Raw genomic sequence first — 269023 nt, forward strand, 5'->3', positions numbered from 1 at the left:
TCCTGACTCTGCGTGCAATGAAGGCAAGAGAAATGACACAATTTCACCTGGTTAATATTGCCTGCTAACCTGGATTTCTTTTAATATGCAGCTTTAAAAATATATACTTCTGTGTATTGATTTTAAGAAAGGCATTGATGTATATGGGTACAACGATTGTGCTTATTTTGCAAATGCGCTTTTGTTAAATCATCCCCCAGCGGTACATCGATTATATGCAACGCAGGACACGCTAATATTTTATTTTTACCTTTATTTAAAGGCATGTCAGTTAAGAACAAATTCTTATTTTCAATGATGGGGCAGAACGACAGATTAGTACTTTGTCAGCTCGGGGGTTTGAACTTGCAACCTTCCGGTTCCTAGTCCAACTCTCTAACCACTGGGGTACCCTGCCGCCCCTAAACTAGTAATATCATCAACCAGTTATAACTAGTGATTATGATTGATTGCTGCCAACACACTGACTCAACTCCAGCCACTTTAATAATGGGAATTGATGGGAAATTATGTAAAATATATCACTAGCCACTTTAAACAATGCTACCTAATATAATGTTACATACCCTACATTATTCATCTCATATGTATATGTATATACTGTACGCTATATCATCTACTGCATCTTTATGTAATACATGTATCACTAGCCACTTTAACTATGCCACTTTGTTTACATACTCATCTCATATGTATATACTGCACTCAATACCATCTACTGTATCTTGCCTATGCCGCTCTGTACCATCACTCATTACACTTGTGTCTATAAGGTAGTAGTTTTGGAATTGTTAGCTAGATTACTTGTTGGTTATTACTGCATTGTCGGAACTAGAAGCACAAGCATTTCGCTACACTCGCATTAACATCTGCTAACCATGTGTATGTGACAAATAACATTTGATTTGATAAGATAAGTTTTATGCTAGCTAGCAACTTACCTTGGCTTGTACTGCATTCGCGTAACAGGCAGGCTCCTCGTGGAGTGCAATGAGAGGCAGGTGGTTAGATTGTTGGACTAGTTAACTGTAAGGTTGCAAGATTGGATCCCCCAAGCTGACAATGTGAAAATCTGTCGTTCTGCCCCTGGACAAGGCAGTTAACCCACCGTTCCTAGGCCGTCATTGAAAATAAGAATGTGTTCTTAACTGACTTGTCTAGTTAAATAAAGGTATGTAAAAAAAGTAATAATAAATTACATTTAAAAAATCTTCAAAATCGGCGCCCAAAAATACAGATTCCGATTGTTATGAAAACTTGAAACCGGCCCTAATTAATCGTCCATTCCGATTAATCGGTCGACCTCTAATAACAACTAGTTTTCAGTTTTACCCTCCACATTAAGACCACTCCCAGAAAGTCCTAGCGAAAATTTGTGTTTGAGAAATTTCTCTTTTTCTAAGAAGTAAATTGTTTTTCTTTTTGACCATTTTATTGGAAGACAATCACAGTAACGTATTTAATTGTTACCCAGAAGTGATTGATATTGAGATAAAAACAACCTTTAAGTTATGGAAAGATAATATATCCACATCTCACTATTGTTACAAACAATGCAACTTCCATGGACTTGATATTTCCTGAAAATAACTGCACCTCAGATTGCAGCCTAAATAAATGCTTCAGATTTCAAGTAACAGACACATCCCAACATCAATTGTTTAGAGGAGAGTGTGTGAATCAGGCATTCATGGTCAAATTCCTGCAAAGAAATCACTACTAAAGGACACCAATAATAAGAAGAGACTTGCTTGGGCCAAGAAACATGAATAATGGACATTAGACAAGTGGAAATCAGTCCTTTGGTCTGATGAGTCCAAATTTGAGATTTTTGGTTCCAACCGCCATGTCTTTGTGAGACGCAGAGTGGATGAACGGATGATCTCTGCATTTGTGGTTCCCACCGTGAAGCATGTGGGAGGTATCATGGTGTGGGTGTGCTTTGCTGGTGACACTGTCAGTTATTTATTTTGAATTCAAGGCACACTTAACCAGCATGGCTACCACAGCATTCTGCAGCAATACAACATCCCATCTGGTTTGCGCTTAGTGGGACAATAATTTGTTTTTCAACAGGAAAATGACCCAACACACACCCAGGCTGCGTAAGGGCTATTTGACCAAGAAGGAGAGTGATGGAGTGCTGCATCAGATGACCTGGCCTCCACAATCACCCGACCTCAACCCAATTGAGATGGTTTGGGATGAGTTGGAATGCAGAGTGAAGGAAAAGCAGCCAACAAGTGGTCAGCATATGTGGAACTCCTTCAAGACTATTGGAAAAGCATTCCAGGTGAATCTGGTTGAGAGAATGCCAAGAGTGTGCAAAGCTGTTATCAAGGCAAAGGGTGGCTACTTTGAAGAATCTGTAACACTTTTTGGTTATTATATGATTCCATGTGTTATTTCATTGCTTTGATAACTTCACTATTATTTTACAATGTAGAAAATAGTAAAAATAAAGAAAAACCTTTGAATGAGTAGGTGTATCCAAACTTTTGACTGATCCTGTATATACAGTGCTGTTTTGATTATCTCCAAATATGATGCTGCAGTTCTGCATCAACTTTCCCTCCAGAGTCATATGTGCACTGCAGACATCATATAGCTAGCTACTTTAAGAGTAGGTCTTCCACCTGCAATGTATTATGAATGCATGCATTATATATAAGACTACGTAAAATGTACCGTACAGCAATAACCTGTGTGAACCTGTGTTAGCCTTATGTACACCAGACGCGCGTGTGTTTTGCCTTGCACATTTGGTGTCTAGTCCGCATTTTCCATACTTGATGCACATGTGCTTCTCAAGGCTGCAGAATGGAGGTTATTTTCGCCGTTTCTGGGTTTCCTTCCGTGTTCGACCAAAGCACACATGGCTACCGGGACCTCCATGCTAGAAATACTGCATGGAGAGACATCGCGAATACGATTGGATTACATGGTCAGTTGATTGTTAAATAATTAGCTGGAAAGTGGAAGCTATGTGCTGGTAATTTCATAGCTAAACTATCTAGCAAAGTGTTTAGCTTTGTAGTTAGACAGCTAGCTAGCTTGACTGTTTTATGAACTTCCGTATGTACCACTGCACGGTAAAGCGACGCACAAATTGACCAAAGTGGCCTAGTGCGGCATCCCCAGCACAGTTTTGTGGACTGCCCCATTGACAAGAAATTACTTCCATCTGAACACAAAGATTTTGACACCTCTGTTGGACATGAGGCTTTCTTGTACACCAACTGTGTCCAACTATGCGTTCTGGCGAAAGTTGATTTCAATGGGAGGCAATCCGCACCGCTGCGACTCATCTGCTGGAATATGATGTGGTGTGTGGCATGTGTTGGATTCTGCCAATTTGTGCCTTTTCGGCGTGTTATCAGAAACGGACGTAGATAGACAACCGAAGAAGGTGCTAATGTGTAGGGTGAATCTTTTTGTTGTAATGCTGCACATTGATTTTCAGGTGTACCCACTTTTCTTTCGACAAAAAAAAGGCAATTTTGTCAGCAAGACACATCAATTAATTTGAGTGTAGACCTAATGACAATCGCAGAATGTCATTACACGTTTTGGAGTTTTGTAACAGATGTATCTTTCCATTCAACAAATGGCAGGTGCACAGTGCACTGTTTGGATGCTGGAATTGTTTTGGAGTGGCGGAACATGCGCAGGTAACCTACCTACTTGTTGAAGTGATTTGTTTGACAATCAGATAAACATAACTAGTCGTGTTCATGCCACATTAAAAGGTAAACCTTTTTTTACCGTTAAATTACATATTTACTATTAGGTCCATAAATTGTTTTCGTGGACACATAGGAGGTCCCGTGAAAAAATAGAGACCCCCGAATGTCACTGTATAATTTGTACTCTGCTTACTTTGAATGCACTATACCCCCAGCGTGTAATGCAGAATAAGCATCTGTGGACTCATAAATGCTGTTAGTTGTATAATTGATTATATTAAGTTTTGTTTGAACTTATTATAATTCCATTACAGAAAGTTCTAAATATATTAATGAGTAGTTTATGAATAGGCTATTAACCGTCCTAACCCCATCGACTTTACAAGAAAAATAAACTGGTATAATTCAGTGGTGTCCATTATCAGCCGTACTCCTCTATACATGCTTTCATTAACATATGCATGATTACATAAATCACAACCCACTGGGCACAGTTCAATGTTAAGTTTTGATTAGCATTTGGTTGAGTTTTCAACTAACGTGTATTCAAGTGAAATAAACAAAACATGTCACCATGTCATTGAATTTAGGTTAAAAGTTGGGTAAAAAAAAATAGACAATACGCACTTAAGATGATGACCTTTTAGTAAATCCAATCAGTTATCCACTTTGGTCATCACATTGATTGTTTTGGTTGAAATCACGTGAAATAACATTGAGTCGAGTCGACCAGTTTTTGCCCAGTGGGAAGGGATTATACTGGTACTATAGTAGCCTATACAATGCACTGTTGACTCTCATATGACTGATTTACCAAACATATCTGCAGAAGTGATAATGATGTAGCCTATAATAAAGACTAAATCGATGCAACACATTCCCGCTTCTTGAAAGCGCATTGAGCGAGGTTTGTATACTGTCCAACATTTTTACGGGAAACAAACTGAATAGCCTACATTGCACATTCATGTCAATATTTTTTCAACTTATTTTGAAAATAAATCTAAGTCTTCCATAAAGACTCCCAATAATGATAGTATAATATAGAATAATAATAACAATGTGAGTGAGTCTTAGTAGAAATGACTTGCCTTCACAAGTCTTCAGTCATCCCCGGTAGTTCCGTTCACTTTCCGCCAAAATAATACTATCCAACTGCCTCCTTCCGCAAAATTCTAAATAAAGAACCGACAATCAACTTGAGCAAATACTTTGTAAGTGTTCTTGTGATGGTACACCCGTTGGATAGAGATTGCACTCCGTGTAACAGCCTGTTTTCTTCACAGCCTGTTTTCTTCGTCCTGGTGGGGGATTCTCAGTAGAGCGCTTTGGTGATGCGCGGCGCCTCCAAACTACCGCTGCGAGTAAATCAACCACAGCTGAATCATTGCGTTCAGTCATCTACAATAGTGTCATGTGTTGACTTCATTACGGAATTAAACACATACCATCTAGAGTGTAAAAACAGGGAACCTCGCACCACAACGGGATAAAATAGGATGTCATCAGGCTTATTCTCCATATAATCCAAATAAGTGAATCAGGTTGCAGTCGAAGAGTTTGATTCTCGTTCGTGAGTGGAGTATCCAAACTATGCCGCATACTTGAATGCACACTGGAGCCTATTCATTGTATAATGGATTGAGCACCACCCATCTTAATCAGGCAATGTAATGTAAAACAGACTGCAGGCTACATGAAGCTGCCAGATGTGGAGGGGTACATAGGTGCTCATATAGGATATTGCTAGGAAGCTGTAGAAATAGGGATGCATGGAGCTCACTTGACCCATTTCTTACATTTAGTAAACAATCATCATATCAACCAAGTTATACTTTAGATGTTGCACTAAACTCTAGGGAGCCGAGTCTGAAAACATAACCCTTGCATCAAGTAAACAAAAACACATTTATTCAAACTGCCCAGAGCTATCATGGTCTGAGAAGTCACATCTAGGCCTACAACTTGTGGCTTCTGCAAACTGCACTCTGCTCAACAACAAAAAAGTCATGCATGCAGAAAAAAACTATTTCTATTGAATGCTTAGCAGATAAGGCTAATGAAATGAAAGAGAGAGAGAGCCTTCCTTAATCCCCTTTTGTGATTTGACTGAATAAGTCATTTTCACAATGCTGTATCACTCAGAATTACTCAACCCTCCTTATGGCATAGGCCTATACAGCGCAAACTGTATGTCTCAATGTTTCCCCTTATTTGTCTGTTTGTGAATCAAGCCTGTGAAGTCGTGAATGGTGAAATCTTAACATATCTCCAATGTCCTCTGGGTTATGTTTGTAGCCCCACAGATGCTGCACGTCCTCCTCAGTGGATGAATATGTCTATCGCAAAGACCACATGGAGCAATAAATAGCACTCGATTTCACATGACCTTTTCAACTGTTGTCTTTCTCCTCTGAAAGAATGCTGTCCACTATGCAGTTAGTGGATAATATCCTGGCACGAAACACAACAACCAAAGCGGCTACATTGGTTTTACTGTCTGCACTTCCGTTAATATCCAAAGGATCAGTGGTGGGAAAAGTAATAAATTGTCACATTTGAGTAAAAATAAAGATACCTTGTATAGAAAATGACTCAAGTAAAAGTGAAAGTCAGCCAGTACAATTCTACTTGAGTAAAAGTCTAAAAGTATTTGGTTTTGATAATACTTAAGTATAAAAAGTACATGGAATTGCAAAAATGTACTTAAGTATCACAATTAGAAGAAAAATAATTTCAAATTCCTTATATTAAAGCAAACCAGGAGCAATATTCTTGTTTTTTTTTACGGATAGCCAGCGGCACACTCCAACACTCAGACATAATTTACAAACAAAGCATGTGTGTTTAGTGAGTCCGCCAGATCAGATGCAGTAGGGATGACCAGAGATGTTCTCTTGATACTTTAAGTATGTGAATTGGACCATTTTCTGTCAAAATGTAACAAGTACTTTTGGGTGTCATGGAAAATGTATGGAGTAAAGAGTTCATTATTTTCTTTAGGAATGTAGTGAAGTAAAAGTTGCCAAAAATATCAATAGTAAAGTACAGATACCTGAAAAAACTACTTAAGTAGTACTTTAAAGTATTTTTACTTAAGTACTTTACACCACTGCAAAGGATAGACCCTATAATAAATCAAGTCTGCTTCTCAACAGATCTAATAAAATGTTATTGGTCGCGTACACATTTAGCACATGTTATTGTGGCTGTAGCGAAATGCTTATGTTCCTAGCTCCATCAGTGCAGTAACACCTAACAATACAAAATAATACATGCAAAATCTAAAAAGAAAGGAATTAAGAAATATAGAACAAGCAATGTCAGAGTCCAGAATATAAATATACTGCATGATGATATACTGTGTATGGACAGTATATGAATAGAACTGCTGTGTACAGCAGTAGTTACAGTGCCTTGCGAAAGTATTCGGCCCCCTTGAACTTTGCGACCTTTTGCCACATTTCAGGCTTCAAACATAAAGATATAAAACTGTATTTTTTTGTGAAGAATCAACAACAAGTGGGACACAATCATGAAGTGGAACGACATTTATTGGATATTTCAAACTTTTTTAACAAATCAAAAACTGAAAAATTGGGCGTGCAAAATTATTCAGCCCCCTTAAGTTAATACTTTGTAGCGCCACCTTTTGCTGCGATTACAGCTGTAAGTCGCTTGGGGTATGTCTCTATCAGTTTTGCACATCGAGAGACTGAAATTATTTCCCATTCCTCCTTGCAAAACAGCTCGAGCTCAGTGAGGTTGGATTGAGAGCATTTGTGAACAGCAGTTTTCAGTTCTTTCCACAGATTCTCGATTGGATTCAGGTCTGGACTTTGACTTGGTCATTCTAACACTGGATATGTTTATTTTTGAACCATTCCATTGTAGATTTTGCTTTATGTTTTGGATCATTGTCTTGTTGGAAGACAAATCTCCGTCCCAGTCTCAGGTCTTTTGCAGACTCCATCAGGTTTTCTTCCAGAATGGTCCTGTATTTGGCTCCATCCATCTTCCCATCAATTTTAACCATCTTCCCTGTCCCTGCTGAAGAAAAGCAGGCCCAAACCATGATGCTGCCACCACCATGTTTGACAGTGGGGATGGTGTGTTCAGCTGTGTTGCTTTTACGCCAAACATAACGTTTTGCATTGTTGCCAAAAAGTTCAATTTTGGTTTCATCTGACCAGAGCACCTTCTTCCACATGTTTGGTGTGTCTCCCAGGTGGCTTGTGGCAAACTTTAAACAACACTTTTTATGGATATCTTTAAGAAATGGCTTTCTTCTTGCCACTCTTCCATAAAGGCCAGATTTGTGCAATATACGACTGATTGTTGTCCTATGGACAGAGTCTCCCACCTCAGCTGTAGATCTCTGCAGTTCATCCAGAGTGATCATGGGCCTCTTGGCTGCATCTCTGATCAGTCTTCTCCTTGTATGAGCTGAAAGTTTAGAGGGACGGCCAGGTCTTGGTAGATTTGCAGTGGTCTGATACTCCTTCCATTTCAATATTATCGCTTGCACAGTGCTCCTTGGGATGTTTAAAGCTTGGGAAATATTTTTGTATCCAAATCCGTCTTTAAACTTCTTCACAACAGTATCTCGGACCTGCCTGGTGTGTTCCTTGTTCTTCATGATGCTCTCTGCGCTTTTAACGGACCTCTGAGACTATCACAGTGCAGGTGCATTTATACGGAGACTTGATTACACACAGGTGGATTGTATTTATCATCATTAGTCATTTAGGTCAACATTGGATCATTCAGAGATCCTCACTGAACTTCTGGAGAGAGTTTGCTGCACTGAAAGTAAAGGGGCTGAATAATTCTGCACGACCCAATTTTTCAGTTTTTGATTTGTTAAAAAAGTTTGAAATATCCAATAAATGTCGTTCCACTTCATGATTGTGTCCCACTTGTTGTTGATTTTTCACAAAATAAATACAGTTTTATATCTTTATGTTTGAAGCCTGAAATGTGGCAAAAGGTCGCAAAGTTCAAGGGGGCCGAATACTTTCGCAAGGCACTGTATATAGGCTGAGCCATGAATACAGTAAACATCAGTCTTGTTTCGTCCCGCTCCTCGCTCCAACCTGGGTTTGAACCAGGGACCCTCTGCACACATCCACTATCGTCATCTCCAAAGCATCGATACCTATCGCCCCACAAAAATCACGGTCCTTGAAAAAACAACAACTACGTCAAGGTCTCAGAGCAAGTGATGTCACCAATTGAAATGCTACTAGCGCACACCGCTAATTACTACCATTTCACACTGGTTACATGAACATTTTGTGAGAGATCATTTTCTTTACACAGTGTCTTCAGAAAGTATTCACACCTCTTTACTTTTTCCACATTTTGTTGTTACAGCCTGAATTTAAAATTGATTACAGTTAGATATTTTTGTCACCTGCCTACCCACAATACCCCGTAATGTCAAAGTGCAATTATGTTTTCAATTATTTATTTATTTTTTACAAATGAATTTTTAAAAAAGTCAAATATTCAACCCCTTTGTTGTGGCAAGCCTCCATAAGTTCAGCAGTAAACATTTGCTTAACTCTGTCACATAAGTGGCATGGACTCACTCTGTGTGCAATAATAGTTTTTAACATGATTTTTGAATGATACCTCATCTCTCCATCTGTAAAGGTCGAGCACTGAATTAGAAGCACGAAGAACAGGGAGGTTTTCCAATGCCTCGCAAAGAAGGGCACCTATTGGTAGATGAGTAAAAATGTATAAAGCAGACATTGAATATCCCTTTGAGTATGGTGAAATTATTAATTTCACTTTGGATGGTGTATCAATACACCCATTAACTACAAATATACAGGCGTCCTTCCTAACTCAGTTGCTGGAGAGGAAGGAAACCACTCAGGGATTTCACCATTATGAGGCCAATGGTGACTTTAAAACAGAGTGTGTAATGGCTGTAATAGGAGAAAACTGAGGATGGATCAACAACTTTGTAGTTTGTCTACAATACTAACATAATTGACATAGGGAAAGAAGGAAGCCTGTACAGAATAAAAAATATTCCAAAACATGCATCCTGTTTGCAGCAAGGCAATAAAGTAATACTGCAAAACATGTTGCAAAGCAATTAACTTTTTGTCTTGAATACAAAGTGTTATGTTTGAGGCAAATCCAATACAACACATTACTGAGTAGCACTCACCATATTTTCAAGCATAGTGGTGGCTGCATCATGTTATGGGTATGCTTGTAATCGTTAAGGACTGGGCTGGGGAGTTTTTCAGGATAAAAAAAATTAATGGACTGGAGGTAAGCACAGGCAAAATCCTAAAGGAAAACCTGCTTCAGTCTGCTTACCACCAGACACTGGAAGATTAATTCACCTTTTCATCAGGACAATAACCTAAAACACTGGAGTTGCTTACCAAGATGACAATGAATGTTCCTCAGTGGCCAAGTTACCGTTTTTACTTAAATCTACTTGAAAATCTATGGCAATACCTGAAAATGGTTGTCTAGCAGTGACCAATTTTACAGAGCTTAATCATTTTTTAAAGAATAATGGGCAACTGTTGCGCAATCAATGTGTGGCGAGAGAGACTTACCCAGCAAGACTCACAGTTGTAATCTTGCCAAAGTATTGACTCAGTGGTGTGAATACTTACGTCAATCAGATATTTCTGTATTTCATCTTCAATAAATTTGCAAAAATCTTAAAGCAGTGGTCGCCAACCAGTCGATCACAACCGACTGGTCGATCTTCAAGGCATTCCTAGTCGATCACCAAATATTTCTGTAGAAAAGCCAACGATTGATAAAGGCTTGCGCTCCATTTTTAATCGTGTTGAGCTGTTGCCGGTAGGTGCGCTTGATTCAAAAATCCTGCGCACCGGGTAAGCAATGTGTTCCCATGAGACAAACTCTGCCTACCCGGCAGACCAGCAAATCTGTGACTAAATCAAGTGCACCTACTGTGCTGCCCAATTTGGATAGCTCAAATTACCCTGGCCACAGCCAAGTTTAATAGACTACTAGCCTACGTAAGATTTAATAACTTTTAAAACCATAACCACAGAGAGACTGTCAACAAATACAGCAAAGAGCTGCTGTTTTTATGAGTTCATGTTTAAGTTTATATTCATCACTGTCACTGTTTTTATTCAACACTATTGTAAAACGCGCTTCTCCGTACTTCCGCTCGGTTTGCAGCTGCAATGAATAAGTAGCCAAGTATCGATAGCCCTGCGTTTTATTATTATTAGCAGCTCGTAGTGTCTATGTTAATATTAAGGAATTTTTAAAACTTTCCCTGGTCATAGGAACAACATGAATTTGTGCATGAGGCAGATACGGTGAGACTCGAGTTTCGCCATCAGGTGGAAGACGGTGTCCCCTATCTCTGGTCAGTCTCACTGGAGGAAGTGAAGGGGAGAGCAGGGACCGTGAGAGGCGGTTGGGAAAAATCGCTTTGAACGGTCATCCAACTCGGAATTCCAAGTCGGAAACTCGGGCATCTTTCTAGAACTCCGACTTTTCGACCTGAAGATCACTTACACCGTGATTGACCTCGTTGACCATCAGATGCAGGTACCAAAGTACAATGGCGTCGACAGAGATGGTCGCGTCGCTTCACGTTCTTAGGAAACTATGCAGTAGTTTGTTTTTGTATGTATTATTTCTTACATTGCTACCCCAGGAAATATTAAGTCTTATTACATACAGCCGGGAAGAACTATTGGATATAAGAGTAACGTCAACTTACCAACATTACGACCAGGAATACGACTTTCCCGAAGTGGATCCTCTGTTTGGACCACCACCCAAGACAATGGATCGGATCCCAGTAGGCGACCCAAAACAACGACACCGCAGACGGAGCGGTCTTCTGGTCAGGCTCCGTAGACGGGCTCACTGCTCCCGAGTATACTACTTGCCAATGTCCAGTCTCTTCACAACAAGGTAGATGAAATTCGAGCAAGGGTTGCCTTCCAGAGAGACATCAGAGATTGTAACATTCTCTGTTTCAGAGTCGGTACAGCCACCCGGTTTCTTCACGCATCGCGCCGACAGAAACATACATCTCTCTGGTAAGAAGAAGGGTGTTATGATTAACAAGTCTTGGTGTGAACAACATACAGGAACTCAAGTCCTTTTTTCACCTGACCTATAATTCCTTACAATCAAATTCCGACCGCATTATATACCAAGAGAATTCTCTTCGATTATAATCACAGCCGTGTATACCCCCCCCCCCCCCCCCCCCCCCCCCCCTCCCCCCCAAGCAGACACCTCGACCACCCTGAAATAACTTCATTGGACTCTATGTAAACTGGAAACCATTTATCCTGAGGCTGCATTTACTGTAGCTGGGGATTTTAACAAAGCTAATCTGAAAACAAGGATCCCTAAATTTTATCAGCATATTGAATGCGCTACACTGTCTGGAAACATTCTGGATCATTGCTACTCGAACTTCCGCGATGCATACAAGGCCCTCACCCACCCTCCTTTCGGCAAATGTGACCATGACTTCAGTTTGTTTCTCCCAGCCTATAGACAGAAACTTAAACAGGAAATGCCCGTGCTCAGGTCTGTTCAACGCTGGTCTGACCAATCGAATAACACGCTTCAAGATTGCTTCGATCACGCGGACTGGGATATGTTCCGGATAACCTCAGACAATAACATTGATGTATACGCTGATATGGTGAGCGAGTTTATTAGCAAGTGCATCGGTGATGTTGTACCCATGGTGACTATTAAAACCTCTCCCAACCGTGGATTGATGGCAGCAGTCGTGCAAAACTGAAAGCGCGAATCACTGCTTTTAATCATGGCAAGGCGACCCGGAAACATGACCGAATACAAACAGTGTAGCTATTCCCTTCGCAAGGCAATCACACAAGCTAAGCGTCAGTATAGAGATAAAGTAGACTCGCAATTAAACTGCTCAGATGCGAGACATATGTGGCATGGTCTACAGTCAATCTCGATTACAAAAGAAAACCAGCCCCGTTCCGGACACCGACGCCTTGCTCCCAGACAAATTAAACAACTTCTTTGCTCGCTTTGAGGACAATACAGTGCCACTGACACGGCCCACTACCAAAACCTGCGGGCTCTCCTTCACCATGGCCAACGTGAGTAAAACATTTAAACGTGTTAACCCTCGCAAGGGTGCCAGCCCAGATGGCATCCCTAGCCGTGTCCTCAGAGCATGCGCAGACAAGCTGGCTGGTGTGTTTACGGACATATTCAATCAATCCCTATCCCAGTCTGCTGTTCCCACATGCTTCAAGAGGGCCACCATTGTTCCTGTTCCCAAGAAAGCTAAGGTAACTGAGCTAAATGACTATCGCCCCGTAGCACTCACTTCTGTCATCATGAAGTGCTTTGAGAGACTAGTCAAGGACTATATCACCTCCACCCTATCTGACACCCTAGACCCACTTCAATTTGCTTACCACCCCAATAGATCCACAGACGATGCAATCGCAGTCACACTGCACGCTGCCCTAACCCATCTGGACAAGAGGAATACCTATGTAAGAATGCTGTTCATCGATTACAGCTCAAGCATTTAACACCACAGTACCCTCCAAACTTGTCATTAAGCTCAAGACCCTGGATCTCGACCCCGCCCTGTGCAACTGGGTCCTGGACATTCTAATGGGCCACCCCCAGGTGGTGAGGGTAGGAAACAACATCTCCACCCTGCTGATCGTCAACACTGTGGCCCCACAAGGGTGCGTTCTCAGCCCTCTCCTGTACTCCCTGTTCACCCATGACTGTGTGGCCATGCACGCCTCCAACTCAATCATCAAGTTTGCAGGCTTGATTACTAACAACGACGAGAGGCCTTCAGGGATGAGGTGAGGGCCTTCGGAGTGTGGTGTCAGGAAAATAACCTCACACTCAACATCAACAAAACAAAGGAGATGATTGTGGACTTCAGGAAAGGAGGGAGCAGAGGGAGCACCCCCTATGCACATTGATGGGACAGTAGTGGAGAAGGTGGAAAGTTTTAAGTTCCTCGTACACACTACAAACTGAAATGGTCCACACACACAGACAGCATGGTGAAGAAGGCGCAACAGTGCCTCTTCAACCTCAGGCGGCTGAAGAAATGTTTCTTGTCACCAAAACACTCACAAACTTTTATAGATGCACAATCAAGAGAATCCTGTCGGGCTGTATCACCGCCTGTTACGGCAACTGCTCTGCCCACAACCGTAAGGCTCTCCAGAGGGTAGTGAGATCTGCACAATGCATCACCGGGGGCAAACTACCTGCCCTCCAGGACACCTAGACCACCCGATGTCACAAGAAGGCCAAAAAGATCATCAAGGACAATAACCACTCGAGCCACTGCCTGTTCACCCCGCTATCATCCAGAAGGCGAGGTCAGTACAGGTGCATCAAAGCTGGGACCGAGAGATTAAAAACAGCTTCTATCTCAAGGCCATCAGACTGTTAAACAGCCATCACTAACATTGAGTGTCTGCTGCCAACATACTGACTCAAATCTCTAGCCACTATAATAATAAAAAATTGCATGTAGTAAATGTATCACTAGTCACTTTAAACAATGCCACTTTATATGATGTTTACATACCCTACATTACTCATCTCATATGTATATACTGTACTCTATACCATCTACTGCGTCTTGCCTATGTCGCTCGGCCATCGCTCATCCATATATTTCTATGTACATATTCTTATTCATTCCTTTACACTTGTGTGTATAAGGTAGTTGTGAAATTGTTAGATTACTTGTTAGATATTACTACACTGTCGGAACTAGAAGCACAAGCATTTAGCTACCCTCGCATTAACATCTGTTAACCATGTGTATGTGACCAATAAAATTTGATTTGATTTGACCATCAGTCCAGTAAAATAAAAAAAAAGATGAATTCAGTTCATGCTCCACAGTGCCTCACAAGTGCTAAATCAACTGATCTATTTTGTTATCAAAGCTCGAGTTTTGAAATATAATATGGTCTGTTTAACAATATTGGCAGGCCAGACATGTAGCCAATATGCTATGATAATCTACTGCCCAAACCTCATTCCTATAAAACAGCTTGTGTGAGGTTAATGTAAAAAATAAAATTATAAATCTGAGCAGTAGATCTCCGCTTGCTTTTTGACTGCGAAAGGGATCTTGACTCATAAATGGCTGGTGACCACTGCTTTAAAGTATTGTGTGTAAATGGGTGCGAAAAAAATCTATTCAATCCATTTTGAATTAAGGCTGTAACACAACAAAATGTGGAATAAGTCAAGAGGAATGAATACTGTCTGAAGGCACTGTAGATCCAGGAGCATAAGGCTGGCCATCCTACTTTATTTCAAAGGTGTCACGTAATTTACCCAACACTCCAAAGGTTACCAAATGTTGTATACATTATTTTATAACAGAGACTGTGTAAAAAGTAATTATGAAAATTCAATTCCAAAGACAAATTATTATTGCACTGTCAATCACGCACTCCCTGGTAATGAATCAATTAAGTGTATACACCACTCTCACTCTGTGTGTGGTACAAAGCAGTACAGAGCACATTCCATTCTGCAGGAGGATAATTCATCCTGTCTGAATAGGTTGACAATGGTTTTGATTAGGGTGATGAATGAGAAAAGTAATGTTACCCAAAAAGTATTGTCGAGAGTGCAATTGGAGAGTGAGAGAGAAAGTGAGTGAAATTTAGATTTATGACAGCCTTACGATGAGCTGGTCATAGATTAGAATGTGCAGGCCCCAGATTAGCTATAATGTCTTGTCATTACCCTGATCTTTTCATCCTGGAAAGCTACAGTATAACTACTGTACTACCTCCAAATGAATATAAAATATTGACTACCACAAAATCACTATGCCAGGACGCAGGAGAAGCTCAGCCGAACTGACTTTTTATTATAGTTTTTTATCGCGTACGAGCATTTTTTGGAAACTGTGGTTAAGCATACCTAGCAAAACAACAATGATCAAATGCTTAAATACATTTGCATGATTGTCCAATAATTTTCTTGCTTTTGTACCTGGATTGCATATTATAGATTCACCTTTGCAGACTTAAATACAATTGTCATGAATGATTCCAAATTCTGTGTAAAGTGTGTTTTTTCAGAATATCAACTCTTTGTTTTATCCGAAGAGAATTGTTGCAATGTGGAAATAAGGAAAGGTGAATACAATGGAAGAACACAATGCCACGTTCTGACCTTAGTTCCTTTGTTTTGTCTTTGTTTTAGTATGGTCAGGGTGTGAGTTGGGGTGGGCAGTCTGTTTGTTTTTCTATGTTGGTTTTTGAGTTTGGCCTGGTATGGTTCTCAATCAGAGGCAGGTGTCGTTAGTTGTCTCTGATTGAGAATCATACTTAGGTAGCCTTTTTCCACCTGTGTTTCGTGGGTGTTTGTTTTCAGTCTTTGTGTGTCTACACTAGACAGAACTGTTCCGGTTGTTGTTTTGTTATTCAGTGTTCAGTTTACTTTATTAAAAAGATGAACACGTGCTGCGCATTGGTCCTCAACTTATTCCACCGACGATGGCCGTTACACACAACTGATATGAATGTATAGACCTACATACACACCAAAGCAAAGCTCGACAAAAAAGGTGCTATCTAGAACCTGAAAAAGGTTATTTGGCTGTCCCCATAGGGGAACCCTTTGAATAACTCGTTTTGGTTTCAGGTGGAACCTTTTTGGGTTCCATGTAAACCCTTTCCACAGTGGGTTCTACCTGGAGAAAAAAAGGGTTCTACCTGGAACCAAAAAGGGTGCTCCTACGGGGACAGCCAAAGAACACTTTTTGAACCTTTTTTCTAAGAGTGTAAAATGGAAGGTCACAATGTTGAAGATGATGAATTAATAGTAACCCAAAGTTACATAGAAGTAACTCAACTTCATTCTCTACATGACCTCAATATTGTAAAAAAGCATAACAATTAGACAGTCCCCATTGGCTAGAGCTTTCCAAATATTCTACATGGTATGACACTGACTGGATTATTTAGAATTTTGTGCATTACTATTTACTGATTGCCAAAAAGAGTGAACACAATGGCACACATTTCTCTTAATGAAAACAATGTGCTAATATTCTGTGAACAAAACATTATATTCACTGATGACATTTGTATTTAATGTTTTGCAAAAGGTGATCTAAGATATGCAAGTTGGGTTCTAAGGCAAGAAAATGATCAGAAGTTCTGTAAATGTTTGAGCATTTGATCATTGCTGTTCTACCATATTTACAGTACCTACTCATTCAAGGGTGTTTCTTATATTTTAGATTCTTCAAAGTTGCCACCCTTTGCCTTGATGACAGCTTTGCACACTCTTGGCATTCTCTCAACCAGCTTCACCTGGAATACTTTTCCAACTGTCTTGAAGGAGTTCCCACATATGCTGAGCACTTGTGGCTGCTTTTCCTCACTCATCCCAAACCATCACAATTGGGTTGAGGTTGGGTGATTGTGGAGGCCAGGTCATCTGATGCAGCACTCTATCACTCTCCTTGGTCAAATAGCGCTTACACAGCCTGGAGGTGTGTTGCAGCATTGTCCTGTTGTAAATCAAATGATAGTCCCACTAAGCGCAAACCAGATGGGATGGCGTATCGCTGCAGAATGTTGTAGCCATGCTGGTTAAGTGTCCCTTGAATTCTAAATAAATCACTGACAGTGTCACCAGCAAAGCACCATCATACCTCTTCTGCCATGCTTCACGGTGGGAACCACACATGCTGAGATCATCAGTTCACCTACTCTGCCTCTCGCAAAGACACAGTTATTGGAACCAAAAATCTCAAATTTGAAGTCATCAGACCAAAATACAGATTTCCACCGGTCTAATGTCCATTGCTCGTGTTTCTTGGCAAAAGCAAGTCTCTTCTTTGTAGTGGTTTCTTTGCAGCAACTCGACCATGAAGGCCTGATTCACGTCTCTTCTGAACATTTGATGTTGAGATGTGTTAACTGTAGGTCTTCCATTCCTGTGGTGGTCCTCACTTAGACCGTTCTTCAGGAAGCCATGCAAGGCCACAATACAGCTCCTTAAGCTGAAATCATTTTTTTTAAAGTCAAATGTTCATGCAGAATTAATTTTGTTTGATTGAATTTAAGAATCGTTAGAGGTGCCAATGAATTTGACTTTATCTTTTTGAGAATTACATTTTTTACATGTTAAGCAAAATCTCTTACTATGAAAAATGGTATTAGTATAAATTATATAATTGTCTAAACATTTTGAGCATGCAATATAGCTTGGTATTTGTATAATGTATTTTTTGCTCATCTTTATTAAGGGCGCCAATCATTTTGGAGGTGACTATGCATTGAATACATGGAATTGGATTGTGATGATACCAGTGAATGAATTCTGCATACAATGTGATTATTTTTCATGTTCCTTTCCAACAGAAATTTTTTATTTGATGTGTATGACATTGTTTAGTGAAATAGGCAGTAAAAGGTGAGTAATTGGCCATAATTCTGCACTTTTTGTTAGTTGTATTTCATCAACATGAAGTATTATAGTGACTGCAAATAAAATCAATCAATCTACTGGGAGATTTTGTCAGCTTAGACTCGAGATGTACAGTATGTTTGTGTTAATCTTTTTGTAGACAGTCAGGTTCGTTTGATGAATGTATTTGCAATGTTGATGGTATAATTTCGAAGGCAACTACAATTTAAAAATGTATTTACTGTTTTGCAAAAGCCACAGAGTTCTGTGTCATGTGAACACTGTTTTTGAAAATAGACAACATTGTTCTAAAAATAGCTTTTAAACTATTGAGAAAAATGTCAAGTCAAATAGCTCATCCTTTTTACTTGACGTTTGGGTTGCTCCGCCGATTCGGTGGAGTGTAATTTGGTCCCGAAAAAAACCATTTGATTTCACTTTTTAACATTCTATCATAAAGAGAACATGTTCAACTTAATAAAAAGATGTATTCCCATCTCGAGGTTCAATAAAAATACTATAGTAAGTGCCTATGAAGTGCCAAATAAAGTAACAGCGTTGATTGTAACAGTGTTGGCAATTTAATCTTAAATCAGTTATAAATCCCCCCGTGACAAAGGTCATGGAATTTTGTGTGCATCAGGGAGCGGAAATTGAATGCAAGCTTCACAAAAATGGAACTGAACATTTCTAGGCTGTCTATCTATAGGTAACAGGGTTGACGTGTTATGCCTGACCCGCTTAGTTTCCCACCACAAAACACCAGGAAATGTTCAAAAATAGTAAATCCAGCTCAGCTGCTTTAAACACTATGACTTGACTATTAGATGTTCAATGTTTCTCTGAAAAAATATTTTAAAAGGAATAGTTTCATCATATATTCTTAAATCGGGACAGATGTAAATGAATAATAATCTTCAGAAATGACATTGTCAAAGCAACAAAATAACTAAGGCTTTGCAATGATGGTTAAACTTGGAGAAATGTAAGTGGGTTGAAATCTTTCCAGAAGTGACACAGGGTTGATGAAGGGACATGTATAAATGCACTTTAGCAAGCCTTTATTCATATTAAATATCGGATTTATGGAATGTTCCATATGGTCTACATTAATTAAAGGGCACTTCATTTAATAAAACAGGCTTTTAAAATCCAATATTGGTGCACATTTTCGACTTACAATTTGATTTGATTAATTTTTGTTTGATTTGTCACATGCGCCGAATACAACAGGTAGTCCTTACAGTGAAATGCTTAATTACAAGCCCTTAACCAACAATGTGGTTTTAAGAAAAAAAAATTGTTAAAGTATTTTCTAAAATAAACTGAAGTAAAAAAAAATACATTAAAAAAAAATCTAATAATTAAGGAGCAACAATAAAATAACAGTAGTAAGGCAATATACAGGGGGTACTGGTACAGAGTCAATGTGCGGGGGCACCGGTTAGTCAAGGTAATATGTAGGTAGAGGTAAAGTGACTATGCATGGCTAATAAACAGAGACTAGTAGCAGCAGTGTAAAAATAGGGGTGGTGGGGGGACAATGCAAGTTGTCTGGGTAGCCATTTGAAAAGCTGTTCAGGATTCTTATAGCTTGGGGGTAGAAGCTGTTAAGAAGCCTTTTGGACCTAGACTTGGTGCTCTGGTACCGCTTGCCGTGCCGTAGCAGAGAGAACAGTCTATGACTAGGGTGGCTAGAGTCTTTGGCAATTTTTTGGGCCTTCCTCTGACACCGCCTAGTATAGAGGTCCTGGATGGCAGGAAGCTTGGCCCCAGCGATGTACTGGGCCGTATGTTCTACCCTCTGTAGTGCCTTGCGGTCAGCGGCCGAGCAGTTGCCATACCAGGCGGTGATGCAATCAGTCAGGATTCTCTCGATTCTGCAGCTGTATAACTTTTTGAGGATCTGAGGACCCATGCCAAATCTTTTCAGTCTCCTAAGGGGGAATAGGTATGCATAAGCATTCTCATTATATGGCAGGACATACTCCAGACAAGTACCCTGACACCCAGGCAAGTACCCTGACACCCAGGGCATGCAATACTCCAGTGATCAATATCAGCATCCTCTCAGCATGGTGGTACTGGGCTGATTACAACTCCTACCAATGTATTGATGTCCTAGACAGCCAAAACCAGCTCTCATTCTGCCTCTCATCCCCTGAAAGAATATATGCAATACAGATGGACCTGTGTCAATAGACAGATGAACCTGTGTCAAGACAACTCCCGATGAGATCTATTTAGTGGCAAAAATACCTATCTGAAATCAATCTTGACCTATGTACAGTGTAATGAACTGAAGGATAAAAATAAAAAACACCCATCACAAAAGTTTGGGTTCACTGGTGAAAGAAAGTTGAATCAATCGTTTATCCATTGGAGACACATCTGAATGTGGTGTTTGCAAAGAGTCACAATCAGCACTCTAAAGGTTAGACCAAAATGGCTGGACAGCAGGTGTTGACTTTTCTCTTTCTTATCAAACTGTTTTGATTCTGTCCTGAAGTGCGTCAGTAGCACTTTGGAACTAGCACCTCTAATGGAAACCATGACCAGGTCTGAGTGTGTCATGGTGGTGTGAAGCTTAGATCTTGGCCAGTCGAAACTGATATAAATGCTGTTCATCTTTTTATGATTGCTTGTTTACAGAAATAGTTATTGGCTTTACTCTTTATTTTGGTCTCACAAGACGTGTTGAATGTAACTTCATATGGATGGAAAAGAACATGTGTTTGACACCTTTTGCTCCAAGCTAGGAGCTAAAAGGAATAAGTCAAGTCAAGCCAGTAAGACTACGTTTACACAGACAGACCAATTCTGATATTTTTTTCCACTAATTGGTCTTTTGACAAATCAGATCAGCTCCTTTGCCAATATTTGAGCAAAATTGGGTTGTCTGTGTTAACGCAGCCTGAGTGACTGCACTGTATGTGATATAGGCCTTATGTAATTACTGTATATGAAGTTCTTCCCTGCCTCTCCGTAAGACTTCCCCATACGCTGTATGTTCCAGTATCCGCTGTTAGCTGTGACTCACTAGTTCATTCTGACCGAATGGTTAAACATTTGTTATAATAGGCACACATAGGAGGAGCATAGCCTATATTATACAAAAACATTGAGAACATCTGCTCTTCCCATGACAGACTGACCAGGTGAATCCAGGTGAAAGCTACGATCCCTTATTGATGTCACTCGTTAAATCCACTTCAATGAATGTAGATGAAGGTGAAGAAGGATTTTTAAGCCTTGAGACAATTGAGACTTGGATTGTGTATGTGTACCATTCAGAGGGTGAATGGGCAAGACCAAACATTTCAAATGATTTAATCCTGGAGGATCTGGGCTTGTTTTTGTCATTTCTAGGACAGTGAAATGTGTTTCACATATGTTTGACTAGTAGGATAGCAGGTCATGGCTTCATGGGCTGAATGATACACCCTATGACGGCTTCCCATGTATTGGGGGGGTGGGGGGGATCTAAAAATACATGTAGTCCTGCTTTGTGGCGTTTCGCAAAGTCTCTATGTAATACAGATCGCGCTATACGTTTTTGTGTGTAGAGATATGGTTGTTCTTCTTTCATACATCCATTGGACGTCTTTCAGCGATGTTCCTATCAGCTGATTAATCGAAAAGTATACAAGCAGACGCATTTTTCCAGTCTCTGAAAGACTACATCTTGTGTTGGGAGATGCTTCGTGCTCTGGCCCCCATACCTCCCACAAGGCAGGCTTCTTTTTTTTTAAAGGAGGAAAACCGAATAGACTGACCATGCGTAATGGCTTCAAGTAATTCCTCTCATTAACACAAATTTGACGATGGAGCATTTGTTAGCTACATGGTGACATTCAACCATCTATGTTTCAACTGGAATATAGCAAAGAGAATTTGAAAGAAAGAGTTGGATTTAGTGAACGTTAGAAGCTCAGCTACAGCTGATGCCAGCACCAAGACAGCTATGCACCATATTTGTCATCTGCCAAGTAAGTTATTTTTCCTGCAAGCCACCTAGCTAGCTAACTTGAGTTTATCTACTAAACTCCATATTGTGTATTGCTGGCTAACATACTCTACTGTGTTACAGTGGCAGGAAATCAAATAATGTTTCTGTTTGCTAAGTTGGCTAGCTAAACAACTACTGGGAGCCATATCTATGACTAAAAATAGATGTTTTACAATCAGAGATCTTTTGTATCTCGATTGCTAATCTCATCTCTTTATAGTCGTAGATATGGGTAGCTACTAAACAGCCATCAACAACATTACAACCAGCCACCTAAAGCTAAGTTTACCACCAAACGTTAGTACATGACTGTAGGTAGCTAGCTGGTTAGCCTGGTGCCTGCTAACGTATTATGCACCATGCCTCACATTTGTAACTGGTTAGCAAACGTGTAACATCAGCTATTGTAAATAATATTACTAGCTAGCTATGTAACAATTGAGGGTTGACATTGGTTGTGATTATGACCTTGGATGCATTTCAATCTCACATAATTACAGGAATGACGCAAGATAGGATTTCAAACAGATGTAAATAAGTATTGTATATCCAGCAAGCTAGCTAACTAAGTTTACAAGCAAACAGTGAGGAGAAACAATAATTCAACAATTTACTGTTGTGAATCTGAAATTGAAACTTGTAAAACAGAAACTGGTTTTACAATAAAAACTATTTGGCTAAGCCAAATAGCCAAATATTTGGCTATTTGGCTGATAGACATGGCTGTAGGTTAAGGTGACCAGATTTCTGAAATGTAAAACCGGGGACATTTCCAGTTCGGCGATCAATATGTCATTAAAATATCCAATGTTATTATCTATGAAATAAAAAAGGGGGACAATTCTGGTTTCATGTATTTAGTCCAACAGGCCCACTGTGATAGAGAAAACAACTATATTACAGAAACACTACAGACAAGACAGAACTGTCCAATCTGAACAGTGGTCCTGGTCGTCTGGGTAGAATAAGAGCAGAAGAGAACATTAGCAAAATTGAAAAAACAGACAGTAGTATATGTGAAATACTGGTACCTACATTGTATACTTATACCAACCTAATCTGTATATTTCTCAGAAGAATGTATCTTCTTCAGGATTGCTCTTGTCTTTGGCCAGCTTCTCCATGAACTCCTGGCAAGGGAGGTTGAAGTTTGTCTTCACAATAAGCATGGCCTTGATGGTAGGTACAGTGAACCTATTTCTTGCTGCTCCCCATAGATCATTCATTTGGGAGAAAACTCTCTCGACCGGTGCATTACTTCCAGGTAAGCACATGACAACAGACGCTAATTTAGCCAGGTTAGTGTGTGGGATGTCGTTCTCTTTGAAGTGGGTAACCACCATGCTCTGTCTCTGACTAAGCGGTGTCTCCGATGTTTTCCATTCTTCAAGTGATCCCCCCTTTAGGAACTCTTGCAGGCCAGTAACCTCGTCAAACAATGCATCCTCATTGATGGTCACATTGGGGCATTTTTCCTGCAGTGTGCCTGCTGCCTTCTGGAGCTCTTCACACTGAGGTTGCCTTTTTAAAGGAGACCATGTAAATCTTTTAGATTATCTGTGTGCTTTCCCCATGCTTGCAAGTAATTCTCAGCCATATTGAAGAATGATTGGGATGCTTTGAGAAAGCTCTCTTTAGACATTGCTCCATTTTCCTCTAGCTCTCTCAGAAGTCCTCTAACCAAAACTGGAATAAAGTTGTCATCACGTCTTGTAGTCAATTTTGCCTCAATGTTTCTCAGAATTGCAGCGGACTCCACAGCACAGCGGTCCTGGCCTTCAAGCATCTTGATCGTGTCACTGAATATGGTCTAGTTTCCATGGACAAAGGCCAGCCAAAGTTCAGTCAGTGGATCTTCGAACATTGTTCGCAGGACAACAGGGCATTTGTCTTCAGAAATAAAAAATGATTTCAATGGCACATACATTTTCAGCACTCTTTCTAGAGCAGGGAGCATGGACAGCCAGCGAACATAGCTGTGTCCTAAAATGTTATGCTACTCCTGGCCAACAAAATCACAAAAGCTCTTCAGTCTTTCTAATTTGACGGTGAAAATATGAAAATATCTTTGTGAGCAGGTACTCAACATCAAGGGGAATCATATCCAAAGCTGTTTTGGCTGTGTTATGAGTGATGTGGGCAGGACAACCTAAGCCAATCACCTCCCGCTGCAGAGCATTTTTAACTTTGGTATGGACATTGACCCTCCCCAGCCTATTCAGTCCACCAAAGTTGGTATTTGTGTTGTCGGCAGAGAATGCCACGACTTTCCAGGTTACCACCAGGACCTCAGCTGCAATTTCCTCTGCTGTTTCTCCTTTCAATTCAACAAAATCAGGCAGTTTTGTTTCCACAGATGTGCTGCCATCATATATCTTACAATATCTGACCAGTATTGGCAGCAGCTTTACATGTCCATGATTGGACGTATCAATGGACAGGGACACAAATTCAACCTGATCTAGGTCCTGTGTTACCAAAGTAGTTGCCCATGGTGCTAACACATGAAGCCATAGTGAGTAACATTTTGTCCTAGCACATGTAAACTTTGGCTCATAAAGCTTCCGTGTGAGTTGTGCTGTGCAGTCCATAGATCTGTAACTATGATTGTGTCGCATAGTGTGGTATGCATAGACACCTTCCTGCACAGCTAAACCATATTCTTCTTGGGAAGGCTCTACCTTCTTGAAGGGTAAACCAACACGTGCAATCAGAGAGGCTTTATGCTTTTTCGTCTGTTGATGTTCTACCACTGCCGTTCTTCACCGGCTGCCAATTGAAAAAGAGGAATTACAAAGGGTGCAGTGAACCATTCTATCGTCTTGACCTGAGCGTATAAATGGAAATTCTCTCATCATGTTGTCATTAAAATGGCATTTCCGTTTCTTGGAAAGAGCCATTGTACCTCCTCTGTCTGCTATTCTTCACTCTCCTTGTCACTCTTCTTACTCTCAATTATTTTTCTTCTCCTCCAATCTTTCTCCACTCGTCTTCCTGCTCTTTCTTCATTTCCTTCTCTTTACCTTTCCACCTCACTCTTCCACACTCTCCTCGCTTCACTCTTTTTACTCCCTTCATTTTTCCTTCTCCTTCCCCTCCAATCTTTAAGAATAAATAGTACAATATTAGATAAAATACTTTGGTTAACAGATTCCCATTGCTTGCCTCATTTTTTGTATTTTACCTCAAAAACATTGTTTGGAATAACAAATTGGCAGATTCTGCAATCATATCTTTACCTTTCCTCCTCTCTCTTTCACTCTTCTTCCTATCCAGTCTTCCTCCTCTCCACTCTAACAGAAAACATTATGCTAATGTTATCCATGAAAATGTCTAAATATATTTTCAAACTACTTAAAATGCCAAACCATTAAAATTGTCATCTACAAATAAATATTATCATAATTATGTATTACTTTAATATAATCATATTTTCTAAATAGCCCGTCCACTGCATGTTTACATGTGAACGTTTTTTAACCTAGCTACCGTGTAAGTAGCTAGTTAACCTAGCTAGCTAACGTTAACTTAGTCGACATAGCTAGTCGACACAGGCCACCAAAAACGGTGACGTCTGGTCACCCTAATGTAGGTAGATACTGTCTTTCTACCTACCTAGGCTCATTTGTACGGTCTGGTCACTGTGCAAAGGTTGAGAGTTATACCATATTGTTGTAAATGTAATCTCTGTGCCTGTGCACATGTACTGGCGGTTCTTGTTAGACTCTGAACCATGAGGAAACATGCTGAAGTACTGAAATTCCCACAAAATAACGTGGATTCTTAAAGTTCTCTGAACAATTTGAGAACATTATATTAAATAGAACCATGCAGTAACCTGTGGGAAACGTAATGCTGTGGTACTGAAATATCTACAATCCATGCTTCATCTAGATATGTTAGTGCCACTGAATGAATTTCAAATATTGATGTGACTCTTACATAGGAGTTAAAACATTTTTTTTTAGGCTGGATCATGTTGTATTGTTGTATGTTTTAATTCTGTAATGTATTGATTGTTGCTGCCTTCTTGGCCAGGTCTATCTTGAAGAAGAGACTGGGTCTCAATGGGCTTTTCCTCGTTAAATAAATAAAATTAAAAAAATAAACATCCCCCTGGATTTTCTTTCCCAATTGAACTCAACTTGAGGCTTTTCCGACCTTTTCTACTACTACAGAAGAAACAATGAGAGATTATTATTTTTTTTTTTCGATAGTTCTGGGTTTAGGCCTCTACACTCTTGAAAAAAAAGTGCAATCTAGAACCTGAAAAGGTTCTTTGGCCAAGCCTCATAGGAGAAGAACCCTTTGAAGAAACTCTTTTTGGTTCCATGTAGAACCAAAAATACTGTACTTCTCCTCCTAAAGCTGGTTACCCAGCAGCCTCTGAGTTTTCACTGATGCTGCTTCAGTGGGTAGAGAAGAACAGACACAGCTCTCTCCACAGTGAGTCTGACATTCAAAGCCCCTTAATATCAAATCCATGTTTTACCTGTAACAGGGCTCCTAGCTAAAATTCTCCACTGCTATGGAGAGAAAGAATCAAGAGTCTCCTCAAACTACTCAATGGGCTGGCTAAAGTCTAACTTCTCTGCTGCTGTAAGACCAGATGAGATTGGCAAATTGCACACGGTTGCACCCTTAAGGGGGAAAAGAAACATGTGTGTGTGTGTGTGTGTGTGCACGGGGGGGAGCGAGAGTATAAGAGAAGGTTATGGTCGAGATGTATTTATCACATACATATAGGGAATTGCAGGTTTCTCTCACAGCAGGAGGAACTTTGGCAGGTTCATGAGTAGAGGAAATGAAAGGTGATATGGAAACGATAGCATTCTTACAGCTAGACTGTAATAGATTATAGAGCCTATTAGGAACCCTGGTGCATGCAATACATCATTCATCATCAGTTTAGTTCCTGGCTGCTCTCACCGGCGACGTATTGCTTATTAAAATAGAAAACTGAAGGGCAAAGAGAGCGGGAGGAACGAAGAATGCATATCACCATCTATTAAAGACAACTTTGGCTACTAGTAAGTATTTTTTAAACCTTCCACTTTAAGCTGGATGTGTCAATGTGTTGTTCCCACTGTACATGCATAATCTATGAGCAGAATTCAGAATTCTTACCTTCATTAGCCACAAAATCCCTAGTTTGAAAGCAACTGTTTTCTGGAAGCTGTGCGATACCATTTTCCCCCATGTGGACCAGCTCCCAAGCTATTTTAGTTTGAGCCAATGAGCTTCAACCCTTTGCGATTTAAGTGACAGCTAGCATGATGCACACACAGCAGAGGGATAGAGAGAGCAATGACGTGATGCACATATCTGCACATACAGTATCTGGTGTAGTACGCAATTTTCAGGGACCACTTTTTGCTTGAGCGCTACTTTCAGAACTACTGGCTAAAAAGTATACAAAAGTACAGAAGAATCTCTTTAACAATATGAATACCAATGTTTCGGGATGAAACCAGACATGAAAGGTTTAAATGTCAATTGCTCTCTCGTCATGCTAGAATTACAGAGTTGTTTTCGGGTCACATTGGTGCTTGGTTTCCATATTATTTTCCTTCTAAACTGTCCATATCTTCGCTGTCATTGGCTGAGGGAATTAACATATGACCTACATTTCCTCAACAGCAAGCTAGGGGGGTCATCAACACCTTGAATATTTAATTTTCTTTCTTTAATTTGTCAAACTGAGCTGAAGGCACTTGTAAACACATTAGATAGCAAAACACTGGACGGGAGAAAAAAGCACTCAAGGGGATGCCTACCCACGGAGGAATTCAGTTAAATGCGTTTTATTCAGGCATATGAGTTCAGGCTGACTGATATGTTCGTGGTAGCTAAACACAAACCTTGGCAGTGTTGCATTTGGCCATTTACCATACAAACGGTTCTGAAACAACAATTACACTAATGGAAGAGACAAAGCGAACATACAGTCTGTGGTGCCAGCTGCATTTGCACTTTTAATGGCGTTTGTTGAGAGCATATCTAAAGTGTTGACCTTCAACAACAAAAATTCTTTAGTAGCTTCACACATGGTGTGTGTTTAACCACACAAACATGGAGAGGCAGACAGAGTTATTTATCACAGATAAGTATCGATCTGTATTTTACAAAATGCACCCAGTGTATTAGCTAATAACTAGTCAAACTGCTAAAGCAACACACTGCCAGAGGTCAGAGGTGAACCTATTAAATACCATGAAATAACCCACTGGGCACAAACTGGTTAAATCAACATTGTTTCAACGTAATTTGTCAACATACTGACGTGGAATCTATGTGGAAAATACATTCGATTTGCAAGATGTCATCAACTGATATTTTTGAGGGTGAAATTTCAACCACAGGATTATTTCATCATGGTAACCAATTCAACATTGTAAGGGTTGTCATCGGTGGAAGAAGGATCGGACCAAAGCACAGTGTGGTAAGTGTTCATGATGATGTTTAATTAAAACTCAGAACACTAAACAATAAACGACAATGTGAATTACAAAACCGAAACAGTACCGTGTGTCCAAAACACTCACACGGAAACAAACACCCACAACCCAAAACTGAAACTCAGGCTACCTAAGTATGATTCTCAATCAGGGGCAACAATTGACAGCTGCCTCTGATTGAGAACCATACAAGCCTAACTCAAAAGCCAACATAAAAAAAAAACAGACTGCCCACCCAACTCACGCCCTGACCATACTAAAACAAAGATAAAATAACAGAACTATGGTCAGAATGTGACAAACATAGAAAAACATTGTATAAAATGTCACATTTGTACCTTTGAAACAACACCAGATCATCAATGAAATATTTCTCTATAAGAAAAAAAACAATAGGCTAGGCAGCACCTCCTAGTGAGTTGATCTATCTACAGCTATCCTTTTGGTCTCCCATTCAGTGTATTTAACCAAGCCCAGCCCTGCTTAGCTTTGATATTTGTCACTCACTATAACCAATGTGCTATTGTGAGAATGATTGTTGAGAAATCTCCACTTAATTTATTCACTGTTGCTATCGAAATCATTGCAACGTGTAGGTTTAACAGAGTAAATGAAATGTTACCATATTTCATTAATGATGCGATTTAGGCCTACATGATATAGCATTTGGGAATCAACAGCTATTGTTTAAATTCAGCCTATGATTCAATTCAAACTAGACAGTACATACACGCAGTCACGTTCTGACCTTAGTTCCTTTGTTTTTGTCTTTGTTTTAGTATGGTCAGGGCGTAAGTTGGGGTGGGTAGTCTATGTTAAACCTACACGTTGCAATGATTTCGATAGCAACAGTGAATAAATTAAGTGGAGATTTCTCAACAATCATTCTCACAATAGCACATTGGTTATAGTGAGTGACAAATATCAAAGCTAAGCAGGGCTGGGCTTGGTTAAATACACTGAATGGGAGACCAAAGGGATAGCTGTAGATAGATCAACTCACTAGGAGGTGCTGCCTAGCCTATTGTTTTTTTTCTTATAGAGAAATATTTCATTGATGATCTGGTGTTGTTTCAAAGGTACAAATGTGACATTTTATACAATGTTTTTCTATGTTTGTCACATTCTGACCATAGTTCTGTTATTTTATCTTTGTTTTAGTATGGTCAGGGCGTGAGTTGGGTGGGCAGTCTGTTTGTTTTTCTATGTTGGTTTTTGAGTTTGGTATGGTTCTCAATCAGAGGCAGGTGTCATTAGTTGTCTCTGATTGAGAATCATACTTAGGTAGCCTTTTTCCACCTGTGTTGGGTGGGTGTTTATTTTCTGTTTTGTGGTTATTCACTAGACAGGACTGTTTTGTTTGTTCGGGCTTCCTAGTTTTTTATTTTGTTTAGTGTTCAGTTTTGAATATATTAAAAATCATGAACACTTACTACGCTGCACCTTGGTCCTCACCTTATTCCACCGACGACGGCCGTTACAGAACCACCCATCACCAAAGGACCAAGCAGCGTGGTAACGGGCAGCAGCAGCAGGAGCAGCGCTATAAGGAGGAATGGGAGGACATTCTGGACGGCAAGGGTTGCTACACATGGGAGGAGATCCTGGCTGGAAGGGATCGCCTCCCATGGGAACAGGTGGAGGCAGCCAGGAGAGCGGAGGCAGCAGGTAAAGGGAGCCAGCGCTTTGAGGGAACACGGCTGGCAAGGAAGCCCGAGAGGCAGCCCCAAAAATGTATTGGGGGGGGTGGCACACAGGGAGTGTGGCTAAGTCAGGTAGGAGACCTGAGCCAACTCCCCGTGCTTACCGTGGAGAGAGGTGGACCAGGCAGGCACCGTGTTATGACGTGAGGCGCACAGTATCCCCGGTGCGCAGGGATAGCCCGGTGCGATACATAGCAGCGCCTCGCATCGGCCGGGCTAGAGTGGGCATCGAGCCAGGTGCCATGAAGCCGGCTCAGCGCATCTGGTCTCCACTGCGTCTCCTCGGGCCTGGGTACATGGCACCAGCCTTACGCATGGTGTCCCCGGTTCCCCAGCACAGCCCAGTGCGGTGCCACCTCCATGCACCAGCCCTCCGGTGGCAGCCCCCCGCACCAGGCTGTCTCTCCGTCTCCTTCCTACAGGTGCTCCCGTCTGTCCTGAGCCGCCGGAACCGCCCGTCTGTCCTGAGCCGCCGGAGCCGCCCGTCTGTCCTGAGCCGCCGGAGCCGCCCGTCTGTCCTGAGCCGCCGGAGCCGCCCGTCTGTCCTGAGCCGCCGGAGCCGCCCGTCTGTCCTGAGCCGCCGGAGCCGCCCGTCTGTCCTGAGCCGCCGGAGCCGCCCGTCTGTCCTGAGCCGCCGGGGCCGCCCCTCTGTCCTGAGCCGCCGGAGCCGCCCGTCTGTCCTGAGCCGCCTGAGCCGCCCGTCTGTCCTGAGCCGCCGGAGCCGCCCGTCTGTCCTGAGCCGCCGGAGACGCCCGTCTGTCCTGAGCCGCCGGAGCCGCCCGTCTGTCCTGAGCCGCCGGAGCCGCCCGTCTGTCCTGAGCCGCCGGAGCCGCCCGTCTGTCCTGAGCCGCCGGAGCCGCACGTCTGTCCTGAGCCGCCGGAGCCGCCCGTCTGTCCTGAGCCGCCGGAGCCGCCCGTCTGTCCTGAGCCGCCGGAGCCGCCCGTCAGTCCGGTGCTGCCAGAATATCCCGTCCATTCGGGACCCGTGGCTGGGGTCCCCAGTCCGAGGTCTGCGGCGAGGGTCGCCGCGTTAGAGGCCACGGTGGCAGGTAATGAGACGGAGAAGGACTATGGTGGAGTGGGGTTGATGTCAGACACCCACCCAGACCCTCCCCTATAGGTTTAGGTTTTGCGGCCGGAGTCCGCACCTTTGGGGGGGGGGGGTACTGTCACGTTCTGACCTTGGTTCTTTTGTTTTGTCTTTGTTTTAGTATGGTCAGGGCGTGAGTTGGGTGGGTTGTCTATGTTAGTTTTTCTATGATTTTCTATTTCTGTGTTTGGCCTGGTATGGTTCTCAATCAGAGGCAGCTGTCAATCGTCCCTGATTGAGAACCATATTTAGGTAGCCTGTTTTCTATTGTGTTTTGTGGGTGGTTGTTTTCAGTCTTTCTGTGTCTGCACCAGAGTAGAATTGTTTCGGTTGTTTCTTTGTTGTTTTGTTATTCAGTGTTCAGTTTACTTTATTAAAAGGATGAACAGGTACCACAATGCGCATTGGTCCTCACCTTCCTCCACCAACAATGGCCGTTACACAGGCCTAGGGTTTCAAGCTTTGGTTGATTTCAAATTGAATCTACAAGTTAATAATATACATTTTGGATTCACATCTCGATGTCAACCAAAAATCTAAGTTATGACTAAATATGACTAAATCAAATTGTATTTAAATTGCAAGTTTGATTTGAATAGATTTGATTGAAATGGAGACGTGAATCTAACATACATTATTCATTTGTAGACAAACTGGAATTACAGCCACACTCAGTGGCACAGATGGAACTATCTAAGCAGAAGATGCATCTCCTTCAAATGTTGATATTTGGTTGTGTTGACAACCAAACACAATTCATTATCACTTTTGCAATACAGTAAGTTGCCTATTAAATTGTCAACAAGGTAGCAAATGAAATGTTGGATTCACATTTCCTTCACCAAAAATAAAAGTTAAAGGATAGGATTAATCTAGTGGTTCAAATGGAACTATCCAAGCAGTAGTTACATCTCCTTTAAAAATGTTGATATTTGGTTGGGTTGTCAACCAAACAAAATTCAATATTACTTTTCTAACACAGTAAATAGCCACAGTAAATATTAAGTTATATTAAGTTAAAGCTATCTTACAATCTAATGTAACAGTACTTATTCAACCTTAAAATGAGTAACACATCCATGGCCACATTTAGAGGTTACTGGAACTATAAATGTTTTCTTATGTAATCATAGAAAGCGTGTATGCCCAAGATAGTATGAAAAGGTCACAGGTCTGTGGCAATCTTCAGAATTGCTATAATAATCTGCGCAGAATCTCAAACAGCATTGATCAGCACCATGTACTTTAATATAATCTCAACTGCAATCCAGGTCATTTGTTTGTGGTATGAGGTGAAGCACAGTCATAACACATTCAATTGTTGTATAAATAAACAAAAATATCTGACACTGTATTCTCATTGTGACAACTAAACCAACAATCTGAAAGATGTTTCATTGGAATTTGGTTTTAGATACGGTATTTGAAAGCGTAGTGAAAATAGGTTGTAATCTCATTGATCAACATAACTAAATATGATCCAATTCTCCACATTGAAATGGCATGGTGTGCCAAGAGGGAAGGGTCCTTCAAAAATAATGAATAGACCTGTGAGGACCAATTTAATTTAGAAAACAACACCTGATGGTGCAGAATAGTATTCATACCACGGGGATAGTTCTCCAAGATCACGTTCTTCTCTCAGTACCATGAGACGTGGCAAGCTTCAAAATAACAGTTCATCTCCTTGCAAAAAGGTGCTATTTGTCCGTACATAAGACCACTGGTGGAAAAAGTCAGATATATTAATAGAAAATGACTCAAGTAAAAGTAAGTCACCCAGTAAAATTCTACTTGAGTAAAAGTCCGTGTTTGGTTTCAAATATACTTAAGTATCAAAAGTAAAAGTAAAAAATCAATTCAAATTCCTCATTAAGCAAACCAGATGGCACCATTTTCTTGTATATTTAATTTACGGAAAGCCGGGCATACTCCCAACATTCTGACATAATTTACAAAACAAAGCATTTGTGTTTAGTGCGTCCGCCAGATCAGAGGCAGTAGGGATGACCAGGGATGTTCTCTTGATAAGTGCATGAATTTGACTATTTTCAAAATTTAACAAGTAATTTTGGGTGTCAAGGGAAATGAATGTACAAAAGTACAATATTTTCTTAAGGAATGGAGTGAAGTAAATGTAGTCAAAAATATAAATAGTAAAGTACAGATACCCCCAAAAAGTACTTAAATAGTACTTCAAAGTATTTTTGCACCACTGCATAAGAAGGTGAACAAATCAAATCAAGTTTATTGGTTGCGCACACAGATTTGCGGAGGTTATCAGTCCGGTATATACAGTGCCTTGCGAAAGTATTAGGCCCCCTTGAACTTTGCGACCTTTTGCCACATTTCAGGCTTCAAACATAAAGATATAAAACTGTATTTTTTGTGAAGAATCAACAACAAGTGGGACACAATCATGAAGTGGAACGACATTTATTGGATATTTCAAACTTTTTTAACAAATCAAAAACTGAAAAATTAGGCGTGTAAAATTATTCAGCCCCCTTAAGTTAATACTTTGTAGCGCCACCTTTTGCTGCGATTACAGCTGTAAGTGGGGTATGTCTCTATCAGTTTTGCACATCGAGAGACTGACATTTTTTCCCATTCCTCCTTGCAAAACAGCTCGAGCTCAGTGAGGTTGGATGGTAGAGCATTTGTGAACAGCAGTTTTCAGTTCTTTCCACAGATTCTCGATTGGATTCAGGTCTGGACTTTGACTTGGCCATTCTAACACCTGGATATGTTTATTTTTGAACCATTACATTGTAGATTTTGCTTTATAATTTGGATCATTGTCTTGTTGGAAGACAAATCTCCGTCCCAGTCTCAGGTCTTTTGCAGACTCCATCAGGTTTTCTTCCAGAATGGTCCTGTATTTGGCTCCATCCATCTTCCCATCAATTTTAACCATCTTCCCTGTCCCTGCTGAAGAAAAGCAGGCCCAAACCATGATGCTGCCACCACCATGTTTGACAGTGGGGATGGTGTGTTCAGGGTGATGAGCTGTGTTGCTTTTACGCCAAACATAACGTTTTGCATTGTTGCCAAAAAGTTCAATTTTGGTTTCATCTGACCAGAGCACCTTCTTCCACATGTTTGGTGTGTCTCCCAGGTGGCTTGTGGCAAACTTTAAACAACACTTTTTATGGATATCTTTAAGAAATGGCTTTCTTCTTGCCACTCTTCCATAAAGGCCAGATTTGTGCAATATACAACTGATTGTTGTCCTATGGACAGAGTCTCCCACCTCAGTTGTAGATCTCTGCAGTTCATCCAGAGTGATCATGGGCCTCTTGGCTGCATCTCTGATCAGTCTTCTCCTTGTATGAGCTGAAAGTTTAGAGGGACGGCCAGGTCTTGGTAGATTTGCAGTGGTCTGATACTCCTTCCATTTCAATATTATCGCTTGCACAGTGCTCCTTGGGATGTCTTTTTGTATCCAAATCCGGCTTTAAACTTCTTCACAACAGTATCTCGGACCTGCCTGGTGTGTTCCTTGTTCTTCATGATGCTCTCTGCGCTTTTAACGGACCTCTGAGACTGGACCTGATGGAGTCTGCAAAAGACCTGAGACTGGGACGGAGATTTGTCTTCCAACAAGACAATGATCCAAAACATAAAGCAAAATCTACAATGGAATGGTTCAAAAATAAACATATCCAGGTGTTAGAATGGCCAAGTCAAAGTCCAGACCTGAATCCAATCGAGAATCTGTGGAAAGAACTGAAAACTGCTGTTCACAAATGCTCTCCATCCAACCTCACTGAGCTCGAGCTGTTTTGCAAGGAGGAATGGGAAAAAATGTCAGTCTCTCGATGTGCAAAACTGATAGAGACATACCTCAAGTGACTTACAGCTGTAATCGCAGCAAAAGGTGGCGCTACAAAGTATTAACTTAAGGGGGCTGAATAATTTTGCACGCCCAATTTTTCCGTTTTTGATTTGTTAAAAAGGTTTGAAATATCCAATAAATGTCGTTCCACTTCATGATTGTGTCCCACTTGTTGTTGATTCTTCACAAAAAAATACAGTTTTATATCTTTATGTTTGAAGCCTGAAATGTGTCAAAAGGTCGCAAAGTTCAAGGGGGCCGAATACTTTCGCAAGGCACTGTAGCTGTGCAACGACGCTCCACATCCAACCTGACAGAGCTTTAGAGGATCTGCAGAAAATAAATGGGAGAAACTCCCCAAATACAGGTGTTCTAAGCTTGTAGCTTCATACACAAGAAGACTGGGGGCTGTAATCACTGCCAAAGGTGCTTCAACAAAGTACTGAGTAAAGCATCTGAACACTTATATAAATATGATATTTCAGTTTACAATAAAAAACTGAATTGCTCAACTTTCTAAAAACCTGTTTTTGCTTTGTCATTGTGGGGTATTATGTGTAGATTGATGAGGGGGAAAAACAACCATTTAATCCATTTTAGAATAAGGAAAAAGTCAAGGGGTCTGAATACTTTTAGAATGCAGTGTATAGTGTATTTCTCAGCTGCTCACATTAAGCACATGCTCTGGTATGAAACCGAAGTAGCCTACCCAGCATCATTGAAAAACTGACCAGCGGGAAAGCATGCTGCCTCCATTCGCTTTTCGAGTGCATATGGATAAAATGTCTTACTTCCTCTGTCCCTTCCCATTCGATAATGGGCCATTCTAAATCGAAACTGATTTGACATATTAGTAAAGACAAGGTTAAATTGAGAATAGTGTGATGGGTGAAAATATGATAACTTGATGAGAGAACAGCTGTGCAGCCTGAGGCAAGGAACAGAGCGCAAGTTTTTTTTGCGACTTTCTCAAATCAAATAGCAGATAGTCGCTCCATGCAGCCCATATATGTTTTGATTTCTAAGACATTCTAAGGTTTGTATTATTCACAACTAAAGTTGCCAAACAACTCTAAATCTAGCGTATAGGACCTGTTTCAAATAATCACTTTTGCTCAACATAGCACCCTCACTCCAGAATGGGAAAAAATGTCCTTTATATTTTATTCACCAACGTTCAGTAACATTCTTACTATTAAATCATATAATGGTACTGGATTTAAGCATATCATGTCAGCTAAATGAACAAGTTTACAGCCTATGGCATGGAGCATAACATACCATACCAAAACATCAACTCATATTCGGTTCTATAAAATATCATAATGTTTCTTTAGACCTGACTAATATAAGTAATGGATTTGTGATGATGTAAATGCAATTGATTTATTAGACTTTTTTAAATGTAGATGTTGCAACGGCACCCGTCACCGTGGGACTGGCGGGATTTTGCATGAAAATAACAAGCTGGCAAAATGTCATGACCACCACAGCACTACTGTAGGTGTGAATACTTTAAGGCACTGTATCCCAGAAAAGTTTAATGATCTGGCAACTATACATTTCAATAAAAATTAAATAAAATACGACCTTGAAACCATAGAGGAAAACCTGTCCATCTACAGGGAAATTACCCTGATTAATGATCTAGTAATATTGCAGTTTACATATCCATAGCACTACCAACTCTTTTTTTCCCAAGTAATTTCATCCAAAAATATTCAGTTTAATTTGGAATGGCAAACCATGCAGATGTACTTACTAGAGAGTGGAGGGCTACATTAAAAAAGCCTCCATAAACTATACTGAAGAAAAATCTAAATGCAACAATTTCAAAGATTTTACAGTTACAGTTCATGCAAGGAAATGAGTCCATTGAAATAAATTCATGAGGCCCACATCTATAGATTTCACATGACTGGGAACACAGATAAGCATCTGTTGGTCACAGATACATTAAAAAAAGGGGCGTGGATCAGAAAATCAGTCAGTATCTGGTGTGACCACCATTTGCCCGAGGCAGCGAGACACATCTCCTTCGAATAGAGTTCATCAGGCTGTTGATTGTGGCCTGTGGAATGCTGTCCCACTCCTCTTCAATGGCTGTGGAATGTTGTCCCACTCCTCTTCAATGGCTGTGCAAAGTTGCTGGATATTGTCAGGAACTGGAACATGCTGTCGTATATGTCGATCCAGAGCATCCCAAACAAGCTCAAAGGGTGACATATCTGGTTAGTATGCAGGCCATGGAAGAACTGGGACATTTCCAGCTTCCAGAAATTGTGTACAGATCCTTGCGACATGGGGCCGAGCATGATCATATTGAAACATGAGGTAATGGAGGCACGACATCACGGTATCTCTGTGCATTCAAATTGCCATCAATAAAATGCAATTGTGTTCATTGTCCGTAGCTTATGCCTGCCCATAGCACAACCCCACCATGGGACACTCTGTTCACAATGTTATCAGCAAACCGCTTGCCCACACGACGCCATACGCGTGGTATGTGTAACGGATGTATATCGTACTCTCCTTGCGTTGTGTTTTCTCCAAATAAATCACATCAGCCAGTGGTCCCAGTTGAGCATCATTTATTTCTGTTGCTGTTGTTAAATGGGAAACAGCACGTTAGTTGTGCAGAGCTTAACGATATTGATGGCTGTCGATGGCAAAATCTGTAGCATGAAGACAACTCTGTTAGCAGTGGGCTTATGTGACCATTACATCGGTGTATGCTAGCTAACACACTTCTTTACAGCAATCATATGCCAAAGCACATCCCAGAAAGCCCCTCAATCCCTAACAGGTACCATATACCCACACATGTATAAATCAGTAACGTACAGCAAACTTGTACACGTTGTAAAATAGAACACAGTATTCAGAACGTGACCCATCCCTTGCATCACATGTTCATACTGGGAAGACCTGACGTTCGCGATCTCCCCCTATCTGCAAGCGGGGCCAATCACAACACACCTTATTGTCATCAACGTTCAACCAACCAATAAGAATGCTTGAACATTAAATACACATTTCTTTAGAGGCAAGTGGAAACATAACAAACTCTGTTAGATATGCAAATGTGAGACCGTTTGGACGTACTGCCAAATTCTCTAAAACAGTGGAGGTGGTCTCATGCGATCCCACAGGTGAAGACGGATGTGGAGTTCCTCAGCTGGCATGGTTACACGTGGTCTGCGGTTGTGAGGCCGGTTGGACATACTGCCACATTTTCTAAAATGACATTGGAGGCAGCTTATGGTAGAGAAATTAAGATTCAATTCTCTGGCAACAGCTCTGGTGGACATTCCTGCAGCCCACATGCCAATTGCAGGCTCCCTCAAAACGTCACATTAGAGTGGCCTTTTATTGTCCCCAGCACAAGGTGCACCTGTGTAATGATAATTCTGTTTAATCAGCTTCTTGATTGCCACACCTGTCAGGTGGATGGATTATCTTGCCAAATGAGAAATGCTCACCAACAGGGATGTAAACAAATGTGTGCACAACATTTTAGAGAAATAAGCTTTTTTTGTGCATATGGAACATTTCTGGGATCTTTTATTTCAGGTCATGAAACATGGGACCAACACTTTACATGTTGCATTTATATTTTTGTTCAGTATAGTTATGCTTAGCTTGCTCCAAAGACAGTGTCACATTTAATCTATAAAACAATTATACTCTCCCAACTTCAAAGGTAGAACGTTTCTTTGTGCGTAAAATCAGTTAGTCCTTTTATTTCAGATCATGTTCTGTGCATGTCTAAATCCAAATAGTTTTTCCCAGCAGGCTACAAAGAAAAGCACATATGTTTAAGAGGGGGCACTTTGCCTTTTTGCAGATTAAACCTCATTTTCAGTGGATTGACATTGAATCATCTTTTTAAAAAAAATCAAGATACTCAAAATAAGCCGTACAGAGTTGGCTGCAAATTCAATTTCCTCCTCCAGAAAAGTCAGATTAAATATTACAGCAAATAATATGGCAAAACTTCAAAGTACGGATAGAGAAAAACTCAATTTTCTTGGGGGGAAAAATGTACAAGAAGTGTATAATATTTATGGACATTGTAAAGAAGTCATGTAAAATGATGTTACACAAACAACTAGCAGTGTATGGAGGTGTCTGCTCAATGCAAAATTATACACAACTCATCGTGGCTCTGCCACAAAATTGGAAGACGTAATAATTGAAAGAAGAAATTAAAGAATGTCTGTCATCCATAAAATTAAAATAAATCACAAACTGATATATAAAACAATAAACACAGCAATCTGTTCATTTCAATTCAAGCTAATACGTAAAATATTTGCATCAAAAATAATGCTCAATATATGGGGCATTGAACAGCCAGGAGGAAACAGAATTAATAGATCATGTTTTCTGGTACTTACCATCGGTGGCTCATTTTGGAGTCAGCTCCTGGAATGGTTAAGTCATAATACCAGGGTTCAGATGGACCTGCAAACTGTATTGTTAGGACATTTAAAAAATTTAAAAAACACGATCAGTCAATGGGAAATATCATTATACTCCTGGGTAAAGTATTTATTTTTAGGGCAATATCCGTAGAAATGTAACAAATAGGGAGGTTCGTGACTAACGTAAAATCACATTAAAATGGAGGGATTTACTGCATTGAAAAAGCAAATAGCAAATGGTATTATACTTGGAAACATGCGTTAATCTGTGGACATTGGAGGGATTGGAGTTAAGATCAAAATGAATGGGAGATTGGCAGCTGTGTATGAAAATCATGCACTTGCAGAAACAGTAAATTAGGAATGCATGTATGATTAGTTAACTATATGTACTGTATATGTAAAACAAAATAGCTGTAAGAAGCAGGAGAAGACGTATTAAGGTCCGTTAGTTTACTCCAATCAGGGGTGGGGTGGTAGGGTTAACTAATATACGGTGCCTTTGGAAAATATTCAGACCCCTTGACTTTTTCCACATTTTGTTAGGTTACAGCCTTATTCTAAAATTGATTACATTTTTCCCCTCCCCCCTCATCTATCTACACACAATATCCTATAAAGACGAAGCAAAAACAGGATTTTAGAAATTGTTGCTAATTTTAAAAAATAAAGAAAAGCACCTTTGGCAGCAATTACAGCCTTAAGACTTTTTGGGTATGACGCAACGAGCTCGGCACACCTTTATTTGGGGAGTTTCTCCTATTCTTCTCTGCAGAGCCTCTCAAGCTATGTCAGGTTGGATGGGGATCGTTAAGGCATAGCTATTTTCAGGTCTCCCAGAAATGTTCGATCGGGTTCATGTCCGGGCTCTGGCTGGGCCACACAAGGACATTCAGAGACTTGTCCCGAAGCCACTCCTGCGCTGTCTTGGCTGTGTGCTTAGGTTCGTTGTCCTGTTGGAAGGGGAACCTTCGCCTCAGTCTGAGGTGCTGAGCACTCTGAAGCAGATTTTCATCAAAGATCTCTCTGTACTTTGCTCCGTTGATCTTTCTCTCGATCCTGACCAGTCTCCCAGTCCCTGCCGCTGAAAAACATCCCAAAGCATGATGCTGCCACAACCGTGCCTCACCATAGGGATGGTTGGCATTCAAGCGTCACTTCTTCTGGCAAACTCCAAGCGGGCTGTCATGTGTCTTTTACTGAGGAGTGGCTTCCGTCTGGACAGTCTACCATAAAGGCCTGATTGGTGGAGTGCTGCAGAGATAGGACACCCTTCCAGAATATCAACTATCTCCACAGAGGAACTCCGGTGCTCTGTCAAAGTGACCTTCGGGTTCTTGGTCACCTCCCTGACCAAGGCCCATCTCCCCCGATTGTTCAGTTTGGCTGGGCGGCCAGTGCAAGGAAGAGTCTTGGTGGTTCCAAACGTCTTCCATGAATGTGGAGGCCACTGTGCTCTTGGGGATCTTCAATGCTGCAGAAATGTTTTCCCCTTCCCCAGATCTGTACCTCGAAACAATCCTTTATCGACACTCAATTCCTTTGACCTCATGGCTTGGTTTTTGCTCTGACATGCACTGTCCACTGTGGGACCTTCTATAGACAGGTTTTTGCCTTTCCAAATCATGTCCAATCAATTGAATTTACCACAGGTGGACTCCAATCAAATTGTTGAAACATCTCAAGGATGATCCATGGAAACAGGATGCACCTGCTCAATTTTGAGTCTCATAGAAAATAGTCTGAATACTTACCTTATTCACGTATGTGTTTTTTTTAATTTTTAATACATTTCCCCCAAAATCTGTTTTCACTTTGTCATTTTGGGGTATTGTGTGTATGGGGTATGTTTTCATTTTGTTTAATCAATTTTAAAATAAGGCTGGGAAAAGGCTGGAAAAATCCAAGGGGTCTGAATACTTTCCCGAGGGCACTGTATGTGTGTGATTATACAGTGGGGCAAAAAAGTATTCAGTCAGCCACCAATTGTGCAAGTTCTCCCGCTTAAAAAGATGAGAGAGGCCTGTAATTTTCATCATAGGTACACTTCAACTATGGCAGACAAAATGAGAAAAAAAATCCAGAAAATCACATTGTAGGATTTTGAATGAATTTATTTGCAAATTATGGTGGAAAATAAGTATTTGGCCAATAACAAAAGTTTATCTCAATACTTTGTTATACACCCTTTCTTGGCAATGACATAGGTCAAACGTTTTCTGTAAGTCTTCACAAGGTTTTCACGCACTGTTGCTGGTATTTTGGCCCGTTCCTCTATGCAGATCTCCTCTAGAGCAGTGATGTTTTGGGGCTGTTACTGGGCAACACGGACTTTCAACTCCCTCCAAAGATTTTCTATGGGGTTGAGATCTGGAGACTGGCTAGGCCACTCCAGGACCTTGAAATGCTTCTTACGAAGCCACTCCTTCATTGCCCGGGCGGTGTGTTTGGGATCATTGTCATGCTGAAAGACCCAGCCACGTTTCATCTTCAATGCCCTTGCTGATGGTAGGCTTTGTTACTTTGGTCCCAGCTCTCTGCAGGTCATTCACTAGGTCCCCCCGTGTGGTTCTGGGATTTTTGCTCACCGTTCGTGATCCTTTTGACCCCACAGGGTGGGATCTTGCGTGGAGCCCCAGATCGAGGGAGATTTTCAGTGGTCTTGTATGTCTTCCATTTCCTAATAATTGCTCCCACAGTTGATTTCTTCAAACCAAGCTGCTTACCTATTGCAGATTCAATCTTCCCAGCCTGGTGCAGGTCTACAATTTTGTTTCTGGTGTCCTTTGACAGCTCTTTGGTCTTGGCCATAGTGGAGTTTGGAGTGTGACTGTTTGAGGTTGTGGACAGGTGTCTTTTATACCGTTAACAAGTTCAAACAGATGCCATTAATACAGGTAACGAGTGGAGGACAGAGGAGCCTCTTAAAGAAGAAGTTACAGGTCTGTGAGAGCCAGAAATCTTGCTTGTTTGTAGGTGACCAAATACTTATTTTCCACCATAAATTCATTAAAAATCCTACAATGTTATTTTCTGGACTTTTTTCTCTCATTTTGTCTGTCATAGTTGAAGTGTACCTATGATGAAAATTACAAGCCTCTCTCATCTTTTTAAGTGGGAGAACTTGCACAATTGGTGGCTGACAATACTTTTTTGCCCCACTGTATATATATGTATATATATGTATATATATATATGTATATATATATATATATATATATATATATATATATATATATATATATATATATATATATATATATATATATATATATCTCAAACGCATTGAGGAAAGAATTACCACAAATTATTATTCTACATTGAAGAAAATAGTAAAAATAAAGAAAAACCCTTGAATGAGTAGGTTTGTCCAAACTTTTGACTGGTTGTGTGTGTGTGTGTGTGTGTGTGTGTGTGTGTGTGTGTATGTGTGTGTGTACACACTCAAATACACACATACATAAATACACACACACACACACACATGCAGTACCGGTCAAAAGGGGACTTAACATCTGAGGTAAAGTTGTATTATTTCTTGAAAGCTGTAATAAAGTAACAAAAACATACACAGACAAGTATTTGCTGGAATGGAGAAAAAAAACCTGACAATACATTGTGAACCTTGGGCCCGGGTGAGCAGGCGGTGGGTGGAATCTTCTGGACAACAAGATTCTTACTCCAAGAGATTGCCCTGTACACATCCAAATACATTAACAAGAAATAGACGCATTCAGTGCCTTGCAAAAGTATTCAGACCCTTTGGATTTTTTGGGCATTTGACTGTGTTACAAAGTGGGATTAAAATGTATTTGTCATTTTTTGTCAACAATCTACACAATATCCTCTTTAATGTCAAAGTGGAAGAACATTATTTGTTTTTAAGATGAATAAAAACGTAATAACTCAAATATAGTTATTGCATAAGTATTCAACTCCCTGAGTCAATTCATGTTAGAAACACCTTTGGCATCGATTATGGCTGTGAGTCTTCTTGGGTAAGTCTCTAAGAGCTTTGTTCACCTGGATTGTGCAATATTTGCCCATTATTCTTTTCAAAATTCTTTAAGCTCTGCCAAGTCTTTCCATAGATTTTCAAGCAGATTTAAGTCCGGACTTGGCCCCTCAGGAACATTCAATGTATTCTTAGTAAGAAACTCCTGTATAGATTTGGCCTTGTGTCGTAGGTTTTAGTCCTGCTGCAAGGTGAATCCCTCTCCCAGTCTCTGGCTTAAAGCAGACTTAACCAGGTTTTCCCTCTAGGATTTTGCTTGTGCTTAGCTCCGTTCTGTTTCTTTTTATCCTGAAAAATTCCCCAGTACTTGCTGTTCGCAAGCATACCCATACCATGATGCAGTCACCACCATGCTTGAAAATAAGGAGGCAGTTGGATTTGCCACAAACATAAGGCTTTGCATTTAAGCCAAAAAGTGTATTCCTTTGCTGTATTACTTTAGTGTCTTGTTGCATACAAAATACATGCTTTGGAATATTTCTCTTTTTTTCACTCTGTCATCATTTAGGTCTTTATTGTGGAGTCATTACAATGTATGTGCACACCTTTGGTTTTAAAATCACCAATAGCCTCATGGTAACATCAATTTCATTCCTGTCCTGCTGCTCAGTTCAGAAGTACAACTATCTTTGATGATTCTGGGTGGCTTAATACATAATCCACAGCATAACTATTAACTTGACCATGCTTAGAGATATTCAATATCTGATTTGTTGATGTTAAGCATCTATCAATCACTCCACTTCTTTCTGATGCTTTCGAAAAGCTCCCTGGTCTTTGTAGTTGAATCTGTGCTTGAAATTCAATACTTGACTGAGGGACGCTTACAGATTCATGTATGGTGGACAGAGGAAGGGTTAGTTAAAAAAAAAGTTATGTCAACCCAGCTATGATTTCACAGACAGAGTCCATGTAACTTGTGATATGCTAAGTGAAATTTTCCTCCTGAACTAATTTAGGCAAGCTATTTTAGACAAATCAAAATTATCTTTAAAAATATATATAATTTCTATTCCACTTTGACAGAGTATTTTGTGTAGATTTTTGACAAAAATGACAATTCCGTTTGAATCCCATTTTGTAACAATAAAATGGGATGAAATCCAAGGCATACATACTGTACATCAGGCTACGTCATCATTACAGTTAGACAGAAACATGACATTCTTTGTGAGAGGTAAAAGTAGAATTTCATATTTACTGTCCGCAAGAACTTGAGCTAATGATTAGTGACAAACAATCCAAATATTTAACAGAATGTGTAAGGCTTGAAAGGCAATGGTGCCCCATGGTTAGAGACGAATCAGCCCTCCGTGAACCCGGTACACCCAAACACTTCCTCAGAAATGCTCAAACTGATGCAAAACAAGTTTACAATAGTTTAAATGGACAGAAAAACCCTCCACAGCTATGCCTGAGGACCCAGTGAGATTCAGTGAACTTCAGTCCTAGCGGAATAAAGAGGAATTCTTTTGATGAACAAAAGCAAAAAAATCCAATCCTGAGAGGTAGCAGCGTGCAATCATTAAGCAGTGGGGTGGTGCTTGAAGTGAGTGTGTACAGTTACCATGTTGCTAAGACCAGTGGAGTGAGAGACGCTTTCATTTGAACTAGCGGGTCTATCAAATGGAACGTCAGCGGATTCCCACAGGAACAACACAACACATGGAAAGCCTGTGGCTCAGCCGTAACATCAACAATAAACAGCAAGAAAGGAGAAACGAGACAAAACCTGATATGAAGATGTGAGAATCTCATACTTATTCATCATTTGTCTTTTGTTATTCAACGTAACAAGTGCATTACGTCATGTCACATCTTGCACACTGTCATACATGCCTACACTCTTTTTCTCTAAATAAATGCAGACAATCTTCCAAATGTAAGAAATTGCACCCTGTGTAATCCTGGCTGGCAATTATCATAAAAGCTTCCTCTTCAATACAGCATCAGATACTGGTTACGAAACAGGCTGCTTGTTATGAAATATGAATGAAACAGATGGTTCAGGAGGGCAACACTTTTCTGGGCACCTTAGAAAATGAAACAGGTCTGTTTAATTAACTAGCATGTAAATCTGTCGAGTGGGGAGGGCAACCAAACAGGGTATTATTGTATTTGGTAAAATACTGTACAAATTAAAAAAAATATCCCACACAGTCACTTGTAAATGTCAGTCAATTGCAAATATCTTAGGATGTTAAAATAGTTTTGACTTTTGGCCATGTTTTTCAACAACATTTCTTAGTAATGTATTGGATTATACTGAAATATCAGAGTTTAGCTGGCCATTGACAGCCACGCTGTAGCACCACATCTTGATGCTCATGAGCAAAATTACTATGGCAAAATACCCCATGTCTCTTTCATGGTCAACAAGCTTATTTGAAGCTACTATTACTATGCCCTCTAACACATCAATTAGGTATTCTCAGACGATCTAATTAGCTAGTACTATAACCATTCATGCTGTGATCTTTCCTCATGTTTAGCCTAAGTAAATACAGCTCTTTTACAAGATAAATACTAATTAGGCATCACACTCACTGACATTCCACGTACTGAAAACTGTATTTACACAATCCTTTGCACATGGTGTCACAATACCAGTCATGTTGTGTTGGGCTTCCAGTAGGAGGATTGGGGGTAAAGTGTTACCAAATGAAGGCAGGAGAAAGCTCTTTGCCATGATGCTAGTCAATCCCCTGAACCAGAGTTTTTGTATGGAGGGCTTAAGTGCTCACAGCTGCTATTGTCAAGCTGACAAAGATGCGTGAGGCAGTAAGACACCCGCCTTTGTCTCTGGGAGACTCACTGTCCCCCTTTTCCTTATGAGTGGAGTGCGGCAAATTGCTTTCAGAATAGACAACGTGGTCAGAGTTCAGACAATAGATGAGAACAGAGGGCAAAAAGATGTTGCAAATTTCCACTGTGGCATTGCTAGGACATTGGATGTTGTTGCTATTGTGTGACGGTGTCAGTGAAATTGACTGTAGCCTCTGACAGTCACTCTCACTCTGCAGGACAGCAGTGCTCCAAGAATCCAAATTGATTAGGTTCGGTCTGTCTAATGTCATATATATGCATGTAGCTTATGGTTGTCAGGCATGCTTAAGGATCCCTAGAGAATGCACATGCGTAAAAATATGTTTCCCGTCATTGAATTGCAGAACTCGGTTTCCAATACATCTACCCTGTTCGGGTGCTACTGTACATTCAGGAAGTATTTTTTCCCCTCATCAATCTACACACAATACCCAGTAATGACAAAGCGAAAACAGGTTTTTAGAAATGTTAGCAAATGTATTAAAAATAAACTGAAATATCTTATTTACATAAATATTCAGACCATTTGCTATGAGACTCGAAATTGAGATCAGGTGCATCCTGTTTCAACTGATGATCCTTGAGATCTTTCTACACCTTGGGAGTCCACCTGTGGTAAATTCAATTGATTGGACATGATTTGGAAAGGCACACACCCGTCTATATAAATTCCCACAGTTGACAGTTTGTGGAATTGTCCGTAGAGCTCCGAGACATGATTGTGTCGAGGCACAGATCTGGTGAAGGGTACCAAAGGCACCTAAAGGACTCAGACCATGAGAAACAAGATTCTCTGGTCTGATGAAACCAACATCGAACTCTTTGGCCTGAATGCCAAGCGTCACATCTGGAGCAAGCCTGGCACCATCCCTACGGTGAAGCTTGGTGGTGGCAGAATCATGCTGTGGGGATGTTTTTCAGCGGCAGGGACTGGAAGACTAGTCAGGATTGAGGGAAAGATTAACGAAGCAAAGTACATAGATCCTTCATGAAAACCTGCTCCAGAGCACTCAGGACCTCAGACTGGGGCAAAGGTTCCCCTTCCAACAGGACAACGACCCTAAGCACACAGCCGAGACAATGCAGGAGTGGCTTCGGGACAAGTCTCAATGTCCTTGAGTGGCCCTGTCAGAGCCCAATCGAACATTTCTGGAGAGACCTGAAAATAGCTGTGCAGCAACGCTCCACCTCCAACCTGACAGAGCTTGAAACGATCTGCAGAGAAGAATGGGATAAACTCCCCAAATACAGGTGTGCCAAGCTTGTAGCATCATTCCCAAGAAGACTCAAGGCTGTAATTGCTGACAAAGGTGCTTCAATAAAGTACTGAGTAAAGGATCTGAATATTTATGTAAATGTGATTTCAGTTTATTTTGAATACATTTGACATTTTCTAAAAACCTGTTTTCGCTTCGTCATTATGGGATATTGTATGTAGATTGATGAGGGAAAAAAAACAATTGAATCACTTAGAATAAGGCTGTAACAAAATGTGGAAAGAAATCAAGGGGTCTGAATACTTTTCGAATGCACTGTATAAAGTCAGCTCTGATTCATCCTAGACAGGAGAGCTACTATATGCTTCCAAGATAGGTCCACATGCTATTAGAGCAAGGGAGTCTATCAATTCAGCTCTGTGTCAATATTCTCTGCTGCTTCCATTTACTGATGAGTAAACATGTCCTCTGGCTTTACCAAGCCATGAAAAGGACTCCCCGTGAGGGTGTGCTGTACCTATGTCTAGTGATGAGGAAAGACGAGATCAAGCTCAACCAGTGGACAAAATCACATAACACAATAACAAATGATTATAAAATAACCTGGTACTCATGAGTGTAAATAAAGATATTTATTCATTTAGGAAAAAAATCTAATTTCATGCAATTTCACAGCACATGTAAACAAGATCACTTGAAGGTGTTAAATGTGCACATATTTCCTATTTTCTTTGCATCAAATAATGGAATGTACAGTAATTAAGCCAAATAACCGTTACATGGATAGCCTTTTCTTTATATATACATACTGTATATACCTTTGCATGATTATCTCTTTAGTCAACCTCAACTTAGAATGTAGCCATGCGAAACATGGGGGGATGGAAACGAGACATTACAGATTCTTATTGCTTTAGGGATCAGCATGTCAACAAGGCCAAACACACTTACAAACCTAAAATGGACACATGGACACACACAGCCCGTGATCAGGAATGCTTTCTTTTAAGGGATAAGATAAGCCTGAGGATAGTACACAGCTTGGTGTACTCTTGGTGAAGGACAACATATAATTTCCTGGATAAGACATTTTGTGAGATCAGTATATATATATATACACAGTGCCTTGCGAAAGTATTCGGCCCCCTTGAACTTTGCGACCCTTTGCCACATTTCAGGCTTCAAACATAAAGATTTAAAACTGTATTTTTTTGTGAAGAATCAACAACAAGTGGGACACAATCATGAAGTGGAATGACATTTATTGGATATTTCAAACTTTTTTAACAAATCAAAAACTGAAAAATTGGGCGTGCAAAATTATTCAGCCCCCTTAAGTTAATACTTTGTAGCGCCACCTTTTTGCTGCGATTACAGCTGTAAGTCGCTTGGGGTATGTCTCTTATCAGTTTTGCACATCGAGAGACTGAAATTTTTTCCTATTCCTCCTTGCAAAACAGCTCGAGCTCAGTGAGGTTGGATGGAGAGCATTTGTGAACAGCAGTTTTCAGTTCTTTCCACAGATTCTCGATTGGATTCAGGTCTGGACTTTGACTTGGCCATTCTAACACCTGGATATGTTTATTTTTGAATCATTCCATTGTAGATTTTGCTTTATGTTTTGGATCATTGTCTTGTTGGAAGACAAATCTCCGTCCCAGTCTCAGGTCTTTTGCAGACTCTTTCATTCTTCCAGAATGGTCCTGTATTTGGCTCCATCCATCTTCCCATCAATTTTAACCATCTTCCCTGTCCCTGCTGAAGAAAAGCAGGCCCAAACCATGATGCTGCCACCACCATGTTTGACAGTGGGAATGGTGTGTTCAGCTGTGTTGCTTTTACGCCAAACATAACATTTTGCATTGTTGCCAAAAAGTTCAATTTTGGTTTCATCTGACCAGAGCACCTTCTTCCATGTGTTTGGTGTGTCTCCCAGGTGGCTTGTGGCCAACTTTAAACAACACTTTTTATGGATATCTTTAAGAAATGGCTTTCTTCTTGCCACTTTTCCATAAAGGCCAGATTTGTGCAATATACGACTGATTGTTGTCCTATGGACAGAGTCTCCCACCTCAGCTGTAGATCTCTGCAGTTCATCCAGAGTGATCATGGGCCTCTTGGCTGCATCTCTGATCAGTCTTCACCTTGTATGAGCTGAAAGTTTAGAGGGACGGCCAGGTCTTGGTAGATTTGCAGTGGTCTGATACTCCTTCCATTTCAATATTATCGCTTGCACAGTGCTCCTTGGGATGTTTAAAGCTTGGGAAATCTTTTTGTATCCAAATCCGGCTTTAAACTTCTTCACAACAGTATCTCGGACCTGCCTGGTGTGTTCCTTGTTCTTCATGATGCTCTCTGCGCTTTTAACGGACCTCTGAGACTATCAGAGTGCAGGTGCATTTATACAGAGACTTGATTACACACAGGTGGATTGTATTTATCATCATTAGTCATTTAGGTCAACATTGGATCATTCAGAGATCCTCACTGAACTTCTGGAGAGAGTTTGCTGCACTGAAAGTAAAGGGGCTGAATAATTTTGCACGCCCAATTTTTCAGTTTTTGAATTGTTAAAAAAAATTGAAATATCCAATAAATGTCGTTCCACTTCATGATTGTGTCCCACTTGTTGTTGATTCTTCACAAAAAAATACAGTTTTATATCTTTATGTTTGAAGCCTGAAATGTGGCAAAAGGTCGCAAATTTCAAGGGGGCCGAATACTTTCGCAAGGCACTGTATATATATCAAAACTTTGAAATAACACATATGGAATCATGTAGTAACTAAAAGTATTAAACAAATCAAAATATATTTTAGATTCCTCAAAGGCAAGGGGTGACAACTTTGAAGAATCTAAAATCTATTTTGATTCGTTTAATACTTTTGGTTACTACATGATTCCATATGTGTTATTTCATAGTTTTGATGTCTTCACTATTATTCTACAATATAGCAAAAAATAAAGAAAAACCCTGGAATGAGTAGGTGTGTCCAGACTTTTCACTGGTACTATATACTTAAAATGTAAAGCAATAATTCACTTGCTAAAATATAATATGCAGAAGGATGCAGACAGAAGGCCATCCATAGTGTTCAGGAGGATCTGGAGTCGAGGCAAACATCCTTCTGATCATCATGGTTAAGTAACACGTTAAGAATCATCAAATTGCTGCATAAAATAGATGCAACCGATGCTTTTTATCAAAGGCGATTTCTTTCATGATTTGTCTGAGCGGTACACAGAATGCATACCATCAAAAACACCTTGTGTGAACTCCTTCCAGGAGTTCACCCTGCTCACGCTAATGTTGGGTCCATCTTTAAGGCTTTCAACTTAAACTCTAGCAGGGTCTCGGAGTCCTCCAATACCATTTGACAGTCACAACAGATGTTTCAATGACAAACAGTGGTGTTGGCGGTGCATAAGTAAGGTGCAGAGCTTAACCATTCTGTATGAAGTAGATCTCTTCCCTAATGCCTTTCCATTCAGCCTCTCACTTACAGTACTGAGAAATGGCAGAGATACTGTGTACTGTCCAGTTAACCTCCACGCTCCGTGTTTTGTACTTGGTCAAAGCATAAAGACATGTGACACATTCAGGACAACATGGAAAAGGTCACTGCTATACATTACTTCAGGTCTCATCTGGGAGGATGGAAAGAGATTGCTCACTCTTTAAAGTACACATGGCTTTCCTTTACAGAGAAAGAGTAGGAGAGAGCTGCATATGGTTCATAAAAGAGGGGTCAGAGCATTTGGCGTACAGGAGAACAACAATCAATGAGTAAGCCACAATCTTTACAGTGGCATGGAATAAAATGGAGTTTTAGCCCGTAAATCACTGGTGCTCTTTTCAAGTATGGCTATTATTGGCTGTATTTGATGGTACTAAATATAGGATCTATATTATACACCTGTACAATGACTCTAATTGCTCTTTCCGAGAGAACCTTCTCACATAAATTGTACAAGAGAAAAACGGCCCTCTGTGTAAGCACATCGTCAGTAGACTTAAAAAAATATATCATGCAGCAAGCCTAAACCTTTTGATAAATGTAAGCTACCAATATTAACGCTAAGATTTTTTTAACAGGCACAATAGTGATACCCTGGATAGGAATGTTAGGAAAAAAGAAAAGAAAAAGAAAATCTCCCTAATGCCAAAGCAATGGAGTACAACACCGCCATAGCAACAGACAAATCACAATATCATTCATTATGATTTAAAGATGCTAACATGGATACTTAAAATTAACTACTTGGAAGTCTTCAAAAATAAGAAAACAAACGCTAATAAAAACTATCGCTTCATATAGAATCAGTAGTAGTATTGAGAGCAATCCTCACACATTCCCATAGAGAATGCCAGTCCAGCACAGTAGAAAGGCCTCAATCATTTGTGTTGGCAAAACAAAACAGAAACTAAAATCTAACAAAAAAACATATACATCCGTATTTAATTACACCTTTATATAACTAGAAAACCTTCATGTGCAAAAATGTAAATCTTACAAATGTGGAATAGGTTGATATCTAAGAGGATTATAGGAATGCCATCGTCCCACTCCTGAGTCTCTGCCCAGCGGGGTCAGGGACAGACAGATAGGTGACTGATGTTCCAGGCTGATTGGGTCAGACTTCACGTTGACTGAACTGTCTTCTTTAATTTCTCTATCTCCATCTGAAAGGCAGGCAGGAACACACACAGCGTCAAATTTAACACATTTTCTCATGCGAAACCAGCATCCGATGCAATTCTGATAACATCATAGCTAACAGCCTCACATGGAAGTATGTATCAGCTCTTGAATTAAATCATGTATTATTTCCACTTGTGATGCAAATTAACCCATCCATAGCATAGCAGGGATTCTTCTGTCATTGTAATCATTGGGTGGGCTGTGTAAGTGTTTTTTTTGGGTCGCCTAAGTACAAAGTGTAATTATTATTTAAAAAATATATGTAATTTCCAGGATGTAAAAAACGCTTTAAGTGTAGAAAAAAACAATGGACCTATATCTTTTTTTAAATAATATCATTTTTGAGAACAAACAATAACCAAAGTAAAAGCTAGACAGTCCGGAAGAACTTAAAATTCTAAAAACAAATTTAGCAGAATTGATTTTGGTATTATGTTTGAGTATAAAAAAACACAGCATTAGTCATGGCAAAATGCATAGAATTGCAGGAAACTAGTTTTAAAACTGCAATGCGTTCTCTTAGCGCCATGGCAGAATATGTAGAATCACAGGATATTCGCTTTAAAACGGCTGCACTGAGCTATGATCAATGACAGGAATAATAGAGTTCAATCATGAGTCACCACTAGGGTTGCAAAGCAAGAGTATATTACTGGAAACTTTCACATTTTGCTAGTAAACTAGCAGAATTTTGGTAACTTTCAAGGAATATATGGAATGATCACATGACATCTAGAGGCTTTTTTAGGTACTTCAGATTATCACAGGTGTCTAATCATCTTTGACCCTCTGTGTGGCCTTATCATATGTAAAATATATGAACAATTTGAAAATGTAAAAATAGAATGACAAAGCTGTAGAATATTATCCTAAACAAACTGTGAATACCATTGGTGTTTAGTATGAGGGTTTCAACATGACATATCCTTTAAAAACAAATGTTCACACTTATTTATTTGACTGTCAATATGTTTTTGTTGTAAATGTTTTGGGGACAAACTGGTGGCAGTTGTGAAAAAACAGTTTGAAGAGTTGCCAAGCTAAATGGGAAGAGTTGCCGAGCTAAATTGGAAGAGTTGCCGAGCTAAATTGGAAGAGTTGCCGAGCTATTTGAAAATAATGCCACTGTTTTCTCTTGAACCATATGGTCTAGCCACTCGAAACCCAAAATGGACACTGATATTTAAAAAAATGTAATACTATATATATGAATACATGTAAAAGTTATGCAAGTATAAATTATCAAAATTACAGGAGATTCCAGTAACTTTGGTAAATTACCAGTAGCTTTGCAATCCTAGTCACAACAACCAATCATTACTGTGAGGCTGTGGCACACTGACCCACAGCATGCCTTCTAATTAATAATTTCATGCTGACCGTCATTTGAATACTAATAGGCAGGTTGACTGAAGATGGCAGAAATTTGCAACGATATGAACATCTCTTGCATTCAGAGAAAAGCTCTCACTCAGACGTAAATGGAAAAGAAAGATATGAGAGAGAGACCGAAAGAAACAAGGGGAAAGAGGGAGATCAGGAAAGAGATTGGGGAGAAAAAGAATTATCGATAAGACAAAAATTAAGGAAGAAAGCTATGAATTTCTGAATGAATGCAGACAGATACTACAGTTCCCAGTCTTAAATAAGACCTCTGCAGTGCTTCTGTAAATCAACACGTGGACGCAGCAACAGGGGGTTGAGGTAGGAGGGAGGGGAGGGCAGAGAATCTTTAGCGGGGTGGATGTGTGTATGCTTGGGGCCCAGAAGGGGGTCTACACAGGCCTGCCTCCCTTCACTGCTCCTGGGGAAAAGGATGAACAAAGTTGTGGTAGGCTGGGTCTCTCCCTGGGTAGTGCCAAGTAGGGCCATAAAGCATCCAGCAGTGTGTGTGCGTGTGTACTCGGCATGGGTGTGTTCAATAGTACTGTGTGTTCATACCTCTCACTCTCTACAGCCCATCTCTCACCATCTGACTGGACCCGTCAGGCTAACACACTGTGACAAGCTGTGATGTAAAGATGGACATGGTGATCAATTTACCTGCAGGGCAACTCGTTTCAACTTCTCCTCGTCCAGCTCGCTTCTTAGCTCTGCCATCTCTCTCCTGCAAAGCAATGCCAAGACGTTCACATCAGTGCTTGCCTGGCTAGCATCTGCTCAACGATAAGATCACATCACCACCAGCTCTGTCCGACCAGGCTTCGCTCACAAGTTCTAACAGTGACTTGTCTATACCTCCCTAGAAACAAGCCATAGGGCACTATATAAAATATTATTCTGGAAAAGGTACAAAGAAAAATTGTTGACTGATATTTTTTGCTAGCTTTGAAAATGATGAAGCTAAAGGATCTTAACAATGTAACATTTGCTTGGAAAAAAGGTCTTGACTGCAAAAATGACGCACTATCCCTTTAAAGTCAGAGTTTGAGCGCAATACGTAGGAACTGAACAACATCATCTAAGGAAAGTGGTAGTTAGTTACATTTGCTGGGTCTTGAGGAGCTCCACAGACAGCAGCAGTTCTTTCATCTGGGATTGGAGGTCCTCCAGCTCAGACCTCTGCTCCTCTGGCTCTGCCCTGGGCTTGGGCTCTGTGCCGGGGCCTGGGCTGTGGCTTCGGCTGAAGCTAGGGCTGGGGCTTCTGCAGCCAGGGAATGACACCAGGTAGGCTTTTGACCCATCCGACAGGGATGGGCTGGGCTTAAGGACGGGAGACTGGGAGTGTGAGCTGTGCATGGAAGGCTGTGGACACCAGACACATACTGTTAGCTGGACAGGGGGATCCTAAATATATTTGCCCTGGCTGGGACACTCCTTTAAGCTTTCTGAATGATTTTGACTAATTAAAAGTCTGTTTCTTTGCTCAAAATTAATCAAGTCAATGTTTCTGGTCATAACATACATTAGTCTTTAGCCACGAGACATCACTGCATAGGAGGGAGCTACAGTAGCCATTTTAATCACGCTGTTGTTGAGCATTATTGTACCTACCGAAGCTGCGGAAGTCTATTTCATTTAGATTGAACACAATTGATTCCATGTGTTTCCTTCTGAAGTTATGCCAGGGGTGCTTTAATACTGTGATCTTCAACCTCCCATCGCCTGGGGGATATGGTTTTCATTTATTTATTTTTGTCAGAGGGTCAACATCTTTAATTCAACCTATAGGAGTTCTGAGCCCACAGTAATGGGGCTTGATGTGCAGGGATTATTCACTCAATTTGAGTGGTACTGATAAACGACAGGTCTAGTGGGTCCTTTGAAAGGGCCTCCAGTGGGGCTGGTCTTCTCACACAGACCATCACAAGGGCTCTTATTGCTCCCAAATCATGATATCTCCACTGTGAAGTTTCTCCACAACATCCAGCCCATGGTCTGTCAGCCATTAATACAAGGTGTGCCTTAATGTGGACGATAAGATGGGACGTGAAGCACATACAAAATCTCTCATCTCCTCAATGCAATTATAGTGAAAGCCGCATGCTAACTGGAAGGTGACAATTAGCCGCCTGTGTTTAATGGGTTGGTGTGAGTCTGGGAATAACAGGATGAAGACAGCATGCCTTCACTATAGAGAGCCCTGGGGATTTGTACGGTCTGTGGAGAAAGGAGAGGTTCTAGAATGACCATTCTAATGGCATGGTTGTTAGCATGGAGGCGGAGGGCATTGTACTCCCCTCAGTCTCCCGCTGAGCATCTGGGGAAACACTAACAAGACAAACACCACGTGGATGGAAACGAAGTCTTCATTAGAAAAGTGAGGATGCGCTTCATCTCGCATCTGCAGGACAACTAGCTAAGTTATTAACAGTGTCCCAGTGTGACTGTAGCCTAGCCTCCTGTGCTAATGAGAACCACCTGCCTTACACTGGACCTGAGTGTGTGTGTAGGAATGCAAGAGAATGATTTAGTGAATGTGTGCGAATATCTGCATTAGTGCGTTTCACTCAAATCAAGTGTTATTTTTCACATGCGCCAAATACAACGGGTGAAAACCAAAAATGAAATAAATGGAGCTATATACAGTACCAGATAAATGTGTTTGAGGTACACTATATATACAAAAGTATGAGGACACTGGCAGTAGAATGACCTTACTGAAGAGCTCAGTGACATTCAACATGGCACCATTATAGGATGCCTTTTCAACAAGTCAGTTCATCAAATTTCTGCCCTGCTAGAGCTTCCCCGGTCAACTGTAAGTGCGGTTACTGTGAAGTGGAAACGTCTAGGAGGAACAACGGCTCAGCCGCGAAGTGGTAGGCAACACAAGTTCACAGAATGGGACCGCCATGTGGTGAAGCGCATAGCGCGTAAAAATCTTCTGTCCTCTGTTGCAACACTCACTACCGAGTTCCAAACTGCCTCTGGAAGCGAAGTCAGCATAAGAACTGTTTGTCGGGAGCTTCATGAAATGGGTTTCCATGGCCGAGTAGCCGCATACAAGCCTATGATCAGCATGTGCAATGCAAAGCGTTGGCTGGAGTGGTGTAAATCTCACTGCCACTGGACTCTGGAGCACAGGAAATGTGTTCTCTGGAGTAATTAATCATGCTTTACCATCTGGCAGTCCGATGGACGAATCTGGTTTGGCGGATGCCAGGAGAACGCTACCTGCGAGAATACATAGTGCCAACTGTAAAGTTTGTTGGAGGAGGAATAATGGTCTGGGGTCGTTTTTTCATGTTCCGGGCTAGGCCCCTTAGTTCCAGTGAAAGAAAATCTTAACGCTACAGCATACAATGACATTCTAGACAATTCAGTGCTTCCAACTTTCTGGCAACAGTTTGGGGAAGGCCCTTTTCTGTTTCAGAATTTAAAAAAATGTATTTAACCTTTACTTAACTAGGCAGGTCCGTTAAGAACAAATTCTTATTTACAATGACGACGTAGTGTACATGACAACGCCCCCCCCCCCCCCCCCGTGCACAAAGCGAGGTCCATACAGAAATGGTTTGTCGAGATCGGTGTGGAAGAACTTGACTGGCCTGCACAGAGCCCTGACCTCAGCCCCATCAAACATGGTGGTGTTGGGATGAATTGGAACGCCGACTGAGAGCCAGGCCTAATCGCACAACATCAGTGCCCGACCTCACTAATGCTCGTGGCTGCATCGAAGCAAGACCCCGCAGAAATGTTCCAACATCTATTGGAAAGCCTTCCCAGAAGAGTGGAGGCTGTTTTGGCAACAAAGGGGGGGACCAACTCCATTTTAATGCCCATGAATTTGGAACGAGATGTTGACCGAGCAGATGTCCACATACTTTTGGTAATTTAGTGTACATATGTACATGAAGGCAGGCTAAAGTGTACAGTGTAAAAGTGAGTGTAATGTGTGCGTTTGTGTTGCGTCGGTATGCGTGTTTGTAGTGTATGTATGTTGGTTTTGTGTGGGAGTGTCAATGTAGTGTCAGAGTAAGTGATTATATGGTGTGTATATATAGTCTAGTGCAGTGGTGGCCGAGGCATTCCACCAAGGCATTACTAGTTTTTTATTCATTTTGTGATTCTTGCGGTAGGTGCACTTGATTCAGCAGCCCTAGCGCCGGGAAGCCAAAATGTTCCCATTTTGAGTCATTTCATGTGTCTGAAGGTAGAACCCCGCCTACTTGGCAGGCTCAGAGAGCAAATCAAGTTCACCTAAAGGCCAACCGCTGACCAATCAGATAGCTCAGATCATCGTGTCTGCACAGTTTCCTTGAGCCATAGATGTAAAAAGAAGCATCTAGCGCACAGCAAAGTTAATACTGTGATATGTCCAAACTTTTAAAACCATGACTAGAGAGAGACTCAACGAATACAACAAAGCGCTGCAGTTTTTAAGAGTAAGTTAATGTTGAAGTTATTCAGCACTGTCAACACCTTGTTCAACATATTTATATTGTATAAGCCTTAAAATGCGCGTTCTCCCTACTTCCACTCACGCTACAACCAGCACTGCAGCTGCAATGAATGAGTATAGCAGTGTTTCGATAAGCTTGTGTTGTTATTATTAGCAGCTTGTCTCTTTTTTTTTTATATAGAGTAATATTAAACTTCATCTGGACATCGGATTAATAACATGAATTGGTGCATGAGGCAGAAATAACGGAATGTGACTTGAGTTTCACCATCAGCTGGAAGACTGTCGGGGGACAGTCTTCCAGCTGATGGTGAAACTCAAGTCACATTATTTTCTCACCGCTGCCCTCTCCCTCCACTCAGACTGACCATCAGATGCAGGACATCAGTCCAGTAAAATAAAAAAGCTAATTATGCTCACTCAGCTGTGTTTTACAAGTAATACAACACATGATCTATTACTAGTATGATCATACCAATTAAACAAATATTTTTTATTTCAAAATGGTCTGAGAAGAACATTGGCAGGGCAATTCAACATAGCCAATATGCAGTGATAATGCATTAGCCATATAGCCTACTACAAAACCTAATTTCTAAGTAAGTGTTTTTAATAGGTTCATGTTGAATATGCTTAGGTTTTTGAAGTCATGTTTAAAAACAATCTGAGCAGTAGATCTCGACATGTATTTTGACTCAGAGATCTTGATTTAAAAAAGGTTGGTGACCACTGGTCTAGTGAGTGTGCGTAGAGTCAGTGCAGGTAGTTTGGGTTATTATGGCTATTTAGCGGTCTAATAACTTGGGGGTAGAAGCTGTCTCTGAGCTTGTTGGTCCGAGAGCCGATGCTCAGGTACCATTTGTCGGATGGTAGCAGAGTGAACAATCTATAGCATGGATGGATGGAGACTTTGGCAGATTTTAGGGCCTTCTTCCGACACCGCCTTATATAGAGATCCTGGATGGCAGGGAGCATGGCCCCAGTGACGTACTGGGCTGTCCGCACCACCCTCTATAGGGCTTTGCGGTCAAGGTCGGTGCATTTGGCATACCAAGCGGTGATGCAGCCAGTCAAGATGCTCTCGATGGTGCGGTTGTAGAACACTGAGGATCTGATGGCCTATGCTAAATCTTTTCAGCCTACTGAGGGGGAAGAGGCCGATGCCATGCCCTCTTCACGACTGTACGGGTGTGTATGGACCATGTTAAGTCCTTAGTGATGTGGACACCACAACACTGTTGTGTGTACGCCAGGCTTGCGATTGTGCTGTACTGGAGGGATTAGGGTTCGTCAAGATAAGAGGACGATTTATTTATTTTTTAATTTTAAATTTTGACCCCTTTTTCTCCCCAATTTCGTGGTATCCAATTGTTGTAGTAGCTACTATCTTGTCTCATCACTACAACTCCCGTACGGGTTCGGGAGAGACGAAGGTTGAAAGTCATGCGTCCTCCGATACACAACCCAACCAGCCGCACTGCTTCTTAACACAGCGCGCATCCAACCCGGAAGCCAGCCGCACCAATGTGTCGGAGGCTACACCGTGCACCTGGCAACCTTGGTTAGCGCGCACTGCGCCCGGCCCGCCACAGGAGTCGCTGGTGCGCGATGAGACAAGGACATCCCTACCGACCAAGCCCTCCCTAACCCGGACGACGCTAGGCCAATTGTGCGTCGCCCCATGGACCTCCCGGTCGTGGCAGGTTACGACAGAGTCTGGGCGCGAACCCAGGGACTCTGATGGCACAGCTGGCGCTGCAGTACAGCGCCCTTAACCACTGCGCCACCCGGGAGGCCAAGAGGACAATTTAGACATATTAGTGAGGGATTACTCAGAGGCACTGAGAGAGGTCTCCAAGATCTATGACTTAACTAAAAACCACAAGATGGTTGCAGGCCTTTTTCATGGGATGTATTAGTTCATTTCTATAGTCAAACCTGAGACATATGCTTTGCTGTTCTTCTTTTGGGGTGTTGTGTCCTCTGTATGAATTCTCCACTGAGGGAAAACATTGGCTGAAGTGACTAACTTGCAGCAATAGGATGCATTTGGGACAAATGACAAGTGTCTGAACTGAGATAGAACTAATGTACATTTGGGACATTGATCCATACATACAAAATAGTTGTTTTGGAATGGTTCTTGGTGTACCAAACATACAAGTTCAATACAGGACAGACACTGACCAACACGATCAGACACGTCAATGTCATTGTTACCTTTCTTGTGTCTATCAACTTTGGTTTGGGTGCTTCCTCCTCGTCCAACTGTAAGGTTTTCTCCACACTGATGTCCTTGTTTGGCTTAGAAGACAGAAAACAAATCACAACAGGTCTGCTCAGTTTATGACACACCTAGCCAGACACTGACTGAAACACTCTGGCTTGTCATGTTCCCCCGTTTCTAATGGAGACCTTTCATATTACTCTTCAGGGAACTCAGTCAATCAAAGACAATCGGAACGACCTGACAAGTCTCCTCTCAGCCCTTCAAGTAAGTCAAATGTCTTTTCAATTGGACGTTTACTACCTTGTTCCCATCTCACCCCAACCCATCATGAGGTGCAGATAAGGAATATGGTGATGTACATTTAATGTACAGAGAGGGCCTGCATGTGGAAATTCTGAGAGGAATTTGATGTCTCAATGTAATGTATGGAGCAAGATGAACACATGGCGTGTGGGTGTGCAGAGTTGTGTGTTCTCCGTAGCATGTTGATATTTCACGGTGTGTGTACTCACCGAGTGGCCTCCTCCAAACTGAGCGGGCAGCCTCCTGCCTGGCATCTTTGGCCTGTTAGCGGTGGGGTGAGATAGCTTCTCAGAGGTAGATGACAGATCAAAGCTCATCAGTTCTTCACAGAGGAAGAGAAAAAAAGATAACATTTTGGATAACCATTTTTTAAAGGAAAACGATTTTACACATTTTGTAATTAATTATAGGTCATATTTCATAGAAATATGGAAACACTGGACAGTTACTTTAAGACGGTATTGAGAATTGTATACTTTGAAACATTGCCACACAGTATGACACCATCTTCAATCACTATAACACAAAGCCATCACTACAATCTAAGTAAGCTCTATATAGCCCTATTTAAAGACTATAGACAGGATCTTAAGTAAGATTGCAGAACTCCCAGAGGAGTGAAGATGGAGGTAAAGGAGAATGAGGAGTGTGTTTCCGTGTTTGTCTTCATGCCCTGAGCCCATGGGGCTGATGACCTCTGGAGCTGTGAGCCATCATGGTTTTAGCAGCTATTTTGTCGCTTTTAGCGGTATGGCTCACAGACACGACTCCCTATCCTCCACACTGTCATTATTAGGCGGTGGGCCATAGCAAGCTATCTGTATTAGTTTTTTGGATGATTCATCTCTGTCGAGGGAAGAGCTGTTTTTTTACGTAGTGTATATTTACATATTCTGAAAACATTTCCTTTTGTTGGCAATGCCAATTTGAGCAATTTTTTTCAAAACGTTTGTTCGCTAGCTGGACAGGCAAATGCTGCTGAGTACTAAACTATAAACCAATCAAAACTTTGTACTGCAAGGTACTCTATACACTCTGGCCAGTTTATTAGGTACACCACCCGTTTCACAAAAATGGTTAACCCCTATAGACAGTGAGTCACGTGGCTGTGGCTAGCTATATGAAGCAGGCAAGACAGGCATCAAGGCATTCAGTTACTGTTCAATTGAACATTAGAATGGACGTTCAGCGTGGTATGCTCGTAGATCCTGCTGCATCATGCTGATAACAGAGTCAGGATTTGGCGTAAGCAGCATTAGTCTATGGTCCCATCCTGCCTGGTGTCAACGGTACAGGCTGGTGATGTAATGGTTTGGGGAATGTTTTCCTGGCACACGTTAGGTCTGTTGATACCAATTGAGCAACATTTGAACCCCACACCTGGTAGAATCCATGCCATCAATAATTCAGGCTGTTCTGGAGGCAAAGTAGGGTCCAACCCGTTACTAGATGGGTGTACCTAATAAAGTGTTAGACAGTACATGCCATATGCATTGGCTAATTTGCATATATAGCTGTCGTTTTTAAATCTTCATTCTAACATACATGGCAAACACACATTTCTATCTACATGCATTTATTTATTATTTATTTTTATACAAATTATATAATTGAATGTCTAATTAAGTCTGCAGTTAGTTACTTGAAATGAGACAATTATGCCAAAACATGATAAAAAAATGTAATTCACCGACAGAGATAGCCAATGAAATGCTAGTTTTCTGAGCAGACACATTGATGTTTATAGTATTAGCAGGCTAGTGGCTAAGCTACTTAACCGTAAGATTGGCTAGCTTTCAATCAATTGGCTAAATGGTCAATGGAGTTACCTCTTCATACAACACTCCTTCCGTGGCCTCCGACTGCTCTTAAACGCTAGTAAAACCAAATGCATGCTTTTCAACCGATCCCTGCCTGCACCCGCATGCCCGCCAAGCATCACCACCCTGGATGGTTCCGACCTAGAATATGTGGACATCTATAAGTACCTAGGTGTCTGGCTAGACTGCAAACTCTCCTTCCAGACTCATATCAAACATCTCCAATCGAAAATCAAATCAAGAGTCGGCTTTCTATTCCGCAACAAAGCCTCCTTCACTCACGCCGCCAAGCTTACCCTAGTAAAACTGACTATCCTACCGATCCTCGACTTCGGCGATGTCATCTACAAAATGGCTTCCAACACTCTACTCAGCAAACTGGATGCAGTCTATCACAGTGCCATCCGTTTTGTCACTAAAGCACCTTATACCACCCACCACTGCGACTTGTATGCTCTAGTCGGCTGGCCCTCGCTACATATTCGTCGCCAGACCCACTGGCTCCAGGTCATCTACAAGTCCATGCTAGGTAAAGCTCCGCCTTATCTCAGCTCACTGGTCACGATGGCAACACCCATCCGTAGCACGCGCTCCAGCAGGTGTATCTCACTGATCATCCCTAAAGCCAACACCTCATTTGGCCGCCTTTCGTTCCAGTACTCTGCTGCCTGTGACTAGAGACTGGAGACTTTTATCTCCCTCACCAACTTCAAACATCAGCTATCTGAGCAGCTAACCGATCGCTGCAGCTGTACATAGTCTATTGGTAAATAGCCCACCCATTTTCACCTACCTCATCTCCATACTGTTTTTATTTATTTACTTTTCTGCTCTTTTGCACACCAATATCTCTACCTGTACATGACCATCTGATCATTTATCACTCCAGTGTTAATCTGCAAAATTGTAATTATTCGCCTACCTCCTCATGCCTTTTGCACACATTGTATATAGACTCCCCCTTTGTTTTCTACTGTGTTATTGACTTGTTAATTGTTTACTCCATGTGTAACTCTGTGTTGTCTGCTCATACTGCTATGCTTTATCTTGGCCAGGTCGCAGTTGCAAATGAGAACTTGTTCTCAACTAGCCTACCTGGTTAAATAAAGGTGAAATAAAATAAAAATAAATAAAAATGATCGAGACCATTCGTATTACATGCTGCATATTTCAAGTGCACTCCAAAAAATATATTTATCTTATTTCAGTCTTTGGGACCTAATATTAGTTCCTCTTAACACATTGACAGCAGATCACAATTTCATGGTAGGCTGTGTTGACATCTTTAGATGTAAGCAGGCCAATGGTTGCCTTCATCATGAAGGGTATGTACGGGAGTTCTGATTGGTTCCAAGTTTAGCAGTTCTCAAATTTGCCTGAGCAGACAGTGATTAAATATTTTTTTCAGAGAAAATGAGCAAGAATTGAAGGTGCCAACAACTTTTACAGTAATCATAAGAATCTTTCATTGTCATATACAAAAAGAAATCCCTCGACATCGTTCAACTTCATTGTTCTCGGCATCGGCCCCCCACCTACATTCTGAGAACTCGCCTCACCTAAACTCCCTCGTCTTCACCTTTCTGTCTCTCTCCATCCTTTACTCTCTTCCTAAAAGCTCTTCTCTTAATGTTTTTCCTGTTTGTGATTGTCCATGGCGTGAAACGAGAGGATGTAAACAGAAGCAACCTCGACTTTCCGTCTATCCTCCTTTATCCCTCTATCCTCCTTTATCCTTCTGAACTCAACTCAGGACACAAGCTGAAAAATGATCTTTCCACGGGTTTAGAGGATTAAATCAACACATTAGCAACAACAACTCTAAAATATATATATATTTTTAAAGTAATTATGGATTTAACGGGCAAAGCTGTCCACATACCTAAGAGTATTTGGTAATGTGTCAAAGTACACCTGAATTGCTTTAAAAAGGAAGCAGTGACTGACATTAAACCCATGCATTTCAGAGTTTAAATATGTCTCCATTTTCATCTGTGATAGAGAATCATTGTCAATCTACTGATATGCTTCAAAAGGGCAAACAAATCACATAAAATACGCATAATTTTAGCAAAACTAAGTTCTTAATGAACACAAAAAGCATATTGCACCTTTTAAAAGTTGGAAGCCAACATTTAAAATAATGTCCAAATAAGAATAACCCAAATGAAAACCGAATTATGAATAAGGGTTTTGAGCTCATTGCCCTCCCTTTCGGTCAGTGTTTTCTGCTCTTGGAGCCATTACTCCAACATCCTGTTGCAGCAGGAGGAGCAATCCCCAGTAGCTACTAGTATTCCACTTTAAAATTAATTAAGCACTTTGAACTATTTTGAGAAAATATTTCCAAAAAGAAGTTACTCCAGACAACCAATACTGTTATTTTTTTAAACCGTTTTTTAAATTATTTTTTTTAAACCTTGGACATCATTGCACATCTTTGCACGCGCGATAGAACAGCATAGTATATACTGCAATGTTTTTATCCCCACCATGCTGGATGCTCCTCTCCTCAGTTTCATCAACAAAACAAAAACAATAACAAAAGTGCTGAGGCGAACAGTGGCGCCCTTTCACCTTATACAGATTACAGCTTTTAAAAAAGGAGCTGTTTTTTTTACAACCAAATCTCGATTGATGTGAACGGCATGTTATAGAAGGTTGCAGACACCTTTTGTGATGTCACATGTTTTTAATTAAGAAAGTTACTCCATACAGCAAATCACATCATCAAATCAAATCACATCGTCATCCTTATTGTGTAGTATGGGGGTCTTGAAAAAACATCATTTTAGAAACAACCAAGCTCTTAGTATAGTGATGCAGGTCTTTAGATGTTGTACAGTAAACACGAAATTGTGTAATTCCGAATTTTAAACGCAATGTTATATTCCCTTTTGGGTGACTCGAGCGGTTCCATTTTCAATGTGCCTGCCGCTGCAGGTAACTGCCAAAATAAAGGAAATGCAAACATAGTGTCTTAATAGGGCATTGGGCCACCACGAGCAACCAGAACTGCATCAATGCACCGTGGCATAGATTCTACAAGTGTCTGGAACTTCCTGTGTGGAAACACCCCATGCTTTCAATTGCAGTTGTCACGATACCATACAATACCTGATTTTCCTTGGCAAAAAGGCAAAACAGGCTAAACTCTTCGGTCCTTTAAAAAAACTTACTGTTTGTAAAATAAAGTGTGCTATAGCTTGGAAAAGAAACGTGTGATTCTGGGTGACAACATAAGGCTGTTTGTTTCCAACAATAGGACTGTTTTCCTCAGGAAATTTTGTCCACTTCATGTTTTTTTGTTTTCCATAATATTGGTATAATACTGGTATCGTGGCAACCACGTGTAACCATGCCAAAATGTACTGATTTCCTTATGAAATGTAACTCAGTAAAATTGTTGAAATGGTTGCATGTTACATTTATATTTTTGTTCAGTATAATAATGATTTCATGGAGCTTTATAATTGTGGAAGTGAAGTGTATATGTTCGGGACCCCAAATGAACGTTTCACTGCATGTCTTGTTCAAGTTCTTAATGCTCAGAATGTCCTAAAAATAAAAGTTCACTTCAGCAGAGCCATTACATACCCATGTCAAGGGCTTTGTCTCCCCAGTCACCGGACAGAGTTTTTGATTTAGTGGGTAATGTTGGCTCAATGTCAGACTTTGGTCGCGTGGAAGGCACCTCTCCATTGTGTCTGTAGAGGGGGGAAACCAACATCAGTAACAGTAGTACCATTAGTAATTGTTGTAAACAGTAGTGGTAGTGGTATAGTGAGACCATTTTATTCGCATATGTGCCTGATATTTTGCTATGCGACCTGGAATATTTATTTAGGAGCACTAGTGCGCCTAGAAAAATGAAGGATTCTGGCTTTATTACCTGTTGATTTAGAAAATAGCATATTTCAGCGTGAATAAAATGTCTAAAGGCATGACAAACAAAGAAACTAAATACATTGGTTTGTTAGTGTTTACATTAGTTTATTAACATTATTATACAAACATCATTATGCAACAGAGAGTCAGACTAGGCAATGTTGTCCTTCCTCAATGTGCAGTGTATATACCCAATATGTGACCCTAGACGGCTCACACATCGGCCGAATGGATGTTTGAACGGAGGGAGAGATGGTAGAAAAGAAAGATGGGCAGAAGTACGGGGAAACTTACTTGGACCCTGGGGAGGGTGCGAGAGGCTTGTCTGGTCGTTTTGGAGGGAGGCTGGCTGGTCTTCCCTTGCTTGGCGGGGGTACGGGCTTCTTGGGGGGGACCAGAGGGGCAGTAGGCTTTGACACTTTGTGATCTGTCTTGTCACCTTGAGAGAGAGAGAGAGAGAGAGAGAGAGAGAGAGAGAGAGAGAGAGAGAGAGAGATATTGATTCTGAATCAGCATGATCATTGTGATCAAATATTTCTTATAGTTTTATGGCACGAAGCCAGAAAGGTTGATGGTTGTTTTAGGTGCCTTCATTTTTCATTCTCAGCAGCCAGGACATGTTAGCATCTGTCCCAAGGCATACTCCACAATAACAGTAAAGTAGCCAACCCTTAATCTCATTAGGGAAATTGTTCAAAAAGACATAAACAAACAATCCTGTGAAACATGTCATATGCATTGAGGCCGATTAGATAGGCCAACCAAGAAAAAGTGTACTTCTTTGATTTGAAAGGGGGAAAAAATAGCCATATATTTCTACTAGCTCTAGAGAGACAAGGGTGCGGTGGCCCTGAGGTCATCATTGGAAAGGGGGGAACGCCACAGCGAAGGAAAGTTTTTCAGCCACCCTGAGGACTGCTAGTGACATCACTTCTGTAAAGTGACCGGACACGGCAAGTTATTTTTAACTAATTTTGTGATATCCAAATTGGTAGATACAGTCTTGTCCCATTGCTGCAACTCCCCTTCGGGCTCGGGAGAGGCGAAGGTCAAGAGCCATGCGTCCTCCAAAACACGACCCTGCCAAGCCACACTGCTTCTTGACACAATGACCTCTTAACGCAGAAGCCAACCACACCAATATGTCGGAGGAAACACCGTCCAGCTGGTGAATGAAAACAGCTTCCCGGCTGCCACAAGGAGTCGCTGGAGTGCGATGGGACAAGGAAATCACGACCGGCCAAACCCTCCCCTAAGGACACAACTGCGCGTGTCCTTATCCAATTCAGAGGTTGGAAGAACTGTCCACATTTACTTATCGTCAGCCAACAAAATAAGTAGGCCTAACAAACAGCAAAAGTACTAGCCTATGTCAATCTACTATAATGCATAGAACTAAATATTCCAAACACTGTCTGGGACAGTTGTGGGATGCAATAGGTCCCAAATTAATACAACCACTTGCATTAAAAAAAATATTCAAAAGCAAAATGAGGCTGACGCAACAGATTAGAACATTAAGCTTAAATGCTTGATAAACTATTAGCCTATTTCTTAACATTGTAAGCACAACAAATAAATGTGAATGTTCCAAAATGCAATCAATTAGTGGGAAAACACCATTCTCAAAAATGACTGCAAGTGCAAAGCTTTTATTATAAAAGGTACATTTTAAATGGTGAAAATGATCTTCCCCAAACTTGCTTTACCCGTTGTAAAGCAGATTAATGTGCTTAATTCTAAGAAGTTTTGGCCACTTTAGTTGTGAAACAATTCTTATAAATAAAATATAGGCCTATGGGCTAGGCAAATGAGGTGTGCGACTATGATTTGAAAAAGTTGAAGAGAAAAAAGGCATGTGCCGTTTCTTGCCTTACTGCACACAAGCTGAACATCATTCACAAGTGATACGCTAATGGTCACCCATCAGACTGTTCTTGATTTAATCTTTACAAATACTAAATAATGTGTGCATTTTTTATTTATTTAGAATGGAACATTGTCATGCACATGTCTCGAAACATGGGCAGGGGGTAAAAAAATACATATCATCTATGCATTTAAATACCTAATGGAGGACACTTTTCACATAGTTCATTATCATGCCAGCAAGGTAAGCTGTTGTAAAGAGAACCAATATGTTTAATATTAGGAAAGTTGAGAAATAAATATATAGTCAGCCTATAGAAGCTGTTGGGATCCTCTTTTTAATAGAGAACATCAAAACTCTTGTTCTCTCATGCAATTGCATAGCCTATAGAAATGTTGCGCAACATGAGCTCATGGGCTCTCATTAAGTGTTTGATTAGATTTTCTAAGACATTTGCATTGACGTAAGAGTGATTAGAGGGACAATAGAGTGCTGAGTACCAGGCAGTTAACGAGTTTGGTAGGCTACTAATGACCAGCAGCAGCATCAGAGCTTGGAGAAGCTAGTTACCGAGACTAAACGGTCACGTGGATTTTGACTGTGGTCATGACTCGTGACTGCCAGTCTGGCGGTAATACAGTCACCGTAACAGCCCTACCTGGAGCTACAATATATATAAAAACTAAGGGTGCTTTGAGGATAAAACAAAAAGTAAACTTACATACATGACAGAAACGTATTAATACAAATATTTAGGCTACATTTAGATTTTAGTCAATTACCAGACACTCTTAAAAAAATCTAAATACATATGCCAAAACTGAAAATGATACCTAAAACATAGCCCAAAGTACAGGACATTTACATAAGAGTTAGTTGTATGTTACAGTGCATTCAGAAAGTATTCAGACCTCTTAACTGTTCCAAATTTAGTTACATTACAGCCTTATTCTAAAATGGATTCAATAACATATTTTCCTCAATCTACACACAATACCCCATAGTGACAAAGCGAAAACAAATAGAAATGTTACTTACATAAATATTCAGATTCTTTGCTATGAGACTCGAAATTGAGCTGAATTCTGTTTCAATTGATCATCCCTGAGATGTTTCTACAACTTGATTGGAGTCTACCTGTGGTAAATGTAATTGATTGAATGTCTATATAAAGGTCCCACAGTTGACAGTGAATGTCAGAGCAAAAACCAAGCCATGAGGTCGAAGGAAATGTCCATAGTGCTCCGAGAAAAGGATTGCGTAGAGGCACAGATCTGGGGAAGGGTACATAAACATTTCTGCAACATTGAAGGTTGCCAAGAACACAGTGGCCTCCATTTTTAAATGAAAGAAGTTTGGAACCTCCAAGAGTCTTCCTAGAGCTGGCCGCCTGGCCAAACTGAGCAATCAGCAGCAGGGCCTGGGAGACTAGTCAGGATCAAGGGAAAGAAGAACAGAGCAAAGTACAGAGAGATCCTTGATGAAAACCTGATCCAGAGCGCTCATGATTCATCTTCCAACAGGACAACGACCCTAAGCATACAGCCAAGACAACGCAGGAGTGGCTTCGGGACGAGTCTCAATGTCCTTGAGAGACCTGAAAATAGCTGTGCAGCGATGCTCCCCATCCAACCTGACAGAGCTTGAAACGATGTGCATAGAATGGGAGAAACTCCCCAATACAGGTGTGCCAAGCTTGTAGCGTCATTCCCAAGAAGACTCTATGCTGTAATCGCCGCCAAAGGTTCTTCAACAAAGTACTGAGTAAAGGGTCTGAATACTTATGTAAATTAGCTATTTCAGTTGTTTTTTGCGGTGTAAAAAAAAACCCCAATTGAATCCATGTTAGAATAAGGCTGTAACGTAACAAAATGTGGAAAAAGTCAAGGGGTCTAAATACTTTCCGAATTAACTGTATATATTAGGCCATGGTCTTCTGGGCTCACAAAATCCGTCAGAAGAGAGGCCTTTGAGATGTCTTCACCAGATAGATCCACCTCCCTGGCTGTTCCCCCTCAACCAGTGACTCATTAGTGTCAACTAAATCACCGTATTAACAGCACACTCACAACACACAAACCCTTTGTCCTACATTCAATCTGACAACTGATAGTAAACAGCACCTTCAGCCATTTTATACAATTGAGTGTTCCACTCTGCATTCTCTCTCTCAGTCATAGATTAGGCCACATGGAGTTAATTTATTTGATGAATACCCTGGAAGAATTATTAATTGTAAACGTGACCATCCCAGAGAAGGTAATTGAGGTCAGGAAGCTGATTACCTACCGAGCTGTTTCCTGTTTGGACCCCAGGAAGAGTAGCCGCTGGGAATACTTATGAATATAAAAAAATAAATGCACGACACCTTTTCCACTCTTATCGATATTTGTTTTTAATTGCTAGGGACATTTGTTTTGAAATGCCAGGTAAATGTTAATGAGCGCATGCAAACATGTACTACTAAGACAGACAACAACAGCTAATAAAGTTATGCAAGCATCTCAAAACGCAGCTTGCAGCACACACAAAAAAACAACATTTGACAGCAGGTATCTTATTACAGGAGGGGATTGTCTCTGCTGCTATTACTAACAAGCTTGATCTTGCAAGCTAACGTCAGGCACTAAGTTAATGTTAGCAAAACCCAGCTGGATATGCTACATGTATGTGGACACCTGCACCTCGAACATCTTGTTCCAAAATCATGTGCATTAATATAAAGTTGGTTCCTACTTTGCTGCTATAACAGCCTCCATTCTTCTGGGAAGGCTTTCCACTAGATGTTGGAACATTGCTGCAGGGACTTCCATTCAGCCACAAGAGCATTATTGAGGTCAGGTGCTGATGTTAGGCAATAAGGACAGGCTCGCAGTCAGCGTTCCAATTCATCCCAAATGTGTTAGCTGGGGTTGAGGTCAGGGCTCTGTGCAGACCAGTCAAGTTCCTCCACACCGAACGACAAATCATTTCTGTATGGACCTCGCTTTGTGCACGCACGCATGTCATGCTGAAACAGGAAAGGGCCTTCCCCAAACTGTTGCCACAAAGTTGGAAGCACAGAATGGTCTAGAATGTCATTGCATGCTGCGGCGTCAAGATTTCCCGTCACTGGAACTAAAGGACCTAGCCCACACCATAAAAAACAGCCCCAAATCATTATTCCTCCTCCACCAAACTTTACAGTGGGCACTATGCATTCGGGCAGGTAGTGTTCCCCTGATATTTCTTAAGTTCCCAACGAACAGTTCTTGTGCTGACGTTGCTTCCAGAGGCAGTTTGGAACTCGGTAGTGAGTGTTTTAACCAAGGACAGAAGATTTTTTACACGCTACAGCACTTGGCGGTCCCGTTCTGTGAGATTGTGTGGACTACCACTTGTTGCTCCAAGACGTTTCCACTTCACAACAACAGCACTTACAGTTGACCGGGGCAGCACTAGCAGGGCAGAAGTTAGACGAACTGACTTGTTGGTAAGATGGCATGCTATGATGGTTCCATGTTGAAAGTCACTGAGCTCTCCAGTAAGGCCATTCAACTGCCGATGTTTGTCTATGGAGATTGCATGGCGGTGTGCTCGATTTAATATAGCTGTCAGCAATGGGTGTGACTGAAATAACCGAGACCACATACTTTTGTATACAGTGCCTTCGGAAAGTATTCAGACCCCTTGACTTTTTCCACATTTTTGTTACGTTACAGCCTTATTCTAAAAGGGATTAAATAATTCCCCCCCCCCCCCCCCCTCATCAAACTACACACAATACCCCGTAATGATAAAGCAAACAGTTTTTTTCCCATATTTACAAATGTATTAAAAATACAAAACTAAAATATCACATTTGCACAAGTATTCAGACCCTTTACTCAGTACTTTGTTGAAACACCTGTGGCAGCTACTACAGCACCGAGTCTTCTTGGATATGACGCAACAAGCTTGGCACACCTGTATTTGGGGAGTTTCTCCCATTCTTCTTTGCAGATCCTCTCAAGTTCTGTCAGGTTGGATGGGGAGTGTTGCTGCACAGCTATTTTCAGGTATCCAGAAATGACAGATTGAGTTGAAGTACAGGCTCTGGCTTGGCCACTCAAGGACATTCAGAGACTTGTCCCGAAGCCACTCCTGCGTTGTCTTGGCTGTTTGCTTAAGGGTTGTTTTCATGTTGGAAGGTGAACCTTCGCCCCAGTCCGAGGTCTTGAGTACTCTGGAGCAGGATTTGATCTAGGATCTCTGTACTTTGCTCCGTTCATCTTTGTCTCAATCCTGACTAGTCTCCCTGCCGCTGAAAAACATCCCCACAGCATGATGCTGCCACCACCACGCTTCACCATAGGGATGTTGCTAGGTTTCCTCCAGACGTGACGTTTGGCATTCAGACCAAATAGTTCAATATTGGTTTCATCAGACCAGAGAATCTTGCTTCTCAAGGTCTGAGAATCTTTAAGGTGCCTTTTGCCAAACTCCAAGCTGGCTGTCATGTGCATTTTACTGAGGAATGGTTTCTGTCTGGCCACTCTACCATAAAGGCCTGATTGGTGGAGTGCTGCAGAAATGGTTGTCCTTCTGGAAGGTTCTCCCATCTCCACAGAAGAACTCTGTAGCTCTGTCAGAGTGACCATCGGGTTCTTGGTCACCTCCCTGACCAAGGCCCTTCTCTCCCAATTGCTCAGTTTGGCCGGGCAGCCAGCTCTAGGAAGAGTCTTGGAAGTTCTTAATTTCTTCCATTTAAAAATGGAGGCCACTCTGTTCTTGGGGACCTTCAATGTGACAGATATTTTTGGTACCCTTCCCCAGATCTGTGCCTCGACACAATCATGTCTCGGAGCTCTACGGACAATACCTTCGACCTCATGGCTTGGTTTTTGTTCTGACATGGATTATCAACGCTGGAACCTTATATAGACATGTGCCTTTCCAAATCATGTTCAATCAATTGAATGTACCACAGGTGGACTCCAATCAAGTTGTAAAAACATCTCAAGAATGATCAATTGTAACAGGATGCACCTGAGCTCAATTTCGGGTCTGAATAGTCATGTAAATAAGGTATTTCTTTTTTTTTATATACATTGGTAAAAGTGTATAAAAACCTGTTTTCACTTTGTCATTATGGGGTATTGTGTGTAGATTGAGAATTTTTGTTTTGTTTTTTTGTAATCAATTTCAGAATAAGGCTGTAACTTAACCTAATGTGGAAAAAGTCAAGAGGTCTGAATACTTTCCAAAGGCACTGTATGTAGTGTAGTTAACAGGTATAAGATGTATAGCTGGCAAATATTAGTAGTGAATTTCATACAAGTGTAACGTGATCATCTCACTTAAGTTGCGCTGCTTCTTGGGTTGTTGTGCTACTTGGTAAAGAAACACATGACTGGCTCCAAACAGCTGTTTTGGGAAACTATTATTGGTAAGATATATAATTAAAACTAATTTAACAGGCGAAATTGTGAAGGCCATCCGTTTTACCTAATACCTAGTGGACAAGTTGACTGCAGGTATTCATTTAAAATGTACAAATATTCACATTTATTAAAAACAGTATTGACTGTAATGGAAAATCATAGAGGGTATTTCAAAAATACCCCAGGATTCAGTATTTCGCCCAATCCTAGTCCCTACCACTACTGTTTTTCACCTCATAATTAATTGCACAAACCTGTTGTCCCAGGTCTGAATCAGCCCCTGATTAGAGGGGAAGAAATTTAATTAAAACAGGTCTATATATAAATAGGCCTATGGTCTTCTGGGCTTACATAATCAGCAAGTAGCACGGCGGTGCAACATATGCAGCAGCAGGTAGCCTAGTGGTTAGAGCGTGGGGCCAGTAACCAAAAGGTTGCTAGATCGAATCCCGGAGCTGACAAGGTATAAATCTGTCTTTCTGCCCCTGAATAAGGCAGTTAACCCACTAGGCCGTCATTAACCCACTAGGCCGTCATTGTAACAGAATTAGTTCTTAACTGACTTGCCTAGTTAAATTAAGGTTAAATAAAGAAATACATATTAAGCCTGACTGGGGGCTGAGAGACAACAGCAAACAAAAGCAGATAGTTACAGCACAAATTAATTGATAGCGCCTCAATCCCCCTGTGCTATGAAATGTCCCTATTATTATAAAAAGCAAATTACATATGCCATTTGATGTGGTTCCTGCCACTTGGGAGATAGAGTGGGAGTTCACTTGTCCACTAAAAGGATGGTAATATTAAATCACGATTGATTGACAAAAGGACCTGAAAAATATGTGTACACAGGTCCACCACACACAAAAGTAGGTCAGAAGAGAGGCCTATGAGACATCTTCACCAGATAGACTTGGCTGTCAATTAGTGACACATTAGTGTCAACTTCATCACCGTGTTAACAGCACACTCACAACACTTTGTCCTACATTCAGTTTGACAACTGATAGTAAACAGTAAATACGCAAATGTCTCTCTTTCTCTCATTAGGCCGCGTGGAGGTGACTTATCTGATTAGTACCCTGGAAGAAGAGTGTTAATTGCAAACATGAAGATCCCAGAAAAAGTATGTTGAGGTCAGGAAGCTGACTGCCTGTTTAGAAAACATGACGCTGAAAAGCAGCACAGCTTTCAAGTAAAATAACATTGTTACAGTGGTAGGATTGATTACCAACAACGAAGAGACGGCCTATAGGGAGGAGGTGAGGGCCCTCGGAGTGTTGTGTCAGGAAAATAACCTCACACTCAACGTCAACAAAACTAAGGAGATGATTGTGGACTTCAGGAAACAGCAGAGGGAGCACCCCCCTATCCACATCGATGGGACAGTAGTGGAGAGGGTAGTAAGTTTTAAGTTCCTCGGCGTACACATCACAGACAAATTGAATGGGTCCACCCACACAGACAGCATCGTGAAGAAGGCGCAGCAGCGCCTCTTCAACCTCAGGAGGCTGAAGAAATTCGGCTTGTCACCAAAAACACTCACAAACTGATACAGATGCACAATCGAGAGCATCCTGTCGGGCTGTTTCACCGCCTGGTACAGCAACTGCTCCACCCACAACTGTAAGGCTCTCCAGAGGGTAGTGAGGTCTGCACAACGTATCACCGGGGGTAAACTACCTGCCCTCCAGGACACCTACACCACCCGATGTCACAGGAAGGCCATAAAGATCATCAAGGACAACAACCACCCGAGCCACTGCCTGTTCACCCCGCTATCATCCAGAAGGCGAGGTCAGTACAGGTGCATCAAAGCTGGGACCGAGAGACTGAAAAACAGCTTCTATCTCAAGGCCATCAGACTGTTAAACAGCCACAACTAACATTGAGTGGCTGCTGCCAACACACTGACTCAACTCCAGCCACTTTAATAATGGGAATTGATGTAAAATATATCACTAGCCACTTTAAACAATGCTACTTAATATAATGTTTACATACCCTACATTATTCATCTCATATGTATATGTATATACTGTACTCTATCATCTACTGAATCTTTATGTAATACATGTATCATTAGCCACTTTAAACTATGCCACTTTCTTTACATACGCTACATTACTCATCTCATACTGTACTCGATACCATTTACTGCATCTTGCCTACGCCGTTCTGTACCATCACTCATTCATATATCTTTATGTACATATTCTTTATCCCTTTACACTTGTGTGTATAAGGTAGTAGTTTTGGAATTGTTAGGTTAGATTACTCGTTGGTTATTACTGCATTGTCGGAACTAGAAGCACAAGCATTTTGCTACACTCGCATTAACATCTGCTAACCATGTGTATGTGACAAATAAATTTGATTTGATTGCCTTAGATTTGAGCCAACTTAAGTCAAAACTGAACTAAGCCACTCAGGAACATTCCATACATCTTGGAAAGCAACTCCAGTGTATATTTAACATGTTTTAGGTTATTGTCCTGATGAAAGCTGAATTTGTCTCCCAGTGTCTGTTGGAAAACAGACAACCAGGTTTTGCTCTTGGAGTTTGTCTGTGCTTAGTTAGCTCTATTCCGTTTCTTTTTATCATAAAAATGACCCAGTTCTTGCCGATGACAAGGATACACATAACATGATGCAGCCACCACCATGCTAGAAAATATGAAGATTGGTACTGACTGATGTGTTGGATTTGCCCCAAACATAATGTATTCAGGACTTAAAGTACATTTCTTTGCCACATTTTTTGCAGTTTTACTTTAGTGCCATATGCATGTTTTGGAATATTTTATTCTGTACAGTCTTCCTTCTTTTCACTTAGGTTAGTATTGTGGAGTAACGACAATGTTCTTGATCCATCCTCAGTTTTCTCCTGTCGCAGCCATTTGTAACTGTTTAAAAGTCACCATTGGCCTCATGGTGAAATCCCTGAGCGGTTTCCTTCCTCTACGGCAGGTATTCCCAAACTGGGGTACGCACAATGCTGTCATGGGTACGCCAAATAAAAATGTGATTCACATTTTTTTATTTTTTTAAATGTACTTTTTTTTCTCTTAGCATTTTCAAACAGTCTATTTAGATTTTCCAACAGGTGAGGCTTTTCTCTCGCCCGAGTAGCCTCTTATCTCTCCCAAAAATAAAGTTAAACCATCTAGCGTTCTAGCGGGAATTCCACTAATGTAGCCAAACGTAGCTGCTGCTCGAAAATTGATTAACGGTAAAAAATAAAATAAAAAGTAAGGCCCGCGTCCATAGAGACACATATCAGCTCTGTTGGTAGCACTGCTACTACCAGCAGTACTACACCTGCACCTGTCGATGACACAAGTTGTTCTGCTTCCACAAGCACATCCAATGCTAGCATCAGTAATTCTACATTTGTTGTTAGCTCAGCTAGCATGGACACTGACAGTTGTGAATCTGATGCAGCCGAAGAGCTACTGCCCCCTTAACCAGGAAAGCACCGAACAACAGACAGGGACGTTGGACCATCGAAGAGGCGCAAATATGGATACTGGAAACCAGGACAACAGGAGAGGATATTTTTTAAGACCGCTTTGTGACATCAAATGGACTTGTGGTCAAGATGTGTTGGTTTCTGTACTAATGGCGCAAAAGCCATGACAGGGAGAGATAGAGGAGTGGTAACATGCATTCAAGCAGTTGCTCCCGATGCTACTTGGGTACACTGCAGCATCCACGAGAGGCTCTTGCTGCCAAGGGAATGCCTGACAGCTTGAAAGATGTTTTGGACACGACAGTGAAAATGGTTAACTTTGTTAAAGCAAGGCCCCTGAACTCTCGTGTATTTTCTGCAATATGCAATGATATGGGCAGCGACCATGTAACGCTTTTACAACATACAGAAGTGCGCTGGTTATCAAGGGGCAAAGTATTAACACGTTTTTAAAAAATTGAGACACGAGCTTAAAGTTTTCTTTACTGACCATAATTTTCACTTGTCTGACCACTTGAAGACGAGTTTCTCACACGACTGGCCTATCTGAGTGATGTTTTTCCTCGCCTGAATAATCTGAATCTAGGATTACAGTGACTCTCTGCAACTATATTCAATGTGTGGGACAGAATTGAGGCTATGATTAAGAAGTTGGACCTCTTCTCTGTCTGTATTAACAAGGACAACACACAGATCTTTCCATCACTGTATGATTTTTTGGATGCAACTGAACTCAATCTTAAGGACAATGTCAAATGTGATCTAGCGAAGCACCTGAGTGAGTTGGGTGCGCAATTACGAAGGTACTTTCCCGAAACGGATAACACAAACAATTGGATTCGTTATCCCTTTCATGCCCGGCACCCAGTCTACTTACCGATAGCTGAACAAGAGCCTCATCAAAATTGCAACAAGCGGTTCTGTGAAAATTGAATTTAAATCAGAAGCTACTGTCAGATTTCTGGATTGGGCTTCGCTCAGAGTATCCTGCCTTGGCAAATCGCGCTGTTAAGACACTGATGCCCTTTGCAACCACGTACCTATGTGAGAGTGTATTCTCGGCCCTCACTAGCATGACAACTAAATACAGGCACAGATTGTGTGTGTGTGGGAAATGATTTATGACTGAGACTTTCCCCAATACAACCCAACATTGCAGAGTTATGTGCATCCTTTCAAGCACAGTTCTCTCATTAACCTGTGGTGAGTTAGTCACAATTTTCAATGAACAAATAAGGTTTTATATGTAAGATGGTTAAATAAAGAGCAAAATGATTGATTATTATTATTTGTGCCCTAGTCCTATAAGAGCTCTGTCACTTCCCACGAGCCGGGTTGTGACAAAAACTCACACTCATGTTTAATAAATGTATCGTATTGTATGTGTGTGTGGCAGGCTTACAATGATGACAAAAAACTATATTTGAGAGTGCGCTGACCCTGGTGCTAGAGGGGGTACGCAACTGGAGGTTGAATGTTTGAAGGGGTACGGGACTATAAAAAAGTTTAGGAACAAGTGCAAGTTAGGAAGGATGCCTGTATCTTTGTAGTGACTGGGTGTATTAATACACCATCCAAAGTGTAATTAAAAACTTCACCATGCTCAAAGGGATAGGGATATTCAATGTAGGGCTGTTCCCGACCAAAAAAAATTATTATGGTCAACCGAGAGTATTCTGTTCCAGTTGATTAGTCGAAAGTTTTGGCTAAGGCACAGTCAAGATCGGATAATGGCGGACCGAAGACAGGGTGGTCTAAAACACAGATTGATTTGGTGTTCAGTAATAAATCAGAGAGAGTGACTAAATCATTCAATATGGTTACTGGGCTGTCTGATCATAATCTGACACTTACAGCCAGAAAGCTGTCTAAGAGCAGGATCTACTAAGAATACCTAAGAGTGAATTAAACTATTTTGAAAACGCAATTAATTTTATTTTACCTTTATTTAACTAGGCAAGTCAGTTAAGAACAAATTCTTATTTTCAATGACGGCCTAGGAACAGTGGGTTAACTGCCTGTTCAGGGGCAGAACGACAGATTTGTACCTCGTCAGCTCGGGGGTTTGAACTTGCAACCTTCCGGTTACTAGTCCAACGCTCTAACCCCTGCCGCCCCTGGGAATTAACTGGAATGATCTCTTGTTGACTGTCAGGGTACAGACGTGGAAGCTGATAGTCAGGTTTTTCTATCTACAATCCAAACTACAATAAATGGTTTCCTAAAGAAAATCAAATCCAAACCTGGCCAAAAGAGCACTCTTCCTTGGCTAAATGGAGAAATCTGGAAATTGATGAAAGAGCGAGATTATGCTCTAAAAATAGAATCCAAATTGGAGCATGACAGGCGTAGGTTTACCATGTTGAGAAATAAGTTGATGAAAGAAATCAGACAGGCAAAGGCAAACTTTTTTTATTAACATAATTAGTGAAGCAAAAGGAAATTCTAAATTGATTTGGGAGAATCTAAAAAAGTTAACAGGGAAAGACCATAGTAACACTGCAAAAAGACTAGAAATCATGGTGAATAACAATCTAACATAGGATGCAGTCGAAATAGCAATAGCCTTCAATTCCTACATTATTGACTGTCAGGGTACTGACACAGAACCCCTCCACTGGTTTCTTGGGCTCAGTGCTAGTGAATGACGCTCAACCTGTCTTCATCATAAGGGAGGTTTCTGAGATAAAGGTGAACAAGGTGATTAGCTCACTAAATAACTATAAAGCCAAAGATGTGTTTGGGCTGGACTCTACCTTTCTTAAAAACTACAAAAAGTCACTCATTGGCCCCATTACTAAGGTCACCAACACATCTATTGGTCAGGGGGTGTTTCCAAGGGTATGGAAGTCGGCCATAATAACGGCTATTTTTTAAATCGGGCGACGCTACTGACGTGAGTAACTACAGGCCCATTAATATACTACCTGTGGTGTCAAAGGTTGTTGAAAAGTGTGTAGCAGAACAACTGATTGCCCACCTCAACAACAGCCCCTTCACATTACACTCCATGCAGTTTGGCTTCAGAGTGAAACACTCCACAGAAACGGCCAACTGCTTTCTTCTGGAAAATGTGAAGTTCAAGATGGACAAAGGGGGCGTTGTTGGGGCTGTGTTTCTGGACCTAAGGAAGGCTTTTGATACGGTTAACCATGAGATTCTCATTACAAAATTGTCCAAGTTCAACTTTTCCCCCGATGCCTTGAGATGGATGAAATCATAACACAGTGTGTCAGAGTGAGCAATGAGCTGTCGCCCACTCTTAGCTATGATGTGGGCGTGCCCCAAGGGTCAATACTGGGGCCCCTCCTGTTCAGCTTGTACATTAATGATCTGCCTTCTGTCTGTACTGGGTCTGAAGTTCAAATGTATGCAGATGATACAGTGATATATGTGCATGCAAAGAGCAAACAACAAGCTACACAAGAACTCACCACTGTAATGGTCCAGGTTACAAAGTGGCTCAGTGTTTTCATCTCAATGTGAAAAAAACTTTTTGCATGTTCTTCACAAAGAGGGCAACAGATGCTACTGAGCCAGATGTCTATGTGTCAGGGGAGAAGCTCCAGGTGGTATCTGATTTTAACTACCGTGGCATCATACTTGATTCCAACCTCGATTTTAAAGAGCAGGTGAAAAGGGTCATTCAGATAACCAAATTCAACCTAGCTAATTTCCGATTTATACGAAATTGTTCGACTACAGAGGTAGCAAACCTGTACTTCAAATCTATGATACTCCCCCACTTAACATACTGCTTGACTTGTTGGGCCCAAGCTTGCTGTACAACATTAAAACCTATTCAGTCTGTCTACAAACAGGCTCTCAAAGTGCTTGATAGGAAGCCCAATAGCCATCATCACTGTTACATCCTCAGAGCTTCTGAATTGGGAAAATCTTGTGCAATACACCGATGCATGTCTTGTATTCAAGATTCTAAATGGCCTGGCTCCCCCTCCACTCAGTATTTTTGATAAACAGAAAACCCAAACATATGGCAGCAGATCCACAAGGTCTGCCATCATAGAGTCGGTTGTAACTTTTTTTTTAAAGAAAGCCTTTATTACAGCAAAGACTAAAACCAGACTAAAACCACTCGTGAATGCAATTGTAGACATGGAACGGTTTATTAATTGTTTACACTAATTATTCAAGGGGCGCTTTGTTATTTTATAACTAAAATGCTTGACTGCATATCAAATCATGATTGACTCATATGCTGTGTGATGACAGGAACAAATTCATTATTGATTGATACAGTAGCCTACATACAGTGTGTATTGAAATACAGGCATAAGTAAGTTACGGTATTAAGACTAAACAGGATGCACTCCTAGGCCTACAGCTCGATGGTGGTTACAAGGCTGCTATACTAAGCCTACATTACATTTATTAAAATGGCCAATGATTTCAAGTCTATGTAGGCAGCAGTCGCTCTGAGTTACTGATGGCTGTTTAACAGTCTGATGGCCTTGAGATAGATGTTTTTCAGTCTTTCGATCCCAGCTTTGATGCACCTGTACTGACCTCGCCTTCTGGATGGTAGCAGGGTGAACAGGCAGTGGCTCGGGTGATTGTCCTTGATGATCTTTTTGGCCTTCCTGTACATCGGGTACTGTAGTTGTCCTGGAGGGCAGGTAGTTTGCCCCCAGTGATGCGTTGTGCAGACCACAACACCCTCTGGAGAGCCTTGCGGTTGTGTGCGGTGCAGTTGCCGTACCAGGCTGTGATACAACCTGACAGGATGCTCTCAATTGTGCATCTGTAAAAGTTTGTAAGGGTTTTAGGTGACAAGGTTGAAGAAGCACTGTAGTCAATGAACAGCATTCTTACATAGGTATTTATCTTGTCCAGATGGGATAGGGCAGTGTGCAGTGTTATGGGGATTGCATCGTCTGTGGACCTAGTCGGGCGGTAAGCAAATTGAAGTGGGTCTAGGGCAGGCCTAGGCAACTGCAGTCCTTGGGGGCCTGATTCGTGTTACTTTTCCCCCATCCCTAGCAAACACACCTGATTTAATCTAATTGGATTTTTAACTCAAGATCATAATTAGTTGATTATTGGAGTCAGGTGTGTTAGCTGGGGAAAAAGTGTGACAACAATCAGGTCCCCGTGGACTGGAGTTGCTCAGGCCTGGTCTAGCATGACAGGTAAGGTGGAAGTGATATGATCCTAGACTCTCAAAGCACTTCATGAAGACAGAAGTGAGTGCTACGTGGCAATAGTCATTTAGTTCAGTTATCGTTAACCTCTCGGGTACAGGAACAATGGTGGACATTTTGAAGCATAGTGGGACAGCAGACTGGGATAGGGAGAGATTGAATATGTCCGTAAACACACCAGCCAGGTGGTCTGCGCATGCTCTGATGATGCCGTCTGGGCTGGCAGCCTTGCAAGGGTTAAGACGTTTAAATGTCTTACTCACGTCGGCCATGGAGAAGGAGAGCCCACAGTCCTTGATAGCGGGCCGCATCGGTGGTACTGTATTATCCTCAAAGCGGACAAAAGTGTTGTTTAGTTTGTCTGGAAGCAACATGTCAGTGTCCGTGACATGGCTGGTTTTCCTTTTGTAGTCCGTGATTGTCTGTAGACCCTGCCACATACGTCTGGTGTCTGAGCCGTTGAATTGCGACTCCACTTTGTCTCTATACTGACATTTTCCTTGTTTGTCACCTTCCCATGTTTAATTGCGATGGTTTGCGATCAAATGCCGCCATCCAGCCACGGTTTCTGGTTTGGGTAGGTTTTAATACTCACAGTGGGTACGACATCTCCTATGCACTTCCTGATAAACTCACTCACCGAATCAGCGTATACGTCAATATTATTTTCTGAGGCTAACCGGAATATGTGTCAGTCCGCGTGATCAAAATATTCTTGAAGCATGGATTCTAATTGGTCATACCAGCGTTGAATATATCTTAGCACGGGTACATCCTGTTTGAGTTTCTGCCTATAGGAAGGGAGGATAATTTTTTTTTGCCGAAAGGAGGGCCTTGTATGCATCGCGGAAGTTAGAGTAGCAGTGATCCAGTGTTTTTCCAGCACGAGTATTACAGTCAATATACTGATAGAATTTAGGTAGCCTTGCTCTCAAATTTGCTTTAACAAAATCCCCAGCTATAATGAATGCAGCCTCAGGATATATGGTTTCCAGTTTGCATAAAGTCCAGTGAAGTTCCTTGAGGGCAGACGTAGTATCGGCTTGAGGGGGGATATAAACTGCTGTGACAATAGCCGAGGAGAATTCTCGTGAGATAAAACAGTCGGCATTTGATTGTGAGGAATTCTAAGGTCAGGTGAACAAAAGGACTGGAGTTCCTGTATGTTGTTGCAATTACATCATAAGTTGTTAATCATGAAACATATACCCCCGCCGTTCTTCCCGATGTTTATTCCTGTCGGCGCGAAGTACAGAGAATCCAGGTGGCTGTACTGACTCCGACAGCATATCCCGAGAGAGCCATGTTTCCGTGAAACAGAGTATCTTACATTCCCTGATGTCTTTCTGGAAAGCAACTCTTCCCCTAATTTTGTCTACCTTATTATCTAGAGACTGGACATTAGCGAGTAATATACTCAGAAGTGGTGGGTGGTGTGCTCGCCTCCAAAGTCTGACCAGAAGGCCGCTCCATCTGCCTCCACTCCGTCTGCATTGTTTTGGGTCAGCCTCTAGAATCAGTTCAAATGCCCTGGGTGGTTTGGACAAATAATCCGCTTTGGGAAAGTCGTATTCATGGTCATTGTGCTGGTAAGTTGACGCTGCTCTGATATCTAATAGTTCTTCCCAGCTGTATGTAAAAACACTTAAGATTTTCTGGGCTAACAATGTAAGAAATAAAACATAAAAAACGAAATACTGCAAAGTTTCCTAAGGACTAGAAGCGAGGGAGCCCTCTCTGTCGGCGCCATTTTCCATATACAAATATGCAAAGAGAAATGACAGTCCATCATTGCTTTAAGACATGAAGGTCAGTCAGTGAGGAAAATTTCAAGAACTTTGGAAGTTTCTTCAAGTGTAGTCGCAAAAACCATCAAGTGCTATGATGAAACTGGCTCTCATGAGGACCGCCACAAGAAAGGAAGACCCAGAGTTACCTCTGCTGCAGAGGATACGTTTATTAGAGTTAACTGCACCTCAGAATGTAGCCCAAGTAACAGACATCAACATCAACTGTTCAGAGGAGACTGAATCAGGCATCATGGTCGAAATGCTGCAAAGAAACCACTACTAAAAGGACACCAATAATAAGAAGAGACTTGCTTGGACCAAGAAACACGAGCAATGGACATTAGACCGGTGTAAATCTGTCCTTTGGTCTGATGAGTCATGCCATGCCTTTTTGAGATGCAGAGTAGGTGAACAGATGATCTCCGCATGAGTGGTTCCCATTGTGAAGCATGGAGGAGGTGGTGTGATGGTGCTTTGCTGGTGACACTATCAGTGATTTATTTAGAATCCAAGACTCACTTAACCAGCATGGCTACCACAGCATTCTGCAGTGATATACCATCCCATCTGGTTTGCGCTTAGTGGGACTATAATTTGTTTTCAACAGGACAATGACCCAACACACCTGCAGGCTGTGTAAGGTCTATTTGACCAAAAAGGTGAGTGATGGAGTGCTGCATCAGATGACCTGGCCTCTACAATCACCTGCCCCCAACCCAATTGACATGGTTTGGGATGACTTGGACTGCAGAATGAAGGAAAAGCAGCCAACAAGTGCTCAGCATATGTGGGAAGGCATTCCAGGTGTAGCTGGTTGAGAGAATGCCAAGAATGTGCAAAGTTGTCATCAACACAAAGGGTGGCGACATTGAGCAACATTGTCTAGGAAAAGGTACCAACTCAACAGCACACTGATGTTTCAGAACCGCGGACAGTGGCCGCTATCTGCATTTGTTATAAAAAATAATATTATTTTTATTAGCTTTGCACCATTGTTCTTTCGTAATATAACCATATACAATTTCAGTAGCACATGTCTTAGAGCGATTGACTATGCCATCCCCACAGCCTCCACAATGGATTAGTCCACTCAGACAGGCGTGATTCAGACCGGTGTATGGTACACCATGAATTATAATTTTTTGCTACTGCTTGACTAAATAAATCTCAGTCGGCCAACACCCTATCGACCAAACAATCGACCAGTCGACTAAACGGGGTCAGCCCTAATTCAATGTCTGTTTTTTACTCATCTACCAATAGGTGCTGTTCTTTGGAAGGCATTAGAAATCCTCCCTGGTCTTTGTGGTTGAACCTGGGTTTGAAATTCACTGCTCGACTGAGGGACCTTACAGATAATTCATTGAATGTGTGGGGTACAGAGATGAGGTAGTCGTCATGTTAAACACTATTATTGCACAGAGTGAGTCCATACAACTTATGTGACTTGTGAAGCAAATTTGTACTCCTGAACTTATTTAGGCTTAACATTACAAAGGGGTTGAATACTTATTGACTCAAGATATTTCAGCCTTTCATTTCTTATTAATTTGTAAAAAATATAGTTCCACTTTGACATTATGGGGTACTGTGTGTCGGCCAGTGACAAAATCTCAATCAATTTTAAATTCAGGCTGTAACAACAAAATGTGTAAAAAGTCAAATGGTGTGAATTATTTCTGAAGGCACTGTACATAATGTCTCTTACACAATAGGGGAAGAAATCATAGAATTTCTATAGGATAAATAAATAAAACTATCCATAGTATGTGTGAACTGGTGGCCAATCTGATAAATTGTCCATCGATTGTATTAAACTTACAATTGTATAAACCTGTTGTTAATAAAGAGGGGGGAAAAGTCACCGCTGTAGCGAGGGAACCAGGACCAGGTCAAAATGCACATTAGCATAATCACCATCGCCCTTCATGCTGTTCTACTGTCAAAAAGTGGATCCCTACCGTTATCTGTACGACAAGTGTCTGTCTAGTGTCTAGACCCTTGAGGACAGCTTTCACAGTTATTTATTCATTAAGTTATTCATGTGGGGTCCAAATTCACAGGCAAAATGTCGGCTTTCTCCTTGACACTTGGTACGAACACTTAGTAAATCAAGACCTGCATGTCTATCGGCAAACAGAGCAATCTCTCCTTTGGTGTTACGGATGAGACTGACTCCCCACACACATAGGGCCAGCGTGAACTGCAACGCCGCTAAAAAAATATATATGTGATATCGGAGAGGATGTGATTGGTGGGGTGGGCTCTCATCCGGAGAGCCACATGTCCCTTGGAGCTGTCGGGGCTGATTGGGAGGTGGGAGGTGTTGTCTGCAACCTTCTTCACACCAACTCATCTGCTGGGGCACAAGTGCTGCTCCCAGGGGGGGAGGGGAGAGGTTTCTCACCCCTTAATGGGAAAGGGCAGATAGGTGGAAGGGAGAGAAGAGGGCGACCCTTACCTCTATCCTCAGGATGGGGATGCTGGGGCTTCTTGTCGGCGCTCGGGACCTCGGGTTTTCGAGCTGAAAAGCGAAGCATGTTTCCGTTGTTTAGTAACGTCCTCCTCTCTTTACCGTGGATCATGAGTCTATGAGGACAGCCACTCGAGCACAGAGCAAACTAAACAGATATTCTGCAGACAGGCAGGAGGATGTGGAGACAAGTGTTTCCTGTGCAGACTAAAGGGAGAGTACAGAAATCTTTGCAGTGCTTTTTGCAAGCTCCTGTAACTTCAGATGTGGGTGTGCTAGATATGTCAGTCTTAGCACCCCTCTCAGAAACAACAACCTCAGAAGAGAAAACGTTTTTTCCAATCAAGACAGATATCTAGGTGAATGCCGGTGCAATATAGAACAGCCAAGTACCTTCTTCAATTTGGAAAACTAATTCAAATCTAAATACAAATATGTGAGCAGTTAGAATGAATGGGACAAGTCATTAATCCTACACCTTGAGGGCATTAGGGAAGTCTCCCTGCCTCCATAGATCTAGATCTATGGCATAGTTAAAACCCATTATACCAGAGGTCTTGTATCTCCTCTAACAGCCGCAGGGATGAAAGCCCTAGGAGTGTGCTATGTGAGAGTACATTGTGCTATCAGACAGGAATCAAAGGATCCTAACTCCCTACATGCATCACGTCTCTGTCGGCCTTGGCAGTTCGGCTTAGATCTGGACTGAGTGTACTACTTGGTAGTAAACAGAGTTGGGAAAGTCTTAGATGTTGGTTTCTTTGCCCTGAATCTTGAACTTGGGGTCGTAGCGCAACACTCTCAACTCAAGGCATTCTTAATAACGCACCAATTTAGGCATCCTCTCGGGAGATTTACAGCAATTGCCACTTATGAAAATCTTTGAGTGGCGTTTAAATCTATAAAGCATCCCCTAACCAAGCATTCAGAACTGGAGAGGATGACAATTATCTGGTGGAGTTGTCACCTTGTCGGCTGAGGGATTCGAGCAAGTGACCTTCGCTAGGCTACCTTCCGCCCATGATATTAGGTGACAGGACATGCTAATGGGCACAGGCAGAGGTACACCTTTATGTTTGTCTGCCCATATTGTTTGCTACTGTACTAGAGAAGACTCGCGTGGGGATGTTTTGAAGATAAGTCGCCCGCTGCCTGCCTCTCCGTTAACTGACAGTGATCTACTACTACACATGTTCATCTACAGGAGATTGATGATGGTCACATGTTCCTTATGAAACAGGCCTTACCTATGCTTTTTGATGGTGGCGGCGGCTTCTTGAGTCTCTGAAAAACACAAAGTGGGTCAATACAGTAGCCCTCAGTTTAAACATCAGACTCCCAGCAGACACACCATGATGGCCAACAAGTACAGAGAGAAAGAGCACTTTCTTGCCCCACTGAATTAGGTTCAACATTTAGGGAATATGTTAATAAGTACAGTACGTAGTAAGGTAACAAGTCAAGCATTTTTCCGAAAGAAAAGCAACACCGAATACCTTGTGACGGGCCAACAAGGCTGATGAAAAACAACCCAGACCTAATTTGAATTGGCCACACCTCAAGGGACGCAGAATTTGAATTACATTTGAATTGAAGGAAGATATTAATTCAAACCAATTCAACTAAGACATGAAACATGAGTCTCATTCTTTTGACTAATCATTTATCAAAAGGATATACCACTTATTAATGTAAAGAATACACATACCATTTGATTAGAACTCAGATGTCAAACCAACAGTATTTTTTCTTTGTCATGAGATATTAGATTGTTCCATTCCATACTAGCGTTTGATCTATGTATTCTGTATCACGGCCTGGTATGGCAACAGCTCCACCCTCAACCGGAAGGCTCTATTATCTATCCAGTTGCCTAGTCGCTTTACCCCTACTATATGCACATCACTACTTAAGTTACCTTGTACCCCTGCACATCGACTTGGTACTGGTACACCCTGTATATAGCCATGTTATTTTTTACTTGTTATTTGTTATTTACTGTGTATTTACTCCTTGTGTCAAATCACCCCCTTCCCTTTGTCCCTCCATTTGGACGTTCACACACGCGTCCGCCATATGCACAGGTGTCCCAAAGCTGAGGGAGTGAAAGGGTGAAGGGCCTAATTAATCCCTTCGATAACAACTTTGACCGAGTCGGCTACACTGCCGGCTTCAGAGCGAAGTGGTATCCCATAACACACTGCATCTTTTTTAAGCATCATTTTTAAATTTCACACAAAATAGTAGTCATCCCTAATTATGAGTCACCTGTATTTGTATGTGTCGGATTTCAAGGCTTGATACATGTAACATATGAAATACCTCCCAAATAATTATTTTAGCTGTTACTGGGGGGGTTATATCTACAGGGGGAATTTTCTCATTTTGAAGGTCATGCTTGTTTTATTATTTAAAAGTGGAACATGAATTGCATTATTCAAGTCATGAGTGTGTCCTGAAATTGATTGGTTTATTTGATCCCTTGCCACCCTTGAAGTCACCGTCTGAGTTCCATCAGCAACATGTGACAACGGAGCGCCCTCCAAGAGAGTTGGTAGGGGCGAGGGTGTGGTTTGTGAACACCGAAAAACAGTATGCCTAGGGTTAATTGTTTGTTCAAGGGGACAATGTTTTCATGTTTTTTTAAGCGCGCAACTAAATTCAATTATTTTGGGGCAATTGCTCAGATGAATTTCACATTTAACAAAGAAGAAAGGCAGGGTCTGTTCAACAATTGTTTGTTGCTCCAGAGAATGACTGCCCTTTGCTGTAACCATTACAACAATGTTTGGATGATTTTGGTCTTCATCAGTTTCTTTAAATTGTTCCCAATTCATGGTATTATTTCTGACGGAATATTTGTAATACATATGAACAGGCTTAGACTTTAGTCGACCTGATATCATTCCAATTTAAACGGTATATCAATAGCAACACAGGGCTTCCTTACTGTAAAGTCATGTGCCAGAGATTCCGATGTCACGGCAGCTGTTCCAGGGATCCAGCCTGAGCAATGCACTGGGCCGAATCACTGATCTACAAATCACCTTGCTCCTTAGATAGAAAGATTAAGGAATCTGCACAGCGTCTTGCTCAGGCCCATCAGTGTGTCAGAGACTAGAGGGCTGAGGAAGAGTGATGCTAGGCATCTAATGCAGAGGCCAGAGCATGAGTCAGAAGAGAAGCACATGCTCCAAATGAACACAACAAGCAATTATTACACTGATCTTAATCTTGCTCATCTTAAAATGTGCTTTAATGTTTGTCCTATGGAATTACATAAAGTCCTTAATACATGATGCCAAGCAGTAAGACACTGCAGTAACACTGACAGCTTCTAGACAATAAGTGTGTGCTTTATATTCATAGCCTTTCCACAAGCCCAATGAGATCATTCTATTATAGTGTGATGACGACTTCCATGGCAACTTTCCATGTTAAGGCTATACCTGAGAATGATTTGCAGACAAACTGTGGTAGTCAAAAGGGAACTAGCAATCTTTATCAACAGCATCAGTGGGTCACCTATGAGTGGTGGATTAGGAGGTTTAAAACTCAGTCTTTCTCCTGTAAGTAAACGTCATGCAGTGATAATAGGATGGATACTGCAACATTTCAGATTGATAATGCTCCTTGCCAGCACCACAAAAGATGCATACCGGGATATGTATGCTGTAACAGTCCACACTGGGAGTTTATACCATGCTGGCAAAAACTATTTAGAAAGAGAGAGAGAGATGGAGAGAAAGAAAACAAGAATGAAAACAGAGGAAGAGAGAGAGAGAGAGAGAGAGAGAGAGAGAGAGAGAGAGAGAGAGAGAGAGAGCGAAAGAGACTGGCCTGGTAACCTCTTAATGGAGATCTGTTTATGGCTGCCCTCTACTGAGCATCTAGCAGAGCTGAGAACATTCCCTTCCCATCCCTCCCTCTCATGAACATTTGACCAGCGTGTGTTTCTCAACTGTCACATGAGCCAGTGCTCATCACATTCCCGTTGCCTAGGCCAGGGCCTTAAACAAAGGGCAACATTGAGCTAATTTATGGGGTAAAAACTCTCCCAACGCTCTGGGCCAGAAGACTGTGCTCCACCACAGCTTCACCCATTGACCTACATTTTTATTTTAACCTTTATTTAACTAGGCAAGTCAGTTAAGAACAAATTCTTATTTCCAATGATGGCCTAGGAACAGTGGGTTAACTGCCTTGTTCAGGGGCAGAACGACAGATTAGTAACCTTGTCAGCTCTGGGATTTGAAATTGCAACCTTTCTAGTCCAACGCTCTAACCACTAGGCTACCCTGCCGCCCCAATGTGTGGGGGGGCAGAGCAGTGTGTTCTCTCCACAGGGCCGTGACACGACACAACGACAGCCACTGTGTGGGCCGGTGAGGCAACAACGGGCAGGACTCTTAGTTCAAGTACCAGGAACTTTACTTACGATTAATTCAACTTTAACAAATTACTATTTAGCTGGAGGATACTTTTTGACCAGAAGGAATTGATAGTGTACACTTCTCTTTGAACAGAACAGCTGTGAGCAATGTTCCCTCTAAGCTGTGCTGGGGCGCAGCTTCCCCAGGACTGCCGCGCAGATGAAATACCAGCCCGCAAAGAGATGCACGAGATTGAACTTCCCTCAACTTTAGTAGTTTGCCCTGCCCTACACAATCAACGTGTCCCTCTATTGTGGGAATTGTGATCAAATCAACATATTTTCCACCTTTCAATGCAACATACCGAAACAAATCTAACAAGACTGTCTGTGATTTTGATGTAGGCAGAGCGCATCGTCAGATGATTCTATTGACAGCACAACGCGTGTAACCACGTGTGCACATTTATTCATATTCTTTGCTGGTTAATAGCCCAGTTACAGATCATTTCTGGTCTGCAATGGGGTGTGATTGCTTCCTACAACAGCACAAAAACATGTACATTTCTAGCCATCCTTGAAAATTGAGTCTGATAGAGCTTTTTTATGTCTTAAAGGGGCAGTGTTGAATTTTGAGACATGCTTGAATAAGCTATGACGCCAATAGGCAGAGGGTCTGATTTGCTATAATAATGGTATGGGGATAATAATATATTTTATTTTATAAAGTGTTTTTTTGTCAAATCTCATTGAACGTAGGCTACATTGAACAACACACATAGGTTACTACTGTAGGCTGTATCATAGAAACGTTATAATATGCATTTTCTCCATTGTTTTTGATGATATGTCATTCTGGTAGACCTATATCAGGGATGCAGGCAAAAAAATACATATATATTTTTCTGGGAACTCAGTTGTCTCAACTTCCTGTTGAGAGTTAGAATAGTAAAATATACAACGTGCAATTTCGACATTTGGTTGTGCATAATAATCTCTCTCAATTAGCCATGTCAACTAAACGTTTTTTTTTAGTAAATTAGTCTAGCTATCTAAACTTGTAGTAATAATGGTTGAACTACAGACCGGGGGCCCCCAATGATTTTGTTAGGCCGTCTCACTCCGAAATCATTAAAAACTGCAAACATTTCTCCCCACCGTATGACAAAATTTGTAGAGTTGCAGGAAATTACCTGTAAAACGGAAGAAAAAAATGCTCCACCCCATGGCAAAATTATTAGAAATGCATGAAATTAGTTATAAAATTACTAAATCTTTTACATTAAACTTGTTTTCTCTATGCCCCATGGCAAAATGTGTAGAGGACGGCCGCTAAAATATTTTGCTTGCAAGGTGCGGGGGGCACCTCAACAAAATGTAACTTAGGACCCCCAAAAGGCTAGGTCTCTGACTGCACGTGACCCGCAAGCCACTGCGGCCCCTCGTGTTAAGTTCAGTTTTTCTGTGGCCCACACCCCTATCAACAAGCAGCATACCACCCTGCATCCCACTGCTGGCTTGCTTCTGAAGCTAAGCAGGGTTGGTCTTGGTTGGTCCCTGGATAGGAGACCAGATGCTGCTGGAAGTGGTGTTGGAGGGCCAGTAGGAGGCACCATTTCCTCTGGTCTAAAAAAAATATACAAATGTCCCAGGGCAGTGATTGTGGACATTGCCCTGTGTAGGGTGCAGTCTTTCGGGTGGGACGTTATATGGGTGTCCCGACTCTCTGTGGTCACTAAAGATCCCATGGCATTTATCCTAAGAGTAGGGGTGTTAACCCCGGTGTCCTGGCTAAATTCCCAATCTGGCCTTCATACCACCACAGTCACCTAATCATCCCCAGTTTACAATTGGCTCATTCATCCCCCTCCTCTCCCCTGTAAGTATTCCCCAGGTCGTTGCTGTAAATGAGAATGTGTTCTCAGTCAACTTACTTGGTTAATTCAAATAAAAAGTTAGACAAAATTTGCTCAATGCCTAAAAAAATTTGAAGGAACATTTGCTGTGAGGGATCTATATTAAAACTGTGAGAGCTCAGTAACTACAGTTGAAGTCGGAAGTTTATAATACACTTAAGTTGGAGACATTAAAACTAGTTTTTCAACCACTCAACAAATTTCTTGTTGACAAACTATAGTTTTGGCAAGTCGGTTAGGACATCTACTTTGTGCATGACAAGTAATTTTTCCAACAATTGTTTACAGACAGATTTTTTCACTTATAATTCACTATCACAATTCCAGTGGATCAGAAGTTTACATACATTAAGTTGACAGTGCCTTTAAACAGCTTGGAAAATTCCAGAAAATGATGTCATGGCTTTAGAAGCTTCTGATAGGCTACTTGACATCATTTGAGTCAATTGGAGGTGTACCTGTGGATGTATTTCAAGGCCTACCTTCAAACGCAGTGCCTCTTTGCTTGACATCATGGGGAAATCAAAAGAAATCCACCAAGACCTCAGAAAAAAATGGTAGACCCCCAAAGTCTGGTTCATCCCTGGGAGCAATTTTCAAACGCCTGAAGGTACCATGTTCATCTGTACAAACAATAGTACGCAAGTATAAACACCATGGGACTACGCAGCCGTCATACCACTCAGGAAGGAGACGCGATCTGTCTCCTAGAGATGAACGTACTCTGGTGCGAAAAGTGCAAATCAATCCCAGAACAGCAGCAAATGACCGTGTGAAGATGCTGGAGGAAACAGATACAAAAGTGTCGATATCCACAGTAAAACGAGTCCTATTTCGACATAACCTGAAAGGCCGCTCAGCAAGGAAGAAGCCACTGCTCCAAAACTGCCATAAAAAGCCAGACTACGGTTTGCAACTGCACAAGGGGACAAAGAATGGACTGATGAAACAAAAATAGAACTGTTTGGCCATAATGACCATCTTTATGTTTGGAGGAAATAGGGGGGGGGGGGGGCTTGCAAGCCGAAGAACATCATCCCAACCATGAAGCACGGGGGTGGCAGCAACATGTTGTGGATGTGCTTTGCTGCAGGAGGGACTGGTGCACTTCACAAAATATATGGCATCATGAGGGAGTAAAATTATGTGGATATGTTGAAGCAATATCTCAAGACATCAGTCAGGAAGAAGCTTGGTCGCAAATGGGTCTTCCAAATGGACAATGACCCCAAGCATACTTCCAAATAATGGTTTAAGGACAACAAAGTCAAGGTTTTGGAGTGGCCATCACAAAGCCCTGACCTCAATCCTATAGAAAATTTGTAGGCAGAACTGAAAAAGTGTGTGTGAGCAAAGAGGCCTACAAACCTGACTCAGTTACACCAGCTCTATCGGGAGGAATGGGCCAAAATTCACCCAACTTCGTGTGGGAAGCTTGTGGAAGGCTACCTGAAACGTTTGACCCAAGTAAAAAAATGTAAAGGCAATGCTACCAAATGCTAATTGAGTGTATGTAAACTTCTGACCCACTGGGAATGTGATGAAAGAAATAAAAGTTCTCTACTATTATTCTGACATTTCACATTATTAAAATAAAGTGGTGATCTCAACCGACCTACGGCAGAATTTTTTCTAGGATTAAATGTCAGGAATTGTGAAAAACTTCAGACTTCAACTGTATTATGTATGAACATTTAGAGAAATAATAAATTTCAGTATAAAGTGAGTGATGACTTAGAGCCCCCTGACAAAGACCACATATTATGGTGGATCCAATATCAGCAGATTATTCCCAGGATACCACTCTCATCATAACTGTGTTTTATATCAATGGATGATGCCCATATGAAATCTGTGAACATACACCATGTACTCTAACACAAGCATGTGGACAGCCCAGCGTACCTCTTCTGCTTCCTGCTTGGGAGACAGTTTGACTGATCCTCTTGATGTGGGAGCTGGCTGCAACATGAAGACAGTTTTTAATAAAAAAAAATAACTAAACATGTATGATCATAAGACAAATGACTGACTTCACACACAGGCTACTAGGGGACAAAAAGGCAACTAGGGAACACATATGGGTTCTGGCGTTCACTACCACTTTTATCTTACCTCTTTGTCTTCATCTGACATAACAGCCACAAAGTTGTCAGGAAAGACGCCCTCTTTACCTCCGATCTCCCCTCTCCACCACCCCGGCTCCCCAGTGTCCTGAAACATTACAAGAACTTTATTGGTGAAGCACTTTACGATGAAAAGGCTAAGACAAAGCACAGAACATCATAATACAGACATTTGGATACGTCTGAGAAACATTCTAAAATGTCTGCATCAGGCCATTTTGTAATCAAAAGAAATTCTCCCATCTCCTCTGAATAAACAATGATTATTTTCATTCAATATAAATCAGCCTCACTTCATGTTAGATGCAGCGTTCACATATGCAGCGTTTACTGTGAATGCAGTCTCCGCGAACGAAGAAACATTGCCTTTAGATTTCAAATCAAGTTGAGTGCAGCCCTTGAACATCAATCTGCTTAATGGACACTAGATGGCGCTTAAACATCTTGATTTACCCACAGCGGAACATGATCTTTCATAATGTGTCTGCCTTAAATAACAAACCATGATTCGAGACACATCATCTCTTAATGGTAACTCAGCCTCTCCAGACGGACTAGCACTATGTCTTGACCGCGTTCCCAGCATTAATGCTTTTCTTCAGGGTGTGAAATTCAAGTCCCCAGTCTCTGGCCAACATCAAGGGAAGCTAACTGCCATAGATCACATACTTGCTATGACGACGGCTTCCTCTCATCAAACTGCTTCCAAAACATAGCAGGGTGCTCGTTGGTGATCACGTTGTGTTTAGAGGGCTTTTTGAAATGGAGAGGTACTATCTGAACTGGTCCAATAAGAGGATAACTCATTTTCCTTTTCTAAATGACGTCGTGCCGACAAACTACCCAGGTCTACCTAAATCCCAATACAAAGCATTAGGACTAAATACTAAAATCTGTCCCTGGGGTCCTGGTCCAGTCCTTGCTCACAACATTCACCTAGCCCACTAGGGAAGAATAGATAGGCAGGGTTGGAGAGTGTGCAGTAAGATGGATGACTATACCTGGGTCTGGTCTGGGGGTGAGATTAACACACTGAGGGGACCACGGTCTGTGAAGGACCATGTTGACCAGATATGACCAGATATGTGGCACCATTTGCCAGGCTTAAAGTGTAGACACATGGCTGAAAATATAGATCCTCTATCTAGTTACCTCTCTCCCTTACAAGAGGGACAGTCATGTAGTCTGTTTGAAAACTTTTTTGACTAGCAAATGGAGACTGTTGAAGTAGTAGCAGTAGTAGTAGCTTTAAGCTCCTCCACTGAGTATAGGCTAGGGCCACGGGCTTGTTGCTGGTCAGTGTGGCTTTACTTACCTTACTCAATATTTGTATTACGTCGCCATCTTTCAGTGTCAGCTCGTCTTCGTTTGTGGACTCAAAAGCAAAGGTGGCCTTGCAGTATTCTTTTACTGAGGAAGGAGGAACAACACTCTGCATTTCTCAAGAAGTCATTGACAAACAAACCACACACACAGAATACATGAACACATGTTAAGTAATGGATGTGATATGTTTTCTCCTAGTGATACCATTCCTATTGGCTAATACTAACCCTGCAATTGGCTTTAAAAGTTGAACACTTAGCTAGGTAGCAACTGTGTGATTGTAGTTACACATTCCCTCACAATATAAACCTACCCTCAATGTAAGAACAACATGTAAGAATCACAATAAAACACTATACATGTTGTGTTATCATGATCAAGTGTAATGTCTGAGAACGCAACACTATATTACATTTTGAATAGAACAGTCACTTCTAATCATAAACACTGGGACATTTACCCTCTCTCTTACCTTTTGCTTTGCTGTCCCCCTCTGCTTTCTGTGAATCTGTCGTGTTGGAATGGGCGGGCTTTGCGGCAGATGGTAATGATGGGATTGGCTAAAATGAAGCAAACCACAGATGGATTTACTGACATGATTGGATGCACAGCACAATGCCCAGATGGTCTCCACCAGATCCCTGACCGGAATGAACACAGAGCCATCAGCGGACTGACTGATTGGTCAACAGACAGTGTGTCAGTCAGCGTGCAGGTCAGTGTTTGTGAAGAGATGCCAGTCTACTACAGACTATGTCACATGGGTTAAGAGTTACGCTAAAACATATACTAACATCAGAAAGCTTGGGATGGGAAAGAGTCGACATAGAACAGCCTTTGTTAGTTGCGGCGCGAGCAGACAGACAAGTGGTAGAGCCAGGCAGGCCTAAGGTAGTCTGTTGTGTCTCGGGTGAAAGGAATTGAGAGCAACAAGCTGTTGAGTCACGAGGAGAGAGATGCATCTACTGATGGAGTGTGTGTGAACGACAGCGTAATGGAATATGCCATCTTGTAAGCTGTGGGACGAAGACTGAACCAACGCTGCCATGACAAAGGAGGGGGGGGGGGAGAGAAGGAGGGAAGAGAGAAGAGTTTCAGAGGAGGTTAAATGGATGCTGTAATCGACAGTGTGCTATTAGCAGGGCTATTAATGCAAATAAAAAAATCTAACATTAATTTGGATGTGCAGCTGCAGTTTGTCTGTAAACACACCAAAATATCTCCCTCAGAAACACATCTCACCCAGAAACGCACTGAAATACTATACATGAGCAAAAGTATGTGGACACCAACTCTTTGAACATCTCATTAAAAAATCATGGGCATTAAAATATGGAGTTGGTCTCTCCTTTGCTGACATAAACAGCCTCCACTATTCTGGGAAGGCTTTCCTCTGCGGGGACTTGCTTCCATTTCAGCCACAAGAGCATTAGTGAGGTTGGGCACTGATGTTGGGTGATTAGGCCTGGCTTGCAGTCGGCGTTCCAATTCATCTCAAATGTGTTCGATGGAGTTGAGGTCAGGGCTCTGTGCAGGCCAGTCAAGTTCTTCCACGCCAATCTCAACAAACCTTTTCCATATGGAGCTCGCTTTGCGCACAGGGGCATTGTCATGCAGAAACAGAAAAGGGCCTTCCCAAACTGTTTCCACAAAGAAGGAAGCACAGAAGCGTCTACAATATTATTGTATGCTGAAGCATTAATGTTTCCTTTCACTGGAACTAAGGGCCCAGACTAGCCCAAACCATGAAAAACAGCCCCAGGCCATTATTCCTCCTCCACCAAACTTTACAGTTGGCACTATGCATTGGGGCAGGTAGCGTTGTCCTGACATCCGTCAAACCAAGATTAATCCGTAGGATTGCCAGATGGTGAAGCATGATTCAGCAATGTGTGTGGCTGAAATAGCCAAATCCACTAATTTGAAGGGGTGTCCACATACTTTTGTATATATAGTCTATCTCTCTTAGAAACACACAGAAATATCTCATTCAGAAACGCACTGAAATTTCTTCCACAGAAACACTGAAATACCTACCATAAAGACACACTGAAACATCTACCTCAGATATGACGCCAGGAAACTAGGTCAGTCAGAGGGAGCAGGGAAACTGCCTGCCTGCCATCCAAACAATTAGCGAACAAAACAATTAGCGAACAAAACAAAGCTGAAGAGAGGGAAAGGTTGACAAAGTAAGTCAACCCACACTACACTGCGCCACCTCTCCCAGGACTGAAACACTCAGGGGATTCCAAAAGGCCAGCGACACCTATGAATACTCCTTCACGCAACACTAAACAATACTGACTGTAACGGTGGCTGAACTCCGAATGTTAGCTAATGTAAAACAAGTTCATAAACCAATATTATCCCATGTAAAATTATTTCATACACCAGCACTGGTGTTCTGACTTTTGTGATATGACTCTCAGTATCAACATGCTAACCATAAACAGTGGTGTAAAGTACTTAAGTAAAAATACTTTGAAGAACTACCTAAGTAGTTATTTTTGGTATATGTACTTCACTATTTTTATTTTTACTTTTACTTCACTACATTTCTAAAGAAAATGTACTTTTAACTCCATACACATCCATTTTCCCTGACACCCAAAAGTACTTGTTACATTTTGAATGCTTAGCAAGAGAGGAAAATGGTCCAATTCACACACTTATCAAGAGAACATCCCTGGTCATCCCTACTATCTGATCTGGCAGATTGACTAAACACAAATGCTTTGTTTGTAAATTATGAGTGGAGTGAGCCCCTGGCTATCCGTAAACGTAAAAAATAAAAATTGTGCCGTCTGGTTTGTTTAATATAAGGAATTTATAATGATTTATACTTGATCAATTTTATTGACTTTGATACTTAACTATATTTAAAACCAAATACCTTTACTCAAGTAGTATTTTACTGGGTGACTTCCACTTTTACGTGAGTCATTTTCTATTAAGGCATCTTTACTTTTACTCAAGTATGACAATTGGGTACTTTTTCCCCACCACATTCCTTACTAGTTTTATACTTATTATGTAACATATGACAGTTGGAAACTTTTTGGACATTTAAAAAGCATGCCCATCTTCCTCTCAATTGTGAATTAGTTCTCAGAGGACTTTGGCCTATTTTAAGGGGAAGTATTTAAGCCTTATCGGGACCTGTTGAGGTCCATGACACCCTGTAAGTGAGTTCTCAGACAGGCATCTCTCAGTCCTGGCTCAGCTCACTTACTTTGTCTTTCTTCTCTTCTCCCTCTGAGCTGGGCAGGCGGACCTTCAGCTTGACTGAACCTTCCCTGAAGATGTCCCCGAAGCCCACCCCCCGGATCTTCTTGGGCTGGGCGATCACTCCGTTGCCTGGAGAGGGGTGGATGGGGGGGCTGGGGAGAAGCAGAGCTTCTTTACCGCTAACGTCTGTGGGAAGAACACAATGTAAAATGTGAACAAAACAAAAACGTGCAGAAACACGTGCACGTGCATAGGCGCATGAGAAGAACACACACGCTCGCCCACATACACAAAGACAGGCACTATAGCCTCTTACCTAGACACAATAATACAAACAGAACCCTCAAAAAAAAAAAACTCAATCCTTTAGCAGCTCTAACTTGTTATGGCATGCTCTGATTGAACATGAGTGACGCTCCGTTAGCTCCATTATTACCAGTTTCATCTGTTAATTCGTTTGTTTCTTCATCTTCGTTCGTCTCAATCTCTTTGACAAAGTTGGAGGGGAACAGTCCTGATTTTCCGTTCATGGTTCCACTCCACCAGCCTTCCTCTACCTGGAACAACCAATCAGAGCCCTCTGAATACCTGATGTACACATCTAATCACCTTAGAATAATATACCATATACATCACCAAGTTCCAACATTAGCCTAAGGTTAGTGCTGAGCGATAGTGCTTTTTTTTTTAGGTCGGTTTGGTTATAAAAAAATAACCACATTTTTTTATTTGTTTTGATTCTGTTTTTAAACATTCAATTAATTCTGTATTATGTGGGTTAAATGCTGTAACACATAAAACAATGAAGAAAAATCCCATGATGGTAGTGACTGCCCATTACTGCCCATTACTGCCCATTACTGCACGTATTAACCATCGTTTATTCACATGACTTATATTTCAGTTGTTGTGTATATTACATTTGTTTTATTTGATGACTTGTTTTATTTAATTCCAAGTCACCCATCTCTACAGAGCTGCTGGCTATGCTGTCTGTCAAAATCCCCTTTTTAGTCGTTCAAAGTAAATAAGGTATACTTTTATGACTGCTGAATCCCAACTATCAATCACTTAGATCATGTATTTTCAGGTAGAGATACCTCACGAAGCAACTGCTCTCTATCCCCTCAGTGTTTTGCCCCACACAGACTGGGCAAGTAGGTGTGCAATAGTTTATGGTCATTGTAGTTAATTACCACGTTTTCTACTATGCAGAATATTGGCCTGTTGGAAACTACAACTAACTACAGTTTTGGCTTGATGTTTGTTTATTTATTATTTCACCTTTATTTAACCAGGTAGGCAAGTTGAGAACAAGTTCTAATTTACAATTGCGAACTGGCCAAGATAAAGCAAAGCAGTTCGACACATACAACGACACAGAGTTACACATGGAGTAAAACAAACATACAGTCAATAATACAGTAGAAACAAGTCTATATACGATGTGAGCAAATGAGGTGAGATAAGGGAGGTAAAGGCAAAAAGGCCATGGTGGCAAAGTAAATACAATATAGCAAGTAAAACACTGGAATGGTAGATTTGCCGTGGAAGAATGTGCAAGGTAGAGATAGAAATAATGGGGTGCAAAGGAGCAAAATAAATAAAAAAATAAAATAAATACAGTAGGGAAAGAGGTAGTTGTTTGGGCTAAATTATAGGTGGGCTATGTACAGGTGCAGCAATATGTGAGCTGCTCTGATGTAATTTATGTCTAGAGAAAATGGTGCATTGAGCTGACTAAAAACTAAAAGGAATTACAATAATTGAACAGATCAATTAGTTGTCCAAAAAGCGGAACACAACAAAAATGTTGTTAATCGCTCAGCTCTACCCAAAGAACTATTATCTGTGAGTTAGGATTTGCATCCAATGTAAATATGGTCATGTGTAAACACCATTAGGCTGTAAGTTAGTCTCCCATGCAATCCTAACTTCTACAACTTCAACAGATAAATCAACTCTAAACAGAAAAATGTGTCTAATACATTTAATAAAGCACAGGTAAGGTAACCCAATGCAGGAAAGTCATTACGAGCAGCATATGTAAATAGCAACATTTCGGGCAGTGTAACGAAGCACTAGCCTCACCTCCTCATCGATGTCGATGGTATCCCCCATCTTCAGTTCGAGCTCATCCTCGTTCTGGGGCATGTAATCAAACAGCGCCTTGCACTGCCGCTTCTTAGACACTGCAACAACAACAAAAGACAGGAGCCTGAGAAGGCTGGGAACACCAGTTACACCAGTCCATTCGCTGCTCAATGGGTCGGCTAATGGCGTCAACATCCTGGAAGCGCGTGCACGGGTGTTTGTTTATGATGTGTTTACACACCCTGGTGTGCATGAGGGCAGTGTGGGAAGGGTGTCTGGATCCAGGAAGTGGAGGAGAACACTCCTCTCCTGATAGGAGCACTATGGGACTTTTCAGCAAGGTGCTCCTGTGGCAGGACACGCCCCTCTGAACAAGCACAGCTGCACACAGAGGCTGTTGAGTCCCAATAATATCTCCTTTCTTCTGAAGGGTACACTCATTCACTTCTTCCTACAAATCTAAAAACATTGGATTGGAGGAGGCATGGGCTAGTGGCAGTTTCCTGCAGAGACAAACGTGATTATCAGAAGTTCGTCATCTCCACTTTAATGCTGCATTTCAATAGAGACTTGACCTTCATGTAACCCTGCTGCTGTTGACACATCAAGTCAATCAAGTTCTATTCACCAATGTCACACAAGAGAATGTGTGTATGCTATACAAAGGCTCAATGTGGAAGAAAAGCCTCCATGACTAGCAGACAGACATGCAAATACAGCAGCAGGGAATATAGGCTATATCCAGAATGCACCTACAATCCTTTTAATACATTTGACACAATTCAGAGGACAGACATCTGATTTCCTTCCTCCCACAGTGTTGGGAAACATGAATTGAAAGCAGTTTATTCTGAGAGTTACATGTGTTGGTTCCCTCTGTGTGCAGCAGGCTTTAGCCTATGGTAGATTAAGTCCACAGAAATGAATGGAAGACCCTGGGCATTCTTCCTAGTGATTCAGTTAGTGCTTTGGTGGAGACAACATGTGATTATAAATATGAAAGCACAGCCAGCACACACACACACACACACACACACACAACTTACTCTTCTTGAGTCCACGGGGCTGTGAGTGTGGCTGGAAGCCCCCAGCTGGGATGCCGTAGGTGCTCATCCTCTGGACCAGGTTGGCCACGTTCCCTGCACTCTTCTCTCTCCGCTGGGGCAGCTCCTCCTCGGCCTCCTCCTTTGTCACGTTCACCTCCTTGGGCTCCTTTACCTCCTGCCACCACACACACACACACACACACACACACACAGCAGAGAGGACAATGATTCATTTCAGCTATATTACAAGAGGAACAGTTGCACATTTTTGTGGAACAGTTCCATTTCAATAACGTTTCTGTTTCTCAAAATCATTGTCACGTGTCTAATCATAAAAATCTGAATTAAAATGATCTGAAAGTTAAAATTCAACTAAAGTGAGAGCACCGGCCTCTGTCAAGTGGACACATTGATACACCGAGATCTATAGTCAGCTAAAGGCATTAGGGCATGGAACTCATAGCCTATAGACCAATGCAGCAGTAGGCCAATAAATTCCATTGTCAACTAAGTGAAAATACATAAAGATGACAAAAACATACAAATTCAGGTTCTTTCTACTCAGTCGTCTGTCTGCCTGCAATTCTGTCTAGACTTGAGTTTCTCTTTTTATCAATTCCCCATTACGTCCGTTTACTTTCTGGTGAAATGGGGAATTGATCAAAACAAACAAACAAAGGGCAAACAATTCACACAATGAAACAATGACTGCACAAGAATTGGCGGGAGACAGCTGAACCATTCTGGAGAGAGACTCGCCTATATCTTAGCCACACACCCCTCCCTTTCCTGTCTAAAATGTTAATTATATGCAAGACACATTATCTTCACACATACAGTGCATTTGTAAAGTATTCAGACCCTTGACTTTTTCCACATTTTGTTACATTACAGCCGTATTCTAAAATGGATTAAATACAACAACAAAAATCCTCAATCTACACACAACATGTATTTGCTCTATAATTATGGAGTATTCAGAAATGTTAGCAAATTTATAAAAAACAAATCGAAATACCTTAGTCTCATAAGCATTCAAAGCCTTTGCTAAGAGACTTGAAATTAAGCTCAGGCGCACCCTGTTTCCATTGGTCATCCATGAGATGTTTCTACAACATGGTTGGAGTCCACCTGTGGAAAATTAAATTAATTGGACATGATTTGGAAAAGGCACACACCTGTCTATATAAGATCCCACAGTTGACCGTGTATGTCAGAGCAAAAACCAGGCCATGAGGTTGAAAGAATTGTCCGTAGAGCTCCGAGACAGGATTGTGTTGAGGCACAGATCTGGGTAAGGTTACCAAAACATTTCTACAGCATTGAATGTCCCCAATAACACGGAAGACAGCATCCATCATTCTTAAATGGAAGAAGAGTTGGTCATCTGGCCAAACTGAGCAATCGGGGGAGAAGGGCCTTGGTCAGGGAGGTGACCAAGGCCCTCTGTGGAGATGGGAGAACCGTGCAGAAGGACAAGCATCTCTGCAGCACTCCACCAATCAGGCCTTTATGGTAGTGGCCAGACGGAAGCCACTACTCAGTAAAAAGCACATGACAGCCCACTTGGTGTTTGCCAAAAGGCACCTAAAGGCCTCAGACCATGAGAAACAAGATTCTCTGGTCTTTGGCCTGAATGCCAAGCGTCACATCTGGAGGAAACATGGTGGTGGCTTACAAGCTTGTGATTTGAAACAATCCACAGCAAAACATTTTAAAGAAGCTAATGATCCATGATTCCTCTGTGGCTAAGTCATGCTTTCTGGTGAAGTATTACTAATGATTTTATTTGTTTCTGTACAGACAGGAGTAATTATATAAATTTGGCAAATGTATTTCAATTTACTTCCCGAGCCTATTGGACCTATGAAAGACTTCCTCATGTGCCGTTTCTCTCCTGGTCTTTTCATATCAACTTTCTTTCATTGTCCAGAAGCCAAAAAGGCACAATCCTAGTAGTTGCATCTGAGTTTCTAACAGAGATTTTAATCTCTGTCACATGTGAAACAACTCTCATCAGGTGCGTGGTTGAGAATAGTGTTTTCCTGTGAATGTTTGAAAATGATGGTTTATTGGCTGCTTCATTACAGGAGTTGCATGTACTGTTAAGAAGAATAACCATAATCTAAATGTGATTTCTGTCTTTCTGAGCACCGTGGGTGGACGCCCTGATGGATTATGCACCCAATGCATATGGGTCTGGTAAATTTCTCAAAATGGACAGTAAACTAAAATCTCCCCGGGTCACGTTGTCCGGCGCAAACACTTTCCTAGCAGAAAACCTGCGCCACACCGGCAGTCATGGGTCATGACAATAGTCAAATCTCGTATGTGCTCTGTACATGTGTTGTAAGTACCCAACTCGCTAATGACAGTCAGGTCACCAGTGGCCTGGTATTGTCCCTCTAATCACTCTGATGTCAATGCACATGCAATCTAAAATCACATCAAACACTTGTCAAAACAGTATCACGCTTTTAAAAAGCCACCGTTATGCTACATTGTGATCGAACAATTTGAAGACAGACATTTAACAAAAGGTTGCAACTGAGTAGAAAACATGTTTTTTGTGGATCTGGTTTCAAAGCCAAACAACTAAATTGACAGCGCTTTCTAAGGTGATGATTAAAACAAAGCATTTAAGATGTCACATGTAGAACCCCTATACATATATTAGAGTTTATGCATAGGCCTATACGAGCCCAAGCAAAAAAAAAAAAAAAAAAGATTGTCCCATTATACAATACATAGCCTAATAGACTACTACTAGTACATTACGCACAACAGATGTATTATTTTATTTTTGAAGATTCATGTCGTCTTTGGTACATAATTGGTCTAGCCTATAGGCTGCACCAAAATTAAACACACTCTAGTTATAGCCCTGGAGTATGAACTGTATCATTATCAATAGTGCAGGGTGGCTTACAGAGTATGGTTAGCCTACAATTACAGTGAATTTGTATTTGATTTTGAATAGTCTAGTAACAAGGCATTTGTTATATTTTCCATAATGAACAGGCTGACATTACCTTTAGCTACAGAATGATGGTTGCCATTTTTTTTTTTTTTAAGAAGATGACGAAAATGTCATGATCGCCACAACCCTGAACACAAAACCTACAATCATGAACTGATACAGCCAAAATATCTGATGCCTTCATATTGAACTTGTAAAGTAACTTTCACAGGCCAAACCATGTGTAGGCTCTCACTTTATCTAACCCTAACATTTAAGTTTATGTTAGCAGATTAAACTCAGTTGCTGGGCAGGGACTCCGTTGAGCGGCAACTAGCGTGGTCGGACTGGAGCTCCGACTTCACATAAAATTAGGTTTTAATCAAAAACTACTGATTATCCAAATCAGTAGTTTTGGATAAAAACATTATTTTAAAATAAAAATGTATGGGTCACATGAAACACATACTACAGGTGAAGACTTCCCCATGAAATGCTTACTTACAAGCCCATTCCCAACAATGCAGAATTAAAAAGTAACTTATGTTACATCGGCGCTCCAGTCCACCCACACTAGTTGTTAAGCAACTCCATCGTAAATTGTTGAGTTTAGTAAATCGTTAAGTCATATTACTGACGACTACTGTTCTACTTGCAAGGTTGTAAAGATCAACTACTATTGGAGTTCAAGAGGCACAAAGTCCAACCATGTCAAGATTTGAATAGTGTGTTGTGGGGGGAAGCAGCCAAAGGCTAGGTTCATGTAGGCTAAGGTTTCCCTTTAACTGCCCAGATGGAATCAACCATTTTGTAGTTCCCGCCCTCCGAAACGCTATGATTCCCCGAGCTGAGCAGCAGGAAGTACACAGGGTCATTCCTCCTCAGAGCACTTTAACAGACTCCTCATAAACATACAAAAACTCACAACAACTGGACTCCTCCTACACAAACACACTATTGATCGACTGTACTAAAAGTTTGCTGACACAGGTCTCTCACCTTGTGTGCTTTAACGTTTCCACAGCATTAACCACTATAATAACTGATACAATATAGTACATGCTCTGAGTGAATGTATGCTTTACTACTCCGTGGACCTGTCTGCTCATGTTGAGACCTGCTTCCTTTCCTCTCCAGCCCAGACCATTGAGCAGGGCTAGGACAGCAGCCAGTCAGCCAGTCACAGCCCGCTCCACTCACTCTGCCAGAAACTCCCAGGAACGCTGTAAGAAAGCACTATGGAATCGCTCCCAGTCTCTAGTGGCATCCACCTCACTGAACAAATGAGAGCTATGGCAACCTGCTTTTGAAACTTGCTTTGCAAAGTCTTCACATGCTGAATTTACACCAAATGATCATATTACAGACGACTACTGTTCCACTTGCAAGTTTGTAAAGAACAACTACTATTGGAGTTCAAGAGGCACAAAGTCCAACCATGTCAAGATTTGAAGCTGCAAATTACCAAATACACTCAACAAAAATATAAAACTCAACATACAACAACTTCTAAGATTTTACTGAATTACAGTTCCTATAAGGAAATCAGTCAAATTAAATAAATAAATTAGGCCTTAATCTATGGATTTCACATGACTGGGCAGGGGTGCCGCCATGGGTGGGCCTCCCACCGGGGAGCCAGGCCCAGCCAATCAGAATGAGTTTTTCCCCCACAAAATGGCTTTATTACAGACAGAAATACTCCAAGGTGCACCTGCGTAATGATCATGCTGTTTAATCAGCTTCTTCATATACCACACCTGTCAGGTGGATGGATTATATTGGCAAATGAGAAATGCTCACTTACAGGGATGTAAACAAATTTGCATACAAAATTTGAGAGAAATAAACTTTGTGCGTATGGAACATTTCTGAGATGTTTTATTTCAGCTCATGAAACATGGCACCAACACTTTACATGTTGCATTTATATTTTTGTTCAGTGTAGATGATTGTTAAGTTGTGACTGTCAATGAAAAGCAGAGAGACCCAGCCAGGCATATCAGAATTTAAAAAAATTTAATCACAGAAAAACTGTTCAAAAAGCAAATGGCTATTGCACCAGCGGAGAACATTGGCCAAATCCCCGCTGAGGGTGCATATTCACCGTCTTGATCATTGGGTCTGTGCCACTCTTCTTTGTTTTTGGACGATAATTTCCTCCTCCAGGTTAGATGGACGTCATATCCTTTCAGAAAACTAGGCGTATGTTGCGTGTCACTACTTCACAGGAGCACCACTTGAACGTAAACTTAAAAATACAATTCTAAATATTTTGGGGGGGGAAGAAATGTCTTCTGGAACATTGTGAACTTTCATGTGCCTTAATAACAAACTTGTATGCCATCTGTAAATAGGAATACAACTTAAATTACAAGCCTAGTTGGTTTAGCCATGGAAAAAGCAAGGAACCTTCCCGCTAGTCATGATTGGTTGAGATAATGAGGGGGCTGGACATGCCTAGAGAGGAGTTCAGATTGGTCTGCCATGTAGCACGCTTCGGTCTATAATATGAGCTGGTCAGTATGTGTAGGTAATCCTTTCTAACGTGGCTTTTTTGAAAAACAATGTAGTAGATCTCCATAAGTATTGCTCTCCACTTTCTGGAGGACTGAGTTTTAAAAATCTGTGGAATTGAGTATGAAAGCTAAGGAGAAGGAAAAAATTCTGGCATTTGATTGCAAATATTCAGACGGAGTCAAAAAGGGAACACACAGAAGGCTGTTGAATAAAACACCTGTCTCCGGATTACATCTTCAAAGGGCAACAATAGCATCCATGAAAGAGAGGGAGAAGCATCCATTGATATATGCAGGTAAGATAGTCTAGCAAGCTACATTTTCAGATATTATACATTTCTCATTTTGTCAGAAAGTCATCTTCATTTCAAGTTAGCTAGCTAGCTAACGTTAGGTGTATGATCTGTATAGTAATATTATTCAAATCTCAGAGCCATTTGTATTGCTAGTTATAGCCTAATGTTAACTAGCTAACATTGAACCTGGTTGGTGAGCTACCTTCATGCAGGGTAGTAATGTTATGAGTTGGAATTATGGTTAATTGTTTAGCTAGCTAGCTAGCTACATGTCTAAACAAAAGACTCCACTAGCAAGTAACTATTTCAATAGAATGTTTATGATGTCACTGAGAACTGTCGATAGACGTAGCTTGTAAATTCGCTTTGGCTATCTACTCAGATTTCAGAGCACTCTCGTCTGAGCACAAAATGTACGAACGCTCAACACCTGTTGAATATGTCCGGTGTCAGGAAACATTGGCAAAAAATATTAATTAAATAGTTGCCAGCAGCAAAGTTGCAGTCACCAACACTCTGGATAACATAAAAACAGCCTAACCAGCTCTGCTAGAGCGAGTAAAATGGTCAGAGTGAGCTGTTCTCTCATTTGTGCCTGGAAGTCACTAGCAAGCTAGCCAACGTTAGCCAGTCAGCCTGGGTGCTTGACTGCCGTTAGGCCAGGACGCTTGGATCAACCCTACCTTTCAGCCAGAGCGTCTAGTGTGAGCTCTGAACGCTCCGAGAGCGAAACGTTCTGAATTTACAAACGGCCAATCTGACAACACTCAGTCTACGAATACCCAGAGCACACTCTGGCATCCCAGATTACATTTACAAACACACCTGTAGTATAGTATAGTAGTATAGTATAAAGATGCTGAATGGGTGTAGACAAAGAGCTCTCCAGTAGGTACAAAACCTTCATGGGTCATTTTCTCAAAAGTAAGGTTACAAGTTGATCAACTTTCAAAGCAGAATTACTTTCCCATTGTTCCTCAACTGTAGTGTATGATATACAATTTTCTATTTCCGAGTCTCCACTTCTATCCAACGTAATAAAAAATAAATAAAAACACAATTAAAAAATTTGCTACATAAGGCCAAATCGAGTCGGTCGGTCACATATTGTATTTGTGTCTCCCCTTTTGTATGTTGTTGTTTTTTAAAATGTAACCTTTATTTAACTAGGCAAGTCCGTTAAGAACAAATTCTTAGTTACAATGATGGCCTACCCTGGCCAAAACTGGACGACACTGGGCCAATTGTGCGTCACCCTATGGGACTTCCAATCACGGCCGGATATGATACAGCCTAGATTCGTACCAGGGACTGTAGTGACGCCTCTTCCACTGAGATGCAGTGCCTTCGACCCCTGCTCCAGTCAAAAGTCCAACATTGTTTTTATTTATCTGGGTGTCCCGTACCAGTAAGAAATTAAACCTACTTTCACCCCTGCTGATCCCCGCTCCATCCGCTTCCTGGTTCACACATGCTGACTGGGTATTTTCACAGCAGAGGAAGAGGAGACAGACAGGAATGCTGTGTGTGTCCTGCTGACTGGCTGCTTCTCACACTGGACAGCAAGTCTCTTCTCTACCTTATGGGCGGCAGGTAGCCTAGCGGTTAAAGCGCTGGGCCAGTATCCGAATTTGAATACCCGAGTTGACAAGGTGAAAAATGTACCGATGTGCCCTTGAGCAAGGCACTTAACGCTAATTTGCTTCAGGGGTGCCGTACTACTATAGCTGACCCTGTAAAACAACACATTTCACTTTTTTTTACTAATGTAACAGGACAGAGACCAGCATCCCGACCAGAGTCCTGACTCCTGAACTATAAAACTATTTTAAGATTCATTCAATCCATAAAATAAAGACCATCAAGTCAAGAGTGACGGCAAGGAGGTGAGAGTCCTCGGGAGGAGCCAGACTGCTGAGATTGGGGAGAGAGAAGGAGACACATCCTCCTCTGGATGACTCTCAGCTCTGTCCCAAGAGAGAACCAGCCATTCTCAGAAACAACAACACTTTCTAAGAGTAACGCTGACTTGTACAACTCACTGTGGTGAAGCTGAACAAACAGCAAATGTATCAGACACAAAAAATGCCTAACTTTTCTTGCATAATTGGCTGCTATTTCCAACAATCACATATGGAGAAAAGGAGTTTCTTTCCTTTTCTCCCTCCTCTCCTTGGAGAGCCAAACAAACAGATTTAAGCCTCTGAGGTGTCAGAAGTGCAAACTGTGACAGCACCGCCAACACCCAAAACATCAAGACCTCCGCTGGCAAAGATCAGTTGTTGATTATAATACACACCTCAAAGAACCCTGTCATGTTGACGTTTAGTAAAGACGAGTAAATCTCTTACCGACTCCTCCAACTCAGACATGATTTCCTGGGAAGAACTTTTAGTCTCAGACAGTCATAGAAGAACTTATAGAGGAAGAAAACTAGTCTCAGTGTCCGGGAGCAAAGTTCAGTTCAGTTCAGTACAGCGAGATATCCCTCCTCAAAGCTGCCAGACTTCCTATCTCACTACTCTGGATTACAGCCAGGAGGGAGGGACGAGGGAAGAGCAGCCGCTCTCTGTGACTTCATCACAACATTCTACTACTAGCGTGACTTAGAATTTGCAATGAGTACCATGACAACTCCATTTCATATTAGAAAGAGAAGTGTACACATGTCTTCAACGGAAACACCAGATTTCATTGTGCACTAGGGTTTACAAGTCCCAAGTGTGCAACCAGTACTCTGTAGTTGGTAAAGCATGGAGCTTGCAACGCCAAGATAGCAGGTTCAATTCCCAGGACCACCCTTATGTCACTTTGGATAAAATAAGTGCCTGCTAAATGGCATATATTATAATACTGTTAGTGTACCTGTCAACCCGGAAGTTGTTTTGGGTCAGTGTCTCAATATTGTTTAACATGGGGAGAGGCTCTAAATCACCTTGACGAAGTTGTCAGGGAAGAGTCCTCTCTTCCCGTTGAGGTCTCCCTCCATCCATCCCTCCTCCTCGATCCTGCGGACATTCCTGATCACGTCTCCCAGCCTTAGGGTCAGCTCATCTTCATGGAGGGCATCATACTCATACTCAACCACAACCTCTACTGGAGAGAAGGAGGTAGGGCGGGAGGGAGAGAGGGCGGGAGATATTGAGGGAGGGGGGAGAGAGAGGGAGTGGGGGGAGAGAGAGGGAGTGGGGGGAGAGAGAGGGAGTGGGGGGAGAGAGAGGGAGTTACCAATATAACAAAACAGAGATCGCTGGACACATTGTCATGACATGTAGAGGTATGACAGTCCTGAAGCCTGCAAATGTGCAGACACTTCACTCAATGACATTGATCATACCTGCATGCTTGTTAAAATGTATTTTCTTTTTTATTTAACTAGGCAACTCAGTTAAGAACAAATTCTTATTTACAATGACGGCCTACCCCAGCCAAACCCTAACCCGGACGACCTTGGGCCAATTGTGTGCCAACCTATGGGACTCCCAATCACGGCCGGTTGTGATACAGCCTGGAATCGAATCGTGACACCTCTAGCACTGAGATGCACTGCTTTAGACCGCTGCGCCACTAGAGAGCCCGAACATGTTGCATTTGAAGAATGTTTTTGCATTTCAGGCTACAAGTGTGTGAATTGAAAGCAAAGAGTTATTTGAGAAAACAGGGATGGATCAAACAACAAAGCATACCTACTATGATATGAAGTCTCTAAATTGGGTGATTCTCGTGAAACTAGTTTTAACCATGGCAGTAACAAAGAGTTGTGGTGCATGATTAAATTCGGTCATTTTATAAAAATGTTCCTTTAGAAAAACCTAATTTATCTGAATAAAACTAAATATGTTGCTGTAGTTTGTCCATAAATGATAAAAACTGTTTACTAGTTGAAGTTTAAAATAAACCGTCATATTTATTGCGTAAAAACTGTCTCTGGACATGTTTCTCATTACCGTAACACTTTTTGAAGTTGCTGTAAAATCTCCAATAATTTGGTTTAATTCACCCATGATGCATAATCTAGAGGAGAAGTCCTTACATGAGCATACTTTTATTTCATTATTTCACTTATATGCTTTCAGAATGAGGATCTTATTCTCAAACACCCCATTTACAACACATTACCGGAATTACTAAAAAGCTCAAACAAATTGGAAAAAACTCTGAGAACCATGGGCTTTGTGTTCAATTGTTTTTTTGTATTTTTTTTGTATTTAAACCTTTATTCTACTAGGCAAGTCAGTTATTTTCAATGGGGGCCTAGGAACAGTGTACCTCGTCAGCTCTGGGATTCGATCTTGCAACCTTTCGGTTACTAGTCCAACGCTCTAACCACTAGGCTACGCTACCGCCCCACTACTCCCATTACTTGCAGATTGAGGTAAGGGCCTCATTACCGAAACACAAATTTCTCATTATCGACTCATGTTTAGGTCAGTTTTGGTAATGAGAACCCTCATTTTGATAATGATAATAAGCCAATTCTAATGTATAGTCAATGAGTGTGCTGTGCAGGTAACGTTAATTATTGACTAGGACCATTGCTTACACCTATTGTACAGATTTTTTGTAAAACAGTTATTTGATTAAGTATGAGTCAAAAAATGTGTATATAAACAATGTAGTTTACTTAAAGCTACAATCTGGAGTTTGTGTTCAGCAAAGAGTAACCCCACCACTTCAATAAGTACAGTAAATCCCCCATTTTGACATGTGTAACTGTTTTACAATAGAACTTTATTAATCCCCAAGGGGACATTTACTCAGGGATGGAAAGGGTGCTTCAGACAGGATAAACACACACAGACTGACAGTATAATTTTTAATAAAATAAATAAAACATTTAAGGCAACAGTTATAAGTGCATGGTGCAATTTATGAAACTAAACGACCGTGGTTGCTACAGTTCTTACTAAACTATGTCTAGAATAATCCCTAGGTCTTCGTTAATGGTCCTCTTAACGAGGAAGATAGCCTCGGGCACAAAATATGAGGCCCTGTGCCCATTGGTGGGGCACTTGAGACAGGCAGCGTCAAAGGGGGAGCAGTTGGAACTGCGTGTCGAGGACATGGGTGCTGTCCCCCAGGATATCATGGGCCTTCCTCCTGGCCTGCTTCTCAAAGAATGAGGCCAGACATCTGAGAGGCACCCTGGCGATCTTAGAGCATTTCACAATGGCTTGGAGGTGGTGCCTTGTTAAATAAAAAAGGTTTAAAAATATATATATTTTTTAATAATAAATGACAGCATCGGTTTTGCTCAACCTTCAGGGTGTTATCAAAGATGGCAGCAATATATTTATACTTGTCCACAATGTCCACCTCACCCTGGATGATCACCGGGTCCATCCTGGCTTCCTCCTAATGCTGACAACCATTTCCTTCATGTTGGAGACATTCAACTCCAGCAGCGCAGTCCCACCTGTCAATGAAGTCCTGGTGGTCTGAGAGGAGTGAGAGGACTGTGTCAAACTGTGGCAAACTTCACAAGATGGAGGTTGGTATGGCCACTCTGACAGGCATTGGTGTAGAGAATAAAAAAAGGTGACCGTACACACCGTGGTGAACCAGCGCAAGCGAGTAGCGTGTCTTAGTATTGGCATAGACTCTCTGTGGCCGTGGTCGTGATTGAACTGCGAGACAAGTTCTGGCGAGGATGGCAGACTGCATGATGCTAAATGCAGATGAGAAGTCCACAAATAAGAACCTGACAGAGGCCCTTCTGCCCTCCAGATGTCTGTGGATGGTGACCATCAAGAACAGCTTGGCGTCGTCCTTTAGCTGCGGTATGCAAACTGGAGGGGATCCAGAAGAGCACATGCCACAAACGTGATATGGGCCTTGACTAGCTGCTGCAGGGCCTTCATCACAAGAAAGGTCAGTGCAAAAGGCGTATGGTTGTTGAGAGAGCGAGGCTAGTCTTTCTTGGGAAAGGGGACAATGGTGGACGTTTACCATTAGCACTTACTTTTACTGTGGTTTGATATGTCAAGATAGTTTTTGGTCCATGCAATTGAGGAGCCTCCACAGGCACGCAGAGACCAAATCGACCAAATCGAGCTCTCACATTTCCGTGTGCTTCCAAAATGTTGTACCAATGTGTAGGCCTCAGTATAGCTCCGCATTGACATAACTGGATGGTGGTAGGTGGTGGTGGAGGGGTCCTGTATAAACACAAACTCAGTTCCTTGACAACATCCTTCACAAGAGCTCTACTCTGTTACGTGAAATGAAAGAGGTATGAATGCCCTGGCTTCTGCAGAGGCGGTATTACAGTAAATTCTGTACGGCCACTGCAGACATTCGATTGACCACGCAGATCTTTTAATCCATTGCCGAGGCGAGTGTGGCTAAGATGCAGAATGCACGTTTCTCTGCCGAAGGCAGTCTCAACCTGCAAATCTGTGCACATCATTGTTTCATAACTTCATTGTGTGAATTGTTTGCGTTTGATTGTTAGTGTCTAACAATTCCCCATTACATACAGTGCATTCAGAAAGTATTCAGACACCTTGACATTAAAGCCTCATTCTAAAATGGATTAAACAGTTGTTTCCCCCCTCATCAATCTACACATAATACCCCATAATGACAAAGCAAAAACAGGTTTTTAGAAATGTTTGCAAAAAAAAAAAAAACCTGAAATATCACACTTCTATAAGTATTCAGACCCTTTGTTCAGTACTTTTTTGAAGCACCTTTGGCAGCGATTACAGACTTGAGTCTTCTTGGGTTGGGCTTCAAGCTTGGAACACCCGCAGATCCTCTCAAGCTCTGTCAGGTTGGACGGGGAGCATCGCAGCACTGCTATTTCCAGGGCTTTCCAGAGATGTTCGATCGGGTTTAAGTCCAGGCTCTGGCTGGGCCACTCAAGGACATTCAGAGACTTGTCCCGAAGCCACTCTTGCATTGTCTTGGCTGTGTACTTAGGGTCATTGTCCTGTTGGAAGGTGAACCTTCGCCCCCAGTCGGAGGTCCTGAGTGCTCTGGAGTAGGTTTTCATCAAGGATCTCTCTGTACTTTGCTCCGTTCATCTTTCCCTCGATCCTGACTAGTCTCCCAGTCTCTGCCACTGAAAAACATCCCTACAGCATGATGCTGCCGCCACCACCACGCTTCACCATAGGGATGGTGCCAGGTTTCCTCCAGATGTGACAATTGGCATTCAGGCCAAAGAGTTCAATCTTAGTTTCATCAGACCAAAGAATCTTGTTTCTCATGGTCAGTATTTTAGGTGCTTTTTGGCAAACTCCAAGCGGGCTGTCATGTGCCTTTTACTAAGGAAGGTGTGGCTTCCGTCTGGCCACTCTACCTTAATTGCCTGATTGGTGGAGTGCTGCAGAGATAGTTGTCCTTTCTCATCTCATTCTCATCTCCACAGAGGAACTCTGGAGCTGTCAGGGTGACCATCGGGTTCGTTGTCACCTCCCTGACCAAGGCACTTCTCCCCCAATTGCTCAGTTTGGCCGGGCAGCCAGCTCTAGGGAGTCTTAGCGGTTCCAAAATTCTTCCATTTAAGAATGATGGAGGCCACTGTGTTTTTGAGAACCTTCAATACTGCAGAAATGTGTTGGTACCCTTCCCCAGATCTGTGCCTTGACACAATCCTGTCTCAGCCTTCTACGGACAATTATTTTGACCTCATGGCTTGGTTTTTGCTCTGACATGCACTGCCAACTGTAGAACCTTATATAGACAAGTGTGTGCCTTTTCAAATCATATCCAATCAATAGAATATACCACAGGTGGACTCAAATCAAGATGTAGAAACATCTTAAGGATGATCAATGGAAACAGGATGCACCTGAGCTCAATTTCGAGTTTCATAGCAAAGGGTCTGAATACTTATGTAAATAAGGCATTTCATTTTTTTAAATGGGGTATTGTGTGTAGATTGATGAGGAAATGTTTTTATTTAATCCATTTTAGAATATGGCTGTAACGTAACAAAATGTGGAAAAGGGGAAGGGGTCTGAATACACTGTTTAAATCGCTTAATAATTCAAACAAAAATGATATTGGTAAAATCACTATAACTAATTGGTAGGTCTACTATTACTTCTGTGAACTTTCATTATCCTCCCTCATAAGGGAGAGAAATGTGAAAATATCTCAGAAGGTACAGTATCTGGGTTTTTAGTAACGCAATTATAAGGCAATATTTGTTAAACCTACAGAAGGTACACAATTTATTCAAAATTAACATTAGTTGACAGTGGTCTTTACATCAACATTATTGTATTTACGATACATTAAGACTTTTTCTGGTATATATTTTAAGAGCACTTGTCCATCTGTTTAACAGAAATCAAAGCCTTTACTTATGCCAGATTTTTTTAGATGAAAATGGTTGAAAAATGAATCTTTGCTTTCATTTGCCCAAAATATAGACTCTTAGCTTTCATTTGACACCCAATTTGATATGTTCCTATGAACTTCACGTTTGGGCTCATGGGTCCTTTTACATGGAAATGTCCTAGCTAAATGCCACAGCCTCATCTGACTCATGGCGCTCATCATCCAGTTGATAAATCATTTTATGTACAGCCATGCTTTCGGCCGTTACTCTCATTATTTATGTCTATAATGATGGCCACTTCAGCAGATATCCCCATAAGGTTATTGGTAATTGCAGTACCATCGGAGTCAGAGCCTTTCCTGTGCCCCATTGGTTCCTGTGCTTTGATTAGGTCCAGGCTTGGATCAGTGGACTAGACATATGATGGCGCCGGAGAGGATGGCTGCCGTTTTATTGGCTCTTAAATAACCGTGCTATTTTGTTTGTAACTTATTTTGTACATAATGTTTCTGCTACTGTCGCTTAAGCCAGAAAATACCTTCTGGGCATCAGAACAGCGATTAATCACCACAAATTGGACAAATAATTTTTCTTTAATGAGTTGGATGGGAAGGATATACTCCAAACACCCGAAAAGTCCTTCATCCACCGTCATTCGCAGGAGAAAGAAACAGATTTCACGGAAGGAGATCAGGGTGCCTTGTGAGGATCAGGCGATGAGTGGCTAATCTGCCTCTGCCATCCGTACTGCTAGCCAACGTTCAATCGCTGGAAAATAAATGGGACAAACTAAAAGCATGTATATCCTACCAACGGGACATTCAAATCTGTGAAACCTTATCTTTCACTGAGGCGTGGCTGAACGACGCTGTTAATAACATAGAGCTGGCGGGTTATACACTCCATTGACAGGATAGAACAGCAGCCTCCAGTAAGACACGGGGTGGCGGCCAAAGTATATTTGTAAACAACAGCTGGTGCACAATACCTAAGTAAGGTTTTGCTCGCCTGAGGTTGAGTATCTCATGATAAGCTGTAGACCACACTATCTACCTAGAGAGATATATAATTTTCGTAGCTGTTTACATACCATCACAGACCATTGCTGGCACTAAGACTGCACTCAATGAGCTGCATATCATATAAGCAAACAGAAAAATGCTTATCCAGAGGCAGTGCTCCTAGTGGCAGGGAACTTTAATGCAAGGAAACTTAAATCAGTTTTACCTAATTTCTATCAGCATGTTAAATGTGCAACCAGAGGGGGGGAGGGGAAAAAAAAAAAAAAAAAAAACTCTAGACCACCTTTACTCCACATACAGAGACGCATACAAAGCTCTCCGTCGTCCTGCATTTGGCAAATCTGACCATAATTCTATCCTCCTGAGTCCTGCTTACAAGCAAACATTAAAAGTGGTCAGATGAAGCAGATGCTAAATTACAGGATTGTTTTGCTAGCTCAGACTGGAATATGATCCGGGATTCTTCCGATGGCATTCAGGAATACACCGCATTGATGACGTCATCCCCACAGTGACTGTACATACGTACTAGAGGTCGACAGATTAATCGGAATGGCCGATTAAATAGGGATGATTTCAAGTTTTCCTAACAATCGGAAATCGGTATTTTGGGCGCCGATTTCCGATTATTAAAAAAATATATAACGACAGAACGACAGATTTTCACCTTGTCAACTCAGAGGTGCCAATCTTGCAAACGCACAGTTAACTAGTCCAACGATCTAACCATTGCACTCCACGAGTAGCCAGCCTGTTACGCGAATGCAGTAGAAGCCAAGGTAAATTGCTAGCTAGCATTAAACTTATCTTATAAAAAAACAATCAATCAATCATAATCACTAGTTATAACTATTAATCCAGTTTAGCAGGCAATATTAACCAGGTGAAATTGTGTCATTTATCTTGCGTTCATTGCACGCAGTCACGGCATATGCAACAGTTTGGGCTGCCTGGCTCATTGCAAACTAATTTGCCAGAATTTTACGTAATTATGACATACATTGAAGGTTGTGCAATGTAACAAGAATATTTAGACTTAGGGATGCCACCCGTTAGATAAAATACCGAACGGTTCCGTATTTCACTGAAAGAATAAACGTCTTGTTTTCGAAATGATAGTTTCTTGATTCGATCATATTAATGACCAAAGGCTCGTATTTCTGTGTGTTATTATGTTATAATTAAATCTATGATTTGATAGAGCAGTCTGACTGAGCGGAGGTAGGCACTAGCAGGCTCGTAAGCATTCATTCAAACAGCACTTTCGTGCATTTTGCCAGCAGCTCTTCGCAAGCACAGCGCTGTTGATGACTTCAAGCCTATCATCCTAATGGCTGGTGTAACCAATGTGAAATGGCTAGCTAGTTAGCTGGGTGTGCGCTAATACTGTTTCAAACGTCACTCGCTTTTAGATTTGGAGTAGTTATTCCCCTTGCCCCGCAAGGGCCGCAACTTTTGTGGAGCGATGGGTAATGACGCTTCGAGTGTGGCTGTTGTCGATGTGTTCCTAGTTCGAGCCCAGGTAGGGGTGAGGAGGGGGACGGAAGCTATACTGTTACACTGGCAATACTATAGTGCCTATAAGAACATCCAATAGTCAAAGGTATATGAAATACAAATGGTATAGAGAGAAATAGTCCTATAAATACTATATTAACTACAACCTAAAACCTCTTACCTTGGAATATTGAAGTCTCATGTTAAAAGGAACCACCAACTTTCATATGTTCTCATGTTCTGAGCAAGGAACTTAAACGTTAGCTTTTTTACATGGCACACATTTTTACATGGCACATATTACTTTCTTCTCCAACACTTTGTTTTTTCATTATTTAAACCAAATTGAACATTCATTATTTATTTGAGGCTAAATTGATTTTATTGATGTTTTATATTAAGTTAAAATAAGTGTTAATTCAGTATTGTTGTAATTGTCATTATTACAAAGAAATATATAAATATTTTTTAAATCAGCCGATGAATCAGTTTTTTGGTCCTCCAATAATCGGTATCGGTGTTGAAAAATCATAATCGGTCGACCTCTAATACATACCCCAACCAGAAGCCATGGATTACAGGCAACATTCACACTGAGCTAAAGGGTAGTGCTGCCGCTTTCAAGGAGCTGGACTCTAACCCGGAAGCTTATAAGAAATCCTGCTATGCGCTGCGACGAACCATCAAACAGGCAAAGCGTCAATACAGGACTAAGACCGAATCGTACTACACCGGCTCCGACGCTCATTGGATGTGGCAGGGCTTGCAAACTATTACAGACAACAAAAGAGAAGCACAGCCAAGAGCTGCCCAAGACGAGCTACATAACGTCTATGCTTGCTTCGAGGCAAGTAACACTGAAACATGGGTGAGAGCATCAGCTGTTCCCGCACGACTGTGGGATCACGCTCTCCGCAGCCGATGTGAGTACGACCTTTAAACAGGTCACCATTCACAAGGCCGCAGGGCCAGACGGTTTACCAGGACGTGTACTCCGAGCACGAGCTGACCAACTGGCAAGAGTCTTCACTGACATTTTCAACCTCTCCTTGTCTGTAATAGCAACATGTTTCAAGCAGACCACCATAGTCCATGTGCCCAAAAACACTAAGGTAACCAGCCTAAATGACAACCGACCTGTAGCACTCATGTCTGTAGCCATGAAGTGCTTTGAAAGGCTGGTCCATGGCTCTCAACACCATTATCCCAGAAACCCTAGACCCTCTCCAATTTTCAAACCGCACCAACAGGTGATGCAATCCCTATTGCACTCCACACCTAGACAAAAGCCACACCGGTGAGAAGGCTATTCATCGACTACAGATCAGCGTTCAACACCGTAGTGCCCTCAAAGCTCATCACTAAGCTAAGGAACCTGGGACTAAACACCTCCCTCTGCAACTGGATCATGGACTTCCTGACGGGCCATCCCCAGGTGGTAAGGGTAGGTAACAACACATCCACCACGCTGATCATCAACACGGGGGCCCCTCAGGGGTGCGTGCTTAGTCCCCTCCTGTACTCCCTATTCAATCATGAATTCATGGCCAGGCACGACTTCAACAACATCATTAAGTTTGCCGATGATGACAGTGGCAGGCCTGATCACCGACAATGATGAGACAGCCTATAGGGAGGAGGTCAGAGACCTAACCATTTGGTGCAAGGACAAAAACTTCTCCCTCAACGTGATCAAGACAAAGGAGATGATTTTGGACTACAGCCCCATTCTCATCGATGAGGCTGTAGTGGAGCAGGTTGAGAGCTTCAAGTTATTTTGCTGTCCACATCACCAACAAACTAACAGATCCTCAAAAAGTTTTACAGCTGGACCATCGAGAGCATCCTGACTGGTTGCATCACTGCCTGGTATGGCAACTGCTCAGCCTCTGACCGCAAGGCACTACAGAGGGTAGTGCGTACGGCCCAGTACATCACTGGGGTCAAGCTTCCTGTCATCCAGGACCTCTATACCAGGTGGTGTCAGAGGAACGCCCTAAAAATTGTCAAAGACTCCAGCCACCCTAGTCATAGACTGTTTTCTCTGCTACCGCACGGCAAGCGGTACCGAAGCGCCAAGTTTAGGTCCCATAGGCTTCTAAACAGTTTCTACTCCAAAGACATTAGACTCCTGAAAATCTAATCAAATGGCTATCCAGACTATTTGCATTTCCCCCTCTCTTCTACACTGCTGCTACTCTGTTGTTATCTATGCATAGTCACTTTAACGCTACCTACATGTACATATTACCTCAATACTGGTGCCCCCGCACATTGACTCTGTACCGGTACCGCCTGTATATATACATAGTCTCACTATTGTTATTTTACTGCTGCTCTTTAATAATTTGTTAATTTTATTTATTTAAGTATTTTCTTAAAACTGCATTGTTGGTTAAGGACTTGTAAGTAAGCATTTCACTGTAAGGTCTACCTGTTGTATTCGGGCGCATGTGACAAATACGATTGGATTTTGATGCAATTAGGCTACTCTGGGAATGTACTGTACTGAAGCACCCCCATCCCGTCTGTCTCAACAACATGAGCTGCTCTCACTACTATTGTGTCTTGGCATCCTAGTATAGTATTGACTGGTGTGTGACCTCTCCCTGTATGTATTAGTCTACAGTGTTTCCTCGTCTTGGACGTGGTAGTAGTGCTATTAAATTAACCCACTGACCCATTTAATCAGTGGACCCACTTTGTTCCAGAAGCACTCAGGGAACAGCTAGTCCTGACCTCTCTCCCACTGTGAGCATATGTTTTGAATCCAGCCATGTGTGTGTGTGTGTGTGTGTGTGTGTGTGTGTGTGTGTGTGTGTGTGTGTGTGTGTGTTAATCTGTACACCAATAATAGGACAATACTTTTGAGCTGGTTGAAATAGGCTATTTGCTTCAGTTTGTAACGTAGGCCTATCCTAAGTCATGACACTCCACTCCTGGCCCGTTTTTCAGTCCAGGCAGGTGACTCTCAAATCTCATAAAACCGAACTGGAAGGAAGTTTCACCCACTGGTCAACATGGCGCATTAATGGGAGTATTCAGAAAGCCCCCAGTCTACTTCACAAAAATAGAAGTGTCCTATAAAATCTGAATTGCGAATAATGCCGACGGAATCACGGAATCTAGACATTGAAACGGAAAAAGGAAGGAAATCCACTAATTGTATTGAATGTATTATTAAATGCATTCATTTGCTCAAGTTAAAGCTGCAATATGTAACTTCTTGGGTGACCCGACCAATTCAACATGGAAATGGGAAATGTCATTCTCATTGAAAGTAAGTCTAAGAAGTGGTAGATGTGTTCTATGTGCACTATTTCCTATAAAAAAGAAAGCCTAGCTGCAGCACTAACCACCTGTGTGCTGTAATGTGTTTAGGAAGGCATTTCCTCCTAAGGAAAAACTAAGAGGGCTTTCTTTGTCTACTTTCCAGCAGCGCCGGTATTTCAAGGGCGAACATTACTCTGGCAGAATAAGAACAAGTCAACCCAGGACAAAAAGAGGATGATTTAGCTTTAGACCCCTTTTTAATAGGGCGCCGAGGCCACCTTTGGCAAAGGACCCTTGGAGGCAAAACACGGTGGTATGAAAGCATCTTTTGTCCCCAATCTCCATCCACCACTTATCTCTGCTTCACCACAACGTAATTTATGGAGGCCCCCAACGGGAGGGACGAGCTCCTAATTTCTGTCCGTGTAACAACAGGATGAGATACTGTCTGACTTTGGCCAGTGGTAAACGAGGCTCTGCAGACAGACTGCTGGTCTGGTCAGGACCCTGCCTCATGCCCTGCTGCGCCTTCTCAATGTAGGCTACACCATCAACGCTAACACTGATTAGTGTAAGCAGAAGTGGCCTTATCTGTGGTTCCTGGGTAAATAATGGGCGCTGGGGGGGAATTGATGGCTGCTGGCCAGTGGGATGGATTATTAAGGCGCGAGAGCTCGCTATCAGCTAAGTGGCAGAATGTCCTTGCCAGGCCAAAGTGAGGATGAGGATCTGAGTGTCTGGATGGAAGCCCGAGGAAAAGAGGCTGAGGGATCTTGCTGGCAGTCGTTCCCACATACAGGTCCCAGTCCAGCTTGGCGTTTCAAGTCATAATGGTTGAGGGTTCGGATCCGGGTAGGGAAAGTTGATCATGGATCTGTGATTAGCGGTATTTTCTCCCTCGGAACAAGCCCAGGCTGCTGGGCCAACATTGATGATGTCAGAGGAGCAGAGCCACTGAGCAATTTTTTGCCGTGTGTGCATCATTGACTGCTTTGATGTGTGTCATGCTTGTGTGCCGTCATGGTGTTTCTTTGTTCTCCTGTATGTCTGTGTTGTATAGTGGTCCCATTTGTGTGGGCTAAGTTATGTTTACACCAAGCAGCGTAGCACCGCTCCTCCTGGCCGATTAACACGCTGGCTGCTCATTGGGCTACAAATTATTCTATAGTCCTATATTTATAGAAGTGAATTTCCCTCCTCATCATCATCATGGCCCGCATAATGAGAGGGCAGGACACAAGCAGCAGAACAGACTGCACAGTCCAGCAGTGGCTGGGCTTACACATTAGCTAACATGGTAATGCTAACAACAGTGGGCCAGATGACAGAATAGGGTCACAGGAGAGGATTTCACTCTGTATGAGTTAACAGCTCTTGTTTTATGACAGAGGACGGAGAGAGTGTAGTCCCATTGATCCAGACATGGCCTCTGTGAGGAAGTAATAGTAGGCTGGTATGAGATCAGTCAGTCTTATACAATTCCATTTGTAAGATTTTAATCTGCTGCCCTACTTATATTTTCTCAACACTTCCATTTGTAAGATTTAATCACTGCTTATTGTAGAATTGTAGTAATATTTAAAAAAATCTTTCAATAGGCTCTCATCTAAGATTTTTACAGGCTTGTTAGTCTAACAATCGGTCTGTCGGGCTAGCCTATTGCCTTTGTTTCCACAAGAAGACTGGCTGGTACACTGTACTGCACTATACTACTGGCTTGCTTATCTCCCACATCGCTATGTAAATAACCACGGTCAACAGAGATTGCGTGTGTGTGTGCAAACAACCAATCAAATGGCTTTCAGGCGCATGAATGACTGAGTCACTAGATATAGCATATTACAAGGGCGCTGTAGACAACATGACACAGCCCCGATATTCAAGTCAGTCATCTAGCAAATGACTGTCTTTTCTTTCCCCAAGGCGTGTTTGTGTGCTGTGGTCGGCTAACGATGACTGGATAAATCGGAAGAAAGCCAAGTGGCAGACAGTGATTTTGTTTAAAGGAGAATCATTTTGAAACTGTGGTCAATGTATTCAGTGAGCCTCAATGAACCACATAGTGGTCTTCTTTAGACTAGATTGATTAGCCAGTAAATAGCAGATACCTGAAAAGGTTGGTTCTCACGCAACTGTCACTTGACAAAAAAACATGACAAAAAAAAGAAACATTTTCTTATTGCATCACTAATATTAGGATCTGTAGTTAGTTAAAGCTGTACTGAGTTCTTTTTAGATTCAGTAACCCAATACATAGTCATTTGTTAATCCCAAATTACTTGCATAATACTAAACTCACTGATCTTAATGCAACTGACAAAAATACCTGCTATTTCAGCATAAGAACTGTAATTAAGTGTATTTTCAAAATTCGAAAGTGGAGATAAAAAAAAATAAATCATACATTATGCTTAAGGTCTTTACAGGTAATATTAGTTTATTAGGACATGGATATGTGGTTCTAAGGTATTTTAGATGCATTTCTAAATATAATGGAATCGTTTGGGAAAATGGCATAACATGATATGCCTATAAAGTAGGGCTATACCGACCAAAATCAATCATAAAATCATCCGAAAGTCATCCGTTCTTTCGACTAATCGATTGGACATTTTAAAATGTCTATTTTTCCATATATAGACACACCCTATGTGTTTTAATAAAATCAGGTATATGCATTGAGCCTGTCTGCTTTAAGTCACTGTTTGATTACATAAGGCAAAAACAACTCAATTTATATTACCATTCCTAACGATCTGCGTGCAGTTACATTTTCATATACACATGTTCGTGTAACTGTTTAATTTAATTTATAATAACATCTTTGTGTCTCAAAATCATTGTCATGTGTTTAATCAAAATTCTATCCAAACCTAAAAAATAACTTATATTGCTAACTACAGTACATGACCAAAGATATGTGGACACCTGCTGGTCAAACATCTCATTCCAAAATCATGTGCATTAATATGGATTTGGTCTCCCTTTGCTGCTATAACAGCCTCCACTCTCCTGGGAAAGCTTTTCACTACATGTTGCAACATTGCTGAGGGGACTTGTTTAAATTCAGCCACAATTGCATTAGTGAGGTCGGGCACTGATGTTGGGCGATTAGATCTGGCTCGCAGTCAGCGTTCCAATTCATCCCAAAGGTGTTCAATGGGGTTGAGGTCAGGGCTATGTGCAGGCCAGTCAAGTTCTTCCACACTGATCTTGGCAAACCATTTCTGTGTGGATCTCGATTTATGCACAGGGGCATTGTCATGCTGAAACAGGAAAGGGCCTTCCCCAAACCATTGCCACAAAGTTGGAAGCACAGAATTATCTAGAATGCAATTGTATGCTGTAGCGTTAGGTGGCCTAGTCCGAACCATGAAAAACAGCCCCAGACCATTATTCCTCCTCCGCCAAACTTTACAGTTGACACTGTGCAGTCGGGCAGGTAGCGTTCTCCTGGCATCTGCCAAATCCAGATTAGTCCGGGCACAAATTTGACGAAGTGACACGTTGAAAGTCACTGAGCTCTTCAGTAAGGTAATTCTACTGCCAATGTCTGTCTATGGAGATTGCATGGCAGTGTCCTCAATTTTAAACACCTGTCAGCAACAGATGTGGTTAAAATAGACGAATCCACTAATTTAAAGGGGTGTCCACATACTTTTGTAAATATAGTGTACCTACAAATAGCTGCGCATGGGATAAGAAGTAATCAGGTAGGCCTATTTTATGACATTTCCAGTGGATCGGAGCATTACATTTTTCCCTTTCACGCCGAGTGGTTATCAAAAGGAGATGGAAAGATTTTTCAAATACATTGAGGAACTATTGTCACTCTCAATGGATGTAAAAACAGACTTTGCTGGCTGTTTGAGGTGAAGAAAACATTACTTTGAGAAGCGTCACAGCTTATTAGTGGTGGTTTGTTAAGCCAATGAATCAGATCCCCAAAATGGGCATATTTGTATGCCTACATTTGCACGCAGGCCAGGTATCCTATAGGCCTACTTCAGGTAATCAGGTGCACTTTCTTACTCAATATTGACAGGAGCGCTCCAAACAAAAGACAATGACTAAATTGACAAAACCCGTAAGTAAACGTAATGAAATAAACTAAATCTTGTTTCTCACAAGTCTCCACTCCGACAATGAGAATGGTAAAAGACTGGATTAACAACATATCGAATGCATTAGTAGAAATGACCGTAACTAAACAAAAATTTTAGAAATTAAATGTACTACTTGTTATACATAGTGTATTCGGAAAGTATTCAGACCCCTTGACTTTTTCCACATTTTATAACCTTATTCTAAAATGTATTACATTGTTTTTCTTCCTCAATCTACCCACAATACCCCATAATAACAAAGCAAAAACAGGTTGAGATTTTTGCAAATTCATTCAAATAAAAAACAAATACGTTATTTACTTATGCATTCAGACCCTTGCTATGAGACTCCAAATTGAGCTGTGGTAAATTCAATTGATCAAACTGACAATACAAATTTCATAACAGTTACATACCCCCCAAAAAAAAATGCCAAGCGTCACATCTGGAGGAAACCTGGCACCATCCCTACGGTGAAGCACGGTGGTGGCAGCATCATTCTGTGGGGATGTTTTTCAGCGGCAGGGACTGAGAGACTAGTCAGGATCGAGGGAAAGATGAACGGAGCAAAGTACAGAGAGATCCTTGATGAAAACCTGCTCCAGAGCACTCGATCTCAGACTGGGGCGAAGGTTCACCTTCCAACAGGACAACAACCCTAAGCAGAGCCAAGAGAACGTAGGAGTGGCTTCGGGACAAGTCATTGAATGTCCTTGAGTGGCCCAGCCAGAGCCTGGACATGAACTCGATCAAACATCTCTAGAGAGACCCGAAAAAAGCGGTACAGCGACGCTCCCCATTCAACCTGACAAAGCTTGAGAGGATCTGCAGAGAAGAATGGGAGAAACTCCCCAAATACAGGTGTGGCAACCTTGTAGCGTCATACCCAAGAAGACGTGGTGGTAATCGCTGCCAAAGGTGCTTCAACAAAGTACTGAGTAAAGGGTCTGAATACTTATGCAAATGTGATATTTTTAATACATTTGCAAATATACTGTTATGTTTAGCTCAGAACTGTTTTCTTTGGTCTTTCTGTTGTCTGGTGGTCAAACCAAGAGTGTTAAAACTAGAGGTCGACCAATTAATCGGAATGGCCGATTAATTAGGGCCGATTTCAAGTTTCCATAATCGATATTCGCCATTTTTGGACACCGATTATGGCGCGATTACATTGCACTCCACGAGGAGACTGCGTGGAAGGCAGACTACCTGTTACGTGAGTGCAGCAAGGAGTCAAGGTAAGGTGCTAGCTAGCATTAAACGTATCTTATAAAAAACAATCAATTTTAACATAATCACTTGTTAACTACACATGGTTGACAACATTACTAGTTTATCTAGCTTGTCCTGCGTTGCACATAATCGATGCGGTGCATGTTAATTTATCATCGAATCAGACTACTTCACCAAACGGGTGATGATTTAAAAAGCACTGTCGTTGCACCATTGCGTACCTAACCATAAACATCAATGCCTTTCTTAAAATCAATACACAAGTATATATTTTTAAACCTGCATATTTAGTTAATATTGCCTGCTAACATGAATTTCTTTTTACTTGTGTCACTTCTCTTGCGTTCTGTGCAAGCTGAGTCAGGAAATATGCAGCAGTTTGGGCTGCCTGGCTCGTTGCGAACTGTGTGAAGACCATTTCTTCCTAACAAAGACAGTAATTAATGTGTCGGAATTGTACATAATTATGACGTAACATTGAAGGTTGTGCAATGTAACAGCAATATTTAGACTTCGGGATGCCATCCATTAGATAAAATACGGAACGTATTTCACCGAAAGAATAAACGTTTTGTTTTCGAAATGATAGGTAATTAATATGATCAAATCCGGAAACTAAGTGTTGTATAGTTCGTAGTCAAAGGCAGATATTAACGTCTATGATTTGATATTTGATAGAGCAGTCTGACTGAGCGGTGGTAGGCAGCAGCAGGCTCGTAAGCATTCATTCAAACAGCACTTTCGTGCATTTGCCAGCAGCTATTCGCTGTGCTTCAAGCCTTGCACTGTTTATGACTTCAAGCCTATCAACTCCAGAGATTAGGCTGGCAATAACATCCAATAGTCAATATGAAATAAATGGTATAGAGAGAAATAGTCCTATAATAACTACAACCTAAAACTTCCTACCCTGGGAATATTAAAAGGAACCACCAGCTTTCATATGTTCTCATGTTCTGAGCAAGGAACTTAAACGTTAGCTTTTTTTTACATGGCTTTTACATGCACTTTTACTTTCTTCTCCAACACTTTGTTTTTGCATTATTTAAACCAAATTGAACATGTTTCATTATTTGAGACTAAATTGATTTTATTAAGTTAAAATAAGTGTTCATTCAGTATTGTTGTAATTGTAATTTTATATAAATAAAAATAAATCAAATTTTTATTTTTATTTATTTAAATCAAATAAATACATAAAATTGGCCGGTTAATCGGTATGGGCTTTTTTTGGTCCTCCAATAATCGGTATTAGCGTTGAAAAATCATAATCGGTCGACCTCTGGTTAAAACAGTCTGGACAACCCCGTCTTCTCTCTCTATGCCCCTTTCTCTCTCCAGTTAATGTCACCTCTCCCAGTTCTCTCCCAGTAAAGGAAAGTAGGGTATAGTACAGCAGAGTACAGTATTTTGTCCTGTACTCATGGGTCACATTAACACAGCATTCAGCATTTCTCAGGCATTCTGATAACGCAGGTGAACTGACCATGACATTCAATTTCAGGTTACAACTTTTTATACTTATAGACTCGCTGCAATTATCTGAAACATTTCATACATCCTACAAACCACTCGTTCCCGCTCTGCCTGTCTGAGGGGAGGGTGTATGTGGCGGGAGTCTCTGACAGCGGTATTTAAGATGTTCCCAGCACACACTAAGCTCGCAGCGCTTTCTGTGGTCCGCCCTGGGTCTAGTGTTAGCTGCCAGACCCGAGTTCTGATCAGGAAATGCTTCCCCCACAGACAGTGATCACCTGGAGTCCCGAAATGTTGACTTTGATAGGGAATGCACCATTTTTTTTACCAGAGTGCAAAAAGGAGAAAATAGAAAGCAACAGAGGGAGGGATATGAAGTAAATAACCTAAGTGTGCACATTTGTGAAACATGAGGAGAATGACGTTCAAATCCATAATTATGCATTTCTGTGTAGTACAGATCAGGGACTCATGATCTAATTCCATTATCGTAATTCTGTTACCGGTTGTAAGTCCACTTCACTTACTGTAGTTTAATAACCAAAATAGATTTTTTTCAAACTCCATGTCATAGCTGACACCCCATTCTTTCTGCAGACATCTTTGAATCTTAATTCAGAGCAGATATTTAACAGAGTCTCTGGAAAATTTGTTCAATTGCAGTACACTGCAGTTATTCTGCAATTACTGTGTCCAAAATACCATAGCCGACTGCACTTAGTGCAGTTTTACTGCAGTTTTAAAACTGCTATCTTTTCTTGTAAGGAGAGGGAGATTTGACCTTAATTCCATTACCAAAGTTTGCATCTGCACAGTTCTTCCACTAAGATCGCATTCGTACATTTTTCTGTGGAAATTGTTAAAAACCTCTAGTGACTCCCCATCCCGGGTCCGGGAGTGTAATCATCGACTGACACTAATTAGGATAACGCAACGGTCATAAATATTCCTAGAAAATATTCCTATTCATGAAAATCACAAGTGAAATATAGAGACACAGCTTAGCCTTTTGTGAATCACCCTGTCATCTCAGATTTTCAAAATATGCTTTACAGCCAAAGCTAGACAAGCATTTGTATAAGTTTATCGATAGCCTAGCATAGCATTTTGTCCAGCTAGCAGCAGGTAACTTGGTCACGGAAATCAGAAAAGCAATCAAATTAAATCGTTTACCTTTGATGAGCTTCGGATATTTTCACTCACGAGACTCCCAGTTAGATAGCCAATGTTCCTTTTTTCCAAAAATATTATTTTTGTAGGCGAAATAGCTCCGTTTGTTCTTCACGTTTGGCTGAGAAATCGCCCGGAAATTTCAGTCACGAAAACGCCTAAAAATATTCCAAATTAGCTCCATAATATCGACAGAAACATGGCAAACGTTGTTTATAATCAATCCTTAAGATGTTTTTCAAATATCTATTCGATAATATATCCACCGGGACAATTGGTTTTTCAGTAGGACCGATTGGAATAATGGCTACCTCTGTATTTTACGCGAGAATCACTTTGAGAGCCATCAGGTGACCACTTGCGCAATGTAGCCGCTTACGGGTATTCTTCAACATAAATGCGTAAAACTACGTCACAATGCTGTAGACACCTTGCGGAATACGGAGAAAAAGTAATCTGGTTGATAGCCCATTCACTGCTCAATAGGGACGCATTGGAACGCAGAGCTTTCAAAATATGAGTCACTTCCGGATTGGATTTTTCTCAGGCTTTCGCCTGCAATATCAGTTCTGTTATACTCACAGATTTTATTTTTTACAGTTTTGGAAACCGTAGAGAGTGTTTTCTATCCTAAGCTGTTAATTTATATGCATATTCTAGCATCTTGTCCTGACAAAATATCCCGTTTACTACGGGAATGTTATTTTTCCAAAAATGAAAATACTGCCCCCTAGTCACAAAAGGTTAAAGAGAGTCCTTGTGAATAGTGTTATGGTTTGTTAAACTTTGAAATCAATGGTTTTTGTTTAGCATACATTTTAAAGTGAAAAAAAACTGAGTCGAAGCGTAATTCTGTTAACATGTAATTGCCTTAGAGAAGCGTAGTCTTGCTAGCCTGGCTAACCAACAGTGTTCAACAAGTCCGTCTTAAAACGGGAAGTTCACCCAAAAACACTTCTGGGCACTTTATAAAACTTGCCTTGTCGTTTGTCAGTCCATTGCTTGAGTATTTAGATGTGGGTACAGTAGGCCTAATAAGCCGATTCTACCCCGCCTTTCCAAAGAAACCCAATGTAACGTCAAAGTCCATCATAAATACTTCCCAAAAACATTACTGACCTCCATTACCGCAATAGTCCTTATAATGACTTTCTCAGCACAATTTTTAAGCCAACTCATTCCAGTATTGATTGTTATTTTTGTATTAATATCAAGGAAGTAGATTAATGCGTGGTGGTGACTTCCGGGGTGGGCATGATTGAAGGATGTAAACAATACTTTTCTGTTCTCACTCCCTCACAGTATTTGCTGCCCTCGTCAAATTTATTAGAGTGAACCTGCCTTATTTTCAGAATGATACTTTTGGCCCATATCGGTTTGAGCCGAAGTGTACTGAGGCTGAGTTGTTCCATTTGCGAGCTGACCCTTAAAAAAAAAAAAAATATTTCAGTTCTTGAAACTGCAGTAACTGCAGTCGACAGTGGTATTTTGGATGCAGTAATTGCAGAATAGCTGCAGTTATACTGTACTCTAAACGCAGTTACACTGCAAAATTAGTGCAGTAAAAAATACATTTTGTACGCAATACTTGCAGCATACCACAGCTATACTGCACTCTAACTGCAATCTTTTTTGCGAGGGGACCGAGAGAAAAGAGCTAGAGAGAGAGCGAAGCAAGCCGGTGTCTAGGAAACACAGGCTCTTCCCAGAACGCACAGTGACTGGTGGTACAGATGCGGGAGATGCATACCTCTACCAACAGACAGTGAACGTTTTGGCTGTCGAGAATGGGACCAGCTAATTCTGACAATGGAGGAGGTAGAACATCAGACTGACGATGCAGCAGAAGATCCGATTTCTTGTCTCTCGTCAATCCTGGTGAGTTGGAGACTTTCTTCAGAATGCCCAGGATCAACTGGAAACGACATGTCACACCTGACAGTCCAAATTGGAAGCTCTCTGAAGAGTAAGTATTTTGGCTAATATTACACATTTCTTTACTTCAAAGATTACTAACAGCTAGCCTAGCTAGGTACCATCTCCTTGTTTACTTGCTTTCGTTCTGATTTCCTTTCTTGAAAACTAATAGTAAAATGCTCCTTTTGTCCCACCTCCTGTAATTATCCATCTTAGAACCACAAAGAAGAGTATCTACTGGAAGACTTTTGAGCTAGCATAAAGTAAGTCTTTGTTTATTATACTTTTTACATTAAAAACACATGTATTTGGCAATTCAATCATTGTTTATGTAACAATAAATATACAGTTAGTTAATGCATTTAAGATCATTTTGGAAATTCAGCATTTGTTAAATATTTTTTATATACAGAAATCTAAATGTTCAAACAATGGACCTAAAAACTGTCTGGGAGTACTGACAAACAGCCAGGCAATTGTTATAAAGTGTTTTTGGGTGAACTTCCCCTCTAAGTATTTCTGTCACTGAAGAGTTAGTCAGGCTATTTATTCTCTTCTTTACCCTACAGTGTATGGTAATTGTGTCTCTGATGGAAAGTCAGTCATGCAGCAGCAGGGGTGTGAACCAGTTCAGGGAACAGAATCTCACCCGCAAAATTTCAGTCACATCTTGCATCTTACACTTCACTTGTCTGTCCAATGCATGTACATAGCTTTCCCGCTCCATAGCAAGCTGCTCTACCCATTAGTGAAGTCATTTAAACGTTGAGCTAAATAATACAAAATAAAAATCTAATTCAGAGGTTTAAAAAGAACGATAAACTGTTTTTGGTTCAAACCGGTTGAGAATTTTTTTTTCTGTTCAGTATTAAACAATTGGAAAATAACTTTGGTTCCAACCCCTGTGCAGCAGGCTAGTTAACTTCATTGGGATAGGGTGCAGTATTTTCACATCCGGATGAAAAGTGTGCCCAAAGTAAACTGCCTGTTCTCAAGCTAGGATATGCATATAATTGGTAGATTTAGATATAATTTTAACAGTTTTAGAAACGTTAGAGTGTTCTGTCTGTGAGTATAACAGAACTTATTTGGCAGGCGAAACCCCGAGGACAAACCATCCAGGAAAAAAAAATTGAGGTCACTGTGTTTTCTATGGGAAACTATATTTATGAGGAACCTGGTTGCAGTTCCTATGGATTCCACTAGATGTCAACAGTTTTTAGAAATTGGTTGATGTTTTTCTTTTTGAGAAATGAAGAAGTAGTCCTGTTCTTTCAATGTATCACTCCAGGTGGACCCGACCTGGAACGTGATTCACTTTGTTTTTATCTGGTATTGAACACAGTTTATCCCTTCTTAAATTTGATCGATTATTTACGCTTTACGATACCTAAGGTTGGATTAGGAATGTTGTTTGAAATGTTTGGACCAAGTTTACAGGTAACTCATTAGATACTTTGTAGTTGTGTTGTAGTCGCACCTGGCTGGTTGAAATATGATTTTCATGTGTTGGTATGCGGGGCGCTGTCCTCAGATAAATCACATGGTTTGCTTTCGCCGTAAAGCCTTTTTGAAATCTGACATGGAGGCTGGATTAACAACAAGTTAAGCTTTATTTTGATGTATTGCACTTGGGTTTTTATGAAAGTTAAATATTTATAGTAATTTAATTTGAATTTGGCGCTCTGCAATTTCACCGGATGTTGTCGAGGTGGGACGCGTCCCACTGATCTGAAAATAAGTTAATAGGGCCGGGACGATACCAGTATCGCAATATTTTTTCCATAGAAAAAATTAAGACACGAAGAAGACCAAACCTACTTATGTAAAATATTGCATTCTATAGCTTGGAAAATAAATGTGACTCTGGATGACAACATAATTATGTTTGTTTCCAGCCCTTATGGCTGTTTTCCTAAAGAAGTTAAATCTACTTCGTGATTTGTTTCCTTGCCACGATAATAATGAGAATTGCGATAGTGGTATCGTCAGGGCTCTACTAGTTACAATGTCTTCAAAACAAAGAAAGCCTGACAGAACGTTACAGAAGAGAACACTTTCAAGTTGGGTTGAGTTAATGAGAGCCATCTCTCTGCAGCTAGACTACTGTGTCATTATACAGGACCATGGCTGCCAGTCTGTGATCAGCCTTATTCTCCCTCTCAGGGAGGAGAAAGGCAGGCAACATACACACGTCGCACACACTCAGTGGTACACACAAACACACAGGAGGCTTCAGCGACTCACAGGCGCTGGCCTCGTAATGAACAAACTGCCCGATGGGCACACCAGTTGGAAAGTAGGGTGGTTGGTCAGTGTGGGTGGGTGAGCGTATAACGTGAACGTCTAGCAAACCAAAGGTTGCAAGTTGGAATCTCATCAGGGACAAATTGAGTATTTTAGCAACTTTTCAAATACTTACTACTTTTTAGCATGTTAGCTAACCCTACCCCTAACCCTTCCACTTAAGTCCTAAACTTAACCCTAACCTTAAACCTAACCCCAAGCCTAGCTAATGTTAGCCAGCTAGCTAGAATGTGTAACATATTATACATTTCGAAAATGTTGAAACAATGTTGTAATTTTTGATCATTCATAACATATAATATGAATTGTAATTTGTAACATATCATTCGAAATGGGTAATTGACATCCACAAATTAATACATAACATAGGAAACATATCACACTAAATGAAGTAATATGAAATGCTCTGAGACCAGGTTGTACCTTATATTATTGAAAAGTTTGAGTAAGAAAGGCATGAATGACCAAATTTCTTTAAAAAAACTTCAGTTGCTTTCACACATTATGAGCACAATAGTAAAAAATGCCATGTAAAACATTGATTGACTTAAGTTGGGGTGAATGTAGTCTACAAAACATAGGCTGAAATCATTTGCAACAAGCGGGTGTTGATTCCAAGAGCCCCCTATAAAACCAACAACACACATTCTGAAAGTCAAGCCTGAAGCGCTCTGTGTGTTTCAGGTAGTTGTAGGGGAATTGTTTGATTACTTGTTAGATATTACTGCACTGACGGAACTAGAAGCACAAGCATTTCACTACACTCGCATTACTATCTGCTGAACATGTGTATGTGACAAATAAAATTTGATTTGGCAAGGTCTGTTTCTCCAATTGGAAGCAGAAGGGGGAAAAAGCCTTAAACTTAGCATCACATTCCAAACAACTCCACATACTATTAATAACCCCAAGTAAGTGTACACATTCTTGTGAGTCACCATAATTGGCAAGTATAGGCCTAGCTCTAACTAACATAATAGCGAGGTTAAGGCTATATGCTAAATGAGGTGAAGATTAGGGGGAAAAGACTGGGCTCAGTAACTCACTCCGGCCCTTTGGCAACAGAAACACACTGTCACAGTGTGTCACCACAAGGTAGAGGCAGCAAAAGTATGTGGACACCATCAAATTTGTGGATTTGGTTATTTCAGCCACACCCGTTGCTGACAGGTGTATAAAATCAAGCATGCAATCTCCATAGACAAACATTGGCAGTAGAATGGCCTTACTGAAGAGCTCAGTGAATTTCAGCATGGCACAGTCATAGGATGCCACCTTTCCAACAACTTTCCAACAGCTTCCCTGGTCAACTGTAAGTGCTGTTACTGTGAAGTGGAAACGTCTAGGAGCAAAAACGTCTCAGCCGCGAAGTGATAGGCCAAAGTAGCTCACATAATCATCGGATGGGGGCCACAGTGTCTCCTGACTAGAGGTCGACTGATTAATCGGAATGGCCGATTAATTAGGGCCGATTTCAAGTTTTCATAACAATCGGAAATCGGTATTTAAGGGTGCCTTTTTTTACACCTTTATTTAATCTTTATTTAACTTGGCAAGTCAGATAAGAACACATTCTTATTTTCAATGGCGGCCTAGAAACGGTGGGCTAACTGCCTCGATCGGGGGCAGAACGCTCGGGGGATCCAATCTTGCAACCTTACAGTTAACTAGTCCAACACAACAACAACCTGCCTCTCTCTCGTTGCACTCCACAGGGAGACTGCCTGTTATGCAAATGCAGTAAGCCAAGGTAAGTTGCTAGCTAGCATTATACTTATCTTATAAAAAACAATCAATCATAATCACTAGTTAACTACACATGGTTGATGATATTACTAGATATTATCTAGTGTGTCCTGCGTTGCATATAATCTGACTGAGCATACAAGCATACAAGTATCTGACTGAGCGGTGGTAGGCAGAAGCAGGCGCGTAAACATTCATTCAAACAGCACTCTCGTGCATTTTGCCAGGAGCTCTTCGTTGTGCGTCAAGCATTGTGCTGTTTATGACTTCAAGCCTATCAACTCCCGAGATGAGGCTGGTGTAACCAAAGTGAAATGGCTGGCTAGTTAGCGCGCGCTAATAGCGTTGTCGTTGTGTTGCTGGTTTGAGCCCAGGGAGGCGCGAGAAGAGGGAGGGAGGCGCGAGGAGAGGGAGGGAAGCTATACTGTTACACTGGCAATATTAAAGTGACTATAAGAACATCCAATAGTCAACCGTTAATTAAATACAAATGGTATAGAGGGAAATAGTCCTATAATTCCTATAATAACTACAACCTAAAACTTCTTACCTGGGAATATTGAAGACTCATGTTAAAAGGAACCACCAGCTTTCATATGTTCTCATGTTCTGAGCAAGGAACTGAAACCTTTCTTACATAGCACATATTACACTTTTACTTTCTTCTCCAACACTTCGTTTTTGCATTATTTAAACCAAATTGAACAAGTTTCATTATTTACTTGAGGCTAAATTGATTTTATGTATTATATTAAGTTAAAATAAGCATTCATTCAGTATTGTTGTAATTGTCATTATTACAAATATATGTGTAAACATATTTTTTTTTTTAAACATTTTAAATTGTCCGATACATCGGTATAGGCGTTGAAAATTCATAATCGGTCGACCTCTACTCCTGACCCCTCCTGTCTCAGCCTCCAGTATTTATGCTGCAGTAGTTTGTGTCGGGGGGCTAGGGTCAGTCTGTTATATCTGGAGTATGCTCTCTCTAATTCTCTCTTTCTCTCTCTCGGAGGACCTGGGCCCTAGGACCATGCCTCAGGACTACCTGGCATGACGACTCCTGGCTGTCCCCAGTCCACCTGGCCTTGCTGCTGCTCCAGTTTCAACTGTTCTGCCTGTGGCTATGGAACCCTGACCTGTTCACTGGACGTGCTACATGTCCCAGACCTGCTGTTTTCAACTCTCTAGACAGCAGGAGCGGTAGAGATACTCTTAATGATCGGCTATGAAAAGCCAACTGACATTTACTCCCGCTGCACCCTCGACAACTATTGTGATTATTATTATTTGACCATGCTGGTCATTTATGAACATTTTAACATCTTGGCAATGTTCTGTTATAATCTCCACCCGGCACAGCCAGAAGAGGACTGGCCACCCCTCATAGCCTGGTTCCTCTCTAGGTTTCTTCCTAGGTTTTGGCCTTTCTAGGGAGTTTTTCCTAGTTTGTCCTAGCCACCGTGCTTCTACACCTGCATTGCTTGCTGTTTGGGGTTTTAGGCTGGGTTTCTGTACAGCACTTTGATATATCAACTGATGTAAGAAGGGCTATATGAATACATTTGATTTGACATTACGGGAATGCCGAGTGCTGAAGCACGTAAAAATTGTCTGTACTCTGTTGCAACACTCAACACTTCAGAGGACGTCAGCACAATAACTGTTCGTCGTGAGCTTCATGAAATGGGTTTCAATTAGGGACGCACAAAATATCTGTGAACGTATCGGAATCGGCTGATATTAGCTAAAAATGCCAACATAGTTATCGCCCCGATGTCTAGTTTAACGCCGATGTGCTGGTCGAGCACCGGTACACTGGACCAGTCGCGAAAACCAACATCACCCAGGACAGAGAACGGTTGACTGTCAAGCGCAATGAAGTCAATTTTCTTGCCGTTAAGGGATTTGAGTTGTCTCGCAGAAATGTTCTTAGTTTTTCAAATGACGGCTCGACTTGTTGACTGCTCGATCCACACAGCAGACATTGTGTGGGCTAGGTTAGGAATGCTGTGTTGCACGTGCAGGGCAAAATTTTACATGCCGTTATTACGTCATGTACCTACATTAAATAGAGTTGAAGTTGGAAGTTAACATGCACCTTAGCCAAAATCATTTAAACTCAGTTTTTCACAATTCCTGACATTTAATCTTGGTAAAAAAAAATCCCTGTCTTAGGTCAGTTAGGATCACTACTTTATTTTAAGAACGTGAAATGCAGAATAATAGTAGAGAGAATTATTCATTTCAGATTTGATTTCTTTCATCACATTCCCAGTGGGTCAGAAGTTAACATACACTCAATTAGAATTTGGTAACATTGCCTTTAAATTATTTAACTTGGGTCAAATGTTTTTGGTAGCCTTCCACAAGCTTCCCACAATAAATTGGGTGAATTTTGGCCCATTCCTCCTGACAGAGCTGGTTTAACTGAGTCAGGTTTGTAGGCCTCCTTGCTTGCACACGCTTTTTCAGTTCTACCCACACATTTTCTATAGGATTGAGGTCAGGGCTTTGTGATGGCCACTCCAATACCCTGACTTTGTTGTCTCTAAGCCATTTTGCCACAACTTTGGATGTATGCTTGGGGTCATTGTCCATTTGGAAGACCCATTTGTGACCAAGCTTTAGCTTCCTGACTGATGTCTTGAGATGTTGCTTCAATATATCCACATAATTGTCCTTCCTCATGACGCCATCTATTTTGTGAAGTGCACCAGGCCCTCCTTCAGCAAAGCAACCCGACAACATGATGCTGCCACCCCCGTGCTTCACGGTTGGGATGGTGTTCTTCGGCTTGTAAGCTTCCCCTTTTTCCTCCAAACATAATGATGGTCATTATGGCCAAATAGTTCTATTTTTGTTTCATCAGACCAGAGGACATTTCTCCAAAAAGTACAATATTTTTCCCCATGTGCAGTTGCAAACCGTAGTCTGGCATTTTTATGGAGGCTTTGGAGCAGTGGCTTCTTCCTTGCCGAGCGGCCTTTCAGGTTATGTCAATATAGGACTCGTTTTACTGTGGATATCGATACTTTTGTACCTGCTTCCTCCAGCATCTTCACAGGGTCGTTTGCTGCTGTTCTGGGATTGATTTGCACTCTTCACAACAAAGTATGTTAATCTCTTGGAGACAGAACGCATCTCCTTCCTGAGCGGTATGACGGCTGTGTGGTGTTTATACTTGCGTTCTATTGTTTGTACAGATGAATGTGATACCTTCAGGCGTTTGGAAACTGCTCCCAATATTGAACCAGACTTGTGGAGGTCTACCATTTTCTTCCGAGGTTTTGGCTGATTTATTTTGATTTTCCCATGATGTCAAGCAAAGAGGCACTAAATTTGAAGGTAGGTCTTGAAATACATCCACAGGTACACCTCCAATTGCCTCAAATTATGTAAATTAGCCTATCAGAAGCTTCTAATGCCATGACATCATTTTCTGGAATTTTCCAAGCTGTTTAAAGGCACAGTCAACTTAATGTAAAGTTCTGACACACTGGAATTGTGATAAAGTGAATTATAAGTGAAATAATCTGTCTGTAAACAATTATTGGAAAAATTACTTGTTTCATGCATAAAATAGATGTCCTAACCGACTTACTAAAACTATAGTTTGTTAACAAGAAATTTGTGGAGTGGTTGAAAAACAAGTTTTAATGACTCCAACATAAGTGTATGTAAATTTCCGACTTCAACTGAATCATGCCATATTCAGACTAGATAATGTTAAACAAGGTTGCAATGTGAAGCAATGAAACGGGGTATCAGTCTACACTGTGACTCCCACATAGCACAACTGTTAAGAGTTTACGCAAATATTAGCATTGCAGCTCTTATCTCAGGACTGTGACTGTGTGAAATCACCTCCCCAGTGTATTGACATTCATATTGCACTGTACAGCTTTACCTAAGGATTGGGGATCAATGAAATGGGGTATCAGTCTACTCAATACCCAAGGAATTTTTTCCCAACGTCCTCCTCAGAGTTATCAGACTCAAAAACATCCACACAGTATTGTTTTTCCTAGGAAATAGCGTTCAATACACATTGGTTGACAATAAATGTGGCTCAATTCACAGTTGTTTCAGAGTCCCGCAATAAGAGCTACGACGCTAATGTTCTGAGTGTCACTGAGTAGACTGATACCTCATGTCATTGATCCACAGGTAAGGCTGTACAGTGAAATAAGTATGCCCCCAATGCAATTCTAAAGTATAACACATCCAGTGTGATTTCAGATTTTTGTCAAATTAACAAAATGGTATTTTGTTGATTTTATAACAACATTCCAACCTCATTTAGCATGATTTATTCAATTATGGAATAACTCTACTACTTGTATTCATTTGCATCACTGTCAATAACCTACTTTTATTTTGAAGGCTAACCGCAACGTTCACTTTGTGGCTATTTTCACAGATGGGTCCAACCACCATTAATCAAACAAGAACTGTCTTATAAATTAGGCTTATTTTAGATGATGACACCTAGTTCTATATAGTGAGTTAGCTACCTATAGCTACTGAAACAGATGTCGTTTCGCTATGATTTTGGGAAGAACATTGAGCTAGCTAGCTTTTTTTTATGACCAGCACTGTAGGTGCGCGAGACAACTTTACCAGCATCATAGCATACGTATCGGTGTATTCAATGAGTAATAACTACGTAAAAAATGAATGAACGCGTTAAATTATTATGTGACGTGCAGTCATATTCAGGTCCTGATTGGTCAAAGTGTTATTTGACACGTAACGACCCAAACTATGTTCCATAGAAATCCTGGTTGAGAAAGAAACGACTGAACAAATTAACAACAAAACAGCACAGCAAATAAAATAAATAGGTTTTGACTATGTATTACGGGTAATGGGGACATACGTAAATGCCAACAAAATAACATTTCGGTCAGTGTGGTGTGTGTAACCTTTATTTAACTAGGCATGTCAGTCAAGAACAAATTCTTATTTACAATGACGGCCTACGCCGGCCAAAACCGGGCGACGATGGGCCAATAGTGCGCCGCCCAAGGAACTCCCAAACACGGCCGGATGTTATACAGCCTGGATTCAAACCAGGGACTGTAGTGACGCCTCTTGCAGGGCCTTAGACCGCTGCATCCATGTGTGTATGTTAATTATTTAACTGTACTAGAATGCTTAAAAGGCCCCTAAATTTTAAATATTGGTTATTGGGTTTTTTTGGCAAGGAAAATATTGGATATCGGTATCGGCCAAAAAATGTCATATCGGTGCATCACTAGTTTCAATGGCGGAGCAGCCGCACGCACACAAGCCTAAGATCACAATGCCCAATGCCAAGCGTTGGCTGGAGTGGTGTACAGCTCACTGCCATTGGACTCTGGAGCAGTGTAAACGCGTTCTCTGGAGTGATGAATCATGCTTCCCATCTGGCAGTACGACAGACAAATCTGGGTTTGGCGGATGCCAGGAGAACGCTACCTGCCCCAGTGCATAATGCCAACTGTAAATTTGGTGGTGGAAGAATAATGGTGTGGGGCTGTTTTTCATGGAACAACTAAGGCCCTAAGTTCCAGTGATGGGAAACCTTGATGCTACAGCATACAATGACAGTCTAGATAGCTAGAATGCTTCCAACTTTTCAGCAAAAGTTTGGGGAAGGCCCTTTCCTGTTTCAGCATGACAATGCAACCATGCACAAAGTGAGGTCCATACAGAAATTGTTTGTCAAGATCAGTGTGGAAAACTTGACTGGACTGGCCTGCACAGAGCCCTGACCTCAACCATCAAACACCTTTGGGATGAATTTGAACGACCGACTGCGAGCTAGGCCTAATCGCCTAACATCAGTGCCCGACCTCACTAATAGTTTTTTGGCTGAATGAAAGCAAGTCCCCACAGCAACTCCCAGAGGAGTGGAGGCTGTTATAGCAGCAAAGGGGGGACCAACACCATATTAATGCCCATGATTTTGGAATGAGCAAATGTCCACATACTTTTGGTCATGTAGTGCATTTCCAGCCAGAGAAATTCGTTCCACAGCTGAGTTTCATAGGTGAGGCTAGGCAAGGCATGGAGGGCACTTGGAGATGAACTCTCCTTCCCTTTTTTGGTTCCCCCCTACCATTGCTCAATATCCTCCAGTTCTCTCTTTTTGTCTGTCTGCACATGCCTTGGGAACTAGCCAGTGAAAATGCTTGTAAAAGTGCTACTTGAGAAAGAGATGTTTATCAGACAATGGGGATATTGGGAAAAATATCATCCAGGACACAGCCAGCCAGGCATGCTGGGTCATTGGAGGCTGTAGACTAGGCTTGTGCCATGAGACGCAATTTACAATTAAATTGATTGCTAATAACAAGAGTTTTTGTCCCCGGGCCAAACCCAATGTTGAGCTGCTGTCCAGTAATCCTGATTTAGAAGCCTCTCTTATGATGTGTCTGCCAAAGTTCCACACAGCAGAATAGGGCATAGATCTAGAAGACTGTGTTAGACTCTGCTTTCAACTTCAACAGAGGGGCATATTTGAAGCACAAAGTAGTAGCCTACCATTTACCAAGGGGGATCAAATCATTGTAATGGAAAATGTGGATAAAAGCTGTTGCTGTCTCAGCTGAGACTGGCGCTCAATCAAAGACAAGTGACAGTTACATATGCATTTTGCTGCAATCGGTATAACATCTGCTAAACTGTGTATGTGACCAATAAACTTTGATTTGATAGTTAACATTATGAAAACACATTAGGGATAAAACTAGTCAACAGCATGGGGGTCGTAAGGTCAATGTCAGCTGCCTGTTATAAGTAGTGCATTAAGCATGTACACTAGCATATCATAATGCTTTTGTGTATAGGATTGTTGTTTATGTCTAAATATATTGAGCCAGACAATGATCTCTGTCCTATCTACCCATTCCTAAACTTTGGCACCAAACCTGTTTAACCCAGAATTGTACTTTTGAATTCCGTAAAGTCCGTGTGGAAGAGGTGAAAAAATTATTGTTGTCTATCAACAATGACAAGCCACCGGAATCTGACAATCTGGAAGGAAAATTACTCAGGATAATAGCAGATGATATTGCCACATCTTCAATTTAAGCCTACTAGAGAGCGTGTGCCCTCAGGCCTGGAGGGAAGCTAAAGTCATTCCGCTACCCAAGAATAGTAAAGCCCCCTTTACTGGCTCAAATAGCCGACCAATCAGCCTGTTACAAACCGTTCTGGAAAAAATTGTGTTTGACCAGATACAATGCTATTTCACAGTAAACAAATTGATAACAGAATTTCAGCATCCTTATAGGGAAGGACACTCAACAAGCACAGCACTTACACAAATATGACTGATGATTGGCTGAGTTGAAATTGATGATAAAATAAATGTGGGGGCTGTCTTGTTAGACTTCAGTGCAGCTTTTGACATTATCGATCATAGTCTGCTGCTGGAAAAACATGTGTGTTATGGCTTTACACCCCCTGCTATACTGTGGATAAAGAGTTACTTGTCTAACAGAACACAGAGGGTGTTCTTTAATGGAAGCCTCTCAAATAGAATCAGGAATTCCCCAGGATAGCTGTTTAGGCCCCCTTGCTTTTATCAATTTTTACTAATGACATGCCACTGACTGTGTAAAGCCAGAGCGTCTACGTCGGCGGATGACTCAACACTGTACACGTCAGCTACAACAGCGACTGAAATGACTGCAACACTCAACAAAGATCTGCAGTTAGTTTCAGAGTGGGTGGCAAGAAATAAGTTAGCCCTAAATATTTCTAAAACTAAAAGCATTGTATTTGGAACAAAGCACTCACTAAACCCTAAACCTCAAATAAATATTGTAATAAATAATGTGGAAATTGAGCAAGTTGAGATGACTAAACTGCTTGGAGTAACTCTAGATTGTAAACTGTCATGGTCAAAACATATTGATGCAGTACTAGCTAAGATGGGGAGAAGTCTGTCTATAATAATGTAATGCTTTGCCTTCTTAACAGCACTATCAACAAGGCAGGTCCTACAGGCCCTAGTTTTGTTGCACCTTGACTACTGTTCAGTCATGTGGTCAGGTGCCACAAAAAAGGATTTAGGAAAATGACAATTGGCTCAGAACAGGGCAGCACGGCTGGCCCTTGGATGTACAGAGAGCTAATATTAATAATATGCATGTCAATCTCTCCTGGCTAAAGGTGGAGGAGAGATTGACTTCATCACTACTTTTATTTAGGAGAGGTACTGACATGTTGAATGCACCGAGCTGTCTGTCTAAACTACTGGCACACAGCTCGGACACCCATGCATACCCCACAAGACATGCCACAAGAGCTCTTCACAGTCCCCAAGTCCAGAACAGACTATGGGAGGCACACAGTACTACATAGAGCCATGACAACATCAAGTAACTGACGCAGCTAATGGGGATCCATAACAAATACAAATACTTTGAGATAGACAGTGTATACTGTCACAGGGCTTGCCCTGGTGTATGAGTAAAGTTACTCAAGGAGGACATTTTCTCAAGGCTGGGCCAGATGAAGCTGGATATCAAAGAACTCCAGAATATTGTTTCCCTCACCCAAGTACTTCCTGGCCGGCCGCTGTTTCAATGTGCAGCTTACACGCCAGCATGGCCTTGACTGTTTCCTCCTCTCAGGTAATGTCACTGGGTTATGTAAGCTACACACTGAAACAGCAGACGGCCAGGAAGCTGCCTGCATTCTACACAGCTGTACCCAGACCCCTCTAGAGTCTAGTACACAAACACTGACTGACTGCTAGCCGACATATGAGCATAGAGGAAACTCAAATCTGCATACATTTCCACTGACCAGAAACACTTTTGTTTGGGGGGGGGGTGAGTGAGTGAGTGAGTGAGTGAGTGAGTGAGTGAGTGAGTGAGTGAGTGAGTGAGTGAGTGAGTGAGAGATATGGCTAAAGTGGGCAGGCTGATACAAACTATGAGATGGAAATACGGAGAGCATGCCACAGGCAATAAATCTAAGGGGCTCACAACTGTCTGACATGTTGAAACATATCGACTGCTACAAAGCAAGTTAGTTACACTGAACCTTGGTAAGAAAACACGCAACCCAATGATAAACCGTAGACACCAACCAGCGTGTACAACTGTGGTGTAAAGTACTTAAGTAAAAATACTTTGAAATACTGCTTAAGTAGTTTTTTTGATGGTGTCTGTACTTTACTATTTATAATTTTGACTACTTTTACTTCACTACATTCCTAAAGAAAATAATGTACTTTTTACTACATACATTTTAACTGACACCCAAAAGTACTTGTTACATTTTGAAAGCTTAGCAGGACAGGAAAATGGTCCAATTCACACTTACCAAGACAACACATGATCATCCCTACTGCCTCTGATCTGGCAGACTCACTAAACACAAATGCATCTTTTGTAAATGAGTGTGCCCCTGGCTATACAAACATAAAAACAAGAAGATGGTGCCGCCTGCTTTGCTTAATAGAAAGAATTTAAAATGATTTATACTTTCTCTTTTGATACTTAAGTATATTTTAGCAATTATATTTACTTTTGATACTTAAGTATATTTAGAACAAAATACTTTTAGACTTTTAATCGAGTAGTATTTTAAAAGGGTGACTTTCACTTGAGTAATTTTCTATGAAAGGTATATATACTTTTACTCAAGTATGACATTTGGGTACTTTGTTCAACACTAGTGTACAGTATGTTGAAAAATAAGTGTTAACCTTTTATAACATAACAGTGTGAACAACTTCACACGGAATGTTACATCCAAATACAGCTCTTTTAAAAATGGCTTCATGACATGCAAGTTTGAGACTCACACTTTGCAATATGTCAAGATTATGGGGAAGATGTGTTTGGTGCCTTCCCCCAAGCGCACACTTATCAGAAGGTTTTCTGTGTTGCTTAGACTTTGGGTGTGAAACTGGGACTGTCAATGAGTTGTGTCAAAGCGGGTTTGACACCATAACTTTTGCAAGTAATATAATCGAGGGCAAACCTGGCTTGAAATGCTGTATAAAAATAACAAGCAGTGGGAGGAAAATGTTGCTTCTTAATCTTATTTAGGTTTCACCCCATAACGCGTAGCTAGCAAACAAGCAACGATGGGGTGGAGAGGTGGCGTGCTATTTGCTTTTCCACTGGACCGATAAAAATATTTACATTTTTACTAACTGGTGCACTATTTAAAAACAGGCATACAGTAACCATTACTTCTGACGCAAAAACCTGGCCATGGAATTGCCTTGTTAGCTAGCTAGCAAAGCTAGATAATTGAGCAAACTTGCCGGCAAAATAGAGCTTATGTTAGCATGGAAGCTAACTAGCTGACATTATCGCTTGACGTTAAATAGCTAATTTAACTAGCTAAACGTAGATAGTACATTGATCCATCCCACAAGGAGCACACTCCAAATCCGGGCACGGTTGGTGATGATGGATCCCTATTTCTGGCTACAGGCAATTTGAAGCGGGGAACATCGGATAGCCATCACGATAAACAAGAACCACATAAATGAAAATACTCACCCATAATGTCCTTCAATGTCGCTATCAGATGTTTGGAATCTGCTATCCGTTTCTTTGGGTTAGCTAGCAGCTTGAATGCTAGCTAGCTATATGTATTTACTAAGCCAAGGTGCTTTTTGCAAATTCACTACCGATATGCAAGTTAAGCCATTCGCCTTTGCTGAATAGCAGCTTACCAAACCTATGTTTGTAATGATTATTGTGCAGGGAAGTCTCCACCTTTCTTGGACTTGCCTGAAACTACTGCCACACGTATAAACAGCAGGAAAATTCGCGATATTTAGAAATGTGAGTCCCGCGAGAGGCAATTGGAACTAATGGAATGCCATCCGTTCATTAGCACACAGCATGAACAGTGTGATGGACAGGAGATTTCTTTCTCTATCCACCACTTTAATCCGTGTTGAGCATCATCAGTGACCATTGCTTTCCTGGTGAACATTAGTTTTGACATTTGCATCATCAGACAGATGATTGATGTTCATGTTTATTATTAAATATATCTACTTTTATCTCTCCAGTTGGTCATGGTAGAATAACATTATTATAAGGGTCATTCCATGCTTTCATTGTATTAAATAGGTGACAAAGAAATCCTCTTTTATTGTTATTTTTCTTAGAAATAAATATTTGAACTTGAGAATGACACTGAGAGAGGGGGCACTGCTTGGTACTCTGGCCAAAAAATCAATCACGGGGAGCAGATTCAAGATATTTTTAAAAATTGATTTAACCTTTAATTTGACAGGGAGTAATGAAACATGCAGAGTTTAAACTACATTGTGATTAAAGCTTCTTTTCTGACCACAGGTTATGACTAGGGCCCCAAGTTTCTCCTGGTCCGAAAAAATCCCTGGTCCTGAATTCTGATGTAGAATTGGCCCAGTGACTCCCACCTGTCTCCCCCTGTCCCCTATTAGCAGAGACATCCTGGTTTGACCTATCTGTACTACATGCAAAGTGCACTGTAAAATGAAGTACAGAAGACAAATTTGCTTGATTGGATCAATTTGACAAGAGTTCCAACATCCTATAAAGAAGCTGCGTAAACACAAATTCTATGCAAATGAATCTAACCACAAAAAGGCTAAACATGGAGGGACACCGGGGACGGCTCAGAATGATGCATAGAGATCTATTTTAGAGCAGAATACAGAATGAAGATTAGCACTGGCTCTGTAACTTCACTTCAATATATGTAATATTATTAATGCAACTTAATCCACTGTCAGAAAACTATGGATTTGTATTTGCTGGTTGCTGGCTTTTCCTACATTACCTCTCTGTTACAGTATGAACCTTGACACTTAGTGGAATGTGCTGCCACCTTGTGTTGAAAATCAATTTACAACAAGTAATTCAGCGTTCCATAAAGGATATTTTAGAGAGATCTGAAATCCTATTGGAAAATGATGGTATCTAATTGTAAAATAGTGAACCCTACAGTCTTGTCAGGGAGTTGCAAAGCATCAGGGTACAGGCAGGATTCAGGTGCAGCATTTCAGAAGGTGAATAAAACTGGATCCAAAATGTAGGTTTATAGGCTGGACTAGAGAATGTCAATGAACTCTGACATAGATGTAGACTTACAAAATAACAAACAGTAATCTAAATGGCCAATAAGATATGACTGGCTTCCAAGGCAAAGATTAAATCATTAATTTTAGTTTTAGAGAGCCATGGAACAACATGTCACTCCAGTGTAGCTTACTCTCCCTTGCCTTGACTTTAGAATGTATAATTCACTATTTTTATTCTATTGGAAAAAGAGCTCACACAAAATATTACAATAGCCTACAATACTTAAATAAACACTGAATACACAGAGTTTGATTATAGGTGATAGAGCACTGAGCAGTTACAATAGGCTAAAGTCAAAAACTTCAGAAGATGTAACAGACCAAGATGTCCAGCAGAGGTCAAACTTAGTGTTCCTATTGCAGCAGTTGGCTTGAAGAACACTGTCAGAGAAACATTAACTTAAGTAGCAGATGTAATAGAAACACCTGAGCGGAGTGCCCACATCCGGTTTTCAAGGGAAACGGAAGCTAGGTTGAAGATACTGTATCCATGAAAACCGGACGTTGGTGGTTTCTACCCACCACGCATAGGCTTGAGAAGCATTAAACTAACGGAGAAACAGACATAAACTGAAAGCAGAGGAGACCTACATTACCAGTCAATAGTTTGGACACACCTACTCATTCAAGGGTTTTTCTTTATTTTTACTATATTCTACATTGTAGAATAATAGTGAAGACACCACAACTATGAAATAACACATACGGAATCATGTAGTAAGCAAAAAAGTGTTAAACAAATCAGATTCTTCAAAGTTGCCACCCTTTGCCTTGATGACAACTTTGCACACTCTTGTCATTCTCTCAACCAGCTTCTCCAACAGTCTAAAGGAGTTCCCATATATGCTGAGCATTTGTTGGCTGCTTTTCCATCACTCTGCGGTCCAACTCAACTCAGTGATTGTGGAGGCCAGGTCATCTGATGCAGGACTCCATCACTCTTCTTGGTCAAATAGCCCTTACACAGCCTGGAGGTGTGTTTTGTGTCATTGTCCTGTTGAAAAACAAATGATAGTCCCACTAAGCGCAAACCAGATGGGATGGTATATCGCTGCAAAATGCTGTGGTAGCCATGCTGGTTAAGTGTACCTTGAATTCCAAACAAATCACTAACAGTGTCACCAGCAAAGCACCCTCACACCTCCTCCTCCATGCTTCACGGTGGGAACTACACATGAGGAGATCATCCGGTCAGCTACTCTGCGTCTCACAAAGACACAGCGGTTGGAACCAAAAATCTCAAATTTGGACTCATCAGACCAAAGGACAGATTTCCACCAGTCTAATGTCCTTTGCTTCTGTTTCTTGGCCCACGCAAGTCTCTTCTTCTTATTGGTGTCCTTTAGTAGTGGTTTCTTTGCAGCAATTCAACCATGAAGGCCTGATTCATGCAGTCTCCACTGAACAGTTGATGTTGAGATGTGTCTGTTACTTGAACTCTGTGAAGCATTTATTTGGGCTGCAATTTGAGGTGCAGTTAACTCTAATGAACTTATCCTCTGCAGCAGAGGTAACTCTTCCTTTCTTGTGGTGGTCTTCATGAGAGCCAGTTTCATTATAGCGCTTGATGATTTTTGCGACTGCACTTGAAGAAACTCTCAAAGTTCTTGAACCTTTTTGGTATTGACGGAACTTCATGTCTTAAAGTAATGATGGACTGTCATTTCTCTTTGCTTACTTGAGCTGTTCTTGCCATAATATGAACTTCGTCTTTTACCAAAGAGGGCTAACTTCTGTATACCACCCCTACCTTGTCAGAACATAACGGATTGGCTCAACCGCATTAAGAAGGAAAGAAATTCCACAAATAAACGTTTAAAAAGGCACACTTGTTAATTGAAATGCATTCTAGGTGACTACCACATGAAGCTAGTTGAGAGAATGCCACAAGTGTGCAAAGCTGTCATCAAGGCAAAGGGTGGCTACTTTGAAGAATATAAAATATATTTTGACTTGTTTAACACTTTTTTGGTTACTACATGATTCCATATGTGTTGAGCACGGGGCATGGGCTTAGCCATTTATGGTCTAAAATTATGATTTCAACAAATACTGAGCACTTAGTAGTCCCCATAACATTATTTTCTACTTGATTAAAACATTTCATTTGAGCACAGAACTCCTCCCCTTCCAAAATATGGTTTTATTTAAGGCAATCTAGTAACTCTGATCTGAGAGCAACAGAGATTCCCTTAAGGCGAAGGGAATGCTATCCATGTTGAAAGTCACATCTCAGCTTGAGTGCACAGCAATGTTGGCCAGGCAGGCAGGCAAATCACTAGCCAGTATCTGGCTCTATCTTTGCCTTTTCTATCCCTCTGCTGAGTCACTAGCCCACTTAGACTGATCCCCCCCCCCCCCCCCCCCCCCCTCCAGCAGAAAACAGAGTGGCACCTCCACATACATGCCAGATGGTGTGTTGTGCTAATCTATCAATTGACTCTATTTGGAGTCACTGTCTGGGCAAAGCTCAATATCCTACATCACTGATGCTGGGCCTGAGCCATTTCTGTCTACTGACACACATGAAGTGAACCATTCCTTCTGTTTTTTTAGTAGAACATTTATATGGCAGTCTCATGGTAATAATGGTGGCCAATGTTGGGGATTAAATAGGGAATTTCCATTCCTAAAATGTGCAGTATCACTGACTGTGCCAATATGAGTCCAACACCACTGTTTGAATGGCATGCAAAAACATGCATTCGATAGTGGATATTTTTGCTTTTTTATTCATGATAAAATAGGGTCATTCACATCTCCTCTCTGTGTTCCACAATGGACTAATTGTCAATGTGACATTATAAGGAGGCAAACATAGGGAAATTGTATTTGCTTTGGCCTAGTTTAAATATGCCTGGGGATGGCACAACTAAAGCACACTGGACATGTTTAATCCCCTCACCTGTGAAAATACACAAGGAAAAAAAAAACTAACAGGTTAAAACTGAGGTTACATTTTTATGTTGATAGAGTCATACATATATTATAGATAATTCAATATCGAAATGTTGACGAATAGTCTATATGTTTCGGTTTACATATAGACTATTCGTCAACATTTCGATATTGAATTATCTATAATATATGTATGACTCTATCAACATAAAAATGTAACCTCAGTTTTAACCTGTTAGTTTTTTTTTTCCTTGTGTATTTTCAATTAAACGTGCCGGAGATATAAAGCCTAGCCTACGTACATGTTCACCTGTATAGTGTCTACCACTATAATCCCTTCTATGCAATTTCTTCCGGGAAACCGAGTCAACTGCGTTTGGGTAGAAGAGACGAAGCGAGATGATGTAGTCCTGTTTGTTCACAATATACAGACCGATAAGCAGACCACCTACCTTTCCGCCTTTGGGACAACCACTCCCATCAAAGCGGAGACAATACCATTTAGTCATTATATACAGTATCTTTGGTTTGGGCGAGTTTCGTTGGTGACGTCTGTCGCCAGTACCCGCCCCGTTCAGTTATCGCCTTGCTTTGCTGCATAGACCGCGCAGGAACCTGGACCAAACGAGGCGGAATTTCAGTTGCTTATCCATCATCGATATGGGAATTATACCATTCTTTCAGAACCAAGCTCTTATCCCATACTATCTGAAGCCAGTCCACTTCGAGACACAGACTATAAAAACTGCCGGTTGAAGGAACACCAGCAGTAGATTGTTATTATTGCCTTAGCCAGTACAGCATTTACAGAATATGTTTCCTGCTGATGCAGGGATGATATACCACCTTTTGCGATGAGAAGTAGCCTAACGTTTTCTCAGAACTGGAGATGGGCATTTTCTAAATTGTCCTAGTTGATTTTGGGAAAATGCTCTGGACAATTTTAGTGCTCTGTATGTCTGTGACGGTAAGTACCAGACACCTTTGTCTTTGGTATTGTTCTTATTATAGGGGTGCTTCCCGGCAGGTTCTCGATTTAAAGAGACCGTTTTTATTTTTGCGTTTGTTCTGTTCTAAACGTATCTGCAATTAGCCAAGTGAAGATATTGTTAACTTTGACTCTTCTATCTTGTATAATAGGCTACAATATCGATTCGTTTTTTGAAATAAAAAAATATCTATTGTCAGAACAGAATGGTAGGATGGATGAACAATAGCACATAGGCCATATGCTATGACAGTTGCCCCATGAGAATGACACTACTATTTATCTTATTGCAGGCTACCTGTAAATGTAATTTATTGCTTGTTATTAGCTAACATTATTTAATTGTACACAATTGTATTTTAACATATGTCATCTTAAGTATCCCTATCCCTGTATTCAAACAGCTTGTATGGGACTATCACCTGTGAGGTCCTAAATGTATTACTGGAATCATCCAATACAAAGTCTCATACACTTCAGGCTTTGTTTTTCCAATGCTGGAGAAAAACTTAGGGAAAACAGACGGCATTGAAATGCTGTAGTGGATGTTGACGCACCCTGCCTCAATCCAATTTAACACTAATATTTAAGTAATGTTCTCATTTATACATAGATCCTGGTATTTTTGTCTAATATCGGCACTTCATACAGTGCAGGGCAATATTTATATGAGTGCTCTCAGCCAGAGAGAACATACCATCTAGGAATCTATGCATGTTTTATGACCAATTTATAAAAACATTTTTGATATTATTATTTTTTTAAGTACTATTTGGCAAAATTCTATCTAGCCAACCATAGAGATACAGTAGTCCATCATTCACTGTAATCAATTATTGACATTTAACCAGTAAAGAAGACATCCTTATCTTCCACTATCACCATGGAACAGATATTATAACAAAATTATATTTTTCCATTCTAAAATGTAATTGTGTGTCAGTCCTTTCTGTGGTTTGGGCCCCTCTGTGTATCTCCACTCAGGCGAGGTCCACTGCTTGTTTGTGCTTGTGTTGTTGGCAGTACATTCTGACATTAGCATGAATATTCTTCACTGGCCCATGAAGGAGGCAGCACCACTGGTGTTTGTCAGTGATAAACGAGGCATGACTGCACCAAACACACTCCCTCTTCCTCGCCGTTTAGTTGCATGATGACATGTTGCAACAGGTGCTGGGTTGGTTGTTATCTGGTACTGTCTTATGGGAAGCTCAGTGTTGTCCAACAAACACACACACATAGTTACTTTTGCACATAATTACTTTTGCACAGCCATGCCTTCCATGTAGCCTACAACAGCACAGTTAGGCTCTAAGCTGGATGTTTTTTATTTTTTATTTAACCTTTATTTAGATCTAAGATGGATGTTCTAAACCCGTCAAACTCAACTCTGGACCTCAAAGCTAGTTCCACTGTATTTTTAATTGTTCACCTGATTTAGACTTGGGACACCAGGTGTGTGCAATTAACCATCAGGAAGAACAGAAAACCAGCAGGCTCCAGACCTCGTAGGGTTAGAGTTGAATACCCCTGTTCCAGATCAGGGTTTCCCTGCAGCAGCACTGCAGTGGCACGGCATAGATGGTCTGGCTGTCCTCTCCTCCCTCTGTCCTCCAGCCAGGGAGGGAGCATCCTGATATCACTCACTAACCTCCTGGAGCTAAGCTCTAAACATATGAGTTGTACTAGCACTAGCCTTGCTATGGCTTTAGTATTAATGATGTTCTATCAACAGATATACTCGATATGTATCCTATACACATTCATCATGTATCAAATGTATTAGCTTTAAAGGATACTGCTGTATACAATATCTACATACCAGATTAGACTATAGTATTTCTCTCCTCTTTTTATCCTGCATGGCAGGTATGAAACGCTAAAGAGGGCTGAGGTAGATTCAGAGTAATGGGTAATTATCAGGGATTCATGGCCACTCACAGGCTGCGTGGTGTGATGGTGGGCAGTCCCTCAGACAGCAGCAGTCTCATGACAGGATGCCAGTGGTGTGTTTTTTTCAAACAGGAAATGCAGTGACAGGAGCCTACTCTCTTATCTGAGCTAGAAGGGAGGGACATTCATCCTCTCGCTCGCACGCATGCACACGTTAATTCACACCACAAACCGTCAATATCTGTCAGTTTCAGACCACCACACTAATGTCCCTGCAGTGTATCACATGTTGAAAATAACCAGTTTCACACTTGTTTTTTTATTGGGTAAACGTGATAAGGCTGGAGCTGGAACATTTTGTACCTCATGACATATCATCAAAAGACTGTTGACTGTTGGCTGAAAATAATGTTGTTCGAGTGATGTTGCGCTTAGTTGCACCTTACATATCTTCAAATGTCCATCGTTCGCCAGGGGTCAATTTGCACATGATGACACAAACAGATAGTTGTTACTAGATATGTTTTTTGGAACTCAGTCAGTGTCTCAACTGCGTCTTTCTTTTTCCCAACGCAGTTAAGCCAAAATCACGCTCCCATTGGCTAGCTAGCGTTGTCTCACTCAGTGGCCTTCCATGTAAGGATGGAAAGTGTAATTTAACAATTAGCTGCCTACCGTAATGCAGAGCCTAATATTATCATCGTGTTTGGTAACATTTGCCCATGTATTTATTTTCAGAGTTTCAATGAGTTGTAAAAATGTCTCAGAACTCTGCTGAATTTCCACAATTAAAGGTAAGCTAAGTTTACCTAGGCTACTTAATGTTACTAGCTCCGTATTTGAAGTTATATTATCTTTAGCAGTCTATTATCAGGTAAAAGCATATGCTTATTATTCATAATTTCTCAAATATTTATTAGCTAATCATTCAGTCGAACACGCTATGCTACAGCCATTGAATCTGTCTTTGAGCATTAAGGGAAGGTAATGGCTATCTCTGTCCATGACATTATGTTGTTATATTTTTCGATCTTGAAATACAAGGGCAAATGTTATTGATCAGTGACTGAAATTTCACACTAGGTGATATTCACTTCTGGACTTGGAGACTTGGAGAGCGCTCAAAGTGTTGTAGAACCCCTCTATGAATAACAGGGCGTGGTTTTGGCTTAACTGCGTTAGGAATAAGAAAGATGCCCATCAACCTAATGTTGAGAGTTAGAATAGTAGAATTGCAGGAAATTAGCTATAAAACTGCAACAACAAACAAATCCAACTAATTTGTTTACTTTTTGTTAATAAAATACTTTTGCTGCTAACAGATCCCTCTGTACATATTAAATCATATTTTTTTAATCCCGGTGCTGAGTTAATGTTTGTTAATGTTATATTTTTTTTTTTTCACCTTTATTTAACTTAGGGCTGAAATCCCGTTAACGGGATCGATATGACAATAGCCAGTGAATGTTCAGGGCGCCAAATTCAAAACAACAGAAATCTCATAATTAAAATTCCTCAAACATACAAGTATTTTTATACCATTTTAAATCTTGTTGTTAATCCCACCACAGTGTCCGATTTCAAATAGGCTTTACAGCGAAAGCACTACAAACGATTATGTTAGGTCAGAGCCAAGTCACAGAAAAACACAGCCATTTTTTCCAGCCAAAGAGTGGAGTCACAAAAATCAGAAATAGAGATAGAATTAATCACTAACCTTTGATGATCTTCATCAGATGACGCTCATAGAACTTCATGTTACACAATACATGTATGTTTTGTTCGGTAAAGTTTATATTTATATAAAAAAAAATCTCAGTATACATTGGCGCATTATGTTCAGTAGTTCCAAAAACATCCGATGATTTTGCAGAGAGCTACATCAATTTACAGAAATACTCATTATAAATGTTGATGAAAATACAAGTGTTATACATGGAAATATAGATAAACTTCTCCTTGATGCAACCTCTGTTTCATAATTCAAAAAAGCTTTACAGAAAAAGCAAACCATGCAATAATCTGAGTACGGCGCTCAGAGACCCAACAAGCCCAAAAGATATCCGCCATATTGTGCAGTCAACAGAAGTCAGAAATAACATTATAAATATTCACTTACCTTTGATGATCTTCATCAGAATGCACTCCCAGGAATCCCAGTTGCACAATAAATGTTTGATTTGTTCGATAATGTCCATCATTTATGTCCAAATAGCTACTTTTGTTAGTGCGTTTGGTAAACAAATCAAAACTCACAAAGCGCATTCACTAGTTGCAGACGAAATGTCAAAAAGTTCCGTTACAGTCCGTAGAAACATGTCAAACGATGTATAGAATCAATCTTTAGGATGTTTTTAACATAAATCTTCAATAATGTTCCAACCGGAGAATTCCTTTGTCTTCAGAAAAGCGAATGGAACGGGAGCTACCTCTCATGTGAATGCGCGTGACCAGCTCGTGGCTGCTGGCAGACCTCATTCCCCTCTCATTCAGCCCCCCTTCACAGTAGAAGGCTCAAACAAGTTTCTAAAGACGGTTGACATCTAGTGGAAGCCTTAGGAAGTGCAACATGACCAATATCCCACTGTATCTTCAATAGGGGCTGAGTTGAAAATCAACCAACCTCAGATTTCCCACTTCCTGGTCGGATTTTTTCTCAGGTTTTTGCCTGCCATATGAGTTGTGTTATACTCACAGACATCATTCAAACAGTTTTAGAAACTTCAGAGTGTTTTCTATCCAAATACACTAATGATATGCATATATTAGCAACTGGGACTGAGGAGCAGGCAGTTTACTCTGGGCACCTCTGGGCACCTTATTCATCCAAGCTACTCAACAAGCATACAGTCAATGTGTAGCGGCTAATAGTATGGCTAATACACCCCCCTCCCCCCCTCCCCCAACTACAAACTCAGGGATGATGATTCAATTCTCAAGTCTGTTTTGTTGTGGTTCAGTTTAGGACATCAGGCATGTGGGAAAACTGCTAATCTCTATTCATGTTCAGCAGAGTTTGGTCTCACTCCCCCTCCCCTCAAAATTGTGAAAGGGTCCCGCCAGGTCCCCAGCCCTCACATCAGCGAGAACAACATGTGCTTCTGAGCCAAACGGGGAGCAGCAGCGGAGGAGGCTGGTATTTTATTGTCCCGCTCCTGATGAGATTGCTCTGAGAATATTAATACCTCCCACCCCACATCTCTGAGATGAATCAGGGCGCTCCCGTTTCTCTGGTAGGTCTACTGCAGTATGTAAACCATTAAAAACTCTGGATTTGACCACAACTTTTAACAGGGCATGTTCAGAAAGTGATGATGCAGCTCTCCTTTCTTTCCCAGTATATCGGTGGTTATAGCCTCAAACATCATATTTCTGTAGCGAATTGGCACACTGGACAAAAAAGTGAGATCAACAGAGTCACTTCCCATCCAGCCCCACATTTAAGAGAGGAATTAGAACATGTGGTCTGCCATTAGAAGGGATTTTTATGTAGGATCTGCATAGGGCTAGACTGGATGTAAATTCAGTGAAAGAAGTGGAGGGCTGTTGTGGATGCGGATGGGATTTCACTGCCATGGAACACATTCAAGCCATAATCACTTCAGAATGGAAGCGTTTACTAGTGCTGAAAGAATGCCTGTCAGTGAAAGTCAAACAGAAGGACATCACACATCAACAGAACATTGGGTACTGTGTGTTTTCACCAGATGTTATCTTGATGAAATTCCTCAATGTGCTGTTTAGAACATCAGCCAAGTTGTGGTACCAGTTATTTGAATGAATTTTCAAGTGATCGCTACTAAGAATATGCAATATTTTTGTGTTCCTTGGATGGATTGCCTTAACATAAATATTTTACATTTTTGAAAATAACTAAATACAACCATGCCGTGTTAAAACATATACTAATATATATTTAGTTTCTTTATAGAGAACTTGAATAAGTTATTTCAATTAGTTTAGTGGATCTATTAAAGGTTGTAGCAACAACACCAGAAAAAATGAACAATCTTCTAGTACTTATGGAATTATATTTATTGATGACATAATAGACTTCTCCATTCCATGATGATGTCACTGTTAGAGCATGCCCCCTGGCCATGGCCTAGCTTCTGTCATATTACAGTATGTGGGGAAGCCAGTACGGTAGGTGGCTAAGCACTCGGTGTGAGATTGTGTCCTGTAATGTTGACTCAATGCCCTTGTTTGTGACTCACTGTCCTTTAACTATAGCCAGTTTGGGGGTTTCTAGGGGTGACTTTGCCTGAGCTGTGGTTGTTTTCACACATCAATTTATTTGGTAAATCAGCTGAGTCTCTAACAGCGACTCTTATGTGTTTTTGTCTTGTCTGCAGTACATTGTCTAAGCCCAACACTGTCTCTGTTGTCGTTTCTTTCTGTTCTCAGCTACTGTACAGTGTAGTCGGTGAGGCCTCCAGCCAGCCTCTGACACCCAGCCGAGGCACTGAGACAGAGGCCCTGTCTGCCCGCCACTACTACCACACAGACCCCAGCACAGGCATTCAGCTGGTCTGTGACAAGTGCCCCGCGGGCACCTTTGTTTCCAGACACTGTACCCAGACCAGCGTGAGGGATTGCAGCCGCTGTGACGAGGACACATTCACTCACGGAGAGAACGGGATTCAGCATTGCCATCGCTGCAGGAGGACCTGCCACGCCCCCCTCGTTGAAAAGGTCCCCTGCACGGCCACCTCGGACCGGATCTGCACATGCCCTCCGGACACCTTCACCCAGGGGGACAGCTGTACGGCCCACTCCCTGTGCCCTGTGGGCTCAGGGGTTAAGAAGAGGGGCAACGATGTGGAGGATGTGCGCTGTAAGGTGTGCGCACGGGGGAGTTTCTCTGATATGGCCTCCAGTGTGTTGAGGTGCAGGACACACACAGACTGCCTGACCCACGGTCTGCCCCTACTGGCGATGGGCACTAGAGAGACAGACAACATCTGTGGACCTGCTTCTCCCACCTCCCCCACCATCTTGGGACCTGCACAGTCTGCCTTCGTCCAGGAGCCCTCCTCTTCCTCCTCCTCATCTGGCCCAGTACGTAAAGGTAAGGGGCAGTGGACCAGACTTCCTCAACTACTTTACATCTGTTGCTCCCCCACCAAGGTTATTTGGTTTTTCATTTCAGTATCACCCTAGATATGCCCTCAGGGGATTGTAATTCTCATGTAGAAACTCTAGAGGTAACCCAAACTGTAGAACAGACTTGTGTTCCTAAAATACCTGTCCCCAGATGGCTATTATTCTCCCCTATTTGGTGTGACATGTCAAACATTGGTCCGGCTATCAGGTACTGTACTGTAGTGATAAGGTGACATGTTTGGTCTTGTCACAGACAACACTGCTTTGGTGGAAAACATGTTGTTGTTTCCATACCTTTCCCAGACTACTTACTTCCTTGTTCTCACTCTGGTCCGTAAAAGGTCATGTCTGTAAATTTTTTTTGTAATTGCTTGTAGAGGGGAAAGGGGAGTAACCTGGGTAAACGGTTGCCCTTTTACTTAAATACATCACGTGTATAGGAAGACAAGGGGAAGCCATTGGGGCTCAAGAGAGAGAAAGATTCCTTTGTAGGGGCTGTTGTTATTTCTTCCCAATTTGTCTCCCTGCCAAGTGTTATGTAACAGGTCATATTGACAACGATCACAAAGGATGCTCATCTGAAACAGATAAAAGCATTCAAGTCAAAGGTTCCTATTTTTTTTTATACTAACCAAATATTAGGCTGTCTATATGCAGGGAAGGGAATTCTCAGAAAATGTGAAATACTTTTGTCTCCTATAAATTATATTTACAAAAAAAATGATGGTCAGAGAAGATACTACACATTCCGGAAACGCTACAAGTAGTCACTCGCTGATAATGTTACCATGGCAACACAGTTCTCAGAGACTGATTAACTATTTAGTTGGTGACAGTATTACCTCCACACCGGACTCATTCATGACCGCAGTAAAATACTATATGACAGTTGCGCAGTGGTGATCCCCCCTATGCACTCTGGACATGCATTAGTAGTACCCAGCTCTCTGTGGCGGCAGGTAGCCTAGTGGTTAGCGCGTTGGACTAATAACCGAAAGGTTTCAAAATCGATTCCCCCAAAAGAATATAAAGAATATGTCGTTCTGAACAAGTTAACCCACTGTTCTTAGGCCGTCATTGAAAATAAGAATTTGTTATTCTTTGTTATTCAATCATCAGGTCGCTCTATTGTCTCTCGAACCACTGTGACATCAATTAAAGCACAGAATGTGATTTTAAAACTCACCACTGTAATTGATCAATTTGAAGAAAGAAGTTCAACAAGTTGAAACTCAGTGGAAAACATGGTTGTTGTGGATGTTGTTTCAAAGCCTAACAGAACCAAATGGACAGCGCTTTCTAAGGTGATGATTCATTAAAAACACGCATATGCATATTAGAGTTTATGCGTAGTCCAAGCCCGACCCCAAATGATTAAATAATGAGTGTGCCAGTATACAATACATAACCTACCGCATAAAACACATGCCAGAAAAACATTTAAAAATATATATATACAGATTTAAGATGTATTTGGTACATAATTGGTCTAGCCTAAATAAAACAAATGCAGATTTTAGTGAATTTGTATTTGATTTTGAATAGCATAGTAACAGGTCGTTTTTTATATTTTCATAATTAATAGGCGGACACATTACCTTTAGCTACAGAATATCTCACCACCGTAAATTTCCATCTCTTCCCCTCTCTCCTTCATTATTTTCACCAGCGCGCAGAGAGAAAGGCTGTCAACAGTTTAATGAAATATGTTTCGTTGTGAAAACATGTTACTATCGATGTTCCCGAACAGATTTCACTTGGTTTTCCAAATTAAGCACTGGTTAGCTGCAGGAACTGGGTTGGAGAGCCCATGGCATACAGAGTTTGGGCGGAATATCCCCTGTCGCGCAGCGAAATGACCGGAGTAGCCTACTGATGAGTGAAAAACAACAGCGTGTGCAGCCTGAGGCAAGAAACAGAGCGCAAGCTTTTTCCTCTAAAGTAATCAATAGACTATAGTCTCTTCATGCAGCCCATATATTTATTGATTTATAAGGCATTCAACGGGTTGTATCATTCACAACTGACGTTGCCAAATAACTGTAAATCTATCATATAGGACGTTTCAAATGATCACTTTAACTAGGCAAATTGTTAATTTCAATGACGGTTTAGGAACAGTGGGTTAACTGCCTTGTTCAGGGGCAGAACGACACATGTTTACCTTGTCAGCTCGGGGATTCGTTCTTGCAACCTTAGGTTACTAGTCCAACACTCTAACCACTATGGTACCTGCCGCAACCTCCTACTCAACATCGCTCCGGAATGGCAAAAACATCCTTTCTATTTTATTCAGCTGAGTTCAATTATATTCGTCTTACTATAAAATCATAACATACAGTCGGCCAACTCATATTCTGTTCTTCTGAAATACAAATGCATGCCTAAAATAAGTAATGGACTTATTGTGATGGTGTATATTCAATTGATTTATTATACTTGTTTAAATGCATATGTTCCAAAGGCGCTCATCAGCGGCTTGTATGGGTGGAGGCCTGGAGATGCTAAACGTGTTTATGTTAATTAACAATCAGTTACTGTGAGACCAGCAGGCTTTTGCATGACAATAACCGGAAAAACCAAATTTCATGAATGCCACAACCCCTCGCAGGACTTTACAAGTTTTTTTTTTATCGGCTACTGCTTTTGTCCACAGTTTCATCCCAGTTTCGTCTGCAGTATTTCACGATGTCAACCACCCATAGAGGAGCTTCAATTCCACTGCTATTTGTCTTGTGTGTAGATTCATAGCCTTTCACTTGGTTAACTTCCCCCCTCATTCAGTGAGAATGGCTGAGGGGTGTTCCAGTCCCACGTGTACTACAGAGATTCCAATGCCTCAGTCTCAATGGGATGGGATGGGGAAGAGGCTTTTGCACAAGAACCACCACGACATGACAGTGTGTCCCCATGCAGTGAAGAACTGAAAGCATTGCAGTTGAGATGAATATGCCAATAACACAGCTTGCTTCTGGATTACCTGTACACTGTTAATAGGATCCCAAGGATTACCAATGATCCGGGTGCCAATCCCAAAAGCATCCCCCAATATGATGCCATTATGAAATTATAATCTAATCTGTTTAGTACTATAGTAGACAGGGGTATTCCAGTTCAGGGTTAGCGAGTTTTTACAGTATTGATTCAGGTTCAGTGGAAGTAAACACATCTCCCCTATTGATTGGCTGTTTTTGTTTCTACAGTAGCCCATAAAGGCAGTGTAAGTTTGACATTTGGGCCTGCTCTTTTGTTATGGGGCAACAGTAATATCCAGTTCAATCTCAATGCACTAACTGCCACATGAATGTGTTTAGGCATATATCGTTGACTTCTTTTCAACTCTAAATCTCATTTATTTCCTGCTGAGACTGGAGCTGTAATTGAATTTACTCCAGCTTTAGTAGAACACTATATGAATTTTGTATTTTTATTTAACTAGGCAAAATCAGTTAAGAACACATTCTTATTTGTAATGACAGCCTACCATGGAACAGTGGGTTACCTGCCTTGTTCAGGGGTAGAACGGCAGATTTTTACCTTGTCAGATCAGGGATTTGATCCAGCAACCTTTCGGCAATTTGCCCAATGCTCTAACCACTAGGCTACCTGCCATCATTAGGCTAGCTAAAGTTAGTTACTTGCTGCCCCAATGTGGTAGTTGTAGAAGGAGCAATCTAGTGCTCTTCTCGTGTCAGATTAGTTGGGGCTTGGCCAGAGCGGGGACCTTCCCTTCCACAGCTGTCCAGCAGATTGCCTGTGGGATTAAAGTTTGACAATTTCTCCCTTCTGTGTTGTTGTAGTCTGGATTTAGCCCATCTTTGGACTGCATTTAATTATCTTTCTCTGCCTCTCCCTCCCCCTTTGTCTCTCTCGCTTTTTCTCCCTCTCCTCCCTCATTCCCTCTTTTCATTTCTATTTGTGTTTGTGTGGCTCTGTGGGTTAGACAACTTCAGACTGACAGCAGGTGCTGAGGACTTAGAGCTCTTACTGAGTGCCACAGGGATTCTACCCAGCTATGGCCAAGATTCCCCCCCAGCAGGCTCCTCCGAAGCCAGCCCCGAAGACAATGGAGAGATCCTGAACCTAGCCGCTACGCCTGAAGCCCAGGACTCCACACGGACTCTACCACACCAAAAGTACTCTGTTTCCAGTGATAATCACCGCACCCACCCGGCGGCCAACAACCGGGCCATGGATGGCATGGAGGATGGAGCTGGTGTGGGAGTGGGCAGATGGGTGCAGAGCTCAGGGTACAGGCCCACGCGGAGGGGCTCCCCCAGACCCAGCACTCATACGCACTTTGACATCAATGAGCACCTGCCCTGGATGATCGTTCTGTTGCTGCTGCTGGTGCTGGTGGTGATCGTGGTGTGCAGCGTGAAGAGGAGCTCCAGAGTTCTGAAGAAGGGTCCAGTCCAGGACCCCAGCAGCATCATTGAGAAGGCAATCCAGAAGAAGACCTGCCCCCCGACACAGACCAAGGAGAAGTGGATCTACTACTCCAACGGACAGGGTGAGTGGGCGCTTTATTTTACCTCTCAAAGGTTTATAGAAAGAAATGCAACTTTGGTGATAAGTCTTTTTCTATGTAGCCGCATACTTTATAAAGAAAGAAAAACCTATATTTTTGGTACAAAGAGATATTTGCGAGACTCTCAGCCGAAAAGACAGAACATCTGTTGATCTGTTGTAGCACCAGCGGGGGAATCTAAATCCAATTATTTATGTGCCAGAGAACACTACACATAGCAGGACAGTAATGGCAGTTACACAAGCAAGGGCATGGTCTGCAACAAGCTGTAACTGCCACCTCACTCTCCCCACACGTATCTCCTCTTTCTCTACCTCTCTCCCATCTTCTTTTGTCTCACTTTCTTTTTCTACTTCCCTCTTTACCCCCTCTCCTCACTTCCTCTTTTCATTCTCTCTCTGTCTCCCTGATGCGTCTGGTTGTGTGTAACCATGGGAGCCGGGGTGGCCGCATGGGGCTGATCAGTTAAAGTAGTGAAACCACAGTACTGCAGCAGGCAGGCAGGAGGAAGAGCGCCGGCTGCCACAGCCTGATGTCAGCCTCAGATATCCATCCGCTTGTAAGCGAGAGAGAGGGAGAGCTCCAACCCAGTGCAGTTCAGTTCAAACCAGATTTTTCCAGTTCTCTGTGGTTGGAGAGAAGCTCAACTTTATCATTGCACAGACACATGCCACCCTGGAGAGGGTGAAGGGAGGGCTGGAGAGGCCTCTGCTTTCAGAGATATGTCCCACTGGGCACACCATGTCATTTCAACGTGGTGTGTTGGGTAATATTTGGTTGAGACATTAATCAATGAGATTACAACCTATATTCCCCCACTCAGAAAGACAGCCAAATGTTAGTTGAATTTCTAATGTATTATCATCTATGCTTTCAACCATTTAAAATTACAAACAAATTCCAATGGAAAAACAATGTCGGATTTTGGTTTAGTTGTCACCCACATGTATCACTGTGCTTTCAACCATTTAAAAACACAGCAAAGTTCAAATGGATACACAATGTCAGACATTTTGTTAATTTATAGAACAGATTCATCTATTATCACTGTGCTTCATAATACCAGAACCAAATGGCCTGAATTGCAGTTGAGATCACGTTAAAGTACACGGTGCAAGTGACCAATGTGGTTTGAGATTCTGCACAAATTATTAAAGCATTTGTGAAGATCTCCACAAACCTATGATGATGTATAGTATACATAAATGTATAGTAACAGTAACTTCAAAATGTGGCCATGGATGTGTTACTCATTTTAAGGTTGAATGTTAGTTTGTTAGATAGCCTTAAGTTTAGGCTATTTACTGTATTACAAAAGTAATATTGAATTGTGTTTGGTTGACAACGCAACCATCGAGAGCATCCTGACTGGTTGTATCACCGACTAATATGGCAACTGCACCACTCTTGACCAGAAGGCCCTACCGAGGGGTGGTGCGGACGGCCCAGCACATCACTGGGGGTGAGCTCCCAGCCATCCAGGACGTACATGCCAGGCGATGTCTGACAAAGGCTCGAGAAATTGCCAAAGACTCCAGCTACCTGAGACATAGACTGTTCTCTAAGCTCCTGTCTGGCAGGCGGTACGTACAGGCGCGTCAAGTCTCAGACCAACAGACTCCTAAAACAGCTTCTATCCCCTGACCATAAGACTGTTAAATGCTAACAACTACGCAACATGCAACAATTTCAACCATTTTACTGAGTTACAGTTTACAGTATATAAGGAAATCAGTCAATTGAAATAAATAAATTAGGCCCTAATCTTTGGATTTCACATGACTGTGCTGGGCAAGGACGCAGCCATGGGTGAGCCTGGGAGGGCATAGGCCCACCACTTGGGAGCCAGGCCCAGCCAATCAGAATGAGTTTTTCCCCACAAAAAGGTTTTATTACAGACAGAAATACTCCTCAGCTCTCCCTCAGACGATCCCGTAGGTGAAGAAGCTGGATGTGGAGGTCCTGGGCTCGCTTGGTTACACATGGTCTGATGCCGTTTGGACGTATTACCAACATTGGTGGTGGCTTATGGTAGAGAAATGAACATTAAATGATCTGGAAACAGCTCTGGTGGACATTCCTGCAGCGAGCCTGCCAATTGCATGCTCCCTCAAAACTTGAGACATCTGTGGCATTGTGTTGTGTGACAAAACTGCACATTTTAGAGTGGCCTATTATTATCCCCATCACAAGTTAATGATCATGTAATGATCATGCTGTTTAATCAGCTTCTTGATATGCCACACCTGTCAGGTGGGTGGATTATCTTGGCAAAGGAGAAATTGTAACTAACAGTGATGTAAACAAATTTGTGCACAAAATGTAATACACATTTATTTATTTCAGCTCATGAAACATGGGACCAACACTTTACATGTTGCGTTTATATTTTTGTTCAGTATATTTATCCTTCTACTGTTCACTATTACTCCTGTTGATATATATATTACCATTAGTATACAATATTTCCTCAAGTATTTATATATTTCTGATACTAGTCACTTTTCAGCCCTGTTTACATGTATAGTACCAGTCAGAAGTTTGGATACACCTACTCATTCCAGGGTTTTTCTTTATTTTTACTATTTTCTACGTTGTAGAATAATAGTAAACACATCAAAACTATTCAATAACACATATGGAATCATGTAGCAATCAAATTATAAAATATATTTTATATTTGAGGTTCTTCAAAGTAGCCACTCTTTGCCTACACTGACACTCTTGCATATACACACACTCACACTAACACCCTCACACTAACACCCACACACTTAAGGCCAATCCAGACACTACGTAGACGAAGGGAGCGTATCGCAGTGTTGCAATGTCGTTTTTTGTCACAAAAGGGGCGGCTCATTGTAATACGCTCCTTCATTCGACAAATTGAGACTCGACAGATCATTCCGAAGACTGAGGGGCAGTATTGAGTGAGTTTTGTAACAGAAGTACTGTCCCTGTGTCTACATCACATATTTTCCGGTATCCCTTCTGCTATAAACTCAGAAGAGATGGACGTGATGCTATTTTGCCTCAGCTACTTGCTATAAATACTTGCAAGCTTCCTTTTTTGTGCTTATATTTCAAGATTTGCTACAAACAATTATGTCTCTGTCCAGTTTTGAGGAGCGCCTGTGCGAGCTGGTGAGACAATACGAGAACCTCTACAACCCTTCAATGCAGTTGTATTCGGACAAGCACGCAAAAGACAACCGCTTAAAGGAGATATCACAGAATGTTAACACCGATACTGACATCAAAGAAACATAGAAAAAGATTTGGGACCAGTATTTTTGCAATCTGAAAAGAGTGAAGGAGACGAGGAGTGGGGCTGCTGCTGGTGTCTACTGGCTTCGTGTTTACGTGAAACATCGTCATCGAGTGGGGCTGCTGAGGGCCCATCTACAGGTGGTTAATCGCCCCTTGGTTCATCATCTCCCCAACCAGGTTCATTACCTCCCCGGCCCCTCTCCCCAACGCCCTTCTCACCAACACCCAACACACCGTCCAGTCATGCCCTGCAACTCCAAAGCGGCCGAGGATCCTTTGGACACTGACATTATGCAGCGAGTTAAAGAAACGCCAGCAGGAGATACAGAAACAGCAGCAGTGTCCAGCAAAGGCCGTCTACAACGTCATGGTACCATGGACAGTGTCTATTCCTCCTGATCGATGTCTCCCATTTGTCAGGGACATGACAATGTACTTTCACAGGACCATCGATCAGTACTGTGTGTCCGCTTGGTCCACTCTCGAGTGAGACAGAGCCGTCCGTCTTAACCCAAAAACTGGTGTTGTGTGCCTTTTTTCTCATTCACACGTTAGGGTGTTGGGTAATTTTCTGGTGTTTACTTCGCGTTTTTTGTTTTTTTTTCCCTTTCATCACACTGTTAACCTGTGTATTACCATAGCAGGAACGTCTCCAATAAAAGGCCACTACACATAACCATGTACAACCTTGTGTTATGTTGATTAGGGAAATGTCTCGAGGGTCTAGCCTTATTGTCTACAGATGGACAGCCATTCTCACCCATGTACCATAGCAGGAAGGTCTCCATTGAAAGGCCTCAACACAAGGTTGATCCTAGGCCGTCATTGAAAATAAGAATTTGTACTGAACTGACTTGCCTAGTTAAATAAAGGTATGTGGTCACATGGTCATGTGTAATGCTGATTAGGTAAATTGCTCGAGGGTCTAGCCTTATTGTCTACAGATGGACATCCACTAATTGGAAGGCCACTACACATAATACAACGTTAGGTATATGTCTTGAGGGTCTAGCCTCCAAAGAATATATGACAAAACTAAAACCACACAAGGATGAAGTGACTGTCATTATGGTAGTCTTTATTTTGATTTGTAAAGCGTGAATAAGAAAAACAGCTAAATCCAAACAGCAAAACCAAGTGTGTAGCTCACAATATGACATATAAACAGTCATCAACCAGAGGAAGAGAACACATGTGCCACATGTGTTCCAAACCACACTCCAACATTTACTGTAGGGTGCCACGTGTGATAGCAGCATCCTGGAAAGACACTTGACCAGCTGGTGTGAGGAAGTAGTCCCTGAGGTTGTTGCGCACGTCTATAGCAACTCTGTCTTCCAACATGTTTCTTGGGTCCAGGAAGCTGGTGTCCCCCCTGTCTCCACTCTCCTGGATGCAGGTCCCCAGTGGGTGTGGTGTAGTCAACAAACGTGGAGTGGATGTACTGTGTTGATGAGTCTATGTTGTGGGTGTCTGTGGTGTAAAGGAAGTTGTGGAGAGCCACGCAGGCCTTGATCCTTCATCTTGCAGCCCTTACCTCATTACCGAAACACAAATGTCTCACCGCCTCTTCAAAATTGGTATCATTTTCACATCAAACAGTACCTTCAGAAAGTATTTCTACATTTTGTTAGGTTACGGCCTTTTTCTAAAATGGATTACATTTTTTTTTTTGTCTCATCAATCTACACACAATACCCCATAATGACAAAACAAAAACAGCCTTTTAAAAACGTTTGCAAATTTATAAGAAAAACCCCCAAATAGGGTATCACACCTACCTTGTCACAACACAACTGATTGGCTCAAACGCATTAAGAAGGAAAGACGTTGCACAAATGATCTTTTAACAAGCCAGACTAAGTCAGTGGTACAGATGGAACTATCCAAGTCGAAAATGGGTAGGGTGTCTGGGGGTTGTCGTGTGTCAGGGCTCTCACTGTGTGAAGTGAAGAGATTAGCACATTGTACCTGTCCGCTCACACCACGTGAGAATGTTCCAGGAATGTTAGTGTATAGTAGGGATGTGGACATTATGAAGATAGAAAGGGACAACTGAAACATGATCTGTAGTCTAACCGTGATTAATATTCAGCCTGACTACATACAATTGTCTATTCAACTTCCCTTTTGTGTTACTAACGAAAGGCATTTTGAAAGCATTAGAGAGAGCAATCTGTTAACAATTGAGTCCTCAAGGAAAGTCCTCAAGGAAAGTCCATGATAAACTGCTTTGGTATTTACATGGATTCCGGCTGCTATGCTAGGATTTTCAGCATTTAAAATGTTTTGTCCATTTCTCACACACACACTAATGGCAATCAAGAAATTAAGTGCACTGACATTTTTCACATATCTTTCTTTACTGTTGTCTCAAAATAGTAGTAGTAGTAGTAAGATTTTTATTAACAATGTCCAGATACACAAATAATCTGCATTTTTACGGCGATGTTTGTCTATATTCAGTTCCAAAAAAGAGAATTTAATTGTATTTTAAACTTCAAACAACAAGTGAATTTACGGCATGTTTTTTAAAAAAGGATTATAGAATGTTTATCAAGTGGATGCCAAGTTTTACATTCAGACCATGTGTGTGTTTGTGTGTGTGATTACACAGCTGTTTACTCTTTCGAACAAAACAGTTTGTTAATTCGTCCAAGGTGTATAATTGGCTACCCTGAAGGCTTTAATGTCTATTTACTAGAGTAGTTAAAACACTCCTAATAAAACGTGGAATGGGAAACATAAAGAAGACGAGATCATACAAATAGCCAATTCTTTCATACGAGTCCAGAAAGTGATGTGAAGGGCGAGCAGGGTATACATAGTGCAGATGAAATGAATCCGCCGTGTGAGCCTGCTGTTTACGACGCCCAGGCGGGGGGGGGGGGGGGGGGGGGAGTACATAGGAGGCCGTGCTGCTCAGCACCAGGGTGGGCCAGGCCACAGAGACAGGCAGGAAAGCAGAGATAGGACCTGGACTGTGGCTGTGAGTCATTTGGGCCTGCTGTGGATTTTGTATTATTAAAATTTTCATGCAGACGGATTGGGTTATGATACTTTACGTTCATTTTGTTTAGTGTTTTTTTGAATGATAGTGTTCTACAAAATGAGAAAAACTGAGCAAGACTTCACAACCCTAGGGAGTCAAAGAAATTGAAACAATGAAATTGACTGAGCAGCAAGCTGGTCTTATGCGACCAATTTGTCTCTTCCATTAGGATGACTTGGGCTCCTGAGTGGCGCAGCGGTCTAAGGCACTGCATCTCAGTGATAGAGGTGTCACTACAGATCCCTGGTTTGATTCCAGGCTGTATCACAACCGGCTGTGATTGGGAGTCCTATCGGGTGGTGCACAATTGGCCCAGTGTCATCTGGGTTAGGGTTTGGCCGGGGTAGGCTGTCATTGTAAATAAGAATGTGTTCTTAACTGACTTGCTTATAAAAATGACACGTTTACTTTGTCACCAGCAGGAATCCCCAGAGAGAATCAGAGCAGATGAACTGGAGTGGAAAGGCTGCTATTGTGGCCTCTTTGTCATGCAGCCCTCTCAACTCAGACCTGCTGTCTCAATCGAGTTTTCAAATGAAAATTTTACAGCGCCCCCACTTCCCATTAGGGTCTGTGGTACTGTGTAAGAGATTAACCACATTCCACATTGTCTCACCACCTCTCAGAGGCTCTACTTGTAACAGATGGAGACTACGTGACAGTATGTTTGTGTTGTGTTGACTCTGAGTAACCTGTTGAAAAGCCTTGCAGTAGCTACATTTCTCTGCTCTGCAGGCAACGTTACATTGCTGTGAACAAACTGTTTTATTTTTAAATTTGTTTTATTTAACTTTTGTTTAACTAGGCAAGCCATTTAAGAACAAATTCTTATTTACAATGACAGCCTTCCCGGGGAACGGTGGGTTATAACTGTGACACAACTTGTCGCCTCATCTCTATGCACCATCATCAATGTGAAAACTCAATCTATGTTTTACATCTAACTAAGAGATTACATTTGGAGTCTTCATTACTTTCGAGCGTCCCGTTACTATTTACTGATTGGCAGCCATTTTCGGTCAGTAATTTGTTTATATTCAATCTGCCACCACTGCAATCATGCCAGGAGGTTAAGGAAACGGACTATTGTACACATTCGCTAGCATACTGAACTATACATGTAGGTCATCTATTATATCCAACTAAAACAGAGATTGTATTTCCCCCTAGCCTAGCTCTGTCACTTTGTTTTAATTCTCTCTAAAGAAGGTGACAGTAGGCAGGCTTGATAGGAACTGTCACAAAAGGCTTCAGGTGTCGGTCTCATCGTTCATCACAAAGTCGCTTCGTGGCACGACTCTGACCTCAGGGCAGGACAACCGTAGTGTAGCCTTGGCCTCGACCAGATCACAAGCCAACCACCGCCGGTTTACAGCGAGTCAATCTCCCAGCTACCATCTCTCCAAACCGACCCTGTATTATGCACTCTGGATGTTTGGGCTTTGATAGAAGATATTGATCAGGGATCACTGTGATCGTTATCAAAATGTAATTATTAATGATGTTTCTCTGCACATTATAGTTCAGCCTGCATAATGTGGCTTCTTGTAGTCTGGGGAGTGAGGTTTGGGTCAATTCCATTTAACTTTCCATCAATTCAATTAATGAATTGGAGTGAATGTTACATTCAGTAAGTCAATTGGAAATCCCCCCATGTTTTAATGAAGGTTTTGTTTCAATTTTAATTTATTCAAGTTTATTTATGACGCACAGTTGAATATGGTTATACCTGCAGGGATGGCACAGTTTCACAGACACACAGACATGGGGTTTTTCTGCACCTGTTTGTGAACATGTTCTGTATTGACTGAGTGAAGTTTTAACACCTGGGGATGTTTGTGTCTGCCAGGCAGTCTGAATATATATTAGTTAGGCTATTCACGTCTGGGACATTTCCTGTTATGACAAATGCTCCCCCCCGACATATTTCTGCCACTTGGCTTGTATTTGCAAGTCAACATGTTCTGCTGCATCCCTCAGAAGTGTGACTGGAGCCAGACAGGCAGGGTGTGGTGTAGGATATCCTTCAGATAAGGTCCTACAGCTTCAGAAAGGCTATGGTTGGGTGAGGAGGAGAACCCCATGTCCTCTTTTTCCACTTGTGTCGTTTCACAATCAACAAATTGAGGCCGCTTAGTACTATTTATACATTAAAACCAACGAGTATGCATTTTCTCAAACCTATCATAACACATTCATCAGTAGACCAAGACGTAAGGAATAAAATGAGGTATTTCTAGCATGAAAGACCAAAGGGGACCGCAAGATGGATTTATGCATTGTTTGTTATCCAGATGCCATTAACAGCAGGGAGTTATAGCATGCCATGCTATTGCGCGGACCTTAAGCAAGTAAGCATATGTCAAGGCATGAGATGATCCAATGTCTTACAGTATGCACATTTTCCATTTACAGTTTCACAACAATATTGCCCTATCAAAACCCACAGTTATCTATGAGTAGGTCCAGTAGTTTTCCAGACCATCAGGAAAAAAAACAGGCCCTATTCCCTAATTATAAGCTACAGGGCACTGGGTTTATTTCCCAGTCAGTTAACATGGTCAGGAAAAACTCTTGGCCCTATCTCTGAGCTTAGGCAGTGTCTTATACCTGGGTAGTGGCCCTGGCTGAAAAGGACAACCAACCTGCTGAGTCTGCAGCTGAGCCTAACCATGTTCCGTACTGGCACTAAGGACCTTTGTTTCAGCACCAGCTACTCTCACACATGCCTTTTGTGATTATCAGAGAGAGATTATGAAAGAGCATTCTCAACATAATTTCAATGGAGTGTCTATCTTAGATCAGCAGTGTTGTACTACTACCACTACTACTTCTAATACGACTACTACTTCTAATACTACTACTACTTCTAATACTACTACTACTTCTAATACGACTACTACTTCTAATACTACTACTACTTCTAATACTACCACTACTTCTAATACTACTACTACTTCTAATACTACCACTACTTCTAATACTACTACTACTTCTAATACTACTACTACTTCTAATACTACCACTACTTCTAATACTACTACTACTTCTAATACTACCACTACTTCTACTACTACTACTATTTCAACTACTACTACTACTACTACTTCTAATACTACTACTGATACTACTACCTCGAATACTACTACTACTTCTAATACTACTACTACTTCAACTACTACTACTACTTCAACTACATAGGCAGTGTTACTTTAAAACACAAAACGCCGGACAGGAGGACAGGCAGGCAGTTCTTCAAGGGTCTTTGAACCCATCAGGAGGTTGTCTTCATATACTGAAAGTAACACTTCCTCCATCTGGTTGAGACCAGTTCAGCTTTATGAGTCACGCTGAGTCTGTCTGGACAGGGTGTGCAGAGGGAACAGATGGGCTGCCAGTTCTGGGGTGCGGAGAGGTGGAGGGTAGTGGAGAACTTCAGATGCATCTGCTGAGGTAAAGCTTGGTGAGAGATCACTTTCAGAGAGTGTATTCCTGGATCCACTGGTTTATGACGGTGCATCGCTCATAAGCAGCAACCAGACGTGCAGGTCTGCTAAAACTGTTCTGATTACCCCCTAACTGAGACCTAAGGCTTAGGTTGACTGAGAGGTCATAACCCTTATGTAACACACACATACAAACTCACTCTCTACATCTCTACAACACAAATCTTAGATTCACTGTGTTCACTTAATAGCGTTTTAAAAGAAAGGAACAATGGCTCAGTGTGGTTCAAGAGGACCCATTTTTTGTTGTTGTACTAGTCATAGTGTTGATTATTGCTTTTAACTGACACAACCTTACAATTAAGGAGAAATCAAGTAATATAATTGTATGCTCTTTTAATTTGATTTCTAAGTACTTAATGGGCATAATTACTATAAATGAAGGAAGTGCTGAAAAGTCTGAAGGGGTAAATTATCATATCATGTCTCATGATCAACCGAGTCCATGTGAATTAGGGATTGACTTATTAGTCAAGAGTGACATCCATTGTTAATCAATGGCTCCAGTCTATTTCAGACATGGCAGAAAATGTACCTGTTCTCTCCTCCCTTTACCTAGGTGTGGACATCCTGAAGTTGGTGGCAGCTCAGATTGGCAGCCACTGGATTGACATGTACCAATCCCTGGCCAATGCCACGGAGCGTGAAGTGGCAGCATTCTCCAACGGCTACCAGTCGGACCACGAGCGTGCATACGCTGCCCTGCAGCACTGGACCATCCGCGATGGGGACGCCAATTTGGCTAAGCTCATCAACGCCCTGCACCGCCACCGCCGTATAGACGTGGTGGAGAAGATACGGGGCATCATGGAAGACAATCCTCAGGTAAGCCCTACTGGCAAAGAGAATCTGTTCTGTCCTCCAGTGAACTCTCCCATCTTGAATCACAGGTGGGCTATTTGGGCTTAATGGCACTCCTCACTAATGAGCCTTCTTCAGGTTCTCATTTATCTCACCAAATCTCTAGAGTACAAAGTCACTCACAAAGTCACTCAATGTGAACGCAAACATAGAAATCACATATGGAATGACAACGTTAATATAACAAGTCACAAGTGGTGACCAGCCCTCCTGCCTTAAGGGTAGCGCCCCCATGACTGTCCTGGCGTGGCCTAGCAATACTGTACAGTACAGAGGTCAACATAGAGAGACTGGCCAGTTGCGAAAGTGGATCATTCATCACGCTCCACTTTTCTCCTAACTTCCTCCCATCTCTCAGATACATATCATATTATCCCCATGTCCAGTGACCTTCTCTGCTCAAAGTTAGATTCTTACAGTTAAGGGCTTGTTATGGTCGTCTTATGAGAGATATTGAGACCCGGAGATATGTCTAACAGGCTGCCTATTGTAATTCTGCTTGTCGTCACTACTTAATAATCCTTGGATGATGGTAATATCTAGGGTGTTTTGTCTCAATCGATGGTGGAGGAGATTGCAGGTAATAAATCATTTGGTGAGGGAGGGAACAGGGAAGCAGAAGCACAATATGAGTAGGGAACATAGTGTGCTGGAGGCTGCTCTCTCCCCTTTCTCCCTCCCTCCCTTGTTTTTCCTCAGTACACTCTTGGCCATTTCTACAGATTTTCTCCTCATTCCATTGAATCAGCACTGGGTCATGTGTTATAAATAACTTAAGGGTAAACCACCAGGAAATGGTAATTCATGAGGGATACTCTGTAAGGAGGGATGACCATTCATCATGCAGTGGGCCTCTTATTGGTACCAGACAGAAATGCTGCAGACAGACAGCATTGTAGGTGTACACATATGGTATTCTTCCTTAGAGGTATAATATACAACCATGTGGTTCCACTGACGTAAGACTTCCCCATCCGTGTGATTCATAAATGAGGTGTCTGTGTGTGGCGATTCCACCAGAGTGGGCTGGCTGCCTTATGTATGGGAGGGATGGAGCGAAGGAGGGAGGAAATGAGAGAGGGAGGGGATGCTGTTTCCTGCTGCCACCCCAGTTTTGTTAATTCATTAAGACACAGCTTGGAGCTATCCTCCATGACTGGGTTGTTTTTAAACAAACCGCAGGTGGTGAGCCCCAAACATTGCTAATCTGCCTCCCCAGCTGATATTCTCTCATTCCAATAGTGTGATTTCATCATAGCTGTAAGTCAAGGAGCCTGAAGCAGAAAGGACAGAGGCTGATCCAAGTTGTTTGCGCATGTGTGTGTCAGCATGTACTGTATGTGTCAGCGTGTGTTGGTATGCGTGTGGAGCATGTCCTCCTGTTTAATCTTGCAGATGACCATAGCTGCAGTGTGAGCTGAGCTGTGTCTCTCCTCCTGCCCTCGGTCTCAGCTGGTTAGGGCTGACTGATGGAGTCACTGCACTGTCAGTGTTAAATGAGGCCTAGCCATAGACCAATGATACTGAAGGGCCTTGGCACACAGTAGTAGTTTACCCTAGGACACAGAGACAGACCCTTTTACTGATAATGTCACCGCAAAAACAGTTTTGCCGCAGCATATGGTCAAAATAACGTGTTTTTACTTCTCACTGTCTGTTTCTTTGCAGCTGCAAAAGTCTAGGCCCACGTGTTATGATGCTTCAGTCAGCAAGGAACCTGACCTACATGACGTTATGTCAGACAAAACACCCTCCCCCATAAAGTGAAATGAGTGTAGTTGGAGCACCAATCTGCTCAGCATGTTTTGTTGCTGTAGGATATGTGTTTTCTATGTAAGGTATTTCTGGGGCACCCTCCCTCTCTCCTCTGTGCCCCAGACAGACACGTTTTAGCCTGCTCAAAAAAACCACACAGTCATCTGAATGATGCATTTAGAGGAAGAGATTAAACATCACAACACATTGACTCTCTGTGGCACGCAAGACCTCAGGTCAACTCCTCGTAAACAAACTGCTTTAACAGAATGACGATTCTCTCTTAGTGCTTCAGTGGTTGTTGTGTTTATCCTCGCTTGGTAAAAAGTCTTGTCCCAAAGGTCCTAGCCAGCTGTCTCTGTCTGTTTTCTTCTTCTTTCCCTCTGGTCCTCTACTCCCAGTAGGAGCTTTTCCATCCACACCAAGGCAACTTCTCATAATAAGAGTTCTAGCCTCCCCTTCAGGCAGGCACAATGCTACACACAATCCAATTTCAGACATTATTAAGTGTTTACTACTCCCATTAAAGGTCCATTCATTCGTTCAGAGGCCCAGGTGCATTCTCCGGTCTGCACAGGAAGATGGTGCCTATTTCTAGCTCCTAGTCAACTTTGCAGTATTTAAACAAATATTATTTCTTAAATTATTTGCTCAGAACATTTCTTGCATTATTACCTTTTGGATATTAGATTGGAGATCACTCAACCAGCAATTCGACCAGAAATTATATTTCCCTGAATTTAATCCTTTGTTTGAACTCCCCAAGACAGTTCCCTTCTTCCCAGGGGCAGCTCCAAGACTCCGCTGTTGGAGAACAGGAATAAGGAGTGGGCTCCTATTCAGACTCAGCATGCATGCATTCCATCCACCACTTCCGTGTATGTTACTCGCTAACGTTAAGTCCCCGGACAATAAAGTAGACGAGCTCAGGACAAGGATCTCCTTACAGCGAGACATTAGGGGCTGAAATGTACTCTATTTTATGGAATCATGTCTCTTTACGGATATACTGTACCCTACCATTCAGCCAACAGGGTTCTCTGTCCATTGCACGAACAGGAAGAAATAACTCTCCAGGAAAAAGAAAGGTGTATGTTTCATGACTAACTACTTGTGGTGTGATTGTGGTAATGTACAGGAACTCAAGTCCTTTTGTTCTCCCAATCTGAAATACCTCATCATCAAATGCCGACCGCATTACCTCCCAAGAGAGTTTTCTGGCTCTCAAGGAACTACACTCAACTTTATGCAAACTAGACACCGAATATCCTGAGGCTGCAATTATTGTAGCTGGGGACTTTAATAAAGGAAATCTGAGGAAAACGCTACCGAACTTCTATCAACACATATTCTGTGCTTCTCGCTCATCGAGCATTCTTGACCATTGTTACTCCTCCTCCCGGGACAGCTACAAGGCTCTCCCCCACCCTCCCTTTGGCAAATCAGATCATGCCTCAATTTTGCTCCTCCCCTCCTATAAGCAGAAACTTCAACAGGAAGCACTCATGGTAAGGACTGTTCAACATTGGTCTGACCAATCAGAATCGATGTTTCAAGTTTATTTTGATCACGCAGACTGGGAAATGTCCCGGGTTGCCTTAGAGAACAGTATCAACGTATAAACTTAGTTGGGGACTGAGTTCACCAGGAAGTGCATAGAGGATGTTATCCAAACAAAAAAACGTGGATGGATGGCAGCATTCGCTCAAAACTGAAAGCACAAACCACCGCATTTAACCTCTGCAAGGTGACTGAGAACATGGACGTGTACAAACAGACCAGCTATGCCCTCCGTAAGGCAATCAAAGAGGCAAAACAACCATGTAGGGACAAAGTGGAGACACAGTTTAACGGCTCAGACACAAGACGTATGTGGCAGGGACTCCAGACATGGATTATAAAGGGAAAGCCAGCCTTGTCGCAGACACCAACACCTCGCTCCCGGACAAGCTAAACACCTACTTTGCCCATTAACCCTCATAATGCTGCCGGCCCAGATGGCATCCCTAGCCGCATCCTTAGAGCAGGTGCAGACTAGCTGGCTGGAGTTTTTACGGACATATTCAATCTCTCCCTATCCCAGTCTGTTGTCCCCACTTGCTTCAAGATATCCACCATTGTTCCTGTACCCAAGAAAGTGAAGGTAACTAAATTAAATGACTATCGTCCCTTGGCACTCACTTCGGTCATCATGACGTGCTTTAAGAGGCTAGTTAAGAATCATATCACCTCCACCTTACCTGACACCCTAGACCCACTACAATTTGCATAACGCCCCAACAGATCCACAGATGACGCAATCCCCATTTCATTACACACTGCTCTATCCCATCTGGACAAGAGGAATACCTTTGTAAGAATGCTGTTAATTAATGTGTTTCTATCAAATTGCCTTGTTTCACATAAAAAGGCTGTGCGTGGTGACATAGTGCACATAAAAATAACTGTTGCCGTTAAATTACCATGTACCGTTTAAAAAATACAACTTAAATGAGTTTCCATCGCTTTTTCAACTGGTTTTGTCAGTCAAAATGTTGCGCTGTATAGCGCATGTGCCCACTCTGGTCTTGGCACATGCTTTCTAGCCAACAGCTGGCAGATACAGTGCACGTATAGCCTACATGATGAGATTATTATGGACAAAAGAGTGAGATGATCTTTATTTGTCAAACTGCTGGCAAGCATCTATCTTCATGTCACCAGAATAAGACCCTGGATATTTATTGGAAAGGAGCATCAAGCTCATCACCGTGTACTTTCAGGTAGGCCCTTCATCACATCTGTTGGGGAAGATGTTTAGTATCAGCTGTAACATCAGTGGTTGCAGCATCACAAGAATACTGTCTATGAGGGAGAAGCAGAGAAAAGAGCTGCCTATTAAACAATACCCCCAGTGTCCTACATAACAGTAGTGATGCTGAAATTTCTCAGTGTTAACATATGAGGATTCACTTTAGTGGTAAAGGCTCTCTTGACCCACAATGTCTTATGATATAGCAGTTTTTCCATAGCCTGCTGTATTTTGCTCCTGAACAGGGTTTATGACTAAACATGCAACACATCTCTCCTAAGCGCCAAAATGTGTACGCTACTCTGCAGTTTCAGTAAAATATCTGTGTTATTTGTGATCTAATTAAAATGTGGATGTTCTCTGTGTCTCTGATGCCTCAGCAGTTCCTCCCTACACAGGGCCAGACCCCCTAGCGTGTCTATTGTGTGTTTGAGTGTGTGCGTGATTGTGTGTGTGTGCTTGCGGGCCTGTGTGTGCCTGCTGCCTGGTGTGAGTATGTGTATGTGTATGTGTGTGTGTGATGCGTGACAATGTCCCTACCCTGGGGTCTGCTGTGTGTGTGTTGACAGGCTATGTCAGTGACTCAGCCAGATCACTGTCTCTCCTCTAATGACTCAGTCACTGGCTACTGACAACTCAGAGAAGCATCTGGAACGGTGACACCATTTCCCCCTGTTTTCTCCTAATTCTCCACGATGAGTCGATCTGAGTTCAAGTATTTTCAGTCTCCAGGGGTTTCTCTGGAGGGTTAGTTGGTAGGTTTTGTAACAGCTGTTTGTAACATAATTTGGCCAGGGTGGCGTAGTGCTCCAGTCTTCGTGGACGTGTCATTGCCTGCCTATCTGGCCTAGTGCACAGAGGAACTTGTTATCAAATAGGGGAGATAGCAGGGGCTGCATATGGGTCATATACGCACGCAGAAGTAAGTGAGGTCTGTCTGATGCCACATCAAGCTGTTTTATATGGGATTTTATGTTCGCATCAGAAGTTTTCCGTTGCACTCCCGTCACCTGCATGAAATTCAATTGTGTTTCTGTGAAGCCATATTGAACTGTGTTCTATTGGATTTTCAGCACCCTGAAAGTTTTCCATTGCATTTCCATCGCCTGTATGAAATGCCCTTTACCATTTCCTTCCTGTCTCACTCACAGCAGGGCCTTTTTCTCTACAGTACCGAAGTCAAAATGTAAGTCTCTCAAGAGCTCATCTGGTCCGGTCACCACCAGTTCACTACATTACCATACCGAAGAAGACTGTTATTTATGTCTTCCCTGAGCCCCAGGGCAAGCACAGTGGTGTACTATACCTGGTAGTGTGTGACTGGGCCCATGTGGTCTTTGGGCAGTACATTCCTGCTCTGTCCAAGTCCACAGAATCCCTTTCATGTCTGGCCGGTTGTGTACGCTCCCTGAGGCAAGGAGAGAGAGTCACGGATGGGAGTGGGTGGTCTGGGGCTGTGGGTTGGCCCGCTGTGTCACCTGACGTGGGCTGCATTAGGCTGGGGCTGGGCACACAGGAGCTCCCTGTCCTCTCCCTGCACCGCGTAAAATGGCCTGTTTCCAAACTTGTGCAGGTGTATCCAAAAGTCTAATAATAACCACTTGTACCATAGTAGGCATAAGTCGTGATGTGTAAAGGATTCAAAAGTAAGCAATTGCTAAAGTCACTGACTGTCTGTGACATGACAAACCTGAGCACTCAGCTCTTGAAATGCTAATAGTTCATGACAATGGTGAGGTGCAAGTGTCAGGATATCTTCCAACTATCTAGGAATCTCTTTAGTGTTGGCACTTCTCAGCATGGCACCGGCTGGACACAATTGCAGTCAGGATCAAAGTCGCCATTGAGTGGTGTTCCCACTATCAAACAGTCGCAAATTGCTTTTGAGTCATCACAGATACCATACTTTAAATCCTCAGCGTGGCAAGCAAGACACAAGTGCCTTCAGAGGTGTACGGATAACTAGGAGTACGAAACTGGGGTATTTTGTGCAGTGGTCTGTCCGGACAACAGCGTGACTCAGAACACTGCTTTCTCAGCCATTGGTTTCCAACACTGACACTGACCATCTCCTCCCCTCTCCCTCTCAATTCAAGTCAAGGGGCTTTATTGGCATGGGAAACATATGTTAATATTGCCAAAGCAAGTGAAGTAGATAATATACCTTTCTCTCTCTCCATATCCCTCTCTTTCTCTCCTCCCCTCTCCCTCTCTGCAGTTTAATCTGAACCAGCTGATGACTGTGAATGTAACCCCGAGCCACAGTCCTGTCCACAAGTCTTTGGAGTCTCCTGGGGTGGTGGTGGAGCAGTCTCCTGTGGACCGGACCAAGGGCTTCTTCCCCGACGAATCAGAGCCTCTGCTCCGCTGTGACTCCACCTCCAGCAAAGACTCCGCCCTCAGCAGGAACGGCTCATTCATCACCAAAGGTAACCACATATTATGACACAGTTCTGTTTCAGTAATTATGCTAAACACCTGGCTCCTACAGAGGTGACATATTTGTATTTACTGCCCCCTTCTGGTTATAAAGTGCACCTGATTTCATACTCCATTATAGCAAGTCATCAACTATGAAATCTTTGAGAAATATGTCTTAGTTCTCATAAGGATGACTGGGCTTTTATTCCCAGCAGCAGAACGTGACTGCTAATTTAGTCATTCATGATTTCCTATTTTATGGACAACAACAAGCTGTAGCTAACATCCACAGTATGTTGCAGTCTATCCTCCTCCTCATTCTGACATTTTCTTCCTCTCCTCTGTGACTTCCAGAGAAGAAAGACACGGTGCTACGTCAGGTCCGGCTGGACCCGTGTGACCTGCAGCCCATCTTCGACGACATGCTGCACATCCTAAACCTTGACGAGCTGCACGTCATCGATGCGATCCCCATGGCAGAGGACAAACTGGACCGCCTCTTCGAGATTGCCGGGGTCAAGAGCCAGGAGGCCAGCCAGACCCTGCTGGACTCGGTCTACAGCCACCTGCCTGATCTCCTATAGGCCCACTGCTGTGATGCTACAGACCTATACTGTGGTCAGGGGACGCCCCACTTCCTTCTGCCGCAAACCCCTCCTTTTCGGTGTGGCTACTTGGGTGTGCCCCCCCCCCCCCAAAAAAATACTCTGAGGTAAGCTAGTGAGATGCTGCTTGATTCTGGATAGTCGTCTACACGCCTTCATGACCGCCAATCGGCTATCCTCCATTCCTAGCAGCCTGACTTAATCCCCTACTAATACCAGGGTCAGGGAGCCTCCTTTTTTTCACCTTTATTTAACCAGGTAGGCTAGTTGAGAACAAGTTCTCATTTACAACTGCGACCTGGCAGTGAGCCTGCCTGCCTGGAGGAAGGGCAGGACAGAGTGGCCAGCCTGGAGTTCTGGGCAGACATAGCACCACCATCACCACTATGCTTATTAAACCATAGCTATTGCCCTTGTGTCAATGTAGCATTAAACAAGTGTTCTCTTTAAATTTTTGAGATTATAAACCCATATTCATGCAAGCAAACTTCAACAACACACTCTCATGCACAATGTCTATAAATGTCAAACATCCCACATGAAGAAATACTATAGTCTGCACTATGGTAGGACTACTACAGTATTCACTGTAGTGTTTTTGCTAAATTTACTGTAGTATTTACTACAGTATACTGTAGTATTTACAGTTTACTATAGTATAAATACTGTAGTAAAAACAAGCAGTAGTGTATACTATATTCATTACGGTAATGTTTTTGCAGACTGTAGTATACTGTAGTATTTACTGTAGTGTTTTTGTTTTATTATCTTTGACATAGAAGTGGGGGGCATTCTCCTTGAAGAAACCTACTGGAGAAATACTCCGAGTAAATTTTCCATAACCTGTAGGTAGTACTGGGTTCTGACACGGAGAGTTCAGAGCTTCTACTCTTTTCTATAACCATAGGGAACACAATATATGGTCTGTACTTGGCATGTAGGTTTCAAACTTACGGGTGGCCCAAATTGGGACTTGGGGGAGGGGAATGGGCAAATGTACAAATTATATACTGTAGTATTTACTATAGTTTAAAAATATATGTTTTTGTGGACTGTAGTATTTTTGCAGACTTTGTTGTACTATTTACTAGTGTTTTTTTGTGGATAATACTGTAGTATTTACTATAGTATTCTACAGTACTACAAAATTCTATACTAAGTCCTACACATGATCGAGGGATACTACAGTGTATACAATTTTATAGTATACTACAGTTTCCTACATACTTCTATATACTGTAGTATTATAGAATAAACTGTAGTATTTTTTTATGAGGGACACTACGACACACACTCATGATGCACAATGTCTTACACTAATAGTATGTAATATGATTGATGCACTAATTCTTGTTCTTTGAGTAACATAACCATTTCATCTGTATGCATTCTGCCATATGTGCTTCAATGTCTCTTTGAAATGCTGTTTACTTACATGTCACACTTATTTTTTGTCAACATTTAGTTTGAGTATTATCATTTGTAGTTTTTTAGCAACTATGTTTGTCTTGATTTCAATGGGATTCTGATATGTCCCAGCTTGGTGTAATGAGACCATCTTACTGGATGTAAGATATGCATAGTTGCTCCATATTCTACTTGAATCTGACAGTCATCTTCTGGATTGTGGTACTTGATTAAAAAATAACAATGTACAACTATAGTTCCTTTTAAATTCAACATCTTTAAAAAAAAAAGCACCACCAAAAAACATGCTGTGAGGTGCCAGTATTCAACTCGCAGATGTTAGGAAAGGAACACAGGCTGACTTTTTGCCAAGCCAATCGTATCAAGCTATTCTGGTGCTAGACTTGAAATTGTCTAGTTGGGCATAATACCAGGATGATATGGGCGTCTTTCAGGACAATCGCTACTAAAGTATTCTGGACTTTGCAGGGGGTAAAATAGATGCAGCTGCTCTGGACTTTGTTGGACAGAATTGAAGTGTTGTTCGAGCTGTCCACATCGCTGTTGGGTCTAATGTAGGTGTGAAGGTAAGCATGTAGAACGAGTCTGAAACATTGAAGTTGAGGTATACTGTACATGTACTCTGGTGGCTGTTTTTAAACATAACGCGTGTAACCAGTACGTTTACTATTATGTAAAATCTTAAATCAACCAATTAAAGTTCAAACGTTCGTCATAATGTGGAGTGTGTGTCATACTTACTGTATCTCTCTTTCAACAATAATTTGTTACAGTAAACATGTTTCCATGTAACCTTTTTATGGTAGTTATAACGACACAAGGCGATTCAGATGCAGATGGTTTGAGTTGATCTTTAGTACAAGGGGTAGGCAAAAGACAGGTCGGGGACAGGCAAGAGTTCATAACGAAGTCAGAGTCCATAACGGTACAGGGCGTCAGGCAGGCTCGAGGTCAGGGGCAGGCAGAGTGGTCAGGCAGGCAGGCTCGAGGGCAGGGGCAGGCAGAGTGGTCAGGCAGGCAGGCTCGAGGGCAGGGGCAGGCAGAGTGGTCAGGCAGGCAGGCTCGAGGGCAGGGGCAGGCAGAGTGGTCAGGCAGGCAGGCTCGAGGGCAGGGGCAGGCAGAGTGGTTAGGCAGGCAGGCTCGAGGGCAGGGGCAGGCAGAGTGGTCAGGCAGGCAGGCTCGAGGGCAGGGGCAGGCAGAGTGGTCAGGCAGGCGGGCTCAGTTAGGACAGGCAAGTGTCAGAACCAGGAGGACGAGGAAAAAGCGAGACTGGGGAAAAACCAGGACCTAAGAGAAAACCGCTGGTTGACTTGGCAACAAGACGAACTGGCACAGACAGACAGAAAACACAGGTATAAATACACTGGGGATAATGGGGAAGATGGGCGACACCTGGAGGGGGGTGGAGACAAGCACAAGAACAGGTGTGACACGAGTAAAGTACATGTCAGATAAAAATGTAATGACAAGCCTGATGAAAACAGTAAATTTGTTGGTAAACTTTCCAAATGTCGACAAAACAAATTATGCTATACAAGATGGGATATTTTTGTGTCAGTAAAATGTATTATTTGAGAAATTGTGGTGTAAATGCTTTTGTGTGCAAATATTGATCAAATATCCATTATATCGAAGCAAACTTGGAGTCACACATTGATACAGTATGTTGTGAGGTCCTCCCACTAAGTCTTGGAAAGGATGCAGTTTATTAGGCTACAGATTAAATACGTTATGATGAACTTTACAGTGTGGTGAAAGTGCAAGGTGATGAGCTTGATGCTCCTTTCCAATAAATATCTGTCATGCCCTGACCTTAGTATTCTTTGTTTTCTTTATTATTTTGGTTAGGTCAGGGTGTGACATGGGTAATACAGTACAGTGCCTTGCGAAAGTATTCGGCCCCCTTGAACTTTGCGACCTTTTGCCACATTTCAGGCTTCAAACATATAGATATAAAACTGTATTTTTTTGTGAAGAATCAACAACAAGTGGGACACAATCATGAAGTGGAACGACATTTATTGGATATTTCAAACTTTTTTAACAAATCAAAAACTGAAAAATTGGGCGTGCAAAATTATTCAGCCCCTTTACTTTCAGTGCAGCAAACTTTCTCCAGAAGTTCAGTGAGGATCTCTGAATGATCCAATGTTGACCTAAATGACTAATGATGATAAATACAATCCACCTGTGTGTAATCAAGTCTCCGTATAAATGCACCTGCACTGTGATAGTCTCAGAGGTCCGTTAAAAGCGCAGAGAGCATCATGAAGAACAAGGAACACACCAGGCAGGACCGAGATACTGTTGTGAAGAAGTTTAAAGCTGGATTTGGATACAAAAAGATTTCCCAAGCTTTAAACATCCCAAGGAGAACTGTGCAAGCGATAATATTGAAATGGAAGGAGTATCAGACCACTGCAAATCTACCAAGACCTGGCCGTCCCTCTAAACTTTCAGCTCATACAAGGAGAAGACTGATCAGAGATGCAGCCAAGAGGCCCATGATCACTCTGGATGAACTGCAGAGATCTACAGCTGAGGTGGGAGACTCTGTCCATAGGACAACAATCAGTCGTATATTGCACAAATCTGGCCTTTATGGAAGAGTGGCAAGAAGAAAGCCATTTCTTAAAGATATCCATAAAAAGTGTTGTTTAAAGTTTGCCACAAGCCACCTGGGAGACACACCAAACATGTGGAAGAAGGTGCTCTGGTCAGATGAAACCAAAATTGAACTTTTTGGCAACAATGCAAAACGTTATGTTTGGCGTAAAAGCAACACAGCTGAACACACCATCCCCACTGTCAAACATGGTGGTGGCAGCATCATGGTTTGGGCCTGCTTTTCTTCAGCAGGGACAGGGAAGATGGTTAAAATTGATGGGAAGATGGATGGAGCCAAATACAGGACCATTCTGGAAGAAAACCTGATGGAGTCTGCAAAAGACCTGAGACTGGGACGGAGATTTGTCTTCCAACAAGACAATGATCCAAAACATAAAGCAAAATCTACAATGGAATGGTTCAAAAATAAACATATCCAGGTGTTAGAATGGCCAAGTCAAAGTCCAGACCTGAATCCAATCGAGAATCTGTGGAAAGAACTGAAAACTGCTGTTCACAAATGCTCTCCATCCAACCTCACTGAGCTCGAGCTGTTTTGCAAGGAGGAATGGGAAAAAATGTCAGTCTCTCGATGTGCAAAACTGATAGAGACATACCCCAAGTGACTTACAGCTGTAATCGCAGCAAAAGGTGGCGCTACAAAGTATTAACTTAAGGGGGCTGAATAATTTTGCACGCCCAATTTTTCAGTTTTTGATTTGTTAAAAAAGTTTGAAATATCCAATAAATGTCGTTCCACTTCATGATTGTGTCCCACTTGTTGTTGATTCTTCACAAAAAAATACAGTTTTCTATCTTTATGTTTGAAGCCTGAAATGTGGCAAAAGGTCGCAAAGTTCAAGGGGGCAGAATACTTTCGCAAGGCACTGTATGTGTGTTTTTTGTCTCATCTAGGGTGTTTGTACTGTCTAGGGTTTTTTGTAGATTTATGGGGTTGTTTCCATCTAGGTGTTTATGTAGGTCTATGGTTGCCTAGATTGGTTCTCAATTAGAGGCAGGTGTTTATCGTTGTCTCTGACTGGGAACCATATTTAGGCAGCCATATTCTTTGGGTGTTTTGTGGGTGATTGTTTCCTGTGTCAGTGTTTGTGCCACACGGGACTGTTTCGTTTCCATTTCACGTTGTTATTTTGTATTTGTGTCATGTTCAGTCTTTTCTATTAAAACATGGACACTTACCACACTGCGTATTGGTACGATCCTTGCTACACCTCTTCAGACGAAGAGGAGGAAATCCGTTACAATATCGAGGGGCTTAGTCTGTTGACATGATGATCGATGCTTGGCTGCCGTTTGAAAAATACATATTTTTTCATATACTTTTTTCCATAATAATCTCATGTAGGCTATACCCACACTGTACAATGCATTTGGAAAGTATTCATACCCCTTGACTCATTACACTTTTTGTTACGTTACAGCCTTAATCTAAAATGTATTAAATTGTTTTCCCTCCCTTATTAATCTACACACAATAGCCCACAATGACAAAGCAAAAACTGATTTTTAGAAATGTTTGCAAATTTGAAAAAATAACTGATATTACATAAGAATTAGGACCCTTTACGCAGTACTTTGAAGCACCTTTGGCAGTGATTACAGCCTTGAATCTTCTTGGGTATGATGCTACAAGCTTGGCACACCTGTATTTGGGGAGTTTCTCCCATTATTCTCTGCAAATCCCCTCAAGCTCTGTCAGGTTGGATGGGGAGTGTCGCTACACAGCTATTTTCAGGTCTCTCCTGAGATGTTCGATCGGGTTCAAGTCTGGGCTCTCTCACAGCATGATGGTACCACCACCATGCTTGCTTCACTGTAGGGATGGTGCCTGGTTTCCTCCAGACATGATGCTTGGCATTCAGGCCAAAGAGTTCAATCTTGGTTTCATCAGACCAGAGAATCTTGTTTCTCATGGTCTGAGTCCATTAGGTGCCTTTTCGAAAACTCCAAGCGGGGTATCAGGTGCTTTTTACTGAGGAGTGGCTTCCGTCTGGCCCCTCTACCATAAAGGCCTGATTAGTGGAGTCCTGTAGAGATGGTTGTCCTTCTGGAAGATACTCCCATCTCCGCAGAGGAACTCTGTAAAAGTGACCAATGGTTTCTTGGTCACCTCCCTGACAAAGGCCCTTCTCGATTGCTCAGTTTGGCCAGGCGGCCAGCTCTAAGAAGAGTCTTTGTGGTTCAAAACTTCTTCCATTTAAGAATGATGGAGGCCACTGTGTTCTTGGGGACCTTCAATATTGCAGACATTTTTTGGTACCCTTCCCCAGATCTGTGCCTTGACACAATCCTGTCTCTGAGCTCTGTGGACAATTCCTTCTAGCTCGTTACTTGGTTTTTGCTCTGAAATGCACTGTCAATTGTGGGACCTCATATAGACAGATCCTTATATAGACAGGTGTGTGCCAATCCAAATGATGTCCAATCAATTAAATTGTAGGACCAAGTTGTAGAACCAAGTTGTAGAAACAATAACTGTGACCTTAATTGCCTACCTGTTAGCCTACTAACAGGCAGCTGTTAGTGTCTTAACGACCGTTCCACAGGTGCATGTTCATTCATTGTTTATGGTTCATTGAACAAGAAAGGGAAACAGAGTTTAAACCCTTTACAATGAACATCTGTGAAGTTATTTGGATTTTTACGAATTATATTTGAAAGACATGGTCCTTAAAAGGGGCCGTTTCTTTTTCTGCTGAGTTTAGATATGCATCTGTTGGTCACAGATAGCTTTAAAAAACGGGCCTCAGGATCTTGTCACATTATTTCTGTGCATTCAAATTGCCATCAATAAAATGCAATTCTGTTCGTTGTCCGTAGCTTATGCCTGTCCATAACATAAGCCCACCTTCACCATGAGTGCTTGACATCAGCAAACCGCTCGTCCACACAACGCCATGCAGAGCCTTGCAAAAGTATTCATCCCCCTTAGCGTTTTTCCTATTTTGTTGCATTACAACCTGTAATTTGAAAATATTTTTATTTGGATTTCATATAATGGGCACACACAAAATAATCTAAATTGGTGAAGTGAAATGAAAAGAAAAACTTGTTTCAAATAAATCGAAAAAATATCAAATAGAAAAGTGGTGCTTGTATTCACCCCCTTTGCTATGAAGCCCCTAAATAAAATCTGGTGCGACCAATTACCTTCAGAAGCCACATAATTAGTTACAGCTGAAGTCAGAAGTTTACATACACTTAGGTTGGAGTCATTAAAACTTGTTTTTCAACCACTCCACAATTTTTTTGTTAACAATGTAACGATTGTCTTCCTCTTCTGATGAGGAATAGGATGGATCGGACCAATGCGCAGCGTGGTAAGTGTTCATGTTATATTTATTAGAACAGAAACACTAAACAAAATAACAAAGAGAGTGAAATGAAAACGAAACAGTCCTGTAAGGTGCAGCAACACACAAAACAGAAAACAACTACCCACAACCCATAGTGGGAAAACAGGCTGCCTAAGTATGGTTCTCAACCAGAGACAATGATTGACAGCTGCCTCTGATTGGGAACATTACCAGGCCAAAACCAGAAATACAAAACCTAGAATGCCCACTCCAACTCACGCCCTGACCAAACTAAAATAGAGACATAAAAAAAGGAACTAAGGTCAGGACGTGGCAAACAAACTATAGTTTTGGAAAGTCGGTTAGGACATCTACTTTGTGCATGACACAATTAATTTTTCCAACAATTGTTTACAGACAGATTATTTAACTTACTGTATGACAATTCCAGTGTGTCAGAAGTTTACACTAAGTTGACTGTGCCTTCATACAGCTTGGAAAATTCCATAAATTATGTCATGGCTTTAGAAGTTTTTGATAGGGTAATTGACATAATTTGAGTCAATTGGAGGTGTACCTGTGGATGTATTTCAAGGCCTACCTTCAAATTCAAAGTACCTCTTTGCTTGACATTATGAGAAAATCAAAAGATATCAGCCAAGACCTAAGAATTTTTTTTGTAGACCTCCACAGGTGTGGTTCATCCTTGGGAGGAATTTCCAAACGCCTGAAGGTACCACGTTCATCTGTACAAACAATAGTACGCAAGTTTAAACACCATGGGACCACTCAGCAATCATGCCGCTCAGGAAGGAGACACGTTTTGTTACCTGGAGATGAACATACTTTAGTGCGAAAAGTGCAAATCAATCCCAGAACAACAGCAAAGGACCTTGTGAAGATGCTGGAGGAAACAGGTACAAAAGTATCTATATCCACAGTAAAACGAGTCCTATATCGAAGTCAAGGTATAGGAGTGGCCATCACAAAGCCCTGACCTCAATCCTATAGAAAATATTTGGGCCGAACTGAAAAAGCGTGTGCGAGCAAGGAGGCCTACAAACCTGACTCAGTTACACAAGCTCTGTCAGGAGGAAAGGGCCAAAATTCACCTAACTTATTGTGGGAAGTTTGTGGAAGGCTACCCGAAACATTTGACCCAAGTTAAGCACTTTAAAGGCAATGCTACCAAATACTAATTGAGTGTATGTAAACTCTTTGGCGTTCCTAGTGGAGGTGGACGCCTCCGAGGCTGGGATAGGAGCCGTGCTCTCTCAGCGCTCGGGCACGCCACCAAAGCTCCGCCTCTGTGCTTTCTTTTCGAAGAAGCTCAGCCCGGCGGAGCGAAACTATGATGTGGGGGACCGGGAGTTGTTGGCTGTTGTCAAGGCTCTGAAGGCGTGGAGACATTGGCTTGAGGGGGCTGAACACCCTTTTCTTATCTGGACTGATCACCGCAATCTGGGGTACATCCGGGCAGCGAGGAGACTGAACCCTCGCCAGATAAGGGGGCCTATTTTCTTTACCCGTTTTGTTTTCACCCTGTCCTACAGACCAGGTTCCCAGAACGCTAAGGCAGACGCACTGTCCCGGATGTATGACACAGAGGAGCGGTCCATGGATCACACTCCCATACTTCCAGCTTCTTGCCTGGTGGCACTGGTGGTATGGGAGGTGGACGCGGATATCGAGCGGGCGTTACGCACAGAGCCCACTCCCCCCCAGTGTCCAGCTGGGCTCCTGTACGTTCCGTCTGCTGTCCGCGACCGTTTGATCTATTGGGCCCATACGTCACCCTCCTCTGGTCATTCTGGCATCGGTCGGATGGTGCGTTGCCTTAGTGGGAAGTGCTGGTGGCCCACCTTGACCAAGGACGTGAGGTTTTATGTTTCATCCTGCTCGGTGTGCACCCAGTGCAGGGCTCCCAGGCACCTGCCCAGAGGGAAGTTTACAACCCCTACCCGTCTCCACAACGGCCGTGGTCGCACCTGTCGGTGGACTTCCTGATGGATCTTCCTCCCTCACAGGGCAACACCATGATCCTGGTCGTTGTGGATCGGTTTTCTAAGTCCTGCCGTCTCCTCCCTTTGCCCATTCTCCCTACGGCCCTACAGCCTGCGAAGGCCCTATTCACTCATGTCTCATGTCTCATGACATAGTTTCTGATCGGGTTCCCCAGTTCATGTCCAGGGTCTGGAGAGCATTCATAGAACGTCTGGGGTTTTCGGTCAGCCTCACCTCAGGTTTTCACCCCAAGAGTAACGGGCAGGTGGAGAGAGTGAACCAGGATGTGGGTAGGTTTCTGCGGTCATATTGCCAGGACCGGCCGGGGGAGTGGGCGGTGTTCATCCCCTGGGCAGAGATGGCCCAAAACTCACTCCGCCACTCCTCCACTAACCTCTCTCCTTTCCAGTGCGTACTGGGTTATCAGCCGGATCTGGCACCGTGGCATCAGAGCCAGATCGATGTCCCTGCGGTGGACGAATGGTTAGAGGAGACCTGGGATGCTCGGAGGAGACCTCGACCCAAAACCTGCCCCTCTGCCTGCCCTACCGGAACCTGGGTCCGCGGTTTGTTGGGCCATTTAAAGTCCTAAGGAGACTGAAAGAGGTATGCTACAGGTTACAGCTTCCCCCAGATTATCATATTAATCCCTCGTTCCATGTGTCTCTCCTTAGGCCAGTGGTGGCTGGTCCACTCCAGGAAGCCGAGGTGCGGGAGGTTCCTCTGCCCCCTCTGGACATCGAGGGGACCCCGGCGTATGCTGTTCGAGCCATCCTGGACTCGAGGCGTCGGGCGAGGGGCCTTCAGTACCTCGTGGATTGGGAGGGGTACGGTCCGGAGGAGAGATGCTGGGTGCTGGTGGAGGACGTCCTGGACCCTTTGTTGCTGCGGGATTTCCACCTTCTCCATCCGGAATGCCCTGCGCCTCTTCCTCCGGGTCATCCCCAAGGTCAGTTTCGGCGCACTGCTGGAGCCACGCCTCAAGGGGGGGGGGTACTGTCACAACTTCTACCGAAGTTGGTCCCTCTCCTTGTTCGGGCGGCGTTCGGCGGTCGACTTCACCAGCTTTCTATCCACCGCCGATCCACTTTTCAATTTCCTTTGTTCTGTCTTTGTCTTATCATACCTGGCTTCACTCAACCAATTACTTGTTTATTATTTAACCCTCTGTTCCCCATGTTGTGTTCGTGAGGGATTGTTTTTGTAATTCGGTCCGTGTTTGTGGGCTATCATTGTTGCTTTGTAATTTTGTAATTTTTGAGTAAAGTACTTTACACATATCTGCTGTCCTGCGCCTGACACCCTACAGCAGCTACACATAGGACTGCTACAATAAGTTCATTAGATTTATCAGCCTCTGAAATTGCAGCCCAAATAAATGCTTCACAGAGTTAAAGTAACAGACACATCTCAACATCAACTGTTCAGAGGAGACTGTGTGAATCCGGCCTTCATGGTCGAATTGCTGCAAAGAAACCACTACTAAAGGACACCAATAATAAGAAGAGACTTGCTTGGTCCAAGAAACACGAGCAATGGACATTAGACGGGTGAAAATGTATATTTTGGGCTGGAGTCCAAATTGTAGATGTTTGGTTACAACTGCTGTGTCTTTATGAGGTGCGGTGTCGGTGAACGGAAGATCTCTGCATGTGTATTTACCACTGTAAAGCATGGAGGAAGAGGTGTTATGGTGTGGAGGTGCTTTGTTGGTGACACTGTTTGTGATTTATTTAGAATTCAAGGCACACATAACCAGCATGGCTACCACAGCAATCTGCAGCGATATGCCATCCCATCTGGTTTATACTTAGTGGGAGTATAATTTGTTTTACAACAGGACAATGACCCAACACACTTCCAGGCTGTGTAGGGCTATTTTAATAAGAAGGAGCGTGATGCAATGCTGCATCAGATGACCTGGCCTCCAAAATCCTTAACCAAATTGAGATGGTTTGTCGGACTGCAGAGTGAAGGAAAAAAGCCAATATGTACTCTGCATATGTGGGAACTCCTTCAAGACTGTTGGAAAAGCATTCCAGGTGAAGCTGGTTGAGAGAATGCCAAGAGTGTGCACAGCTGTCATCAAGGCAAAGGGTGGCTATTTGAAGATTCTCACATATAAAATATTTTTTTATTTGTGTAACACTTGTTTTGTTACTACATGATTCTATATGTGTTATTTCATAGTTTTGATGTCTTCACTATTATTCTACAATGTAGAACATATAAAAAATAAAGGTTGGTAGTGTAATTCAACTGAAAACATTTGAGCATAACACAGTATTACTTCTGTGCCGATAAAATACCATTTGCAGTACTCTAACTAAACATGATTTTACTCTGTTGTGTTTTAGGTGGTGAATTGTTTATTCTTTTTTTCACAATATTCAAATAATACAGGGGGTTAGGAAAGCAAACACTTGGCCTGGGGTCGTCCAGTGGTCTTGTGCTGTGGTGGAATGTCTCCCCATTATGCTTGCACCAATCCAATGCTTTTAAACAAGGCCTTTTGTCTTTTAGCAGGCCGTCGTCATTGTAAATAAGAATTTGTTCTGAACTTATTTGCCTAATTAAATAAAAGTAAAAAAACACTTCTGGATGAAGGCTATTGGAAAGCAGCCTATTTCTTTCCCCACTCTCCCATATATCAAATTGTCCCCCCAGGCCCCTCTCGCTATTAACACCTCAAAATACAGCAAACCTGTAGACACGTCCCTAATTCAACCTCCCTTTCACCCCCCAATAACCCCTTCCATCCATGTCATGCACTTTCTGAGTTCATCAGGCTAGCACTGGAGTAATATGATCACATTTTTGGATTCTAATCAAGATTCTGACTCAACTCAACTATGCTCTCACAGTTCAAAGACAAAGAAGAGACACCTAAAACCTGTCAAGCAGGTGTCTTACACAGTGAGTGCCCTTATTATCTTTAATGACATGTGTTGATGTGGAATGTGGAATGTGGATAGCGAAAGAGATAGGGAAGATAACTAGTCAGTTCTACAACTCAATACATTCAACTGAAATGTGTCTTCAGCATTTAACCCAATCCCTCTGAATCAGAGTACAGTGGCAAATTGGCAAGAGACACAGAGAAACCTTTTTGCTCTTCCTTGAGAAGTCAATTGAGAGAGTCGGAGGGGTAAGATTATAATTGTACTTTCACATTTTATGTTGAAATGATGTAAATTATTTGATTGAGTTCATTTGTAAGTGTGACCTTTCACAGGTTTCAGGTATAAATTTAAAAGTAATATTTGTGAATACAGAAGAGTAAATGAAGGACTCTTAGATGAAGGACTCTTAGACAACATAGGATGTTTGTGACACTGTGTCACAATTATCATAATAAGTAATCTTTCTCATCTCTTATATGTACATATGTAGTATACAGATCCAGGAGTGCATGCTATGTGCGTCATTTTGAACATGAATTTCAGATTAAATTGCATTTATTGCGATTGGATCAGTATCTACAGAAAAGATAAGTTAATATATTCACCAAAATGCAGCAGAGACATGACCAACCATTTGGTCAGTCATATGTTTCCTTCTTCATCAGACCGCAACAATGTTCTTCTTAGCATTCCAATCAGGTTAATGAATATTACTACGTAACATAATTAAGAAAACAGCCCATAAATACCTCAGCTGTCACCATAATTGGTGCTTATTTAGTTGTGTTTTGTTGTATAATTGTTTTGCAACCATCCTATCTCACAATCTGTACACCATCTGGTGTTCCATTGGGGAAAAATCTCAAATGTGTAATACTGACTGTATGATGTTTTGTTTTGTTTATCTGATGCTATATTCATACAGATATGGCCTCACCAAAGACAGTTTGGTACTTAAGTGTCCTCTTGGTATTTTGCTCCAGTCTGGAAAAACAAGATTGCTTGGAAACTCCAAATGTAACATTGGAGGTAAGAGGCCAGTAAATAAACTTAAAATACTGTTGTTCACAAGGCAATATTTAGCAATGTCAGAGAAATACAATATTGTTTGAGCTACATATCTTTAGGTGTATCACTATTAATATAATATGTTTCAAAACAGATTTGTTTGTTCGTTCCATTGGTGCAACTACAGCATGTATACATTATAATTACACAAACAGCACAGTTGTGTAACTGTTGTAATAACACTGCACATCCCTACGTATCTACCAATTCAATAGATAAGGGGACTTTGAGTGTTAAAACACATACTTCATTTGACGCAATGATACAAATCAATGTTTTTCTGATCAAATCTCTTTTTTCCAGGAATCACCCACTGATGGATCACAAGTTCCTTCTAGAGAAAAGCGAGCGGGTGAGTCAGCTGTTTTGTTTCGTTTTCACTTGGTCTGCTCAAACCTACGTTTCCGCCCCCAATGTGCTTGAATGTCACGCCCTGACCTTAGAGATCCTTTGAATTCTCTATTTTGGTTAGGTCAGGGTGTGACTAGGGCGGGCAATCTAGTTTTCCTATTTCTTTGTTTGGCCTGGCATGGTTCCCAATCAGAGGCAGCTGTCTATTGTTGTCTCTGATTGGGGATCATACTTAGGCAGCCTTTTGCCCACCTTAGTTTGTGGGATCTTGATTTTTGTATAGTTACTGTGTAGCCTGCAGAACATTACGTTCGTTTATGTATATATATATATATATATTTTTTTTTTGGTGTTCATCTAATCAAGAAAGATGTTCGCATACCATGCTGCACCTTGGTCTCCTCATTCAAACGACGAGCGTAACATTGAAGGCACCCTAGAAAATATATATTTTTTTTCTCACACAAATCCAAAACAAATATAACAATTTGCTTAGCAACTAACGTCGTTATTTATGTCACTGCTCTTTGCCATTGGATATTTGCTGTGTGGAGGACATTTGCTCCGTGCAGAATATTTGCTGTGTGCATGTTTTTATGTATATACATTTATTTTTATGGTCAACAAGAATTGTCCTTCGGGGACCATAAAGATCTCTTGAATTTAATTTCCACAGTTTCCGCAGTTTCCACAGTGACAGCAACCATCTATGAGAAAGTTGGTGAAGTTGAGTTTGACGTCTATAATATTCCACTTGAAATCATACTTTACCTAAAGTCCCATGTGAAAAGTGTAACCTACCCCATCCTGATCTCCAGTGTGTTAAATGTAACAGACATAAACATTACTACTGGTAAGAGTTTTTAATTGTTCTTTTTTTCTTCATTTTATGAAAGGTTCAAGACCTACAGGGCTCATGTGTTAGTAAATAATGTATTTAAAAAACTAACTTGGACGTTGTTGGTCTCAGAAGAAAACGTTGTATCTCTATGTTGAGGATGTTCAATCCACTTCCCCTCCATTCACAGAATGCTCCTCAGACCCCAGTGGATTCAGGTGCAGGTGTGAGGACCAGTATAGTTGGTCATGTGACCAGTGTTCCTCCAATGTGTCCTGTGATGAGATCGTTGATGGCAAAACATGTGGATGTCTCAATGACTATCCTTCTGATGGAAAGTTCTGTCAGCCAATCACAAGTAACTATTTGATTCTCACATCCACTTGGTGTTTGACATGGTATTGTAGTTGTATGTAGTTGTTTTTGGCAACGTCTCCCAGCTGCGTAATTCTTCTTGGTGACACGTCTTTTACCTAATCCCAACAGATCTTACTGCTTGTCCAAGTCCAACTACTACAGCAGGTATTCCAAGAAGTTACTCAAGCAGTAGATTACATTTACTGAAAATAATATACATGCTTGTCATGATTTATTCAATTGTAATTTTCCATAGAGCCATCAACCACTTATGGGGAAATTATTGAAATTGAGTTGGACATGACAGATATTTCAGCTACATTGATAGATGTACTTAGGGCAAGTGTGACTGGCCTGACCTACCCTGTCCTGATCTCCAATGTGTTAAATGTAACGGACGTGAACTTCACTACTGGTAAGAATTTCTGTTGCTGTTGCTCATCTGAGTTTTAATTCCTGCATTGTAAAATATATTCAACAACTGGTTCAGATATGTTCAAATAGTTGGTTTCACAGAAAACATTGATATGATGATGTTCAATCCACTCTCCTTTCATTCACAGCATGCTACCCAAACAGCACATGCAGATGTGAGGATCAGTATGGTTGGTCATGTGAACAGTGTCTCTCTTATGGGTCCTGTGACAACATCACTGATGACTCCTGTGGATGTATCAAAGCCATTCCTTCTTATGGACCGTTTTGTCAGCCAATCACAAGTAACTGTTTCCTTACCACCTCCACTGTGCTAGTTTAATCAATGTTTCTGTATTCGTTCAGCAACATTTAAACTCTAAGCTTACCCCTATCTCCTTTACCACATAGATCTGACGGCTTGTACAACACCATCTCCAACACCAGGTATGAGACCGTTACTAATGAAAATGTAATTAACAACAGTGTTATTGTACTAATTACAGTAAGATCAACTTGCCATGGTGTTATCCATAGCTGTATATTTACTTGAGACCTACAGCTGTAAGCCAACAAGCTGTAAAACAGATTAGAGAACCAGCCAGCATCATAATCATCTCACATTTCTCTGCTACCACAACTTTTCCAGTAGAAGAGGAAACAAGTACTGGTTTTACACAATATTCGATGTATTTCAAATATATGTAACAGTGTCAAAAATATATGTAACAGTGTCAAAAATATATGTAACAGTGTCAAAAATGGACAATTACAATTATTCTAACAATCAATCTTTATTTTGATTAATTAAAATCTTTATTTTGAAAGAAAAAAAAAATAGTCATGGCTGGTTCCACCCCTCCCAGGCAGAATGGGGGCCTGATAAGCCACCTTGGGTTTATCTTGTGGTTATCTTGGGGCGGCAGCGTAGCTGCAAGTTCAAATACCAGAGCTGACAAGGTACAAATCTGTCATTCTGCCCCTGAACAAGGCAGTTAATCCACTGTTCCTAGGCTGTCATTGAAAATAAGAATTTGTTCTTATCTGACTTGCCTAGTTAAATAAAGGTAAAATAAATAAAATAAAATAAAAAAATAAAATAAAATCTGCACCTGGTGTTGATTTTACCCCTAACCCGGATTAGTTTCACAGATGCCAGGATGATAAGGAATGAATATGGTTTTGTTCTACTGCTCCAGGCTATCTCTATCTCGATTACACCCACCACATCTTGTCTATGGAATGCTAGCTGGAGATCAATTGTCAGCTCAAGCTATCTCTAGTGATCATACGCCCACAGCATTAGTAGAACAAAAATGTCTTACTATTTGTTAAGTATTAATATCAAGCAAATCAGGTAAATACAAAGTTCTCTCACAATAGTTACTGTACATGACTACTCTGTTAATCAAAATGCAATCATTCAGTGATACACAGCAATGTCAGTAAAATAAATACTTTTACGCGTTAGTGCCAACAATAAAGCAGTCCACAGCAAGTTCAACAACTCCAACAACCCCCTCCAGTACAACATCAAAGAAACAAATCAATAATGTAATTTCATTGGACCTATGGTATTTCCTTGTGGTATTATTGAATCGGGCATCACCAATAGTCCAGTTACACCAATATGTTAAATATAATGTTTTTATGTTCCACTGTGCCTCTTTGCCAACAGCAAAAAAGTACACAGAAAGTTCAACAACTACAACGACACCCTCCAGTACTACATCAAGTATACAAATCTAAAATTTAATTTAATTTGACCTATTTCCTTGTTACATGTTTGAAAGAAGTTTGACATAACCAATATTCCAGTTACAGTAATGTGTTCTATATATTGTTTTTCTGTTCCACTGTGCCCTAGTACCAACAACAAAACAGCCAACAGCAAGTTCAGCAACTCCAACGACACCCTCCGGTACGAGACTTCAGTTATGCAAAAAAAATATATATATAGAATTTCAACTTTCGCATTCTTATATTTTGTTATGTTTATGTTTTAGAAAACACACTGAACCTACAATTTACTATGGACATCACCTTTGAGTCCATCTTTAATGATGTAAATAGTGCAATGTTCAAAGATATTAATCAAACTGTGAGTATACTATTTTCCCTCATCCTTGTCAAAATGTCCATGTGCTGAAATGTAAAGTGTCAACCTGGACTAGGGGTTAATGTAACATAGTAAACGTAAGTAGGTCTCACTCCATTTAGTGTGATACATGTTGTATTGTATGTATTAATTTGTGGATGTCTATTATAGTCAGCTGTTCAACTGAATGCTTTCAACTGAAATGTGTCTCCCGCATTTAACCCAACCCCTCTCTATCTTAAAGGAAAAATCCACCTAAAACCACTCATTGCTTAAAAAATTTATCAATTGACAAATTCGGCACATTTGAGCAAACTTCTGGCAGACTTGATACAAAATATTGTGCAGTAATGTAGTTCTTCACTGGATCAGTGTGAAACTTTGCAGACACACTGCTTCTATCTGGTGGCAGAAACCGAGAAAATATTTACTCTTGCATTTCAAAGATGGAACAAAAATCAAAAAACAAACGCATGTTTTTTTGTTTGTATTATCTTTTATCAGATCTGTGTTATACTCTCCTACACCCATTTCACATTTCCACAAACTTCAGGGTTTCCTTTTAAATGTTATCAAGAATATGCATATCCTTGCTTCAAGTCGTGAGCTAGAGACAGTTAGATTTGGGTATGTCATTTTAGGAGAAAATAGAAAAGAAAAAAAATCTTTAAGAGTGTTAAATAAAGTGACAGTCTTAAATAACACTAAAATATGAGAACAATATATTTGTGAACAAGTGATTAATTTTGGCATTTTAATAAGGTTGGTAGCAACATGGAAAATCTTTGTAGAAATCTGTTGCAGCTCAAGTCGACTACAAAATCCACGATGCAATGCACTCTCTGTGGGCTGGCTGGCTAGCTAGCTAGCAAACGTAGGTACACACAATAACATTATCAATATGTAACATAGCTAGTTAGCTGTAAAATCGCCTAAACAAACTGCACTGTCAGTTTAGGAGTCTACAATCTCAACATGCTTAACCTGCAGATATACTTTTGAAGTGATGGAAAGTGTTGCCTATGCTACGTCAATGGGCCACACGTTCAATGGGCCCATGAATCATGACATTTCGTACTTTCTAGTAAAATAGGCACTTTTCTCAATATATACACTGACTTTGAGAAGGGATTGCATGATGATTAGCTTAGCAACCGTGTGACGCAGCATGACAACGTGAATGTGATATATTTGGCAACAGCACCATGCAATGCACCTTGGACTAAAGAGGCAGACCAATAGGGAAAATGTGCTAGAACGTCTGTAGAATTACACATTCCTCGAGGTATGAATATCGCAAAAATATGATCAATGGCTCCTTCGAGAGAAGACATCCTCCCAAATTATTACACCGGCCAGTATTGAAATCTGACATGTGTTATAGACTTTTTCGCAATCTGAAAGTCATATTCCTATTAACTTCCAGGGTAGTGAGAGCAATTTTATCATGGTGCTACGTCATACCGGACATATTTCTGCCTGCTTGAATGCCAATAACTCAGATAAACATGAAACAACCCAGGGAATAGATAGAACAACAGTCAGAGATGCACAAAACCAATAAAGCATTCAAAATGGGTGAACCTTTGGTGTAAGCTGGGTGTACACTACACACGATTTTGGACCCAATTTAACTGTCCCAGAAAACCCACTGGGCACACACATGTTGAATAAATGTTGTTTCCATGTAATTTCAGTGAAATTACGTTGTGCCCAGTGGAACGTTTTTGAGATCGGAGACAAAATCCCCAAGTCGTTGCCTACTCCGGGCACGCGGCTGTCACCTACGCTCGTTTAATGTGAGCCGGTCAGAGACTCAATCTGAGGACTACCGATCCCATCTTTGAGCCGTCCCAGACATCCCAATATTTTCAATAATTTGATTTTATCAGCGCAAAATCTGCAACGCTCCTGTAGTGTGAGATGTGCAACGACAAGTTTTAAGAACAGTGGTCAGCAGTAACCAATGAGAGCTCGCCAGAGAAGAAACCAAAGATGATGACGTTGTGTTGCATCACTCTGAATGTGTAGACTCTCGAGCAAAAGCGATGACTACTACCAGTACGCATTTATAAATTGCCTTTACCAAAGCCAATGTGTCAAATCGTTACAGCTCTGAAGTTCACAAACAATGTTATTCAATTCAAAATGGATTGGCTAAATATTTTAACTCTGTATGACAAACATGAATGTCTGACTGAAAACGGTAATGAGGCTACTTTGAGCCACAGCTCGTTCTAGCAACGTTAACAATCTAATCACATCATCACATCATTGTTTTCGCGAGACAGTGTGATATAGAGAATCCTCACAACCAAGTGAAGAATATTGTAGTGTATGACCCCCCCATCTGAGCCACATTGTTTAGTGTGCGCAACACTACTTTGTTAATGTGAGAGGCTCAGAGATGTTAGGATTTTGAAAGTCATGTCGTGTACGCCCAGCATTATGTAACCATTACAAATATGACATATACTAATTAGAGTGTTACGTGTATACATATATAAGTAGGATCTTATTTTGATCACCATGTAGCAGGAGAACTTGTAGTAAGTATACTTGTGGTTTGAAAAGGCTTCTGATGTTTTTACTTTCCACTTTGACATTTCAGACTTGTATAAACCCCTACAAAAATGTCCATTCATTATAATCCACATAATACTTCACATTTCCTGTTGACACAGGATTATTTTCCTGCTGTAGCAAACTGGCTAAAATGAAGACCCTACATCTGTATGTTAAGTCTAGTCCTTGAAACCAGGTTGGAAGTGTTACCATCATTTAATTTGATGAATCCATTCACCAACACGTTTCTGGTTTACTTCAGAGAGATTTAATTTCATGTCCTTTTCAAGTCTTTATTTTAAGTCACTGTTGATCAATAATAATCCACTGTCTCACACAGATCGTAGACATATATAAGAGAAACATGCAAGGCTTCATATCAGCAAAGTTAAATCGTTTAAAGTAAGTTTTGCCCCGGTGTTATTACCTCTATTCAAAATCTTTTACATTTTATGTTATTTCAAGCCTTCATTTCATGTGCTATTAATTTGAATATTCAACTACTAAATGTCTCCTTTAATTTGGCCAATTTCTCAACTTTCAGAATAATGTATAATTTCAATCCCTAGTGATTTTGAGGGATAAATGGGCCCTAAAATAAATGTAACGAATTGAAGGCTGCTAAGCAAAGCTGAAATACTAACCATTTAAACTGTGGCACTCAATGTCCAATATAATAAATACATTTTCAGTATACGCCTCAGAGACAAGAGTTTCCCCTCGAAATGAAAAGGACTTGGGGTTGATGTTATACAGTGTATGTATGGGCTATTTTTATAATGCATGCTATTCATTTGTGGATATGTTTTCTGATATTTTTTTCTCACATGAATAGGAGTGGAAGTGTTATTGCAGATTTTACTGTTATAACAACAATTGTCGATAATGTGGAAATTGCAAAAGCAAAAGCGGATATTGTCTCAACACTTGGAGAAAAATATCAAATAAGTAAGTACTTGATTAGGTTAGTATTTGGTGGATTTGGTGGACCAAGTTAGTTATTACTTGTCCTGAAATACATTCAAAAAGTATTTAGATCAGTTTACACTGTGGCAGCAGTACATGTCAGTTGATTTTTGATTAATTGTTCATTTTCTTATATGTCTGCTGTGCTTCAAAAATATTGTATCAAGAATTTTCACTTAAATTTGCCTTCATCTAATGACATAATTCATGACATGTAATCTACAGTTTTAATATCTATAAAATTACAATTCCAAATATTTTATAAAATATTGTATATTTATATATTTAAGGTGTTTGTGGAGTAATCTTTTCACATCATGATTTCACAAATCTTATTCCATTTCTGTCAGAGTTTATCTGCTTGAATGATGCGATCTTTGGCAATGGACAAGTTAATGAAAAAGTTGTAGTTTACTGCAAACCGGATGAAGTGGGTCAGAAGACTGCCATTTGTCAAAGAAATGGCTCGTTTTCAAATCGTGAGGACAACTGTGTCTTAAAAGAAATTGAAAACCTGTTTTCTTTATCTCAGGTAATATGTTAACATATTTACAATTTTCACTGGATATAAAATATACTCTATATAAATAATTGTTTAGTAATGATGGTAATTCTTTGTTACAGTTCTGTGTCTAGCATCAGTTCTGTGTCTAGCATCAGTTCTGTGTCTAGCATCAGTTCTGTGTCTAGCATCAGTTCTGTGTCTAGCATCAAGCCTAAATACATTTGTATTTTATATTTTTTTCATCACTTTAAATCCACACAGGTTTTAGTGGGGACTGGTCTTCCAGTCTTTTTGGAAAGACTCCGCAACAGCACTTTTAACCTCCTAGGTAGAATAGTTGCATCACCTGCAACTATTTCTACTATTGTTAATATTCTTAAAAATGTTGCAAATGTGTCCCAAAGTACCCCAATTAACAAACCATTGATGAAGGTATGTTGACATCAACAGTATCACTTTAAATAATTTAAAAGAAATCCATTCAAAGATATTCTAATGCTAATGTATTATTAAACCCTTAAAAGTTGAATTAGAGCACACACAGCATAATTTTTATTAGGATTTCAATAATCCTGTACAAATTCTGATTTCTATCTTGATCTCTAGAATTTCCTGGAAACGGCAGGTGTACTTACTTCCAAAGGAGCAAAAGCCTCCTGGGATGTTCTAAACAAAAACAAAAACGAAAGCTCAGCCTTTCTGGGCACCATTGAAACACTTTCCAATTTCCTTACCGACGACTTTTTTAACATAGAAACGCCAAGCATTTTTTTGAACAAAACCACAGTCAACAACTCAATAAACAACTTTTTCAATTTAAACTCGTCTGTTCTGATAGACATACCGGCATCTGAAGCTTCCTTCAATTCAATCACCATAATAACATTTGACTCCTTGGATAATGTTTTACCTGCGAGAAACAGCAGCAGTCTGAACAACATTGTCAACACCATCAACGGAAAAGTGGTTCTGGTGAAGGTGAATGGCACAATCAAGAATGTGAAGTTCAGTTTTGACGTACTGAACGAGACACTGGCCAATCCTCAGTGTGTTTTCTGGAACTTCAACCTTTTTGACGGCCTTGGAGGATGGGATGATAAAGGATGTGAACTGCAGTCTGAAAAGAATGGCACTGTCACCTGTCACTGTAATCATCTGACCTCCTTCTCCATTTTGATGTCGCCTTCCATTCCAGCTGTGTTGCGTGTCGCTTTGGATTTTATCACTTACATTGGAGTTGGCATATCAATGGGTTGCTTGGTCGTGTGTCTCATCATTGAGATGTTGGTATGGAATGCTGTGACTGGAAACAACACATCTTACATGCGTCATGTCTCTATAGTGAACATCGCCGTTTCCCTTCTGATTGCTGACATTTGGTTCATTATTGGTGCAGCAATTTCCGACAATGAAAAAAAAGATCTACCTGCGTGTTCCACAGCAACATTTTTCATCCACTTTTTCTACCTGGCTCTGTTTTTCTGGATGTTGGTGTCAGGCCTTTTGCTGCTCTACCGGACTGTCATGGTGTTCTCTCACATGTCTAAACCAGCAATGTTGGCCATCAGTTTTTCTTTGGGCTATGGAGCTCCCCTCATCATTGCTGTCATAACTATCGCAGTGACAGCCCCAGGGAAACAATACATCAGAGATAATGATGGGGTTTGCTGGCTCAACTGGACAGAGTCAAAGGCCCTTCTGGCTTTTGTGATCCCCGCCCTGACCATAGTGGTCATCAACCTTTTGATCCTGATTGTGGTTCTGTTCAAAATGCTGAGGAGAGGTGTGGGGGATGTTACTCAGCCAGATGAGAAAAATGCTTTGGTGGTCATCGTCAGGTGTCTGGCCATTCTGACTCCCTTCTTTGGTACTACCTGGGGACTAGGAGTAGGAACCATGACTACACCAAACAATCTAGGAATCCATATTGTGTTTGCAATCTTCAATTCATTACAGGTATTTAACTCAGTTAAATAACACTAGTAACTAACTGGTCCTCAGTGAAATACAATTGATTTGAAAGATTTGTATTTATTTAAATGCATTAAATTCCCGATGGCATGTTATACTAAGTTAAGATTTGGATGAATGTTTACAATTACATGTACTGGACTATGGTGTAGTAATTCCATCCTTCACCATGTTATCATTCAAAGGGTTTGTTCATCTTGGTATTTGGAACACTTTTGGACAAAAAGGTATGTTCATGACCCACTTACTGATACCTCTCATATTATTTATTGTAATGTACTTTGTAATGACAATTAATATATTTGATGAACTCCTTGTCTGTGCTTTCAGATCCGGGAAGCTCTGACAGGAAGGTCACAAGTGTCCTCCAACCGCACAAGGGTAAGGGCTTTTTTCAAACCACACGGCTGCATAATATAGTATGATCATGTTTACAATTATGTATAACATGTTATAAATCTAAATGATTTGTTGCTGGCCACAACAGGTTTATTACACTATTGTCTATGCTTACTCATATGACCATTTTATTGTATTTGTCACTGTGTTGAACATGTCAGGAAGTTTACTACCTTTAAGCTAGTATTGAATGTTTTATATTATATTCTCGTTTCAGTCCACAAGTGCTGCAACATCATCGTCAAGTGGTTTGGGATTTTTCCGGATACGGAGGAGAAGTAAGTCTATAGTGTAAAGCAAAACTCTTAGGCAATTGGGCACAACTTCCCATTAAGTTGCCCTTATACTACAGTACGTAGTGCCATTGTTTAACCTATTGTTCCTACTGTTCCAGATGTTTTCAACGTTTCAGCAGCTCCAACATCCGGCACTACCGGTGCATCATAGACTTTCATCAACACTTAACTCAATGCAACAAATGTGATTATTATGAAATAATATGACAATCAAAAGGCGTTGTCGCACATCATCAGTTGACGCACTGGGTTACAGTAGCTAACACCTTGAGTGTGACCTTGAAGTGACTGCCACTAAAGATCTGACCCCAACTCTCAGTGACGTCATTGGTGGTTATGTCTAACACAAAGCCATTCATTATGAACTATATGGTATTTTAACTTTTTATCGGGATTGTTGAGTATTGTATTGAAAAACATGATTATTGTTTTTTGGGTGTGGGGGTGTTTAAATAAGAGTATTACTGTGTAAATGGATTAATCAGCTAACATGAAGAATGGAGATTGTTTCAGAAATAACACATTATATTCTCTCTTTGAAAAATGTACTGTTCATTTTGTCACAATTTATATTAAGTTTAATAAACATGTAAAAGGTCTAAGACCAGTGGTGTCTATGTGGAATCTAAGACCAGTGGTGTCTATGTGGAGTCTAATACCAGTGGTGTCTATGTGGAGTCTAATACCAGTGGTGTCTATGTGGAGTCTAAGACCAGTGGTGTCTATGTGGAGTCTAAGACCAGTGGTGTCTATGTGGAGTCTAAGACCAGTGGTGTCTATGTGGAGTCTAAGACCAGTGGTGTCTATGTGGAGTCTAATACCAGTGGTGTCTATGTGGAGTCTAAGACCAGTGGTGTCTATGTGGAGTCTAAGACCAGTGGTATAAAGCACTTAAGAACAAATACTTTACGGTACTACTTAAGTCATTTTATGGGGTATCTGTACTTTACTTAACTATTGATATTTTTGACAAATGTAACTTTTACTTCACTACATTCCTAAAGAAACTAATGTTCTTATTACTCTATACATTTTCCCTGACATCCAAAAGTTCTCGTTACACGTTGAATGCTTAGCAGGACAAAACAGTTGTCTAATTCACACACTTATCAAGAGAACACATGGTCATCCCTACTGCCTCTGATCTGGCAGACTCACTAAACACAAATGCATTGTTTGTAATTGATGTCTTAGTGTTGGAGTGTACCCCTGGCTGTCTTTACATTTTTTTTTAATGCAGGAATTGCCGTAGAGCGCAGTGACAGAATTGTGTCAAGGCACAGATCTGGGGAAGCGTACCAAAAGATTTCAGCAGCATTGAAGATCACTAAGAACACAGTTGCTTCCATCATTCTTCAATGGAAGAAGATTGGAACCACCAAGACTTTTCTTAGAGCTGGCCACCTGGCCAAACTGAGCAATCAGGGGAGAAGAGCCTTGGTCAGGGAGGTGACCAAGAACCACAAAGCCTCTTAATCCAGAAGCCAGCCTCACCGTACACCTGGCGACCATGTCACTGGGCCCACCACAAGAGTCTCTGGTGCACAATGGGGCAAGGACATCCCTACCAGCCAAACCCGGACAATGCTGGGCAACTTGTGCGCCGCTCCAGCCAGCTGCGACAGAGCCTGGACTTGAACCCAGAATCTCTGGTGGTACAGCTGGCACTGTGATGGAGTGCCTTAGACTACTGTGCCACAAGGGAGGCCATTAACTTTTGATTCTTAAGTATTTTTAAAACCAAATTCTTTCTGACTTGTAATCAAGTAATATTTTACTGGATGACTTTCACTTTTACTTCAGTCATTTTGGCATCCCGAGTGGTCTTATTCAAAGCATCTCAGCGCTAGAGGCGTCACTACAGACCCTAGTTCGATTCCATGCTGTATCAGAACCGACTGTGATTAGGAGTCCCATTGGGCGGGGCACAATTGGCACAGCATTGTCCCGGTTAGGGTTTCGCCGGGGAAGGCCTTCATTGTAAATAAGAATTTGTTCATAGCTGACTTGCCTGGTTAAATAATGGTAAAAAAATAAATACAATTATATCAAGGTATCTTTACTTTTACTCAAGTATGACAATTGGATACCGTTTCCACCATTGCACACACTAAAGAGTGAAAAAAAAATTTTTTTGTGAAAAATAGTGTTTTTTAGACAAAACTGCAAACTTCAGGCCAGGGCATTCATGGAGTTCGTCTAATGGTAATCTGTGGTAATCAGCCCCCCCCCCCCTTGCTTGAGGACCGTGTGGTGCCATGTTGTGCCAGGACAACTACTCTCCCTCAATGTGGTCAAGACAAATGAGCTGACTATGGACTACAGGAAAAGGAGGGCCGAGCAAGCCCCAATTCGCATCAATGGGGCTGTAGGGGAGCAGGTTGAGAGCTTAAAGTTCCTTGGTGTCCACATCAACAAACTATCAATGTCCAAGCACACCAAGACTGTCCCCCTCAGGAGACTGAAAAGATTTGGCATGGGTCCTCAAATCCTCAAAAGGTTCTACAGCTGCACCATTGAGAGCATCCTGACTGGTTGCATCACTGCCTGGTATGGCAACTGCTCGGCCTCCGACCGCAAGTCACTACAGAGAGTAGTGCGTACTGCCCAGTATGTCACTGGGGCCAAGCTTCCTGCCATCCAAGACCTCTATACTAGGCAGTGTCAGAGGACGGCCCTAAAAATTGTCAACGACTCCAGACACCCTACTCATAGACTGTTCTCTCTGCTACCGCACGGCAAGCAGGACCAGAGCGCCAAGTCTAGGTCCAAGAACCCTCCCCCCCCCCCCTCCCGCTTTTATGCTGCTGCTCTCCGTTTATTATCTGTGCATAGTCACTTTAACTCTACCTACAGTGGCTTGCGAAAGTATTCACCCCCTTGGCATTTTCCTATTTTGTTACCTTACAACCTGGAATTAAAATGTATTTTTTGTGGATTTGTACCATTTGATTTACACAACATGCCTACCACTTTGAAGATGCAAACTAAGTTTATTGTGAAACAAACAAGAAATAAGACAAAAACACAGAAAACTTGACCATTCATAACTATTCATCACCCCCCCCCCTCCCAAATCAATACTTTGTAGAGCTACCTTTCGCAGCAATTAAAGCTGCAAGTCTCTTAGAGTATATCTCTAGAAGCTTGGCATATCTAGCCACTGGGATCTGCTCCAGCTTCTTCAAGTTGGATGGGTTCCGCTAGTGTACAGCAATCTTTAAGTCATACACACAGATTCTCAAATGGATTGAGGTCTGGGCTTTGACGAGGCCATTCCAAGACATTTAAATGTTTCCACTTAAACCATTTGAGTGTTGCTTTAGCAGTATGCTTAGGGTCATTGTCCTGCTGGAAGGTGAACCTCCATCCCAATCTCAAATCTCTGGAAGACTGAAACAGGTTTCCATCGAGAATTTCCCTGTATTTAATGCCATCCATCGTTTCTTCAATTCTGACCAGTTTCCCAGTCCCTGCCGATGAAAAACATCCCCACAGCAATATGCTGCCACCCCAATGCTTCCACGGGTGATGAGAGGTTTTGGGTTTGCGCCAGACATAGCGTTTTCCTTGATGACCAAAAAGCTCAATTGTAGTCTCAGCTGACCAGAGTACCTTCTTCCATATGTTTGGGGAGTATCCCACATGCCTTTAGGCGAACACCAAACGTGTTTGCTTATTTTTTTCTGGACACTCTTCCATGAAGCCCAGCACTGTGGAGTGTACTGCTATAGGGGGTCCTATGGACAGATACTCCATTCTCCGCTGCTCTTCAATGACTTGTTACTTGTATTTCTTAAGTTTTACTTATCTATTTTTTTACTTAACAGGTATTTTTTCTTAAAACTGCATTGTTGGTTAAAGGCTTGTAAGTAAGCATTTCACTGTAAGGTCTACAACTGTTGTATTCCGGCGCATGTTACAAATACAATTTGATTTGATTTGAACAATAGAGGAGCAACAGAGAACAAAGGCAAACAGCCACCCAATGTCATGACATACCTGGACCACCTATTGAGATGTGCCTTTTGTTAAGTAGATCAGGTGTTAAATGATCGTAAAAAAAAGAGACGATTGCCATTTAAAAAAAATATAAAAGCAGTCATTTACATATCAAACTGTTTACACTAAGCAGACTTAAAACAACTATCCAGGTTTGTGACATGAATAAATTAATAAATAGGTGTTGATCAAGAGGCATGTAACTGCCAAGGTAGAATATTGAAAGTGGAACATTCCATTTTATGTGTTTATCTTCAGATTTATTTTTACTTTACATCTGACAGGATCTATATGCCTTGCTCTGAAGAGGCACCTAGTTGATCACAGTGGGGCCCCTCCTCTCCTGTAAAACTGGTTAATCACAGTGGGGCCCCTCCTCTTCTGTAAAACTATTTGCTCTGAGGGAATACACTTTATTCTAATAAAGAATTGTACCATTTCATCATGTAGCAACTGCCTTTCATTCATAACCATAATACTATGATGTAGCTTCCACCCTATGTCACCTGCAGGAATACAACCAACTGTTATTCGTACAGAGACCTTGTCTCTCCAATCCACGGCAATTAATGTTGTATTTATTTTTTTACTTTTAATATTTTCCATTCATTTTAATTGACTTAGCTTTTTACCCGTCAAACTTCAATAGCTTCCACCCCATGTGACTTGCCGGAATACAATCAACGGCATTTATTTTTGTATTTTTTTTGTACTTTGTCTGATTTCTATTAATTTCAATAGACTTTACATTTAAAATACACTATTAATACTAAAGTATGTGGACACCCTCTCAAAATAGTGTACCTATTGAAGCCACAGCCATTGCTGACAGGTAAGTAAAATAGAGCACATAGCCATGCAATCTCTTTATGAAAAACATTGGCAGTAGAATGGCCTACTGAAGAGCTCAGTGACTTTCAACTTGGCACAGTCATAGGATGCCACCTTTCCAACAAGTCAGTTCGTCAAATGTCTGCCTTGCTAGAGCTGCCCTGGACAAATTTAAGTGTTGATAGTGTGAGGTGGAAACATCTAAGAGCAACAAAGACACGAAGTTGTAGGCCACATAAGCTCACAGAATGGGACCGTTGAGTGCTGAAGCGCGTAACAATCGTCTGTCCTTGGGTGCAACACTCACTACCGAGTTCCAAACTGCCTCTGGAAACAACGTCAGCACAAGGACTGTTCGTCGGGAGCTTCATGAAATGGGTTTCCATGGCCAACCAGCCAATAAGCCTAAGATCACCATGCGCAATGCCAAGCATCAACTGGAGTGATGTAAAGCTCGCCGCCATTGCACTCTGGAGCAGTGGAAACTCGATCTCTGGAGCGATGATTCACGTTTCGCCATCTTGCAGTCCGATGTACGAATCTGTGTTTGGCGTATGCCAGGAGAACATTCCCCAAAGCATAGTGCCAAATGTAGAGTTTGGTGGAGGAGGAATATCGGTCTGGGGCTGTTTTTTATGGTTCGGGCTAGGCCCCTTGGTTCCAGTGAAGGGAAATCTTACCGCTACAGCATACAATGACATTCTAGATGATTTTGTGCTCCCAACTTTTTGCCAAACGTTTGGGGAAAGCCCTTTCCTGTTTCAGCATGACAATGCCCCCATGCACAAAGTGAGATCCATACAGAAATAATTTGTCGAGATCGGTGTGGAAGAACTTGATTGGTCTGCACAGAGCCCTGACTTCAACCCCATCGAACACATTTGGGAGGAATTGGATTGCCGACTGCGAGCCAGGCCTAGTCACCCAACATCAGTGCCCGACCTCACTAATGCTCTTGTGGCATTAGCTTTCCAACATCTATTGGAATTCCTTCCCAGAAGAGTGGAGGCTGTTATAGCAGCAAAGGGGGGACCAGCTCGATATTAATGCCCATGATTTTGGAATGAGATGTTCGACGAGCAGGTGTCCACATACTTTTGGTCATGAAGTGCATGTCCAACCAATCGAAATTGTGGTGAAGTGTACCTACAATGCACTGCTTAAATGTATATGTTGAGTAACGTTACACTCAATAGGAACGAAACTGTTGGATAGGCCTTATTAGTGTTGGATTTTGCAAGTCACATTTTAGAAAGGTGTTATTGTACAATGTTGCGATGGGCAGAAATGGCTTATACATACAACATGCTGCACCAACACTTTTTATTGGAACTAAATCATTCATTCACTTTTGCTTATGTGGATGGTGTATTCTATAGTCTAATGCCGGAAGGAAAGTTGACTGATGATCTGCTTCTACTACTTAGTGAGAGGCATTTTACCTGCTGTTCCTATGAGATGGAAGCATTTAATCTCAAATCAAATCTTTTTTTTTTGTTGCCACATACACTTGGTTACCAGATGTTAATGCGAGTGTAGCGAAATGCTTGTGCTTCTAGTTCCGGCAATGCAGTAATATCCAACGAGTAATCTAACCTAACACAAGTGTAAAGGAATGAATGAGAATATGTACATAAAAAAATATATGAATGAGTGATGGTATAGAACGGCATAGGCAAGATGCAGTGGATGGTATAGAGTACAGTATATACATATGAGATGAGTAATGTAGGGTATGTAAACATATACAAGTGGCATTGTTTAAAGTGGCTAGTGATACATTACATCAAGATGGCAAGATGCAGTAGATGGTATAGAGTACAGTATATACATATGAAATGAGTAATGTAGGGTATGTAAACATATAAAAGTGGCATTGTTTAAAGTGGCTAGTGGTACATTACATCAAGATGGCAAGATGCAGTAGATGGTATAGAGTACAGTATATACATATGAGATGAGTAATGTAGGGTATGTAAACATATAAAAGTGGCATTGTTTAAAGTGGCTAGTGGTACATTACATCAATATGGCAAGATGCAGTAGATGGTATAGAGTACAGTATATACATATGAGATGAGTAATGTAGGGTATGTAAACATGATATGAAGTGGCATTGTTTAAAGTGGCTAGTGATACATTACATCAAGATTGCAAGATGCAGTAGATGGTATAAAGTACAGTATATACATATGAGATGAGTAATATAGGGTATGTAAACATTATATGAAGTGACATTGTTTAAAGTGGCTAGTGATACATTTATTACATCAATTTTTCCATTGTTAAAGTGGCTGGAGTTGAGTCAGTATGTTGGCAGCAGCCACTCAATGTTGTGCAGACCTCATTACCTTCTGAAGAGCCTTACGGTTATGGGTGGGGCAGTTGCCGTACCAGGCGGTGATACAGCCCGACAGGATGCTCTCGATTGTGCATCTGTAAAAGTTTGTGAGTGGTTTTGGTGACAAGCCAAATTTATTCAGCCCCCTGAGGTTGAAGAGGCGCTGCTGCGCCTTCTTCACCACGCTGTCTGTCTGGGTGGACCATTTCAGTTTGTCCGTGATGTGTATGCCGAGGAACTTAAAACTGTCTACCCTCTCCCCTACTGTCCCGTCGATGTGGAAAGGGGGGTGCCCCCCCTGCTGTTTCCTGAAGTCCACGATCATCTCTTTTGTTTTGTTGAAGTTGAGTGTGAGGTTATTTTCCTGACCCCACTTGATTTCAACATATTTTTTGTGACTAAATTCCCACCATTAAAAATAATGAGAACAACCACATTTTTTGGACTCACATCTGACACCAGCATGACCTGGGCAAGAGTGTCAGTTATGGGTCCCACTGACCCAGCAACTGCTGAACCTGGGAGCCAGGGTGGCCCAGGCAAGACAGACAGCCCCTACCCCACAATAAACAAAACACACAAAAAATGTACACTTCATTTTGGCCCATTCTACCCCTAACATTCCCATGCATGCAAATGGTCCCCAGTTTGTTGTCGTAATACAGTTTGTGTTCTAAGTCAACATGAATGGTAAAATAAATATAAACTGTTGAAAGATGTCATAAAGGACAAAGTGGCTAAAAATGAACATATCAACTCCTAGGTTAGACAGAATACATCCACTGTAGGAATGCGTTCAGTTTGACATTAGCAAATTCTTCACATGCAAATGGACTTCAAGTGCAAATTGCGTTCCACAGATTCGGACGCTGTGAGCTACTTCAGTCAAGGTTTGGTCTTGAATACAAAAGATTTGTAAAGGGTTCAGGGTTGTTTATATGAGTGACAGGTGTAGTGGACTACAAGCTGAACCAGCAAGGATGATGAGGAAAGTGTACCCACCAGAGAAGTGGACCCACCAGGAAAGTCTTCAAGACAGGTTCCCCCGAAGAAACCACAAAGGTCTGAAACAAAGAATGTGAAATTACTAATTATACATCATAGCAGCTATATATGGCCCATAGCCTTCCCCTTCATTCACAGACAATAGGCACTACTACTTTGTAGCTCAGCCCCCTCAACACCTCCACTACAGTAATATGATTGGCCTCAACTGAACATTTTGGTGTCAACAACTCTGTTCTTGTTGTTGCTTCAGGGTCTTCAGGGTCTTTGGCGCATTATGTTCAGAAATCCACAGGAAAGAGTGGCCACGAAAACGCAGACAAATTCCAAATAATATCTGTAATGTCCACAGAAACATGTCAAATGTTTTTTATAATCCATCCTCAGGTTGTTTTTAAAATATATAATCGATAATATATCAACTGCAAATGTCTTTCACAGTAGGAGAGGGAAAAACTATAGCTATCCAAACTCTGTTGCGCGAGCGAAACTCTGACGCGATGTTATCTTTCTGGCTCATTTTTCAAAATAAAAGCCTGCAACTATGTCTGAAGACTGTTGACACCTTGAGGAAGCGATAGGAAAAGGAATCTGGTTGATATCCCTTTAAATAGAGCGAAGGCAGGCTATGGAACATGAAGTTTTCAAAATAGAAGCCACTTCCTGGTTGGATTTTTCTCAGGGTTTCGCCTGCAATATCAGTTCTGTTTTACTCACAGACAATATTTTGGCAGTTTTGGAAACTTTAGAGTGTTTTCTATCCTAATCTGTCAATTATATGCATATTCTAGCATCTGGTCCTGAGAAATAGGCCGTTTACTTTGGGACCGTTATTTTTCCAAACATAAAAATAGTGCCCCCTAGTAGCTTCAAGGGGTTAATCACAGTGGGGCCCCTCCTCTTGTCACGACTTCCGCAGAAGTCGGTCCCGCTCCTTGTTCAGGTGGCGTTCGGCGGTCGACGTCACAGGCTTTCCAGCTTCTTCTTTTCGAAGAAGCTCAGCCCGGCGGAGCGAAACTATGATGTGGGGGACCGGGAGCTGTTGGTTGTTGTCAAGGCTCTGAAGGCGTGGAGACATTGGCTTGAGGGGACTAAACACCTTTTTCTCATCTGGACTGATCACCGCAATCTGGAGTACATCCGGGCAGCGAGGAGACTAAACCCTCGCCAGTCAAGGTGGGCTATGTTCTTTACCCGTTTTGTTTTCACCCTCTCCTACAGACCAGGTTCCCAGAACGCTAAGACAGACGCACTGTCCCGGATGTATGACACAGAGGAGCGGTCCATGGATCACACTCCCATACTTCCGGCCTCTTGCCTGGTGGCACTGGTGGTGTGGGAGCTGGACGCGGACATCGAGCGGGCATTACGCACAGAGCCCTGTACGTTCCGTCTACTGTTCGCGACCGTTTGATCTATTGGGCCCATACGTCACCCTCCTCTGGTCATCCTAGCATTGGCCGGACGATGCATTGCCTTAGTGGGAAGTACTGGTGGCCCACCTTGGCCAAGGACGTGAGGGTTTAATGTTTCCTCCTGCTCGGTGTGCGCCCAGTGCAAGGCTCCCAGGCACCTGCCCAGAAGGAAATTACAACCTCTACCTGTTCCACAACAGCCATGGTTGCACCTGTCGGTGGACTTCCTGACGGATCTTCCTCCCTCACAGGGCAACACCATGATCCAGGTCGTTGTGGATCGGTTTTCTAAGTCCTGCCATCTCCTCCCTTTGCCCAGTCTCCCTACAGCCCTACAGACTGCGAGGCCCTGTTCACTCATGTCTTCCGGCACCACGGGGTGGCTGAGGACATAGTCTCTGATCGAGGTGCCCAGTTCACGTCCAAGGTCTGGAGAGCGTTCATGGAACATCTGGGTGTCTCGGTCAGCCTCACCTCAGGTTTTCATCCTGAGAGTAACGGGCAGGTAGAGAGAGTCAACCAGGATGTGGGTAGGTTTCTGAGGTCATATTGCCAGGACCGGCTGGGGGAGTAGACAGCGTTCATCCCCTGGGCAGAGATGGCCCAAAACTCGCTCCGCCACTCCTCCACTAACCTCTCTCCTTTCCAGTGCGTACTGGGTTATCAGCCGGTTCTGGCACCGTGGCATCAGAGCCAGATTGAAGCTCCTGCGGTGGACAAATGGTTCAAGCGCTCGGAGGAGACCTGGGATGCTGCCCATGTGCACCTACAACGGGCGGTATGGCGGCAAAAAGAGGGCGCTGACCGCCACCGCAGCGAGGCCTCAGTGTTTGCACTGGGGGACCGGGTCTGGCTCTCGACCCTCCGCCTGCCCCTCCGCCTGCCCTGCCGGAAGCTGGGTCCGCGGTTTGTGGGGCCATTCAATGTCCTGAGGAGACTGAACGACTTATGTTACAGGTTACCGCTTCCCCCAGATAATCGTATTAATCCCTCGTTCCATGTGTCTCTCCTCAGGCCGGTGGTGGCTGGTCCACTCCAGGAAGCTGAGGTGTGGGAGGTTCCTCCACCCCCTCTGGACATCGTGCGGGCACCGGTGTATGCTGTTTGAGCTATCCTGGACTCTAGGCGTCGGGCGAGGGGCCTTCAGTACCTCGTGCAGTGAGAGGGGTACGGTCCAGAGTAGAGATGCTGTGTACCGGTGGAGGACGTCCTGGACCCTTCGTTGTTGCAGGATTTCCACCTTCTCCATCTGGATCGCCCAGCACCTCATCCTCCGGGTCGTCCCCGAGGTCGGTGTCGGCACTCTGCAAATGCAAAGGGGGGAGGGGGGGGGGGGATACTGTCACGACTTCTACCGAAGTCGGTCCCTCTCCTTGTTCGGGGCGGCGTTAGGCGGTCGACGTCACCGGCTTTCTAGCTACCGCCAATCCACTTTTCATTTTCCATTTGTTTTGTCTTTGTTTCACACACCTGTTTTTAATTCCACAATCACCTGTTCATTATTTACCCTCTGTTCCCCACATGGTTTTTGTGAGTGATTGTTTGTTGTATTGTGGGCTGTATTGTGTGGCCGTGTATATTACGTGTGTCTATTTTGATTTTTGAGTAAAAGTGTTTTTAGTACTCATATCTGCTGTCCTGTGCCTGACTCATCTCACCAGCTACACACAGACGATGTTAAATCAAATCAAATCAAATCAAATTTTATTTGTCACATACACATGGTTAGCAGATGTTAATGCGAGTGTAGCGAAATGCTTGTGCTTCTAGTTCCGACAATGCAGTAATAACAAGTAATCTAACTAACAATTCCAAAACTACTGTCTTGTACACAGTGTAAGGGGATAAAGAATATGTACATAAGGATATATGAATGAGTGATGGTACAGAGCAGCATAGGCAAGATACAGTAGATGGTATCGGGTACAGTATGTACAATGAGATGAGTATGTAAACAAAGTGGCATAGTATAGTATAAAGTGGCTAGTGATACATGTATTACATAAGGATACCGTCGATGATATAGAGTACAGTATATACGTATGCGTATGAGATGAATAATGTAGGGTAAGTAACATTTATATAAGGTAGCATTGTTTAAAGTGGCTAGTGATATATTTACATCATTTCCCATCAATTCCCATTATTAAAGTGGCTGGAGTTGAGTCAGTGTCAGTGTGTTGGCAGCAGCCACTCAGTGTTAGTGGTGGCTGTTTAACAGTCTGATGGCCTTGAGATAGAAGCTGTTTTTCAGTCTCTCGGTCCCAGCTTTGATGCACCTGTACTGACCTCGCCTTCTGGATGATAGCGGGGTGAACAGGCAGTGGCTCGGGTGGTTGATGTCCTTGATGATCTTTATGGCCTTCCTGTGACATCGGGTGGTGTAGGTGTCCTGGAGGGCAGGTAGTTTGCCCCCGGTGATGCGTTGTGCAGACCTCACTACCCTCTGGAGAGCCTTACGGTTGAGGGCGGTGCAGTTGCCATACCAGGCGGTGATACAGCCCGCCAGGATGCTCTCGATTGTGCATCTGTAGAAGTTTGTGAGTGCTTTTGGTGACAAGCCGAATTTCTTCAGCCTCCTGAGGTTGAAGAGGCGCTGCTGCGCCTTCTTCACGATGCTGTCTGTGTGAGTGGACCAATTCAGTTTGTCTGTGATGTGTATGCCGAGGAACTTAAAACTTGCTACCCTCTCCACTACTGTTCCATCGATGTGGATAGGGGGGTGTTCCCTCTGCTGTTTCCTGAAGTCCACAATCATCTCCTTAGTTTTGTTGACGTTGAGTGTGAGGTTGTTTTCCTGACACCACACTCCGAGGGCCCTCACCGTAGGCCGTCTCATCGTTGTTGGTAATCAAGCCTACCACTGTTGTGTCGTCCGCAAACTTGATGATTGAGTTGGAGGCGTGCGTGGCCACGCAGTCGTGGGTGAACAGGGAGTACAGGAGAGGGCTCAGAACGCAACCTTGTGGGGCCCCAGTGTTGAGGATCAGCGGGGAGGAGATGTTGTTGCCTACCCTCACCACCTGGGGGCGGCCCGTCAGGAAGTCCAGTACCCAGTTGCACAGGGCGGGGTCGAGACCCAGGGTCTCGAGCTTGATGACGAGCTTGGAGGGTACTATGGTGTTGAATGCCGAGCTGTAGTCGATGAACAGCATTCTCACATAGGTATTCCTCTTGTCCAGATGGGTTAGGGCAGTGTGCAGTGTGGTTGAGATTGCATCGTCTGTGGACCTATTTGGGCGGTAAGCAAATTGGAGTGGGTCTAGGGTGTCAGGTAGGGTGGAGGTGATATGGTCCTTGACTAGTCTCTCAAAGCACTTCATGATGACGGATGTGAGTGCTACGGGGCGGTAGTCATTTAGCTCAGTTACCTTAGCTTTCTTGGGAACAGGAACAATGGTGGCCCTCTTGAAGCATGTGGGAACAGCAGACTGGTATAGGGATTGATTGAATATGTCCGTAAACACACCGGCCAGCTGGTCTGCGCATGCTCTGAGGGCGCGGCTGGGGATGCCATCTGGGCCTGCAGCCTTGCGGTTAACACGTTTAAATGTCTTACTCACCTCGGCTGCAGTGAAGGAGAGACCGCATGTTTTCGTTGCAGGCCGTGTCAGTGGCACTGTATTGTCCTCAAAGCGGGCAAAAAAGTTATTTAGTCTGCCTGGGAGCAAGACATCCTGGTCCGTGACTGGGCTGGGTTTCTTCCTGTAGTCCGTGATTGACTGTAGACCCTGCCACATGCCTCTTGTGTCTGAGCCGTTGAATTGAGATTCTACTTTGTCTCTGTACTGGCGCTTAGCTTGTTTGATAGCCTTGCGGAGGGAATAGCTGCACTGTTTGTATTCGGTCATGTTACCAGACACCTTGCCCTGATTAAAAGCAGTGGTTCGCGCTTTCAGTTTCACACGAATGCTGCCATCAATCCACGGTTTCTGGTTAGGGAATGTTTTAATCGTTGCTATGGGAACGACATCTTCAACGCACGTTCTAATGAACTCGCACACCGAATCAGCGTATTCGTCAATGTTGTTATCTGACGCAATACGAAACATCTCCCAGTCCACGTGATGGAAGCAGTCTTGGAGTGTGGAGTCAGCTTGGTGTTACGCCTTTCCTGTAAAACTTGTTAAAAACCTGTTGATGCCAGGAGTTCCTCTGTAGGAACACCCTCCCCCCGTTCAGCTCAAACGGTGGCGCATGGAACGCAAAAATATTCTTAAAAATATTTAACCTCCACACATTATTAAGTCCAATAGCTCAAATGAAAGATAAACACCTTGTTCATCTACCCAGCATGTCAGATTTTTAAAATGTTTTACGGCGAAAACACACCACACATTTATATTAGACCACCACCGAAACAAAGACAAGCGGCAGCCATTTTGTCCCAGAAAATATAAAATTATAAAAGCAGGATTAAAAAATAAATCGCTCACTAACCTTTTGAAAATCTTCATCAGATGACAGTGATAGGACATGTTACACAGTACATTTTTTTTTTTTCAATAATATGCCATATATATCCATAAATGTCCATTTACAGTGTACTCATGTTCAGAAATTACTCAAAAATGCCCGCAGGAAACCTAGGTAGCTCGGCAAGATAACGTAAATAGACATCATAAACTTTGGCTAAATATACATGTTCTACATATAGTTAGAAAGATACACTGCTTCTTTATGCAACCGCTGTGTTAGATTTATTTTTAACGTTACAGAAATCGCACACTATTTCATATGCTGAGGCAGCGCTCAGTTCCAAGCTACATTTCCACGTAATGTTGGAGTCAACAGAAACACAGATTTAAGCATAAATATTCCCTTACCTTTGATGGTCTTCGTTCAGAATGTTCTGGAAGGGTTCATACTTACCCAATACATCGTTTGGTTTCAAGTCTTGCGTCTTTGTATTAGCTACTGCTAATAACATCAGCTGAAATGCACCCAAAACGTCCTCCGGTCCGGATAAGTTGCACATCAAAACTTCAAAATTACACATTATATGTCGACTAAACAGGTCAAACTAAGTGCAGAAGCAAGCTTTATGATGTTTTAGACGTGCAAAACAAACTTCAATTCAACCGGGCATCGTTTGCTCTTCCCAGGAGTGCTGGCACAAAGGAATGGCTGTGACCAATTCGCGCCCTAACGCACAGGTTTTTTTATCGCGACACTTACTCCAACCACTCCTATAGGGCCAATTCTCGCGCGATTTGAACGATTGAACGCTCCAAAGAAAGAGGACATCTAGTGGAAGAGATGGAAAGTGTCCCCAGATCCATAAGTGGTCGGGAAGGGTGGGGGCATGACGTCAAAGTTGCTCCAACTTTCATGGCCACAAAAACTAGTTTGGAAGAATGCATGCCCTGTGAGTTCTGCTATACTTACAGACATAATTCCAACGGTTTTAGAAGCTTTAGAGTGTTTTCTATCCAATAATAATTATTATATGCATATATTAGCAATTTTTAATATATTTTTTTTTCAGTTTACTAGGGGTACCCAATTTCTCCAAAGGGGGCGTAAATCTGCCTGGCATCAACAGGTTAATCACAGTTGGGCCCCTCCTCTCCTGTAAAACTAGTTAATCACAGTTGGGCCCCTCCTTTCCTGTAAAACTAGTTAATCCCAGTGGGGCCCCTCTCCTGTAAAACTAGTTCATCACAGAGGGGTTCCACCTCTCCTTTCAAACTATTTGCTCTGAGTGTCACGATCGTCATCAGAATGAGACCAAAGCACAGCGTGGAAATTGTTCATATTTAATGTTCACAAAAAACACTCAAACAAAATGACAAACAGAGAATACGAAAGCACACAGTTCTGTCAGGGAAACAACCTAAACAGAAAACAACACCCCACAAAACCCAAACGGCAAATGACAACTTATATATGATCCCCAATCAGAGACAACGATAGACAGCTGCCTCTGATTGGGAACCACACACACACACACACACACACACACACACACACACACACACACACACACACAGCAAAACAACAAAGAAATAGAAAACATAGATTTTCCCACCCGAGTCACACACTGACCTAACCAAACATAGAGAACAAATAAGGATCTCTAAGGTCAGGGCGTGACACTGAGGGAATAAACTTTATTATAATAAAGAATTGAACACAAAGAAATGCAATAAACTGATTCAACTTTATTAAGACAAGTTATAATGTAATTATTGTTTTAAGTATAGTGTACCAATTTCTGAGGGAATAATCTCTCTTATTTTCATTTTAATAAACAGAGTAAACTTTGTTATCATATGATTCATGTTTTGCGTACATTGTAACAAGTATTGTAAATACTCATGTAGTGTCCCTCGGTGGGATGGAATCATGCTTAAAAAACAGCAGAATTTTTTTCAAATAAGGTCACCAAATACACGTGTCATTCCTGGTAAGTACTTGGGTAGGAAACCGCCTGAAAAAACAAGTGCTGTAAACTTTTTGTCCAGCAGAGTATACTCTTGTACCATTTCATCATGTAGCAACTGCCTTTTATTTATAGCCATAATAATATGATGTAGCTTCCACCCCATATCACCTGCACGAATACAACCAACTGTTATTGGTACAGAGACCATGTCCTCCAATCCACGGCAATTAATGTTGTATTTTTTTGCAACTTGCGTTCCACTTGAAGATTCAGACGCCGTGGGCTACTTCAGCCAAGGTTTGGTCTTGAATACAAAGATTTGTAAAGAGTTCAGGGTTGTTTATATGAGTGACAGGTGTAGTGGACTACAAGCTGAACCAGCAAGGATGATGAGGAAAGTCTACCCACCAGAGAAGTGGACCCACCAGGAAAGTCTTCAAGACAGGTTCCCCCGAAGAAACCACAAAGGTCTGAAACAAAGAATGTGAAATTGCTAATTATACATCATAGCAGCTATATATGGCCCATAGCCTTCCCCTTCATTCACAGACAATAGGCACTACTACTTTGTAGCTCAGCCCCCTCAACACCTCCACTACAGTAATATGATTGGCCTCAACTGAACATTTTGGTGTCAACAACTCTGTTCTTGTTGTTGCTTCAGGGTCTTTGCTAGCTGCAATGTGGTTGCAAAGCATATTTTGAACAGACTTTTAAAAATGGCCATTAAATGAAAGGGGAGAATGTCGACCCTCCAGCCGATCAGATGTAGATTGAACTAGGGGTCTGGTGGGCCCGGAGGTCGGCTGAGGCCAGACTGTTCCTTGCCACGTCTAACAGGCTATCAAGAAAGATCTGAAAGATGAATATCGAATGTGAATATTGAATAAAAAGGCAAAATGATAAGTTACAGGACATTACTGCCATTAATAATAAGTCCACTACCTTTGCCAGTATGTCTTCCAGCTGATTGTTTCCAAAAAATGATGGTCGCTTGATGGTTAACTCATGGCACAGACATCGAATGACGATGGTCCCCTCGTCAAAAGAGCGGAAGGGGAACCAACCATTTCACCACATGTATCTAACAGGGAAGACACAGAGAGCTTGGCATGGACAACATACAGTGCATTCGTAAAGTATTCAGACCCCTTGACTTTTTCCACATTTTGTTAAGTTACAGCCTTATTCTAAAACTGATTAAATAGTTTTTTGCCCTCTTCAATCTACACACAATACTCCATAATGACAAACAAAAACTGTTTTTTAGATATTTTTGCACATTTATTTAAAAAAAAATTAAATACACATTTACATAAGTATTCAGATCCTTTACTCAGTACATTGTTGATACACCTTAGGCAGCGATTACAGCCTTGAGTCTACTTGGGTATGACGCTACAAGCTTGGCACACCTTTATTTGGGGAGTTTCTCACATTCTTCTCTGCAGACCCTCTCAAGCCCTGTCAGGTTGGATGGGGAGTGTCGCTACACAGCTATTTTCAGGACTCTCCAGAGATTTTCGATCAGGTTCAAGTCCGGGTTCTGGCTGGGCCACTCATGGACATTCAGAAACTTGTCCCTAAGACACTCCTGCGTTGTATTGGCTGTTGCTTAGGGTTGATGTCCTGTTGGAAGGTGAACCTTTGCCCCAGTCTGAGTTCCTGAGTGCTCTGGACCAGCTTTTCATCACCAGCTTTTCATCTCTCTTCACTTTGCGCCGTTCATCTTTCCCTCATTTCTAACTATTCTCTCAGTCCCTGCCGCTGACAAACAACTCCACAGCATGATGCTGCCACCAAAATGCTTCACCGTAGCGTAGTGCCAGGTTTCACCCAGACGTTTGGCATTCAGATCTGAGAGTCCTTTAGGGGTCTTTTGGCAAACTCCAATGGGGGATCATGTGCTTGTACGTCTGGCCACTCTACAATAAATGCCTGATTGGTGGAGTGCTGCAGAGATGGTTGTCCTTCTGGAAGGTTCTCCCATCTCCACAGAGGATTACCGGAGCTCAGTCAGAGTGACCATCAGGTTCTTTGTCACCTCCCTGACCAAGGCCCTTCTCCCCCTATAACTCAGTTAGGCCGGATGGCCAGCTCTAGGAAGAGTCTTGCACTGTCAACTGTGTGACCTTCTATAGACAGGTGTGTGTGCCTCTGATTGGGAACCACACTAGGCAAAAACAACAAAGAAATAGAAAACAGAGATTCTCCCACCCGAGTCACACTCCGACCTAACCAAACAAAGAGAATAAATAAGGATCTCTAAGGTCCCCCAAAGGTGCGGACTCCGGCCGCAAACCTAAACCTATAGGGGAGGGTCCGGGTGGGCATCTACTCTCGGTGGGGGCTCCGGTGCAGGAAGCAGACCCCACCCCGCTTTAGGCTCCCCCCACTTTGGTGGCGCCTACGGTGCAGGGATCGTCGCCGGGACCTTCGGACCGTAAATCATCGCCGGAGGCTCTGGACTGCAGAGCCACAGGCTCCGGACTGGGAACCGTCGCTGGAGACTCCAGACCCGGGACCGTCGCTGCAGGCTCCTTGCCATTGATCGTCACTACAGGCTTCGTGCCATGGATCATCACTGGAGGCTTCGTGCCATGGATCATCACTGGAGGCTCCGGGCCATGGATTATCACTGGAGGCTTCGTGCCATGGACCATCACTACAGGCTCCAGGCCATGGATCATCACTGGAGGCTTCGTGCCATGGATTATCACTGGAGGCTTCGTACACGGAGCCGGAACAGGTCTCATCGGACTGAGAAGACGTACTGGAAGCCTGGTGCGTGGAGCAGGCACCGGATACACTGGGCCGTGGAGCACTGGAGGTCTCAAGCGTAGAGCTGACACAACCCGTCCTGGCTGGATGGTTACTTTCGCCCAGCAAATGCGAGGCACTAGCACAGGACACACTGGGCTGTGCAGACGCATCAGAGACACAGTGCTCAGAGCCGGCGCAGGATATCCTGGGCTGAAGAGACGCACTTGAGGCCAGGAGCGCTGAGCCGGCACCATCAGTCCTGGTTGGATGCCCACTCTAGCCGGGCCAATGCGGGAAGCTGGAATATACCGCACCGGGCTGTGACTGCGCACTGGAGCCATGGTGTGCATCACCGCATAACACGGTATCCGACCGGTCACACACTCCCCACGGTAAGCACGGGGAGTTGGCTCAGGTCTAAACCCTGACTCCGCCAATCTACCCATTTTTTGGGGAGTTGCCTCTCAGGCTTCCGTGCTAGCCGTGACCCCTTGTATGGTTGCTCCCTCCTTGCTGCCTTCATCTGCTCCCATGAGAGACGATCCCTCCCAGCCAGGATCTCCTCCCACGTCCAGGATCCTTTACCATTCAGGATGTCCTCCCACGTTCATTCCTCCTGAGTTCTGTAACGACTCTCGTGGGTTGAAGATGGAGACCAAGGTGTAGCGTGGTAGCGTTCATGATTTTTTATAAAACTGAACACCGCAACAAAAATACAAATTAGAAAAAACGAAAGCGCACAGTTCTGTCAGGCAACAAAACAGATAATAGAAAATAACCCCCCACCAAACCCAAATGGAAAATCACAACTTATATATGATCCCCAATCAGAGACAACGATAGACAGCTGCCTCTGATTGGGAACCACACTAGGCAAAAACAACAAAGAAGTAGAAAACATAGATTCTCCCACCCGAGTCACACCCCGACCTAACCAAACACAGGGAATAAATAAGGATCTCTGGTTGTCAGGACTCCGTCCGCAAAACCTGAACCTATAGGGGAGGGTCTGGTTGGGCATTTCTCCGCGGTGGCGGCTCTGGCAAGGCACTTAGACCCCGCTCCACCTCTGGCTCGGCACCACTTAGGTGACCCTCCCCGCCGACCCTGGACTGGGGACCCTTGTAGCGGGCCCCGGGCAGGAGGGAGACTCTGGCAGCTCCGGGCAGGAGGGAGACTCTGACAGCTTCGGACAGGATGGGTACTCTGGCAGCTCCGGACAGGAGGGAGACTCTGGCAGCTCCGGACAGGAGGGAGACTCTGGCAGCTCCGGACAGGAGGGAGACTCTGGCAGCTCCGGACAGGAGGAAGACTCTGGCAGCTCCGGACAGGAGGGAGACTCTGGCAGCTCCGGACAGGAGGGAGACTCTGGCAGCTCCGGACAGGAGGGAGACTCTGGCAGCTCCGGACAGGAGGGAGACTCTGGCAGCTCCGGACAGGAGGAAGACTCTGGCAGCTCCGGACAGGAGGGAGACTCTGGCAGCTCTGGACAGGAGGCAGGCACAGGGCTCACCGGGCTGGGGAGACACACAGGAGTCCTGGCTCTGGGAGCAGGCACAGGACTCACCGGGCTGGGGAGACATCCAGGAGGCCTCTTCCCGTTCTGGATGCCAGCTTCCACCCGGCAAATGCGGGTTGCTGGCACCGAGCACACCGTCCTGTGAATGCTCCGCCTTGACACCGTGAGCATCACCCCATAGCACGCCTGACCAGTCCCATGCTCTCCACGGTAAGCACGGGGAGTTGGCTCAGGTCTGCTTCCTGACTCTGCCACACTCCCCGTGTGATTGCCCTCCCCAAAAAAATTGGGGGCTGCCTCTCGGACTTCCTTGCCAGCCGTGTTCCCACATACCGCTGGTTCCTTTCTCCGGCTGCCTCTGCTCTCCTAGCTGCCTCCACCTATTCCCATGGAAGGCGATCCCTTCCCGCCAGGATCTCCTCCCATGTGTAGACTCCCTTGCCATCCAGAACGTCCTCCCATGTCCAGGAGTCAAACTTACCATGCTGCTTGGTCCGTTGGGGGTGGGGAGTTCTGTCACGGCTGGCTGAAGGAGTGGCCCAAAGTGCAGCATGGTAAGCGTACATTTTCTCTTTCTTAAAAAATGACGCCGACAAAACGAAGAACAAAAAAACAAACCGTGAAGCTTTGGGCTATGTGCCCTGAACAAAGCCTAAATTAACTTCCCACAAAACAGGTTGGGGAAAAGGGTACCTAAGTATGGTTCTCAATCAGAGACAACGATAGACAGCTGCTTCTGATTGAGAACCACACCCGGCCAAACACATAGAAATAGAAAATCATAGAACATAGAACGTAGACTACCCACCCAAATCGCACCCTGACCAAACCAAAATAGGGGCGTGACATCTGTTTTACAATTATACTTTACAGTTTCCTGTCTTTTGAACCCCTCATAAAAACCAGCACCCGGACAGTGTTCTTCCACCTCCGCAAAATCTCCAGGCTCCGTCCCTCACTGTCACACTCCAGTACATAAACCCTTATCCATGCCTTTGTTACTTCCAGACTGGACAACTGTAAGACTCTCCTCACCAGATCCCCACCAAACTCATCAATAGACTTGGTTCTGAACTCTGCTGTCAGAATCCACACCCTCACTAGATCAACTGAACACATCAAACCAATCCTCATCCATCTACACTGGCTCCCTGTGCAATCCTGTATTAACTTTAAAACACTCCTCACCTACAAAGCCCTCCAAAACCTGGAACCCACCTGCCTCTCTGATCTTCTCCCAGTCTATGCCCCCTCCAGCTGGCCACTCCTCCTCTGCTGGTCTCCTTGTCTCCCCCCATTCCACCTCTCCACCATGGGTGTCTCCTCCCCATTCCACCTTTCCACCATGGGTGCCCGGGCCTTTAGCTCCTATTCCCAACCTTACATCCTTAAACCAAACCCTTACCCTAAACCAACCCTACCACCTTAACAAAACCTTTACCCTAAACCAACCCTACCACCTTAAACCAAACCTTTACCCTAAAACAACCCTACCGCCTTAAACAAAACCAAACCCTTACCCTAAACCAACCATACCACTTTAAACAAAATCCTTACCCTAAACCAACCCTATCACCTTAAACAAAACCCTTACGCTAAACCAACCCTACCACCTTAAACCAAACCTTTACCCTAAAACAACCCTACCGCCTTAAACAAAACCAAATCCTTACCCTAAACCAACCATACCACTTTAAACAAAATCCTTACCCTAAACCAACCCTACCACCTTAAACCAAACCCTTTTCCCTAAACCGGACTTGTAACCTCATCCCAACCCCTCCCTCCTCAATGTATCTGTCCTGTTTTGTCTGGACCTTTGATTTTATATTGTTTCAATTTTATATTGCACTGTTGATTGATGCACTTGATTTTATGACTTTATGTATCACACTTAATTTTATGTAGGCCTACGTTAATGTAACATTCTTGACTGTCCTAAAAAGGTGTCCACTAAATTTAAATAAATTATTATTATTATTTGTGTATCAGGGGAAAAACACACCAAAAAGATGTCTTCGGCCATTTAATATAATTTTTGAAACAATACTCTTACTTTAAAACCCCCTTTAAAAAATTATCCAACAGGAAACAGTGTTCTTAGAAATTAGGAATATGTCATATTTTTCGGACTAAAAAAGGATTACTGTGGAAAGACTCATTATGGAATGGATCGGTGTAAGTGATAGAGCAATTCTCAAAATGTATCATCAGAATGAAAAACCAGCCACGTCACGGACACCGAATCCTTGCTTCCGGACAAGCTAAACACCTTCTTCGCCCACATTGAGGTTAGCACAGTGCCACCGATGCGGCCCACTATCAAGGACAATGGGCTGTCCTTCTTTGTGGCCGATGTGAGTAAGACATTTAAGCTTGTTAACCCTCGCAAGGCTCCGACGGCATACCTAGCCCCTCCCTCAGAGCATGCACAGACCAGCTGGCTGGAGTGTTTACGGACATATTCAATCTCTCCCTATCCCAGTCTGCTGTCCCAACTTGCTGTAAGATGTCCACCATTGTTCCTTTACCCAAGAAAGCAAAGGTAACTCAACTAAATCTCCATTGCCCCATAGCACTCACTTCTGTCATCATGAGATGCTTTGAGGGGCTAGTTAAGGATCATATCACCTCTACCTTACCCGATATCCTAGACCCTTTTCAATTTTCTTACCTCCCCGATATATCCACAGATGACACAATAGCCATTGCACTGCACACTGTCCTATCCCATCTGGACAAGAGGAATACCTATGTAAGAATGCTGTTCATTGACTATAGCTCAGCATCCAAAATCATAGTACCCTCCAAGCTCATCACCCAGGCCTGAACCCTGCCCTGTGCAACTGGGTCCTGGACTTACTTACAGGCCGCCCCCAGGTGGTGAAGGTAGGAAACAACACCTCCACTTCGCTAATCCTCAACACAGGGGCCCCACAAGGGTGCGTGCTCAGCCCTCTGCTGTTCTCCCTGTTCACCCATGACTGCGTTGGCATGCACGCCTCCAAATCATTCATCAAATTTGCACATTTGCAGACTATACAATAGTAGTAGGCCTGGGACGATAGTAACCATCCTCGACAACATCCGGTGAAATTGCAGAGCACGAAATACAAAATACAACATTTTTAATATTCAACATTCATGAAAATACAAGTGTCTTACATCATTTAAAAGCTTAACTTCTTGTTCATCCAACCGCGTTGTCAGATTTCAAAAAGGCATTGCGGCGAAAGCATACCATACGATTATCTGAGGACAGCGCTCCGCATACACCAGCATTAAAGACATTTTCCAAACCAGCAGAGGTGTCACAAAAATCTGAAATAGCGATAAAATAAATCACTTACCTTTGAAGATCTTCCTCTGTTTGCAATCCCAAGGGTCCCAGCTACAAAACAAATGGTCACTTTGTTCGATAAAGTCCTTCTTTATATCTCAATAAAGTCAGTTTAGTTGGTGTGTTTGATTCAGCAATCCACCTGTTCCACTCGTTCAACATGCAGACAAAGGAATCCCAAAAGTTACCGGTAAACTTCGTCCAAACAAGTCAAACAACATTTCTAATCAATCCTCAGGTACCCTAATACAGTGCCTTGCGAAAGTATTCGGCCCCCTTGAACTTTGCGACCTTTTGCCACATTTCAGGCTTCAAACATAAAGATATAAAAATGTATTTTTTTGTGAAGAATCAACAACAAGTGGGACACAATCATGAAGTGGAACGACATTTATTGGATATTTCAAACTTTTTTAACAAATCAAAAACTGAAAAATTGGGCGTGCAAAATTATTCAGCCCCTTTACTTTAGGGGGAAGCAAACTCTCTCCAGAAGTTCAGTGAGGATCTCTGAATGATCCAATGTTGACCTAAATGACTAATGATGATAAATACAATCCACCTGTGTGTAATCAAGTCTCCTTATGAATGCACCTGCACTGTGATAGTCTCAGAGGTCCGTTAAAAGCGCAGAGAGCATCATGAAGAACAAGGAACACACCAGGCAGGTCCGAGATACTGTTGTGAAGAAGTTTAAAGCCGGATTTGGATACAAAAAGATTTCCCAAGATTTAAACATCCCAAGGAGCACAGTGCAAGCGATAATATTGAAATGGAAGGAGTATCAGACCACTGCAAATCTACCAAGACCTGGCCGTCCCTCTAAACTTTCAGCTCATACAAGGAGAAGACTGATCAGAGATGCAGCCAAGAGGCCCATGATCACTCTGGATGAACTGCAGAGATCTACAGCTGAGGTGGGAGACTCTGTCCATACGACAACAATCAGTCGTATATTGCACAAATCTGGCCTTTATGGAAGAGTGGCAAGAAGAAAGCCATTTCTTAAAGATATCCATAAAAAGTGTTGTTTAAAGTTTGCCACAAGCCACCTGGGAGACACACCAAACATGTGGAAGAAGGTGCTCTGGTCAGATGAAACCAAAATTGAACTTTTTGGCAACAATGCAAAACGTTATGTTTGGCGTAAAAGCAACACAGCTCATCACCCTGAACACACCATCCCCACTGTCAAACATGGTGGTGGCAGCATCATGGTTTGGGCCTGCTTTTCTTCAGCAGGGACAGGGAAGATGGTTAAAATTGATGGGAAGATGGATGGAGCCAAATACAGGACCATTCTGGAAGAAAACCTGATGGAGTCTGCAAAAGACCTGAGACTGGGACGGAGATTTGTCTTCCAACAAGACAATGATCCAAAACATAAAGCAAAATCTACAATGGAATGGTTCAAAAATAAACATATCCAGGTGTTAGAATGGCCAAGTCAAAGTCCAGACCTGAATCCAATCGAGAATCTGTGGAAAGAACTGAAAACTGCTGTTCACAAATGCTCTCCATCCAACCTCACTGAGCTCGAGCTGTTTTGCAAGGAGGAATGGGAAAAAATGTCAGTCTCTCGATGTGCAAAACTGATAGAGACATACCCCAAGCGACTTACAGCTGTAATCGCAGCAAAAGGTGGCGCTACAAAGTATTAACTTAAGGGGGCTGAATCATTTTGCACGCCCAATTTTTCAGTTTTTGATTTGTTAAAAAAGTTTGAAATATCCAATAAATGTCGTTCCACTTCATGATTGTGTCCCACTTGTTGTTGATTCTTCACAAAAAAAATACAGTTTTATATCTTTATGTTTGAAGCCTGAAATGTGGCAAAAGGTCGCAAAGTTCAAGGTGGCCGAATACTTTCGCAAGGCACTGTATGTAAAGAAATTACACAATTTAAGACGGAATGTAGTATGTTCAATACAGGAGATAAATAACAAAGTGTGCGCACTCATTCACGAGTGCCGCAAGACTAGAGTCCTAATGAGAGACACCTTGAAAAACTACAACTACTTGCTCATTTCTCAAAAAACAAGCCTGAAACCCTTTCTAAAGACAGTTGACATCTAGTGGAAGCCAATGTAACTGCAATCTGGGAGGAATTCCTTTGAATATCCCATAGACAAGCATTGGAAAGGCCTGTGACCTCTGGATGGATTCTCCTCTGTTTTTCACCTGCCTTGTCAGTTCTGTTATACTCACAGACATTATGTTAACAGTTTTAGAAACTGGGTGTTTTCTATCCAATGCTACCAATGATATGCATATCCTAGCTTCTGGGCCTGAGTAACAGGCAGTTTACTTTGGGCAAGGCAGTCATCCGAACTTCCGAATACCGCCCCCTAGCCCAAAGAGGTTTCAATAATGTTTACTCATCATATGTATATACTGCATTCTATTCTATTGATTTTTTTTGTCAAAGCCACTCCTACATTGCTCATCCATATATTGAAATATTCTTAATTCCATTCCTTTACTTAGACTTGTGTGTATTATGTATTTGTTGTGAAATTGATGGTTATTACTTGTTAGATAATGCTGCACTGTCGGAACTAGAAGCAGAAGCATTTCACTACACCTGCAATAACATCTGCTAAACACGTGTATGTGACCAATACATTTTGATTTTATATTAAGTCAGGTAAGAACAAATTCTTATTTACAATGATGGCCTACCCCGGCCAAGCCCTAACCCAGATGAGGCTGGGCCAATTGTGCAATGCCCTATGGGACTCCCAATCACAGCCAGTTGTGATACAGCCTGGAATCAAACCAGGGTCTGTAGTGACGCCTTTAGCTCTGAAATGCAGTGCCTTAGACTGCTGCGTTATATCAATAATAAGTGATATCAGTATCACAGTAGACTGCACCACTGCTGTCATACTTACCTCCAAGCCAGTTGGATAGTCTTTGGATGCCGACAGAAGTCGCACCATTGGAAGACATAACTTGGAATTTAACCTACAAAAGCCTATTCATGCGCTGAGATCGATCAAACACATTTAGTGTGTCATCATAATTGTCTCTGACTTGTGGTCAGACTTGCTCAGGTGGAACAAACTTAAACTTGCGCCTTTTTTAAATGCTGATTTGAATGTCATTGAGAAAACAGAGATGTGTCTAAGATTCTTTATGCAAACATCCTTTCTGAATTTAAAAGTAATCCTTGAAGTAATCATCTAGTTTTTCAAAGTATCTGTAGTCTGATTACAATAGTTTTTCTGATAACGTAACAGATTACAGTTACCCTGGCCCCTACTGGAAACATCACCTTGATAGCCATCTCAAAAGCACACTTCATAATCAATCAATGAATCAATCAAATGTCTTTTTATAAAGGCCTTTTTACATCAGCAGATGTCATAAAGTGCTTATACAGAAACTCAGCCTAAAATCCCAAAGAGTGCAGATGTAGATGCACAATGGCTAGGAAAAACTCCTAGAAAGGCAGAAACCTAGGAAACCTTCTGGCTGTGCAGAGTACATGGCCATATCTTTCATCAAGATGATCAAACGTTCATAGATGACGAGCAGGGTCAAATAACAATCACAGTGGTTATAGAGGGTGCAACAGGTTAACACCTCAGAAGTAAATGTAATTTGTTTTTTCATAGTCAAGCATTCAGAGGTCGAGACAACAGTTGTGGTGGAGAGGGAGAGGGAGACAGAGGGTCAAAACAGCAAGTTAGCATGTCCGGTGAAGAGGTCAGTGTTCCATAGCCGCAGGCAGAACAGCAGAAACTGGATCCGCAGCAAGACAAGGTGGACTGGGGACAGAGACAGTCAGGAGGTGTCAGGCCAGGTAGTCCTGAAGAATCCTAGAGCTCAGGTCCTCTGGTAGAAGAGAGAGAGATGTGAGAATTTTAGAGAGTATGCTTAAGATCACACAGAACACCAGATAAGACAAGATAATTACACCCAATATGATAGACTGATCCTAGCCCCGTGCAGCAGAGATACTGGAGACTGAGACAGGGTGGAAAGGAAGATAATTTCAGTGACTCAACCCATTCAAGTTGTGTACAGTGAAAAATCCTGGCACAACGTGGTGCACCCCTCCCAGGGACGGCATGGGAGACAACTAGAAACCCAGTGACTCAGCTTCCAAAATAGGATCAGAGGCAGAGAATCCAAGTGAAGAGAGGGGAGTCAGCCAGGCAGAGACAGCAAGGGTTGTTCGTCACTCCACTGCCTTGTCTTTCACACAGAACACCAGATAAGACAGGATAATTACACCCAATAGGATAGACTGATCCTAGCCCCGTGGCACATAGACTATTGCAGCAGAGATACTGGAGACTGAGACAGGGTGGACAGGAAGATCATTTCAGTGACTCAACCCATTCAAGTTGTGTACAGCGAAAAATCCTGGCACAACGTGGTGCACCCCTCCCAGGGACGGCATGGGAGACAACTAGAAACCCAGTGACTCAGCTTCCAAAATAGGATCAAAGGCAGAGAATCCAAGTGAAGAGTGGGGAGTCGGCCAGGCAGAGACAGCAAGGGCTGTTTGTCACTCCACTGCCTTGTCTTTCCCCTTTGCACCTCAGGGCCAGACTACACTCAATTATTTAACTAGGCAAGTCAGTTAAGAACAAATTCTTATTTTCAATGACGGCCTAGGAACAGTGGGTTAACTGCCTGTTTAGGGGCAGAACGACAGATTTGTACCTTGTCAGCTCGGGGATTTGAACTTGCAACCTTTCGGTTACTAGTCCAGCTCGCTAACCACTAGTCCCTGTCGCCTCTTTAGTAGGACCTACTAAAGAGATCAGTCTTCAGTAAATGCTTAAAGGTTGAGACTGAGTCGACATCTCTCACATGGATCGGCAGACCATTCAATAAAAATGTTGCTCTATAGGAGAAAGCCCTGCCTCCAGCTGTTTGCTTTGAAATTCTTGGAAGAATAAGTCCTGCTCGCTAACCACTAGGCTACCCTGTCGCCCCTTTAGTAGGACCTACTAAAGAGATCAGTCTTCAGTAAATGCTTAAAGGTTGAGACTGAGTCGACATCTCTCACATGGATCGGCAGACCATTCAATAAAAATGTTGCTCTATAGGAGAAAGCCCTGCCTCCAGCTGTTTGCTTTGACATTCTTGGAAGAATAAGTCCTGCGTCTTGTGACCATAATGTATGTGTAGGTATGTACTGCAGGACCAAATCGGAGAGAGAGTTGGTCCATGTAATGCATTGTTGGTTAGCAGTAAAACCTTGAAATCAGCCCTAGCCTTAATAGGATTCCAGTGTAGAGAGGCTAGCACGGGATTAATATGATCACATTTTTGTATTCTAATCAAGATTCTGACTCAACTACACTCTCACAGTTCAAGGACAAGGAGGTGAGTGCCTTTATTATATTTAATTAACTGTTTTGATGTGAAATGTGGAAAGGGAAAGGGCAATATCTAGTCAGTTGTACAACTGAATGCATTCAACTGAAATGTCTCTTCCGCAAAAACCCAACCCTTCTGAATCAGAGTACAGTGGCAAATTGGCAAGAGACACACAGAAACCTTCTTGCCCTTCCTTGAGAAGTCAATTTAGAGAGTCGGAGAGGTAAGATAATACATTTACTTTTCACGTTTTATATTGAAATGATGTAAACGATTTGACTGAGTTCATTTTTAAGTATGACCTTTCACAGGGTTCAGGTATAAATATAAATGTCATATTTGTTCAAGGTTTAACAATGTGAATACAGAAGAGTAAATGAAGGACTCTTAGACAACATAGGATGTTTGTGACACTGTGTCACAATTATTAAAATAAGTCATCTTTCTCATATCTTATTTGTACATGCAGCTGAAGTTGGAAGTTTACATACACCTTAGCCAACTACATTTAAACATAGTTTTTCCACAATTCTTGACATTTATTCCTAGTAAATTTTCCCTGTTTTAGGTCAGTTAGGATCACCACTTTATTTTAAGAATGTGAAATGTCAGAATAACAGTAGAGAGAATGATTTATTTCAGCTTTAATTTCTTTCATCACATTCCCAGTGGGTCAGAAGGTTACATTCAATCAATTAGTATTTGGTAGCATTGCCTTTAAATTGTTTAACGTGGGTCAAACATTTCGGGTAGCCTTCCACAAGCTTACCACAATAAGTTGGGTGAATTTTGGCCCATTCCTCCTGACAGAGCTGGTGTAACTGAGTAAAGTTTGTAGGCCTTCTTGCTTTTTCAGTTCTGCCCACACATTTTTTACAGGATTGAGGTCAGGGCTTTGTGATGGCCATTCCAATACCTTGACTTTGTTGTCCTTAAGCCATTTTGCCACAACTTTGGAAATATGCTTTGGTTCACTGTCCATTTGGAAGACCCATTTGCAGTCAGGAAGCTTTAACTTGTCTTGAGATGTTGCTTCAATGTATCCACATAATTTTCCTACCTCATGAAGCCATCTATTTTGTGGAGTGCACCAGTCCCTCCTACAGCAAAGTATCCCCACAACATGGGATGGTTTTCTTCGGCTTCAAGCTTCCCCCTTTTTCCTCCAAACATAACGATGGTCATTATGTCCAAAAAGTTATATCTTTGTTTCATCAGACCAGAGGACATTTCTCCAAAAAGTACAATCTTTGTCCCGATGTGAAGTTGCAAACCGTAGTCTGGCTTTTTTATGGTGGTTTTGGAGCAGTGGCTTCTTCTTTGCTGGGCGGCCTTTCAGGTTATGTCGATATAGGACTCGTTTTACTGTGGATATAGATACTTTGTACCTGTTTCCTCCAGCATTTTCACAAGGTCTTTACTGTTGTTCTGGGATTGATTTGCACTTTTTGCACCAAAGTACGTTAATCTCTAGGAGACAGAAAGCGTCTCCTTCCTGAGCGGTATGACGGCTGCCTGGTCCTATCATGTTTATACTTGCGTACTATTGTTTGTACAGATGAGTGTGGTACCTTCAGGCGTTTGGAAATTGCTCCCAAGGATGAACCAGACTTGTGGAGGTCTACAATTATTTTGTAATTATTCTGAGGTCTTGGCTGATTTCTTTTGATTTTCCCATGATGTCAAGCATAGAGGCACTGAGTCTAAAGGTATGCCTTGAAATACATCCATGGGTACACCTCCAATTGACTAAAATGATGTCAATTAGCCTAACAGAAACTTCTAAAGCCATGGCATACTTTTCTGGAATTAAAGGCACAGTCATCTTAGTGTATGTAAACTTCTGACCCACTGGAATTGTGATACAGTGAATTATAAGTGAAATAATCTGTCTGTAAACAATTGTTGGAAAAATGACATGTAGATGTCCTAACTGACTTGCCAAAACTATAGTTTGTTTAACAAGACGTTTGTGGAGTGGTTGAAAAACGAGTTTTAATGACTCCAACCTAAGTTTATGTAAACTTCCGTCTTCAACTGTATGTAGTATACAGATCCAGGAGTGCATGCTATGTGCATCATTTTGAGCATGAATTTCAGATTAAATTGCATTTATTGCGATTGGATCAGTATCTACAGAAAAGATAAGTTAATATATTCACCAAAATGCAGCAGAGACATGACCAACCATTTGGTCAGTCATATGTTTCCTTCTTCATCAGACCGCAACAATGTTCTTCTTAGCATTCCAATCAGGTTAATGAATATTACTACGTAACATAATTAAGAAAACAGCCCATAAATACCTCAGCTGTCACCATAATTGGTGCTTATTTAGTTGTGTTTTGTTGTATAATTGTTTTGCAACCATCCTATCTCACAATCTGTACACCATCTGATGTTCCATTGGGGAAAAATCTCAAATGTGTAATACTGACTGTATGATGTTTTGTTTTGTTTATCTGATGCTATATTCATACAGATATGGCCTCACCAAAGACAGTTTGGTACTTAAGTGTCCTCTTGGTATTTTGCTCTAGTCTGGAAAAACAAGATTGCTTGGAAACTCCAAATGTAACATCAGAGGTAAGAGGCCAGTAAATATGGACTTAAACTAAAAACAAATGTTCACAAGGCAATATTTAGCAATGTCAGAGAAATACAATATTGTTTGAGCTACATATCTTTAGGTGTATCACTATTAATATAATATGTTTCAAAACAGATTTGTTTGTTCGTTCCATTGGTGCAACTACAGCATGTATACATTATAATTACACAAACAGCACAGTTGTGTAACTGTATCCACATTGTAATAACACTGCACATCCCTGTGTATCTACCATGCCAATACATAGGTCTCAGTTGTAAATGAGAACTTTTTCTCAACTGGCCTACCTGATTAAAAAAAGGTTAAATAAAAACATATAGGGGAATTTTCTGAGTGTTAAAACACATACTTCATTTGACGCAATAATACAAATCCATTTTTTTTTATTAAATCTTTTCCAGGAATCACCCACTGATGGATCACAAGTTCCTTCTGGAGAAAAGCGAGAGGGTGAGTCAGCTCAAACCTACATGTCTGCCCCCATAATGTGCCTTTAGACACCTTAGAAAATGACAAAAAAAATCATATTTTTTTATGTTCACACAAATCCGAAACGATTAAAGCATCATTATTTATCTCACTGCTCTTTGCCATTGGATTTTTGCTGTGTGCGTGTTTTTATTTATTTCTTACATTTCTTAAATGCCCAGATAAATCTACCCTGATTTATTTGATATTGACAAATGTTCTACATAAATATTCTGCGGTTGGTGTTTTTGTAATGATTTAAGTGACCATTGTGCTGTTGTTGCTGTTAGAAATACTAAGGTTCCTAAGACAAACCCACTTTTTATTCGTAAGAGAAATTTGAAGTGTTTTAATGAGCAGGCTTTTCTCCATGATTTGTTTTATTTGGACTGGAGTTAGATTGAGTTTATTCCTGATGTGGAAACTGCCTGGAAATTCTTTCATTATGGTTTTTCCCAAATAGTAAACAAACATGACCCATTCTGCAGGTTCGGGGTTAAAGGGCAGTATAATCCATGGTTTTCTTCTGAGCTGTCTTGTATTATTCACAACCGTAATCTAGCCTGGGCTAAAGCAAGGAAATAATGTTCTGATGCTGATTGGCTTATTTTTAGGCAGTTACGAAACAAGTGTTATTTTCTTCTCAGGAAGACCAAGTCTGAATATTTTATGTCTGTTACCACTGATAACCTGAATGACCCTAGAAAGGTTTGGAAGGCTATTAAGTCTATGTCTGGTAACAGTAATGTTAATGAATTACCGTCATGTGTTTTGCAGGACTCTGTTGCTGTATATGACAAAACTGAAATGCTGAATTGTTTCAATGAGCACTTTGTATCATCTGGTAGACTGTTTGATTCAGTGTCCTCTGTCTCTGTACAACCTTGTGTGGATGAACCAGTGAGAGCTGGCCAAACTTTGAGCTTTTTGCCATTCTCAGTGCAGGTGGTACATAAAGCCCTGAAATCCTTAGATCAGAGAAAGCCTGCAGGTCCTGATCTTTTGGGATCCTTGCTTTTTAAATCTGTCAGCTGATTTCATAGCTGAATCACTTACATATCTGTTCAATCTAACCCTGGAATGTAATGAAATTCCAAAGATCTGGAAATCAGCATTTGTCCTACCACTTTTAAAAGGGGGAGATCCAACTCTTTTAAATAATTATAGGTCAATCTCAAAGCTGTCAACCCTGGTGAAAATACTTGAAACCCTTGTGAGTGAACAACTAAAATAGTTTTTATTTACTAACTCTATTTTATCAATGTACCAATCGGGCTTCAGGAAGAAGCATAGCACAATTACAGCAGCCATGAAGGTTTTAAATGATATCACTGAAGCCCTTGACAAAAAACAGCATTGTGTCTCACTTTTTATTGGTCTGTCTAAGGCTTTTGATACAGTTGAGCATGCTATACTTAGGCAGAGATTGTCGAGTGTAGGTCTTTCAGAGCATGCAGTTGCATGGTTTGCTAATTATCTGTCTGATAGAACTCAGTGCACTCAATTTGATGGGCTTATGTCTGTTAAAACCTCTTATGTCTGTTAAAACCCCCCCTACTTTTTTCAATTTCCGCCTGAAGACATACCCAAATCTAACTGCCTGTAGCTCTGGCCCAGAAGCAAGGATATGCATATTCTTGGTACCATTTGAAAGAAAACACTCTGACGTTTGTGTAAATGTGAATTGAATGTAGGAGAATATAACACAATAGATCTGGTTTAGATAATACAATGAAAAAAAACATATTCAAAATGAACAAGATAAAACAAACATTCAGATAAGATGATTGGGACAATTTCAGTGAAAATTATAAGAGGGCAACAGTACTTGTGCAAAGTTTCAGAATGATAACTTCCAAAATGAGTGTGCTACATGACATTTATCATGAAGTCACCCAGGTGTCCCACACAAGTAGCCCAAATGTACCCAAGTGGCCAAATTGGTGAAGGTATACATTTTGAAACAACTAACTATATACAAAATGCCAAAATGGTATTCTAACAAATCAAATCAAATCAAATTTATTTTATATAGCCCTTCGTACATCAGCTGATATCTCAAAGTGCTGTACAGAAACCCAGCCTAAAACCCCAAACAGCAAGCAATGCAGGTGAAGAAGCACGGTGGCTAGGAAAAACTCCCTAGAAAGGCCAAAACCTAGGAAGAAACCTAGAGAGGAACCAGGCTATGTGGGGTGGCCAGTCCTCTTCTGGCTGTGCCGGGTGGAGATTATAACAAAACATGGTCAAGATGTTCAAATGTTCATAAATGACCAGCATGGTCGAATAATAATAAGGCAGAATAGTTGAAACTGGAGCAGCAGCACAGTCAGGTGGACTGGGGACAGCAAGGAGTCATCATGTCAGGTATTCCTGGGGCATGGTCCTAGGGCTCAGGTCCTCCGAGAGAGAGAAAGAAAGAGAGAATTAGAGAGAGCATATGTGGGATGGCCAGTCCTCTTCTGGCTGTGCCGGGTGGAGATTATAACAGAACATGGCCAAGATGTTCAAATGTTCATAAATGATCAGCATGGTCGAATAATAATAAGGCAGAACAGTTGAAACTGGAGCAGCAGCACAGCCAGGTGGACTGGGGACAGCAAGGAGTCATCATGTCAGGTAGTCCTGGGGCATGGTCCTAGGGCTCAGGTCCTCCGAGAGAGAGAAAGAGAGAAGGAGAGAATTAGAGAACGCACACTTAGATTCACACAGGACACCGAATAGGACAGGAGAAGTACTCCAGATATAACAAACTGACCCTAGCCCCCCGACACATAAACTACTGCAGCATAAATACTGGAGGCTGAGACAGGAGGGGTCAGGAGACACTGTGGCCCACTCCGAGGACACCCCCGGACAGGGCCAAACAGGAAGGATATAACCCCACCCACTTTGCCAAAGCACAGCCCCCACACCACTAGAGGGATATCTTCAACCACCAACTTACCATCCTGAGACAAGGCTGAGTATAGCCCACAAAGACCTCCGCCACGGCACAACTTAAGGGGGGGGGGGGGGCGCCAACCCAGACAGGATGACCACATCAGTGACTCAACCCACTCAGGTGACGCACCTCCTCCAGGGACGGCATGAGAGAGCCCCAGTAAAGCCAGTGACTCAGCCCCTGTAATAGGGTTAGAGGCAGAGAATCCCAGTGGAAAGAGGGGAACCGGCCAGGCAGAGACAGCAAGGGTGGTTCGTTGCTCCAGAGCCTTTCCGTTCACCCTCCCACTCCTGGGCCAGACTACACTCAATCATATGACCCACTGAAGAGATGAGTCTTCAGTAGAGACTTAAAGGTTGAGACCGAGTTTGCGTCTCTGACATGGGTAGGCAGACCGTTCCATAAAAATGGAGCTCTATAGGAGAAAGCCCTGCCTCCAGCTGTTTGCTTAAAAATTCTAGGGACAATTAGGAGGCCTGCGTCTTGTGACCGTAGCGTACGTGTAGGTATGTACGGCAGGACCAAATCAGAGAGATAGATAGGAGCAAGCCCATGTAATGCTTTGTAGGTTAGCAGTAAAACCTTGAAATCAGCCCTTGCTTTGACAGGAAGCCAGTGTAGAGAGGCTAGCACTGGAGTAATATGATCAAATTTTTTGGTTCTAGTCAGGATTCTAGCAGCCGTATTTAGCACTAACTGAAGTTTATTTAGTGCTTTATCCGGGTAGCCGGAAAGTAGAGCATTGCAGTAGTCTAACCTGGAAGTGACAAAAGCATGGATTAATTTTTCTGCATCATTTTTGGACAGAAAGTTCCTGATTTTTGCAATGTTTCGTAGATGGAAAAAAGCTGTCCTTGAAATGGTCTTGATATGTTCTTCAAAAGAGAGATCAGGGTCCAGAGTAACGCCGAGGTCCTTCACAGTTTTATTTGAGACGACTGTACAACCATTAAGATTAATTGTCAGATTCAACAGAAGATCTCTTTGTTTCTTGGGACCTAGAACAAGCATCTCTGTTTTGTCCGAGTTTAAAAGTAGAAAGTTTGCAGCCATCCACTTCCTTATGTCTGAAACACATTCTTCTAGCAAGGGCAATTTTGGGGCTTCACCATGTTTAATTGAAATGTACAGCTGTGTGTCATCTGCATAGCAGTGAAAGTTAACATTATGTTTTCGAATAACATCCCCAAGAGGTAAAATATATAGTGAAAACAAAAGTGGTCCTAAAACGGAACCTTGAGGAACACCGAAATTTACAGTTGATTTGTCAGAGGACAGACCATTCACAGAGACAAACTGATATCTTTCCGACAGATAAGATCTAAACCAGGCCAGAACTTGTCCGTGTAGACCAATTTGGGTTTCCAATCTCTCCAAAAGAATGTGGTGATCGATGGTATCAAAAGCAGCACTAAGGTCTAGGAGCACGAGGACAGATGCAGAGCCTCGGTCCGATGCCATTAAAATGTCATTTACCACCTTCACAAGTGCCGTCTCAGTGCTATGATGGGGTCTAAAACCAGACTGAAGCATTTCGTATACATTGTTTGTCTTCAGGAAGGCAGTGAGTTGTTGCGCAACAGCCTTTTCTAAAATTTTTGAGAGGAATGGAAGATTCGATATAGGCCGATAGTTTTTTATATTTTCTGGGTCAAGGTTTGGCTTTTTCAAGAGAGGCTTTATTACTGCCACTTTTAATGAGTTTGGTACACATCCGGTGGATAGAGAGCCGTTTATTATGTTCAACATAGTAGGGCCAAGCACAGGAAGCAGCTCTTTCAGTAGTTTAGTTGGAATAGGGTCCAGTATGCAGCTTGAAGGTTTAGAGGCCATGATTATTTTCATCATTGTGTCAAGAGATATAGTACTAAAACACTTGAGTGTCTCTCTTGATCCTAGGTCCTGGCAGAGTTGTGCAGACTCAGGACAACTGAGCTTTGAAGGAATACGCAGATTTAAGGAAGAGTCCGTAATTTGCTTTCTAATAATCATAATCTTTTCCTCAAAGAAGTTCATGAATTTATCACTGCTAAAGTGAAAGTCATCCTCTCTTGGGGAATGCTGCTTTTTAGTTAGCTTTGCGACAGTATCAAAAAGGAATTTCGGATTGTTCTTATTTTCCTCAATTAAGTTAGAAAAATAGGATGATCGAGCAGCAGTAAGGGCTCTTCGGTACTGCACAGTACTGTCTTTCCAAGCTAGTCGGAAGACTTCCAGTTTGGTGTGGCGCCATTTCCGTTCCAATTTTCTGGAAGCTTGCTTCAGAGCTCGGGTATTTTCTGTGTACCAGGGAGCTAGTTTCTTATGAGAAATGTTTTTAGTTTTTAGGGGTGCAACTGCATCTAGGGTATTGCGCAAGGTTAAGTTGAGTTCCTCAGTTAGGTGGTTAACTGATTTTTGTCCTCTGGCGTCCTTGGGTAGGCAGAAGGAGTCTGGAAGGACATCAAGGAATCTTTGTGTTGTCTGTGAATTTATAGCACGACTTTTGATGATCCTTGGTTGGGGTCTGAGCAGATTATTTGTTGCAATTGCAAACGTAATAAAATGGTGGTCCGATAGTCCAGGATTATGAGGAAAAACATTAAGATCCACAACATTTATTCCATGGGACAAAACTAGGTCCAGCGTATGACTGTGACAGTGAGTGGGTCCAGAGACATGTTGGACAAAACCCACTGAGTCGATGATGGCTCCGAACACCACCCCCCCCCCCCCCCCCCCCCAAAAAAATGGAGAAAAAAATATGGGGAAAAAAATATGAAGAAAAAAATATATACATTTACAAAATAACATGGGTAATTATTTACACACTTTCAATATTTGGAAGACCCTCAGTCCTCTATCAAATCAAATTTATTTATATAGCCCTTCGTACATCAGCTAATATCGCAAAGTGCTGTACAGAAACCCAGCCTAAAACCCCAAACAGCAAGCAATGCAGGTGTAGAAGCACGGTGGTTAGGAAAAACTCCCTAGAAAGGCCAAAACCTAGGAAGAAACCTAGAGAGGAACCAGGCTATGATAGGTGGCCAGTCCTCTTCTGGCTGTGCCGGGTGGAGATTATATCAGAACATGGCCGAGATTTTCAAACGTTCTTAGATGACCAGCAGGGTCAAATAATAATCACAGTAGTTGTAGAGGATGCAACAGGACAGCACCTCAAATATGAACAATTTAGAGTTCCATAGCCGCAGGCAGAACAGTTGAAACTGGAACAGCAGCCAGGCCAGGTGGACTGGGGACAGCAAGGAGTCATCATGCCAGGTAGTCCTGACGCATGGTCCTAGGGCTCAGGTCCTCCGAGAGAGAGAAAGAGAGAATTAGAGAGAGCATACTTAAATTCACACAGGACACCGGATAAGACAGAAGAAGTACTCCAGATATAACAAACTGACCCTATCCCCCCGACACATAAACTACTGCAGCATAAATACTGGAGGCTGAGACAGGAGGGGTCAGGAGATACTGTGGCCCCATCCGATGAGACCCCCGGACAGGGCCAAACAGGAAGGATATAACCCCACCCACTTTGCCAAAGCTCGACACAATATTGTGCTGCTGATGCCAGGTGCCATAGCAGTCTCTTTCTGCTGTAAAGCAGAGGGTCACCAAGCATGTGGCACAGGTGATGGGGGACTTAATTTTGAAAAGAACACAGCGGCGCCTTCATGCTGTGCCCTTTTGGCCCTGAGGCACATCCATGCCTGTAGAAATAAATTTGGGCAGATGAACACCACTTGTGGCAGGAGCTGGATGAACCAGCTTCAGTGGGGGATGGACACCTTGGCCCTGGGGGCTGCCATTCGTAGTCAGTGTCACTGTGAAAGAAAATGTTCAGTTAGAATAGTTTCACATATGAGCCCTGTATCGACAGGTATAATAAACAGATATATATATATATAGAGTACAGGGAACATAAGGTTGAATATATTATTATAGATCTGCTAGATCTACTGTCTATTTTATATTATGACATTTCAGCTAGATCTACTGTCTAAATTGTCTGTCTTTAATGGCTCTGTACTTGGTCCTCTCTTATTCACTATTTATATAAATTATTTAGACAAAAATGTCCAAAATGCGCAACTTCATTTTTATGCTGATGATACTGTTATTTACTGTTGTGCCTCGTCTCTTACAAAAGCTTTCCAGAACTTGCAAACTGCTTTTTATACTGTTCAACATACCTTGTGTCAATTGAAGCTTATCCTCATTATACTTTTAACCTTAGCAATGATTCTAAGACGACACACTAAGCCTAACCAATAGTTCACAGTCATGGCAGTGGTATATCAACTGGCCCAGCTGTTAATCCATCAGCCCATTCTGCCAGTCAAGTCATTCGAGAGAACATGTCCAAAAACTAGACTATCTGGACTGACAAAACTAAACTAATGGTGTTTTCTAAAGCAAGAAATAGACCTCTGAACCTTTCACCTACTACTACCTGTCAGAGCAAGGAGATTGAGGTTGTAACCTCATATAAATATTTTGGAATTGTATTGATGACAGCCTATCTTTTAAATTGTATATTCAACAACTTACAAAAAAATTTAGACTGAAATTGGGATTTTATTTTAGGAATAAGCCCTGTTTTTATTTTGAAGCCAGAAGGAGGCTAGTATCAGCTACATTTATGCCTTTACTAGACTATGGGGATATTTTATATATGAATGCTTCCGCTCAGGGTTTGAGATCAATTGACACCCTTTACCATGGAGCTTTGAGATTTATTTTAAACTGCAAAACCCTTACGCACCACTGCACTTTGTATACCAGGGTTGGCTGGCCTTCTCTAGTCACTCGTAGGATCAGTCACTGGTATACTTTTATTTACAAATCCATTATGGGTTTACTACCATTTTATTTGGGCATTTTTATTGTTCAGAAATGTGGTGGGTATTCTCTTCGTTTCCTGGACTTTATCCTGCTAACTGTTCTAAATGTCCGAACTGAATTTGGTAAAAGAGCTTTTATGTACTCTGCGCCATCGTCTTGGAACGCCTTACAAAATACTTTTAATCTGGAAGAACTTGTCCAGATTGGTATTTTTAAATCACTGATGAATGATCTTGAGACTGATTCCCTGACCTGTCAATGTTTTTAATTTGCTGTTTTTGATTTTGTTATACTCTTGTGAATTCTATGGTTTTTACTAGATTACTTGTAGTTTTTCATGTTGTTTGTCTGTAATTTTTGTAATGACTTGGTGCTGCCTATCTTGGCCAGGACGCTCTTGAAAAATAGATTTTAAATCTCAATGAGCCCTTCCTGGTTAAATAAAGGTTAATATATATATATATATATATATATATATACACACACATATATATATATATATATTACATGTACAGTACCAGTCAAAAGTTTGGACACACCTACTCATTCAAGGGTTTTTCTTAATTTTTACTATTTTCTGCATTGTAGAATAATAGAATAATAGTGAAGACATCAAACATATGAAATAACAAATATGGAATCAAGTAGTAACCAAAAAATAAATCAATATATATTTTAGATTCCTCAAAGTAGCCACCATTTGTCTTGACGACAGCTATGCAAACTCTTGGCATTCTCTCAACCAGCTTTACATGGAATGCTTTTCCAACAGTCTTGAAGGAGTTCCCACATATTCTGAGCACTGTTGGCTGCTTTTCCTTCAGTCTGTGGTCCAACTCATCCCAAACCATCTCAATTGGGTTGAGGTTGGGTGATTGTGGAGGCCAGGTCATCTGATGTAGCAATCCACCACTCTCCTTGGTCAAATAGCCCTTACACAGCCTGGAGGTGTGTTGAGTCATTGTCCTGTTGAAAACCAAATGATAGTCCCACGAAGCGCAAACCAGATGGGTGGCGTAACGCTGCAAAATGCTGTGAAAGCCATGCTGATTACATGAGCCTTGATTTATAATCAATCAAGACAGTGTTACCAGCAAAGCACCCCCACAACATGACACCTCCTCCATACTTTACGGTGGGAAATAAACATGCAGAGATCATCTGTTCACCTACAGTACTCTGTGTTTCACATGGACACGATGGTTGGAACCAAAAATCTAAAATATGGACTCATCAGACCAAAGCACAGATTTCCACCAGTCTAATGACCATTGCTTGTGTTTCTTGGCTCAAGCAAGTCTCTTCTTAGTATTGGTGTCCTTTAGTAGTGGTTCCTTGGCATCAATTTGACCATGAATGCCTGATTCACGCAGCCTCCTCTGAACAGTTGATGTTGAGATGTGTCTGTTGCACTCTGTGAAGCATTTATTTGGGCTGCAATCTGACTTACATTTAACTCTAAGGAACATATCCTCTGCAGCAGAGGTAACTCTGGGTCTTAGTTTCCTGTGATTGTCCTCATTAGAGCCAGTTTCATCATCATTTTCCAGATTGACTGAGATTCATGTCTTAAAGGAATGATGGACTGTCGTTTCTCTTTGTTAATTTGAGCTGTTCTTGCCATAATATGGACTTGGTCTTTTACCAAATAGGGCTATCTTCTGTAAACCAACCCTACCTTGTCACAACACATCTGATTGGCTCAAACGCATTAAGAAGGAAAGAAATTACACAAATGAACTTTTAACAAGGCACACCTGTTCATTTAAATGCATTCCAGGTGACTACCTCATGAAGCTTTATGAGAGAATGCCAATAGTTTGCAAAGGCAAAAGGTGGCTACTTTGAAGAATCTCAAATACAAAATGTTTTGGTTACTACTTGATTCCACGTGTTATTTCATATGTTTGATATCTTCACTATTATTGTACAATGCAGAAAAGTGTAAAAACAAAGAAAAACTCTGGAATGAGTAGGTGTGTCCAAACTTTTGACTAGTATTGTATGTATACTTATTTTTATGTTCCACAAGAATTGCACTTCGGGGACAATAAAGATCTTTTGAATTGAATTGTTTCCACAGTGACAGCAACCCTCATTGAGAAAGTTGGTGAAGTTGAGTTGGAAGTCTATAATATTCCACTTGAAGACATACATTACCTAAAGTTCCACGTGAAAAGTGTAACCTACCCCATCCTTATCTCCAGTGTGTTAAATGTAACAGACATGAACATTACTACTGGTAAGAGTTTTTAATTGTTCTTTTTTTCTTCATTTTATAAAAGGTTCAAGACCTACAGGGCTCATGTGTTAGTAAAGGGTGTATTTAAAAAACTAACTTGGACGTTGTTGGCATCAGAAGAAAACGTTGTATCTCCATGTTGAGGATAATCAGTCCACTTCCCATCCATTCACAGAATGCTCCTCAGACCCCAGTGGATTCAGGTGCAGATGTGAGGACCAGTATAGTTGGTCATGTGATCAGTGTTCCTCCTATGGGTCCTGTGGTGAGATCGTTGATGGCAAAATGCGTGGATGCCTAAATAACTATGCTTCTGATAGAGAGTTCTGTCAGCCAATCACAAGTAACTATTTGATTTTCACTTCCACTTGGTGTTTGACATTGTACCTGTTGTTGTGGTTGTATGTAGTTGTTTTTGGCAACGTCTCCCAGCTGCGTAATTCTTCTTGGTGACACGTCTTTTACCTAATCCCAACAGATCCAAGTCCAACTACTACAGCAGGTATTCCAATAAGTTACTCAAGCAATAGATTACATTTACTGAAAATAATAGACATGCTTGTCATGATTTATTCAATTGTAATTTTCCATAGAGCCATCAACCACTTATGGGGAAATTATTGAAATTGAGTTGGACATGACAGATATTTCAGCTACATTGATAGATGTACTTAGGGCAAGTGTGACTGGCCTGACCTACCCTGTCCTGATCTCCAATGTGTTAAATGTAACGGACGTGAACTTCACTACTGGTAAGAGATTTCTGTTGCTGTTGCTCATTTGAGTTTTAATTCCTGCATTGTAAAATATATTCAACAACTGGTTCAGATATTTTCAAATAGTTGGTTTCACAGAAAACATTGATATGATGATGTTCAATCCACTCTCCTTTCATTCACAGCATGCTACCCAAACAGCACATGCAGATGTGAGGATCAGTATGGTTGGTCATGTGACCAGTGTCTCTCTTATGGGTCCTGTGACAACATCACTGATGACTCCTGTGGATGTATCAAATCCATTCCTCCTTATGGACCGTTTTGTCAGCCAATCACAAGTAACTGTTTCCTTACCACCTCCACTGTGCTAGTTTATCAATGTTTCTGTATTCGTTCAGCAACATTTAAACTCTAAGCTTACCCCTATCTCCTTTACCACATAGATCTGACGGCTTGTCCAACACCATCTCCAACACCAGGTATGAGACAATTATTCATGACTATTTCATTAACAAACGTTTTACTGTACTAATTAGAGTCTTACCAAGAGCAACTTGCCATAGTGTTATTCATAGTTGAATATTTACTTGAGGCCTACAGCTGAAAGACAAAAATCTGTGAAACAGGTTAGAGAACCAGCCAGCTTCATAATCATCTCACATTTCTCTGCGTCCACAGCTTTGCCAGCAGAAGAGGAAACAAGTACTGGTTTTACACAATACTCAATGTATTTCAAATATATGTAACAGTGTCAAAAATCCACTGACCTGTTCAGATGTGATTTTGTTTGGGTTATCTTTTTTTACCTTTATTTAACTAGACAAGTCAGTTAAGAACAAATTCTTATTTACAATGACGGCCTAGGAACGGTGGGTTAACTGCCTTGTTCAGGGGCAGAACGACAGATTTTTACCTTGTCAGCTTGGGGATTCAATCTCGCCACCTTTCGGTTACTAGTCCAACGCTCTAACCACTATGCTCCCTTACCACTAGGCTGTCTCAGAGTATTACACAATGAACAAATTATGGCTTGTGTATGGAAAGTAATTTACATCTTCAAAAATAGATTATCTGTTGGTTAATTAAATATATTTAAAAGTCCATGACAAATAACTTGAGCACTCCAACTCCTGCCGTAACAAGTAAGTTCCTTATTCCATGTAGTTACGGTACATAACTACTCTGTTAAACAAAATGTAATCATTCAGTGATACACAGCAATGTCAGTAAAGTAAATACTTTTACGCTTTAGCGCCAACAACAAAACAGTCCACAGCAAGTTCAACAACTCCAACAAACCCCTCCAGTACAACATCAAAGAAACAAATCAATAATGTCATTTCATTGGACCTACGGTATTTCCTTGTGGTATTATTGAGTCGGGCATCACCAATATTCCAGTAACACCAATGTGTTATATATCATGTTTTTATGTTCCACTGTACCTCAGTACCAACATAAAAACAGTCCACAGAAAGTTCAACAACTCCAACAACACCCTCCTTAATTTGACCTATTTCCTTGTTACATGTTTGAAAGAAGTTGGACAAACAGTTACTCTAATGTCTTCATTAAATTGTTTTTCTGTTCCACTGTGCCCTACTGTGAACAAAACAAAACGGTCAAAAGCAACCTCAGTTATACAAATGTGTAATTACATTTTTAACTTCCGTATTCTTATATTTTGTTCTGTTTTTTTTTTTAGAAAACACACTGAACCTACAATTTACTATGGCTATCACCTTTGACTCTAACTTCAATGATGAAAATAATGCAATGTTCAAAGATATTGATCAAACTGTGAGTATACTATATTCCCTCATGCTTATCACAATGTCCATGTGCTGCAATGTAAAGTGTCAACCTGGACTCAGGGTTAGATGTAACATACTAAATGTAAATCGGTCTCACTCCATTTAGTATGACAGATTACATTTCGTATGGTATGTATTCATTTGTAGATGTCCATTGTAAATCTCGCATGATATGTGACAAATTACAATTTGTTTGATATGTACCAAATGTTCATTTCATGTCCTTTTCAATAATTTATTTTAAATCACTCTTGATCAATAATCATTTCACTGTCTCACACAGATCAAAGTCATATATAAGAGAAACATGCGAGGCTTCATATCAGCAAAGTTAAATAGGTTAAAGTAAGTTTTGCTCCAGTGTTATTCAATACTTTATAATTTTATATTATTTCATTTCATGTGCTAATAATTTGAATATTCAAATACTAAATGTCACCTTCAATTTCTCAACGTTCAGTTTAATGTATAATTTCAATCCCAATGAAACAAACTTCTTCTTCGTCTGATGATGAGTAGGAAGGATCGGACCAAAATGCAGCGTTGTAAGTGTCCATGATAATTTATTATATCAGAACACGAGAAAATTCAAAATTAGTATACTGCAGGAAAGAAATGAAAATGGAAACAGTTCTGTATGGTGAAAACACAGACACAGAAAACAACTACCCACAAACACCAGGTGGGAACAGGCTACCTAAGTATGGTTCTCAATCAGAGACAACGATTGACAGCTGCCTCTGATTGGGAACCATACCAGGCCAAACACATAGAACTATAACACACAGAACAAACATAGAATGCCCACCCCAACTCACACCCTGACCAAACTAAAATAAAGACATAAAAAAGGACGTGACACTCAGGTGATTTTGAGGGATGTATGGGCCATATAATAGTTGCTGCACAAATATAAAGAATTGAAGGTTGAAATTCTAACAATTTAAACTGTGGTCTAAAATATCCAATATAACAAATATATTTTCAGTATATGCCCCAGAGCCGTGGCGGTTCTAGCTTGTATGGCTCCCTGGGCGAACCACCATTTTCATGATATCATTGACGTGATGTGCAAATGAGCGATAGAAAACGGATTGCGCAAATGTCACCATTCTAAAAGATGTTGTGCGGGTGACCCGCCCCCGGCCCATGATGCCGCCCAGGGCGGCTGCCCATGTCGCCTATACTTAAATCCGCCACTGCCCCAGACAAGAGTTTCCCTTCGAAATGAAAAGGACTTGGGGTTGATGTTATACAGTGTATGTATGGGCTATTTTTGCTAATGCATGCCATTCATTTGTGGATATGTTTTCTGATATTTTTTTCTCACATGAATAGGAGTGGAAGTGTTATTGCAGATTTTACTGTTATAACAACAATTGCCGATAATGTGGAAATTGCAAAAGCAAAAGAGGATATTGTCTCAACACTTGGAGAAAAATATCAAATAAGTAAGTACTTGATTAGGTTAGTATTTGGTGGATTTGGTGGACCAAGTTAGTTATTACTTGTCCTGAAATACATTCAAAAAGTATTTAGATCAGTTTAAACTGTGGCAGCAGTACATGTCAGTTGATTTTTGATTAATTGTTCATTTTCTTGCTTTTCTGGTGTGCATCAAAAATATTGTCACAAGAATTTTGCTTAAATTCGCCTTCATGTAATCCCATAATTCATGACATGTATCTACAGTTGTAATATCTATAAGATTACAATTATAAATATTGTATAATTTCACAAATCCCATTGTTCTCTAGGGTTTACCTGCTTGAATAATACGATATTTGGCAGTGGACAAGTGAATGAGATAGTTGTAGCTGACTGCAAATTGGATGAAGTAGGTCAAAAGACTGCTATTTGTCAAGAAAATGGACATTTTTCAGTTCGGGAGAATAACTGTGTCTTGAAAGAAATTGAAAACCTGTTTTTTTTATCTCAGGTAATATGTGAACATAAAAACATTTTCACTGGATATAAAATATACTCTATATAAAAATGGTTTAGTAATGATGGTATTGCTTTGTTACAGTACTGTATATAGTATCAACCCTTATATACACTTGTATTGTTTTTCTTTCATCACTTTAAATCCACACAGGTTTTAGTGGGGACTGGTCTTCCAGTCTTTTTGGAAAGACTCCGCAACAGCACTTTTAACCTCCTAGGTAGAATAGTTTCATCACCTGCAACTATTTCTACTATTGTTAATATTCTTAAAAATGTTGCAAATGTGTCCCGAAGTACCCCAATAAACAAACCATTGATGAAGGTATGTTGACATCAACAGTTTCACTTTTATTAGGATTTCAGTAATCCTGTACTAATTCTGATTTCTATCTTGATCTCTAGAATTTCCTGGAAACGGCAGGTGTACTTACTTCACATGGAGCGAAAGCCTCCTGGGATGATCTCAACACCAACCTCAACAAAAACATAAGCTCAGCCTTTCTGGGCACCGTTGAAACAATTTCCAATTTCCTTACCGATGACTTTTTTGACATAGAAACGTCAAGGATTATTTTAAACAAAACCACAGTCAACAACTCAATAAACAACTTTTTCAATTTAAACTCGTCTGTTCTGATAGACATACCGGCATCTGAAGCTTCCTTCAATTCAATCACCATAATAACATTTGACTCCTTGGATAATGTTTTACCTGTGAGAAACAGTCTGAACAACAGTGTCAACACCATCAACGGAAAAGTGGTTCTGGTGAAGGTGAATGGCACAATCAAGAATGTGACGTTCAGTTTTGACGTACTGAACGAGACACTGGCCAATCCTCAGTGTGTTTTCTGGAACTTCAACCTTTTTGACGGCCTTGGAGGATGGGATGATAAAGGATGTGAACTGCCGTCTAAAAAGAATGGCACTGTCACCTGTCACTGTAATCATCTGACCTCCTACTCCATTTTGATGTCGCCTTCCATTCCAGCTGTGTTGCGTGTCCCTTTGGATTTTATCACTTACATTGGAGTTGGCATATCAATGGGTTGCTTGGTCGTGTGTCTCATCATTGAGATGTTGGTATGGAATGCTGTGACTGGAAACAACACATCTTACATGCGTCATGTCTCTATAGTGAACATCGCCGTTTCCCTTCTGATTGCTGACATTTGGTTCATTATTGGTGCAGCAATTTCCGAAAATGAAAAAAAAGATCTTGCTGCGTGTTCCACAGCAACATTTTTCATCCACTTTTTCTACCTGGCTCTGTTTTTCTGGATGTTGGTGTCAGGCCTTTTGCTGCTCTACTGGACTGTCATGGTGTTCTCTCACATGTCTAAACCAGCAATGTTGGCCATCAGTTTTTCTTTGGGCTATGGAGCTCCCCTCATCATTGCTGTCATAACTATCGCAGTGACAGCCCCAGGGAAACAATACATCAGAGATAATGATGGGGTTTGCTGGCTCAACTGGAAAGAGTCAAAGGCCCTTCTGGCTTTTGTGATCCCCGCCCTGACCATAGTGGTCATCAACCTTTTGATCCTGATTGTGGTTCTGTTCAAAATGCTGAGGAGAGGTGTGGGGGATGTTACTCAGCCAGATGAGAGAAATGCTTTGGTGGTCATCGCCAGGTGTCTGGCCATTCTGACTCCCTTCTTTGGTACTACCTGGGGACTAGGAGTAGGAACCATGACTGCACCAAACAATCTAGGAATCCATATTGTGTTTGCAATCTTCAATTCATTACAGGTATTTAACTCAGTTAAATAACACTAGTAACTAACTGGTCCTCGGTTAAGTGCAATTGACTTGAAAGATTTTTTCTTTTAAATGCATTAAATTCCCGATGGCATGTTATACTAAGTTAAGATTTGGATGAATGTTTACAATTAAATATATACTGAATTTGGTATAGTAATTCCATCTTTCACCATGTTATCATTCAAAGGGTTTGTTCATCTTGGTATTTGGAACACTTTTGGACAAAAAGGTATGTTCATGACCCACTTACTGATACCTCTCATATTATTTATTGTAATGTACTTTGTAATGACAATTAATATATTTGATGAACTCCTTGTCTGTGCTTTCAGATCCGGGAAGCTCTAACAGGAAGGTCACGAGTGTCCTCCAACCGCACAAAGGTAAGGGATTTTTTTTCACGTGCGCTGAAATGCTTACTTACAGGCTCTAACCAATAGTGCAAAAAACGTATTATGTGAACAATAGGTAGGTAAATAAATTAAACAACAGTAAAAAGACAGGCTATATACAGTAGCGAGACTATAAAAGTAGCGAGGCTACATACAGACACCGGTTAGTCAGGCTGATTGAGGTAGTATGTACATGTAGATATGGTTAAAGTGACTATGCATATATGATGAACAGAGAGTAGCAGTAGCGTAAAAGAGGGATTGGCGGGTGGTGGGACACAATGCAGATAGCCCGGATTAGCAAATGTGCGGGACCACTGGTTGGTCGGCCCAATTGAGGTAGTATGTACATGAATGTATAGTTAAAGTGACTATGCATATATGATAAACAGAGATTAGCAGCAGAGTAAAATGAGGGGTTGGGGGGGCACACAATGCAAATAGTCTGGGTAGCCATTTGATTACCTGTTCAGGAGTCTTATGGCTTGGTAGTAAAAACTGTTGGGAATGCCCTTTTGCCCTAGACATGGCACTCCGGTACCACTTGCCATGTGGTAGTAAAGAGAACAGTCTATGACTGGCGTGGCTGGGGTCTTTGACAATTTTTAGGGCTTTCCTCTGACACCGCCTGGTGTAGAGGTCCTGGATGGCAGGCAGCTTAGCCCCAGTGATGTACTGGGCCGTACGGAGTACCTTCTGTAGTGCCTTGTGGTCAGATGCCGAGCAATTGCCGTACCAGGCAGTGATGCAACCAGTCAGGATGCTCTCGATGTTGCAGTTGTAGCACCTTTTGAGGACCTCAGGACCCATGCCAAATCTTTTTAATTTCCTGAGGGGGAATAGGCTTTTTTGCGCCCTCTTCACGACTGTTTGTTGTTGATGTGGACACTGAGGAACTTGAAGCTCTCAACCTGCTCCACTACAGCCCCATCAATGAGAATGGGGGCGTGCTCGGTCCTCCTTTTCCTGTAGTCCACAATCATCTACTTAGTCTTGGTTACGTTGAGGGATAGGTTGTTATTCTGGCACCACCCGGCCAGGTCTCTGACCTCCTCCCTATAGGCTGTCTTGTCGTTGTCGGTGATCAGGCCTACCACTGTTGTGTCGTGGCTGCATAATATAGTTTGATTATGTTTATAATTAAATAATTATGTTATAAATCGAAATGATTTGTTGCTGGCCACAACATGTTTATTACACTATTGTCTATGCTTACTCATGTGACCATTTTATTGTATTTATCACTTTATTGAACATGTTAGGAAGTTTACTACCTTTAAGCAAGTATTGAATGTTTTATATTTGTCACGATAATTTTCAATCCCAATGATGATAACTAAAAAATTATTTAAGCTTTGACCAATACCCGAGGTTTGTAAGACCCTGGATTTAATAATAATTAGGCAAAGACTCAGCTTCTGCAAAAGGTCCGTAAAGTTTATTCAGAGAACGTTCTGAAGTCCATAATACAAAGACATATCATTTTATAACTCCTACCCCCCACCTACTTACACGCACACACCGACTGTAAAGGCATTCTTCCTCCTCTTCTGAGGAGGAGTAGCAAGAAGGATCAGAGGACCAATGCGCAGTGTGGTAAGTGTGCATAACGTTTATTTTAAGACATAAACTGAACACTATGAAATACAAAACAATAAACGTGAACATGAACGAAAACCGAAACAGTACCGTGTGGCAACAAACACTCAAACGGAAACAAACACCCACAACTCAAAAGTGAAACCCAGGCTACCTAAGTATGATTCTCAATCAGAGACAACTAACGACACCTGCCTCTGATTGAGAACCATACTAGGCCGAAAAAGAAACCAAACATAGAAAAACAAACATAGACTGCCCACCCCAACTCAAGCCCTGACCATACTAAATAAAGACAAAACAAAGGAAATAAAGGTCAGAACGTGACACCGACACACAAACAGTAGGGGGATTACACGCACACACAGACACACAAACAGTAGGGGGATTACACGCACACACAGACACACAAACAGTAGGTGGGATGTGTCTTTCCCCACAGTCCACACTCCTCGTATATCACTACCAAGCTGGCAGTTCCATACCGTTCCCTCCCTCATGAGATTAGAGGGACCTTGACAGTGTCTCTTTCATGTCGTACGTTTTTGAAAGTTCTAACCAGGGGCCTGTTGCACAAAACTAGGATAAGGGATTAAGCCAGGATATCTTGGTGATCCTGGCTCAATTGATCCGTAATCCGGTTGCACTAAAGATGGATAGGGGGCAGGAGGATATGTTATGGTATAAATTACCATGGAGATTTATTCTGTGGAGCTAGCCTGCTCCAGACCAGGCTAAATTCCAGGATCTATTTAATCTCATCCCTAATGTCAGTCAGCAGTCACCACAAATGGAAACCAATAGTTATTTCACTGCTCACTATACATTGTTATCACATATAACTAGACCCACTGTTATTTAAACGTTTGTGATCATTAATTTCAATGATTTTGGATAAAAAATGATTTTTAGATGTTGCTATCATTAGATAATTTACAGTTTCCCATAGACTATAAGGCTATATATAAAATGCTAGAATATTAGGGCCACAGAGGGGAAAAAAACACAAGTCATAATATTGTAACCAGTTGTTTTAAAGGAGGACAGTTGTTAAAATGACAGATGTGGGGCATTTCGTGAAATTGTACTTCAGTATGGTTTCATAAACAAAGACATGCTGATGTGCCAGAATATTAAGTATCACATTGTCATAAGTATCAAAACTGTAAAAACAATATGTAGCTTTTCTGCAGAAAGAACCAGCCTCATAAATTTATGACTTTATCCTTTTTCTTCAGTGTGGCCCTAGTACTCTGTCATATAAACAAATACACATTCCATATGAATATAAAAACACAATGTGTAACATTATGTTCCTTTATTGAATAAGGACAAAACAAAGCAGGTAAACCATCAGCTCCTTTCAAAACTGAAGTCACAGTGACTCTACAAGATGGAAAGCACAGAATCTAAGCATATTATACAAAATGATACATATACAGACCTTTGAATGTGTATAACACACCCTGCATGTCTGCACACTAAAATAAATGCAGGACAAATCCATACACATCAACTGAACAGACAAATGAATGGCTGCAGTAGCCTCCCTGCAGCCTTGTATTACACACAGTATACCGCACAAACATCATAAGAGGCCAAATTCGTCAAAAAACGAACCCAAAAAAACCCAAATTCCTCTGCCACCGCAGGACATATTTAACCAAAATTGAAAGCACACATACTAACTAAAATAATTCAACACATATTGGTCCCTCAGCAGCCGACCACTGTCGTCATCAGGGAAGATTGCCGGATTGTCCCAGTCCATGGCTGGTGGCACTCTGGGGGCCCTCTCCTTCCTCAGGCAGGCCACATTGTGGAGGACAGCACAAGCCACAGTAATATCACATGCCCTAACAGGGCTGACCCTTAATTTGTGAAGGCAGTGAAAGCGTGCCTTCAGGAGGCCAAAGGTCATTTCAACTCTGGCCCTGGTCCTGGCATGGGCATGGTTGTAGGCCTGCTGTGCTTCCTGGGGGTCTGTGAAAGGTGTCAGGAGAAAAGGCTGGCAGCCATACCCCCTGTCTCCCAGCAACACACCAGAGAATTCACCTGTCAACACAAAATCTCATCATTACTACCTCATAAACACAGTGATATTCTTGACACAGCCATGATGGTTATAAATAGGGGTTGTGTGGCTTACCTTGTGATAGGCACTGATAGATTTCAGAGGCCCGAAAGATTCTGGAGTCATGGACTGAGCCAGGCCATTTTGCCACAACATTGCTGATCACACAGTCAGCATTGCAGACCATCTGAAATCATAAGATGAGGAATATTACACCAATCAATGCACATCACTGGCAATGCAGAGTGTTCGTCAATGGACAATATCAAAAAGTTATGTTCACCTGAACATTAATGCTGTGAAAGGATTTCCTATTCACAAAATCGGCCTCATGGGCACCTGAGGGGGCTTTTATCCTTATGTGTGTGCAGTCCACTGCACCAATGACATTGGGGAAACCTGTCACACAAAGTAATGAGTATCCTACTATGTGTTAACAGTTGTCCTGTAATTTGTAGATCCTCTTACCTGCAATCCTATAGAACTCCTCTTTGATGTCACAGAGTCTTCTGTGGCCAGGGAAGGAGATGAAGACATCTGCTAATGCTTTGATAGCCAGACACACACTCCTTATTGTGCGGCAAATTGTGGCCTTGTTCAGCTGTTCTGCATCCCCCACTGAGTACAGGAAGGCTCCACTAGCAAAAAAGCGCAAGGCCACACAAACCATTTGCTCCACACTCAGTGCATGGCTCCGTGCAGTGCGGTGCTTAATCCTGGGACCCAGTAGTCTGCATAGATACCTGATGCCATCTGCAGAAAACCTGTATCTTTCATATAGATGGTCATCAGGGAAGGCCAGTGGGTCCAACCGGTCCCTGAAGACCCTTTCTCACCTGAAGGCTCTCCTCAGCACAAGTGCTTCTTCATCCACCACATCTCGCACGAATGGGCATGCCATTGTCAGAGCAGAAAGGAACACACAATTTTGGGCCTTCATATAGGCTAGTGGCCACACCTGGTGCTGGGGGGGGGGTGGGCAAAAGAGGGCGATGCCTTATAACGATGACTTGGTTGTACTGATTGCTGGGAAAATAAAAAAAACCTTAGAAAGATGCCACCGTCCTGTGTGCTCACAATAAGAGCTCATATGTCATGGCTCACTTGACTTTACGAGAATATACCTAATTTTTATTTTGAGCTGTGTCATCTTCTTGGAGCTGGGGGAGGAAAGAAAAATAATGATTAATACATTTGTGTTACAGTTAGCATACAGTGTACATTGAAGGCATATCTCACCTCCCTCTCAAGTTTTTTTATTTCAAGGTCCAGTTTCCTAATTGTCCTCTTTTTTATTTCGAACTCCAGTGCAAGATTTTCCATCTTTTTCTTCTTGTACTGAATGTCTATGTCTGCCAGTTCTATTTGGCACCGGAGGTGGTTGCCATACAACTTTCTGATAGCTTGTGAGCTCTGTGAACACAATACAATTAGCGCAGCTGGAATTTGGCAGGATGTGGTGTCCTTTTATTAATACGCACTATGTTGCCAGGCTGGTTTTCCCACTGTATAGCATCTGGGTCCTGTAAAAGAAATTAGATTTTTTGATTTTGATGAGGACTCCTCACCATTGTAGAGTAAATAGTACTTTCACAGTCTTAACATGATACCTCATGCCTTCTGGAATCCAGAGAGATGGTCTCCTCCTCATCATCGTCTCCATCATGTGCTGTTGCTGCTGCACTGGGGCCTTCACCCTATCACATTTAATCGGATTCATATTGAAGCTAGTAGACAAGACATGCCAGGCCTACAGTATGCCTTTGATGGAGTACTCACTGGATCAGCATCGTCTGGTGCTTGTGCTGGTGGCTCTAACAGGAACACAGTGCTGCCAGACACTGCAAGGCAATAGGTAAACCAAAGTCAGACAGTCCAAATTGATTCAATATGAATGTGGTTGTATCCCATGTAGAGATGGAAGGACATACCTTGAATGAAGCGGGTGGCATCTTGGGAGGAACCTATGCTCGTCTCTTTCCCCCCAGGGATCCCCTCTAAGACGGGCCTGCCTTTATTTAGCTCCAAGGCCATGTCCTCTGCTGGGGTAAGGTCAGCCTTTGGTGACCCACCACCCGTGCCTTGTCTGTGGGTATTCTTTTTCACTGCTAAAACAGTACAGACAATGTGTGAGCAGGCACCTTCTGGGTACAATATATGCTTGTGCTTTGTTAAATATTAGTCAGGGACCATACCATTCTGCAGAATGTTCTTGTATTTGATTTTGACCTGCTGCCATGTCCGTTTTGGCCCGTTCATGTTTAATCTACACACACACACACACACACACACACACTTAATGGAGTCACACTGCAAAAAATTACTTGGTATTTTTGTCTTGTTTTCAGTAAAAATATCAAAAATTTTATCATAGCTTTATACAGTGTGATGGAGTTACTTTACACAATTTCACTCATATCTGCAGTGCATTTCAATAAAAAAAATTAACCGTTTCATAATTACAGTACAACTGCATTTTTGGAGATGTGAATTAAATATTTGAATTGTAATTGTGATGTTTCAGCGGAGCGGTGAGTGTGTAATTGTGCACTACTTACGCATTCAGGCGGTCTGCAATACTTTGCCACGCTTTTTCTCTTTGCTTTATCACTGTGGCGGTGTTGCCTTTCTTCTTAATTATATCTTTTACCTCCTCGTATGCCTCCATGAGGATTTGTGCTTCCGACGGGGAAAAGTACGCGGCTCTAGTTGCCATGGTAAATCAGTTAATCTGTGATCTGTGGCGGGGTCTATTTGAGTGAGCCGTGAGCGCGCACCTATCCAGGATTGGTTTCACCTGGCTTAATGAATCCGTGTCTGCTCATCCTGGCTTGGTCTTTGTGCAACCAATTAAGCCTGGACGCACATGTTTTGGCTTCATTGAGCTCAGCTGAGTCATTTATCCCGGATGTCTTAATTCTACTTTTGTGCAACAGGCCCCAGGTCAGGTCATGTTTAATTGTTGTCATGTTTAATTGTCCTCTGTGTTTTCTTAGACACACACACACAAATCTCTCCCTTACTTGTCTTGACCAAACCTTATTGGACTTAAGTTTATCAATAGTTACGTTAGTCTAATTTATTCATTACACATGTTACATAATCTAATAATTATGTTTCAGGGTGGAATTCTTTAGTCATTACCTTAAACATACAAATTCCCTTATCAATATTATATTTTCATTTCAGACCACAAGTGCTGCAACCTCATCGTCAGGTGGTGTGGGCTTTTTCCGGATACGGAGGAGAAGTAGGTCTATAGTATAAAGCAATACTCTTAGGCAATTGGGCACAACTTCCCATTAAGTTGCCCTTATACATAGTACATAGTGCCATTGTTTGACCTATTGTTCCTACTGTTCCAGATGTTTTCAATGTTTCAGCAGCTCCAACATCCGGCCCTACTGGTGCATCATAGACTTTCATCAACACTTAACTCAATGCAACAAATGTGATTATAATGAAACAATCAAAAGGTGTTGTCGCGCATCATCAGTTGACGCACTGGGTTAGAGTAGCTAACACCTTGAGTGTGACCTTGAAGTGACTGCCACTAAAGATCTGACCCCAACTCTCAGTGACATCATTAGGGGTTATGTCTAACACAAAGCCATTCATTATGAACTATATGGTATGTTAACTTTTTATCGGGATTATTGAGTATTATATTGAATAACATGATTATTGTTTTTTTGTGGGGTGGGGGTGTTTAAATAAGAGTATGACTGTGTAAATGGATTAATCAGCTAACATGAAGAATTGAGATTGTTCCTGAAATAACACATTACATTCTCTCTTTGAATAATTCACTGTTCATTTTGTCACAATTTATATTACGTTTAATTTACATGTAAAAGGTCATATGTTCTCTTGTCTAAGACATTGCACTTTGGATACTAAAGAATAGTTGTTGATATCATGGTTTAAGTCATTCTGTGTGTATGCAAATTCTGAGGGAGACTAAAAAGAGGGCAAAACATCCAAAAGATAACGGCTTTACATTGAGCGGAATGTAAGAAAGGCACCGCACACACTGATGTACAATGCATTTGTCACAACCATTGTGCTACAATTGAGTTATTATTCTGTACCAAAATAATAACATGTGTTGAGAAGACACGACACAGTAACAACATTTGTGCAGACAAACTCCATTGTATCACAAAAATGTATGTTGTATCACAATTACTATGTGTCAAATCCATTGTAGATCAGCTTTATGACCTCACTTATGATCCATGATGTATCTCGTTTTGTCTCTTCATGTTGGCTATTATCAATTTACAAGTTGCATGCATGCTTTGCTTTTTTATTTAAATAAAATGTGGCAAACAGCAGTCGTTCAGCACATTATCTGATTTGATTTCGCATGATCTTGCATTAACTTAATCATAGACCATTATATCTTGACATCCCAACTGTACACGTGCCTGTAGGGATAAGGTAGTTGGCACAATGATGATATAATAATTATTTGAAGGACTGCACAATGTTAACTAAAGAGCATGCAAGGTAATGGGTCTTTCTTGGTTTCGTTTCACGCAGAGCACTTAGGCTACTTTGTTTACATTCAAGAAATGGCACATATTTCTGTAAGTTTAATTATTAGTTAATAGAAAATGATTAAAATACTTTAATTAATTAGTTAATTTGACAATTTTGTTGTGTTGTTCTGGCAACCATTGATACAGTAGCATGTTTATGTAATGGATGTGAAACGGCTATCTTAGTTAGCGGTGCTCGCTAAATAGCGTTTCAATCGGTGACGTCACTTGCTCTGAGACCTTGAAGTAGTAGTTCCCCTTGTTCTGCAAGGGCCAGGGCTTTTGTGGAGCGATGGGTAACGATGCTTCGTGGGTGTCAGTTGTTGATGTGTGCAGAAGGTCCCTGGTTCGCACCCGGGTATGGGCGAGGGGACAGTCTAAAGTTACACTGTTACATTGATGCTATTGTCCCGGATCACTGGTTGCTGCGGAAAAGGAGGAGGTCAAAAGGGGGGTGAGTGTAACGGATGTGAATAGCTAGCTAGTTAGCGGTTCTGCGCGCTAAATAGCGTTACAATCGGTGACGTCACTTGCTCTGAGACCGTGAAGTAGTAGTTCCCCTTGCTCTGCAAGGGCCGCGGCTTTTGTGTAGCGATGGGTAACGATGCTTCGTGGGTGTCAGTTGTTGATGTGTGCAGAGGGTTCCTGGTTCGCGCCCAGGTATGGGCGAGGGGACGGTCTTAAGTTATACTGTTACATTTAGTCTAGGGAGTGTCCAGAGGATGTACATACAGTAAATCAAGCTGCCTCATGCTACAGAAACAGGAGATAGGCTCCTGCACTATGGGCCATTCTGGCTTGGACAAGGCTTACTTTTCCCAGGCTTACTTACTTACATGTTTTGTATGCATGTGTAAAAATATATATGTTTTCTAAAATTACCTCCAGAATTTCTATAGAATTACAACACCTAATTTCAAACTTTGAAACAGCCAAATACCAATTCCCATGTCAATTCACACAACACTTCCTGTCAGCCGGCAGTCAAACTGCACGACAGTGCTGTCGTTCACTCGTGAAACTAAAACTAACCTCAATGGCTAAGTTTAGGCATCAATTCAGAGTGGTTAAGGTTTGGGTTAGGGTTAAAACATAAACATTTTAATGAAAAGAAACAACAACAATGTGCCTATCACTGAGATTGAACCTGCGATGTTTGAAGCCGTAGCCCACCATTTAGCCCATCCTCAACCAAATGTTGAGCATGGGCTAAATGTGGCATCAACACAACCAATCATGATTGTTAAACAAATCACTTCAAAAAGTAAGTTACCTTTGCACGTTTGTCCAAAATAATTCCAGCACTGTGCACTCGCCAACTTTCCTCAAATTCGGAAGTGGCTCAACAAGCAAAACAGCGCCCCTCTTTCTTACTATATATTGCCCATGTATCTTATGCTGTTTGGCCAAAAGGAGTATTGCATGCCACACTCTTTTTGACCAGACAGCATCAGATACATTGTCTACACATACTGAGACAGAGGGGTGCTGTTTCACTCGCTCGGTTGCTTTATCTGAGATTGATGAGTCTTTCTGTCGGCGCATGTCTCGTCAAATAGATTATTAACATTTAAATATTTAATTTGTTCAGGCAAGGTGGCACAGTAGGGTGAGCCAGGCCTCCTAAGGCCTGCCCATAACACAGGCCCTGCCTCAACCCCATCCACCACACCTGAGCCCTGAGGCTACTATAACAGGCACTTGCCTGGCCCCCAGTGGACAAGTAATTGCCATGTAAATATATAATGTCACTTTACTATTGTAAAGTGCGTGGATAGCGTGTAATCCACTGGAGTTTGGGATTATATTTATTTTTATCTAAAAAAATAGGACTTGTTACAAAATACTGTATACTTTGCATGGTGCGTTAACTTCCTAGTACAGGTAGTTCTTAGAAAGAGGCAGGTCTCAATTTTCCTACAAACAATAAAAATGGCAGAAATAATGTCTGTGGATTTGCGATACTCCTAAAACATTTGCATGACTGTGGCTTTGACTCAGCCTTTGTTCTGGTTTCTAAAAGTAGGAGTGGAACAACATATTAGGTGATGTTTCTTTAAAGTCTACTGTAAGCATAACTTTATGATAACCATCAGTTTAGTTAAGCAAATCTGTGAGGTCAGGACAACGCATAGGTCTACCCATAGACAGTATAACCACATTGATGGATTGGCATTACAGTAAAGTAATAACTGAAACGCAAACAAAAGTTAATGCTAAAATAAGACTAAAAGTAATGTCATGAGTGAGATCGGTTAATTAGTTGAACACAATTGAATTTCATGTCCAACCTGCCTTTGCGTCAGTTGAAGCTTGTAGAGGTATGACAGTCAATTGGTACTGTTGTGTTGTGTGTGTATCGTCTTATATTTCCCCTGGTTTTGTTTTCGTGTAGGAAAATTATAATTTTTGCACCGAATTGAGTTCCTACCCAGTGGGCAAAACTCATCACAATGATGCCATTACTACCAGATGATGACATTATGATCTCAATTCAACTGAGTGTATACTGTACATTAGTCATTGAGCACTGTATCACTATTGCGTCGCGCTGAAAAACACAATTTACTAGTGACTGTATTCATGATACAACATTGCCTTATTGCTTAATTGTACGTGGCTCTTCCTCTTTTCTGATACTTTGTTGCTGCCAGTAACAATTTGCATCTTCTCCATGGTGATGATGTGTTTGCACAATGTAGCTCTAGCCACAAAGAGACTGTAAACCAGGGGTAATAAACTAGATTCAGCCGCGGGTGATTTTTGTCAGAGCAAATGGTGGGGAGATGGAACCTAATTCTAATCATTTGTACACTGCAAATAGCACGAATAGAATATATTTGAAAATAACAATCATTTCATACCTTCATTGCAAAGAGACATAATTTATTTATCTTTTTTCATTTGTGGGACTACTTGGGAACAGATCTTCTAAATTCCAAAATTTCCAAAATGTGTTTTTTTTTAAACCCAAAACTAAAAACAATATAAACCATATATATGCACTACCTTTCAAAAGTTTGGGGTCACTTAGAAATGCCTTGTTGTTGAAATAAAAGCACATGTTTTGTCCATTAAAATAACATAAAATTGATCAGAAATACAGTGGAGACATTGTTAATGTTGTAAATGACTATTGTAGATGGAAACAGCAGCTTTTTTTAATGGAATATCTACATAGGTGTAAAGAGGCCCATTATCAGCAACCATCACTCCTGTGTTCCAATAGCACGTTGTGTTAGCTAATCTAAGTTTATAATTTTAAAAGACTAATTGATCATTAGAAAACCCTTTTGCAATTATGTTAGCACAGCTGAAAAACTGTTGTTTTGATTAAAGAAGCAATAAACCTGGCCTTCTTTATACTAGTTGAGTATCTGGAGAATCAATATTTGTGGGTGCGATTACAGGCTTAAAATGGCCGGAAACAAAGGCCTTTCTTCTGAAACTCGTAAGTCTATTCTTGTTCTGAGAAATTAACTTCTTGATGCACCCAATCCGTTAGCGGCATTTTCGTCAACCACCGCTGAATTGCAGAGCGCCAAATTGAAATTAAATTACTAAAAATATTTAATTTTCATGAAATCACAAGTGCAGTATAGCAAAACACAGTTTAGCTTGTTGTTAATCCACCTGGTGTGTCAGATTTCAATAAAGCTTTTCGGCGAAAGCACACCAAGCGTTTATGTAAGCACATCTCTTTCAGTAGACAAAATATTACAAACAGCTAGCAGCCAAGTAGATTGGTCACGAAAGTCAGAAAAGCAATAAATTAAATCGCTTACCTATGATGATCTTTGGTTGTTTGCACTCACGAGACTCCCAGTTACACAATAAATGTTCCTTTTGTTCCATAAAGATTATTTTTATATCCAAAATACTTCCATTTGGTTGGCGCGTTATGTTCAGAAATCCACAGGCTCGAGCAGTCACGACATCGCAGGCGAAAATTCCAAATAGTATCCGTAATGTTTGTAGAAACATTTCAAAAGTTTTTTACAAGTTGTTTTTACAATATGTAATCGATAATATATCAACCGGGAATGTAGCTTCTTCAATAGGAGAGAGAGAGAAAATGGCTGCTCCAAGCTGTTGTGCATACAAAACGCTGCTGGCACCCAGTCATACAATGACGCAATGTGATCTTTCTCGCTCATTTTTCAAAATAACAGCCTGAGACTATATCTAAAGACTGTTCACACCATGGGGAAGCCATAGGAAAAGGAATCCTGTTGATATTCCTTTAAATGGAGCAAAGGCAGGCTATGGAACATGGAGCTTTCAAAATAGAGGCCACTTCCTGGTTTGATTTTCCTCAGGTTTTCACCTGCAATATCAGTTCTGTTATACTCACAGACAATATTTTTACCGTTTTGGAAACTTTAGAGTGTTTTCTATCCTAATATGACAATTATATGCATATTCTAGATTCTGGGCCTGAGAAATAGGCAGTTTAATATGGGTACATTTTTCATCCAAACATCAAAATACTGCCACCTACACTCAAGAGGCTATTCCATGCGAGAAATTGCCAAGAAACGGAAGATCTTGTACAACGTTGAGTACTAGTCCCTTCACAGAACAGCGCAAACGGGCTCTAACCAGAATAGAAAGAGGAGTGGAAACTGAGCAAGAGAACAAGTACATTAAAGTGCCTAGTTTGAGAAAAAGACCCCTCACAAGTCCTCAACCAGCAGCTTCATTAGATAGTACCCGCAAAACATCAGTCTTAATGCCAACAGTGAAGAGGCGACACTGGAGTTCCTCTGTCCAGTGTCTGTCCAGTGTCTGTTCATTTTGCCCATCTTAATCTTTTCTTTTTATTGGCCAGTCTGAGATATGGCTTTTTCTTTGCAACTCTGCCTAGAAGACCAGCATCCCGGAGTCGTCTCTTCACTGTTGGTGTTGAGGCTGGTGTTTTGCGGTTACTATTTACTATTTGGTTGCTGACAATGGGCCTCTGTAAGCCTATGTAGAAATTCCATTTTATTTTACTCTGCCATTTCCAGCTACAATAGTAATTAACAAAATGAACAATGTCTATACTGTATTTCTGATCAATTTGGTGTTATTTTAATGGACTAAAAATGTGCTTTTCTTTCAAAAACAAGGACATTTCTATGTGACCCCAAACTTTTGAATGGTAGTGTATATGAAAAACACTTGTGGGCCAGTTTTTGCCTGTTGGCAAGCCCTGCTGTAAACCATTCATCCCATTGTTACAGGAAAACAATCTGGCCTTCAAGGAAATACTTATTAAACTCAGAATTGTATGTTGTCATACGATACAACATTGATTTATTTTATTTTTTATTTAACCTTTATTTAGCTAGGCAAGTCAGTTAAGCCTAGGTGTCCTGCTAGCGGGACAACTTCCAGTGAAACTGGAGAGAGCGCAGTTCAAATAAATAATCATACAAATTATGGATTTTAAACATTTAGGTACATACTTATATCTGTTGAAAGCTTAAATTCTTGTTATTCTAACTGCACTATGTGATTTACAGTAGCTATTTCAGCGAAAACATGCCATGCGATTGTTTGAGGACGGTGCACCACAGCAAAACATTTTTCCACCGGCACAGGTTTCATAAATACACAAATAGCGATTAAATATTCTCTTACTTTTTGAAAATA

The 269023-nt window shown here is 41.6% G+C and overlaps 5 protein-coding genes across 11 annotated transcripts; 4 read left to right on the forward strand and 1 right to left on the reverse strand.

The window, feature by feature from the left end:
* Nucleotides 1–51499: 51499 nt before the first annotated feature.
* Nucleotides 51500–152090, reverse strand: LOC110522288 (CD2-associated protein). 5 transcript variants are annotated; one of them, XM_036975867.1, is made up of 19 exons: nucleotides 152072–152090; nucleotides 111514–111671; nucleotides 102805–102979; nucleotides 101756–101856; nucleotides 100101–100221; nucleotides 99669–99850; nucleotides 96906–96993; nucleotides 96423–96517; nucleotides 95097–95195; nucleotides 94887–94943; nucleotides 87941–87977; nucleotides 86682–86744; nucleotides 66819–66963; nucleotides 66234–66343; nucleotides 61026–61138; nucleotides 60504–60587; nucleotides 54924–55183; nucleotides 54482–54545; nucleotides 51500–52419 (listed from the first exon to the last, which is right to left on the reverse strand). In XM_036975867.1, the coding sequence occupies exons 2-19, from the start codon at nucleotides 111565–111567 to the stop codon at nucleotides 52378–52380; spliced, it is 1890 nt and encodes a 629-aa protein (XP_036831762.1). In that variant the 5' UTR covers nucleotides 111568–111671; nucleotides 152072–152090; the 3' UTR covers nucleotides 51500–52377. The 5 variants fall into 5 exon arrangements, with proteins under 5 accessions (XP_036831762.1, XP_021456227.2, XP_021456228.2 ...); XM_021600552.2 differs by lacking the exon at nucleotides 152072–152090 and adding an exon at nucleotides 147142–147495 and having other exon boundaries at nucleotides 111514–111674; XM_021600553.2 differs by lacking the exon at nucleotides 152072–152090 and adding an exon at nucleotides 147142–147494.
* On the forward strand, nucleotides 151848–184544 carry LOC110522289 (tumor necrosis factor receptor superfamily member 21). 2 transcript variants are annotated; one of them, XM_036975869.1, is made up of 7 exons: nucleotides 151848–152586; nucleotides 157514–157733; nucleotides 158908–159571; nucleotides 163550–164119; nucleotides 174525–174790; nucleotides 181591–181801; nucleotides 182148–184544. In XM_036975869.1, the coding sequence occupies exons 2-7, from the start codon at nucleotides 157707–157709 to the stop codon at nucleotides 182375–182377; spliced, it is 1968 nt and encodes a 655-aa protein (XP_036831764.1). In that variant the 5' UTR covers nucleotides 151848–152586; nucleotides 157514–157706; the 3' UTR covers nucleotides 182378–184544. The 2 variants fall into 2 exon arrangements, with proteins under 2 accessions (XP_036831764.1, XP_021456232.2); XM_021600557.2 differs by lacking the exon at nucleotides 157514–157733 and having other exon boundaries at nucleotides 151853–152586.
* Nucleotides 184545–194752: 10208 nt separating this feature from the next.
* Nucleotides 194753–207087, forward strand: LOC110522290 (adhesion G protein-coupled receptor F5). 2 transcript variants are annotated; one of them, XM_021600559.2, is made up of 21 exons: nucleotides 194753–194902; nucleotides 195583–195686; nucleotides 196029–196077; nucleotides 196753–196929; nucleotides 197105–197272; nucleotides 197401–197436; nucleotides 197528–197686; nucleotides 197835–197990; nucleotides 198097–198132; nucleotides 199364–199420; nucleotides 199553–199606; nucleotides 199692–199786; nucleotides 202689–202750; nucleotides 203184–203296; nucleotides 203665–203846; nucleotides 204081–204251; nucleotides 204426–205775; nucleotides 205976–206017; nucleotides 206121–206171; nucleotides 206407–206467; nucleotides 206584–207087. In XM_021600559.2, exons 2-21 carry the CDS (start codon nucleotides 195585–195587, stop codon nucleotides 206634–206636), a joined length of 3174 nt encoding a protein of 1057 aa, XP_021456234.2. In that variant the 5' UTR covers nucleotides 194753–194902; nucleotides 195583–195584; the 3' UTR covers nucleotides 206637–207087. The 2 variants fall into 2 exon arrangements, with proteins under 2 accessions (XP_021456234.2, XP_021456235.2); XM_021600560.2 differs by lacking the exons at nucleotides 197401–197436; nucleotides 197528–197686; nucleotides 197835–197990.
* Nucleotides 207088–235573: 28486 nt separating this feature from the next.
* On the forward strand, nucleotides 235574–251792 carry LOC110522292 (adhesion G protein-coupled receptor F5). Its single transcript, XM_021600562.2, has 12 exons — nucleotides 235574–235652; nucleotides 237912–238015; nucleotides 238442–238490; nucleotides 248375–248533; nucleotides 248709–248876; nucleotides 249012–249035; nucleotides 249127–249285; nucleotides 249435–249590; nucleotides 249696–249731; nucleotides 249931–249954; nucleotides 250958–251052; nucleotides 251350–251792. The coding sequence occupies exons 2-12, from the start codon at nucleotides 237914–237916 to the stop codon at nucleotides 251413–251415; spliced, it is 1038 nt and encodes a 345-aa protein (XP_021456237.2). The 5' UTR covers nucleotides 235574–235652; nucleotides 237912–237913; the 3' UTR covers nucleotides 251416–251792.
* Nucleotides 251793–251836: 44 nt separating this feature from the next.
* LOC110522291 (adhesion G-protein coupled receptor F1) lies at nucleotides 251837–263418 on the forward strand. The gene is made up of 8 exons (XM_021600561.2): nucleotides 251837–252517; nucleotides 252824–253005; nucleotides 253165–253335; nucleotides 253416–254765; nucleotides 254965–255006; nucleotides 255110–255160; nucleotides 262032–262092; nucleotides 262208–263418. The coding sequence occupies exons 1-8, from the start codon at nucleotides 252328–252330 to the stop codon at nucleotides 262258–262260; spliced, it is 2100 nt and encodes a 699-aa protein (XP_021456236.2). The 5' UTR covers nucleotides 251837–252327; the 3' UTR covers nucleotides 262261–263418.
* The last annotated feature ends 5605 nt before the right edge of the window (nucleotides 263419–269023 follow it).

The sequence above is a fragment of the Oncorhynchus mykiss genome, chromosome 4, assembly GCF_013265735.2.
Source record: "Oncorhynchus mykiss isolate Arlee chromosome 4, USDA_OmykA_1.1, whole genome shotgun sequence".
Classification (NCBI taxonomy): Eukaryota; Metazoa; Chordata; class Actinopteri; order Salmoniformes; family Salmonidae; genus Oncorhynchus; species Oncorhynchus mykiss.

Excerpts from the sequence above, each read along its gene's own strand:
- LOC110522288 (XM_021600552.2), bottom strand. Across the intron at positions 100,222-101,755 it reads CCATCGACATCGATGAGGAG|GTAGAGGAAGGCTGGTGGAG; the intron begins GTGAGGCTAGTG and ends TGGTTGTTCCAG. Across the intron at positions 55,184-60,503 it reads AGTTGATAGACACAAGAAAG|CCTTCCATGCACAGCTCACA; the intron begins GTAACAATGACA and ends TGGTGTCCACAG.
- LOC110522289 (XM_021600557.2), top strand. The coding sequence starts at position 152,548 with ATGCTCTGGACAATTTTAGTGCTCTGTATGTCTGTGACG. Across the intron at positions 159,572-163,549 it reads ATCTGGCCCAGTACGTAAAG|ACAACTTCAGACTGACAGCA; the intron begins GTAAGGGGCAGT and ends TCTGTGGGTTAG. Across the intron at positions 181,802-182,147 it reads CGGCTCATTCATCACCAAAG|AGAAGAAAGACACGGTGCTA; the intron begins GTAACCACATAT and ends TGTGACTTCCAG.
- LOC110522290 (XM_021600559.2), top strand. The coding sequence starts at position 195,585 with ATGGCCTCACCAAAGACAGTTTGGTACTTAAGTGTCCTCTTGGTATTT. Across the intron at positions 197,687-197,834 it reads GGACGTGAACTTCACTACTG|CATGCTACCCAAACAGCACA; the intron begins GTAAGAATTTCT and ends TTTCATTCACAG. Across the intron at positions 203,847-204,080 it reads ACCTGTTTTCTTTATCTCAG|GTTTTAGTGGGGACTGGTCT; the intron begins GTAATATGTTAA and ends AAATCCACACAG.
- LOC110522292 (XM_021600562.2), top strand. The coding sequence starts at position 237,914 with ATGGCCTCACCAAAGACAGTTTGGTACTTAAGTGTCCTCTTGGTATTT. Across the intron at positions 238,016-238,441 it reads CTCCAAATGTAACATCAGAG|GAATCACCCACTGATGGATC; the intron begins GTAAGAGGCCAG and ends AATCTTTTCCAG. Across the intron at positions 248,534-248,708 it reads AGACATGAACATTACTACTG|AATGCTCCTCAGACCCCAGT; the intron begins GTAAGAGTTTTT and ends ATCCATTCACAG.
- LOC110522291 (XM_021600561.2), top strand. The coding sequence starts at position 252,328 with ATGTATGGGCTATTTTTGCTAATGCATGCCATTCATTTGTGGATATGT. Across the intron at positions 252,518-252,823 it reads TGGAGAAAAATATCAAATAA|GGTTTACCTGCTTGAATAAT; the intron begins GTAAGTACTTGA and ends ATTGTTCTCTAG. Across the intron at positions 253,006-253,164 it reads ACCTGTTTTTTTTATCTCAG|GTTTTAGTGGGGACTGGTCT; the intron begins GTAATATGTGAA and ends AAATCCACACAG.